Source organism: Chlamydotis macqueenii, chromosome 27 (genome assembly GCF_036417535.1).
Source record: "Chlamydotis macqueenii isolate bChlMac1 chromosome 27, bChlMac1.mat, whole genome shotgun sequence".
NCBI lineage: Eukaryota > Metazoa > Chordata > Aves > Otidiformes > Otididae > Chlamydotis > Chlamydotis macqueenii.
In genome coordinates, this window is record NC_141582.1 from 1501388 (window position 1) to 1789745 (window position 288358).

At 42.5% G+C, this 288358-nt stretch overlaps 6 protein-coding genes and 1 long non-coding RNA gene across 9 annotated transcripts; 4 read left to right on the plus strand and 3 right to left on the minus strand.

The window, feature by feature from the left end:
* Positions 1–23432: 23432 nt before the first annotated feature.
* Positions 23433–36519, minus strand: CDCA2 (cell division cycle associated 2). Its single transcript, XM_086767875.1, is given in 16 exon segments — positions 23433–23486; positions 23488–24300; positions 24716–24930; positions 25419–25593; positions 26336–26476; positions 27413–27471; positions 28090–28168; positions 28685–28905; positions 29418–29505; positions 29878–30113; positions 30979–31057; positions 32041–32243; positions 33030–33174; positions 34251–34381; positions 34887–35479; positions 36428–36519. Coding segments are annotated over 15 exon segments (3171 nt in total). The 5' UTR covers positions 35419–35479; positions 36428–36519.
* Positions 36520–36844: 325 nt separating this feature from the next.
* Positions 36845–45539, plus strand: KCTD9 (potassium channel tetramerization domain containing 9). 2 transcript variants are annotated; one of them, XR_015261214.1, is made up of 13 exons: positions 36845–36958; positions 37762–37883; positions 38511–38554; positions 38735–38831; positions 39334–39392; positions 39970–40098; positions 40742–40809; positions 40912–41007; positions 41464–41613; positions 41984–42089; positions 42357–42490; positions 43291–43479; positions 43855–45539. XR_015261214.1 is itself a non-coding variant. In XM_086767910.1 (12 exons), exons 1-12 carry the CDS (start codon positions 36845–36847, stop codon positions 43405–43407), a joined length of 1236 nt encoding a protein of 411 aa, XP_086624036.1. In that variant the 3' UTR covers positions 43408–45539. The 2 variants fall into 2 exon arrangements, 1 of the variants encoding a protein (XP_086624036.1); XM_086767910.1 differs by having other exon boundaries at positions 43291–45539.
* A 3356-nt stretch (positions 45540–48895) lies between these two features.
* On the plus strand, positions 48896–51806 carry GNRH1 (gonadotropin releasing hormone 1). Its single transcript, XM_010120877.2, has 3 exons — positions 48896–49036; positions 49553–49648; positions 51641–51806. The coding sequence occupies exons 1-3, from the start codon at positions 48896–48898 to the stop codon at positions 51677–51679; spliced, it is 276 nt and encodes a 91-aa protein (XP_010119179.1). The 3' UTR covers positions 51680–51806.
* A 4926-nt stretch (positions 51807–56732) lies between these two features.
* Positions 56733–136647, minus strand: DOCK5 (dedicator of cytokinesis 5). The gene is made up of 52 exons (XM_086767748.1): positions 136543–136647; positions 119444–119527; positions 111622–111662; positions 110565–110620; positions 109549–109645; positions 106203–106351; positions 105236–105371; positions 104930–105087; positions 104167–104248; positions 103587–103716; positions 102950–103022; positions 101236–101378; positions 100466–100591; positions 99810–99934; positions 99368–99466; positions 99147–99219; positions 98167–98270; positions 97309–97501; positions 96569–96666; positions 95562–95651; positions 94359–94459; positions 92113–92247; positions 91273–91384; positions 90057–90127; positions 88953–89059; positions 88373–88509; positions 87579–87674; positions 86562–86660; positions 83711–83805; positions 82575–82653; positions 81943–82043; positions 80806–80864; positions 80155–80309; positions 78448–78533; positions 77937–78093; positions 77356–77396; positions 77153–77243; positions 76128–76247; positions 75278–75367; positions 74667–74771; positions 73247–73388; positions 70982–71063; positions 70692–70776; positions 69837–69923; positions 69192–69368; positions 67065–67148; positions 66117–66254; positions 65846–66012; positions 64783–64960; positions 62322–62460; positions 60415–60530; positions 56733–58497 (listed from the first exon to the last, which is right to left on the minus strand). Exons 1-52 carry the CDS (start codon positions 136583–136585, stop codon positions 58396–58398), a joined length of 5634 nt encoding a protein of 1877 aa, XP_086623874.1. The 5' UTR covers positions 136586–136647; the 3' UTR covers positions 56733–58395.
* A 41610-nt stretch (positions 136648–178257) lies between these two features.
* Positions 178258–182958, plus strand: NEFL (neurofilament light chain). The gene is made up of 4 exons (XM_086767882.1): positions 178258–179354; positions 179868–179992; positions 180941–181260; positions 182381–182958. Exons 1-4 carry the CDS (start codon positions 178296–178298, stop codon positions 182557–182559), a joined length of 1683 nt encoding a protein of 560 aa, XP_086624008.1. The 5' UTR covers positions 178258–178295; the 3' UTR covers positions 182560–182958.
* A 5238-nt stretch (positions 182959–188196) lies between these two features.
* On the minus strand, positions 188197–192995 carry NEFM (neurofilament medium chain). The gene is made up of 3 exons (XM_010122175.2): positions 191816–192995; positions 191387–191511; positions 188197–190171 (listed from the first exon to the last, which is right to left on the minus strand). The coding sequence occupies exons 1-3, from the start codon at positions 192875–192877 to the stop codon at positions 188776–188778; spliced, it is 2583 nt and encodes an 860-aa protein (XP_010120477.2). The 5' UTR covers positions 192878–192995; the 3' UTR covers positions 188197–188775.
* An 18155-nt stretch (positions 192996–211150) lies between these two features.
* LOC147597379 (uncharacterized) lies at positions 211151–216186 on the plus strand. Of its 2 annotated transcripts, XR_015261224.1 has the most exons (3): positions 211151–211325; positions 214359–214590; positions 215913–216186. It is a non-coding gene; the product is annotated as an uncharacterized LOC147597379 (long non-coding RNA). The 2 variants fall into 2 exon arrangements; XR_015261223.1 differs by lacking the exon at positions 211151–211325 and having other exon boundaries at positions 214067–214590.
* Positions 216187–288358: the final 72172 nt, after the last annotated feature.

A 288358-nucleotide genomic window follows, 5' to 3' on the forward strand; every position in this document is an offset into this window, starting at 1 on the left:
GCTAACAGCTCAGGTGAACTTGCATCAGTAATGGGGATAAATAACCAAGATCTTCACTCATGCTCATTTGTCATTCAGCTGGTACTATTTGCGTGCCACCTAGGCTCTAACTTCTGAAATGGGCTCCTGACCTCAGATCTAGTTCTTGGTTTTACTGTAGAGAACTCCAAATATTCACCGAGCAGCCGTTGAAGCGATGTAGTTTTCAACTCACTGTATTAAGATAAACTGGCACCGATTTTGGTTTACCCTAAGACCTAAGATTACACAGTTTGAAAAGGGAATTGTCACAGCTATTTCAACTTAAATTAATCAGTGAGAAACCTTACTTTGCCAGAAGGGACTGGATTCCTGGCACGCTTATTTGCATGTGATTCAGGAACACTTTCACTTGGTAAAACAGCAAGGTTTTCACTATTCCCCCAGAGCTCAGGGAGTTCTGATACCCTCAGTCTAAGCTGATACAGGAGTAGGAACCCAGCTGCACAGCATCTCAAGGGAATGGACCAGTAAAGTAAAATGTCCCAAGGGAAATGTTTTTTGGTGACCCTAGCAAGTTCTTCATTGATGATGCATTCAATATATGAAAACACAAGGGTCAAACGCACAACTGGATCCATCAATATCAAATGAAATAGCCCTCTCTCATCAGGTAGCTCCATTTACACCACTGCAGGATATAAACCTCAAACCTTTCACCCAGGTTCTGCACACACCAAACAGCACTTCAGCGGTGGATGGTGGCAGTAAGTTCCACCAGTTGACTTCCCACATGCTGGGAAGTACAAGAAATCTAGCAAGTAAACTACCGTGGCAAGAGCTCCAATTCAATTTCTGCAGATGTCCTGATAAATGTCCAAACATTTAGGCAGGTCTCCAAATGTACGCTGAATTACAAACCTTCTCAAGATCTGCTCCATTGTTATTCTTCAAAATTCCATCCAATTTGGAGATGGTTAGGCATTTAAGACATTTTTTTTTAAGTGCAAAGTGAGCGAAAGGAAGGGTGAACAGAAAGTCAGCAACCCACCTTGCCGTATTTACTCTGTTTTGTATCATTTAAAAAACGAGCACTAAAAGGCTGAGTGGCGCTCACCCGACGTTTTTTAATGTACTGTAATTTCTCAGGAAAACACTTTGTGAAAAGTAAGCAATATATCCTAGCGTCTAAGTATGTAACCATAGTTTCCCCCACCATGCAAAACATCTGTGACCTTGCACAGAGGTCATCACTGCAGTAATGTTTCTCTTTACTTTTAAAGAAATGTCAGGCCATTTTTTATACAAGACTTATGACAGGGTGCTGTTTATTGTATCACAAAGCCACTATAACTCCAGCACAAGGAAACTGCTATTATTTGGAGAGTATATATCTTTCTGACTAGCAATAAAGATGAAAATAAGAAGGGTCTTTTTCAGAGAGTAAAAGTCAGACACCAGCATCTTCTCCACCACTGGAAACTGAACCATTACTGGACTGTTCAGACTCATTAAGGCTCAAATTTTATGGTGGGATTTTCTATTAGGTCACACAGGGTTTGTGCTCATCTTCCACTGAAAATGGTGCCAAATTCCCTGTATTTTTGAGGAATGTGACCGCCGTAGCCACTAGACTTAAAATTTCCTCTCCCTTCACCAGAGATGTGCTGCCCTCCCCACACCATTTTACGTTGAATCATTTTTTTTTGTTTCATGTGGAAAGCGTTGGAGAAAACGTCAAGGACAATTTGGGGTAAAATAGAAATCACTCCCAGTCACCTCTATTTCCTTTTTACCTTTATCATGGAAAATTGCTTGTGGCTTTTTCTGGTAGCTCTGCTCAGTCCTGAGCGAATACACGGTGGGGGCACCAGGTTGTGAGGGTTGCATCTTTTAAATCAGAAGTCTAACTGCGATCCTAACTAGTTGTGTTCATTGAAGGTCCCTCGGTACTTTTCGCAAGACTAACCTCTGTATCCTGGCCAAATTCCAGCTCAAGTAATTACAATCTACTTTCTCAAACACCCCTCTTCTTTCCCTGCAGCACTTTCAATTGCATATGAAATTATTCTATTATCTAATTACAATAGCGCCCACAGACTCCTGTCAGGCCTGGGGATTCTGTGAGGTGCTATAGGGAGCACAGATGCACGCTCGGTCCTCCGGTTCCCCAGCAGCATACTGTGCAAGCGTTGAGACCCGTGACTACCTGCCATGACTCCGAAAGGCCGGGCTGGAGACCAGGGTTCTGTTTGAAATACAATTCAGTAAATTAGGGTGAGAAAGAGAAGTGAAAGAAAGAAATATATAAGCTTAAGAAAGCAAGCAAAAGGACAGGTCCCTTCTGGTGGTGTTTTAGGCTGACTCAACCCCTACAGCAGTTGGAAAACAAAGCTGCTTGGTGTTCATCCATACTGTTCACCAAAGCCCTGGACAGGAATGTCCCAGCCAGCACCACGCATGTGGGAAGAGCCACCCAAAGCTTCATCACATAACAGGTCTGTCCTGTACGTGGAATATCTGTGCTGGCTATAAATCAGACACATTTCTTCCGATTCAGCCACAATTGCACGGTGTGATCGGTACTCCACACACGTCACACAGCTGAGATTGTGCCTTTCACAAGCAGGTAAGAGCTTGCTTTGCCTATGCTTCACACGGCCCATATGCCAAGCACTGCTAATACAGTCTGGAGTTCGAGCTGGGAAGGGCTGCCAAGAGGCAGGATATGTCCGACTGGGCTTAACACCACGCGAATGTAACCACGTGCCTAGGTGCTTCACTGCATCATGAAGCCTTTGACCTCTGGAGTGAAGAGGGAGGTGGACTGGAAGGAATCACCTTTCCTCACCACGCATTTGCACAAGCAGACAGCAGTGAAGCCACTAAAAGAGAAAGAGTAGATTTTTTAGGAACTCCATTCCCATTCAAGCAGCCAGATTTTAAAAACCAAGCAAACAAATGGAAGATTGTGTAAGAAGTTTGAAATATCTTTTCCAGCATATTCAATGAAGTTAATTGCTCAGAAATATTACAAGGCTTAAATTCAGAGAGATTAAATTTAGGAGTACAGAATTAGATGGGACAGTACGTCTTTTTCCTGACCATTTTAATAGAATCTTAGAACAGTTTGGGTCGGAAGGGAACTTTAAGTAGTCCAACCCCCCTGCAAGGAGCTTTCAACCAGAGCAGGTTGCTCAGAGCCCCGTCCAACCTGGCCTTGAACGTTTCCAGGGATGGGGCATCCACCGCCTCTCTGGGCAACCTGGGCCAGTGCTCCACCACCCTCAGTGTAAAAACTTTTTCTTTATATCCAGTCTGAATCTATCTCTCTCTATCGTAAAACCATCACCCCTTGTCCTGTCACACCAGGCCCTGCTGAAGGGTCTCTCCCCACCTTTCCTGCAGCCCCCTTTAGGCACTGGAGGGCCACTCTCAGGTCTCCCCAGAGCCTCCTCTTCTCCAGGCTGAACAGCCCCAGCTCTCTCAGCCTGGCCTCATAGGAGAGGTGCTCCAGCCCTCTGATCATCTACATGGCCTCCTCTGGACTCACTCCAACATGTCTATCTTTGAGATATTTAACACAGAACTGACCACAGAACACTCATTCACTACAAATTGCATCCCAGCACCCAGTAATATGAACAGTAGAGTAAAATAAAGTGATCAGAAAAATGTCATCAGCTCTTTCGAAATATTTGTTTATGGTTCATCATCATTAATTAAAAAAAATGGGGTTCTTTGCATAGAAGAACCATTTATTCACGTTTTTCTGCTATCCATCATACCTCTCGTATTTACATAATAGCTATGAAGACATTTCAGTTTAGATTGTTGTTGCCTTTGTACCTTTAATCATAGGTTTTGAAGTGTGTTTCCTTATAATGCTATAATTTAACTTCAACGTTTTTAACAGAAAATGGCAGCAGGATGCAGCCAGCATATGCTATGTAGTCCACAGAGGGCAATTATTAATTTCCCAGTGGATACCTTTTCTTACGGTGACTGGCAGTGGGGTTTTTTGTTTGCTTTTTAATATTATTATTATTAATATTACTCATGCTTTTTATTTAAAACATTACTAGATGTCTGTATCTCAATACACCTGCTGTGCCAGTGATTACGCTGTGTTTAACGGCTTGTCTATCCGGGGAGAGCATAGCCGAGTGTAAAAGGGGACTGGAAAGGACAATAAAACAGCTGTTGAATTTGTACATCCCTGCATTCCGTCTGAGGAGCTGTCACCAAGCTGCTAGGGCCTGGCGAGGGCCACGGTAATATCTGAGCTCCAGCTCTGGTTCGGACCCCAACAAACTCTCAGCTGTAGTGGTCTTGCTCAAATCTGCAACTATCGAGCAAGCTTGTGGCTCAACACTGAAACGGTGCAGAAAAGAAACAAATATGAAGTTTTCTAGAAATGTCTTGCACTGGTTTAACTTTTCTTCTGCTGAAGATAAGAATGGACACGAGGACAATTAAACTCCAGCAATAATAGCACCATCAGTGCTAATGGAAATGTTTCAACAATGAATTTCCAAAATACACCAGGCTCCTTTAAGATCTTCCCCAAAAATGTAAATCATCATTACAGGCCAAACTCAGTGGAGAAATTTCACACCTGGTCACAGACTCCGACAATCTGCCAGCCTGGACTAGGAAACAACATGCACAATGGTATATAACTGCAGGTCTTCAAAAATGGAACTAACTACGCTTTAGTTCCGGCTTGACATTCTGATTTTGGTAGTTACCTCGGAAAGCTCAAGTGTGGAGATGGACTTTTTGCTTGTTCCAAACATAAACTGCCTGTCCTCTGTAGCTAGATATTCAGCAGAGAGCTACAAATATTGTGCAGACAGTACCAAGATTCATGCTTTAAAAAAAAAAAAAAAAAAAAGAAAAATCAACCAAACTTGTTTTAAATGAAGTGTGAACAGGTCAATGACTCTACAATAGCAAACCACTGTTACCCAAAGTGCTCCCCTACTTTGCACATTTCTAATGGCTTCTCAGCTGCCAACAACAGAAAAGTACCAACAGAAATTCTTTGTTCTAGGATGAAGCCTCAACTCTGCAGCGAGATCCATATGGGTGGATCCTTGTATTTATTTAGAAGCCCATTAATTTTAACAAACAGTAAGTGAGACAAAAGAAACCACTTTCGCAGATTCACCCAGAACATTTTTCCTTATAAAGCTACTCCTGAGAAGAGTAACCCCAAAATGAGGTCCAAGTTCAAACACAGCATGCCAATTTAGGGATAAATAAAGAGCAGGGAAGTTTCACAGACTACTGAACATGTGTCATCAGAGCTGGGAGATAAGTTACCAAAGAATCAAAGAGTTGGTGGGAATAGAGATTTGATTGTCATAATCCTTGGACAACTCTTCATTTAAAAAAAAAAAATACCCCATTAACTGCATTGTTTCTAAGTGGACTCTTGTCATATGTGAGGCTGACGTAGTTACTGAAGAAAGATCAAGGGTTAAGCTGCATACTGCTTATAGCACAAGACTTTAAAAGAAATAATAAAAAAAAAGCTTCATCCAATTTTTTTTCTAAATTAAATCAAGAACACTCATAATTAGTTTTTACACCGGAGACATCTAGTGGGAAATAAAAGAACTGAAAGAGCCATAAGCTGCCTTCGCCCTTTCATTAATATTTGCTCCCAAATGCAGGTCAAATAAATCTAACTCACAGTTTGAAATGAGTAGCTTTAAAACTGATGTATTACTTTCTGCTCGGATTTATACCACCCATTTTGGATAATTACTCCCAACGCTTTTTCCCTACTGTATTCAAAGCTTCTTTGTAAGAATGAAACCGAGTTGGGTTCCTTGAGATCTCTTCTGCTTTTAATAACTTTTCATTCCCCTTCACCCTCCTCATCCTCAAAGATTACTTCCACCTTTACAATTTAAGGCAACGGGATTTGTGCTGGCAGACACCTTGCACTCGTTTATGCGTTTTGTTCCCTGCTGTGATAAATTGCAGCGTCCAGGCACACACTAAAAGAGCATCCTGCCCTGCATCCCAGGCCCTGATCTTCTGCAAACCTACCCATGTGCTTGAGTTCATACGCTGAATAAATTTACCGGAGCACATGTGCAAGCCCCATTCTCACAAGATTTATGCACATCAATAGGGTTACGCACAGTGCATAAAGGTAAGCGCGTGTTTAAGTCATTGTAAAACCAGGAACGAAACAAGCAAAGGGTGAAAGGGAAACGAGATGCACAGCAAGGGGAATTACCTTGCCCTGTGTCTTGGTAGTCACGTCCAATGCAAAAACTGTCCAGAGACACCTGAACCAGTTCTAAAAACCTTGCTCTTACAGGAAGCAGTTTAGTCGCACTAGCAAGGCACTCTGCTCATGCTAACACGCCTACCAGGCAGAAGGGTTAATTGGGCTGAGCACAGCATCACACCAACGCAGCTCTGCAGCTTTCAGAAGCTAAGCTAAAACACTTATCACTGAACAGTATCACATTACACTTTTTAAGAGTTCTATTTCCACTCAGTGTTTTATTTTTTGGTTATTTTGCTACATCATTACAATTTGGGGGAAGCCATTCTGCTGAAATCCACTGCAGGAGTGCACCTGTACCTCAGGGCAATGCAAGAAAATGAACCAAAGGGAAGCACCTACCAACTTTATTCAAAACATTTTGATGCAGAAACAAAGGTAAGAAGTGGGCAACTGTAAGAAAATGCAACACAACTTCACACCTTACTCAGGGTGCGGTGCTGCAAATAAGACAAGAAAATATGTCTTCATGGGTTCTCTTCATGTAGAAATACCCACAGAAGTCCTTCCCTACAGATCCGGAAGCAGCACTAAGGTCTTCAAAGTTGATCCATTAGAGACTTCTAAGTTTCTTTTTCATTACAAATCGACATGGGAAATCAAGCCTTCCCTGCTGTCTCTTCTTTGGTATCTGTAGGCTTTTAGAGGTTTCATTTAGAGGTACAGTGACACAGTTAAATCATCCTCTCTCCACAAAAGGCAGTTCCTGTTTATTATTATCCTGTTCATTACGCTCTTGCATATGCAGAGGATTAAGGACCTACTGTTAACAGGCTGTATTTGGAGTTTACAGTTCCATAATACTGCATCAGCTCAATGCTTAACCTTCTATTTCATTATTTTCCCTTCCCAGATACATATAATTAGTGAGTTATGGCAATTTTTTTAAAAAAACTTGTTCTTCATAAAATGTGTATCTGCTCACTTCTCTCCCCCTCAAAACACCAAGTGCCAGGTGTCTTAAATCTGAAGTGATAGACCCCTTTTGCAGCTGGGGATCTGCAGCACAAACGATGGAGGAAGGGACAGAAAGACAAGATGGGTTGCCTGAATTTACCTTACCTCAAACCCAGTAGTGTGCAGAGAAAATAATGTTGCCCAATTATCCTAGGTTTTATGCTATAACCCAAAGGAAAGCCAGCCCTCTCCGTTTGCTCTTTTACAGACAACATGCACCACAGACGCAAAAACGTATCCTCTAAAGCCTTCAAATCTCAAATTTGTGTTTGAAATTTGAAATTCATTCAAAGCCCAACATAACTTATATCTTTGCTGACCAAACACCCCAATATCCTGCTGTCCTAATTGCAAGCAGACTGAAATGAGATCTCAGATTGAAGTTTGGGGAGAATCTGAAAGCGGACTTGGTGGCTTGCTCTGGAAGGAGACAGCTTCCAGCAGAAGAGACTGTGAACCCAAGCGGAGTTAAACCAGGACTACAACTAGAACAACATCACTGGAGATGAATCAAATTATTACTGGGAGACACCCCATAGCTCGTCATGGCTGTGGATAATACCTAAAAGCATTTAGCACTGGAGTTTTTCCACTGGATGGCAAGTGAAACTTCACAGTTCCTCTACAACCTTCCAAGGAAATAAGCCTAGGCAGTCTGGTGAAACCAAAAGAAACTCCAAGCAGTGTAAGGGTAACCCTGCTATCAGAGCTGGGCTCCTTTTTTATTTCAAGGTGTTATTTAGCCAGGAAAATAACTTCAAGGAACAGATTTCATGAAAAGCCAAAGAACCACAGCATTCAGACAACTTCCAGCACCCACTGAGCAGAACCATCGTGGGGAAGAAGACAAGCATTACCAGTTATCTAAAACTCTGTCTTTCTTCACACAAAGCAACCCCATATCCCATTCACCAAGCACAAAGCAGGATTTGCCCTGAGCCGGCTCCAGGATCACAATTTGTCCCCCACACAGCACCACCACCAACAGGAAGCTTACAGCTTCTCCCTCCCTGCTTTCAGGGATCACAACTACATTCATTACGCCACAGAAATGGGGAAAAGATAAGTATAAAAAGTAATTTGAGTGGAAAATCCTTTCAGAGAACTTACCCTCTGCAAAGCCCAGTGTCACCAGACCCAGTGCTGGGGAGGAGACTGGAAGTAGGGGTAACGCACGGCACCTGAGCCCAGGCGGCTCCACAGGCTGCTCATCACCTCCCAGCACACCTGCCCCGTTTGAATGTCCTGGCCTAGCCACTGGCCTCCTTTGGGAAAAGGGGGGGTTTGGCTGGGAAAAGCATCCACAAGGCCACAGAGCCACAAAATTCAAACAGAAAAAAAGTAGAAAATGAGAATAGAGTATTTTGCTTTCTGAATTTTAGCATATCTGGAGTTACAGCTGCCTCTGTTGCAAAAGGGGAGTTAAAAAGTTGTGGATCTGTTTTGGGTTCATCACATTCACTTAATCATTACGTTATTGATTTCCATGCACATGCACACATTTCTCTGCAGGCATTGCTCTCTGACTTTGTTAAATCTGTCTGAAAGGGACAGGCCAGCACATCCCAATGTTTTTTCTCTATGCATAGTAACTGTTAAATCTTTAAGAAGCTTTTGTCTGCAGAGATTTACTGTTTTGAGGTGTGGCTTTCACGCAGCACATCACAGAGGAAGTGCACACCCTTGGCAATCGTGAAATTTTGATTTCTGTACTTGTTTATTTCTTTGCTTCCCATCAGCACATTCAGTAATTGTGAAGGGAAACCTGTCCTCTCCCAGAATTAAAAGCTCTAGGATATTTGAAACACTATAAAGACAAACCAAAACAAATCAAATCACATTTGCCTATTTCTCCGGAGGGATTAACTGAAGTCTTGCCAGCTACAAGAAAAAAAAAAACCTAAAGAGTAAGAAGGGGCTACACAGAGGGGAGGATAGGAACATACACTTTATTCAGGTAGGCAGACTCATTCCACCTGCTGAAGAGAGGAAATTAAATGCATTTCTCTTTGTTTTGTTTCCTCCTCCTTTATAGTAGAGCTAACAGCTTCTATTCCCTGTCCCCACCTGCTGGTAGCAAAGAATTACCTTTTTTTTCTGGGCTGAATCATAGGAGAAAATGCTTGAAATGAAAAAAACAAGATGTACGGTGATGGGAAGAAGGGGAAATTTGAGAAAGACAGAGCTATTAAGCACTTTGCTGAAGCAAAGCTTTGGTTAAAGCAGGTAAGATGCATGTGGCACTTGGGCTTAAACATGAGTCAAACTGGCTATTTTCCACAGGCCAGTGTGACTTGCAGCGACCCTGAATGAAAGCAGGAAATTGCGTTTTTGCTATTTATAAACTGTGAGAGTAAAATAACATGAATACTGTACGTCTCTCCCAATCCCCCTCTGTGAGGTTTTAAGTATCTAACAATCCCCCAACAGATTGTGCTTCTCAGATCTGAAAAGGGCATTCTCATCATACCAACCCCAAATGGCTCAGCATCATTGCACCATTGTCTTCCATTGTATTAAACTGAAGAAATTACCTTTTGGGTCACAGCTCAAGCTAAAGTGGCTCTCTCTATTTCAAGTAGTAGGAGCCAGTGCTTTCGGAACAAGGTAGCTGTTTTATCTGCATTGACTTTGTCACCACGCGGCTTGTTGAATGACAGTTGTAAAATCCTAAGAGGGTTACAAGCTTGTTTACAGGGCTTATTTCCTTCTGGACTTACACTTTGTGCCTTCGTGTATATCAAAACCACAACGTAAGAACAAAGCATACAGTCTCAGGCAGAGTCAGCCCAACATGGCAAGGATTATCTCTAAATCAATCCAGTTTATATGTAGCCTAATGCAAAAATGCCTTAGAGAGAAAATCTATGTGACGCTGCCATACAAATGTTGTAGCAATAAAAATGAATGGGTCTGCTTCCACTGTAAACGTGGGGCTACTCCACCAGCTAAGGATTAGTAACGCAGATCACTTCATGCTGCGAACAAACATTACACTTAGGCCAGCATTACAGCAAAATGTATACATACAGATCCCATACCTTGTAAAGGGGGTAGCTCAGGTTGCAAACAAGACCCTTTTTTTCTGTAGCATTTCTGTTCATTGCAGTTTCCCAGATGAGTCACCTATGAGAGTTTACAGCGAAGCGCTAACTTACCCAAGTGAGTTGTTCAAACAGATTACGGATTGTAAAATTTCCCCAAGTAGAGCACAGCCAACTAGAGACTCTGGTGCTGCACTACTTACCAGCTGGAAAAAAAATTCTGTTTCTACTAGATATTGTGAAGTTCAGCTTTTCAGGGCAGGGAAATTCCCACAGGGATGGAAAAAGCTACAGCTGATGAGCACATCCATAAAAATAATAAAAAAGGTACTTATGCTTGTACTAAGAAAATGACAGGAAATAAAAAGATTTCATGCACTTAACACTCCAGTATATTTAATCAAAATGCTTCTCCAAAGTGGCCTCTTAACTAAAAACTTGCTCTGGCATTTTGGAGCTTCTGAGATCCCTCCTATCACTGTCCTGTTTGCTAATCAACCCTATAACCAAGCCCTTCCATGTCACATACTCTTTCTCTGTCTACAGGAGGCTTATTAAGACTCCTATCCACAAAGCAATTGGAAAAGGGACAATGCAGTTTCACAGAAGTGCTAAATATCCCTTCTTTCCACAAGACTTGATCCTTAGATCCCACAAAACAAGCAAATGTGCTTTGCAAGGCAAGTGAAGAGACTACTATCACTTAAACAGATTGTAAGCTAAACTCAGTTTCCATAAACAGGGCAAAATGGGAGAAAGGGACGAAGGAAAGGAGTTGCAAAAAGATAATGTTTCATGGCACAAAAAGTGCAAGCAAAACTCCCTGTCAGCTGTGTAGCTGAAAATACAGTCCCAAGAGCATCAGCTCATCTAACCACAGCGATGGAGTCCTTTCCCAGAACTTGCTCAGGAGCAAGAACCCATCACCTGACTTCTGTCCTTTTCATTCTGAAGAAATTCTCCCAAGAGAAGCCTAAAAGGTGCCTACAGTCTCTTTATCTTAGAAAAGGTGTAAATTCCTCTGATGGCATCCAGTTTCAAATTGTATGACCATTTAGCAGAAAAGCCCCAGAAAACTGTCATTCCAGGACTCTCAAACACTGCCTAGCAGAACACATCAGCATGCTTGATGCACCTTTAAACGGGTTACATCAGAGTCCAAAACCAAACGATTACCTCCCTTCTCTTAAACATCTATTCTTTCTTCATAAAGTATCCTAGGCATTGAATTTCAGGCCCAGTGTTTGCAGGGATATACGGGTTATTTCCAAGCCGAGCTATTACCAGTGAATGCGGTGACATTAATATGAGTAAATGCAGGAAAAAGGATGAAATAAAACATATCCTATTGAAGGAAATGAGAGCTCCTTAAGAAAGAAAAACACACATAGGAAAGACGTGGGCATATCAGGATACAAATGGGACACTGGGGAGCGCTGGATTCCACAAGCATGATGTTATTGAAGTGTTTGATACCAGAGTAAGCACCTGCAGATATGAATTACATCCTTGTTCAGACCACTAACATCGGAGTACTGACATCTCAGGAAGTGCTTATGTTATATTTCAAATCCCACAGCCAACTGCATAAATATCAAATAAATCAATCATAGATATAAAAGACATTATCTTAAGGACTTTAAAAAGCTGAACAAGCCACCTCTCTTCTAAAAGTAGTACCGTCCTTAAATCAATTGGGCTTTTTCTGTCGGTTGCACCTGAACAGCAATAACATTAATGCTGTTGACCAGCAGACATTAAATGCTTCACCTCTGCACGCAGAGATAAAATTGGTACAGAAATAGTTAAAACAGTAATAGCTCAGTGATTGTGTTGTGAATACACTTTCCCCTGCCTTCAGGAGGTGGACATCTCGTTTACACATGTAGAAACTGAGGCACCAAAGTATGAAAGAACTTGTGCGATACCAAAAGAGCTCTAGACTGTAATGAGCAAAACAAGCTCAGGGCAAGGAGTCCTGGTAACATTTATTAGATGACGCAGTCTTTATTTTCAATTTATTTTGAGAAGGTATTCCCCACCAAGCCAAGGTAATACAATCTAGAAATGAAATGTTGTGACAGAAAGATCTTGTCACCTGCATTTATCAGGTAAAAAGACTATTAAAAACAGATTACAAAGATAGTTCATCTACTTTTAAAAAAAATCTCATCATTTAACTGAAAGTGTATATTCTGTGTTGAAAAAATCAGGTATTAAGCTACATTTTAAATAATTTTTTAAAAAGTGTGTAAGTATAAAAATATGAAAACAAATACAATAAAATTATTTTAATAATTCTGTGAGCTTTAATAAACTAAGATTTCACTAGTGTCATGGAATTTTGGATTTTAGGAATGCTTTTCAATTTAAGAGTTTCCCCATAAACTCTTATTAGATTAATTTGTTATTTTTCCTTGCTTGCCATGGGAGTCTTAATTACGATTGCTCCAAATACAGCTACCATCTATCTTAATCAAGGAGGGACTATTTGGCCATACTGCTAAATCATCTGGTGTAATCAGTTTTAAAAAGTTTGTTCTGCAGTGAAAAAAAAAACGGTTGAGAAAGGAAGCAAAAGTAAATATATCTTTTTACATTGGGATAACAGCAGCAGGAAGATGAAGTGGCCATTCTACTAAATATTTGTAAGAGTTCCGAATTTTTAAGCAGAAGCCGCATACTCTGAGAGATATGGAAGAAAAAAAAAAATCTACTGCAAAGGACAATTTTTTTATTTGGAAAGAATTTGTGAATTAAAATGAAAGTGTTGGTAGAACCTAAACTTCATTGCTGGTGGTAATTTCAGTCAAACTCCTAAGAGCACAAATTCTCCAAAACCAGATAATTTCCAAAGTGGGAACATTTGCAGGACTACTATCCTGCATGGAGTAGAGAGGGAACCAAGTTCTGGTCCAGCCTCATAGCCGACTATGCTATGCAGACAACCGAGCTTTATTTTCAGAGAAGCATCAGCAATGAAGAACACTAACAGGACTTGTCACTTGCTCTGGAGATGGCGTAAGCATCGCAGCCCAAACCGCCCATCTGCTGCGTTAGGGGCTTCAGAAGCACTGGGAATTGCCAATGTCAGCAGCCTGCACTGTTACGGACTGCGCTGTGCTTGTTCGATGGCAGAAAGGAAACATCTAAACAGCTGGTTTTATCAGGATTCCAGACAACAGGTCCAAGTGCTGTCTTACAATCATGCCTTCTCCCCGCACTGGAATAACAGCACCATGTACAGGCTCTCATCTAGAACCCACTGCAGCCAACATGAGTATTTCCATCAATTTCAGTTTGCTTCAGAACAGACTCTCTCTTCTCACAACCTTGCATTATCTACTATACACTTAGTTATTAAATGATTTCATAACCTGAATGTAGCAAATATGCAGTGTAATTAGTATGTATTTAACATGATTACATAATTTAAATATGTTTTGGCAGAAGTCTTTCACAATCCTGTGCCAATTTCCAAGCACCAATTTTAGTGCCAGTCCCTCAGCAGCTGGACCAGTTTAATGGTCCTTCTTGTTATGAACAGTTAAAGTCTGCTTGTGATTTTTTTCTTTAAAAACCCCCCACATTTTAGGAAGATTACATATCAAATAGGAACAGAGAAAGCATCTGTAGGGCTTGACCTTGTTTTTAGCCACTTATGACTGTGCAGTATCACGCCCTCTGTGTGAGACAAACATTCAATTAAGCTTTTGCTTGTTTGTGTTTTTCTAAAGCGTGATTGAAGGTGCCAAACAAAAGATTTGGGATACAAAAATCCTCTCCTTGCCCAAACAAGCAAACCTGGGGCAGTAGAACACGGTTTGCCCAAAATACTGATGGGAACACAACTCACAAGTATCACAGGAGGCTCCTTTCTAATTCAGCTCCACGATCCAATTCAAGCCACTCATGAATCATTAAGTGTCCTGCCCTGGGACATGTTTGTCCAGGAAGTTACTCTTCAGAGCTTTATTACGCTGGTATGTATTTTCATTTTATATCCTGTAAGGTAATTGTGAACTCAAGATGAACAATTCAAAACTTTCCAAATCCAACTTGCACCTGGAATATGTTTTTAGGTCCTTAACTGGACCTAAACAAAATGTGGACCTTGGTAAAACTGCAAGCTTATCAGCTTTCAAAGAATAGTTCTACATAGCAGAAGTACCACATTAAATAAATAAATAAATATATATATAAAATGTGTTGATCTGCACAACTAAACTTAAAGGAGTATATTTCTCTTTGTTCTGAGATTTTCATTTGATATAGGAAACCATATCAAGTGACTCCATCTTTGATGGGGAACCAGTCCATACACACAAGAGGAAACGCAATACTCTTACAGCTCAGACATTGTTCATATGGCTGCTGTCCCATTAATCCACCCAAATCCCTCCATCCTCTGGTCTTCTCAGAGGTTCCTCTCTCTTGAGGATTTTAATCCTCAAAAAACCCCTACATTCAGAGTTTCCAAGGAAGCTTTCATAATTAAGATTTCATTAACAGTTCGCATACAACACAAATGCATCTTTATGCAGCATTACTGTCAGAAATGAGACATTCCATTACCAGAGTTTGGTTCACAAGATACAATAAGAGCAGAGAAAAATGTAATGACAAAAACAAAGGAGGTTCAAGTTTCCTTAAAAAAGTTTAACCACCTCCCCCTTCCCTCTGTTCAGCTGCAGTAAGGTGAAAGGCTAAATGTGGACAGAATGGTAATATGTAAGCGGTTTCTAAGCTTTCTGGTGGGAATACTTAACAGCATAAGTATGTTTCCCCTGGAGACCTTCTCCACCATTTGGTCCAATTTCTTACTCCAGGAACTGAACCAATTCATGATGTAATGCTCCAGGGAAAACATTCCTCTCGAAAAAGAGTATCTTCCTAGGGAGAAGTTTGAAGAAAACATCTTAATATTGTTTAAACAGCTTTTGGCACAGTCATACTAGTTGTGCTGCATTCAATACTGAAAGCAGAAGAAAGGCAGGCTAAAAAGATGGAAACAAAGTTTTAGGATTTAGTTTAAGTCTTCTCAACTACCACCCCAAGTCCCTAGCCCTTGCTGATCTTTAGTGGAATGAGGAAAAAAAAGAAGTTTTCAGAAGCAGAGATTTTCTGTCCTAACAAAAGAGGAACAATTTAAGGCTTTGGCTCTTCTGTGTGTCAGTATGAAACCACATATTTAATTCTGCCCATAGCCTTATCTTCTTTAACTCTTACACAAAGGTGCAATTCCAAGACAATTAACACCACAGATCTGGCTGTGACTCAGGCTTTTTGTGGCTCTATTAAGAGGCACTATGCCAAGCATTAGAAAAAGTTCCTAGCAGAAATGCTTTAATTTGCTTAACTTGCAATATCTTGCATATGAATACATTCTCTGTGCTACCAACTTCTTTGCTTCCCTTTTTGGATCATCACTCTGTGAACCAACTTGTAATTTTTGTGACTGGCAAGAGCTGAACATCGGTGTATTAAGTGTGAGGAGGAAGTACTGGGAAGACAGAAGCAAGATAAGCGAGGCAGACCAGAAGGCAGCACCACTCCAAACCCGATGCAGTGGGACACAGCAGTGCAGGAAAACTCAGCAAGGTACAACAGACCTCTACCCACTGCAAGCAGCGAGGGAGATGCAAAAGAAAAGCGTAAAGTGAACATTTGAGGCTTATATCCCATAGCTTGTATTAAGTAATGCTTAGCATTAAGATAAGCTACATGTATCTTACCTATTTCTTTTATCACAGAATCATAGAATAGTTTGGGTGGGAAGGGCCCGTTAAAGCCCACCCAGTCCAACCCCCCTGCCAGGAGCAGGGACATCCCCAACCAGATCAGGTTGCTCAGAGCCCCGTCCAACCTGGCCTGGAATGTTTCCAGGGATGGGGCATCCACCACCTCTCTGGGCAACCTGGGCCAGTGCTCCACCACCCTCAGTGTAAAAAACTTTTTCTTTATATCCAGTCTGGATCTACCTCCCTCTATTTTAAAATAATATCAACCTTACAAAGCTTTCTTTGCAAAACACACCATGGATACAATTTTTTTTTCTGGAGGGGAGAGTAAAATGACCTTTTTATCCATCATTAATATTTGTACCCACACAGTTACTTTTTCCTCAATAGCACACACGAGGATACTCAACATATCCAAGTCACAGTTCAAACATGAATTCCCTTACAATCTTAACAGATTTGCATTAGTGAATATTATTTACTACCAAATCTCAGCATTACTGACCTTCTAACCATGGAACTAAGTGCATTTGTTTGTCCAAACATTTGTATGACATAGGCAGGTTATTTATGACAGTGAAGCGTGGCTTCAGACGTATCTTCAGTGTAACTCAGTTGATTTAATGGATGGCGATATTAGATCCATATTTTTCACCCTGATGTTACAACTGCTGTCAAATAAATGAAAGACAAAAAGCAAGGAAACTGAGTAACAACTTAATTCAAGAAAAGCACAAAACCAAACCCTGACCACAAAGGGAACAAAAAGCCCAGTTTTCAGATTCCTAGTTTACTAATTGGGACTTCTGAGGAATCATCACTATTTGTCCTTGCAACTTCTCTTCAGACTTTGAGATACCTTATTTATATTCTTAAATGATTTAATAATAATGATTTTAAAATTATCTACTTAAAAACATTTAAGACTTTTGCATATTATTTGTTCAAAGGGATTTTTGTTTGTAAGGCGGGGACTGTGAGGAATAAAAGATTTGTTTGCAGGGTGGGGATTGTCCAGGCACAGTGTCTGCTTTGATAATTTAGTTTTAGTCCTTCACTGTTACAATACTTGGAGGCCTCGGGGCATAGGTGACTAAAAAGTTGTTTTTATTAATAAATTTGGTTGTTCAGACTATAAAACATGTTGCACAACATGAATTATCTGGGTTACACAGTGCAAGGTCTTCACTGAACTGACAGGCGATGCTAAAAACCAGCAGTAAGCCTGCACCATAAAGAGGGTATTTAAACTCAGCTTTAGTGGAGTTGGAAGCCATTCCATAGCAGGCTTCTGTCAAGAGGTTTTACTGCTAGTTTGCTGGGTCTTGTGTTTGTAGAATTTTCAGTTCCTTGGTAGACCCTAAACTTTTAAAGCCTTGAATCACAACTATTTATCACCCATCAGGGAGCTACATAAAATGCATTTGCCTTCAGAATGACTATTCTCATTTAAAAAAAAAAACTAATTAAAAAAAAGACAATTAAGAATATTTTTTAAAAATCTACAATACAGCCCAGCTAACAGGGTTTCTTAAAACTAAACACTATGAGCCACAAAAATTAATGCCACCTGCAAGCTGTAAATACGTGTATTATTTAATTTTTTTCTTAAGTATTTTCTTTGGCTGTTACATTCAGCTGAACAAAGCCTAAAAATTGTCAAACTAAATTCTTGTTTAAGAGCAGAGTTCTAACTACTGCCAGTTTGAGTGAAACACACATCCAGGTTTAGGGAATATGTTTTGTTTATTTTGGCTGCAGAACAGGGTAGAACATTTTCCATCCCATCCGAATGCAGTCAAAAAGGTTTTGAAATATTGCACAATAAAAGCCATTCATTATATCTGTCTCCTCTCCCTTCCAAAAACAAAAATGGCTGACCAGTTCCAAATCTGCGCAGGGGGCAGGAAGATGGGAGTCAAGGGGTCACTGGAAATAACCCAAGACTAACACCAGGTTTTTCAGGTTTGAGTTAAGGAATATGTTCCATGCCCTCATTCCCAGTGCAAACAGGTTTTTCTTCTTTCCCCTCCAAAGCCTGGTTAAAGTAGTTAATTGCTCTGTTATGCACAATTTACAGAACTTAATTACAAAATTAATACATTAGCCTTCTTGTCTATAAGTCACAGGCACAACTTCATCTTCTCCATTGGGACACAGTGAAATTAGACCTTACCTTATTTCAAGTTAAAACATTTTGATTTGCACTGTTTACCTCCTAACTTAAAAAACGCACAATTTCAAGGAATACCCAAGTACACTTTACAGCTTGTTTTTAGATTTATTTCCATTGCTTACCTACCTGTTAGCAGCTTGAAAATGAAATTTCTTTCACTGCCCACTCCTGTTCCTGTGTGCTTAAACTTACTTGGCATACTTCAATGGCTTCGCCCCCCCCCCCCGCCCCGTCCATTTCCTTGTACATAGATCTAACAATGCTTTTCTGTTTGCTTCCTTGTGCATAGATCAGTTCATCACTAAAGCCTTTCCAGGTCTAATTGAACTGTAAGAGTGCCAAAGGATTCAGAGCGAGAAGAAGGAAGAGCAGAGCACAAACACTTTAGTGCATTTCTGAACAGCAACTAGACTAGATGAACATACACTAGTGAAATTTATATGCAGCACTTAGGTGTTTCAGAATCCTCTTGTATTGCCCAGTTAGAAGCATGTAGAGAAAAGTAAACTGCAGATTAGATGAAGCTTTATTTACTACTGATTATTTTCAAGTTAAAACAAGGCACATACTGTTCTTGTTATTTTCTTTCCCCTGCTTATCGTGAGTGTCAGGTTGAGAAAACTATTTTTTTTTCTGTTACCTCACATGTGAGAAAACTTGGTCATACTGTCTCCACTTTTGTAACTTACGTGCATCTTAATTATGGCAAAATATTGGCACAAAATAATTTCTGGAAAACACTAGCACTTTCTCTTTAAAACCTTCTGAAGATTTCACATATAAGTATTATTCTCTGTATATTCAGTTCACTAACATTAAGCAAATTGAAGCGAAGAACATTCCCACTGCGAAATAATCCTTACCACTAGTTGTCAGATATTCAGCTATCTGAAAATGGATCGAGACTGCACTTCACTGCATAGCGCAAGAAAGTGATATATAGTTACTCTAATTATTAACAACATCATAATTACAGAATGGCAAAATAATCAGTCTTTTTAGGACCAACCACTTGCCCTCTATGTCAGAGTATGATAATTACAGGGCAATCTGCTAAATGTAATTATTCGGCAATATTCACTTAGTGCCAGCTATTACCATACTTGAAGCCACTGAAAATCTATACAATACAGCACTTAGCGTTAGTGAAGTACTTTTAAACACAAAGTAGTCTTGATAACAAGCCTCTGAAGAGAGAAAACTCCTCCCTTCAGAAGAGCAAGGAGAGTAAATGAGGTGAAAGAGATGGGCCAACACCACCAATTTATTTAGATGCCACCGTAATACACAGACTGACACCGAGCTCAGTGCTGCACAAAAAGTCAAAAGTGACTTAAACTGAAGTCTGGAAACGCTAGCCTTCACATTGGGAGCTGGCATCTGCCGACTCCCCAGTCTAACACACTGCACAGAGATGCTTCACCGAGCAAACGAAAACACAACTCAGTTTTACACTGCCGACTTTGTGTGTTCTTCTCTCCTATGACCTTGCTGCAAATAAAACTGCAGTTTGCATTAGAGCGACCAAGCTAACCTACATGGACCGTTAAAATCTACTCTAGCTAGTGCTGCAATTAACAGCTGGAAACTAGAACTGCAGATTCCAAACATCTCGACACCTGTCTGCCCTTGCACACAATACACCTTCATTTTAATTCCTGCAGCCCAACGTGGCATTGAAGACAAGAGACCACTTCAGAAAGTGCTTCTGTTGATTGAATATAGTGAAGCTGCTGTCAGTCAAAGGTTATTGTTAACACAATTTTAGAAAAGCAAATCTGAGCATGGCACAGCGTGGTTCGCTCTGCTGTTCCCACTGCCTATGTAACAGCAGAGCCACCAAGGTGTAGGTTACACTATTCCAGGAGTCTATAGAGATACTCTTCTGAGGAAGAGCAGTGAGTGACATGAGACCTGAACGTTTAAAGTACTGACACCATTCTTCTAGCCTTGCATGAAGAGCTTTGTCCCAAATTCCCCAGTTCCTTCCCATGCTAAACAGCCCCCAGTGTTAGCAATTCTCCAGCTCCCTAATTCCATGACAGATTCTATCTGAAGTCTTAACTATTAGGCAAGTCCCAAATCACCTCTTGCAACCCTAATCTCTAGCAATCTGAAAACATAGCCAGAAGAGGCCTCAGGAGGCCATCCAGGCCCTATCCTTATCCCTAGGAAGGCTCATATGTCATTCCTGACAGGTATTTGTTTAATCTGTTCCTAAAAGCCTCCAGTGATGGAGATTCCACAACTTCCCAAGGCAATGTTTTCCTGTGCTCAATAATCTCTGCTCCTGGAGCTTTTTCTTAATGTTTAACAGAGACATTTTTATCTTAAACACGTCTTGTCCTATTCAGTGTGGATATGGAGAACAGATTATTACTCCCTCCACTTACAACAACCTTCTGCATAATTGAAGACTTATCTCCTCTCAAGTCCCCTCCAAATTAAGCCCTGTTAACTTCAACCTCTTTATTTCTCTGTAGGTTCCAACCTCACCCTCATGGAAGCCATGCAAACTGCTGTCAAGCATCTGTGTGTAATTCCTAACGACCCTTCTCAACCAAGCTGTGCCAGGAGGAAAATCCAAGCTTTGTTTTCCTGTCCTTACCCTTGCTCTTCTATTTCTGACTTTACTTACACTTCACTTGACATCTAAAGTGCACTTAGCCTATCCACTCAAGAAACCTCAAGGGACAATTCTCATCTAGTGCTGCTGTGACTGATGCGTAGGACAGCAATATCACAAAAAGCACGTTCTAGGCAGCATTTTAGATTAAGCCCTCTAGTATTCATACTAGCTTATTGCCTCTTCCTCCAGGATAACTCTTTTACTTGACCTGACTATTCGAGTCTGGTATTCAATATCTGACTTCCAGAGTCTCCAAAGGTTTCCCCCACTGCTAGACTTGCTATCTAAAACCTGTTACATAAACCCTAACTGTTTAACAGCTGCAACTGTTTAAGAATGCAATGTGATTTCCATATAAAAAGTCATCTCTGAATATAGCGCATAAGCGTTTCGCTTTCCCAGATTAATTTCAGTGCATAGTTCAGTTGCTGTTTTGATTTTTTTTTTAGATGTTAGAAGTACCAGCTATTATTAGCTTTAATCTCAATGAGCTTTAGATTTTAACCTTAGCTAGTATCTCTTCAAAGATTCTGTACATTATGATATTACTTTCAAATTCAGTTACAACCACAAAAACTCGTGTCAACCTGCCCTCTCCTGGTAAACCAATGCACTGCTATCACAACAAGACTCAACCCAAGCAACTACTGCCATTCTGTTTCCAACTCTAAAATTTTCATTGTGACACAACAGCAAACCCCAAAATAAAACATCAAGGAAACTGTTTTGATAACTGCAGTAATGTTTCTAAAGCAGCATAAGATGAACAGCATTTAAGTAGGGAAGTTTCTTTCCAGTTGCCTTAGAAGTTCTTGTCTTGGGAAAAACTGATTGATGTCTGTAGAGAAAAGTAAAACATGCATAAAAATGAAACTGTTCTGTTTGCTTTTAAGCAGCCAAGTACATAAAGTATTTTATTCCATCAATAATGTTAAAAATAAGGTCACAGAAGAGATAATTTTCAACAGAAAGCTATTTCCTTCAAGCTGGCACAGGTATTTCACTCAGCTGAAACTGAACAGTATGAAAAATGAAAGCAACAGCAAATATTTAAGTAGACCACCTACAGTCATCACTTTTTTATTACATTGTTCAAACTAGAAAAATGAAAACATTAAGATCACAGGTCAACTACTGAATAATACGCACTGTATTTAGTACACATACACCGAAGATTGAAAGTGTCCAGAAATGAAGTACAGCTTTACGGTATGATGAATGTTTCACTTTCCTTAGCCAATTTAATTTTTTAAATTAATGTTATAGACAATAAAGATTTAAAAGCTTTTTTTTTTTGTTAAATGACCAACCTTCACACCAGAGAAGCAGAATCCATTAACTGTTTCTAATACAAAATTCAGTCTTACTTGTAGGAACTCTACCCCTGCTCATGCTCAGAAGGTAAAGCAAAGTCTTTTCAGAAGATGGTAACAGCTTCCCCGCCTTCTACTCCTCCCCTTCAAGCCAGAGGTGATTTCTTTCTTATTTGCAGAGAATCTCAAGAGGTTTTTTTAGGATATTTTTGAAATCTGGAAGAAAATTCATGCAGATTTCAAAAGCAATTTATAAGGAATGATCAAGCACATGGGAAACATCAAAACTTCAAGCAATTCTAGCTGAAAGGGCATACTTCACAACAGCATGCTTTAACTACTAAAGATAAATTCACTTTTTATCTACTTCAATCAGGCTTCCAAAAAATAACAAGATCTTAAGCTTGAATCCTGTTCTTTCCAAAAAAGAAAAGAGCCCTGTAAGCAAAATATGGATTAATATCACCTCCCAATTGTCTAAGTAGCAGCTTGTCACCACAGACCATATTTTTGAACTACTAAATTCGTTCCTCTTCAGCTAAAACAGCTAAGTCACACGTGTTTGCTCTCATGTCTCCTTTTAGCAACTCCACACGTTGATTGTGCATTTGAGAACGCAGCAATGTAGCAAGATGGTCTACTAAACATACCCAGTCTAACAATCAAGGGCAAGAATCCCACACTACTGTGCAGGTACAATTGTAAGCATTTATTGGAAGACAAGAAAAACCCAGAATGTGGTAATACGTGTACAAAAGCATGCATAAATGTTATTTAAGTTTTGTATGTTGTCTAACTGCTGTCTCTTGCAACAAAATTCATCAGCCCCTAGAGCAATCATTCCAGCTGAAAAAAATTACTTTGCCTTCTTGAAATGACTGAACTTGGTGTTGCAGAGAAAGTCAGTCACTTGTCAAGTTTTTTATAATACTATGAGTGTTTAATTGCTAGTGGTCTAATAGACAGCACTAAAGTGTGAAAATACATCAGCAAGGATGTAGACTACAATAAAGACATGATGCCAAATTCAGTTAGTTCATCATGGGAGAAAAATTTTGTATCCTCTTGACTACCTGCCATGACTGTATACCAGACCAATGCTCTGAGCCAAGCTAGGTCTTCCACACAGTTCTGATCTTCAAGCACTCCAGGTATGAAGACAAGAAAAATCAGTTCTAAGTTACCCAGAAAATGAATAAGATAATAATAAGTAAGGAAATATAAGTGGGAGAGAGAAGAAAATAGCACTTAAGAGAGATAACATACGAATCCAATACTGACCTTCACTTTAGAAAATCAGAGGTAGCCGAAACCTCGCTAAATATTATTTTCAAGAGGTATTTCTGCTTCCTCATAGTGTTTTTGGTTACTTCTGTCCTTCCGACACACAGAATTTTTTATGCTCCTTTTCCGGGTTTCAGACCAAGTTCTTGTTTCTTGAGGTGTGGATACACACGTGCTTTTCCTCCTCCATCTTTTGCAAGGACCATCAACAAGATTAACTAAGTCATTGTTCTCCTTCCCTGGTGCTGGAAACAGGATGAGATTTTGTTCTCTGTGGTGAATATTCTCAGATTCTTTAAGGACAGATGTGCTCATTGTTTTCCTGATTTTGTGAGCAGAAGCTAGCAAGGGAGAGTTCTTTTCAATCTCACTGGGTACTTGAATCCATGCAAGTCCTTCAATTTCTGCATCTTTTTGTAATCTCATGCTGCGCCTCACTCTTTTTTCGCCACTGTTAACACTCTTTCTTCTAAAAGGCTCCAAGGAGTCACTTTTTAGCTGAGGAGCACATAAGACTTCTTCCACATTAGAGGCAGAAACTGGAAGATTGTTTCCAGTTATTTCCAGCATTTCAACAGGAGGAAAATAGATGGCATTACTTCTGCTTCTTGGTGGACTACCTCTTACAGAATCTTTTTGTGGACATTGAGTTCTTTGAGCACCCTCATGTGCATTAGCATCCTGTTGTTCCAGAAATTCTAGCCCAGTTAGCTGCTCTGCCTTATCTAGTAGATTTTCTTGTAATTTCTTGTTTTCTACCAAGGAATCACTTTCTTCTGCCTCTTTTATAAATTCAGTCTCTTTACCTTGTTGGAAATAGTCAGATGTATCGAAACCACACTTTGCATCTGGCACAGTGTTTGAAAACTGGGTGGGGGGAAGAAAAAGAAAAGTATTGTTTGTTTTGGTTTTTTTTCTTTTTAAATATAGACAACAGGTAATCCACAAAAAAGTGGTTTCAAACAGCTGACAACTAGATAACCGCAACTGTTTTGCACACCAAGTCATTCTCAAAAACCCTAGCCAACATATACAATCCTGTATGTTGGAACGTGCTCCAATGTGCGGCCAAACTTACGTTGCTTGAGGCCTTGTTCAGATGAGCTCTGAATACCACCTTCCAAGGATGGATATTACATGGTCTCTCCAGGCAGTCTGTCCCAATGTTTAATAACTTAGAGTTAGGTTTTTTCCTTCCCCCAAAACATTTCTCATTGGATCTAACAACATCAAGCACAATTCTGACTTATTTTTTAGCAATATCCTTAAGCTTCTTAATTACCTTATGATCAATGCCAGAAATGGTCTTCAGTTCACCATCTGACCCTTGAGACACAGTATCACTGGAGCTACTGGCTTCTAGGATGTCCAGGTCCTTAGAGCTTGAATCCATATCAACTGCACAGATGTTTTTCCCTGTCATTCTTTCAACCACTAGCTTCTGTTGAACATCCTCACAAACATTCTTGAATTTGGTATTATCTAAAAAGATGTCCTCTGAAACAGAATAAACATGTTAGTTGTCTCTACTTGTGAATGTACAAAATCTTTTTTTAAAAATATGATAACAAAAGCTTTTTAGTATGTTACTTACATAAAAGCAGCCTTCTAAAAAAACATTCCATATAACTAGTGTAAAAAAAAAAAGCTACTGCATATTACTTAACTATTCATGCCAAACTCACCAGTTTTAAAGACTATAAAAATATCAGTATCCAGTCAAAGTACAGAGAGGCTCTTTTTTCTGACAGCTTTACACTGGAGTCCATCGAGAGTCAAGTTTCTCCACTTGGAGATTATTAATCTATTAGATCCTCTGGACTCTACTCTAACAGAAACAATTAAAAGTAAAAAGTCTATACTGGACTCTTTACCTAAGCAAAGAACTCAAGATAACTATCAACAGGTTTTTAATGTAACTGTTGAAATAAAAAGTCAGAAGGAACAGAAAGAGCAAGGCAAAACAAAACTAAACACCACATTACCTGAAAAAAATGCATTTGTCCTTGGTGAGTTTGGAGATGGGGCAAAAGAGACAGCCTCTGGAATTTCAGGGATAGGGCTGAGAAGAGGTTTCTTAGAAGCCATTTCTCTTTCCCCATATAAAGATTTTATTACGTTTTTTTTTCTTCTTTTCCCATAGCTTTTACGTTTTATTTTCTGAAAAGATTGAGAGGACTGAATAGAGCACAATGTAATTACAGTGATCCTGTACAATATTTTCCAACAAATAAGTGACATCATCACTGGATTTTGACAGATAGCAATTGTTTCCTCTAAAACAAAGGTTCCACTGGTTCTACCATCTACAAATAATCTAAAAACTCAAAGCAAAGGAGAATTACTTCTCAAACATGAGACCTGATTTTTGTTTCACATAACCAAATCTATAACTCAAAGAAATTAGTCTTTCAGCTCAAAACTACAGAGTCTTCATTCAGGCTTAGTCTGAAAAGGAATATATGCTTTCCCTTCCAATACATGAAAGCAAAAATCCTTTGGAAGTCTCACATCTTTACAATAGTTAACTGGCATATAACTGGGCAAGTTCAAAGAACTCTTACCAAGCATACGCAGTCGTAGAAGAACCATAAACTCATTTCCTGTTCCTGAAGTCTGAAAAGTGACCTCCCTCCTTTACCTCCATAAAGTATTTTTGCCCTACAAGTATTTAAACCCTGCTAGTCAGCCTTAACAAGCGGTAAGAAAGAGAGGTGAGGCAGTAAGTGTGGGAAAACAAGACAGGCGTAATGAAGAGAATATTGTTAGCAACAGGAAATACAACACCCTTTCGGAAATCTTCACTTCAAAAATCAAAATAATCACATAAAAGACAAGAAAAGAGACGCTTGGATAGAGAAGTGAAGGCAGCATTCACCAACTGCAGTAGGCTGTCGCTTACTTGTGTCTTTTTGGAAGTGGATACTGTTATATTCTTTTGTCTTTGAAACTTGTCCTTTCTTGGATTTTTAGTCTCTTCAGCATTCTTCGTATTTGCAGCTCTTGAGATGCTAAAATCAATCTCTTCTGACATAGTGCTACACTGAGGAACATGAATTTTAAGTTGTTGGGGTGCATGTGTACGTGCACATACATACACTTTTTTAAAAAATACACCACACTCCAACAGTCATAAGAACCACATATTAATTAGTCTGTTATTTAATATATGACCTCATAAGAGCTAGACACTCATAGTTGGAAATTAAGATTTATAGAGCTAGTCTCTTCACACAGTAGAATATAGTCCTATTGTAGAAAAACGACATTCTAATGAGAAAACAGTAAATTTTCATCTCCAGCTAAAGTCTGAAAGCACTTCTTACAGAATTGTTTTACAATAATTCTATGCACCTTATAATTCCAGCAACCAGAAGCGATACAGGTATGATATTCTGTCTGCCTTATGGCTAGCAGACAGGAAGGTTAACAAGACTCAAGATCTTCAGCACTGAACTTGGGAACACAGTCACATTTTCAGTGATACCAGAAGTCATCACAGGTTGCGGAATAAACGTGACTTTATTAGCTTCTATCTCATGTTCCTATATCTCAAAGAAATTAAACCACACAGAAAAGCTGGACTGAAAACTTTGTTTCAATTCTCCTCAATTTTCTGTGATTATAACTTTTAATATTCCCATGAGTGCAGCCCCTGATCCTATGAATGAAAGTCTATGAAAAAATACCTTCTAAATTTTGTCAGACTGCTTGGGAAAGTTCCTGGAAAATTCAACAGAAATAGTAAACTTAAGTATCATGATACAACCGAATATGTTTTTAATAACTGGAAAACCACTTTTACTCAAAAATGACAATTCCTTAAGACTAGCATGAGATATTTCCATATAGCTGGATATATACAATGCTCATACCTGATGCTGCAAAAACTCTTGTAAGCATCAGGAGGTATAAAAGATAACAATTCTGCCTGAAGAAGTTAAAAAACCAAACCAAATATAATAACAAAAAAACTGACCTTCCTTGCAGTAGAAGAACGAGCTTTCATACCAGATTTGTCAGTTTCTGCCATTATATCTGAAGAAAAGAAGAATATGGATTCAGTTTCAAGACAAAAAGTTAATCACATTTTGAGGAAATTATCCACATAATTACTAACATTATCCACAGTATGTTTAGCAATCTTAGTCTTGAGTAACTAGTAACTTAGTCTTGAGGACTATCAAACATCGCAAGATAAAAATAACAGCTGGCTTTACAAAACAGAGGAAAACAAAACTTGTGAGGATTTGGTAACAAATAACTAGCACTTACACAGCTTTCAGAGATATATACATATACAACACCCTTTCAGGTTTTTTTTTTTTGTTGTCTTGCTTGCTATTTTAAAAATATCAAAATTACAATATCAGAAACAAGATACTAAGTGCAATTACTTAAAGCAGTAAGCCTAATCAGATCAGCCACTTTCACAGAAAAATACCACAAGGTCACATAACATCGTTAACCTAAACAACAGGTAAACACTGCAGCTACTGCAAAGACCTTTAGAAGAAAGCAAGAGGATTTAACTTTTAGCACAATTAAAATATATCCCCTGTATTAAAACAAACAAAAAAAATCCCTGTCTCATCTATCAATTTTCAGATATAGAAAGATGCATTATCTAAAGACAAAAATACAAGTTGGGGTTACCTTCCGCATTTTCAACAGGTAAGAGGTCTTCTGCAGTAACAGAACTCTTCACTGACTCTTGAAGAGGCTCAACACATTCCTTTAAAACAAAAGTCCAATTTTTTGGCAATATACTATACCAGATTCTGAAAAACACCTTGTCCACTAGTGTTTGGAATAGCCAGGCAATTTTTTTTTTTTTTCTTAAAGAACATGGCAGCTCATTTGTTATATATGGCGAGAAGAAATACAGTATCAAAAAGATATTAATCAGCCAAGGCAAAAACATTTAATATACCAGTACTCAACTTTAAACATAGTTCTACAGGTCATAATGACATTTAGAATTCATAAAGCAAAAGATAGAGTTCTCAATGCCATTCTAAAGCTTCAAGCAGACTGTATCTTAGTATTTTAGCAATTTATTTTCAAAACCAAGCAGACTAAGGAAAAAAAAAATCAAACAAAAATTGAACATTCACAGAGACTAAGAAGCTGGTTTTATAGTTTAAAAAGAAAAAAAAAAAAACAAAACAAAACCAAAAGCAAGAAAACCCACGACAAAAATCAAAACCACACCACCAAAGAAAAAAAAAAAACCAACCCAAAACCTTACATCATCACAATCAAAGTTCAGCTGGGGTAATGGTTCTTCAATAAGACTTGACCTTGCACAACGGCTATTGCTTTGTAATCCTGGATGATGGACTGGCTTTGCTCCTTTGCGCAGTGGAGTATTTGCAGGCAAAGCTTCATCAAATATTTCTGGGCTTAGAACTTCTCCAAAAGTAACTCTCTTCTTCTTTGGCTTTTCAGAGCTACACCTTTCAGTCTTCTCTGTTGTAATAAAATACATAGCCTGCTTAGCGAATTTAAAACAGAACTTCCATAAGCCAGAGGCTTTTCAAGGTATTTTTATAGTTCTTCACATTCTCTTAAAAATCACACTCCCCCCAACCAAACAGCAAAATACCACCTTTACCTGTCCTGTGGATTCAGCTAGAATTTTCACTATAGCTTTATTACAGTATCAAGAATTAAGGAAGAAAACAGAAGACAAGAAATAACTAGGTGTTCCACAAGTTACAGTTGACAAGTGTAAAATTTAGTGACAAATAGGTGATTCTATTTTGGTATTAGAGGCTTTCTGAAATTTTGGTGTGGGATTTACTTTTTTAATAGATGTTATTTTCCTCAGCAACCTTATTTTCCACTTCACACAGTAGAACGCATGCATGAGCTACTTCAGTGGTGGTCAATGCATATCATTCTTCAGATTTACCAAAGAGCAAAATCTTATGATCCCACATAATACTCTGCCTACTTAAAAAACAAAAGGGGAATCTGACCTGTTTGCAACGCTTCAAAGATTTTTGCGCAGTTGGAGTCTGTGACAGATTCACCTCCTCCTCTGTCAACGGCATCATTCGAGTATTCCTATCAAATTTAAGTGATACAATCATCTATTTAATACCACTTAACTAAAATATTGTCCTTGTTCAAATCAGAAGTGAAAATAACTTCTTCTGCAGCCAACATTTAATGATCCGTCCTATTGTTTAATAAGCCTACTTGTTTTCTAAATGAAAAAAAACCTCAACAACATACATACAGATCTTCTCATAACACAAAGGTGTCAAACAAAGCTTCCAAGATGACCTAACAGCAAATAGATGTCCATTGACAGCATTAAATTATTTCCAATGCATGTCACATAGTACCTTTAACCACAATTCAACTTCTGGTAGTAATAATGCTGCAGAAGTTCATCCTTAGTATTAATATCTCCCTGTAAGTCAGTGAACCAACCTTCATGCTATCCATTGGTTGCTTCATTGGCGTTTTCTTCAATACAGATCGCAGATGGAAGCCACTCTGTGTATGCTCATTTAATGAAATAGTTCCTGTTTGTGGTGGCGTAACAAGTGGCTTGCCTTCATCAGATGTTTCCAGGCTCATTTCTTCCACAAAACTAACTGTCTTTCTGCTTAGATCTGATACAACATTACTTCCAGTGTCTTTACTGATGCGGTCAGAACTGAAATCTTTGGAGCAAGTAGACAGATATGACAATTAAAGAGCGAAGTAAAATTGAGAAGACCTTAGTATTAGCAACACTAACTATAGATGTACACATCTGCATAGATTCTGTGCATTAACATCACACAAAAAATCAATTTGTTTCTAAGTTTCTGCTATTATTGTGCCACATTTGCATCTCATATTTTGAGAAATTTACATACAAAAGTAAAAAGAGAGCACTGCATGAAGGAAAAGACATTTTGCGCAAGGATTTCTCTCTCATCCATATAAACCGGTGGGAAAAAAAGAAAGTATTCTGTAACGCACAGAGAGGGACTATGTACATTAACATCCCTCTCTCCTTCACAGGAAGGATCTATTCAACTATACTTTTCCCTAAAAATGGCCTGACGAGCAAAATTAAGGAAAATTCTAAGCAATAATTCCCAGCCTGTGTCTCAGTTTGAGCTTGCTTGTTCTATCAGAATCAAAATGCTAACATACCGCCCAAGAGGCCCTACCCCACCTTCCAAATATTTCAGCTCCTCTCATAAAAGCTATTTCCTTCCTATGAATTGCACTTAAGTAAAAACACGTTTAATGCTATGCTGCACTGAACACACTCTGAATTCAGTTTTTAAACTGGGCCTTGAGCCTTTTTTGCAGCAGTACTTGAACAGATCATTGTTTGCAGTACTTTTTTTTATTATTGTTCCCCCATCAGCCTTTATGTCAAAGTTGTATCAGGTTTCTACAGCCTTATGAATTGCAGACAAGATGAGAGACCGGGGATGACTGCTTGTGAAACATTTCCTTACAAACATTCTAAATATTTTTACTTCCTAATAAGAATATAACAAAGATTATAACAGTGATGAAACCTCTTACCATGGCCTGTTTCTAAGATATCTCTAATCAGAACAGCCTCCAACGACTCAATGGGATTGTGCTGCTCATAAACCCCTTCCTAGAGAAAAAGTTACAAGATTATACACACATTCCCATCTATTTGTATACACACCCACCAATATGATAAAGAAATAAAAAACGACTTGCAAATGCCGCCTTTTAAAATAGCATGAACTATAGAATTTTTTAATCTCATAGACAAGGATTTCAGAGTTTTCTCAATCGTCCACTACTTAGTTGAATTTATTTTCCCAAAACACCACGGCTAAATGCTTAAAAGGATCACATATCAGAAATGATTACGAGACAGAATGAAATACCTGTATATTCTAATCACTAATTTAGGCAGTTTCTTCCTAGCCTCCATAGAACTGTTACACTATCATCACTATTTTACAACTCAGAAGCTGCTAGGTCCAGCATCAGAGGACACACCTAGGAAAACGGACCCCATCTTCACTGGTTTTACCTAAGGCACTAATAAAAGGGTCACTGGAGATACTTATATAGAAGACAAATTCTCTCCTCCATCCGTATACAAGTACATCCTTTTTTCTGCATGGAATGTCAAATAACTGCCAAACAGATAAAAGGTGAAGATCAAAAATTGGATTCGAAGTCATCCTAATGATCAATAAAGTTGGTTTTGACATCTGGAAAAAGCTGTATATGCCAGATCTGTGAACTTGACATCTCACATAGTTACAGCTGCAGATTCAAAAGAATTATGACATTTGAATATTATTAATAAAATAAGCTTGTCCATGTGATTTTCAGAAAAGAGTATAATCTTCTTGACTAGAACAGCTCATAGCATCCACACTGAACATCTGCATGTAGAAGAAAACTGAGCGCAGCCTCAGAAGAGCAAGCAGCAGCTATCTGATGTTAGGCTGCATTCACTGGCAGTCCAAACGGATCAGTGCCCACGCCAGATTTTGCTTCCCTTGACTTGTCATAACAAGGTGTAAAATTCTTACAAGGGAGATTTGCTGTGCTATTTGTTTTCTCCACGTTCTTCACCCACACTTATAAAAGTACCTTTGAAACAGCAGCAGCAGCTTCAGTGACAGTCACATCTTGGTGTGAAGACAAGATGGTGCACATCTTGGGATCAGACTTACTGAGACTGGTCAAATTTTGTTTTAAATTTTCTTTCAAATCAACTCCTGTGTTGTCTGACGTGAACTTCTCACTCCACTGATCCAGATTCTGCTCTTCTGTAAATGGTACTTTGTTCTGAGCTGTATCAATTAAAAACCAAACAACAAACCACAAAGACAAACTTCAGATTTTTCAATGAATGCTCTTTCTGTGTTTTTTTTTACCAAAAGGATGGTGAGATTCAAAAAGCCAGGTCATCTTCTAGTCAGGAAGAACACCACACATACATGTTTTAGTTCTACTTTGAGAATAACATTACGAAATCTTCAAAACAAAGCAAGTTATTCTTTTTACTAAGACCATCAATACTAGAAAAGCATTGGAGTTTGTTTTACACTATCATCTTTCCAGTTACCACAGTACTGCCCTGACTTGCTTTTGCAACACTTACTATTTTCGTTAAGAAATAAAGATGTTAATACCACAGTAATGTAACGTAACTTCTAAAATTGCCGCACTTAAAAGTTACTAAAGTCGGCACATCACAATCAGAGGATGTAACAGTTACAACACCTAAAACCAGTTGTCTTAAAAACCATTCTCAGTTTCACGGAAAAAGTGTGAAAACACTAATGCTTTGTGAAAAGTAAATTAAGAGTATAAACCTAGAAAGTAAAACTAAGAAAATAGTCACAAAAAATACTAGTCTTCATTTTTATCTGGGGTTTTTTCTGAGAAACCACTATTCAGGATGCATTAAGTAGTAAGATAGGTTTAAACAAACAAAAAACCTCAAACCAAACACACAAAAAACCCTGTGTCAACCCTTACAAAGAAATTTTTTTTCTTTATGTTTTGTACTTTTTGGTCTAATGGAAGACCTAACGTTTAAGATAAATCATCGACCAGAAATATCATCAACTTACAATAGCCTGCTTCCTGGGAAGCATCATCCACTTGTGACAGTCCAGAGAAGCCAGTTTCCCCTTCAGTATCCTTAAAAGATGATTGAAAGGCATCTATCTTGTCTTTCAATGACCTTACATTTGCACGGTTAAAGGGACTAACCTGCTAAAACAAAGTTAACCTCATGAGACTTTTTCCCCCCAGGATGACATGGGCTTTATTACTTTGTATTTATACTTTGAATTAAAACAAACTCAGAGAAGAAGCAGATCCTGTACCTAAACTGGCTGCAATATTAGTGGTACGGTAAAAACATGGAAAAAAGAAGCTGCACTGTGGCGTACTGACACGTGGACTCGACTTGTGGGGTGAGACCCTGTTTATTGATACAAGTGGGTTTTTATACGTTTCTCTTCTTCAGCATTACCTTTCTTTCTTTATTCTTGTGCAATCAACAGTTATGCCACATACAAGCTCACCCAATAAAATTACTGATCACGTTATACATATTCATGATTGCTAAGCAAAACTAAGTTGCACTACTTTCAGTCATTTTCCACTACAGCATTCTTCTGCTATTACAGACATAACTCCAGCAACCTTCTTATCTACAAGGCCAGTGACTAGTTTTTTGCGAACCTCTGTTGAAACAAGTCATAAATTCTGCTAACAATGTCTTGTATCTTAAAGCTTCTCCTCTCACTCCCATGGCTTTCTTCCAAGGAGCACGACTCTATCCCTCTCCCAAGATTGGTTTCTGTTCACTGACGCCATACTGGCTCGAGAAATACCCACACTGTACAAAGAAATCTGTTAAGTTTTACTGGCTTTCATAGTCTGTCCCTCTAGACCATATCCAGAACTTGTTTTCTGACAGTCTATGCTACTTTGAGTTAAGAACAAGTCTGATTAAAAACTAAGTCACTTATGCCAGTATTTACTTCACTTTAAATTATCAACACTTTACTTAGCCAAAAATCAAGCATGTCAAATGCAGGAAAGCAGAGGTTATAATAAACAAAAGTTAAAGTATATGAGCAAGCTAGACATGGAGAAAAGACTCCAGACTCTACAGAAACAAACCTCTAACATCTCCTTACTCTAAAGTAAGGTGCCCAAGGAAGTCAACAAAATTAAGATCATGCTTATTCCTTCTACTGGCTTCTTCCTGAGACTTGCCTTCTGTGTCTGCCAGCACATATTGATTCCGGGGGGAGAACTAAACTGAGACAGACTCTCACCTGGTTGAAAGCTTCTTTTTGCCTATTGCTTCTCTGTTGGGCAAGGTATTGAATAAGACTGTTATTTTCTGGTGACCCCTGTACTCCAATTGTTGATCTTCGTCTAAATTTTAATGAAGATGGAGACATCCCTGAAATGAGGACAGGAGGAGAGAAAAAAAAAAAAAAAAGCCATTTTTTGTAAGAATATCTAAAGCTTTTAGTATTTTTTCCTTTTTGTTTTAAGAGTGATTTATGCTATTTATGAAACTATCCAAACTTAGCTGCTCAGCTCAAGAAACCTTCCTGAGCAAAAGCAAATTAACCTTCTTAAAAGCAAGATAATATTCCACTAAGCTATACACCAAGTGAGGAGCTGTCTTTCTTTTGCTTTTTCAGTTGGTAGTTAAGGAACCGTCTACTAATACTTGAAGAATTTGTCTTACTACTCACTGACACCTAATCAATTGGACAGAAAAAAGTTAAATAGGGGATCAAATCTACATCACATCACAGTCCTATCCTTGGGTGTATTCAAACTTAGCCAGACAACTTGAACCTGATCTAAACTGTAGCTTTTAATATGGGGTCGAACTAGATGACCTCCAGATATCCCTCTGAGAAGGACAACAGTCCAATTTGTCACTCCAGCCTTACCTATAGACCCTTTGGCAAAACTTTCTTGCGAAATCCCGAATTCAGCAATTGCTACAGTTGCAAAATCAACTGGTTTTTTCCTCTGTTTCTCTGATACGCCACAATCAGATTTTTCTTCTGCTCTGTCCCTACTGGGCGTCAAGTAGCACTCATCTCTCAGAGAAACAGGTCGTCTTCTTGACAAATTTTCCTTATTGTTCAAAGGCAAGGTATGTTCACCAACCGCATTCCCTTCTAGCGTACCAAAAAAGCATTCAGTAAACTGACGGCTAACAACATCCTCCTTGTTGTGGTATGATTGCTTCTTAAGGTCTTTTGTGTATTTCAGGGTGCAGTTTTGCAACTGCAGCTGGTTCCCATCACTTAAATTCTCCTTCTGGGATGCCTTTCTGACTTTTGATTTAGCCACTTTGCAAATCTTTTGGTGTTTTGACAGAGCAGGGAAAAAGGCCTCTTCCTTCTCTTCAGTGTGTCTACTCTCCTTTTCTTTAACTTCCAGGGGAGCGTTTACATTCTTAGATCGTCTATGCATTGTTAGTCATCTATTTCAAGAAATATTCAGTCAGTTTTTACTGTCTTGCAATCACAAATACCTATAAAAAAAAAAAAAGATTTTAATAGGTATTTGGCAAGAGCGAGAGTTTGCTACCATTCCCAAACTTCTACCAAAGCTAGTTTTTTTTTCCTGGAACAAGGTGTTCAACAGCATGGTAGAAAGGGAAAGCCACATCTCCAGAAAGTTACAAAGAAAGGACACAAAAAGCTAGCGCTATAAAGAAAAATACACATCAGTGTAAACCTGCAACCAAAGCGTTTCATGAATAAGGAAATATGAGGTTATACTTCCACTTTTTATCAACCTTAAACTTCCCATTAGTATAAAATATGTTAAGCACAATCACACTGTGATCACTTTGCTCTGTTACAATTTAATACTAATTGGAAAAGTGAAGATGCTAACATTTTTTGCAATTAGATTCTTGGATTTTAAGTTAACCATGTAGAATTCAATAATCACAGAACAGTTTGGGTTGGAAAGAACCTTAAAGATCATCTCGTTCCATCCCCCTTGCCTTGGGCAGGGACACCTTCCACCAGGCCAGGCCACTCCAAGCCCCAGTCTGAAACTTTGGTCCCACAAATATATGCTTTTTTTCCGAATTTTGTGTAACACGAATTAAGCTGTTAAATAGTGCGTGTGTAACTTTTTTTTTTTTTTTAAGTCCACACTAAAAGCCGATGCCTACATCTACCTGGTTACACAAACAAGACCCGATGGTGTGCGGGACCCGTGTCCAACAGGGCCGTTCCGGGGCGCACCCCGCCCAAGGGCTCCCTGCACCTTCCCCTCCCCGCGTTCCCCCTCCTCAGGCACCCCAATTCACTCAGTGCTCACCCCCACCCTCCCCACTCCTTTACACCCCCTCACCCAAGCACCCCGCACCTCACCACGGCCCCCTCACGCCCGCCCCAGCGCTTCCCCACAGCCCCCAGCCCCGCTCCCGCCTCCAACATCCAAACGGCGCCTCCCCCCCGCCCACCGACCACGGCGGCCGAGGGTACGCGGCAGGAAGGCGGCTCAGGAGAGCCAGTGCCGCGCCGCTCCCGCTCCCCGGGCGCCCGAGGGCCTCACGGGGACGGGGGACGCTCTTTGGCCGCCGGCGCGCAGACGAACCACGAACCGTTGCTCTCGCGCTGAGCGACCACTTTGAAAAAAAAAGCCCGCGCTACCCAACCAGCTGCGGTCACGTGACAGGACGCACCAATCAACGGTGACTGTGCTTCAAGTCGTTTTATGCAAATACCGGGCTTTATTCCTCTCTGGATTGGCTGCCGGAAGCGCCCCGCCCCTCTCGGCATCTCTCCGCCCGGCCCTCCCGTTCGCCCTTAGTCCCGTGGAGTGCTTTTCTTATTGGTCAGCGGGCTTGGCGAGGAGCGGCGGTGATTGGTCGCGGTTCATGTCGGTTAGCGGTCGCTGCCTTCCGGGTGCGGCGGGAGGAGCCGGCTGCCGCCGCTGCCGCAGCATGAGGCGCGTGACGCTGTTCGTTAACGGCAGCCCCCGGAACGGGAAGGTGAGGGGCGGGGGCGTCGGGTCCTCGGCGGGGGGCAATCTCTCCTCCCTTCCCCTCCCCTCAGCCGCCGGGACAGAGCGGCAGTGCCCGTGTTTGGGTTTCCGCCGCTCCGGGACGGGGCCGCCGCGAGTGGGGTTTCGCTGCTGTGTTTCGGCGGGAGGGAGGGGCCCTCAGCCGCCCCTCGGGGCCGCCGTGCCCGTGGCCGCGGCACCCGGGCCTCGCTGCTCCCGCCGCCCCGCTCCCCGGCTCGCTGGTGGTTGCCGGGGCCTAGGCCCTGCGCCGCCGGGGTGCCCGAAAGCCCGGGCCGGCCCGCGGGGAGCCGGGTGTCGCACAGCAGCAGGTACGGTGCTGTGACTGCTGACGGGAGTCGCCCCAGGCCGGGAACTTCTTGCTGGATTTTTCCCATCCACGTCTCTGGAGTTTAGGCAGTTAATGTGACACTATTTAATCTTCGGTGTTAGAGGGGGGGAAATGGATTCGGGAGGGACTTGGAACATGCAAACAGCAGTATTTCTTTAGAGAAATAAATCCTTAAATCATCATATTCCTGCGGTGTCAACATTCGTTCTTTCACTGCTGCTGCCACCTCAGTACGTTGAATCTTGGGCGACAGACGTGTAAGTCACCCTATTTTAAGGCGGCTTTGTTTCTAACATGAAAGTTAGTCTGTTTCTTCCCTTTTTTTTAGTGAAGATCCATATATATCTTCCCTCTGTAAGAAGCTAGTGACAGCGCTGGCAGTAAGTCTGAAATGACAGGAGCTACATGAACCCAGTGCCTGTAGCCACCTCTCTCTTCTGCAGGTTGTGGCTGTGTATGGGACATTATCAGATTTGCTGTCTGTGGCGAGTAATAAGCTTGGAATAAAAGCAACCAGTGTTTACAATGGAAAAGGTGGACTCATTGATGATATCGCTTTGATTAGGTAAGGCTTATCCAATAAAAGTCAAATCATGGAGGTGGATTAAGAGACTTACTAGCCTATTCATCCTCTGACTTCAGTCAATAACCAGTGCTTTCCTTAAAATCAGATCTTATAATTGCAGCCAGTATGCCCAAAAGGTGCTTTTATGCCTCAAGGAGAAATAATACTGTGTTTTGAACTTCAAAGCACTTCTCTCTCGATGAGTCAGAGCTTGATACAAGCTGCATTTTAAACCCTTTAACATCCTCCCCTGTTGATTCAGTTATCTACCAGGAAAATCCCACTATTCTAGTCAGCACTTGGATGAGGTTTTTTTGAAAAGGAGACAAAGTCTAGTATTCCTTTGGCTTCACAGGATACTCACAGAGCGGGGAGAAAAGCAGCTTTTTGGTAAAACTAAACTGGGTGATACCGATAACATCTCTAGTGAAGTCAGTCATATTACAATCCACTGGAACCTGTGAAATTAAGATAAAAGTCAGATACTGACGTTCTAACTAATGGCAACTGATTGTCATTTACCTGAAACTAATCAGGAGGGGTTCTCACTGTCACGTAGGTGAACAAAAAATCATTATTAATTTTAAAAAATTTTTTCTTTCTTCTCCCTGCCCCTTCCCCTTTCAGGGATGATGATGTGTTGTTTGTCTGTGAAGGGGAACCATTCATTGGTAAGTCTCTGTAATTCTTATGTTTAACCTCTTGCTTAATAAAAAGAGGTTTTGGGTTGCTTTAATGTAAATCTAAAATTTTATTTTCTGGGGTTTTCAGAAGATACCTCCTACCGAATCGAGGATTCAGAAATATTCACCAAATTTCTAATAATTACTGTGTCTTTCTCATGTGTGTAGATCCTCAGACTGATGGGAGACCTCAGGAAGAACTAACAGGGTCGCACACGGATTGGTTAACGCTCAATGTTGGAGGCCGATACTTCACCACTACACGGTAAAAAATGCAACTGGTTGTTTTTGTTCTTAAAGGACTTGATTTCAGTAAAGGAGTTATAGCAGCTGGTAGCGTACATACGGTGAGGCCTCAGATGCTCTTGCAAAAGAGCTAGAAAAATAACTTACTATGGAGTAGGAGGTCTTTGACTTCTGCAACTTTCTCTGTATTTCATATTTGCTATCACCATTCTGCAACGGATTAATTCTTAAAGAGTTTACATATGAAGCAAAACTGGTGAAAAGCCTGAACAGGCCTGGACTTGTTCTTGGAATATTCCAGTTAACAAATCACTTTGTATTTATAATACCCTTACAATACTTTAAGTCAGAAATGTATTTTGCAATTACACTGTTATGAAATTACATCAGTACAGTGTTGTAGCTGTTGGAATGTTACGTTCAAGTTGTCATGGGCAGAAAATACAGTCCAGCCAGCAAGTTTGTCGCGTGAGCAAAAAATTTAATTATAAAAATAAAATTGTGCTACCTTTGTTTTCTAGGAGCACTTTGGTTAACAAAGAACCCGACAGTATGTTGGCCCACATGTTTAAAGATAAAGGTTAGTGTATTGAAATAAACTTTATTTTTTAAGCTGACAAATTAGCAAAATAGGCAAAAGGCACTATCAGTTTGAGACTTGTTCATATGTTAAAATGTTAAAGTATCAAAGCAGAATGTATAGTTGTTTTTTTGTAATAATTTATTTCTCCGTTGCCCGTGTTATGCTTACCTCACAAGCTGAAAATATAACTGCCATCCATAGTTAATATATTGGGGTCTTTGTTTGATTTTAGATTTTCCTCTTATTGTTGCATCTTGCTTGGTTTTGTCAACAGAATCAGTGGGCAAATGCTGTACAAGACAGCCTTTAGGAAACAAGGGCAGACTAAAATCTTAATGCTGCTTTTATTCTAGCAATAATTCTTATGTATGGCAGGAAGATATTATAGCAGGAGTGACTTCATTTTAAGGTGAATCCTCCCTCCTCTCTTATTTTCCTTCCTTCTATCTAAGAAATGCCCTTTCAAGTGAAATGTTTTATATTCCAGTACCCTTTGGTATTAAAAATCTGAAACTGAAGCAAATGCTTTTCTATTAATATCTCCACTTTAATTGTATATATGTTGTGGAAACAGATGCTTGGGGAAATAAGCAAGATCACAGAGGAGCATTCTTAATTGACCGCAGTCCGGAGTATTTTGAGCCAATTTTGAACTATTTGCGTCACGGACAGCTCATTGTAAACGATGGCATTAATTTGCTAGGTAGGTATTACCTGTATGACATCTCCTAAATTATTACTCTTTAGAAGTTCAGCTTTGCCTTCAGGTAAGCATGATAAAGTCAGTGGTACTTTTGTATGCTCATCTAAATGTTTGGGATTTTTCTTCGGTGAATTTGTTCTCAAGCATTGCAATGCCACATGCTTGGTTTAATGAAGATACACTTTTAAACTTTTTATCTTGAGAGCATTAAAAAGTCTCCGTACTGGATTAATATGTAGCTGTAAATCTGGATTTGATACCTTTAACCTAATACTGGTATTGGAAACATCCTTTCTGAGTTAGTTTTTCTGTTTAGCTGCAAGCAAGCTCGCTTTTCCTCTGTCCAGTTACATCTAATCTAACGTATGTGGTTGCCAGTTTTATTAGTTTCTGCATTCCTTCGAGACTCCTTAACCTTCAACAAGTGCTCTGTTCAGCTTTGTTAGTGTAGCTAAAATGTATAAAAGGTATAACAAGTAGGGCAAGTTGATTGAATTGTTGCTCCTCCAATAGTAAGGATGGATTAACCCAGACTTTTTGGCATGTCCTTGCTGTGGCTATACGCCACCTTCTCTAGTAAGGAAAGAGTGCTCTCTTGCTTAACGACTCCCTGTAAATAACATATCCTGCTTTGTTTTGTTAGGTGTTTTGGAAGAAGCCAGGTTTTTTGGTATAGATTCACTAATTGAACATCTAGAAACAGCTATTAAGGTAACTTGTTTTCTTTAATCCATGAATGCACCTATCCTGTTCTTCCAGGCTATATGTAATTTAGTCCTGTCCATATTAGCTTTTAAACAACTCTCTCAACAGAACTCACAGCCGGCTGAGGATCATTCTCCTTTATCTCGAAAGGAGTTTGTCCGATTCCTACTGGCAACCCCAACCAAGTCTGAGCTGCGATGTCAGGTGCGAAAATTCAGACTTTGTCTTGATCTGTAGTGCCTGTGTCTGATGGTGAAATATCCTGCAGCGTCGTGTGACAACATGAAATTCAAATTTGTGGTTCTCCTGCCTGCTTTTTAATTGACTTTTGATTCCAGGCTGTGGTAGAGTGACCTTAACATGAAATTTAAACATGCTGTTTGGGCTGCTTTCCTTCTTTAAGTTGAAGGCTTCCTGGAGGAGCAATTTGTAAAGCTGTTCTATTTAAATGCAAAATGCGCTAGCATAACCAAGGACAATGCTTGCTAGCTCTGCATTTCCATTTCCTTAGTCTTATGTAGTAGAATATAGATGGTCGTGTATCTGTATCTCTGTGTATATTTATATACACATGCACATATACATGATTCTCTTAACTGTTTTGTGTTCTAAGGCATGCTATCTTCTCTAACTTTGGGGGGCTTATTGTTTTGTTTTTAGGGTCTTAATTTTAGTGGAGCAGATCTTTCACGTCTCGATCTTCGCTACATAAACTTCAAGATGGCTAACCTAAGCCGTTGCAACCTAGCACATGCCAACCTGTGCTGTGCGAATCTTGAACGAGCCGACCTCTCCGGATCAGTGCTTGATGTAAGAATCGTTGCATCTTGGAAAGTCTGGGCTGTCCTTTAGATATTTTAAGGAAAGAGGAATTGGAACAAGCAGATAAGGGAAAGCCATGTAATCCCTCAATATTTTCTGCAATTGTTCCAGTTAGATCACTTCAAAAGCTTCTTGAAACTATCTTAAGTAACAAAAAAATGAAAAGAATGGCAGTAGGTAAGAATTATCTGCCTTCCTGATGATAGAGAAGTAGTAGTATAACAAGTTCTTTCACTTCCTCCCAGTAACAAGGCTGTTGTGCTTTAATAGGGTTCACTTCCTAAACAGAAGTGAAAGCTGAACACAGATTGGTTTTGGTATTGTTCACTTTGAGTCTCACTGACTATCTCTTTATCAGTGTGCAAACCTTCAAGGGGTAAAGATGCTGTGTTCCAATGCAGAAGGAGCATCTCTCAAAGGGTGCAATTTTGAAGATCCATCAGGCCTTAAGGCTAATTTGGAAGGTAAGGAGTTTTTGCGTGTTAGGTACTCTGTGGAAAATGGACCTTGTGTTTGTAAATCCGTATGGCATGTGAAAGGTTCAGCTGTGGCTTGTACAATCCATGCTTTAATGAGAGGAGGATACAAATATAGTGTGTGACTATATAATCATTAAATTCCAAGGTCTACCTTGACCTCTGTCAATTTATGTGGCTCTGAGGAAGCATCATTCTGGACCTACTGTGTTTCTGACTGTTTTTCCTCATAAAACTACTCTTTTTGTGTTTTAGGTGCTAACCTGAAAGGTGTTGACATGGAAGGCAGTCAAATGACAGGAATTAACCTAAGAGTTGCAACGCTGAAAAATGCAAAACTAAAAAACTGTAATCTTAGAGGAGCAACTTTGGCAGGAACTGATTTGGAAGTGAGTTATGATTCATTTCAGATCAGTTGACTAGTCAACCGATAAAATTTTGGGATTGCTGGCTTTTGGCTGAGTTCTCTAGCTTCAAATTAGTGCAGTAGTCTTTTTTCACTCTTAGTGAGCTATGGATGGTCTAGGGAATCAGATTTCATTCCAGCCTCTGTTTGGAAGAGGAGTTTAAACTTGAATTTGCCAGGAACGGCTTGTATCATCTCAAAAGTGATGTATGGAAATACTGCTGAACTTAACTCTTACTGTGAGATCATGCTGTCACTGAAGAGAAATGCAGTTGCTTGGGTTTTGCGTTGTGTGGTTTTTTTTGTTTGTTTTCTTTTTATCCTGGGACATAATCTGTAGCGTAATGATGGAATCTTACCTAAGTGGTGGCACACGGTACACTGCTGTCTCTTATTACTTAGACAGACAAACTGGCTTATTTTGCAAGCTGGGTACAGGGCTGTTCTTCCTCACGTACGAGAGTAGTAGTTGGAGTAATGTTTGGTGAGATGGCAAGAGGCAGCTTCTTTCTAGCCGTGTTCAGCAAGCTTTAGTAGCTTGTGGAAGATAATTTGATAGAAGGAGTGTAAGTTTAACAACTCAACAATAAAACCAGCTGTTATTGTGATAAGGAACTACTCTACAAGAAGTAACTAAAACTCTGAACTAGAGTGGTGGACCAGAAGTTTCCACTGAAGTTTATGGATGTGTACGTGGCTGCTGTGTAAATGTAGTTAAGGTAAAGCTCTGAACTAAGTTCTGAGTATATTCAGTTAACACTTCATTTTTCTTTTACCTTTTAGAATTGTGATCTATCAGGTTGTGATCTACAAGAAGCTAATCTGAGGGGATCTAATGTGAAAGGAGCTATCTTTGAAGAGATGCTGACACCTTTGCACATGTCTCAGAGTGTCAGATAGGGAAGAGAAGCCGCCGAAGAGGAAGGAATCAGAACATTTATTGTGACTTTCTTCACCTCCTCCCCTTATTAAGTAATGGTTATTAGACAACTTATATTTGCAGTAGTGCCTAAGTAAACTCTTTTTTGATCACTTTTGGGGGAGGGAGCTTTTGTTTAAGAGGTAGAAACAGACACTGTTTGTACCTTTGTGAACAGAGTGAGGAAGTGGGCTGTTCTAAAACCAGAAGCTGTGGCTGTTTTTGGGAGGGGGTTAAATAGATTCATTGTTTAGCATTGCCTCACTTTGAAATGCATTTTAATTTATAAAGCACAATATATGCAATTCTATTTATTAAATCTGTACCTGCAATATGAATAGAAAATCTTATTCATGTATAGTAGCAACAAAGTTCAAGTTTACAGTTCAACTAGTGTATTTACAGTTAGTTCCTTCATTCATGCACAGCGTACTCCATGGCAGATGTGGTTCAGACAGCGTCCAGGGGATGTTTTCAGGTACGCTCTTCTTCTGGTGGGAAAATGGTAGTTAAGTGTCATCATAGGAAATATATTGCCTTGTTGTTTGAATGCAGGTATAGAACAGCTTTATCATCTCCTACAGTGTGCAGTGGAAGCTGCTTCTGCATGCACAACAGATTTAGTTACAACTAAAACATCCCTTTTCAGAAACCGGATGGCTTATTTAATGCTTTCCAAATTAGTGTGAAAAATGCACTGTCAATCACAGCTGGAAGGCAACATTATCTTGCTCTAAACTGGAGTACCTGTAGATTTTTTCATGCTTTGTGGGAAATTAAATGTACATAGGAAAATATAATACTGTCACCAAAGTAGAGCTAAGCACCGGGGCCACCGCACGTGCTCCATCCTCCCATCATTTCTCCAGTATATGACTGAACAGCACCTGCTTCCCCTCATGGTACTATGCAAATACTCTTAGATGCTGAATCCTTGAAAGCATGGGCGTAATCCCTTTCTTAGCCAGATCCTAGTATTCCACTTTGGGCCTGCTTCCAGTGGCTGTAAAAGCATCTTGCATAGGGCAAAGTCCCCTTTCCACAACTGCTTTACCTGCAAGAAATAGGGAACTGCATGACTTCTGCAGGGCAGAAAGCCTCACAGCATCTCTTTACGTGCTGGTGCACTTCATTTAATAAGCTGTTTCCACTGTAGTGTCAATCTAGTTCTCATCTAACAACATTTATTTTATACACAATCAAAAAGCACATGAAGAAACGATACCAAAAAAAAAAAAAAAAAAAGGTGCATCAAGAACTTTTACCTCAGATGCTTACTTAAATACCCCAAAGTTAAACTAACCTTGAATCTAAGGAAATAACAGCTGTTGCTGGAAGTTAAGAACCAATATTTCCCCAAACTTACAGAATGGGACAGTTAGCAGCGGGCTGGGTCCCACAGTCCTTTCAGTGGGTTATTGTTTACTTGCAGCACAGATTTCCAGTCCTCTGAACAGAAGTCGTCTTGTCTCAGTAGTTGTTATGCAAATACTGCTTTGCCATCAATCTAGAAAGATTAGTTCAGGGCCAGTATAGGATTTGTTCAGGGGGAATTGCAGGATTCACCCTTATTTTCAAGTTGGGTTGACTCAGGCATATGACGTGAACTTCTGGGACTCAAAATCCCACAGCCGTGTGGTTCAGAATTGGGGATTTTATTTCCTCCAGATTCCCAGGCCTCTTGATCTGGCTCTAGGACACCACCATGGTGAAACCTATAGTTTCAAGGGAAATATTTCAGCATGATTTTGGAGTCCTTTCCTCCCACCTCATCGCTTTCATTGAGAGTGATGTATATGTTGCAGTAGAAGAAGATTCCTAGGGCTAGAGAAATAAATGAAATATTTTTCTTTATCATATTTTGTAGCTGGCAGAAGTAAAATATTGTATGGAAAAAATCTATTTTCATAATCACTGTGTATAAAATATATTTGAACTTTCACTGAAGCACTATGTTTTGAATACTCACAGCATGTGGCATCGTTCATTCACAGATGAATTTAAGGTACCTCTTTTGCTTTCACGACAAAGCTGTATGAATAGCCCAAAGTGGCCTGTGCAGAGGCAGCAGGTTCCAGCCTAATTTAAATTGCATTAATAAAAGTGTGAAATATCAAAATGCCTTGGTTGTCTTAATTTAAAAAAACAAAACAAACAAAACACAATCTCAATCTTACGTGACGTCTTCTAGAAGGACAGCATGCTAGTGGAGAACACAACTTCTTTTAACATCAACGGGTCCTTGTACACCAGCTTAAAAATATTGTAGCTGAAGTTGTTTTTCCCTTAATGAGTCTGTCACCCTCAGCCTGGTTTTAATAGGATCACAGAATCGAAAACCAGTGCTTTCTCACAAGGACTACCTGTTGTAAACTAGGAAGTATCCATGCTTAAGTACTTTATGAGAAGACTGAGTTTCAGTTGGCTTTACTTCCGTGCAGGCAATTTGCACTATGGCAGAAAGCAAAAGAATTTTCAGCTTACCTGCTGGAAAAACAAGCGTACCTTGCGTTGTGGGGATTGCTGCAATATTTCGGATACATTCACTTTGAGAACTTCTCATGGGGTTTTTTGACTTTCCATTCATCTGCAACACTTTTAAAGCTTTTCTTTGTCCCCACTCTTCATATTTGCTCAACGGAAGATGGAGTCAGAGATCATTGACCACACTTCACAGGTATGTGCACTATTTAAAAGACTCTTTCTGCATTAGAGATTATCATCACACAGCACAAGCAGCGAAACTGTATCTTACTTAATAAGCAAGTGCTAAAGCACTCCTAGGGGGGAAAAAAAAAAAAAAAAACCAACAAAATCAAACCTATCCTTGGTTTTTGTCTATAAACTGCTCATTATTTCAGTCCAATAAACTCTGTGGAACAACAGTGATAATACAACTACAGGACACCTGCATAAGTGCTGTAGAGCACCTTGAGAACAAAACTGGGGAAAAAAAATCTAGTTCTTCCTTCAGTTTCTGAGCTCCAGTGTGCATATTTGGGTTAGGAATGCTGTTAAAAAACCTGGGAGATTCAACAGGTTAGGACACGCCTTTCCAATAGCTCTGACAAAAGAGGTCTTGATTCTTGGAATGGGAATCCAGAAACCCAGGTTTTCCTAATAAGTCCTTGACTTACATGTAGGTACGTAATAGCACTGGCAGGCATTAAAATTTCTCTCCCTAGAACAGAAAAACAAGTGCACTGGAAGGTCTGGGAGCTCTTCTGAAAAATGTGTATTTATCAATCACAGTCCAGTGTCTGAAAACTGAAGAGACATCACCTGATAAAAAGCCAGCCTCACACTTGGATTTTTTTTTTTTTGAGAGCACAAAGCTGGCACCTGCCTGACAGGCCCTGGCTGAAGCGCTTCCAGATCTTGGATCAGGCTTCCATTCAGACTCTGCCTCTTCCAAAATCAGAGCAGTTAGGTGGGGCTGTAAAAGTATTTGTGGGCAAACAAACCCAGCTCTAATCTTTTTTTAACCTTTATGTAACTTATGACTGTGGCCCAGCGTTCAAGAGAAGATGGGAAATGGCTCTCTACCCAGTGCAGTTATGTGCTCTTCCCAACGTGCTCTGCCAGGCCAGCTTTGTAGCCGTACCAGAAACCTGTGGAGAGACAGTTGTTAGAAGATGTTAAGGGTCAGCTGCCATCAGACCTAGCTTTAAATGGTGGATTAACAGGAGGTACAATTAGTGGGCTAAGCAGGCCCCCTTCCCTCTCTAAGTGCTGTCCCTCAGGATGAACAAACTCTTCTGTTTATCTTTAAATAACCTTAATTTTTGCTAGGCTCATCAGGGAAGGAAGGAGCTTAAAACTGGCACAAGAAAATCTTGCTTCTAAAGTGATGTGCCTACGTTGAATTAACGTTTCTCCCACTGAAAGAAACTATTTTCACAGCTTGATCAGTTTATTAGTGGAAGGTAAGTGCTGGCTACTCTTGCCATGAGTAGGAGGAGCATTAGAGCAGGAAGAATTACTCTTTGCTAGCCACTAAATCCTCCTTAAATTATTTGCTTATTAAATTACTTCTAATCCATTAATCTCAAAGAGGTCAGGGGAGCAGGAAGAGAGGATGTTTGAAGAACACTAAACATGGTACATTCAATTGCACATAAAACAGTGCATAGCAAGTCAAAATAGCTGCCAGGTGGATTAAAAAAAGTTACATTTCTGCGGTCAAAATTATTGAATTTAACTCCTGCACGCAAATAGCTATCAACCCCTTTATAAAACTGCAGTGCATAAACTCTGCAGAATGAAGAACTCTCCAGGTACTTCAATGCACACATTTACACACACACAGATTATTTTGTGGTTTATATATATAAGTGTCTGGGAATCCTATCCATGAGAGAGACCCCCTGGTGACCACAAAGAGGGTCCCTTCCCCAGCACATTTACGGTCTAACACACTTGGCCATTCAGTTTCATACTATTTAGCATTTTATAGAGCAACGCACACCAAGGCACTGTCATTGAAACATCGAGGAGGAGGACTTCCAACGCAGCACGCAAAACGCTCTCTGCTCCTGTTCGTGCACCAAAGCACTGTTTCCTTCATGCCCGATACACACAGACAGAGACCGAGCTGAATTCCTCATCCGTTTCAACTCCTGCAAGCCCCTTTCAACAAATTCAAACTCACCCAAGAAGTTTTACTTAAAAATTAGAAGCCACTGAAAGAAAAGATGGTGTATTTTCTATGGGGCAAGAGCAGCCAGCTAGATGTGAATGTCTGATTTACAGCCTCTTAAAAGAAAGGCTGTTACTTTTATGACTTAAAGAAAATAGCTGAATTTAATAGCGACACCAGGGGTGCTCCAATTATGTGCTTTACTTCTGCTGCATTCAATTTTAAGATCAAAATTGCAGGCTGTGAGGTAGAATCGGATAAAGTTACCTGCTGTGAAAAGTTTGCTGTTGGGTGGCTGTATATAAATGTGAGATGGCAAGCACACCTGCAGGACACTTCCAGACAGAGAAGAGCTGGAGTTATTCTGCGACCTCTCGCAGCAAGCAGGTAATGTCCTTTAACTACATAGCAGATTCTGTTTTTACTTACTCAGTGCTTGTAGATGCTTGTATGAGAAGAAACTTGCATTAGAAGAGACTGCAAAGGTGCAGGGACATCAGAACAGAAACCAGCTAAACTGAACACATCTGTCAAAGATCAGCAGGTACTTTGATGGAACCTTTGAGGTCCAGGCATTCCTAAAACCCTGAAACAGTGTTCAGAAATCTTGAGATCTTCATCCAAATTTTTCAGATGTTAAATCTCTCTACAGTGAGCTAATCCACACTTTGAGAGGCTCAAAGCTGGCTGCGGCTCATGCATAGGCACAGTGCCACTGGAGTGCAGCTCAGAACTGGAGATCCAGAAATGTAACATTTCCATAATTCTGTAAGATAAAAATGGAGCTGTAATGTCATTGTGATCAGAAAGATGTTTTGTTCTCTCACAGGATGGAGAAGTCCAGGAAGATCTTTGTCGGCATCCTCCTGTTTGTCGTGTCCGTGGAAATCTGCTTGGCTCAACACTGGTCTTACGGCCTGCAACCAGGAGGAAAAAGGAACGCCGAAAACCTGGTCGAATCGTTTCAAGAGGTGGGTTCTGGACTGTAAAACAACCCTGTGGCTTTAGCATTAGGGTACCATGACATTTGAGAGCCTTGCACAAAGAACAGAGAGAGCTTGGGCAGCCTGCTCTAGAGGAGAGATGGACGTTAAGGGTCCCAGGTTAAACCTGATCTCATCCTCTCCCTAAATTTCCACCGATGCTCTGAGGGGCTGGTTTATGACAACATCCATCCGCTTCATCGAGAATGTGGCAATGGGCAGCTGTCATGTGGTGACTGATGAGATGGTAAGCAATTAAATGACAAAGCAGGCTTGGAAGGTTCTGACCACCAGTGGTTTTCCCCTAAAACTTCATGTGTAGTCCCTTGTGACAGCAATTCCAGCATCCTGATTTTCCGTTTGCTGTAGCACAAGCATCGCACCTGAGAAAGAGGTGAATTTAAACGGTGCAGTGGAACAGTTTCATCTCCATCTGTAAGTAGAATAGAGTTGCTTTAGCAGAAAAACCTCCTTTCATGAAGGCTGTATCACTTCCCAATTCAGATTGCAAATGAGATGGGAAAATTAGGGGAAGTGCAGAAGAGCGAATGCCCAGGCTCGTATCGGCAGTCCAGGTTCAGCGACCTGAAGGAAGCCATGGTAAGTAACACAATTTTTTTTATCCCTACGGGAAAATTAGGGGAGCAGTTCAGGCTGGGAAAGTACATGGAGGGAAGAGAAAAAAGGTGGTGGTGGAGGAGGAAGAGGCATGTAAATTTAGTTCACACCTGGCAATACTGGCTCTGCCCTTACTATTTGCATCATGCTCAGGTACCTCAGAGTTGCAGTCCTAGGACAGCACTCCATTATTTTTGATGCTCCCGTTGTAGCTATGTCATTACTCACTAAATTAAAACCAAAATAAAGTCAAACACATTCTGCCTTAATACAACTCCATGCAGCATTCATAGATGCTTAACCTCAAAGGCGCACTTTGCCAGCTGAAGGATGGAGCCATATGGAAGCTGCTGCTCCCAAGGTCCCCAGACTGGGAAATGTATTTTCCATTAGATGCTCTAACGCAATGACAGCAGAGACTTCACATACAAACGAGCTGCCACAGAAAGAACACTCTCAAGGAAAAATGTGCTCTTTAATTAATACAGCAACACCTTGATCAGGCCAGATGGTCACCACTTCCTGGGAAGTGTCTCTGAGCTGTCCTAAAAGTTGCAACACTCAATCTCTGCTTCATTTTTGAAGCCAAGAGCAAAAGTTTCAAGTACACGCTCCAGCCTTTCACTGAGGAACCGGCCTGAATAAAGGCTCATCAACTCAGAAACGGTAGTGCAGACAGGCCAGAGTCTGACTTCCATTGGATTTTCATGCAGAAACGACCTAAACTCCATATTTTTTTTTTTAAAGTCATCCTTAATCCTATTTATACTGAACATAAAGCAGAATCCTTGGCCATGACTCTGGCTTCCAATAGCATTACTTGCAGAATGAAGAGCCGGCAACAGTAGCTTAATATGTTATGTTCAGATGTATAGATATTTTTTTTACTGCAAGAAACTATGTTAGGCAGGAAAGGACAGTGGAACAATTATCAGGATAGCTGAAATGAGTCCTTGGTACTTCTGCCTTTCTTTGCAGTGTAGAAGGCACCCCACAACCAGGTTCTTAGGTTTGCTCAGAAACTGCTGGTAATCTTGCACATAAATGTAAAAACTTCTAAACATCTGCATCAAACACATAGTTTGCACATCTTATTCCTGTAGCATAGTCTGACCTATGTCACCTTCTTATTTCTAGCTGCTTAATGACATTGAAAACAATTAACACTTTTTCCAGATGCAGCTCCTCCAATGTAACACATTCCCAGAGCTGCTGCAGGAATATTATGCAGTGAAAGGCGAAATGGTCCACCCCATGGAAAAACTTTTCAGATTATTTTCATAATTTCCTAGAGAAGCTGGTAGTGAGCACAAACAAAAATACATCCAGTTATGATACAAAAGGGGGAAAAAAAATAATGTATTCACACAGCAGATATATCCGAAACACCTCAGGCTTTCGGTTCAGAGGCAACAACATCAATAAATATCTAAGCAGACCAGACCCAGCAGGATGTGACACAGGAACACGGTTTCCATTCCAGCAGTACCAAGGTACACCGAGAACGGTAAGGGGGCAACTGTGACACTCCAAAATGACCCCATAATAGTTCTGCAAGCACAGCTTTCTTGTCTCTGGTACCCTGGCCAACTGGTTAAGCTCACAGAGACATTCTACACACTGGCGCTTTGTGCAAGTTCATGCTTCTTGTCCCAAACTGCTGTCGAGGCGCAGTGTTCAACAGCTGCTGGGTCGCGCTCCAAGAACTGCTGCGGCGGTGGACCCACCGACAGATGTAAAGCTGGTCACGCAGGCTGGGATGAAAAGGGTCATTATGAGTGTCAGCTACATTACACCGTACGGACAGATCCATGGGCAGGTGGCAGAGGGATTGTGTCGGGTCAGATTTATGTCATTCCAATTCTTTTTCCAATGGAGACTGCAATATGAATATTTTAGCATCTGACCAAGCTTTAATATTTCACCAAAGTTATTTCTTCTCTTTAAAAACAAGTATGTGATGTGTGTTTACAGGAAAGTCTGATGGAAGGAGAAGCTAGACGGAAGATTTAAACCCACAAAGCGAAGTGGAACAGTGGACCCAGAATAAAATTTCAAAGCTATGTTATAAACAATTCCTCTTCAAACGCCCTCTGCTTAGATTGCATTATGTGAATAAATACTCTGAAGTTGCATTTAAGTAGAAGATAATTGTTGTGTGGATTACTAGCTTACGCGTCAGAGAACACATTCTGGTCCAGCGGTGGGGACTCAGCAGTGCAGGGTCAGCTGTGTGTCCTGCAATGAAAGCTCGAACGTGACGGCTTTTGTTCCACACGTACAGACAACGCCTGGACAAAGGCACTGTCTGACCTCACTGGCCTCTGGATAAAAGAGTAATACAATTTTGTTAAACTCAAGAATAAACTTACTGTTGGGATGTAATTCCACTCGCACTTCAGCAGTCCACGTATGAAAGACTTTTATGCTCTTCTTTTACTGGTTCACTCATAAAAACTACATTTATTTTAAAAAGGTATTTACAAACTTTACAACAGTTAATACATTTTTAAAAAACGTGAAAATTTATACACCTTGCTTTACAGACTTAGTGAATCATGTCATTTACCCAGAGATGCAGACTCCCTTTCCAAAGCTTAGCTCCTACTCTTCCTTCAGAGTCAGTTTAAAAGCCGTTATGTTTTGCTGATTCAATTGCAGAGGACTAAAGGAAAGGGGGGGGGGGGGGGCGGGGGGGGAAGCAGGTATTTGCAGTCTGCAGAGGTGAGCATTACAACTAAACCATCACATCCAGGATCTCAAAACACTCACAAAACCATGTTGCAGAACACCCACATTCTCCCGATGGCAAGACAAACGTCTTCCAGAGTTTATCATGTCATTAAACCTTTACAGTACCAACAGTGTAAACCTACATCCATTGACACCATGCAATTGTGGGCTGAATTTCAGAGCTGCTGAGGACTTACACCTCTTTAGAAAAAACACAAAAACTGCAGACCATGCACATGAAAACACATGTTCAAAGTATGCAGTGACGCACGTCCAGGGATTTCAGTGACAGCCTTCAATCAGAGCAGTCAGACCAATGCTTTCCACCTTCCTCCTCTGTCCTCCTCGGTGTACCCTCTACGGTCCTCATGCACACTGTCCCGAAGGCGCTTCACCATCAACAGGAGCAGAATGAGGTGACCCTCATGTGCTTTTGGAAAGCCCTTCTCCTGCCATGCAATCAACCACATCACATTATTTGTATTTTTTCTTTTTTCTGATTTAGTCCTAGGAAAAGCTCACCCTGGTCCACTAGATAATTTGGTCTGCAGCAGTAAATGTAAGATAGAGAAGTCTTTAATTAAAAGAAAAAATAGAAAGAAGGTAGTAGCAATGGATCAGGAATGTTTTCACTATTAAAAAAGACTACAGTTAAATTACAGACATCTTAAACTTATTATTTCCATTTACAACTATAAAAATAAATAAGGAGAGAAAATCCGAGCCGTTATCACTGCAAGTGTAACTCACTGTTAATCTGTGGGACGTACCCCGGGCTGCACAGTACGAAGGTTGTGAGACAGAGGCAGCTTCTCAAAATCAGCTGCATATACGTTATGGTATTTTCTGCCACTGCAGCTCACAGAGCTGTTCTCACTGGAATCAGTGTCCTTTCCTAATCCAATAATCCACTGAAATGGAAAGCTGTCTGTTTCTCTCTTCCCCTGATGTGGATTAGAGCCTGTAACATTTTTAAAGGAATTTATCACAGCATGACAAATTTTAATTAAAAGCTCCAGAAAACAAGTGTTGAGCATATTTCTCCAAAGAAAAAAAAAAATCCTCTAAAAGACATGAAATTTAACACTAGCTTTGAACAGCACAGCTATGAAATGGGATTAGGTTTTTTCTTCTCTGCAGAGTGGATATTTAACTTTGAGATTTGTTTTATTCCAAACTACGAATTGGGCAGAAACGCTGCTGTTTGCTTTCATTTCTGGTATGCAGAGATGACATCATTATGGACTCTTCTTCTTCCAGTTTAAAAGACATTAGATGACATTTCCAAAAGCACCTCATTAACACGGGAAGATGATTCTCATTTTGCAGACTAAGCGGTGAGACCTTAAATTGTCTCTGAAAATTAAATCTCAGAACTTAAGTCAGGTAGGCACCATTGCAAAGAACAGCACACTTGAAAAAAAAAAAAACAAAACTAAATGAAGGGTCTGGTGGGATGTCTCAGAAGAGTGTGGGCATTTAATTCCACTTAATTAAAATCAGTCAGGCCCCATGCTTATCCACACACTTAAATGCCCAACTGCCTTTAAAAATCCGACACTTAGAAGACAGTGCTTGTTTCTAAAACTGGCACAAAGCCGTAGATCATCGAGGCACAGTACAGAAATCCCATCTCTTACCTCTAAGCAAGCTACGCTGACTTCTATCAGCTAAGAACAGAACTCCTCACCCACCACGGTCGGGAATACAGTTAAGGAACCGCACTCCTGCTTGGAACAGTGTGAGGAGAAATGGAAAGTTCACAGCACTTCAGACTCTAGAAGAAAAAGAACACTAAGGAAAAAAATCCTCCAACCTTAAACCCCTTTTGGCATAGAAAATTTGCCAATGGAAATGCCCAAAATACCTCGGGAAGGGAAATCTCTCCATGCACCAGCTGTTCCTTTCCTCCCAGTCTCCAACTGGCCGGTCAACAAAGGCAGCGAGCAGAAAAGCCTGGATGGTGTGGACAGCCTCCAAGGGAAAGTTTAAGGAACCTGCCAGGTGAGACCGTGCAACTGCAGGCAGAGCATCCAGGAAGGCAGCATCTTCGCTGCTTTTTAAGGAGTTGGCTCTGTACTAAAAGCCAAAGGAACGGCCTGGTGCAGCCACAAAGCACTGAAGGTTCCTAGGCTCCTGCCAGCGCTGGGATGGGATACAGCCACCATCCCGCTCGCTCCCCTCACTCTCCAGGGGACCTCAGCCTCTTGCTAGCTCAGATGTTACCACCTCGGATCAGGATACAGGGAAGACACCAACTTCTCATGTTCCTAATGACTGGGAGCTGCGTGATCCAAGGAAGGAAAGGATAATTAAACACTTAAATGGTACTCTGTTAATAAACCTTATTCTATAAAACTAAAAAAAAAAAAAAAAAAAAAAAAAAAAAGCAGTCAGAACCAAGTCTCCTCAAGTTAAAGAGCATTACATAAAAAGTCATTAAAGATCAGCTGAAAAATTCCTCCCAAGGTCAGACTTCTTCCAGTGACCTCTTTTTGCATGGGCTAGTTTCCTCCTCCAGGAAAAAAAACCCTGATCAATGTACAAGGTACATCTCTGAGTTAAAGTTATTAAAGCAGATCAAACCGGTAAGGAAATAAGACTCAAAAAAAGTCACTTGGAACCAAAAGTACCCAAACCTGACAGCCAGTTTGTTTACCCAGGACAGACAAACCATTAGGGATTCCTGCAAAGTCTCCCTCCTTTCTGCTGACTCAGCAGAGGAGTTAAAAGCAAACCTGCTCTGGAAAGGAACTGCACCTAAGAATAAGGGAACAGGCAGATGAACATGGAGAAAGGCACTGAATTAACCCAGGTGGGGTCAATATGGACTCTTCTACAACTCAGACCACATCCTGCTGTTCTGCCTATAGCAAAATTCTCACCAAAGACAAAAAGTTCTTGTTCAAGTGAAGAGTTTCAGGGGTTCCTTCAGTTCATGTGCGCAGCAGAAGGAAGGCAGTGGTTACAAGGAGAGGAAGAAGTGGACAAGAAGTGAGAGACAGGAAAACCCTACGGTTTTCAAGTCAAGCAGCGTCTACGTCCAAGAACACAGTGTGGAGCTGACAAGTCCTACAACGCACCAGAGAGGGGGTGAACCACGGTTACATCGTCCAGAAAGGTTTCAAAGATTTCTCCGGAGACGGCCACAGCCCAGCAGACAGCTGTACATGTGCTACAGCAAGCGCAACTGAGGATGTATGTGATGTGACTGCAGCGCAGCTTCCAAAACGTCCCCAATCTGTTTCGTGACGTGAATCCAGTATGACCGTTGATGAAAGCAATCTGCTTTAGAGCCACGCAGGCAGCAATGCAAACGCAGCTTCTGCGGGTTTAACGGGAGTCACACTGAAGCCAAAGGAATGTAGAAGGACAAAAGAAAGGACTACTTCAGCCTGAAAAAAAGCACCCCATGGGTTTCATTGGTTTTGTTTTTCCCTGAAAAGGGCTTTGCTGAGAAAAGCTTTCATTAGGCTTAATGAACTTCCATTTCTCAGTAAGGTAATGAAACCCATATAAGCAATGTGAGCAGAACAATGGTGCAGTGGCCTGCAAAAAACCCCAGCCCAACAGTATTTCTATTTACTACCACGAGCAACATCCTCAGCAGAGTTTTTAGTGTCTCCCCAACTTCTGCCAGGCAATCGGAAGCTAAATGACACTGACGGTTAACAAGCAAAACTATTTCCTGCAAGACAGAGCCTGTGACAGAGTCTGCATCAATACCGACAATAAATAAACAGGCCACAAGCTGTAACCAGAAATAACCCTGGATCCAAACTCCTCAGCTAGTCCCTCTTTATGATGAGTTTTAAGGAACTTCAAACTTTTCAAAAAGTTTAAATCTGAACTTTGCAGGCAAGCTCCCGTTTCCCGAGTTCCATAATGAAAGAGAACAAGAAGTGATTTTTTTTTTTTCCCCTTCCCTGGAAAATATCAGAAAAAACTAACAGTCACTCCAAAAGCTATGTTTATAAACAGGCCAGTCACACAGGCTGGGGATGCAAAATCCTCTGAATGTGACAAGAGAGTTGTTCTTACAAATCAAGAAAAACCCAAACTTCACCGGTGTTTCAGCTGCTTGGAATGCGGCACCTCAGGCAGCTGGATAAAGAAAGTTCCAACTACCTAGCTTGAAAAGTAAAGTCCTGCTCCACACAGCAAAACCCAGCTGCTGTAACCGTCTCTGGAGTCATCCAGATCTTCTAAGAGGAGAATGGAGTAGAAATACACTGCAGGAGAATTTTAGACGTGATTGTTTTCTGGCCTAAGCACAGCAGGGCAAGCCCCCCGCCCTGGCGTGCGGCCTTCGACTGAGCTCCAGGACAAGGAGCCCCGAAAGGCGCAAGATGGATCCACCATGGCGATGTCCTGATTTTTACCAGCGAGCTTCCAGCGGGAGCTGCTCAGGCACAAGGGAATGCTGTATCTAAGGCCCATCTAACAATGATATTTGTGTTGAATTTTCAGTCACTACGCAACTGTGAGGACAGGCTATTCTGAGAGAGTGCAACAGCCTTTTTCTGCATGGATCACGTGAATTTAAAAACATTAAAACCTACGATCATGTCATATTTTCTCTATACAAACAGAGAGACTGATGCTGACATCCAGACAGAGCAGTGAATAAATAACTACAAGAAAAACTAAACAGATTATCCTATTCTCCAAGGAAAGAAAAACTGCAAAGAGCTGGAGTAATCCCAGAAACAGGAACATGGGTGGTTAACTGTTAAATCTTTCAGATGCATCCCAGATCTAAATAGCTCCGTGAAGTTCAGTTAACAACCTCGATCAAGGGAGAATATGAAAAAGTGCAATACTGCCACAAACGGGTGCAGGAAAAAAAAGAGAATGAGAATTATTATATTTGTGTGAAGTTGCTCAGCCAAAGTGAAGGTTACAGTAACTGTGAGACTTTGTTTCTGAGGTCAGGATGTATATACAACTCCTTTTGCACACTCCATCCCCTCAAAGTTGCTGATACCAGTACAGCTTCTACTCTTCTAACACATTCACAGGAGAGAACCAACTTTGTACACCCTATTAAAAAGCACAAAAATTAAATATTACATCAAGTCCAAGGGGCAAGCACAAACCAAGCGGGTAACATAATTCAGGGAGGAATATCAAGTGCTCTGAGGCGTTAAAACCAGAATCAGCAGTGGAATTATGACAAAGTACTGGTGAACCTGAACTCTCCATTGGGAGTGAGCAACTGCCACTGCTGGAGCAGAGATGGTGTAAGGCTGAACGTCTGCGCTTCATCTTAAATACATATGAAAAAAACCACTACTTATCCTGCTAACAATGCTCTGCCTGCAATCAAGAATCTTAGGAGACTGAACATCACACATTGGCACCTGACATCTCAGGAGCCGACACTTCACAGCTCAGGAATGGCTGCGATCTGTTTCGCTTCATGCAAATCCGGGCTCAGCTACGCTACAGGGGTTGAAGGAGGGATCTGTGCGTTAAGTACAGCGGTACAGCTGAAATGAACCCATGTGAAAATACTGTAGGACACACAGAGTCACAGAACTGTTTGGGTTGGAAGGGACCTTTAAAGCCCATCCAGTCCAACCCCTCTGCAAGGAGCAGGGACATCTCCAACCAGATCAGGCCACACATCTCATACTGGTATGGCTTATCTTGTTTCAAACACTGGTGCAAATCACTACTGTGACAGATTTACACTAGGAATGAGCTGAAATTGCATCAGTGAAAAAACTCAGGGCAGACAAGACTAAGACGGACAAGAATTCCAGTGGGGTGACTTCTCCTGCTATGTGATTAGTGTCTCGGTACTGGAAAGGTAAACCAGAGGCTGGAAATACAGTCACAACAGTTCCTTTTGGTACTTCCCAAAGAAAACTCCAAGGGGAGCAAATGGAACGGCAGGTGAGCCCACTAGTCCTTAGGGTCGGAGCGCCCCAACACGTCATTTAAGGAAAGGAACAATTTCACTCCAGGCGCTTGCTGTTACGTGATGATCCTCACTGCAATCCTTGCTCTGAAGAGACAACGCTGGATTTTCTGGTTTTTGGGGGTGGAGGGGGAGGTCTGGCTTCACGTCTGCTGGGTAGTGGTGGAGCAACCTGAGAAGATAAAACAAAAACACACAGAAAAATAAAACACTGCTGGCAAGTGAAGACATTTGCTTTACCAAACAAGAAATCCAAAGGGTCCTGTACTACTTGATGTTTCCTTCAGGACCAAATCTTTGAATTTAGCCTCTCAGTAAGTACTACATGCAATTGATCACAGAGGCAAACAGGGACACATACCCAGGAGATAACAGAAGCAGCTATGTTTTCGTTGCTAGAATAGGCTTTAGTTGTGGGTATACTTCAGTTACTTCTGAGTTCTGCAGCCTGACTTGAAGTCACAGCCATTTGCCCCTCTGTCCCAATGTTTGTTTATCAGTAAAATGGCAACAAACGCATTTCCCTCGAGGTTACAAAATTCAGCTATTTTTCATCTTGCTGGCTTGCTGAGTAGAGGCCAAAAGGGTGTAAAATGCTTCCCAGTCACAATGGTACAACAACCTACACAAAATGGTAGCAAGTGCAGTTCTACTAAAGCAAGCCACAGCCTTTCTGCCCAGCACAGGGACTTGAAGGATGTTTCTTGTTCTCGCAGAAAACTGTGCTAGTGGCTTCTCTCAAGTTGCCTCTCTGCTTGTTTTTAAGGGGCATCCCATAAAAAATGAGACGTGAAAGGCCAGGTAAACAAGACACTCGTGTGACTCACCCCTTACTTAGCCAAGACCACTAAAATTTCAGGCCTATTTTAACTGAAGGAGGACAGAGTCAACTTTACAACAACAATAAAGTAACACAAGCCTTCAGAAAACACTTTCACAATCTCTCTTTACAGCCCTTCAAATCATTCTCCTTTGGCTGGAGGCCAAGGCCAATGCTGCAAGCCAGAACATGTTAGTAATTAGTTTTCTTACAAGACTCAAGAGAAGGAGACTCTTTTACTAATCCTCTTCAAGCAGCGACTCCCACAGAATCCCCAGAGCCAGCACATTTCTGCCGTTCACACCACCTACAGCAGCTATGCTGCCCCTTCTCAGAAGCACAGTCAATTCTGACCAAACAAAGGGCAAAGTAGAAAATCTCCCACTTCTCCCAGGCTTCAAGGCTTTATGCCAGTGTCTTATCTCTAACAAAACTACAGGATCAGCTGTTATGTGGTGCTCTTGTGCTGTCAGAGGTAACATTTTGTTAAGTGCGATCATTCTTTAAACTCTCTTTGGTCAAATTCCAGTTTGGCTCGCTGAGGTACGTGTAAATCCTCTTTGCAAACTGGACTAGGGAAGACATCCACCCCTCTCACAGTGACAAAAGGATGCTGTCTGTTGCTGTGCACCGGTTAATAACTACAGTCTCATATCAGAAGCACCTGCGTTTCAAGGGCAGATGAAATGATTCTGACACAGTGACCAGAGTATTTGCACGTTAAGTATCTGCAAGCCATTTGGAATCCCGTAGTATAAGAGAAACATTAGCAATACTGTATTAAAAAAAAAAAAAAAAAAAAAGACAAAGGAAATCAACTTCATGAAATTGAGAAAACGGCTGTGCCTAAGATGTTAATACAACAGATTTTTGAGCTGAGGACTCAAAGGATACATTTATAATTTCTGAAAGCATGTGATATTTTTTCCCTTCTTTTTCAGGGCCAGATTACTGTGCTATTTCACGTTGATCATGTTTTTGAAACTTTTCAATCATTGTGCTTGTTTGTTTTCAATGTATCTTCCCACCCCCACACACAATTTGCCTAACCAAAAACAACACAGTTCCCACTTGAAGAAAGGCACTGCACTTGATCGCCTTCTCTCAAAGCAAAAAACTTTTTACCCTTTTGTGGTTTCAAGGAGTGTACCAGTAAAATGATTAGACAAGTTTCAAGTAGCACCACCCTAGAAGCAGCTTGGAAAATTCCGCTGGTGTCTCTTTCTCAAAAGCTGTTTTCCAAAAAGCTGTCAGCTCTCATTTCCTCACCTCCGCAGAATTCCTCGGGTTGCTGTTCTCATAGGGCTTGCTCTTGGGCGGAGGTGGGGGCGGGGTACTCTGGAAGCTAGCAGTTGCCAATCCATCAGCTTGCAATGAGGGAAAACCTAGAAGCCACAACAATAATAAGAAAAGACATTAAAGTAGGCGGAAAAGGAACGGGAAATGAGACTGAGCATGTAGGATTTTAAGGGAGATTCATTTAATATCTTGTGCTTTTGATCTGCTAGCAGTTCTGTTTTAGCAGCTAAACCTGAATGCATATGTCAGAGTAGAGTCACAGTTGTATCTCCCCTAAGTTCAAAATGCCCAGAAGAGTTCTATCTTCATCAAGTGAACCTAAGCTTTGTGAAAAATGCATGCCTGAGAGAATGGAAAATGGAATCCATTATCACATCTGCAGTGTTCAGTGGGGTTTCCTTTCAGCCTGGGCCTCAACCTGAGAATTCACTTTGATTTTAACTCCGGATGATGGAGTAGATAAGTACACGAACTTCAGAAGAATTCCTGGGAAGCTGTCCTGCTGCTAATGGCAATTAAAAGCACTTGCTAAGTAGAAGAGTGAGGTTTCACAGATCTCTCTTCACACAGTATTCCTGCAATTGTTTCTGTTTCTAGTTGTCTCCCTACCGTGGTGTTTTTTTTTTTAATTTTAATCCTACCACAACAGTTTTATGCTAGTTTAGTTCATTTTCTACGCTGGATTCTAAATTTCTATCCACGTAAGAGGAAGGACAGTCAGGTCTTACACATGAACTTCTGCTCCTTTAAAAAAAGGGCAGTAGGGTGAGAAATGCAATGTCAAGCAACAAAGTTGTCCGTGGTGACACTACAGCTGTCATTTTTCCCTTAGCCATATTTACATGTTGCTTCAGAATTAACTACAGGGCTTACTGGATATGCAAGGAAGGCAACTGTGCAAATTATTCATTTCACAAATTCTTCAAAATAAATTCCTTCTCTTTCAGGTGTAACATTTATTAGCCAAGTCTCCAAGCTGCAGAGCAACTTCTTCCGAAACTTTTTGCCACGTGATGGGAGTTATTGTTCATTAATCAACAAAGCCTTCAGGGCTTGCTCAGAAAATTTAGCCATAGACCTGATCAGAAACACCATGCTGGATCAATGCAGTTCCACCCAGTGATCTCACTGGTGATATTTCTCTCGTATGTGCTGTAACCACCTGACTTGATGCGTTTACAAGCATCCACACTGATGGCACGTGATGTTCACCATGAGGTTTAATACACCTTCCCATAAGTCAATGCAGGAGAAAACAAGAAAAACTGAAAAAGCTAAAACCTGTTCTCTGGAATTAATCTGATATTCTAATTTTAACAAGTGATACATAAGTCAAGTATGACCGCAGTACCTTTGCTAATTCTGTTATCTGACAAAAATATCTACAAACATTAACAGCCCAGAGTCACTTTCTATAGAATCACAGAATGGTTTGGGTTGGAAGGGACCTTCAAAGGTCATCTAGTCCAACCCCCCTGCCAGGAGCAGGGACATCTCCAACCAGATCAGGTTGCTCAGAGCCCCGTCCAGCCTGGCCTTGAACGTTTCCAGGGATGGGGCATCCACCACCTCTCTGGGCAACCTGGCTGCTCCACCACCCTCAGTGGAAAAAATTTTTCCTAATATCTAATCTAAATCTACCTCCCTCTATTTTGAAACCATTACCTCTAGTCCTGTCACACCTGGCCCTGCTGAACAGTCTCTCCCCATCTTTCCTGCAGCCCCCTTTAGGCACTGGAAGACTATGAACTACTTCAGAGCAGTTGCTCCCTCCCTCTCCCCCTCCCCCGTTGGTTATCCCAGCAAATATGCAATAATTCCTACTACTGCAGATACTGCCCTGAAGGATTTGGCAATTTCTGTGTGACAGAACTTACTTTGGGTTCTTGGGGTTTTGGGAGTGATGGGTGGCGGGCTGAGAGGTGTTGACTGCTGGAGTGAAGAACCCTGAAGCAAAGTCAGTCTGTTGTCTCCTAATTGAAGACTCTTTGGCCTTTGTGCTTTTCCTGATATGCCCTGGTTGAAACAAAGAGTAAAGAAAACTTTCAGAAGTCAGCAAGGTTGCTGCACACGTATCAGGTAGTCAGAGCTGTCACAAAGGCATCAATATGCTCCAGAAAAGCTGCGTGCAAGACAGAAAGGTGCGTTCAGGTGAAACGTAAAAGTGAAACCACAGCACTGGCTAAGCCACGTCAAAAGGCATATGCTGTGCTCCTGTGACACGGCCAGTTTTCCGTGGGACCTTACGGACCAGGTAGCAATAGTAAACTGTTTTTCATGACCTCAGTGTATTAACTAAGAAGGGAAGACATCAAGCTGAAAAATTGCTGCATTTGACTAGCAGTTCTGTGAACAAGTTTGGGGGAAAACAAGTCTTTCCAAGAAGGAAAAAAAGGAAATTCTGAGTGCAAGTCAGGACTGCGAGTATCATCCAGCTCCTCGGGGCTGTGAAACAAGTCTTCAGGCTTTGAGGAGCAAATCCCTTGCATCTGGGACTCGGGAGATGATGTTCCAGTTTCTTCCAGCGTCCCGTGTGTCCTCTGTGCTCTTCACTCCAATCATGAGGCCATCTGAACATGGTCCCAAGGGGCCAGTGCATTAATATTATGGTCCTTTTAAATATGAGTTTATTGCTTTACAGAGAAGGCTGTCACTTACACATCTAATTAAACTCACTGGGGTCTTTTAGAGATCACTTCTCCATCACTGAGTAGTTCAGTAATTCTCACTGCACAGAAGGGACCACACATTGGTGTACAGTGAATATAAAACTTCTAAAGACGAAGGCTGCTGGACATACCGCGAGCCTTTGCTTCCCTCTGGCTTTCTAGCTCTCTAGCAGCTCAGTCAAGAGCTGCATAAAACCAGTTTGTCCAATTCTTGAGCTGTACTATGCAGCTTTGGAACGGCCCAGCTAGAAAAAACAGCTTTCTTTGTACTTTACAGTGTTCTTAAGCACGAATATAACCCTGAACTGCTCACCCGCTTCAGTAAGCTGATCATACATGTCATTTGCCCTCAGAGATATGGGGTCAGAAGGGAGGGCAAGCATTCTGTTTTGCACCTCTCAGCTCTCTGCAACGCCAAGTCTTGGACAGACATGCCTTGCTGTCCTAGTGAACGGGTCAATACAAATGGGCTTTCTCCCAGACCTCTTCCCTCCAGTTTCACTTAAAGTGATCGGTAGCCAACACCACAATGTGCAGGTTAAACCCATTTAATTTAATGGCAGCTCTTCCAGAGGCCAGACCTCCTGTACCTCTAATATTTACAAACCTAGACCTTCCTCTTGAGTGGACAGCCTGTCAATACCAAATGACACGATTCTAGAATCACAGCTCCTCTTTTCATAAATATTCTGCAGGCTCCAAGCACTGGCAGCATCATTCAGATTTGATGAGAATTCCTGAGTATATAGCAGCATAACCTGTTCCTGCCAGATTCAGCCAAGACCTTGGGAGAGAAAGGGAAATAGAGCTCCTCGTGTTCTCTCATTATTTACACAGCCTGTGTTAAGTCACATCAGTATCACTGGGCCACCAACTTAAATACTCACACGCCTAATTCTTGCATACTCTCTGACAGTGTAACATAATCTTTGCATAAATCAGGAGAATACTCCAAGGTCATACAGCTCCACTTTTGGACTGAAACTCATCCATTTGTGTTAAGAGAACATTCTGAATCCCACTGTCAACCTTAATGCCTAACAGTCTCCAATACATTTCTCATTGCAACACTCCTGTGGGGGTACAGTTTCTCTTTTATTCCTCTTTTGCAAATAATTTGCTCAAGGATTAAACACTCCTGCCCTCACGCAGGAGGTCTGGAGCAGAGCACAGACTAGAAGCAGCAGTTTTCCATAGTCCCAAGCTGGTGACCTAACTACCAGACCATCTTTTTTCAACTCCCCATTCTAACTGATCTTCACATTGCAGTACGTTTGATGCTGACTGACAGCTGCTGAACATCTGGCTTGCCAGCTGGATTTTTGAGTGGGTTATCAGTATCTGCTCGCTCCAACAAAAACAGAACAACTCTGCATGGTGCTGAGTGCATCACGCAGTCCTCCGCTCCTACAACAAATGAGGGCACTGACCACCTAGATGAAACATCAGTGCCTCACGCTTCCTGTTTGTACCTTAAGCCAAACTGCAGTTTGGTCTGTGACACAAGTTTTCCAAATAAAAAGGCAAGAATTACTCAGATGACCAAGGCTTTCGGTATTTGAACCCCTCCCACTATTTAATGAAGTTTCCAATGACAAGCATGGCTGAAAGCAACGGGAACACTAAAATCTCCTGCTGTGGATTTTATTATTGCGATTATTATTTTTACCATTTTGGAAGTCAGTTCCGTTTCTGGCTCCTTCTCTACAATAACCTGAGACTTGCTAATACTCCAGTCCTTCCGCTTGAGTTTGCTAATCCGGTTATCACCATCATCTTTCATGGGCAGTTCCTCAGCTCTGGAAGCTGTTGATATTCTTCTCTCCAAGAGGGGCTCCAGAATAGATCTATAGCCCAAACCAAAAGAGTGAAAAAACACAAAGCATTAGTCCATCAGACATTTAAAGCACTACCTTTTAAAATAACTTAGTTTGCATGAGATTATTGTGAAAAATTGAGTTATGACCATGGAATTTTCAGTGAGATTTGTGCTCCTAAGTTACCCTAGCAATTTGAGTATTATGCCTTACATACAAAGTATGATGTACTTGCAGAGGGAGCCAGACCTGCATTTTATGCTGAACCCTGCCACCAAGTCTGCTGTGTGACTTTGTGTGGTGGTCAGACAGTGTCTTTGGTCTCATTAACAACAACTCGTATCATCAGAGTGTTTTTATCAACATTCTTCACACACGAAATCCAAAACACACTGGCTACTGAGAGGAAAATTAACTCCATCCCTGCTGAAACCAGGACACTTTGAGAAAGCCACCTAGACTGCCTGGTTATCACAGTTGTGAACTAGATGTACAGAGAAGTGGCATCAGAAAATGTTTTCATATGTGACAACTCCTTTTAACGCCATGCATGCAACTGCAAACAGGTAGGTGGAACGAGGACCATCTAAAACTAAATCATCTTGTAGTATCTTACACCTCTGTTTTCCAGAATTCCTGGGAAACAAAAATAGCATGCATGTGAAATGCACTGCCTCTTCAGTATCGTTGGAACTCCAAAGACAGACAGTCGCGGGTTCAATTCCCAGAACTATCCCTAGCTGTGCTTCAAATTCCCTATCTGTAGAATAGAAAACCAACATTGGCCTCCATTTAAAGTTTTAAATGTGTAGGTATCGCTATTGTGTATGGAATAGATCTTCATTTTAAGACTAACTCATTCTGGCAAAGGCATATCCAACTCTTGTAAATCACAAGTAAAGGCTGATTACTAACCCATCTGAACTGGGCCTGGAGGAAGTGCTATCAGATGATGTGGAAGATGTAGAGACCACAGAAGATGCCACAGATGTGACAGAGAGGCGTCTCAGCGTGGAAGACATGATATAGGGCAACACGACAGAGCCCGACCTGCTCGGTTTCCTTTCCGTGAGGGAGGGAGGCTGCAGACAAACATGTTTGGGATAATTCACGTAACACTCACAAGTGGAAAAGGGGAAAGTTGTGTTTCTTTAAGGCAAAACACTAAACAACCAGGTACGCTTACCAAAGTTATCACGCCATACTGCTTCTCCACCTTCTTCTTCAGCTCTTTGAAGCAGGCTGTCAGTCTGTCATGCAGAGGCTTCAGCTGTTCCGTCAGCTTCTCACCATGGATCCTAATCCCTTCTGCCAACAATGGCATCTGAAAGGAGGAACAAAATTAAACTACAAAAGGACAAACCAGCTCTTCTCTTCCAAGAAGGAATTTTCCATGCATGTTACACATCTTAGATACAATCAAAGGACTTAAAGCAATGTGTTTTAAGCTTGCAGAGGCAATAAAAGCCATCGTACGGTAAGGAAGCTCAGCTACTGACTCAACTTGTGACACTATAGTAACTTGACTGTTCATTTGAGCTTCGTGTGTTCAAGAAACATGAACAGTTTCCCCATCTACACCTATGGTCCTCTCTTCGCCACTCAGATTCCATATTCTGCTTTGGCAAACACAGCGTGTTAAGTGTTGGAGTGTCACTTCTTAGCCCCCACAGCTGTGTGATTGTGAGGGAGCTTTAATTGGGCTCTGTTCTGTGGAAATATGTAAAACCTGGTCTGCAGGGATGCCATTTGAACTACAAGAAAACAGGGCAAATTTTCATTGCTATGCAGGTCAAAATAGACAACTTTCAATGGTCAGACTGACAAAACATCAGCTCTGATGACTTCATGATAAGGTAAGAGATATTTTGTTGCACTCACAAAGGAAAACAATCTATGCCACACTGGCAAATATTCCAGAATAACATTTCAGAGCAACACGAGGTATGTGGAACATTCTAAGCCACAATTCTAGAACACAGCAGTTTCCTTAAAATAAAAAAAAAATTGTAGGCATATTCAGATTGTTCTTATAGCATTTATCTGCATCAAATCTCAAAAAAAAAAAAAAACAATGCCGGCAAAACCACCTGCACTCACACATAGTGCTTCCCAGTTTTTCCCAATACGATACCTGTAAAGCAATTAGTTGCTTAAGCAGTTCAATTTTATCTTGATCTTCAGGATGTTCTTGAACATACTTCTCTGTGAAAAAGGCCTGAAAGCAAAGAGCAAAGATGATACAGGCACTACATGGCTTTCACAGCTAACTCTGTACTTTAAAAGCCATTAACTGGCATTATTCCTTACAGCAAAGTTTGCTTTAAATATCTCCCTGACACAAAGCTGAGGGATAAAGATTCATTTGTTGAGAACTGTGAAGAAAAGAGACTTTTTGTAAAAAAAAAAAAAACAAACCCAAATTTTACTGTTTTTTTTCAGTGAACATTGATATGGTAAAAAAAAAATTACTTTGTCAGAAGGGTTTTCTTCAATTCCAATTCCCTTCTCATAACACCGTACTGATTCAAACAACCAAGGCTGCATTACTTGTAGCTCAAACCCAAGTAGCAGACCCAGCCTCTGAGTTCCCACTTCAGAAAGTCCCTTTCATGTTTGGCATTCAGTGACCTGCAGCACACAATAACATGTGAACAACCCCAGTTGCAAAACCGTGAACACGGCATCTCCCGCCTGCAATTTCCTTCGGCTCTCTGATTTAAGACCCCAAGTACAACATTTTCACATGGGGCTCGTTAGGAAGATTCAGTAGAAATGAAGACTGTGTTGAGTTGGACTCAAACACCTTTAGCCTACACTCCTTACGTGTTTACCTTCAACCAACAGAATCTGGTATCGGTTTAGAGTCAAACAAACACAAGTACACTTTCCTGGACCGAAGCCTTAAAATCATGCCAATTCCCGTTATGTGCTGCAGTGTATTGCATGGAAATGTATCACAATTCCTGGTCAGCAGAATTTAATTTTTCTTTTTTTTCCTAGATAAAAATCCCTAATAATTTTTCATTTGCTTTTAAAATGCATCTCTGATCTGTTTCAGCCTCGGCATGTATTTCTTAGTCCTGCTTTCCATTAACTGGACTGTATGCACAAGTGTTTATGGGCCTAGCGGTACGATTCCGAAAAAGGCTGATGTCAACAGAAGGTTAGCCTGTGAAAGGACTGCCAGGTAGGTCCCAGTGGATTTTTCTTGAAAGTGTTTAATTATTGCAAGAAGAAAAGCGCATGTTAAAAATGCAGACTTTGGCTTTTGGCTATAACGAAACAATTAAAACTCAAGATTTTAGCCGCCCACAAAAGCCAAATGTTCTGTACTGATCTTCAGTTGAAATAGGAAAATATGAACCAGAAATGAGTATTTCCAGATGTGGTCACAGATACTTTGTGTTTCCTAGTTTTAACTGCTTTCCCACTTTCGTAATTCTAAACTTTATGTCAACCTTAATTCATAAAATGTGAAGACTTAGGGCCAAATTTGGTCCTGGCAAAGCATGCAAACTCCTCTGGAATCAGCAGAGTTAGACCCCAGATAGATCAGACCCTCTCCCGTTCTACTTTTGCACTTCATTTTATGTGACTGGAACACATCTGAGAAGAATTAAATCTGTTTTAACACCATCCTTTCAGCTTATGGAAATAAGCAATGTATTTTGTGCTGGGAATACCATCATTAGATACTGGGAATGGACAGCTCAAGTTAAACATCCCGAAAAAGAAGAACATCCACTGTTCAACTGAAGTCAACTGAATAAGCCTGGATAGGATATACTGCTTTTTTTTCCTGAAATACCTGCTCTTTGCTGCAAGACTCCAGATTATCTGCGGGAAAGAGGAACCCTCCTTTGCCTTACCATTTTATATTAATACAACGGAGAAACGCTGGCTCTTTTGCTTTTGTTTGTTACTTGCACCGTTCATTGGGCTGACCAAGCACCCCAATGCCCCCACGAGGAAAGATCACATTACCACCACCACTGTAATCGAGGCCCAAAAGAGCTGAGTCATTCATCTCTGTGGCGATACATAGCACTAAAACTTATCAGTAACAGCAGGAGGATCTTCCACCTTGCAATCCAGTGGAAATCTCTTATATTTGTTCTTTTCTTCACTTCTTGACACAGATACAGAATGCACTATGTCTGAGTAACAGCTGAAATCTGAGCTCGAGTTTCTCATGTTTCAATCCAGCTCTTCAACACTGCAGAAATCGGACTGAGCTACAGGTAAATGTGAAAAAGACCTTTTCATAGTTGGTGTATCCACCCATGACAGCTGGGTCCACAATCCCATTCAGGAGCATAGAGAGAGGGTGTATGGGAAGACTCCGGTCCCAGACGTGCTGCTGGACAATGTTGCTGATTTTCTCATTGGTTAGCTCCATCGTTTCTATGGCGTTCTCCAAGGGGCTGATCTCTTCCTGATGGAAAGAAGAGACAGAATAAACCTTCATTTGCCTCCGCTGAATGTAAAGTTAAATAATTCCTTGTATATGAGTGGGAACCCAATACTTTCAGCAGAGGATATTGGACCCCCTATGCTAACTATCTTGCCATTCAGAGATGAATGCAAGAACGATCCTATACCTTCACCTGAAGGAACAACAGCTTAGGACCTGGCTGCTGACTGTGGAGTATGGTACAGGAGTAACCACTCTCCCAAGCCTTATACAGTCAACGTAGAACTTTGCTGCCTTGGGTAGAGCTGTCTGCAAAATGGCATAAAAAACCAGGCACGTCAAAGAAGATACACTTTTGCTTTTATCTAAAGGAGAAGTTATGGTGTGCCACATCCAACAGTGGAAGGACTAGCAGCCCAAACTGTTGCAAGATTCTTTACCTCACAAAAGATTCGAGGGGTCGAGACCCAGTCCATAAGCAGAACTCACCGTTGTAATCTGTTTGACTTCAAACCACTTGAGGATGCCGGGAAATGAATAAGCTGTCGTGTAGGTTGTCCTTTCTATCCACATATTCTAGTTAGAGAAGGAAAAAATTCTAAGATGTAAAGAAAATACTGGTCTTGCAATTCAGTTCTCTTCTGCAGTAGAGTACGAAACCAGGCTTCCAGCACTAGCTGGTGGGATTTACACAGTGACTTTCACCTTCACTAACTGGGATGGAATCCAGCATTGTGGGCAACAAATACCACCTCTGCTATTTAAATGGTATCAACAACAGCAGCAGTAGGCTGTTGTCTTCCATGTGGACCACCACTAGCAGGACCACGATTATGGCATACTTAGCCAGAATTATATACAACATGCCCAACAGCATCCCTCACAGGCAGCAAGGAAACATGCTATTACACGACATCCAAGGCTAACTCTCCACTGCAAATCTTCAAAGCTGGCCTGAAGTTGAATGGATCCTTTATGGTTAGAGGCTGGCCTCCTTAAGGACAGCTACATCATGCACGACCTACCAGACACACAGCTGCACTCTGTAGGAAGCTGCAGTTAGGCAGCACAATATTTATGGATCCTAGATCAAGGATTTTGAGCATTACAACTTAAGGTATGGAGCCTTTGACATTATCACATGGGCTTTACGTAAAGATTGCAATGTGAAGTTCAGCCCTTTGCCTCTCCTACACTTTAATAGAAAAACTCCATTGCAACAGGTGAAGGAAAAAAATTGACAGTGCTGTTCAAAATGTCACCAACAAAATAAATACATGAACAGAAGTGTTTTCTCATAGCACAGTCACCCAAGCCAGCTGGCATCAAAAGCAAAGGACTCACAGCAAACTCGTTGTCCGGATCTTTTTCCCCTTTCCTGACTGGTCGGGAGTGCGTGAACTGCTGTACCTCATTTGCTCTGTAGTAGCTAGAGAAAGAAGCAGAGTAAACGGTGAGTTTTCTCACCTCCCATCCTCCTCACATAAATGTTCTTCTCTTTCCTCTCAAAACCAAGCAAGTTTAAACTGGACTGTGAAACAAATTTACAGAAGACACCAAGGCACTCCACCTTGTGCCTAGCCTAGCTGAGAAAAATACAGAGGAAGTGTTGAGGTAAAAGGAAGAGAAATTACTTTAAGATCTGTTCAGGAACAGGTTTATCTTTATAGTTAGGTGGCAGGTTCATCACAGGCTTCACAATAAAGCACTGCACATCTGAGCAGCTACAGTTAAGGATGAAAAACTATGAATCCTTTTGGGAAAACAGGAGAGGGAGAGAAATACCCTTCCTTTTTTCACCAAATGTCAAACTTCTCAACAATCCCCTGTGCTCTTGTAATGTTTGAAGAAAAATACTTAGCAGTTCATAGACAATCACAGGCATTATATTGCTTCTTGTAGTTTGTATGCTACTCACGAACTAAAATCCCACAAAGATAACGGCTGTACGAATACTTCCAACTACTGGAATTCCCCGGTGAAATGCTTGGGAAGCCTGGGTGCTACTGAATTCTACTTTGGGGACAAGAGAACAAGAATCTGCACTAGCTTCTGTAATGCATGCATCTGTGTCTTCTCTCTCCCACATCACCCCACAGTTATTTCTCAGATTCTTCCAGTACAGTGAAGCAAATATATTTAAAAGTTAGTGATAGTATCCCCAAGCACAACAGCTTACAATATTGTTCCTCCCCAGTTCTGTTTCAAGGACTGTACTGAAGGCTTCACAGAAGTAAAAACCTCCATGAAAAAGTACAGCATAAGCAATTTGATCCACATTAATAGATTATTTTCTCTGAATCACCTGCCAACTGCACTCTGAAGTGGCGATGTTTTACTGGCAGGCAGGGTAGCCCGTACATCCTCCGTTTCACTGAGGGTAGCTCTAGGCAGTGTTTTGAAAGCAAAAGCAAGGTCACTCTGCCCTCACTGAAGAGCCAGCTGGACAGGAGCCAAATCTGAACCCAAAACCGCACAGCCACGTTAGATCAAGCACTGAGCTCGAGCTAATACATTCTGTCTCTCAGGAGAGCTTATTAACTTGGGTTTCACGCCACGCTAAGCATGCTGTACAGCTTCTACCTCAGACCTGGGGAAGGCTTGCCCGTCTTAACTGCGCAGGCATTCCCCGAGACCCTGTACAGCTCACTTCATATCTCCAGTACACTGTTATGAAATAACCAAAGGAAGAACAAGGCGTTTTATCATAAAAAAGCGCCAGGAAGCAGGTTCTAAGCAACAGCAAAAAAGAACCTAAGAAAAAGGAGGTTAAAAAAGCATGAAATTAAAACAAACTACAGAACCATCAACCCCTGCCTAATACAACAGTGATTTGGGCAAACTCCTAATCTTTTCCGAAGGTGTTTATAAGAGTCCGAGAAGGACCTGTACCAAATCCAAGCTATGCAGCTGCTCCCCTTTAGAATGGGGCTATGCCAAAGACCCGGAACCAAACACCCCCAAACTTTTGGAAGAGTTCAGATCTGGATCCAAATTTTGCAGTTCAGGTTCATCTTGAGCCAAAACCATTAGAACAAACACAAACAGATGCAAAGGAAGTAGCTAGAACAAAGCAGCAACAGAAGAGGCATTTTTTGATTTTTAATTTCCTATGTGGATTCAGTGCTTGGCAGGCTTATTGCAAGGGAAGCATCTGGTATCGCTGCTTGAGTTGTGCCTTTGTACACAGACTTTTAAGGCCAAAATGGACCATCAGATTCTCTAGTCTGGCCTGTGTAACGCTGGCCTGTATAACACAGGCCAGGAGCCCAGTAACTAGGGCTTTACTGATGTACACCTTCCAGGAGCACATCTGCTATTGACTGGAAGTCACAAATAGGAATCTGAAGCATCTTCACTAGGTTGCGCCTGGTCATGCTCACAATTAAGGGAAAGAGGATCTTAAACCTAGTGCTGTGCCACACAGTTTGGGGTGACTTCTATGGAAGGAAAAACCCCAGCCGCTTCATAAATGCTAGTTAAGTGCAAGCAAGAAGAGAGAACATTTCCACTTTCTTCATATCCCACTTTCACTGCCTGAATTTTACCTCTTTCACCTAGAAAGACCAAAGTGGATCACACACACACACACACGCTACAGCAGTCAGCACCACCTGGCTTGAGAAGGCAGCACAAGAAATCCTGACCTGCAATCTGTTAAGGTTCCATCCAAACAGCAAGTCGTTTAACTCTGACAACATCAAGCTGTCTCTCTTTTTCAATACATTTAAGTTCACTATTGCAATTCTGGATAATCTCATTTTCATGCCCAGTGCCAGCCTTCAAAGTCCCCCTGGAGCAGTAACTTTTGCACTTATTATCGTTGTTTACCAATTCTCTTATTCTAGGAATTGAGACAGATCTTAAATGTGCCAAGACATATTAGAACCAAAAGATACACTGTTTAGCAGAAGACTTGATCTCTTCTCCTGGAGGGGCAGTGCTGGTCATCTTCTCAGCACTAGGAAACTGGGTCAATAGCTTCAGGTTGAAGTCCTCCCTTCGTTCATACTCTTTGCCACGATAGATAAAAATTTTATTCTATGGGTAGCAGAAGAAAAAGAGAATTAACAATAAATAAAGCAATGAGAAGGAGCTTTTCAGGCACACACAGAGCAGTCTCAGAGATCTAGTTTATATGAAGGGTTGTCTAACAACAGGACACGTGAAAGAAGAAACACAGGCTGGAGTGACAACACAGCAACTCTCAGGCATCCTCCTATTTGTGGTGGCATCCTCCTATTTGTCTAGAAAATCAACTGTTCCACATACAAGTCCTACTGAACATGTTCATGCTTTCTAGCACTCCAACAACTCACACTTTCAACACATGAAATCTCAGGCGACTGATTTTAAGTATGAGAACATGTGTCCTAAAAAGCTCTATACTGCAGGGAACTGCATGCTCCTTGTCAGACCACTTATGAGTTAACGGGGGGATTTCTCTACGCACAAAGATCTGAGTTTTACCTCTGTTCCATTCCTGACTCCCTTCAGTTCCCACTAACAAAATGCCAAACTATGGCAGTTTAGCACCACAGACTTACCAGTAGACCATGGCCAATTATTTTTCCAAACTGGCCACCAAGCAGTGGTGGTTTCTGGAAGGAATGGATTAAAAAACATGACCTGGAGGTGAAAGCCTTCTCTGCCACCCAGTTCCACAGTCCTAAGTTAACATTTTTCTTTTTTATTAAGCTTGGCTTCCATTTAAGGCCAGCAACATCAAACAACTCCAGTCTGAAAATGTAAATGTTCCTTAATTTTAAATAATAGTTGGAAATATTTTCTAGTATGCTGTACCCTGCCCATCTGACTCACTTCGGCTAGATTCTTGTATTACAGCTAGCATTGATCCAGCAATGCTTAGCAGCAATCTCAAACAGGAAGCATCTTTGTACTTTAATCCTTCTGCGTGGGACAGGCTCTCACTAACGTGCTTGGGCACTGAAATGATCCGTGTCCTGAAAATTAGGTTGATTCAGGCTGGAAAGCAATGGGATAAATTCTTTACAAGCTGAACATTTTCTAATGGCAACAATCATAATTCTGAGGAAGTGTACAGGGCACAAACACAAAAGGTAGATTCTGTTTAAGTCCATACAAGAACATAACAAGCTGGTAACACCAAAAGCCTGGTCTCTTGCTTGTCTCTTTTTACATGCTGAAATGCTTTGATATACTTAAGGGATACAGATCTCTCTGTGTCATTCAAAGGAAAAAAGGAGTCTGGCATCTGAATTTTCTTGGAAGCCTTGCAGAAGTTGTGACTTTGGCAGTACCTGCCACTCCAGAACTTGAGTGCTGAAGAATTCTTACCCGGAGGAAAGAGGGGAAACCCTGACCGTAGTATCCAACAGCAAAGTATTCTGGTTGAGATCTCATTGCCTTCATAATATTCTCATAAAAAGTAGCTCGTTTTTTCTGAAAAAGAAAAGCAGCACCAGCATTTTTACTTTGGAGATTTTTTATACAGTATCTCATACTTATCCATTTACTTGGTTAAATATTTGGTTTGTCTGGGCCAGAATCAACTTCATTTCCTGGTTTGCAGACATGAGAACAATGCCATGTTTTTTAGGATTTCAGGAGGATACTGGAAATCCTTAATTATTGCAAAACAAATTAAAAAGAAATATGTTCCGAAACTCAGCAGACACAAATAGTGACAAATGTCAGAGAACTGGCAGAAATAAAACTGGGCAGATGATTCTCATATGAAAGAACATAAAGACCATCTGGCTACATCTTTAACTACTAAAAACCATAATTCAGAACCAAGATGATTCTATAGTTCTGTGTTTATACACAGTAGTGTTGGTTAGTTTGTCTTTAGCATAAATGTATTTTGGGCTTATCCTGCTCAACAATATTAATTTAAGCAGTCAGCAGCATGTTCAAAACGGAGGGAAAAAAAAAAAAAATCTTACCAGGAGATGACCAAGTCCCTCATAATCAAAGACCTTGTTTTCATACATGTCAGCCAACTCTTTGCTTAGTTGAATGGCTTTTTCCCACATCTCCGTGGTGGGTGAAGCGAGGCAGGTGGGAGAAGAACACAAATAAAAGACTCAGTTAAAAGCATCCATTATCACAGACAGGTAAACAAAAATTCAGCTGATTTTAATTCAGGCAGCACTTTAATGCACTGCCAACTTTCCCTCAGACTCCACGCTGTATATTTTTTGCAATAATTGTTATAGTCACACATCTCTTTTGATTTGTATATCTGGAAGTGATTTACCAAGCAAGAGTTCTATTGTTACTCCTGACAGGGAAAACTGAGGCACAAGGACACGGAAGGACATGTCTGAACAGCAAATGAGAGAAGCCCAGGTGGCCTCCTCTGTCACTAACACTTCACCCCTTGCATCAGGCTTCCCTGGGTTTGTCTCACTTAGCCCTGGTAAACCATCTACCCAAGATGCAACTAACAAGTTCAGCGTCAGCCAGACGAGCAATGCAATGCAAAAACCTGACAAAAGCCAGAAAAAGAAAGGAAAACACATAGTTTTCTCATCTACCCACTATCTTCAACAGGGTTAATTTTTCAGATGCTCTTTGCCTAACAATGTAATGGAAGAAGTCAGCTACCACCAGGACAAATACATGCCCCACTAATGCCAGTACTGCAGTCTCTATTAAAGAAAGCCAGGCCTAAGCATCAAAGGCCTGCTATGGAATCATGTCTGCTTTTCCCCTTAAAACCAACTTCTACCAGCTACATCCAACAAGCGAAGTATTTACCAGTGAACTGTAAGACACTGGAGAGACACTCACTTTGCCCTTGTCAAAGAAGGAGATAATCTCTTGGTAGAGCTTTTCCTTGAGCTCCTGCTGTGAGTAGACATAGTAGCTGTCCCTCTGCAGGAGATGAGGGACACATGGCTTCTCAGACCACTAGGACAGAGGAAAAAAGGCAAAGGTGAAAGAACTGGAACATTTTCAGATTCCCAAATCCTTGCAGTGGACAGACTCCCCTTCTGCAGGGATGCGTTCAGGCCAAATCCATCATCAATGTAAAGGGAGAGTAAGGAAGTTTTGCAGTGATATAAGCTGAGTTGGCTCACCAACATAAACAAGGAATGCACGCAGAAGCACTGCATCTCAGCAGCATGGTAAGAATAACAAGTAGCCAGTAAGCAGTCATTTCTTAAACCACTCCAGGCAGCTGCTCGGAAAAACATCCGATTATGCTCTCCCACTCTGCACATAAGCAGCCAGAAAGCTTCAGTTATGTGCAAATTTTTTTCAACATTAAAAGTTCCTTTGAAATCAGTTTAAGAATTCATCTAAATGTGTATAATTTTTTTAGTCATATTTAAAAATAACTTTAAAATGTTTATATGACTTTAATTATATCTGCAAAACTGGTGTGATTTTGGCTTAAGGTCTTATACCGAGACACTAACAATGTGTATGCTTTATTAATCTGTGGAAGACAAAGACCTTGACTTGCATCCAAATTAAGATGGCTTAGGCTAAAGCATTTTACACTGTTCACATAGAAGCCGAAAAAAAACCAAAACTGTACCATGACCTTGAACACGGATTTTTCTCCCAGCTCACTTTAGCACTGTTTCACCAACAGTATATAACAAATTGATGCTAATAACATTTTTGCTTTTGTTCATTTAGCTGCTGTGCAAATTTGTGAAGCTCCTTATGACCACTAGAACCTAGGTAATGCAAAGTCACATTAAAAAGAAGTAAAAAGAAAAAAGGAATTGTTTATTCTGAGCTGTTTGCACTTCATTTAAAACCCATGTCCCGACATGGAAACTAAATTTGCTTCAGTGTAATACCTGGAGCAACTCTGCGTGGAGGAGGAGAGTGTACGCTGCCTCTGTGAAGTTCTCACAGTCTGTGTGCAGGTCCCGGAGTTTATACAGATATCTAAATAAGCAAAAAGCAATTTTTACTTGATGTGAAGGACTCCTCTATCAGTGTACAGAACACTAAGAGAAATAAAGGCTTCTATACAGGTTGACGGAGGGAAACAGCCTACCTGATATAAATGTCCTCCCGTTTCTTCTCCTTATAGAAATTCTGCCAAGAGTAGCAAAAAGTCAAACTTGTACAATGGATTGCACTATGGATTTGCATAACGACCTCTAGACAAGTAACTCAAGCTTTAGTTTTAGATATTGCAAAGGTTTTTTGCTGTTATTTTGCCTACTTAGGTGCACTTATCCCTTCAACCACCCCTTTAACATACGGCAGGGCTACTATCATCTCTAGAAAAGGAGTAAGTCAAAGAGAGAGAAAGCGACTTGTCCAAAGTTATATAAGCTCTTTGCAGTGGAAAAGGGACTTACGCCCACATCTCCCAAACTATCAGCTAGCCATCCTTCCTGCTTGTATTTCAGGACTTCAGATGAAAGACAAGTACATGTAGACAAGGACCAGCCATGTGACTTGATTTTGGACTGTACATCTTTCTACGTTTTATAGCTGTCAATAGTTGGTAGCCAGATTTGGGCCCATCATTAACAGAAAGAATTACTTAAAATTCTACAAATAAATTTCTTCAGAATCCACAAAAGCCAGTAAAGAAGCACCCGTATCCAAATCCAGTCTTCCCCATACCAGTACATTGACGGTGCAGCTCATGCGGTTTTCCTTGCTTTCATCATGCATGATTGTCCTGTAGTCCAGCAGGTTCTCTAGCAGGCTGCTGACCAGCAAAGCAAACTTTTCTCCAGAAGCAGACAGATACTTATGCTTCCGACAGTGCTCCAGGAGGCTGCAGGTGTACAGAGAGAAGGAAGGGAACACTCAGAGTCCTGAGCGACGGCAAGTAGAACTTCAGTGTAAATTACCCAAACAGCCACTAAGCTTTTCCACTTACAACCCCTTGCCAGTCTGGCGTCTGCCTCTAGGCTTTCATCTCCAAGTTTAGGATAGATGTGCAAGTTGTTGCTCCAGGATAAAAGCATTATTGCAAGGCAGGCAGTCTCAGAATATCTGTATAGTATTAAGATCACTGTCAACTGCACTGCCTCTTTATTCACTGGAGTAATGAATTAGGGTTTCCTTGCATTAGAAAAAAAGACAATTAAGGGGTGAAGCGGAGCGTCCATGTTCTTTATAAACTTACAGTTTCTCCAGCAAAATCTTGTACTGCTCGTCCCCTCGGCCACCCTCCACTTCCTGGTCCAGCTTGGTTATCAACTCATTTTCAAACTGCAAAGGCAAAAAAAAAAAAACAAACCACAACAGAGATAGCAACTCTCAAGAGTGTGGTCTGAACATTACTAACGCTTGTGGCTGGTGCTTCTGAACTGCTCTGCCAACAGATACTGTTTTTACAAGCCAAGCTAGAGGATGCTTTCATTGTTGGAGCAGAATAAAAATGGTAAGAAGCCAAGATGATAAGATGGGAGCAAGAAAACAAATCCTCCCTCTATCATCCAACAGTCACTAGAAAGTCATGCTCTGGGGTAATTCTTCCCTTCTCCCCCATCAGTTATTCAGTTTTACTAGGATGCAGAAGCATTCTAGCAGCCAGCTGACAGATGACAGGGGTCATTCACTCAGTCTAAAGAAACTGAACTACTACCATTAGTTAAGGGCAAGTCACAATTCTCTGGCCACTGGAAACACTTGTGACTACTAAAGCAACTTCCCACGATGCAAGAACCAAATCCTGTGTGATTATCTGTCTAGCCATGAAGATATGCCCTCTTATGCGTAAGCAGGTCAAGTACATAGTCTCAGTTATAACTGTAGCTAGAATATAAATACCAGTGGAATGGAAAATCCATGCCACACACATCCCGCTTCCTTCTGCCGATTCCAAAAACCCCTGAGACCCTGGGGCCAACCTCACCAAAGACTGATGGCCCCAAGGGAAGAAGGATCCCATATGCACACTGAAGCCGGGGTCTAAGCTGGTGTGAGGATGGTGCTCAGGGAGATGCACGTCACTTTTGACAACAGTCTGAAATGCCAAGGTGGCTGCCTTTTGGATGGATGGCTCCCACCCATCTCCAGGGAGAAGGCTGTCTACAGCACAACTACAGCATCCCCTGCCTGCCAGTTGAGATGGTAATGTCCGATATTCCCGGAGGAAAGCTGGAAGAATAAGTCCTTAGCAACAGTAGTGGAAGCTTCAGGGCAAAAGCGAAGCTCCTCTTTTTTCTTCTTTACTTTTTAGTGCTTTCTCAGCAGCGATAAAAGGTAACTTCTGGAGAAGTTACCACAGAGTTGGAACTCAGAGACCCGAGTCCTGTTCCCTGCTCTGTCCTTTCACCTGTGTAGCCTCAAGCAAATAACGTCTGTCCTTCGTATCACTGTTCTCCTTTCCCTAACGGTGGCACCAGTATTCACAAATGTGCTGTCAAATTTGACGTTAACGAGGAATCAGTCAGTATGTAAGCAAGCACAGTCTTAACACTTGACTGTGCAGCAGTTTTCTTTATAGTAAGTTACATTTACAGCCAAAGATCTGTCTTTGGAGAATTTATAGTTACTATAAAAGTACATGGACAGTGCTTTTTTAGAGTACTCTCTTAGGGTCTCCAAATTGAGTCACAATTTCGATGTGGGTATTCACACACCTGTGAATGCAGAAAAGGTATGAAAACAGAGGAATTAATTAATTATCAAAGTACAGTCAGGGATAGAACTGAAGAGTCCTGACTCCTACAAAACACTTAACAATAACTTCCCAAAGTGTTTGGCACAATGCTTGTTTTCTGTGGGTTTTTTTTTTGGATTGTTTTGTTTTTGTTTAAATGTTCTTGTCTCCTTCTTGTCCAATGCATACTGCAGACCATCTGTACCAGACAGCAGGCTCCCTTACCATATGGAAGTTTCTGTTCCCACTGAAGTTAAACTCGCACTGCATCATATCAAAGAAGATGGGAATGGTAGCTTTCCGTAGCTCCGGCTCTGGGACTAGGGTTACCTCCAGCATTGGGCCTACCATTGCTGGAATGAATTTTATTTTGTGGGGACCTGCAAGAAAGCCAAAGTCAGACACATCCTAATGGCAGGATTTGGATATTCAAAAGTTTAAGCACATTATTCATACAAAATAAAGGCCATAAAACATATTCTGCTTAGAACGTGTATTTTACGTGGATAATGGCTACTTAAGGTAGAATTAACATTTACAGCTCCAAATTTCAGGAACAGACCAAGAAAATAATTGAACTGAATTGCACGCAATGTTGCAAATCACAAAAGGCTCTCTGAAAAATTCTACTCGTCCTTCATATGGGAGAACATCCTTTACAAGGGAATCTAAGAAATTCTCTCAGCAGCTGATGTGAGAAAAGACGAGCTTTTGCAAGCTGTTCACAGAAAAAGGAAAAGAGATTTTGTGCTCTGAAACAGCTGAATCTTAAGTGTATTTCCCCACATTAAACATGGGCAGCTTTCATAAAGAAATAAAAGGTTTGAAACCTAGCTTGAGAGCTTGAACAAAGATAATTCTTTGGCTGGAACTCACCCAGGTTATACCACATATCCCTTATTTTGAAGCCAATTTCTTTCCTCATGTCCCCATACCTAGGAAAAAAAAATATTAGAAAGAAAAAGATGAAAGAGTCCTATGCACTGAAATTACCTTTGCAAAGTTGCTGAGAAATTTAATGGCAAAACCAGATATCTATTACCCTCTCCTTCAGAAAAACCACCACACACAAACCTGAACATGCTGGGCATTTATACCAAGGGGTCCCACAGACTATCTTCTATACCAAGAGTCTACCAAGGAGTTCCTCAATATTACATACCTTTTGTTAGATGTTCACCTCATCTTTTTTCTTCCTTACCCTACCCAGCGCTAATGCTCAACGCACAGAGGAAGAGAATGGCCATGTGCCATTACGGCAAAAGACTGCAGACTCCTTGAGAGCAGAATAAAGCTACAGACCTGCTGCTTCATGCAATTCCACCCAGAATTGTATTGTATTTGGTGTTTTTCCCTAAAGCTTTAAGTGCTGACATTGAGAGAATGAATGCAAGGATATTTAGTTACCAGGCTTCTTAAAGCCCTCATTCTTGTAGAAAAAAAAATGGCAAACATTAACTATTTATGCCCTAATAAAATTCCGTGTCAAGATCTAGAGATATATTTAGGCACTTGATTCCAGCTAAATGCAGAAGTAAAAGCTATTTTTGGCCAAGTTACTAAAAATTGCTACTTCTGGGTTGATGAATGCCTCTGAACTGCTCTCACTTTCAAAACAGAAAAAGCAAACAGAGGGGACTAAAAAGTTCCAGGGCTTTTAGGATTCTCGCTTATCTACCTTATATAATGGCTGAGGAACAGCACAAGGTATTGCTCTAGGAACTACGGCGAGCCTTCTGTTACAGGCCTTACAGTGGAAAGAATCTTTTGGCAAGGTGCTTTAATTGAGCGCAAACAGCTCAGGATCTGTCTGACCAGACTCAGGCATCCAACAGCGTAAAGACCTGACATCTGTCCTAGTCACCTCTCCTTTCTTTTATCATCACTCATTAATCAAGCACTTCCATGGCATCCTTCACCTCATTCTGAGATTGTATGTGAGATGTCTGGAACAGGACAAATGAAGCTTCTTAAAAGCAAAAAGGCCTGGCAATCTTTGAAATGTAAACTCACTTCTTGATAATTTTGTTGCGCTTGGCTTGTGAGAAGGTCTCCAGCTGGAGGGATTCATGAGTGAGAAAGGCCACTGCCAAATGGAAATAGTTATTCCAGAGCTGTGGAAGAGAAAGAAGTCTAAAATAGGAGAAGACAAAGGAAAAGCAACACCCAGCACATCAGAGCTACACAGCCCCAAATGCTGCAGTCTCCCAGTAAGTGTTAGGTGTAAGCGTACCAATAGTGAGCTGGAGAAGTCTGTGTTCTCAGCTACAGCAGGCAAGCCAGAAGCATACAACAACCCCAAATTTCTCACTCTTTTTAGCTTGTACTTTCCAACTGAAGGAAGTGACAGTGGGTACACCCACACAGTATTCTGTTCTGAACTAGTCAAGCACCAATTTGCTGTAGTCAGCACGCTGCTCAACCTGACCTTGTGAAGCCTGCAGCAGTTTTATTTGATTGCAACTTATTGCTGCTCTGTAATTCAGAGCTGCTCTGCATTCTACTGCTTTTTATAGAGAAGACTAGGGACATTTTCCACAGGCATGCTCCATATTAACAAATCTGTTAACAGTGGGGTTTGTTTGCTCTTCCTGCCTTTCAGGACTGGGGTCCATAAGAAAATCCAGAAACAACAGAACTACTACCTGCAGTTCAAAATTTGTTTGATCCAGAAAGAAACGATTGAGTACAGAGGTAAATTGGTTCACTGCCCGGAGGAAAACCCTGGAAGAGATAAAAACATAAAATAAAAGGTGGCTCTTGAAAAAATAACATTGCAGTTCTGGGTTTACAACTCCTACATGTAGGCTCAGGAGATAAGAATAGATGCTCTGAAACAAGACAGGTATTCCTCTATCATGCTGTTTCACCTCTTTACCAGCATGGGACATTTAGGGAAAGTTATTCCTCTGTTTCTGAAGAAAAGAAACCTTGACTGAAGGTGGATGAAAAACAAAACACTTTTTGAGTCATCCAATCTCTTTGACAGTGCAGTGGTACCTTCTCTTAAGTTGGGCCTATCCTCACTGAAGCATCCAAGTAACTTCCCACTTTCACGTCCTTCTCCACACTGCACCCCAACGACACAGTGGAGCTACGCTGCCTCCATTTTGAAGATGATTTGCATGACTGTGCCATGCAAACAGGAGTTACATGCTTGTTTCTTCCTCTGGTACCCAGTTCTGTTGGTACCGCCTGTGGGAACATTAAACTCACAGGCATACAAGGCCCTGCTGTGTCATGGATTGCAGATTTTGGCCATGCTTTGCTACCTAGCACAGAGCAGACAGTGAGCCAAAGCTGTTCAAGTTGTACAGACTCAGCAGGAGACACTGGCTCACACAAGGCCAAACAAAGTCCGCAGCAGAGGACAGAAGTGAACCTGGGTAGTTCTAGTTTACAGGCCAGCACCCTAAACCCTAGACAACACTCATGTCCAACTCTAGCTTTACGTTTGCCATGTGATTCTCCCAGAACCGAAACCAAAAAGGCATCTCTGATCTATGCTGCACTCTGCAGCAATCAAGTGACTGGATGAAAGATGCGACGGTTTTGATGGTGTGGCTTTGGGCGAGAGAAGAAAGAGTTCCAGTTTGGTCAACAGAAATGTGCAGGCACTACAATTTACTGAAATCTAATTTAAATCACCCTGAAACTGTAAAATAAAACAAGCCTATGTAACTCCAGTGATTTGCAAGCCTGCTTGTGTGAGTCACTCTCCTTTCAGAACCAGAAAGGCTCCAAAGCGTTAGCAAGATCTAAAATAGCCATGACCCAGTACCTGCTCTGCATCATGTTCATGACCATCCAGTCAGCTGCATAGACGTTTTTTCCAATCAGATCCTTAAACATAATGAATGTTTCCATCAGGAAGTCCTGTTGGAAAAACAAAAAACACAACCCATCAGGTTGAATATGGTAGTCTTTTATCCACATGAAAATAAAGAGAAATGCAAATGTTTGCAATCGCATTGATTAACTACTGCATTGATTAGCAATCGATACCCTGTACCTCCTAAGAAAGATCTCTTATTGTGTGGGTATATTCCCATAATTAAATTATTTCTGACATCTCATTCCTTCTATTACAGCAGCAGAAATAATTCCACATAAGATGTTGATCTGTTTAATTAAATCTGTCTTTACTGTTTTGAATTAAGCTGTGTTGTAGGGAGCTCTGGTGCACAAGCTGGATTAAAAAGCAAAACCAATATTCAAGGACTTGTTTCCAAACGTCTGAATCATGACAGCCTAACAGCCCTATGCAGTATCTTCTATAAAGATGCAAATTATAACGTATTTTCATTTCCCCAGTCAGTCAAGTCTCTTCCAGTTCAGTTTACAGATAGTTAAACAGAGCTAACAAAAATGCCGTCAGACACGTGGTTTAGAACACTACTGTAGAAAAGACGCTTTTTTTTTTTGCACAAATACTAAACTGCTCAAAACCAAGCCATATCACACCTTAAGACTTGGGCAAGGCAAGGTTGAATTGTAGAATAAGAAAAAAGGAAAAGGGAAAAGGAGAGAGATGAGCAAAAGAAGGTAATGTCAAGAATATTGATCTCTATATTGTGGTCTCTACCGATACAAATGCTACCTGTGAGCATTTAAATGGATTCTATTATCTACAAAGAGAGCACATTAGCACTCAAAAATGAGAGGGACACAAAGAAGGTCACATGAGAAATCACCACTGTGCAAGGATCACCAAAAAAAATATTCTGTTGAGCTGAGCAGCTTGCTCTAAACAATTGGCAAGTGACATCAATGTAGAGAGAGGAATGGGCATTTGGTGCTGCCTCAGGAAAAATCCTCTAAGCATTATTAAATCAGTGCTTGATGGAAAGGTCTGGGCTTGACATGGGGCACCCTGAAGTATTAATTGACTAATAACAGGGTTCAACCAACCGAGTAATGATGCAATGCCAGGGCTGAAAACACCAAAGCAAATAAAACCCAACAATAAACAACAAAAATAAAAAAATTATTGCAGTAAAACCAAAGGCAATGGTCTATTGGTATTAACAACTACTATACCACCACAAACATGGGCTTGCTTCTGCAGATTTAAGGATTTGTAAACATTAGATTACAATTTTTTTTTTCGGTCAGAATCTGGTCAAATCAAATGCAGGTAGTTTGTATGATTACATGATTCACCCTCTTGATATGTCTTTGTGTAGAAGCTTTACCTATACACACAGAAATGCAAAAGAAATGTTCTCCTTTTTGAGTCAGAAGATGCAAAACCAGATGGTAAAACAAGACATCTCCAACTTACAAGCTGAGCTTCAATCTGAAGGTTACACTTCAGGAAAGCTTTTAAGTACCTGCTTAATCTTACCTTGAACTTCAGTTACAATGGTCTCCTACTAGCTCAACTGCTCTTCAGGAAAGAGAAAAAAATAATAGAATCATAGAATGCTTAGGGTTGGAATTCTGAATTGAGGCCCATTCAACATAAAATTTGTTACAATTCAGCCTTGAATCCACCTTTTCCCCAAAATTATCAGGATTTGTCTTCCTAGCACCCTTCTCCTCAGACACAGTATTTCCACATAACCCCACTGAAAACCTTCTCCCTCATTTACTTGATGAGCACTAGCAGAATTCCTGAATCCACCTGATTTTGGTTTTTCTTCCTTCACAAAAAGTTATTTGAGGAATATAAAAAGTAATTCCAAAACTAGATGATGAGTGCTCTCTACAGACAATGCAGCTGAGTGGCCTTTCAGATGCAGAGTGACAGAAATGTGTGTGTCCTGTAGGTGGCTATGTTGCTCAACAGATTGCCAGAAATTCCAACTGCAAAGGGAAAGAGAGATCACCTTGCCATCCAGAATGAATTACAAACGTCTTCCTGTGGTTTTTGATCTGACTTTTACAGGAAGAATATAACTGCAGGCTCTTCCTCAGCAAGTATTAAATAAGCAAGCACTTCTAAGTTGCTAAACAAGGAGTAAGGGGAGAGAAAAAAAAAAAAAAAAAAAAAAAGCCAGAACAGTTGCTATGTCATGCTTTGGAGACTTGCATAAATACTGGATTTGGTTCTGACTTGCTCTGGACAGTTCGGGGAAAAATCTGGACAGAGCTGTTAAATCTAAGGGCCTCGAAAAAATAAAAACCTAATGTTTCATCTAATTTCATATTGAAAGTCATATTGAGTTGTACAAAGTTTTTATCATGCAGGGAACTATTTGCATTGCTGCCCACTAAAGCATTTAATTAAACTCTAGAGGAGGAGAAAGAATTAGAAAGAAGTAGATAAAAAGAGAACAAGATCACAAAGAGATACAGTGAGAGCCAGAGAGGGGAAAACGCTTTTCCTTTTCATCTCAATTCACTCTGACTTTTTACTTGCGCAGACTTGAATTGTCATTAAATGTGTTTTTACTCAATGCTACAAACCCTGCTCTCAGGCTCTACTGAGTCAGCAGCATCCAGTGTGTACACCCAGCAAGGGAGATGTGACCACATCCCCGGTGGCTGTGGCGTTCAGTGCCCGTAAGCCGTTGCTGATGAATGCAGTGTCATCAGTCCAAACTGAGCACAGTAACTTGAAGTGACCTTTCAGAAGCAGAGCGTCATTCTTTATGAACTGAGCTAATCCCCCAGCCAGGCTGACTTACAATAATGTCCTGCCTGGTTTTGAAAGTATTGATGTAATGGTTGTAATGGAAATCATCCATCTGCCTCAGGATGGCTGTCATGCAGGCCACAAAAATACCCTAGAATAAGAAAAATAAAACATTTGATTATTTTTCTGTATTAAAGCATTGTAAGTTTGAAGTGTAGCATACACTTTCAGAGTTCTGCCTAACCAAGTCCCCCTGATCACGATCCTGCTCATTTATGTCCTGACATCAGTCTGTGGGACTGTTTAGTCCTCTATCTCAAACCAAGACTTCCTAAGTTCCCAATATGAAGTCTGGTTATAGCTTTCTTTCTCCCTAGGGATCATAGTTTGCAAGAAAAACACAACCTCAAACCAGTGTAATATATATATATGTATATGAACCACTTCATTGTATCTTAAGGGTCTTTTCCAACATAAATGATCCTGTGGTTCTATGATTTTCAAATGTACTATGGAAAACTGTAATTCTCATAGCGGACATATTGGTAATAGCATTAACTTGACCTCAGAGTTATCAAAAATAAGATATTGCTATATACGCCCAGCTTCTCATTTTTCTGTATATAAAGTACAAGGTAAATTAAAACATACCAACTTGCTTACACCTTCTAAGATGCCACACAGTAGTCAGAAATGCCCCTAAGAGATGCCTCTCCTTCAGCATTTAATCCTATTCAGCCAAGGTGATAAAAGAGCATTTCTTCAGCAAAGACTCCTTGTGTATTAGAAAATCCACAGAAACCAAATTTTCTGTGCACAAGGGCCCAAAGGGCCTTGAAAGCACAGCCGACTGTGACTCAGTTCCAACTGCTGCTGGAGTAGGACAATTTGTATCCTAATACCTGGTCTCAGAAAACCACCAAAAGCCATGTTATAGTGGCACAGAAGCCCTGCAGGAAACGGAAAGATGATTTCATAAACCACTACTACACACTGAAATCTCCCAGGAGAATTAATTCCACTGTAACAAATGGCAAAATAATAAGTGAAGCAAGTAAAAGGCTCTCACAATGTGTGGAGACTGTCTGCTCATTCCAATCACTGTGCGGTTTATTCTCCTCAGCAAACGTTCCATGATCAGTTGGATGTGGACAGCAGTTGGCCCCTGGGGATATTCAGTAAGGAAAATTTGAGACAATTCTTGATATATGCTGTTCTAGGGAGTGCTCCCTGTGTGGGACAACCGCCTTGGCAGTGGTTAATTGTCATTAGAGGATGCAAAAAAGGATATTTACAACACATAAGCAGTCAGTTCCAGTACTGCAGGTATACACTTGGTGGAAAGCTCGCATAATTGATTCATACCAGCTTCACCAGTTAACCCCGGCATAGCTAAACTGAACTGCTCTTCAGTTCAAACTGCTCTTCCCACAGCAACTTCGGATCAGTTTTCATGATCAATGTGGCGAGCAGCTGTATTCTCCTGACTGAATAACGATCATTGTCCCTATTTTGTATCAGAGAAAACGAGAAACCAAATACTTCCGTGACTCGCTCCAAATAATTCAACAAGCCACCAAAGTAGCTGGGAACAACATTGTGGTCCCCAGAAAGGAAAGTAAATGCTTTTTGTACTGTAGTGATAACCACTAATTCAACCTTTGAAGCCTCCTTTTTAGACACAGCTACTTCATGTGCAAAGAGAGTCGAAGAACTATTTAGCAATGCAACACAATTTCTGTGTTCATCTGTGTTCATCAGAACTTTGTAATTCTTTAAAGCATATGTTGAGAAGATTTCTTCACTGCGAGACCTCAAAAGAAGAATTAACTTTAATTTGCACCCTTGACAGTTTGTGCTCACCACATCTTTCCGATCCAGGACTTCAAGAACATTGCTAAGTAGCTGTGAGCTGGCCTCATGGTCAGGCTTGTTTGAATTGTCATCCAGCTGGCCACTTAGCTGATCTATGAGTAGTGGCAGAAGAGCATCTCTGCATTCTGAAAAATAAAACAGAGCACCACATCCTGTCAGTCTCAGGAAACTCTTCAGCATTCAGTATACATGGATACCACACAGTATCTTTTGGCTCATGATTTTATCTTTGACACCAAAACATGCCTAAATCCACTTGAGTTTAATAGAGTAAAGAGAGTCATAAATAAAGAGTAATTATATGTGTAGCATCAAGCAGTGCACTCTCACCTTCTGCCTCATTCTAAATCAACCCACCGGATCAGGACCCTCCAGTATTAGGCATTGTATAAAGACAAAACAGCAAAAAATGTTTCAGTTTTTCCAGGGCAAGGAATATTTCTGAAGATGGATTTAATGGCAGACTACACTGTTGACTGACTTAAAGAATATGTGAACTTGAAAGACATTTTGTTTTTAGGAGTATGTGGCCCCATGCAGAACCCAGAGACTTCAATTTGCTACTTACCAGCCTGTTTAAACAGATCACTCTCCACTATCTTGGTCATGCAGTTCAGCTTCTGTCGGACTAGCTGGTTGTCGGGAATGCTCTGGATAAACTTGCAGAAGAGGACGCTAGCGTGCAAAACACAAAGTATGGTCAGCATTTTCATCTGATGTGACTCCATGCTACACTTACAGAGTCCTGCATCTGGGCAGGTCAAGCAGTTTTGGCACTGTGTGACATATTACCTGCAAGCAGCCTCTAGGCAAATTACTAAAGAGCCTTACCTTCTTTTCAAGAAACTTAGTATAAGACTTTTACTAAAACTGAACCATAGTCAAAACTGCAGGCTTAATCTCTTTTACACCTCTTAAAATGAAGCTTGCATCCCAAGACACACTAGATGTATTACAAAAGCTTATAAATAGGCAATGCTATCTGCCCTCCACTGCCAGCATAAGGTAATCCCACTTACTTTCATACAAAACAAAAGCAGAATTTTGCAAATCTTTAGCAGACCACTGCTGAAACTCAGAACACTGCTCTATACATTCGCAAGAGCGTATCCTTCCAGATGCCCCTTTCATCAAGAGTGATGACTCATTTCAATCCGAGATTCCATTAAATTAAATCCCAAGTATATTTGCTGTCTGTCTACTCTTTACAAGCAAATTATTTGTGTCAGAACACGGAGGCATGGTTGGGAGGTTCTGGGCAAAGCTATGAAGAACAAAGAACAGAAATCCACAGTGTTGTGAATTTCCTGAACAAATATAACTTTTGCTTTCCTGAGCAGGGCTATGCCTTTGCCACACGTTTCAGTTTACCTCAGAACTAATCATTAAGAATTGGTGGAAACTTGCACAACATTTCAGCATATCACTCCCTAGTCCTCAAATTTTGGTTTTCAGCAAAATCTCAAAGTGCTTAAGAAAGAACAGTTGCAATGCATAGATTCCTTTGAACTAAACTGACTTCCTCTAAAGCCCTGCAGGCGCTTCCTCAAATTCATGTACAGTACGTGCATCATCATGTCACAGAGTGGTTGTTTTTAGGAAAGTTTCCAAAATTCTTCCCAACAGATGAGCTGCCTTTAGAAGACAAAAAAAAAAAACTTAATACAGTTACCTGAGCTCAACAGGGTCAAATACTAGTTTGACATCATTTATGATGCTTGGCAAGTATTTTAAAGCTGCACCCTGCAAGAAAAAAAAACCAAAAACCAAGAACATGAAACACACATGGAAACAAGAGTTAGATCAGCTAGTTTGTTCTAAAAGGGTGTAAAGTCTCAACAACAATGCCCATAGCTGACACGGCAAATATAGGTTATTTTCAAGAGCAAATATGCAGACACCTGTAGAGAACTGGCATAAGATCAAATCTACGCATCCAAAGAGCCTCCAGCAACCACACATCTGCAGCGCAGAGCAGAAAACGTGAAGGAGGAAGGATTGCTAGCCAAGTTCTTCAGTTTTTGCAAACATCCTGCAGTTCCAGGGATTCAGCTCCTTACAGCCTGACATGAAAAGCACTAACCAGTTCAAGTGACTCGGTGTTCTGCATTCTTTAGCACGTTCAGGTACACAGTAATAAGTTATCCAGGCATGAGTATGGCTTTCTTAAATGTAACATCCAGACAACGAGGTGCAGCAGCAAGTAAAGGTGTCTCCGATGTTCTATGGCTGCTGCCAGCCGTATGAGAGTCAAAGCTGGGCTTTAAATCACCCAAGTGCTAATTAAAAGTTTAGACTCAATCTTTCCTTCAAACAGAGAAAAGCATGTTGGCTCGAAGAACTGAAATAAAGCAAGCAATCTAAAGGCCTCATTGCTTTTAGCAATTTAGCAGCCTATGGCTGCTCTGCTCCTCTTCAGAGCACAAACAGAAGGTTCATAATCCAGCTGACACCAGAAAAACAACCAAGTATAAAATCTCAGATAGATTTAGAAGCCATTTATTTTTTCATTATTCTGAATCCCAGCATTACATTGATTTTTGCAGTGGTTTAACATTTCTATCTCCAACACCCTCAAGCTTATGTGGAAGCGTCTTCCACACTGCAGCAGATTACATCTTCATTGGCTGTTAGCTTTCATCCTAGCAGGTACTGAAGGATCTTCAGCAAAACCACAGCTCTCATCTTATTTAACAAACTTTGGGGTTTAAATCTTCCTTTCCTGCCACATAGAGTTCATTAAAACAGACATTCAGAGGTGGTGTGACTCATCTGAATGGGTTTTACGTGTCTCAAAGCTTGTCCCATTTTCTGCCTCCTTTCTCCCCTCAAACTGTATCAGTTGATCTAATAAAAAAATATTACCTCTCCCTGGAAATTACACATACCTTAATCTTGACAGCCTCCTCTAAAGGCCGGTCCATGAGGACATTGAAGGAGAGGAACAGCTTGCGTATTGCGTCATTAAATTCATCCCCATCTTCACTTTTCCCATAAAACCTGCAAAGAACAGAAAGAGCTAAGTTACACACATAAATCTGGGCTAACAGTGTCACAGTGGCTGAAATATGATTTTATCCTGTGGAACAACATCTTAATGCAATCTCCTGCTACAAAGACTGAGTGTAAAAACGGCAGTGGGGACTCTGCAGTAATTTCCTGCTAAAATTGGTTATAAGGGAAAAGCTGCATTTTAAAAAATTCCATTGCATCGAATTCTGCTTGGGTTCTAAGAATCAAGTAGCATTAAACAAAAAAAAGTCAGAATGAACATGAGGAAAAGATTCCAAACATTCACTGTAAATCTTTGAAAAAATGTTTTGAGGCTACAGTAAAACTGCTGGCATTGACCATACCCTAACTGGACAACGTGTCACTCTACCTCACCTAACAAGTAACCACGCGTGCATTTGTTTCTTAAGTTTTCTTAAAATGAGGAAGTGATTATGTGTTTTATTTTTAAAAATAACAAGATTCCTTTTCAGCACTACCATTTGCTGCTTATTGCATGCTACAGGTGACTAAATGATTCTTGCCTTCAAGTTGGCTATTTAAATTTTTACTCAACTTATTTTCTCCAGCTGTAGACAAAGGGCAGAAAGATACTCCTCTTAATAATTCAAGGATAGAGGATATGCTGAAGAATACCCCCTCCAGTGGTGTTGACTGGAAGGAACTCCATCAGCTTCCAAGAGGAGACATAAGGGTGGCAATGACCTTGGTCTCACCTCAAGTACAATATTCGTGACTGAACGATGAATCGGAACAGGTACTTCAAGGCTTTCAGAGCAGCAAACAGCAATTCTGTCTTGCTGGAGTCATCAGCATTTCCCACATAACAGTTCAGTACTTTGGTGAGTTTCCTTTGGAAATAAAATAAAAAGAAAAATAAATACACAGTTAAGTTTCTGTGTAAGTCCAGCTTCCTTATTCCAGAGAGGAACTACAGCCTAATAAATAGATAATGGTTAGGGGTTCCTCTTCACAGCTTATTTCCTTCTGAAAGCTTTGGCTTCACGGGGTGCCCAGATTTTCATAACCAGTTCATGAATTCTCAGAAGATTCTACAAATTGGTCTATAAACCCCAGCTTCTTGATCTGCTTTTCTTTTTCCTAAAGCAAAGTGCTCAGGAATCTGGAAAACCCATTACTACTGAAAGCGGACTGACACCTTCTCCGTGTGTTAGCATTCTCAAGTGTGTAACAAAAAAATTCTTCAGAAGCAATACTTACTGAGTGCTTTCAGAACTACAGACAGAAGTTACACACAATATTATGAGTATTTGCTATCTAGTCTCTGCCAAATCTGAAGATCAGAATCTTCTGTGAATGCTATGGCAGCTAATATTCAGACAAAATCCTCTTCTCTTCGTTAAAGAACCCACAGCACCCAAAGCAGTGTGTGAGTGACAGCCACGTACACAACAGCTTCTGCACTTGCTTGTTCGGTTTGCCACACTGCCAGCATCCAATTCCCTGCTTCATCAAATCCTGGCATGTGGGGTGCACGAAGGACACTATCTAATATTATAGTCCACTTGCCATTATGTAGGTATCTCATTGTCAAGCTAAGCTGGAAAGAAAGGCAAGGGAACAACAAAGCTAAGATACAGTGCTCCTAATCAGACAAAGGAGTTTATTTATAGTAAAGAGAAATAAGAATGATGAATCTTCCAGAGGTTATAGGGAGAAGGAAAGAAAAACACGTGCAAGCAGTGATTGTGTGGCCATGGCAGGGAAGAAGAAAGCAATCCAGAAGGTGGGGACTTCAGAGCTTTGCAGAATCACGTTTCCCCACAAAATTTTCTTCAGGTTGACAGTCATCAAAAGAGGTTGAATACTCAGAACTAGGAATTCATGTGTATCAGTAAAAATAAGAGATTTTTTAGAGGGAAAAAGGAGTTTGGTTTCTGGTTTTGCCCTCCATTTTAAATTTTTCAGTTGCCTGTTACCACAAGGGTAATGGCCTTTGGGTTGAGGGTTGCTAGATCAAGGAGCTGGAAAATCAAAAGATCTGGGTGTTATCCGTGGCTTCTCCAGCAGCTTCCTGGGTATCCCTGGGCATGTAAGCCATGACTAGCTACAGCACTTAAACAAATCCTCATTTTGAAGCACATGAAGCCAACAGGTTGATGAAAAAGACTAAATTTTCACACGTACCTAAATAAATTCTGCGCACCAGCTTTTTCCTTCCCTGGTAAAACAGGACTAATGCATTTTTTTTAAACCGCTTTGAGTTCTACAGATAAAAAAGCTACAGGGAAACAGAATTACCCCACTGTTCATACCCAAACATCCAAATTTTTTCTAAACCAATGACGGTCTATGTGAGAGAATTTCAATATGCAAGTGTAATCTCAGGTAATCTGCATGTTTAAACCCCACCATGACATTTAGCCCTTTTCTGAAGTCTGTGGCCTCCTCAACCTGCCTGGTTGCAGGCAGACAGCGGAGATGAATACCGCTCTTATCTCTGCTACCATCAACCACAACATTGCTCGTATTATTTCAGCCATGGCCGGTTCCACTTCTGCTGCCTGTGACCCCATTCAGACATACCCCCAAAATTGTAATAGAGTACACAGCACACAGACTATTTCAAACTTTCTTCTGCTCAAAGTACTCTTGGAGAGAGGTGGATTGAAAACGTTGAGGCAGATACCGGCAAGACAAAACAGTTCCACAAGCAGCAATACCTATCAGGCCAGATTTCTTATGAATTTGTCTTCCTTCATCAGTTTCCACACCCCCCACCCTGCCACATACCAACTTCAGATATTTTCCATCGCCTTCTGCATATACCCGTAACTTCCACCCCTGCCCCTCCAATTTTTTAATGGCAATACTAGACCAAAGCACTGAAAAGTTAAAAGGGAGAGATGTATACTGACCGACTGCATGAGTAGTTTACCAAATTTATCAGTGGGACACTGTTCGAATGACAGCCTGTGGGTTTGCGGTTACCAGTACTTACACATATGCCAGGGTTGCACTGAAGTGCTTGTAAATATAAGTTTCAAGTACAGGGTTGAAATGCTGGAACTTGATGTCTCCGATCAAAGAAATAATAAATACCTGCCAAAAATTCAAAAGGAAATATATGTACAGAGCCGCACAACCTCTAACTCACTCAAACGTAACTCAGTCTGTAATTGCATGCCGTTTATTTTGCTGGGTCACAGTTTTTGTTTGGTTGGCTTTCTAAATAGCATTAATGCTACAGATCGTGTTATTCAGATTCTAATAGTGACTAAATACTGCAGCGTGTGTGTGACTACAGCATTTGGGTAGAAAATCGGAAGAGAGAAAGGGAGCCACTTCTCAAAGTTGCACTGATGACACAGGAAGCAGCACTACTCACAGTCTTTATGTGACACTGTCACAGCACAGGTTAAACAGGCACAGAGCTGCTGAAGGTTGGTTTTCAAAGTTAAGAAATAATGCTTTTCAAGCTAGAACTTGAGACTCTGATGATTTATACCCATAGCAAACCCTCAGTACCACAACGGCATGCATTAGAGTCAGGACATTCTGTCCCCCTGTATTCACTCCTCTGCCCAATGGCGGCTGGATCTATCTGACTTCACTTTTCCTCCCGAGCTGGCAGGTACGTATTTGCTGATCAGCATAAAGCACACAGCTTCATTACCGCACTGCACGCCAAAGCCAGCGCCTCACACACATACCAAGCAGCCTCTCCAAAGACGCAGAAAGCTCCTTGTGAAGTCTTTTACTCAGTCATTACAATCCTTCTATGAGGGTTCAGAGGAGCCATCACCCTACTGCCTAAGTACTGGGCTAGGATTTAGGATGCATTGGTTCTATTCCCAACACAGCACAAATCCTCCACCATCATGACCCTGCACAAATCATTTCACTTTGTCCTTCAGATAGTTAATACAGCTTCTCTTTTGTAAGTTGTCTTAATGCAAGAAGTTATCTGAAGAAATTACTATAAATTATGTAAATGTTTATTACTGTTCTCAGTGCAGTCACTAAAAAGCTCAATGCGTACCTCAGTCCTAGCTCCTGAAAATGTGTTAAGAAGTGTTTAAATATATTTTTCAGAGCAAAATACCAATGGCTCATCTAAAGCAAGCACCAGGAACAGACTGAAAATGTGGCTGAAAAACAAATACTCTAAATCCACAAAAAAGAAAAGAAAAGCCTCACTCACCAGTGCATCAAACACAAGGAAGTCATAGGTTTCATTTTCTGACATTTCCATCATTATGTTGAAAAGTGCATCAAGGGTGTCTTGCAAAAACTAGAGGAGGAAAAAAAAATAGTAAAAGGGTTGGAAAAGGCTACTACTTCTGGAATCCTGCACAAGAGCCTACTCTTTTGGATAATTTTCCCCCTCCCAGCCTAGCCCACTGTAAAAGCTGTACATGAAGAAGATTTTAAAAGGGATTATAGCCCTGAACTCACTCACATGCCGCTATTCTCCCTCGCTACAGCAAGGAGGAACTCTTCTTAGCAGCTTTGCATGTCCCCACTTTCTATTCTGTTCCATTGCCTTTTTCTTTAGCAAGGGACCTACTGAATACCCTTAATTCTGCCCATATAGTTAAAACTTGCAGTGGGCCGAATCAGCCACACACGCTGTACTGAGGGATGACTTTTTACATAAAGGCTGGTTTGCAATGATGCAGCACTTCCTTCAGTAGTTCAGCAGTTAAGTAAAAACATGACCTTGAACAATGCCTAAGAGATCCATGCTTGGAACCATGGAAAGTCTTACCTCCTAAATCCTTCAGCAGACTATTTTCTGTGGCATTTCCCCACATTTCAGGTCTAGTCCTACTCTGACTATAAGCTCTTTGCAATTTCTCTGCACTCTGTTCCTAAATCCACAGCAAGTCCCTATTCGCAAAGGAGGCCCAGAGCTACTACTTAAAATTAACAGTTAGGCTTTGAATGTGTCTTCTGTTTCACCAGGATACAGGGGAAAATAAAGTCACCACTATCTCCCTGATCCTGGTAACATTTAAGTTCTGTAATTCTGGTGAATTCCACTAATGAGAGTTCCTGGGGAAAAGCGTACCTTTTGTTCCGAAGCTCAGCAGCTAGAACAGCTCTCCAAGCCTTTTTGGCCACAACACAATTACAACCCTTCAAGGTCAACATCAAGCACATACGTAAGTGCTTACATACCAAGTAGACTCAAATCTCTACGCGTACCTTGACAATTTCTCCTCCTTCCACCTCCATTAGCTTCCTCAGGTTGTGAGCTATGTTCTGAGAGTTAGAACGCCAGTTCAACAAACCCAGCAGGTCAACTAGCAAGGACAGAACATCAGCAATTAGAAACAGATTACAACAACACCACAGCTGACTTCACGGCTGCAGAACAATACAGAACAAGTACTAGAGGATACTTTTAGAATCAGCTTACAAGGAAAAGGCACACTGATGTATAGAATATTACCCTGAGATCGTGGTTCTGTCTTGGCAAGAAAGTTATGTTTTGCTATAAATGGAAACCCCGGTGTAATGTGATAATGCAAGGCATTTGGTAGACAATTTTGTAGGCTACTCATTGATGCAAAAGAAGCTATCTCAAGCTAGGATAGGCATTTTATTGCACTGCATGACTTTTCTTACCAATACTTCTGTTTACTTTAGAGCAACTTTACACTATCACTGACAGGTGCCATTTCTATACATGTTGACAAATTTGTTCAATTTAACATTGGTAGTTTGGATAAAAGATCCAAGTGACATGGTCTCTGAGTGGCTGCATAAACATCTTTGTAGCTTGTACTGGCAGCACGATGCCAACAGTGCTGGGACCGGGCTGCCACTGACACACGAAACAGCAAGATTAAAGCTAAAACACTATGCCCACGCCAAAAAACTTGCATAAAGCAAGCACCCTCTTTACTTCAAATAAACAGCTAGGCTGCTGATGCAGGACCTACCATTCTGGGTAAGTTTGGTGGAGCAGATCAAAGTGGCAATCTGGAAGCTGTCTTTTGTACTATCTTTAGTGGGTGTGAAGTTGGCTAGGTGGTGAAGGTTTTTCCCCGAGGGGGTCTCCTTCTCCTCTGTTTCCAATTTGGTACAAGGAAGAGTTAAGTAGCATTTAGCATCTTCCATTTTCTTGTTATCACCCTGTTGGTTGAACACAGCAAAGACAAGGGTTATCTCACGCTAAGCACATCTCATCTGACCTCCTGCAGTTCTCCTCTGCAGACACACTTCCACACAGTGACAGACAGAGAGGGTTTTAAGCACCTTTTCTTTTCTACAGTTTTTACTCACATTGCCCGTTTGGGTCTCTAACTTTAGCGAACAGAAGTTGCTCATACTGCCAATGAACTAAGCTCTTCTCAGAGTGATTCAAGCCACAGAGCTTAGGAGGGCTTTTCCGCCTCACACCTCTCACTTCATAGCTTTCTACCGCACTGCATTAACTTTTTCCTCTTCCTGTGATTAAAGGCATCGGGTCTCTCTTCCCATCACACACTGATGCTCCAAAGCAGGTGTTCACCACACCTGTTTGTTGCACGCTGTCTAGGTGAACGATGTTAGAGGAAAAATGCTCTATACAAAGACACAGAAGGATGTACCACATTTGTATAGCTGCAGGCAGAAAACCCATCAGTGAAAGCAGAGCTGAGGGCAACTCACAAAGGAAAGAAAAATACTGTCCTACTATCCTAGAAAAATTACTAAAAATCTCTTCAATTATAATGTTTACACTGCTAGGAAAAGAATCAGCCAAAAGTTGTTTCCATTAGTTAAACAGAAGTGAAGACTGCAAATGCCCAAGCTACCTTATAAACAATCAAATTGTGTTTGCCATCTTGCAGTGTTGTTCCATCTGCATTCATCAACTTCACAAAGCCCATGCCAAAAGCTCTCTCAGACTTATCCCTAGCTGCAAATAGAAAGAAAAATCTTTATTAGGAATCATCTTATTTATGCCCATATTATCTATAATGCAGCTTTCTAAATACGTGCAGCAGCTTCTTTTTTTTTTTTAATAGCATCATACGGTAACACCATGGAGTTAGCAAACTTTGTGACCCACAGCAGAAAGAGGTCTCCTTCCTTCCCTCTAATCTCAAGTCACTTGGTAGGTATCTGCAGCTACACAGAGAAACGACTTCGCTGAAGCATCTCTCACTACACAATTTTAGTGGTTAATCATGCTGCTAGATGGAAATATACAAATGTATAGATATTTCGGTTGGGATTTTGCAAATCTGCTTGTGAGGTATGGATGTGGAGGTGTGTCACTGCATCTTCCAGGTACCTTAACAGATTTTTTTTTAACAGCCTTTCAAGGGCTTAGTCTCACATTATTGATCTTGTTTCAGGGCTCTGAAGTTGTTTGATGAAACTTCTGGCTCTATCTTTCTCATTAGCCTTTCATTAACCTAATTAGAAATTCCCCTATAGGAAGACCATTAGAAGCCCACCAGGCCTTGCACTGAATTTTGTGAAGGCACTGATATAAATAAAAAACAACACCACACACCAAGAAGCCAAAGCAGCAACAAGCATTGACAATTTTATTTCAAGGGGGCTAACATGTTGCTCCCTATCTAATTTCAGTTTTAGAACAAAACCGGCACCAAACCTTTTTTACGGCTATAAAAAGTTTGAATTATTTTTTTTTGCTTGCAAGAAAATCCACAACACTGGAAATAAGGAGAAGTACAAGCGCTCTACCTTTGGTAGATACTCAGAAAATCTCAATGAGAGTCGGAAGAGTACAGTACTCCTACAGATCTTATTTTCTGATACTTACATTCCTGTGACGACCGATGACGGAAAGTGAATCTTAAATGGCAACGACTGACTTCTTCTATTGCAATGGACACCTGCACACGATAACACAATTAAAAATGCAGCACAGCATTCTCTATCTCCAGTCAATTTACACGACATTGTTACTGATGCACCTACTGATTTCAAATTAGTTCTGTTTTCTACACAAAGGAAGCAAGACTGTAAATGACACACTCCTACCTTTACAGTTTCATACCAGCAAGGTTGCTTGACTTGGTAATAAACAACAGACTTGTATTCGGAGACACCTTCATAACCAGCACCAGGATGGATAGCTTTCTTTGGACAAAAAGACAAAGGGAGGGGATGGGAAAAGAAAAAGTAAGGTCTAGAATGAAAGCAAGAAGTATCTTGAGTCAGAGATTTTCAGAGCATATAACTGTTGAGTTACGCAAAGTCTATGCTTCGCAGTCAAGGGAACTCAATGCATGTCATCTCACATCTCTTATTAATTAAAAAAGAAAAAAATCAGTGAGTGTTCAAATTTGGTCACTGAGATCACCTATAACATGTCTTGTTCATTACCACACAGTTCTTGCACAGAGTTGATAAGATCCTATGGACCAGAGCTCTCATCCAGCAAACACAGCAACCTTGTGACCTCCTGCAAAGGCCACCATACCTCTTGGAGATTTCCATCTTCATCATGTACAGACATGGTGACTTCTACATTCTTGGGAGTCTTCTTCTTCCCTTTGTCAAATTCCCCTTGGATCAGGGTGACATAGATATCATTTCGAACATCACCTGGAATTCATAGTGCTTAGTGAGTTGTGTTTCTCATACAGACAGTTTTTCAGGTTAACATTTAACATCCTGGGATAGCATGTTATCCTTTTCTTCTGAGACTTTACTGTCACCAGCTAATTAACAACAGCCAACACCACACTATTTCATCTTCATCTCAAATCATACAAAATCCTTTAAAGTGTACCATTCTCCTCTTTATGTAACTTTTTTAATGTAATGAGCTCTACAGGGCTAAATCTACTTGGAATGTATTAAACAGAGCAGGGTCAAACCTATATGCAACAAAACTGTCCCTTTGACTAAACAGAAATTTTCTTCCAAGAAGTACACGCACTATCATTTTTCAACACAAGAAAGGAAGTTTATGTTTTCACTTCTTTGACAGAAAATGAAAGATCAGTTGGCAATTTCAAGAAAAATGGAAACAAGTTTTCAGATAGCTTTAAAATAAATCTGTTGATAGCAGAAATTCTAGAATTTCAATTGACTCTGTCACTCCATGGAAATGTAGAGCCATATGGGACCTACCAGGAAGGATTATTTCAGGGAATCCCATTTTGCGAGCCACAGCAGTTGATCTGTCTACAAGGTGGGAAAAGTCCTTTTGAACCTGCACTAGATCGCCAGGAAGCAGTTTCAGGGAGACCCAAAGTCCTAAGAGAAGAAAGGTAACACTTGTTTACTGAAAAAAAAAAAAACAAGTACAAAGCCACAAAATGTAAGCCCATGCTTAACAGAAAACTGTTTCTTCATGTGATTTCCTCACAACATGTCTTAAATATCCTAAGCTGGTTCTCACTTGCCCAGTTCTCTACCTCCCTAACACTGAATATGACCTTACGGGGCAAGCAGGTTCTCTGCAGTAAAACACAAACTTCCTGAGATGAAGGCGCTAGTATATCTGAGTGAAGGTCAGACACATAAGCAAGAGCAGATGAATCCCGAATAATGCAGTTTAAACCCAAAGCCATTTAGAGTACGCAGTCATGTTCACTTCAAAATATTTTATGTCCATATAGTTTTATCTTAAAAATATTACATCACTAGCAAATGAGGCATCAGCTAGAGAAGCGCTTTTCATGCAAGTAAGAACAGCTCCTGTTTTCATCCTTTTCTTTAGCATCCAATATGCTGGGGTGACAACCATTACAAAGACCATATGTCTGGCTCAGGGAAGGTAGCAAACTCCAGTAAGCCTTGATCCCTGGACTTTCACAATCCACTTCTTTTCCTTTGTAAGCAAGGGGAACCTTCCCTGCACCAGGTTTTTATATTAGCTTCTCGCCCCACTGCTGTACCTTGCCCTTTATGATTCACTTCCTTTGCAGCGATGACTTTGTTGAAGACAGAAGTGAGGGGCTCATTTTCTCCGATCACATGGGAAGTTATCAGTGGGGACATGATTAGCTGCCGCTGTCTGATGTATGTTTCCATGGCAATCCTGAGAAGGAAAACAATAGAGATCGGGAAGCAGACAGACTAACATCAAACATGTGCTCTGCAAGAGGAGGGCTGGCCAACAGCTGACTGTTTTCCAAATAAATATTTTTTTAAGGATTCCATTGGATTTTTTTTTTTTTCCTTCTTCACCTACCCAAACCCAATGGAAATACATTTAAACTCTCAAACTAGGAAAGACATCACAGTACTAACTCAGGCTTAGGATAAGTAACACTGACATAAAGACTCTGTGACTACATTTGTACCACACTGAACTAGCAGCCTTGAGGACAGCCATAAACACAGCCAGCTCTGCTTTGTTGGTGGTTTCCATCCATAGATTGCCTGCCTTGAAGACCTGTGAGAACAAGCCCAGCTATGGGCTACCATGCAGGAAGAGCTCAGCACACAAAGCCTTGCATCTGACGATGGGCTGAGACCTGTCTTCAGGTGTGCCTCAGAGCAGCCCCTAAGAGACCACGCAGATTAACCAGCGATAAGGTAACACAGCTAAGGACTGCTGTGATATCACACGAGCAATGAACCCGTCCCTAGTCACAAACATGTCTATTGAGCTTTGGATCTTGAACCGGACTTCATTCTTGTACCCACACCATCAACAGTGAACCAGAGCATATACAAAATTATGTCTCCACAGGCTCCCCGTCCTTGTAGAGGTGTCCAGATTCGGATCTAAACTCAGCTTCATTAGAACAGAAGAAAAAAGAAAAGAAAAAAAGGAGAAAAAAAAAAAAAAAAAGACAGCAGACTAACATGATTCTGCAAAGGAAGAGACATCCTTCTTTGCAGCCTTTCAGGCCCTGAAAGCGGAGTGGGGTGCACCAAAAACCAACCACAAAACCCCACAAAATCTCCCCTGAGAACACCTTGAAATAACATATGGCTACACCAAACAGATTGCCATATTTAGGACTGGAACAAGGCTGAGTCTACCCAAACAATTAGTTACTGTAATGTGCCGAAAAAGTGCGCAATCAGGGAGCAGGCAGAAAACACGAGTCTGACTAGCAATACAGAAATGCAAAACATATTGGGGCTTGAATTTCTTCCCAAGAAAGAGGGAGAAATCCCCTTCTGTTGTCCTCTCACTGACCCTTAAAGGTAATCTGGAAAGTTTAGAGGCAGACCATACAGAAGGTACCACCCAATAGTGCCAAGGAGGAGTTGTGTTCTCTACGCTCGAGCATTTCTGAGAATCTTGCCTCTCAACCCCCTATTAGTTCTGAAGGTCACATCCTGCAGACCTCACATTATTTTGCACTGTGCCCTTCTTTATTACCTCAGATGACACGGGTACCTAGCAGTTCCAGCTGCATTGCCAAACCCCCTAAGCAATTTAGCTTATCATACAGACATGTCAACCAAGGGGAACAAAGGCTTCAGAGGACTGACAAAAATCTTTTCCTTCAAAGAGCTGACTGCTGCCATAAGCTAATCTATTTGTAGAGACCTTGGTACGCTGCCAGGCTCCCATACAAATCTGTCCTTCTCCAAAGGACAATGGCTTTAAATCAGTCAGATACGTGATGAACTCTGACGGCCAGTACTTACTGCTGAAATGGAATAAAATGTTGCTTCTCCTCATCATCCACCTTTCCATGTATGATATCAGTTATGTCCATCACTGCAAAGACACAAGTTCATCACGTAGTTTTGCCAAGTTGCTAAAGAATACAGAGGGAGCTTTCCCCTACCAGAATGGAAACAACAGTGGCTTATTTTGGGCTAATGTCACCCACAACAGCAATAGAGAGCACCACTCATCTCAACTTTTTAAAAAGCACTCTCTCGTTGATGTGTAGGTCAGCCTACGGGAGTGAATATGAAAATACTCTCTGATAAAAACAAAGTGGGACTGGGGCATTTCAAGGCAAAGAAATCATACTTAGATTTCAAACGCTGATTATTTTGTAATTGTCTACCGCACTGATGGCGGTGTGTTATCATTTTTGGGGGGTGACAAATCAAAAAGTGAACAGTAACAGTACTTCATTCTCCTATACAACTTTCACTACAAGGTCTGAAAGGGGTAATATCTACAGCTCAGGGTCAGCGTTTTCAACCCAGAGATGCTGACACTAAGAGGTTAGGAGGCTTTGCTGAAATACAGTACATATTTCCCAGTTCCTAGCCCACTGTCCCAGTCACTGGGCTGTGCTGTTTTCTCCATTGCTTGAATTAGTCCTACCTGCCACACCAAAGGGCCTCCGGAGTCCACACGTATGTTTTTTCCCATCCTTCAGCTCCATATGCCCCACCCTCACGATCTGACACACCAAACTGATTTTCGGTCTGATTAAGTCAGAACTGCTTAAATCCTAGAAATTATTTAAAATAAAGTTATATCAATCTCTTTACAAATGGAAGAGAGGAAGACAGAGAGCAAGACTTGACTTTTTGTTAGATTTTTGTTAGATACATAAAAAAGGAAATATATTATTTTTTTTAAAAGTAAAACTTGCTCCCTTTGAGCCCTAGGGAAGAAAAAAAAAACAAATCAAAAAACCCCAAGCTAGAAAAACACTAGTGATTTCCACACAGCAATTTCTAAACATTCCATTACTCTTTGATAACACAGCCCAGCAATAGTATTGGAAGGAGATTAAATGATGTTAATTGCCAAAGTACTAGACCCTGATGACCAGGCAGTTAGTTTGTGCCACCTTTGCTACTAGTCAGAAGTTACTCCATTCCTGTGCAATTCTTCCACTAATTCCCAGAATGTAAATAAAACAATACATTCCCAGAATGTAAATACAACAACTTACAGTAAAGACTGCTTGAAGGTTGTTTAATTTCTCAATTTCTTTAGGCATCCCATTACTGCCCCAACGAATTAGGTAATTTTCACTGCAAATAAAGGAAGAAAAAAATATACTGAATAAATCAACACTTGCCATTCCCATTACCTGGTGAAAAGCTCAGAAGTATTTTGACCTTTGAGGAATATTTGAAAAATTCTGTCAAAATCTTCTACCCCAAAGTGATTCTGAAGCGACTCATTTTAGCAAAGGCAGAAGGCAGGCACGGTGTGAACGGGTCCTCTCGGTTACTTCCCTACACAACTCTGACTGCATGTCCACAGCTGGTAAGTTCATTGATGGAGACACATACACGCTCCCTTGACAAAGTTCTCCGTATCTTCTCCTCTCAGTACAAGATGCCTAACTTTAGGTGTTAACTTGTACTGAACTGTCAGCAAACCTCATGCATACACATGATTTAACAGGAAGCGATTAATCGAATGCATCAAGCGTAGTGACAACAGCAGGGAATTTTAAGACCATAAAGAGACAATTTGGGATTTTGACTCATGTATCACAGAAATGTCCAGCTTTATGGAGGGAACTGCATGGGCTCAGAACCTTGACCTCCCATCTCACCTGAAATTAAATAACCCCTTCCAAACCACTACTGCGGCAGCAATGAACAGAACTGAAAAACTCAGCTGCTGGATCTATTGGCTTCTTTAGAATGACCGTTGTAACTGCTTATGCTTCTAAAAAAAAAAACAAAAAACCAAAACTCTACCTGATGAATTTGGAAAGATCAGGATCATAGAGGCTCATTAACAGCTCTGCATCTTCTCCAATATTGCAGACAAAATTCTTGAAGTTCACGTACAGGCTATACGTATGTGTTGTGTTGAATACTGGCTGCCCTCGGAGGTCCAAATTCTGCTGCAGGGACTGCAAAGGAGGAGAGTACTCCCATTAAAAACAAACACAGAAGAATTTAGTTCTGCTGCCAAAGTGGCACAATATTCTTAAGAGGAATTTAAAAATACAGCAAGTACTAGTTACTTGAAAAGGACAAAGCCAGCGACAAGAAATGTACCTTCTCTTCCTGAATTCTTTCATCAATCCTTTTGGATGCCGTTTCATGGGACTTGAAGAGAGAGATTGTGCTAGTTTCATCTGGGTCCAAGATGTTCCCATTGTCATCTCGTACAACTAGGTCCAAACCTAGGATCCTGAGTAGCACGCAAGGCACGAGGACAAAAGGAGCAATATAATGTTTAAGAAGGAAAGGTGACAGAGAGCATAACCCACAGACTAAACTGTGGACTGCACTAGGCAACGAACACACACAAGCTCCATTCATTCTAATAATCACATTGTTGGTTTTCCTGTCCCAAAACACTTATCCCTCAACCCTCATTTTCCCATTAAAGCGAAAAATAATTAGTAAGGTAACTTAGTTCTAAGATGACATCATCTTTGTTCTCACTTAAAGGTTTTTTTTTCCAAAAAGAGATATGTATATCTATCAAGCTTATAGATTATGGCTAATTATTATTCTTTGCCATAAGCTTTCTTCTTAATTAACTTATTTGACCTGAATCAAGTCTGACAGGCAGATAAATGAGTTCTGGAGACAATCCCTGTTCTGTACAAACCAATGAAAGGTGGAGTTTTGGTGGCCTATAGAACTGTATTACTCAGTTGCTGATAAAGCAATTTAGTTCATAACCAGCATCCAAATCCTGGCTCCAGCTAGCCAGGCACAAATTGTGCTCCCTGGGAAATACCGCTGTGTGCCAGCATTTCTGCAGCATTAAGACAGGTAAAGTTTCCTGCCAAGTCAAAGAGATTGCTGGCATATGAAGAACCAACTAGTACATGCCCACCTGCCAGGCCAGGCACATTCTGATGGGATCTGAGAGGTGTAATTAACCCCTTTCCAAGGAAAAATGTAAAGCCTCATTCAGTGTTCCCCTCGCATGGTCATTCCCACCATTTTGTATTAACAGCCATCTAAAGCCTTTACTCCCCGTGCCCTCAAGACGTAGTATGGAGCTCACCTGTTGCCGTAGTCAATCTTAGCAGTGACCTTCTTCTTGAGCTCAGCCAGCTCATCTTTGGGAAGGGTCCCAGACAGTATTTGTGACCGCCATTCTATCAGGCTGTAAGTCATTTGTTGGACATGCCGAAACTGCGTTGTCTTGTTATCCTACAGGAAAAAGGGACAATTTTAAGCTAGCGATAGCCTGAAAACGATGCGCTCAGTAAGCATTCTGAAATGTACTCAATTGAATCCATCATACAAGTTGCATTTAATTAAAAATATTTGAGAAACTAGCACCACATGACACTATGAGATTAGACCCACGAAACAAATTCTCCAGTACTTCGCACTGCCAAAGTTTAAGTGTCTCGAGATTCGAGGTCTTCACCATTTCCTCAGGATGTTAATTCAGAAAAACCTCACAGACAAAAAATAGACTTCTGTTGTTTTCCAGCACTTCAAAATTGCTATGATGGATGCTTTTAATATACAGGGCAGAGAGATTATGTTAAATGACCACAATTGCATTCTAGTACATTGCTTCCACTACACTGCTTCTTCTACACTGCTTCCCCGTTAGTATGCATGTTATATTTCAAGGTTCATATTCTACCCACTGGTAACTCATGCATGGACTGCTGACCTCCAGACAAGATTTTCATGGAAATCAGAGCAGCTCTGTGGAAACACAGTAATCTCTCTGGCTGGCGTCTATCAAAAAACAAGGCTGAAGATTATCTGCTCTTCAGAGCACTCATTTTTATTTACATCTAAACAGAACTTAATGCAATGCAGTCTTGACTCATCCCATGCTTTGAAGCAACTACTAGTTGCTCAGAATCTACCATGCCAGAGGTTGTCCAAAAACACTATAAAAATATCGCATCTGGATTCCCAGTCACAACCTCTCCAGTCTACGCAGGGACTCGCTCAAGTTTGCTGCAGTCATTGCATTTTCATGTTTCGCTATGAATGCAGCATCTGTAATTACAAAGCATCAACTGAACAGGACATCAAAACCTGCTTTGTGAAGTGTCCTCCTGCCATTTCTACTGTTATCATCTTTAATTAATGAAAATGCTTCTTGTGCTATTTACTGGTTCCACCCTAATAAAACTAGGCACCTCTCTCCCTCAGTTTCAGACCCCAAGGCTGATGCTCTAATGAAGAAGTGGATAGCTACGTTACTACCTTATTTGTAGCAGTACATGCTTAAGTAAGTAATTAAGCCATTAAAAGCGTCAGCTACGTCATTTACACCATGCAGTAGGGAACACAGGCTTCACCCTCTCTTCACCACTGCACCGTGATCCAGTTACCAGCACGATTCTGACTTGCAGCGAGCACCAAGTGCAACTCCTTTTCAGAGGAAGTGCCACAAATCAAAGGACATTAAACTTTAATCTACTGGGACAAAATTTATGATTATGCAGCTCTAAAACGACTGTCAAGGGGTTTTTGACTGCGTCTCATCCAGCATCCACTGGGAACTGGCCAATGGCACATTGCTGGTAGGTTCCGGCAGCAGCTGACCAGCGTCAGCTCTCTGCACCGAAGCTGTTAATGTTTAACTACGAACCCCAACTGCTCCCACACAGCAGAAAGGGAGACTTATGCAAATTATTTTCCCATTCCGGTCTCTCCAAAGAGCATGAATGATATAAGCTACTGAGAACACAAATCTAGAGGGAGTTATAAATAGCCAGCTTCCTTTTACTTTGAGCGAGGCTAGATGAGTCTTTTAGTTCCTATAGGGAAGATATTAGAGGTATATTTAAGAAAACATTTTTTTTTCTTTGTTTACTAAGTTATGTAAAAATAATTGCAAAGAGAAGGCAACTTGCGTTAGCTTGCAGGGAAATACAGAGCAGATCTCAATTTGACAGCTGCAGCTGAGTTCTCTCTACAGCTATTTACATTAGCTAACTCCTATTAATTAAATGAAGTTAAACACTTGCCCATTTTTATATTTATTCTGCAGTGGAGATACACCTACTGGTGCAATGCTTGCTGAAAAATACAGAAATTAAAGAAGTGAAATGAAATGTGGCCGAAGGAAAAAAAATCCCTTGTATTTTCCTTTTTTTTTTCCTTTTTTTCCTCAAATAACTCCTTCCTCCTGCAGCTTTTTTTTTTTTCTTTTTATATATACTGCAGGGGAAACTAAAATAAACTCGAATTTATTTCAAACCACAACATTTTCCAAGACTACTAAGACTTATGTTGGTCAAGAATGGGCACGTGAAAGATTTCTGCTCTTAAGAAAAATAGATTCTGAGGCTAGGATCTTAAAATTATTCAGGGAAAAAAAAAAAGCCAGGAGCAAAACTCTCTTCTAATACAGTAATAGCGTCACATACAGCTTCTCATTAAATTCAGAGGGCGGAACAAATTCTTGTGGTTTCGTGGTGCACAAACAAAACGTACTTGTGGCCTGGTGGAGTTTTCTGTACGAGAGCTTGCTCTCCATAAACTGAGTGGCTACAGCTAATTTAAAACCGTTCTCTGATCTCAATTAAAGTCTCAGAGCATACACTATGCAGGCTGAACTCAATACTAACTGAAGAAAAATCCAGTTTGACTCTCCTTAATGTGCCTTAATAACCACCTCCGAAAGAAGGCAATTGATTGTGAACTCCAGCTGTGTTTCTTTGAGCACGAACCTACCTACCTCACCAAAACTACCAAATCCACGCATTACCTTGGCTTCCGACTTTTCTGAGGCGGCTATCCTACGGCCAGGCCACTAAACAGGTTTAGCAGATGAGAGGTCTCTCCCCAGCCCTACTGAGAACTAAACATATCCTGTGACTTCTGACAAATCTTCCCACATGACACTTGGCCCTAATTCTCTTCCCATCCTCTGTCTGCCTTGCCTGAGCTGTGGCCACTCTGCGGTGAGGATCAACCACTCTACTAAGCACCTACAATACTTCTAGAAAAACAGAGTTCACACTTGTTAAAGGTCCAGTTAAACCGACGTCATGGTTTCTCACACAACTGAGGTACCCTGCCCTCAGGAACGCTTATTTCACCAGTGAGGTGTGACTCTCATGCAGCTCCAACCAGCTAACAGGACATGAGGATGACATGTGCCAGTCAATGCTTCATCAGTGCTGCGTCATCACACAGTTACTCGAGCACAGAGAACACTAGCGCGGACGAAACTGCAGTTCTGTGATCAAACATCCCATTCAGTGGGGAGCAGAACAGTTTTAGCCTCTCAAGATAATTTTGCAATAATGATTGTTCTACAGTTCTCCTTAATGTTCTATTCAAAGTCTTAAAATGCCCCGCAAAAAGCCCAGTCTCATCTCATCTGAGGTCATTTAATAAAATACGAGCCACTGAAGAGAACTTACCACATACAACTTGTGCCAGATAACTGCCCACTCCCTCAGGGTAGAAGTGAGCTCTTGCCCAAGAGGCAATTCACTTGGAATCACTGTTTCATGTTGTCTAGGAAAAAAAAAAAAATATAAAGGAAAAAATACAAAACAGGCATTATATTCAAGATTAAAACTCAGTAGTAAAACACAATTTTTTTATAAATGTGTAAACAGAAATTTCAGAGGGCTGGATATTCACACAATTCACTCATGATGCCAAGATTCTTAAATTGTTCAATTAGTTCTCCAACACACACATGCACGTTCATTATCTATTTTTAATGCAAATACGTTTGCAGTTTCTTTCAGTCTTGTTATTGTCAGCTGATCTATTCCAGAAAGGCAATTCCTACCAGACAGAAATTAAGTTTGGAAGAATCACCTCTTGCAATGGTAACTTGGCCACAGTTATTTAAAAAAAAACAAAACAAAACAAAACAAAACAAAAAAAAACCCAAACCACCAAACCAAAAACGCCCAAACCCAGAAGGAAAAATAGTACTTTTAAAAGTCTCTTCCTTTGCAACTGCTGTTTTTCTCTCGCTATAATCATCACAAAATCAGCTCTAAGAATCAAATGAGGAGTCATTTCCTTAAATGTTTTCCAAGACAGGAAGGAATTCACGCTCCTGCTGGCTGCTTGGCTGCGAGCAGAAGTGTGTTATGACTTGCAGGATTCCCTAGAGGAGCTGAATGTAACTTGATTGACCTGCCTCGTTACTAACTCATCTAGCAGAGCTTTCTTACTTTTGCAAGCAGTATTCTCCTGCACCTACGCCTACAATTGTTTTGTTATCTATAATACTCTGAAAAAAGAAAGTTCTGCAGCTCCAGAAGTCTGGCACAGGCGGTATGCCCTGCTGCACACAAACCAGTAGCATTCATTACAACCACCACTACTTAAGTTTTGATTTTTTTTTTTTTTTTTAATGAAACAGCATTCCGTTGTTCTTGCTACCAAAAGTACATCTCAAGAAGCTCCAACCTACCCTCGGTCCTTCACGATTGCGTCTTTTAAATGGATATATGTTTCTGGGAAAATGCCCTAAAAACAAATAGAGAAATAAAATAAATAAATCACACCATAGGATATGACATGACAAAAAATGCATGTGACAGAAAGCAGGGGAAGAGCGTAAGAGCACGAACAGCAGAGCAGTAACTGTGACTGATGTTTACTGTTGATCTATAACAGAAATGTGTTAGGTCCACCAGTCCTGGTATCACAGGAAAGAGAAGGAGCACCAGGTTGCATGCCTGAGCACTGCATCTCATATCAGCACCTCTGAGAAGTTAATTCCTTGTTTCACTGTAATGACACTCATCATCCTGCATGAAACGTGGTAAACTCTTGCAAACTATCAGTCATACTCATTTGCCCTTGCTACAAAGTATTTTTTGAGTCACTTGCCAGGTTTCCCTGGACCTGTGGTTCTCTAGAAAAGCTCACAAGACGTGACAGCATTTGTAGGAAATCACCAGTCCCAACCTTTTAGGAGTGCTGCAAACCTTCTCTATTTTCTTTTCATTCCCCTTTACCCCTCAAAAACAGAGACTGTGAAGGATGTTACCACATGAGAAGTGCCAGGATTCCTATGGGAAACCAGATTTCCATGCAGTTTTCAGACTGGTTTCACAAACCTGAAGAAGCTTGGCTGAGATCCATGCATGCATAATTTTCAGAATATTTTCCAAGTCAAATCAAAACGCTAATCTTACCATTACATATAACAAATGCTGGATGTGTAAAGGTCCAAGACCATAATAATAAAGCAGTAAGTTAGTGTATCCAGATATGCAACAGTGAATTTTGCTAGTGCAAACTACACTCTGCATGCTTACAACGGAGGAGTACCCACTTAATGGTTCTGAAACATTTAGCTCAAGGGCGTTTATTTCTATCGTTAAGGAAAAGGACAGAGTGAGCAGGAGACCTGCACAATATTAAGATAAGAAACACAGCAGAAGCACAGCATGTTACAGCACCGGATGGGGTCTGGCAAGGTGCGAAATAAAAAACAGAGTTACTGAAAAGTGAGGTCATACCTTCTTAGATTTATTTCTCAGAGTGTATCCTCGGTACCAGCCTGTCAAAGGGAAAGAAAAAAAAAAAATTCTCCTGTCTTCAGCAATTAAATACACATTGTCATTCCCACCATGACTCTGCATCATGAACATACCGATCTTGCTCATTTGATATCTACCATTGTGAGGACACCTCTGCAGTTTGTAGGAGGCTTCGTTCCTAAGAGCAGGGTAGAAGGGTGTCTGCTCCTACCATGAACTGACACTTCCACCCCGCATATCCACGTGGGCTGTACTGGTAGGGCTCCGTGGAAAAGCCACTCCGTGCTACACATTTCAAAAGTGACAATCCTTGCTCCATAAAGCTGACAAGTTATACACGCAGCACAGAACTACTGCTATGATCGTCTGACAGATGAGGCAGACACACACAGACAGAACTGCCAACCCAAGGTCATGCAGCATGTATCTGGCAAAGAGAAATATATTCAAGTGTCCCGAGTCCAACCCCACATCATTCCTTTAACATTTTCTTCTCTATGAAGTGGATTTTCATCCAAATCATCATACAGATTGTGCTTGATCTTCGCATTGTTAGGTTCATCATTTTCTTCTATGATTCAGTCTAAAGTCTTCCCTCAAAGGAAGGCTGAAAGAGAATGTTCTACTAGGTAAGGCAAAAAACCGCCCAAACTGCTTGCCCTGGGAAAGATACTGTTTCTCAACATTGTCTTGATAAGATCTAGGAAAGTAAAAGATACAAAGGAACAACTGCGATCCTCAAGACTCAGAAGCACGTGTCGCTTCCTGATGTACGTTTCTTCTCCCTTCAGCACCTGGGGTTTGACTGGTATTTTGACTTCACGATCCCTGAAATGCAAGTGTATGAATAAAACGCTGTGTTTCCTATGTCCTTGAGCAAGCCTTGCTGCACAAGCAGACAGGATAGAAGCACAGCTGTGGGCTACTCACTGCCACTCTTCCTCCAGCTCCACACCATGTGAGACAGAACGGTGTTTTTTCTCCATCCTCACCTTCACCATTGGTCTCAGCAAGGCAGGTAGGAGCTGTGCGTGATCAAGTGCACTCTTTCCACTGGATACCTGCCCTCTGCCAAACACTTTCTATCACCTTCAGCCCTGCAGAAGTTACCGCACTGGAAATAAACTGAACATCTCAGAAGAAGAATCTGCTCCATTTGATGCTGATGTGCAGACATCATGTCTCTTGTAATGTTCTGGGACAGGATGCAAACGTGCACTTTCTCACTGACTCTAACCCACCAAAAGCATCCAAACGTCAAGAGACTCTACGACCTCAACTCTCAGTCACCCATGCTCCTAGAGCACTGGTTTATGACTCTTCTCCTAAGGTTCTACTTGCATTGAAACCGAAAACATTGACCCTATGTCCTAGCAAACATGGAAGGTACAGATTATGGTCTGTAATACATGAATGATGTTCAGAGCTATCAAGACAGACAACATCACTGATTCACTGATTATGTCCAGCTGACTGACAGCGGGAGCAGCATCAAGAAGGCAAAGGGATTTAAGGGAATAATCAGCCAAAGAAGAGAGGAGGGGAGGGTAGCACTTTTTTTTTTCCTTTCTCTTTTTTTCCACCGTACATTTATACATTTAACAAAGCAGGTTCCATGAAGAACAATGGATCTGAGATCCCTCAATCATGAATTAGAGCTTAGGATGTTTTTTCCTAAGTTTTGCTGGAATTGTGTGTGCGCTGGGGGGTTGTGTTTGGTCTTTTTTTTTTTTAAAGCAACGTTTTGGCCCTTTTCTCCAGCAATGAGAAGGTGAATCAGCTTGACTACCTCATCTCCAATATTCCAGTAGTAAGTTAGCAAGAAAGAAGAAATTCCATTCCTTCCACAGGATGAAGATTACACATTGATCATGGACCAACGGATAAGGTACTGGATTAGGGATGAGAAGATTTAGGTTCTATTTTTACCCAAATTGTATTTAATTGAACGGTCAAGTACAAGTTATTCAGGATGTGATACAAAGCTCGTGGAATTTAAAAGAGCATTTTCACAGTTATTTCAATTCTATTTGACACAGTTTCTCAGCTCTCCTATACCACAGCTCCCTCATATTTAAAATGGTCTCCTGGCATTAACCATACTCCTGTAAAAGATTTTGCAATCATTCCATAAAAGTATGTTGTATATTATTATGCAAAACTATTTCAGCAAGCATCTCATACAGTTTTTTCAAAATTCTGCTCCACTTTTCAATAATCTTATTCATCATTTTAAAAGGAACAAAAGCTTTTGGCAATGGTCAATTAATTACTTGATTTCTTCTTTAAAGGAAAAAAAAAATCTCCTACAGCTTCAGAGGACTGTTAGACTAAGTGTTTCTCTTGAGCATTTTCTCCAAGCAGAGATGTGCTAAATGTAGAAAGGCTTTCCAGTTGAAGATGACATGGCAAATTTCAGCTACTGCACCACTCTTTCGAACTGAAATCTGATTAAGAACACAAGGACAACAGAGTCTTGCAAATAAATGTCATAAAATTTGGGGTTTGTTTTCTTTTTAAATGGAACACAGGTCCTCAATTTTACCTTTCATTAAACGGATTTTACGCAGTATGTAAAAGATCAGAAAATCTAAGAAAAATTATTCAAATTACAATAGTTTAGACAATTAGAAAATATACAGTGATGCAATCCCAGGTCACGTGCTTAACCACAAGGTCTCTGTTCCTCTTCCACTGTAGTGTACTGTCTCTCAGTACCACAACACACACCGTTGCACTGCTCTGAAATAAAACGAGGAGATGGCTTCATTTACCTCCAGTGGTCAGAGGAGAGAGAAAAGACTGAAACTAGGAACAAATTCAATGCAAACTTATTTTCATTGGGAGAAGAAACTGGTTGGAATCACAGTCTGTGGGCATGCATTCCTTCTATCCACAATTCGGCTGTTTCCCACAGCTTGCATGAAATAATAATATATCCTGCAGATTAGAAAAGATTCCCCTGAATAGAACTGTATCTTCCCCAGCTCCCTACTCAAGGACAGATTCCCAGAGGGTATGTAAATCCTGCACTGAAGCAGCTTTCAAAAGTATTGGATGCAGCAAGTTTCCTTCTTTCCTTGGATTTTGCAGCATATGCCCAGTTGTGACAATATTTGGCAATCAGGATCAGCACTGCTTATCTTATCATCAAATGGAAAAAGTTATTTTGTACAAAGACCTCGTGCCCTTCTGCAACTAGACAGCCAGAGAAAGGAGGAACAAAAATTACCTTGCTTTGCAGTCTGCAAGAGCATATCATGACCAAAACACCTACAGTAACAAACCCATGCTTTGCAGAGGGCATCCGTGTATTTGTTTTAAAGTCTAAGAAAACTGGTATCCTCCAGATATTAACGTGTAACAAATACACCTTGGTGTTTCACAGCCTGCTTGAAGCCCAACTGAGACATTTCAAAGGTTATTTAAAATAAATCCCAATGTAGGCAACAAATTAAAACACTGAATATGCAAATTTAGGCCATATACAAGCTGCACTGTGGCAGACTGACAAAAATGCAGCGCGCCACAGCTTTTGCTTTCCAGGACTGAAGGAAACACTGTGCAGCCTCAAGGATGGTGTTATTCAACCCAACAGCAAACAGCAGTCAGGTTCTCCCCACCTAAGTTCAACCCGCATTGCAGTCAGCATGCTAGAGCTGCTTCTGGAAACGTCTGAAACCTTTAGTTCAAACTACTCAGTCTGCCTTTCAACTCTGAAAACCTTCACTTCAACTGAACACCTTGTCCAAGCTGAAGTTACTGTTTACAGGGAAGAGTGGCGTCCCTCAGGGGTCCGTGCTGGGCCCGGCCCTGTTCAACATCTTTGTCGGCAACATGGACAGTGGGATAGAGTGCACCCTCAGCAAGTTCGCCGATGACACCAAGCTGTGTGGTGCCATCGACACGCTGGAAGGGAGGGATGCCATCCAGAGAGACCTTGACAGGCTGGAGAGGTGGGCCCGTGCCAACCTCATGAAGTTCAACCAGGCCAAGTGCAAGGTCCTGCACCTGGGTCATGGCAATCCCAGGCACAAATCCAGGCTGGGCGGGGAATGGATTGAGCCCTGAGGAGAAGGACTTGGGAGTGCTGGTGGATGAGAAGCTCAACATGAGCAGGCAATGCGCCCTTGCAGCCCAGAAGGCCAACCACATCCTGGGCTGCATCAAGAGGAGCGTGGCCAGCAGGTCGAGGGAGGTGATTCTCCCCCTCTACTCTGCCCTGGTGAGACCCCACCTGGAGTACTGTGTCCAGTTCTGGAGCCCCCAACACAAGAAGGACATGGACCCGTTGGAGAAGGTCCAGAGGAGGGCCACAAAGATGATCAGCGGGCTGGAGCACCTCTCTTATGAGGACAGGCTGAGAGAGTTGGGGCTGTTCAGCCTGGAGAAGAGGAGGCTCCGGGGTGACCTGACAGCGGTCTTCCAGTGCCTAAAGGGGGCCTACAAGAAAGATGGGGAGAGGCTGTTCAGTAGGGCCTGTAGCAATAGGACGAGAGGTAATGGTTTTAAAATAGAGGGAGGTAGATTTAGATTGGATATTAGGAAAAAAATTTTTACGATGCAAGTTATAGAACACTGGAACAGGTTGCCCAGAAAGGTGGTGGAAGCCCCATCCCTGGAAACGTTCAAGGCCAGGCTGGATGAGGCTCTGAGCAACCTGATCTGGTTGGAGATGTCCCTGCTCCTTGCAGGGGGGTTGGACTGGATGACCTTTGAAGGTCCCTTCCAACCCTAACCATTCTATGATTCTATTCTATGATTCTATGATCACCCATCCTTTGACGAATCCTTGACATAGGCAAGCTGCAGCCCAGCAATATGAACAGACAGCCTACCATGTTATCACTCCCTTACCTTGTTTGTGCACTCACAACCCAGGCCTAACCGTGCAGCTGTAACTGGGGCTGACAAAACACTAGGCAAAGCATCTATTTCGAGTATGGGAAAAGAAAGGTTTACTAAACAGAAGTGCAATGCCAGAGCCTCATCCCAAATTTTTTACCACTTTCACAAGGCCTGTAATAGGCCTCAAACTCCTGATAGTGTACGCTAGCACAAACGAGCAGGCATTTCTCAATTTACAGATGCATTCTCTCATTGTGAGGCCATCCAGCAGTACAACAGCAGCACAAAACTGCAGGCCCTAGACCTTAAGATTCTGCGAGACACCGTGGTCTGTGGCAAAGCCACATCACATCAGAGTTTTGTGTAGCACAGAGGCCTGCAAACTGCATCCACGCCTGCCGGCTTGTGCTTTAATTCACTTTATTGCTCTTTGCTCCTCACACGCCTCCCCTAGTGTCTTAGCTGTATCAGTGTTGTGTCTCAAAGCTGTTCAGCCAGTTTAGAGTCAGATAACATTTATTGATAACACCAAAAGGCAGCGCAAGCTTCAGCCTTGCTGCCGCACTGTCACGGAACAAACTGTGCACTTCAGCTCTTACAGACAGAGCGGAGCCAAAGCCCCAGAAGCAGAATACAAAGCGCTTTCAAGTGAAGGCTGTTTGATACAGAGCCTTTGCTGAACAGGGCTGGGGAATGAATATCTGCTGATTCCAACTAGGAGGGAAAAGGAGGCATGTTCTAGACAACCAACAGAGCAGGAACGGAACCATGGTGCAACAGCCCTGAGAACCTTCTGGTAACTCACAAAAGGTGCTCCTGTGCATCCTTAGGTAGGGAACAACAGCAAGGAGCAAGATTTTCCAAGCGGCTATTATCATGACATGAAAGCCTCTGGACAATCCTGGAAAATTCCCCCTTAATTCCCTGAAGAATGTTACTGATAGCCTAAGGAACACCCTCGGCCAGGAGCTGCAGGGATAACTCACACTGACTAAAAAAAGGACTTCACATCTATGAGCCAATGCCCTGGTTAAATGGAACCTTTTTCTAAATTGAGACTTGTGTGTCCAGAAAAGAATGGCGATTAGCGGAAAAAAACCCCCACTTTTATCAGACTGGAGTTGTATTTGTAAGTATACATCGTTAACGTAAGGAGAAACAGAAAAGGCTTCTTGTGAGAACACTAATTCTCAAAAACACAACCCACAGATGACTGGAAACAGAGCTGAAAGCTGATGTCCCCAAAGAAAAATAGATACAATAAGACGTAAGAATTTCCTCCCAAGCAGATAGAATATCAGAATCCAGAGTTTTAAAGATTAATTTATGGGAAGTAAGACTAGACTTGCAGCAGAGTTACCATCTCAGAGACAATTTGCATCTCTTCCTTTAGATTCACAAATGTCTAGCCGGAATTTTTAGTTAGTCTCTTCAGGAAAACTATTTAGTTGTACTGCAGTAACTCCTAGGTGCCTCAGTCACAAACTAGGATGCCACACGGATGGCTCAGCATATGAAAATAATCCAAACACATTCACTTTCCCAACCAATTTACAATCAATCCTCTCAGGCTGAAGTTCCAAACTGGAACATTTCAGGTAAAAAAGGGATGCCATTTGGGTATTCATTTCCTATTCTTCACTGTCTCTCTGTTAAACAGCTGATTACAGACCAAGTAGGAGGACTAAACAATGATGCTGCTTTAAAAAAAAGAGAAAGAAATATTCCAACATTTTGGGAAGTACAAGATGTATCCTCTTCATAAGGGCAGTTTTCATCCCTGATGCTCCCTTTTCCTCGTGTCTTTTTGCAAAACCAGTTCTGAAATTAGCACTATTATATACAGATTTATTTTTTTTCCCATTTCTCCCTCCCTCTCCCCCTGGCCAAACACACTCACCACTAGCACACACATCAGTGTAAAAACACACATCAGCAACATAATCTGCTTTGACATGTAGGAACTGGCAGGCTGTTTCCACTGTCAAGGTCAAAGAGAAGTGGAAAAAGAACAATCGGCTAGGAACAAATTGCTAAACAAGCAGCTTGCCGTTCCCAGCAGAGATACTGAACTTTTTTGAGCTAATGCTGCCTGCGAAAACGATTGAATTTGTATTTTGGAAAGAGTATTTAGACTTTGGAGAGCCTTCCAAATGAAGTAGTGGCTAGTACATTCTTTAAAATAATTAAATGGCTGTGCTCCGTTCCTAATACTGAAATCTTCATTAAACAGCCAAGCTTAACAAGTAGATATGAAACACACACCTGTAATTTTCATCTTGTTTAAAACAGGAATTTTGTTTTCCTTTCTACAAGATGTTTTACATTAAGGCATGTATTATGAAAAGCTTCCCAGTAAAGTACTCTGAGAAACAGCAAACAAAAAAGAGCACAGAAGCTCCATAACTGGAGGCTTTTTAAAACACATATAGCAGTTTGTGATATTACGTCTTAAACCAACACTACTTTTGAAACAATTAGACCTGCCCCCTCCTTTTCTTTCCTCCACTCCCTCTGCAGTTTCAGATCAAAGAACTAATTCAGGTTAAAAGTTGCTTTTTAAAAAGTTGTTCTTATTTTCCATCACATGACTAAACAAGCGCTTGGCCTGACAGGAGGAGCCAAGGTAAACAGGTGTGGTGTGAAAACAGAAACAAAGAGCCTCTTCCTCTTGCAGCCTTTCCTTGAGACGCTAGCAAAATCTTACCTGGACTAACCTCTGCCAGGAACAGCACAGATGCGATTGCTGCTTCTGTATTTTTTGTATTTTTAACACCATTTTAAAAGTCAAGTGCATACAGCAAACGCTACGTAGCAAACCCTTCACTTTTAGGCATATCAGAAGTTGAAAATCTAGATCTGAAATTTGCACTATTTAAAAAAAAAATCTTAATCTTGTCATATTTACTTTTAAAAGCCACTGCAAAGTCCTTGGAAATGATCTGCAACCTACCTTCGTACATCTCCAAAATGTGAACGGTATCGCCAACTTGCAAGGAGAGCTCCACATCCTGGACAGCATCATAATTGTATATTGCTAAAAAGGGGAAGAGGGGAGAGAGGTGAAAAACACAATCATGAAAGCTGTGAGGTAATCAGATTTTGAAGTCTGGTATCATGGCACCTGCCAAAGGCAGATGATGATTTTGAAAAAGCACTATAAAGCATCACTACGCTATCTTGTGTATGCAATACACCAGAAAATCACATCGTTTATCTGTTTCCAGATTGCATCATCACTTCCTGCAAGGATAAGAAACGTTAACAGCCAGAGTTTGCCTTTTACCTTTAAGAACACAGATCTGTGACACTGTATTAAGAAGCTGCATCTTCCCACTTCACTGACAACCCAGTAAAGGTCACCATTACCCCAGGCGGAGGTTATGGATCAGTTAGGTAATTGTCATTTTTTATTAGCGTTTCACTGGACTAACTGCAATGTAGCACTCGCAAGCGCTGGCAAAACAACATAAATTTGATGTCATAAGAAAAATGTCACTATTTTATATTAAAGGCCTCAGACTACTAAAGGCTCTTTCCAAGCAAGAACCAATCTTAGCACGAAAACTTGAGATTCTCTGCAAATTTAATCCCTACCAACAACAGGGCTAATCTGAAATCTTATCGGATTGCCAGTGGGAATAGGATTAAGTCCAGAAGCCCATGCTTCTAAAGAGACTTTTCTCTGGAAGTTCCCTGAAGCACAGAGTTTTACTGGTCAAAGCAGGGGAGCCCTCCTTAGAGCTGCTGGAGGCTTGTCAGCACGAGAAAGTTTAAGTTTTCGCTTTCAAACCAGTGCAAATAAAAAAAAAAAAACAACAAAACAAAAACCAAAACACAAAGCGGTCAGGAAAATGTTTTGCTATGGTTCAATGAACTGATTGGCTAAGTCAGAACAAACCACTTCTCTACCAAAATGAGATTATCATATTTATTTATTTAAAACACCGGTTTAAGAACAGATCACATCTTAAATGCAGCAACGCAATCCCCTCACACACAGCAGCATCATATTTAGGTCTCCAAATCTGTTCCCCAAGCAAATGTATTTGTGAAGTAAGCACAATGTTTATTTTTTTTTAAAAAAAGGCAAATAAATCATGTAAATGTTTTCAGGGGGCTTTGGGAAAATTCTTCAGACTTCAGAGGGTTTGTATTTGAAGAACTCTCTCTGAAAATTAAACAAATAAAGAAAAGATTGAGCTCCTATGTCAGGAAATTCGCCAACACCTATAATTTCTGTCAAGATGAGGTATATGGCATAATCCCCCAAATAGGCCCAAAATAAAAATCTCATCAACATTTTAGCAGAAAAATTTGCATTGCATTACGGGCAAAGACAAAGACAAACGTATACAGGAGTAGATCAGAGTAATCCGTGAGGAACTACCTTGTATTGACAGATGCCGAGATCATAAACTGACGGGAGAACTGGTTAATATTATAGTTGATTCAGTTAAAAAGAAAACATTCTGCCAGATATAGAAAATAATTCTGCAGGAGTCTGCAGAGGTCAGCATACGAGCGCAGCTACCAACCCACAGGAAAGCGAGCTCCCTGCGGCCGTGCCTCCTGCCGCAGTAACCTGCCAAGTCGCTGATGTTAAGCGGGGGTATTGCAATCCCTTTCTTGGATGGGACACCTCCCAGTCTCCCCAAGGTGCAGCATGAAGCGGTGTGGATGGATAAAACAATCCAGGCTTGCTTTTGAGTCACTGCTGGCCCACAACATGCTGCGAGGACGCTGTGCTACACAGCGGGTGTCGTTCCTCAGGTGATGGCCAGGCATCAGGCAGCCCATGGACATTAATAATCCTACAGCACTGTCAACAGACTTCCAAGATTTAAAGCACAGCATCTTAGCCAATTTCTAACTTGGCTGATTATATTCTGTCTACCGAAGTTTCCTCCTGTGGTTACAGCTGGACTATCTTACAGTGCTGTCTGGGATTCCTGTTTGATGGCTGTGCTCTCTACGAGAAGTCACTGCTGTTTGGAAACGCACGTCTGCTAGTACGTATAGGAATTCCTACATACAATTTCTAGATGCCTTGGATTTCTTTGGGACAAACTGACATTACATAAATACCAGTCTGTATTTTTCCATAAAATGCTGCTTCAGCTTCAGACAAAAGCAGTCTGAGCAGCACCAAGTGTCTAACAGAAAGGTGGGCGGGCATCAGACAAGCCTTTCTTTTGAGAATACAGACAGTTAATTCAAAACCAAGGAGCACAACAGCCACAAGAAGAGGGAGAACTAAATACTGCAGTTCCCCTCAACCAAAGATCACAACAGCCACAAGACAGAACTAAACATTGCAGTTCCCTTCCCTTCTCTTTCCCTACTTTACCAGAGAGGTTTCAGATCCCAACACGTAGAATTTGCGAGCTGAAGGAACGCGCTTCTGCCACTGCACATAAAAAAAAAAAAAAAAAAAGGCAAGATTTGTACTATCTTGCTTTGCTAGATTGAATTAAGCAAGAATAGAGGGTGACTGTATATAAAATCTCCTACCCAGTGGTTGTGCACAAGGTTATAAAAGACAAATTGCTGGCATATTTTCCCTGGGAGCTTTAGGCTTTGCACTGATGCTCCTGCTGCTTGAAGTCAGTCCTGTCCAAAATAGTTCATCTGCAGCGACTTGAACTGCTTAGCCTCTTCTTCATGGTGTGTATTTAATCTGACCTCTCCCAGACTTAAAAGAAGAAGGAAGCGGCACATAACAAACATGGTCATGGCATGAAAAAATAAAATCCTTCATGTAACACCCTGACAGTACAACTAGAAAGGAAGAAAAAAAAAAAACAAATAACCAACAAATAAACAAAAAAAAACACAGAGACTTTTGTCCCCAAAGTTAAGCCTTTTCCCTTCAAGTTAAACTTCAGCTGAGATTTTGTCCTTGAAATTCACTTTGGAACGGTGATTCTGTTCATTGTATCATAGAATCATAGACTAGTTTGGGTTGGAAGGGACTTTTAAGGGTCATCTAGTCCAACCCCCCTGCAAAAGCAGCACTGAAGTCTCATAAACTTAACCTAAACAAAGAGGATGAGATGGAAAACATGATCCACAGGAAAGAGATACTGGGTTTATCTTAATGAGAATATTCTTTGAGTATAACTACAGGCAACGTGTTGTATTATTTAATTTACATGAAGGCAGCCCTCCCCCAGCTTGATTAGTGGAAAGTAAGTTTTAAAAAATGTGTTTTTTTCAACAATGCATCCAGCCTACAGAATTCATCGAGACAGAAGGTCAGAGGAGTAAACACTGGGGCTGGTTCGAAGACGGCAACAGATAACTCTGTGACCCATGACAGCAGCCAGAGTAATGTAGGTGAAGATAAGGAGAAGCAATTTTCATGCTTCAGGGCAGAAGATGATTCCTCAAAATAGATTGGGAAGGAACTCTAAAGGCATTGCACAACCGGTGTATGCTGGATGTCGGGGGGATGCACTGCTCTACACTGAGGCATCACGCAACAGTCATCACTAGAAGCAAAGACTCCACAAATGGCAAAGGAAACCTGAGACAGCCTGGGCTTTCCAGGGCTCTGAGTAACAGCCAGCAGCAAGCTGGAAGCTTCTGGGAAGGCACAGAGTTTGATCATGGGCTGGGACACAGCAGTATTATGATGGGAAGAGCAGGTTTAGTTCTGTCACACCCTCCAGCTGAATGAAAGCGCAGGATGAATCACAGCATGCACTCCTGATCTGTGAAACGCTAGACAGTGGCATGTAAAACAGGAAGAAGCCTCCATGTCATGCATGAGCAGAAAACAAGAAGCAGCACAACTGTATCATTAAGAAAACCCCAAAAGACACCTTGAGAACCCACAAAGTTTCACTTTGTCCAAGAGTCCTGGGAGGAGCCTTAATTTACAAGAGGTTTGTCAGCAACTCATGGAGCCCGATCTAGCTTTCAGTGAAGTGAGTGGGAGGTTTGGCATAGGTTTCCAGTGTCAGGCTTATTTCTTTGGTGCCTACCACCAACGTTCATTGGGAAGCAAGGCGATGGTGCAGTCAACTCTGATGTACCTGGCCACACGTTACAGAGCTGGAACACCTCTGGACAAAGGATCTCCTGCACTAACGCAGTCTCTTCTCACAGTACCACCGATGCATGTTGGAAAGGCAGCAGTTGTTCTCTTTTGCATGCAGAGAAACTGAGGACAGAAAGGCTGAATGTCATACTGTTCATCTACAGCATATTCAAAGACGAAAACCAAATATTAAGTCCTAGACTCATTTTAACCACAAGACTGTCATTAGTTTTCAAGACTGTTCTAAAAGCGAAGCTCAGCTAAAATGTCTGAAACTAAAATGAACAAGGCAGAAACTGTCACATGCTATTTTGTGTGGAATTCAAAGCAGAATGAAACGGAATCCTTTCCTCAATAACTTGTTTAAATGCATGTGAAATGCGGATTATTGGCCTGAAAAACACAGCCACTGCAAGATCTGTTATCTCTGACTTGGCTCGAAATAACCACCACTCCGTGCATTACAAAGAGACGATAACCGCTTCCAAACACCGTGTCCCACTTCTCTGAGGTCTGCCCTCACCACTATCTGATAGGAGAGGGCTGTGCCTTGCTTCTCCGGAACAAAGAATCACATTCAGCGCTGTTGCAACAACCAGACTTCATCTCATTACATCTTTCAACCCAAGAGTCAAAAACCACTGGACGGAAACAGAAGCATGCGCTTTTATGCTGCAACAACCCCGTGTTAAGAAACGGCATTTATGCCAGACAGCCCCATTTGGAGAAGCCTGGTATGCTATCTGGTGCCAAGATATAACCAAAAAAACAGTCGCTTTATTTAAAAACCAAGGAACTGCCCAAGGAATTAATTCTTGATAGGAACAAAGGCTTTTTGATGTTTGAGCAAAAATGTTCTTGTAACTTCCCAGGAATTTGCGTCTGAAAAATTGAGAATAGCATAATTAAGACTGATATGTCAGACTACTTAAAAAAAAAAAAGTCATGGCTCCACACTGAAACACACATATTCACTGATTTTTATGGAAAAAAAAAAAAAAAAAAGCAGCTATACTCCTGAATTGGCTGATGCTGACATTCAATCTCAGTTCTACACAGTTCCAAGTGACTGTTTAGCATTTTGAATGCAAATATTCTAGAATAACAGGACTATGCAGACAGAAATATTTTAATTAACAGCCATCATTAGGTTTCATCTGATGAGCTAGAGGCAAACCTTTAACATCTTTAGACTTACCGTTTCAGGCTGACCTCACACACAGGAACACACTTGGAAGTACTTTTACTCATCCTTAAAATTTTGAAGCTGAGTTATCTTAAAAACAGGCATTAAATCAACTGAGAAGTTATACAGTCTGCCTATGCAGGAGGATATGGCATGGCCATTCTGATTTGGATTCTGTAACTGTCAGTTTCTATATTCATTCCTTTCTTTTGAGAACCATGAGAACAGCAGGAAGAGCCACGCTGTCCTCAACATCCTTCCAACACCTGCAATTCCAGCCTAAGGCTGTTCCAACCACCAAACCCAATACGGGTTTTTCACCTGCTCACCTGCAGAGAACATGGAAGTGTGTCTGCCAGATGCACAGCTGATCAAAAGTCTAAGATTTTTCTGATTTCCTCTATGTAACAGAGTATTATCCCAGAGATGGGACAGGCAAACAGTCTAAGGTTTTGCAGAGTCTGTCCTGCATGGACAGTCTAAATCAAACTAATTTCCACATCAGAGACTGGGGAAGATTTTATCTTTCAGTCATGCCGTCATTAACTTTTGGATATTCCTCTCTCTCTCCATCATAGATTGGATCAGATTCGAGGATCAATGGTTTAATCTCTTAAAGCCTGGATTGTTTTAGAAAAAAACAACTTAACAACCTCAGCCCATGGGAATATGGATGGCTTCACAAGCATTACACAAGGTCTCTTATGGCTTTAAACTCTACAGGCTAAAACCGCAGTCAGCTCCATAACAATGCTCCAGAGCAAGTGGCAGACCCAACGACAAATTAGCCCACATATTTTAATTAGAGCTTCTTAGCAGATTCAGATCAGGCAAACTGAGATGACTCAGAACTGCTGAAGTAAGAGACATAGCGATTGTAAAGGAAAAAGAAATAATCTTCATCATTTCATGTCTACAGAATTCCCATTAGTCAGCTTCCCCTCAATTATTTATTGCAAAGTGTTTGTAACGCAGTAGCTGTATGAAAATAAAGGCGATCCTGTTCTCAGTGCATCTATACTGCAATACAGGACAGAGATACAGATCCTGAACATACACTGATTTGGGTACCAGCAATAAAGTCATCACAGCATAAACTGTTTTGTCTCTGTAAGCGTGCTTAGGGTAGAGGCAGCCAAACTGCAGCTGCTTCTGTCATCTGAACCGCAGAGAAACCCTCTGCTATACTGATGAGACTCTACAGTCATTTTTTTTGATGACCAGTGACTTTTCTGGACCTACTTTTATGCCAGTGGCTAGCACAATGAGACTACAGTGCATTGGTTATAGCACTATGGTGCACTAACCCAGTCTTTGCTGTATACAAGCAGATATATACTTGGAAAAATCTTGAAATCTCTCTCTTTCTGCCACTAAGTGCACATTTTGAAGTAGCTCCACATTTTGTCTAGATGAAAGAACTGTGAAGCCTTGGCCCCTCTGCCTCCTCCTCACAACTAGGCCATGGAAACCAACAGCAAAGAAAACCTACAGCAGGAAAACCACCAGAAAACACGTCTCTCCAAATGCACTCAGACAGGTGTTCATACACATACACCCTGGGCAAACATTGCCATGGTAGAACCAACTCTGACCTCACTGCTGACTAAAGAGCCCACTCAATTCCACGCCTCCAGGATCTGCAACAACCTACTGTGATCTCAAGTTACACAAATACCCTCCATCTCCAAAGTCCAAATTTCTCTTCTACTCATCTCAATGTGGAGTTTAAAGCTCCACTGTTTTTACACATGCAGTAATTTTCTAAAGCATTTTCCTAAAAACATGCACCAGAATAATGCACAGCAGAGTCACAGTAAATAACAGTAAGGATGCATTTCATTTTACATATGGGTAACACATATACAAATTGTTATCTGTGTAATTTTCTTCACCAGGCTCTCTACTTCCTTTCATTATTTTCACTCTAAAAGGCCCTAAGGGATTTGAAGCTCAGATAAAGAATTCATCTACATTAGCTGTCTCGGCTTATGTCTGGAGTAAGAGGGTGTGCGGTGAACCGATGGAGGAATAAATCGGTACTAGCAGTGTAGGAGCCAACCTGCTCCTGAATATACTACACCCAGCTTAATCCAGTGCTTGATTAAAAGGGAAAAAAAAAAAAAAAAAAGCAGCATTTCCTTCAACTAGACCTGCAATTCCAGTCTCCTTGGAACATCGTGAAATGTCCCCTTTCACAGATACATAGATGGAAAAATAGCCTAGCCTCTCTTCTTGAAGATTCACACTTTGGTAAACTTTTATCAGGTTGCCTTGATACTTGTTTCTATAACAACCATTTAAGTCGTCTGCACTATTACCTAGGCTGGGGTTTAGAGGAATTCCCTTGGCTTTTGTTCCCACTGCATTACCAGCCTCCATCTACTTCCTGCCGTCCATGAGAAGGGTGCCTGCCTAACAGGATTCAAACATAAAAAGGGAAGATAAATTAAAAAAGGGAAGATAAAATAACGAGGTGTTAGCCACAGTGTAAGACACTTTTTAAAGCCGCAGTCTGTTTCAGGTTTGGCTGAGTCAAACCAAACAACACGCAACAGCACGTCAACGTTCATGCGGAATGAACAGATGCAGGAGCACCCGTCTCAGAACTCACCTGCCAAAAGCAGATGGTTCCGAGTCCAGCTGCTGGAAGACCCTGCAATTTCATCAAGCCCACCCTCCTTCAGTCGACACAGAAGAAAGGAAGCCAGTGGCACCAAATCACCAGTGCTGTTTTTGTGGTACTCACTTCTAAGCAGCATGAAGTTGGTTCAGGGAGGAAAGGTGCAGAACAGCTGCCAATGTTGTTCAGTATCCAATCTGCTGCTGCGCTACAGAGAAATCTCAGATCCTGGTGCTATCAAAGCTGCATCTTTTACCAGCTCTAATTTCACAAAACACACCTACCTAGTGTGTTTAAATACTTTATTCACTTACCAAGATACACATTCAACTGCTTTCACTGTGACACAATGACCTTCTCAACGTGCAGGATGCCAGACAAGGCTGCTCCTTTTCATCTACCGGCAAGGCTAGGAGAAGTAGATACCATAATGACAGGTGGCTTACAGATCTTATTAGGTTAAAGAGGGCTTGATATCACTATAAGGTGCGTATCTTCCAAGCCCTGCAGCGTTATTTTGCCTCTTTGAAATCTGAGCAGTAACGTCTAGCCTGAACAACTAGCATTCTCCCAAAAATATATAAAATCATAGTCTTGTCCTTTACAGCAATCGTTCTAACCCTACAACACTGTTTCAACTATCATATGACCACAGAAATCAAGGGGTTTGCCACTGGCATTAGCTGAAACAGAGTCTGCTTTGTATTCAGGTCAGCTTAATGATATAATGGGAATTCAATAAACTTACAATATTATTCATCTTCTCTGTATTGTGCATTTGGAGAAAGACTTGGAAGAAAGTGGGCACATCATCACTCTTTGGGTTGTCCTCTACAAAAAAAAAAGGGGGGTTCTTACCTACAGCCTTCTGAGCATTGTGGTACTTACATTCTAGTTTTAACAACTGCATGTACCTACCAGAGATCTGAAATCCAGTTCTCACAATAGTAACCTCTGATTTTGAACATTTCCATTTTGATGTGAAGAAACAGATGCTCATTTACAATACACATACAATTGCAACTGAATTTTACCAAGTCTGTCTATAATCACCTCTTTTTTTCCTCCAAGCCTGCAAATGTGCAACTTGTGTTTGGACACATGAAGTACAAGAGTAACTTCTGCAAAGAAATTTTCCAGCAGATTTGTAAAAGCAAAAAACTAAACCCATCACTTGATAAATTGGACTACTCTGCTAATTCCCAACTTGAAAGTGACTGGCACTTTCAAAAGAATTAAGTGAATTTGCCACTGGCTTTAAATTACTGTCCTAGTTCTTACTGGGCAAAACATCAAAGGAAGTAGAAAGAAAACTTGGAAACACTACCGTAGTACAGAACCAAGTGTTACTATCTAATGAGTTTTGCTTCCAGAGGGAGTGAGGGTGGAGAGATGAGAGGAGGTGTGATGAGTAAAACACTTGAGCACGGAGTCCAACTGTGCCTACAGGCTAGTCTTCACCATGAAGTTCACTTAAGTTAAAAATTAGCATTGTCTCTTGCTAGCATCACACCTACACGTATCTGCACTGAACTCAAGCTGACAGAAAACATAAAGCTAAGGGATCCCATTTCATCAGCTGCAAATGTAACCCACCAGAACTACAGCCACACATTTTTTATACAAGCGTTCTCAGGCATCCAACAGCTTCCCCCTTCCATCCATGTGCTCAAAAGAGAGAGACAAGCTCTCTCACAATTCCCACGAAAAGAATTCATAGTGTGGCTTGGCCTACTGCATTTTAAGAAACTTGAGATGTGCGGACAAAAAGCTCTCTACCTTCACTGGAGAGCACCTCTGTGGAAACTGGCACTTGAGGTAACTCACGCTGGCAGGGAGAACACACTTAGAATTTCTAATAAGCGTAATCATAGGGATTTCAGTTGGCCTTCGTACCTTCAGTCCTCATTCAACGCGGGCTCCGTAACAGATAACTCTCCCACAATGGCTGCTTGTGGTTTCATTGATTCATATTTGCAAAATGGCACGAGCCCCAGTCAGAGAACTGGCACTGCATAGCGAGATACACAGTTTCACATTTCCAGAGACCTTGAATTCCAATGCATTTTTATCTTGCAACCTATCTCAGGTAACAAGCAAATGGCAAACAGCGGAACAGTGTTGAAATGAGGAACAGGGGGGTAGATTTAGATTGGACATTAGGAAAAAATTTTTTACAATGTGAGTTATAGAACACTGGAACAGGTTGCCCAGAGAGGTGGTGGAAGCCCCATCCCTGGAAACGTTCAAGGCCAGGCTGGATGAGGCTCTGAGCAACCTGATCTGGTTGGAGATGTCCCTGCTCCTGGCAGGGGGGTTGGGCTGGGTGGGCTTTAAAGGTCCCTTCCAACTCTAACCATTCTATGATTCTATGAACAGGAAATCCTGGCTGGGAACTAAGGGTCTTACTCTGGAAGGAAAAAAGGAAAAGTTGTCAGAGCAATGAGAACGGAAGTGCTGCAAGAATCATCTCTCTAATATTTAAGCTACTGACTCTTGCATCTGAAAAAAAAACAACCAGGAAAAAAATGCTCTTTCAGAACTAGTTGGTCACTATTTGCCTGTGACGTTCTGAAACAGTATTAGAATTTTAGAGCTGAAGTTAGAAACTGCTTTATTATTACAGAGGATCAAAGTACCAAGCTTCCCAAGAGCAAAAAACTTATTATCTCCATTGTATCTCAATGAACTTTTTGCCCAGATTCAGCACTTTCCACTTTTATTGCAGCAACACCTCCAGAAACCTGAGAGTATAAGAAGTGGCCAAAGAATAATCTCCAGAGAACAATCACTACTTTTTTTAGATACGTTCTGACAATGTGCCAGACACCTATCTGAAGGCTTCGAGAGGCTGCCAGAGCAACTCATCCTTTAAACAACGCTCCCCCCGCTATTCCTGGGAGATCTTCCTAGGAGGTACAGGCTGTACTGGACCAAAAAGACTTTTTTATCATTTAAGCAACTGGCCCAACTAGCACTCTGTAACATCTCCAGTTTTTGAAGGCAACCGTGAACTGGCCACTTAGAAAGCTGTTTAGTAATTTGTATTTATGTTCCAGATTTATTAGCACGTTTCCTGGCAAATGCACCAAAATTCATTACAGTATTTTAGGCATTCAATCATAAGTTAAATGCACTGGACCTGAAAACATTCTGGTAGCACGGGGATAAATGCATGTATGACTTTGGACTGAGGTGGTTTTAAGCTTGGCCATGGCTGTGTCTTTAACAAGCTACATAAATAGAAACTCCCCCCCGCCCCCCCCAAAAGCACTAATTTAAAGAAAAGTCATACCAGTCCAGTTAATTGGAAGTTAAATAGCAAAACAAAAAAAAAAGTTGACTTTCAATTAAAGGAGCTTTGGCAAGCTTGCATGTAGAAGGGGTGTACATTTCTCAACTTCTGAATGACAGGGAAAGACTATTACACATTTACTGCTTCTTGATCAATATGCTATTGGTTTAAGTCTTTCAGTTCATTAACTTATTATTTCACTTTTAATTTCCATAGTTCCTATCTGCATTTGTGCTAGCAAATGCAGCCCGATGCCAAAAGAAAAAATCACAAGAATATGCAAAGAGACTGGTGTGAAATTCAGAACTGGTCGGCACACTCGGCTCTAGCTGAAACCGCTACTTACCAAGCCTCTTGACGCCTCTGAACAATTAAGCCCACATCTAACCAGCAGGAGACAGCTCAGCCAAAACTCTAGAAGGCAGCAGCAGTTCCGGATGCCTCAAGAGAGGATCTGGAGCATCCACAAAAGGCCCTGATTGTCAGTAAGATGAACTGTATGACAGTTCCTAAACATCAGGACTGTTGGTAACATTTCAAGGTGGATGTCCAAGAGGTGAAGCACCCAGAAGTCACCAGACACTTCTAGAACTATTGCTTTTCAAAGCAAGAATAAGAAAAGGAATGGTTACAAGTCTTGTTCATGTCAGCAATGCCTTTGAAGTCCACAGGATTAGTTTCACAGGGAATCACCAGAAGTAAGAGAAGACAGGCTCGGGCTAATAGGGATTAAGAAAAAATAGAAAGGACTATGGAGGCAAGAAGTAGCACAGCCAACTTTCACATCAAATAAACTGTAGATACAGCAGTAAAAATCGGGGAACTAAAGTGTCATATACCACTCTGAAGATTCAAAACTTTTTGCTGTCAACAACGTCAAGGTTTTACTTTTCCTTGTTGAAAGTTTTGCTGGTATTGCCATCAACACGACAATTTTTAGACACAAATCATAATAAAGCAAATGGAGGGGAAAAAAAAAAGAAAAAAAAAGTAGTTATAGAGTATTTCTATCAATAGAGAGGAAGAGAGTCACTTCTGCAGTGACTTTTCCATCTTTCTTTCCATCTGCACTTTTCCATCTTTCCAGAGCCCTTGTGAGGAACCTGCTGCACAACGGTGGACTTCAGTTAGAAGCATCCTGCTGGAATGACAGATATAAGGCAAGCAGCAAGTTGAAACAGAGAAGAATTTTGCTCTAATTTGACATGATGTACTAGTAGCAGTACTATGAAACTGCTTTGATCACAGACTGTATTTTGAGATAACTCTGCAGAAGTCTGAACACGAAGCTGAGACCTGATGGCCCAGCATATAAGAAGTTATCACAAATCAAACCATTAGTAAGAAAATCTTACTCTGTAGCGCGCTCTCTTCCTCTCCAATCCTTTGCATTTCTGCTCACATAAATCACAAATGTAGCTGGCAGGCACTGGTTTACATTTGAAAAATTACTGCCATTCCTAAGCCATGACGCAGCTGATTGAGTTACAATCACCACACGGTACTTCAACAAAGTAAATACTTCTTCACGACAAGAATAGTCCTCTGCTCCGATCCCATCGGCAGGGAAAAATGTAATGGGTTTAAAAGGCCACCAGTAACTATTAGGGGTAATTACCTGTCAGTTTACAAAAAAAAAAAAAAAAAACAAAAACAAACAACCTATAAAAAGCCCAACAAAATAAAAGATGACAGATTGAAACTCAAAATCTGCTGTTTGGCACTGTTTCTACTGGTAATATGGCTGAGGTACTTTAGCCATAGCAAGTGGCCACGCTTCCTTTGGAACCAGATCAAATCAAGCCGCCCCCTTTCAAAGAGCCCCCCTGTACCTGCATACTTGCAGTGCAAAATGGAAATCCCTGGAATGGGATGTGAAGAGGAGTTAAAGCTGTCCAAAAGTTTCTTAATCTTTCCCTCCCAGCCTCCTGCCTTTAAAAATGCACCAGATCAAAACACTTTCCACAGAGTGACTGAGCCACTTTGTTTCATTAGCTTCCCTTCAACCCAACATTTTAAGACATTTTCTAAACAAAACATGACTCTGGTTTTACTCAGAGCCTAGAAAGATTACTAAACACAAACAATGCACTGATATCCCTCACTGACCAGTGAAGCTCTCGTGGGCTCATAATAATATTGTAAGTTATACATTTAACAATTTGGAGAGATCACAGGCAACAAACATTGCCTAAGCTTTTACTTGCTCCTTCTAAGCAGGACATCACGATTTGTGGCTTTCAGTGTTTTGCTGCAAGCTCCCAGTTTGTTGTTGGGTTGAAGCATTTTGTGGTACGTGGAGTGAATGGTCCGTTACGGTCCGTAACTGCAGAGGACCAGCCAGGATAACCTGCCTGCTCCTTCCCCAGGCCTACCACACAAGCTCTATGAAACAGCCACTATCCCGAAATTACGGATAAATGTCCATTTCAAGAGGCAGCCATACCAGTGCATCCAGGTGCAAGCCACCATCTTCACCAAAACGCAAGCTGTTCTGGTCCTCGTGTCTCAGAGCTCTTTCAACGCAACTTCACTTGATAATTTCTTGTTCTGGAAGTCCAGATTTATGGATTGGCTGAACAACACACACACAGACCCAACTACATCATTATAAACAAACACATCACATCCTGTAGGTTTGCAGTCACAGGTGACATATAAAGGGTGTGTACCTGATGCATCATTACAGTCACCTGGAAAGCATTCTGGCTAAAACTCAGCACTTTTCATTTCTAAATTGGTTTTGAGCTGGCTCAGTTCCCTGACCTGGCTTACCACAATGTCTGCAGGAAGGAATCAGAAAAAGGTCTGATTGCTTGTTCTGAGAGCAGCCTGGATTTACACCAGAACAGAACAGTTTATGAGTCCACTGACTCCAGACTGTCTCATACTTGGTACTGAAACTATTAATAGTCTCCTCCAGTCCACGAAGGACACTTACATGTTAAGAACAGATGATGACTAATGAAAGAATTGCTTTTACAACGGAAGTGTTAATGTAAGCCCATGTTACTGCCAGCAGAAAAAGAAAATAATTACATTGTTAATTCCTTATACCTTCAGTTAATAATAAAAATTTAAAATTGTAGGGAGTCATTCGGGTATTCTTTCCTCCAGAGCACACCAAAGAGTCCAGAAAAGCATTCTGCAAATGACACCTTGAGAGAAGCACTTGGTCAGGAATAGGTTACTTCCTTGAAAGCTGGGCAGGTTTTGGGCCAAACTAAATGAAGATGCACCAGATAGTATCTTTCCTTCCCAAATTAGAGGTGAAGCATGTTGCAAGGAAGCTTTGTCAGACCCAGAAAATCCTGTTACTTAAACAGGCAAGATGTTGCCCATCAGATGATCAGCAGTGCTTTTGTCCCTTCACAAGGCTGAAGCTTCCAAAATCCCATCTGTTACTGGGTTGAAAATTCATTGCAAGTGAGAAACTGCAAGCCATTTGTCTCTCACGTACGCTTCCCTAAAAATGCTACAATTTCCAACCTTGCACTCTCTGCTGTCTGCCATTTCAAACTCAGCCCATACGCCATCTGTATTATCCATGCTAAACCAACTGAAGACAAAACTAGAATGCAGCAAATCAGTTTGAACCCACAACCAATAAATCTGCAGAATAATCCAGGACATAAACCGTTCTGAATGGAAATGCAAAAATCAGACAAGTGACATTGAATCACATTGCTTACTTCTTGGAATTTCTTACTGCGCTGGCATGATTTACAGGGTTGCGCTTAAAATAAATGCACATAGTTCTAGAATAGTTTCCAAAGCACAGATTACTAACAGCCACGATGCGTGTGTTCTTTCTGAAAAGAATAAACTTGTATCTTTACGCTTCACAGCTATCACCTTACCCATGATAGCAGTGACTGAAAGTTGTTACCGTCTAACAGCCTGTATCATACAAATCAGCAGTATTACCCTCGTTTTAACCACCTTTGTAATTGGTACTAATGGGCACCTTGGTTAGCAGGCAGATTAATGGTCCAAGAAGCTCACGCTTCCCTCTCAATCCTAATGGACTTCTTCAAATTAAGCACAAACCCACTGAGGACTGCTACCTGAGCGCGAAGCTTAAACAGAGTACAGGATGCAAGCGTAGATAGGAAACAGACAAGTCTGCAAACATCAAATTGACAAAATTACAATTCCATTAATGCCATGTATCAACCACTGCCTGATAAAGCCAGTCACTGCATAAATAATTCTGTTTACTGCCTGTGGATTAACCCTGTCAGTTCTGGCTGCAAATTAAACGCAAGAGCTGAAGCATTACAGACTCTATGTCACTTTGGTCCCTGTGTCTGCATACAAGGGAAAGAAGTATCTTTTTCACACAGCTGTCTGAACGCACAGAAGGAAGGGGACTCTTCCCACAGGCACACTTTTTGATTGGCAACATAAGGGAAGAGGCAGTTTTCCCCTCCACCCTGCTTACTCACAAGCCAGTGCCCTTTCTGGGAGAGGAGCTGTCATAATCAGCAAATGGCTCAAGCCAGCACAAAAAAATTCACCCCGGAAGCTAAGAAAAAGGAAGCTAAAGGAGTGCCTCTGATTCATCCTACTGCCCAAGGCCATTCTTGAGATAGAAGAGCCTTGCTCAAAGGTGTGCTTAAAAAAAAAAATCCCATCATAATCTAGCACAGACAATCACACTAACATTACATAGTTTACTTGATTATAATACCAAAATTTTACAATTTCTCATGCTCAGAGTAATCTCATACATACGGGCTTCCCATATAAAAATCGCCTAGGCTGTTACCTACACAGCGAGAAACAAAGTTCAGGTGTGCAGTACTCCACACCCTCCCAGTTACCAGAGCAGAAACCAGATAAGGTTGTGCTGCGTATAATATCTCTGCAGCTTAAGCCACAGTCCTGCAATAAGTGGCTGCAAAGCCACTCTGTAACCAAGTGAGTAACTGATTTCAAATTCATGCTGTGCAAAGTCGTGCAGGATGAGGTTCTTCACTTTCAAGCTCACGGACTGAAACTTGAAAGGACAACCTCATGCAACTCAAGGCAATTAACACTTTGCAAGCATGAAATTAAAAATTTTTCTCACATCAAGAAAATTGGAACACAAGGGGCACAGAAGACCACTCTTCATTAAAATAAACCACCAGAAGTTGTTGTTTGTGTCATTAGTGGTTTCCTGCTTATGTCTGACTGCCCAGTTCTCACAAGCAACCTCAAAACCCTGCGGTTGTCAATTTGTCAAACTCTCAAGAAAAGGAGAGCTTATCAGCGACACCATTGGTTATGTTCCTCCTAGAGAAAAAAAAAAAAAGCCAGCATTCAATAATCTCCTTTAAAACATAAAGAAGAGGACAGGGGAGTAGGTACAAGGTGTCAGTAAAGCTTTCACCATTCCTCGCCGTATGCAGGGGACATCCCCTGCAAGGATGTCCCCCACAGTCCTGGATCGCTCATTACAGCCCTCTTACCCTGTCATCACTTTTTCTATCCACATCTTCATTTTTGCTGCTAAGTTAGAGCACTCCTCACTGTAAAACATGCTAGCGAGACAGAATTACAAAGGTCAGTCCCTAGCTTGCAGGATTCCACAAACTCAGCGCTCCCAGGATGGGAACCGGACACACACCACCGCCTCCATCCCCAAGGGTTCAAAGAGTGAAACCCGAAAGTGCAAGAGAGCAGAAACCGGGGGAGAAAAAAAAAAAAAAATAGAATTAAGAAAGTGTGTGGAGGAGACACGACTGGAGGGCGCGCAAGAGAAAAGGAACGGCTCTCGACGTGGGAAGCAGATGAACGTGCGGGGCAGGGGACCCGGGGGCTCGGCAGCGGCGGGGCCGGAGCCGGAGAGGGAGAGGAGGTGGCAGGGCGAGGGTGGCGCGAAGGCAGGAGCGGAGGGGGCCCGGGCTGGCACTCACCGACCCCGTACTTCTCCCGCTTGGTGGGGATCCAGCGGGCCATGCCGGCGGGCGGGAGCTTCCCCGCGGCGCGGCCCGGCTCAGCGCGGCCGCTCGCCCGCCACCGCCGACGCCCCGCCGCGCTGCCGGGGACCGGGCTCCCCGGGCCGCTCCGCCATGCTACGAAACTTCCCGGCAGCCGCCCAACTTTCCTACCTCCCCCGCCGCGCCGAGCGAGAGGGAGGAAGGGAGAGAGGGAGGGAGGAAGGGAGAGAGGGAGGGAGGAAGGCGGCTCTCCCCGCCCCGCCGGGATCACCTGCTCCCGGCCCGCCCCGCCCCGGGGAACGCGGCCCGGCGCCGGCCGCTGCCGGGTGGTAATGGGGCACGGGGGAGAAACGAGGGCAAACACCGGGGAAACGCTAATGGGGAGGGAGGGCAGCTGCGGTTCGTGGTTCCCGTTAGTGCTGCTTAACAGACTGATGTACAAGTGTGCAGACATTTCCCCACTGTTTCCTAAAATACAGCTTTTTAAAAAGTAATTCATTAATAACTAAGAAAACAAAAGGGTTATTTTAAAAGTACTCCGAGCATCTGTAAAAACGGTCACAGGACTGCACTTTGCAAAAAATGCAATGTTCTTGTTTTGTAAGATTACCTTGGCACTCGATGACGTAAACCTCCACTTGACTCCAGTGTTTTGAACGGGAACTGGATATTTCGAGTGTTTCAAACTGGTGATCCGGAGACATAAGCTGTGTACTTACCTGGATCCTGTGCGGTGGGTCTGACGTTCTGACCTGAACCAGACAGGCTGGCTGCTGCATTTATGTTGGCTATGCTATGGCAAATTGTCTGAGAGATATTCAGTAACACCTACTCCTTATACCCTTAATTAAGCAGCACCATTGCAAATCACAGTGGCAGTGATTTGGTCCAAACTGAGGAGATCCAGGTTCTCATCATCCCTCTGGGGCTGTAAGTAAACAGATCATTTTTTTTGTTAGTGCCTGATCTTTGCTGTATGCCCATCTCCCATGGAAGGCAATCAGAACTGTGATCATCCAGAATATTTTAAAACCTAACCACCTGTTTAATTGCACTGAAGCATGAAAATCTGGGGAGAGAATATTTTTTATTATTTTACATCACAAGTGAGAAGCACTGGGGGCAGCTGTATTGCTCAGCTGTCGTGGTGCCCTGGGCTCCACGTGGTGCTCCATCTCTCAGATTCCCAGCATACAGCCCTCTTGTATGTTCAAAACAGCTTTCTGTACTACAGGCTCTCCCACCTGTGTTTCCTGTAAGTTTAATTTGCCTTGATCTTCACTGGCGCCTCTAAGTGGCAGAGTAATACAAATAAGAATTAATTACTGGTAGTTTGCTCTAACACATAAACTTGTTCTTTGCCAGCCAGAATTTTAAGGATGCTTGATACCACCATTAGCCACAGTATCATTGTACAATGTACTGGTTTTTTAACAATATGTCGTGATCTGTCATCTGTCAAGAATGTGTGGCCCATGAATTTGTCACACACACAGTGCGTTACTCATCTAGCTGTGATGCACAGTAACGTTACACCCAGTTTTCACCAGACAACCAAAACCTTCTCTAAAATGATGTTTTGATCTTCTTCCAAAGGCTGCTCAAGACAGGACTGAGATGCTCCCAGCTATATTCAGACGTGTACATGTGAACCTCTGAACATGAGAACACTGCGGCTTAGAGGTGAAATATGGACATGGGCTCTTTCAACACTTAAACAGCACCTGAAGCTTCAACACAGAGTTTGTCACTGTGTAGAACAAGTTACAAGACAAAAATAAAAGATTTGCAAGCTGGAACTGGTTAACTAATTTGTTATTTATAAAACGCTAATTCAACGCAGACAGATGCAGGCAACCATGATCAGATGTTGCACTGGCACATCTCTGAAGTCATTGTTCTTACGCACAAAGCCCTGCAGTTCCTCTCGCTAAAGATTTAGTAATGCCACTAAAGGTAATCCTTGCAGTGTTTTTGTAGCGAGCTGAGGGCTCACAGAGAGTACAGGGCACTGCCTATCCCAGTCCCCTCACCACAGGATGGGGGCTTCCAAGCTTGTATGAAGAGCAAACATTGAGATATTTTGCAAATCCTTTTACTCTGGAAGATTCACCCAGACCTTTTTTGTAGAAGCTTCATATTGTGAAGTGCTTCGAGACCTTAACACAAAGAGCAATGCAACTAGGCTATCAAGACAAATAAACAGGGGACGGTTGTTCTAGGCCTCTCTGCTCTGATCTTGGACCACCTGGATTCCAAAATACTCCCTGCTCCAAATGGGACATGGCTTTTCTGTGGCCCTCTACAGCATACGACAGAACAAGCGATGCAGAGGAGACTGCATTTTTTTTGCATCACCCTGCATTCCCTCCCATCCAGGAACACTCCAGCTGCCCCTGGAGGGCTGCTTTAGCAATGCCTGAAGTGTTAGTCTTGTACAAGTTTCAGTGCTTCGAGGTAAACATTCCTGGCTGCAATTGAAGGTGCTATGCGTGTGCTAACATCCAAAGCGACTTAAAATGCCCCTCCTTAGAAAGGGAAAAACATCTGTTTCTGTTCTGGTTAAGACAGTTTTCTTTCTTTCCATTTTACTTATGTTTAGCCATGGCTTTCTGTAGCATCATCCCCAATAAAGAAGAGAAACATCCTGACGAGTAGTACCTTGCAGATGACAAGAGAGGGGCTGTGGAACGCGCCTAGATCTGAGCCAGATTATTAAAGAAGAAAAGTGTTACTGCAGACATTGACATGAGTATGTGAGACCACTTGTATTCCGCCTGCCAGGGCCTTTGGCTAGAGGTTCTCTAATCAAATCGAATTGAGAGCCTAGAACCTCGATTTTACTTTAAGATTCTTCGTTTTGTAGTTAAGCTGGCCGAGGTGTGCCGGTATTTTCCAACCCAGGTAAAGCAAATTCTTGGCAGCAAATGAAAAACAGAGCAAAGCGTGAAAGATAGACAAGTAGTAACTAGAGTAGCTGGTTCTATTACTGAAGAAGGGAAAGTTGGTGAATGATTCATTAAATATAATGATTTGCAAATGTCAGGGGCACATGAAGGAGGCAATCTCAGCTATCACTGAAAGTAGGTTTTATTTCAGAATGCCTTTTATTTCATTTAATAATATTTTTTCCTTCTCTCTTTCTTTCTTTTAAAGCCCAAGTGCTGTTTAACCAGGGCCATTAATGGTGCAGAGTCTGGACCCTGCTCTCTGCCCCAAACAGAGTTTCATAGTTGAAAGAACAGCCCATTTGCAAATTATCAGACGGCTGAAGTAAAACCTTTATCTAAACCTAGCATTTCAAAATGTGAAGTTAACAGAGTTATCTGAAAGAACCTCAGAGAAGTTTCTGAAGTGCTAACTGCATTTTTTTTTTTTTTTTTTGTGGCATAACTGGAGTTTAAGAGACGTAATTCTAGTGCCCTCCTGTGTTCCAAATAAGAAGTACAACAGCTAAAGAATATACCGACCTTCGTGGAATGAGTGGAAAAGGGAAGAAAACAAGATTTTACCTGTGATAACACTTATGAACTCTTCCAGTCACCAGCCTGGATTTCATCTAGCTAGGTTCTGTGCACATACAGACAAAAAATGGCACTTGAATCAAGTAGTTTACAACAAAGCAAGAGAAAGGACGTGGGAATAGTGTGGAGAAAAACTTAAAATAATAAAACCATGCTCTTCAGCAAAATAGTAAGTAGTTTTACCACACCAACTAAAAAACTGCTACTACAACTAAAGCCATTTGTTCATTAATTTAATGAGTCAGTTCCTCTAGCTGACGAATGATCAGGTGTGGTTCAGAATTGGACCCTTATTTTATGATCACCAGCAGAAACCATAAATAAAAAGCAGCAGAGTAAGTTAAATAAGCAATTAAATACACAAATACATACATATACCACAAATAGGAGAAAACAGTGGTTTTATCCATTTGCCTGTACATGTTTTATCATGGAACAATATTTAACATATTATCTGAAAATCTCACAGCCCAGATACATCTATAGCTGATTATTTCACTGATTTTGTTACCCAAATAAGGCAGACATTTGCATGATAATGCTAGTTTTGTTACTTAGTTTGCAATTCTCTATTGTAAGTTCATTTTGTTGTTCTGTTAACGTAACAGAGATATTTCTAAACAATTTTTCAACAAAGTCATTATTTATCTGCCACCAATTTCACTGGCACTCTTTTTTTTTCTGGATTATTCTGCACCAGCACGCCTGTCAGAAAGGGCAAATATTCATCAACTAAACTGAGGTTTACAGCAACTACAACCCATCTTGATTGGATGGATCGAGAGCAGCCCTGAGGAGAAGGACTTGGGAGTGCTGGTGGATGAGAAGCTCAACATGAGCAGGCAATGTGCCCTCGCGGCCCAGAAGGCCAACCGCATCCTGGGCTGCATCAAGAGGAGCGTGGCCAGCAGGTCGAGGGAGGTGATTCTCCCCCTCTACTCTGCCCTGGTGAGACCCCACCTGGAGTACTGTGTCCAGTTCTGGAGCCCCCAACACAAGAAGGACATGGACCCGTTGGAGAAGGTCCAGAGGAGGGCCACAAAGATGATCAGAGGGCTGGAGCACCTCTCTTATGAGGACAGGCTGAGAGAGTTGGGGCTGTTCAGCCTGGAGAAGAGGAGGCTCCGGGGAGACCTGATAGCAGTCTTCCAGTACCTCAAGGGGGCCTACAGGAAAGATGGGGAGAGGCTGTTCAGTAGGGCCTGTTGTGATAGAACAAGGGGTAATGGTTTTAAAATAGAGGGGGGTAGATTTAGATTGGATATTAGGAAAAAATTTTTTACAATGAGGGTTGTAGAACACAGGAACAGGTTGCCCAGAGAGGTGGTGGAGGCCCCATCCCTGGAAACGTTCAAGGCCAGGCTGGATGAGGCTCTGAGCAACCTGATCTAGTCGGGGATGTCCCTGCTCCTTGCAGGGGGGTTGGACTAGATGACCTTTGAAGGTCCCTTCCAACCCTAACCATTCTATCATTCTATGATTCTATGATCTTTTGTCATACCTTAGCTCCATGTAATAATCAAACTTGTGCAGAAGTACTTTCTCCTATTTACAACTAGAGAGTAAGCAAAGGACTGTGTAACCCTCACCAGCTCATGCAGTATTGCAAGATCCCTCTCTTCTGCAAATACATTTCAGTATGTTCCATCTTCCTGCAGTGATGGAAGGAAACAATTCCGTCACTGGAAGAAATACATAGCAGCTCTGTGCACACACTTCATTGACCCAAGGTCTAACATGAACGGGTGTTCACTGTTCCCTTATCTTATTTATATACAGCATAAATTGCTTTGTAAGCAGGACATATAGTATTTCTCTGAATAGAACAGAGCAGAAAATTCCCTGGGAGGCTAACTGCGTATGATAACACACCGTTATCCTGCACAGTTTTCTAGGCTGACAAAGAAGCAGAGCTACGGGTAAACAATATTTGTGAAGACGAGTAATGGAGAGGATGCTAGGCAAAAGTTGTTGCTTTTGTGTAAAAGTACCAAAGGCAATTATTTGATTTGGACAGATTTCGCACCCAAAACTGATGTATGCCTTGGCGATACATTTGTAAAGGTATTTAGATGATTAATGATGCTGAAAGGTGCCTAGTAGGGCTTTTGAAGCACCTTAAAGGCTAATGCCTGTTGAAATTAATGTAGGAACAGTAAGTTTCTCAGAAGGCCACTCAGGCTTAGACTTGCTAGTGTATGTCCAAATGAATAAAGACCTCACAGTGCATGTTCACAGCACTGTGCCACACAAGCTTGGCAGCTCAAATCCAGAAGCTGCATAGATACTGTCTTCACATGGCTTATTCTGTTGGGTTCAGTAATGTTCAAAATCTCCCAGCTGTAATGACTTCAGGATCTGCATTCAAATAAGAGGCAGGCACAGATTTCTTGGAAAGGTCAAGAGCACTTCACTTCCCCTTATCAGCAGCAACTGGCATGACTGGTATCCCTAGCATGGGACATGTCTGCAGCTGCAGTGCTATGCAGTTCCCCTGGTCTGCCTCCAAGTCAGCCCTGCCTTTCTTCAGTCCGAAAGGGGTAGAGCTGTTGATTCCAATACAATTTTGCTGCTGCTGAGCTGGAATAATACGGTGCTGAGTTGGATAATAGTTTGTTAGACAGGTTTATCACTTTTTCTCAAGGGAAATGTAATCATCTCTGTTTCACGATTTTGTGCAAATAGTTCCAAAGCCATATGACTACTGAAACCCGACTCCTTTTCAATTAAACAGGAATGGGGACTATAACAACCCTTAGGCAGCTTTGAAAAGTTCTGCCTTGATGTATCCTCAAGTCAGATGAACAGGTTCTGAGTAATCAGTTAGTTAGCGTTTCCATTTTAATAGCTTTGTATTTTTATGTCTGAGTTTATTACAATTTCAAAGCGTAGCTTCCCTACCCCTCCCTCCACCTGTTTCTTTTTAAGGAAAGATAGAAGAATCTTACCATCTAGTCTGCATTTTATCCACATGGTGATCTCTCCCTTTGTTCAGGCATGAATTCTAGCCATGCAAATCAAAGCATCAGCCATGTAATCAACTTTTGCATTAGTTGCAAAGCTCAGTAGGATATTTTGCTTCATCAGAAAGTGCAAGGTGTAACACCACATCTGCAATAATGAAGAGTGTGTTCAACGCTGCCAATGCCAGCATGGTGCATGCATTCATCTACTTATCGACACCAGCTCGGTGTGAGAAGGCCAATATACCTCACTCCTCTAGGTACTGTTAAGTCCTAAATCCAATATTCCTGAAATGAAACACAATGGGAAATGATACTTCAAGTGGTAAAGCATTCAGAGATCTCACTTGTTAAATTGCTTTTAACTATCTTCATCATCCATAATTCACTGGAGTACATTTATTGCTGCCACATGCACTGAGAAAGATCCTCACGGGCCAGCAGCAAATTCAGCTTCAGCTCATGAATGAATTACTGCTGGAAGCCAGACTTTATTATTCATATTAGTAACTCATTCAATGGTCATGATCCTCAATGAATGTAAATCAGCACAGCCTCATTCAAATAAATTGTTTTGCTTGCTTTTCACACGTCACGCACCAAATGTTGGCCTCAGTAATGTCAAAGAGGGCTGTGACATTAATTTCAGTTGATCATCTGACTGATACATTTCAAGGAATTATACCAAGACCTTTCCCACCAGCTGAACATTAAATTGTTTTCTTTTGCTTTCGAGCTCCTTTCAAAAAGGCCAGCAGAAGGCACAGGAAGAGGTTACCTTGCAATTCCCTTTGCCTGAAAGACTGCTGTATGTTTCACAAAAGGTTTTGCAAGTCAGCAGCCTTGGGTTAAATCTCATGATCAAAATTGCTGGACTGGAATTTGTGACTATTTCTAGGGAATAATAGAATGAGAAAGTTTGACAGAAATAGACCTTTGGTACTTCAAGCTTGTATTACAAAATCTGTGAAGTAAGATAAAGATCTCTGTTACCTTGTCCTGTCAACAACTGATCTGATGAGGTATGAGCTACTCACACGAAGCCTGCCATAAAATTCCGTGAGCAAAGTCAGCAGGTTTAAGGAACCAGCAGAATACAGAGCCAGCTGCTGTAAATGAGCAATTGTCCACCAAACTCCCTGTTTCTAAGACGATTTACACTAACTGAGGTTCTGCTCTGTGGCCAGAGGGACAGAGACATGATCTGCATGTTACTGAAACAGACCAGCAACTTCCAAAGAAATGACCAGTATCAACTCCTCATTAGGTGGTCAGAGAAGGAAATCTGTGTATGCGTCTGAGCCTGGTGTCTAGTTAAAGTCTGGGTTATTTAAAACTCCCTCAGCTGCTGACATGAACTTTACAAATTAAGAATGATGAAGAGCATGCAGCAAGTAGCTCTTCCTTCAAAAATGTTGAAGTTATTTCCTTTCCGTACTTCACAGAAAATCAGCCTAAAGAACAGGTGCAGGAAAGTACAGAAAATGGGCTAAAAGGACTGGGTACTGGTTTTGAAAAGGACACTCGAACTCATAGAGGAAGAACAGTTGAGGTGGCACTGCTCTTTAAAACTATATTCCATGGCTCATTGCTGGGAAGGGAAAAGCAAAATATCTTCTTTTTCTTTTTTTTTTTTTTTTTCCTCCAATCTTTGTGTTAAAGAAATTTTCAGAGCCTGGGAGATAACCTAGGGATTCCAAATTCCCACACTCATTGTATTTTATTCTTTTGCTATTTTATTAAAGAGCATTTGATGCTGGAGATAGAACTCTATTTACAAATTCAAAAAAGATCACTTTCACAACTGGTGGGTTGATTTAAACTCTCTCAAATTGGTATTTGTCTACGAAACACGTCTAATACTGATGACTTTTCTTTCATCTAGTTGTTGATCTCTACAGAACTAAATGGTCATAGGGTTATGTTTTCATCCCCTTGTCCTAACTATATTAAAAAACATATTTACACGCTGTCTAATATTGTTTTCTATGTAAGCAATTGCATATAGCAGCTCCGCGAATGCTTTGGAACTGTGAGAAGGAAGCACAGAATTCTGCTAGATTTGGAAGAGTAAAAAAGCATCCCCAGGGCAGTATCTGTTTTATGACACCATTCACACCGTGAATACGCCTGGCCCCCCTTGTGCTATCTGACTGAATAATTATTGCCGAGATAAATGTTTTGTAGAAATGTATTGCTGATAAAATACTTAACTTCAATGCCAATGTACTATGGGGATTATTATGTTATATTCTTCCCATTTACTATGGAAAATTAAACTGGTTTTATAATCAGTGAGATACAACAGATTGCAGTTAATTTCCTGATAGAAGAATAAACTTTGTTATTGCTGCTATTGTGGCATTCTTCACCGACCTGTAAGAGACGTTTCATCGCAAAAGACTAAAGGATAAAGGAAAAGATTACTGAATACATAATTACTCTATATTTACAAAGCGTGGAACAGCAAGGAAAGCTGTGATGGAAGTCTGTCTTAGTACTAGAGTTTTGCCAGCACTTGAGGAGCAGAGACAAAATCACTAGAAACTCAGACTGACGAGAGTAAGATGCAGATTTCAGCAGAATCCTTGGTGTAACAGTATGAACTGCAAGTAGCGTTAATCCATGAAGGATACATTTTGCTCTAGCCAGTAGTTTAGTATCTTCAACAGAAACTCTGCTTATTTACCCCAGTATGAATCCAGGCTCAGTTTTTCTGCTTCTGCTGTCACGTAGGCCAGCACCTTCAGCTGGCGCCACAACTGCAATAAACCAACAAGGACCAAGAGACTTACAAACTCTGAATTTATGTGTTACTTTTGTGCCAGTAGTCCTGCTCCTCCCTCCTTTTTTGAGATCATGTGAAAGATTAAAAGGAGGAAGTGCTGGCAGGCATTTTCATTAAGAATCACTGGCTAATTCCAAAGTGCCTATTAGTAGAAGCCCTCTTGTGATGCCTGTGGTATCTATCCATCACAGCAGAATCAGGGATATTGACTATTTTATATTTAATGTATCTCTTACATCTTTAATGTCTGAAGAGCTTGTTCCCGAAAGCGTCCTCAGCAGGGGGTACTGTGGTCAGATTTAATAAAAATTTCCAAGGCTGGAAATGAGTTTCCAATAATCCTTAGGAGTTGTTTTCAGCAGATTGCAATTAATAATTCCTTTTTTTTTTTTTTAAAGCAGTACTCTTTTTCTTCCTCTGCTCCTGCGAAGTCTATCTGAAAAGTACTACAAAATCAAGCCTCTGATTTTGGCAGTCAGGATCCTAGAAATCTAAACCCGCCTATTTAAGTTGGAAGCCTGCTACATGCAGGAGTAAAGCGTTTTTTTCCTCAGGAGTTCAGATGGATTCTAGAAAAAAACAGTAATTTTTTTTTGCCTTGGTTCAGAGGTTGCTTCCTTACCCAAAAAAAAAAAAAAGTCGCAGGCATTTGGTTGATGATCTGGGGATGGACAGAGAACAGAGACAGTGGAAGGATCTGAGTCTGATCTCACAGGACTTTGATGCCTGTTTGTCTCTACTATCATATGTAATGATTTCTCAAATAATAAATCAATGCTGATACAAAGAAAAATCAAATAAAGATCTTAGGACTGATGAGCTCAAGCTAACACTAAATGTTGCAGCTCCTAGACCTAATCACAAACAACAAAGGCACCAAAGAAGTCACCCAGTCTGATACCCAGATACATCTTTTGTGGCTCTGACTAATCTGCACTTAGTATGGACCTAGGGTGTAAAGATGTAGATGTGCTTTATTTTGTTGCAAACAATTAATGTTTATATGCAACCCTTCAGAAGTACTAATCTACAACTTCAGGGTTCTAGATACAGCATATTCTTTGCATCCTCAATAAGGACAAACCCCCTCTATTTCCTTGCAGGGCTTGATTTATTTGCATAAGCAGCTTAGAGATCTTTATAGGAAATGCTCTGAACAAGCACAAAATTTTATTACATGATGCACATTTTAGAATAAAAAAAATAAAGACTGTGTGTTTATGACTCAGTTCCACTTGCACAGCAGTAAATGAGCACATGAATGATACATTCATAGCCCTAAGAACTCTCCATTCATCTAATACTGACTCTTTTTAATGAGTTTTCTAATTTTTTTCTTCAACTTTCTTATTTCCCTTTTCTCCCATTGAAAAAGAGGAAAGAGACATTCACAATATGGAGAACCAAAAACTGAGAAACAATACCAACACAACAATAGCTTTTTCTAGGGCACTGCCTGATGCATGCAGTACTGCCGATAAGAGACCGTCTTCAGAGCTTTACGTGTCCTCTCTGTAAGTCAATTCTCTTCGGCTTGAAATAGGCTTTCATTTTTAAAGGAAATAGATTGTAACAGCTCATTCAGTTTTGATTCTCCAGAGGCAGAATACTACTTCTCCTGGGGACCCCTCCAATCTAGAAATAAAAATTTAGATAACATTCAAAGCTCTGCACCTCTCTTGATATGGAGACCTTCAAGACAGTACGCTGGCTCTGTGCAGTGCATCAGTTACATGACACAATATACTGAATGTAGGTGTTTTTTCTTTTATAAAGGGGACTAAAAAAGAGAAAAAAAGGAACCAAAGTACGCTTGGTTCTCACTGCTTGCAGGAATGGGATGGAACAGGCAAAATAAGTACACCCATGAGCAGTAGAGTCTACGGGTTTGAAAACCTTTGGCATTAACCCTTGAGATATCTCAGCTCACACGCTGCTGGTCACGGCTGTTCCACGCACTGCCTTCTTCCCCTCCCATTCCCACACAAAGCTCACAAAAGGGACACAGAGCTCAAACACAGACTTTTTGCCAGTAATGTTCACAGACACGCTCTTTGTTGTCTTGATGCTCCTATGGCATGAGGGTTTCTAACAAAGAATCCATGAGATTGTTTCATCCCTCCAGTGAAGCAAAACTTTTACAACTGTACTGGGAGGGAAAAATCTCTGCTATGGGGAAGTGGAGATTAGCCCTGAGGGCTGTGGAGACCCTAAATCCCTAAGAGTGAGAATTAACGACAAATATATCAAAATTTAAGAAAAGACTCACTAAATACCAAAACCAAAGGCAAGCACTGGGACGCAGGGAGAAGCGGGGTTTTAGAAATGGCTTCTTTTAAAAGGTCTAAGCCTACAGTCCTCATGTGGGAGGGGATATTCTCCATAAAAAGAGATCTACAAATGCTCTGTCTCAGGGGAAACCCTGAAGGTTACCGCAGCCCGAAACGCGTGCGAGCGGACGCTATTACACGTATTAAACACTAGATGCCAGCAAGAGATCAGCAAAGAAAACAACAGTGCTAGCCCAGACCCAGCAGGCAGTAGGAGCCTCTGGTAGGAGAGGATGCTCTTCACTGCACTGCAGCCCTGGACCATTTCATGGCAAGGGTACAGCACAGCTTGTGATATTTGGGACCAATTTGGTCCCTTGGCAGCAGCAAAAGAAAAGCAAATGAAAACAGTTCCACATAAATCCATGAAGGAGGAGTAATTTTGCAGAGCTGAAGAGTGAGTGTGCGGTGTTTCAGTTTCTGCAAAGTCTACTACTACTGAAGTCCTTGCCTGCCTGAAACACTTCTGCAGCAAACATCAACAGCAAACGAAACTTAATTGTCTTCTACATGAAAAACTACCTTTTCCAGCACAGAGACACAAGATGAGATGAAACTGTCATTCAGTTTTACTCTGAATTTGCTGTGTGAGAATGAAAAGTGCATTTGCAGAGTCATGCTCTATAAGGGTTCTCGATAGATGTGCACGTGAACTACAGCTCCAAACATCTGCATTTTTCAAAGCCATTAAGTGGCAGTACAAAATTTTAAAAGGGATTAAGCAGCCACTGGATTTTTAAAACCCACGCTGAAGAAAAACTTCATAGCAATGTAACAAATACCCTCTACGTGCTTTCCTCTGTACACTATGCCAATCCCATTTTATTTTTAAGACAGTCCTTTTTTTTTTTTTTTTTTTTTTTAGTGAAACTTCATATTCTGAGTAACTTTGGGAGCCCAGAAGAACCAGGAGTCACTGAGACAAGACACTGCCAACTGCCTGAGTGGTAACTCACTACCATAGATTGCTCCACAAGTCCTACAGGAACTGGAACCACCACCGTGCATGGAATAGTGTTTTGCTCTATGGAAGACAGTGGCTCTGCCACTTTGCTATGCACAGAAGTTGTCATCAGCCGACAAGCAGTCACTTGTTCCTGTAGGGAAACATCTATTGCTGTGCTCAGATCCACGCCCTCAGCACAGAGCAGGTACCGTGCACCCACCGCCAGCACTGTTTATAACCCTCCTCTCTAGGCAAGCCAAGCATCGTGCTTTCACTTCTCTCCGCAGTCAGGAAATCCAAGACACAGCCTATCCCTACAATAGCATAACGTAGCTCCCTCCCAAGGAGAACACATTGACAAGGCACTCTGTTTCTGTGGCTCAGAAGTGTGTGTGGACTGACGTCGGAACACTGTTGCTGGGCTTTTAGAAATATATGCACCTCTTGTAGCAAACCGGGTCAACCAACCAAGCAAGAGAAAATAAAATTACTTGCTGGCAACTGGTAACCCTCTGTAGTAGGTAAGAAAAAGCTGCCCTCTGTCTTCCTGTTTGCCTGGATTTTAATGACTGAGTTTAGTATAGGCATCCAAGAGGAACAGATTGTCAATACCCTGCCCAAGTAATTCAGCCCAAATAAATCTCTAACACAGCACTCCAAAAACATTAACTAATTTGTTCATCAAAATTGCACCACGAGAAAGGCAGGAAGAGTTGATTATATTATTGCTTTACTGACATCAAAGACTAATCAGAGTAAGATAAAAGTCCTTCATCCAACACCAGCTTTCAGGGTGGAGGATTAAGCACGGTGGGATTCTCGAATCAGACACACATTCTCTTATCAGCCTATGCAGTAACAGAAACAGAGATATGACAGCCTTTAGCCTGGAACACTAGCTCAGTCTTGAGACAGACATTAGAGACACACTTACCCTATTTAAGAAATGGGAAAAAACCCACAGAACTGCACAAAAAGGATGGAACCTTTTGTCCTGAGAGAAAATATGTACATTTCTTATGTGTGCTGGTGTGCAATCTGTAATTACTAGTCCAAGTCTGTACTAGAAAGCCAATGAGAATGCTGGATCTCAGCTGCTGTAAATCAGCACCACTCTGCTGCCTTCAATGACATGCTGACAGCACTCAGGCCTTTGGATGTTTCGCACATCGGAAGGTATAAATCCATCAATTAAGGGATCAGCTCCGACTTTCCATTTTGGTGATTCAGCTCTGGTTTCAGTGCGTACCAGATGGGATGACTGATTCATAGGTAGCAGCTCAATGTATTGTTTTATGGGAGGGAAGGCAGAAGCAGACTTGATCTGCAATTTGATGAAGCCAAATCCTATGAACACAGAAATGTTTGTTGCAGCACTGCAGAGAACAGGCTGATCTCCTGGTGAAGTGCAGGATCCTCTCGCTTGGGCCAGGGGACTCTGCATTATTTCTTCTAAGATAGAAACTTGTAAAGCCTTATCTATCACTTGGCTACTTCCAGTTTTTGCCCACTGAGGAAATGTCAGTTAGCTTCATATGCAAATAGTGACTAGAAAATACACTGTAGGTTCTCCGCTGAACTAGAGCCCCCACTCTGAGAGGGATCTCATGCAAAAGACTCAAGGCTGTCTACTGATACAGGTTTAACATCTAATAAAAGTATTCTAGTCTTATTAACAGGACTGCTGTAGTAGTGCAGTATAATTAGCCAGTATAAAATTTTCCAAATTTTGTTCAAAAGAAATCAAGGACTAAAAAAAGACCCAACTCTTGACAATACACTGCCAGAGATAGTGCAATTCAGTAAAGCTCTACCCATGGGAAGAGAACAGCAAGAGTTTATATGACCTGAGCTCTAAAATCCAGGCATTATTCCCTTCTCTTAAAACAGCAAAGGAATGCAGGACAAACTTGAATCACCTTGAGTAGTATAGAAAAAAAACATACCAGCACAGTGAGTCCTGGCAGATACAGCCCACTTGAGAATCAAGAAGAGAATATACCTAAAAATGTTCCAGCTCTCTATTTACGTCAGTTCTGGTAAGCTTGCTTCTCTAAGATTACATAAGATTAATGCATTCACATGATGTATTGTCTCACCCATCACTGCTTTAAGGCTGCTACATTAGTATCCTTTCTCCTTTCCTTTTTCTGTCACCTGCAGAACCGGCATTTCAGAGGCCAACAGAATAAGGCTCTTTCCAGCTCTTTCCCTGTAGGCAAAATCCAGCCCAGCAACCTGACACTGGCTTTCAAGCCACCCGTTCACAATTCTGCTGAGAAATCTGCTGAATTTCTGGCTTGTGAGGAAAAGGACATCACCAAAGCAGCATCCAGTACTTTTTTTTTTTGTCTAAACTGTGCTGTAGGAGCTACGTCTGGCATATTAACCACTGAATCATTGCTTCTATCATTTGAATCAACAAATTTAAGCTGAAAATGTGTCTAAACCAGTTATTAATAGCTAAGCTGCAATGAGTTTTAAGGCTTTGGAAGAATTCATCCTGTAAACCCCAACTTCAAGCCTTCGTATTTCTATATTTCAGAGATTATTTTAGCTCTGATCCCACCTGCTGCAGATCACTGCGTTCCCTGGAAAAGATCAGCTGGAAGTTATCCGTGCCAAGCAGGCAGGGCTGCTTTCTTGCGGTGGACTGGCACTTGGTGGCACTAGAGTTCACATAAGCGAAAGTAAAGCTACAGATGATTCAGCAGCATTTTACTGTTCACACAGTTGATGCACAGTGTCGCTTAAAACTTCTTGTTCTGTAGCATCGCTCAGTGAGCTCTGCACTTTCTTTGAAAATACATGTGCTGTATAATTCCAAGTGAAACACCATCTGCTTACAGTTTTCTGCAATCCTGTCTGAAGTCTCCACAGGATTTAGAATTGTGAATTCTCACATCAGAGGAAACAGAACAATTTACCTCATTTCCAGTGCCAAAAGTACAGTGCACACTTCACAGACAAGCAGAAATTATGTCTGCCATGTTATAATTACGGAGGCTGACCTTGCGATCAGTCCTTAATATTCACAGGAAGCCTGACGGGTTTTATCAGGATTGCACATATTCTTCAGGAGCCCATGCATACAAATGAGCTAGCAGCATGAATCTGTAAGAATCTGCAAGTTGCTATTAAAATAAGATTCTAAATTATTGTTTTGCTTTGGTTAAATATTACCTTTGGATTTAGGTTAACAAAACACCTGGCACTGCTTCAGTTTCTTAGAAGAAAGATCAAGTCTTGGATGCATATTATGATCAATTAAAAAAGGATGAGATTTGAGCATGAAACAGCAAGTACATTGGGTGACACTGGAACTCTTCTTGTAGCAGCACGTTGTGTCAGAGTAATAGTAAATTGCAAGATAGGCTAAGAAAGTGCCATCTTCTTACATAAAAATAACTGCAAATACTGTCTACTAAGTTCGTAATACACAAATTCACAAGATTTAAAGATGCTATTTCTGTTATGGGTGGATGTATTTATACAAAGAGAACAAGCACTCAGGAGACTATGGAAAGCTCTGCATAACTAAACCTATCTGCCATCGATGACTGCCCAGCACAGTACAGCTGGCACTGCAGTTGTGAAGGCAGAGTATACAATTTCAAAGTCACTTCTGTCTTTTAATCCTCTAAAAGCTGCTTCTCGGTACTTTTAAAAGCCAGTGTGTTTTATGACTACACATAAAATAAGTGTAAGAGACTGTTAAAAATCTCAAGGAAATTCCACAGCCCAATAATCTTTTTCTTGTCAGTGCTAAATTGATTCCGCAATATCCAGCAACCACTGCAGAAAATGTTTGATGACTATGTGAAGTTCCTAACATGGTAACGCGCTACGGAGTGCTGAAATCTCTGGCTAGCTCCTTTTTATATACAACAGAACCTTTTAACTCACTAAAGCACAGAATCAGTGAAAAACTTTTTTTGGACAAAGTCAAGTCACGGGTGACTAAAGTGGGGATACGCACTGTACGAAGTTTCCCATCCTTCACAGGCTCATTGTCAGCTTGAGACCAACAGCCATGCTAACGCTATGTCTGCCTATGATCACTGTCTCCAGGTCTCATTAAATAAGGAGGGTTAACAAGGCAGCCAGCCAGAGCCCCATTTCAACCTCACTGCAGCAGAGACTGCAGCAAGTGGGTTGGACACACCCTGTTAAAGATGCAGTACATCATTTCTGCCCTTCAGGCTTACTTCATCCCCTTTGCTGCAATGCTGTCGACAAACGCAAAGCTTAACTCTTTTCAGAGTGAACTGTCTCAAAAAAGGAGGCATCCAATTGTGCAGTACTTAAGCTAGAAACTTAGGATATAAGTGATCTGTGTTCACTATAGATACCCCCTTTCATCAGAACAAGGTTTCAATACATATATACGTGTATATGTGTAAAGAATATGTTGGTTTGTTGTTTTTCACATTTGGTTTGTTGTTTTTCACATAGGAAGCGCTTGCTGCAGAGAACAGGGTTTGCAAATGCCTGCCTGAGAATCTTACCTCCTGGATATTCATTGCAAAGATCTGATACAGGGCAGGCATGACAGTGCAATTTTCCCAAATCCATCTCAGTTATATGGTAAACTGAGGCACAGTTTCCAGAGGTTCTCTTATAGGCTTTGACTAAACTGTTGATGAAAAATCAGCTATGTGTAAATCCAGGTCAACCTCAGTAAATGGTTTCAGTTGGAAGAATGAAGGAAAAGTGGAACTTTGCTGAAGGTAAAGCAGAGAAACATTTTCTAAAGGAACACCTTTAATTTCACAACTGACCTCAATTTCTTCACAAGATTAAAATTTTGTCTGTGTTAGATTACTAAACAAATCAATCTATTACACACAAATATTTATCTTTGACTGCTGTTCTTCCTTACCATTGAATAAAGCTACTTGCAAGGATCTGAGGAAACCCAGACAAATTATTTTGTAGTTCACCTATTCTAAGTTGTCTGTCACTGGCTTGCAAGAGAGCTGCTGTAGAGAGTAAATTAGAGCAGTCCCAGAGGTCAGACCTATTTGAATTTGGGAAGAGCTGAACCAGCATTATCCTTACTCCCCCGTGAATGGCAGCCCAGATTCTGAGCCGGAGAGCACGCGGTGAGAAACCTACGGGACTTTATTAATGACTCTGCAGCATGGACAAGAGGGGTGCACTGCAGAAGCGCACAGCTTGCTGTTCTGTTTCAGAGCCTAGATTTCTGCCTTCCTCCCATCTCCCATCACAAGTAACTCTGTTAACAGTATAATTGCCTGCGGCTGCAGGAAAGAAAAGAAAATAAAGACAAAATGGAGACAAGTGTGGAGGAAAGCAGTGAAACATTCCTTTCAGTAAGTGTCCAGTTATAAAGAAGAAATCAGGTGCCCTGTGAAAATGCAAACAAGAATGACATTGAGCTCTTGCGCATAAGCCAGGCACACGTACCCAATGGAGAAAACTATGTTCTTTTGTATTCACAACAATGCCTAAACTTCCCATTAACAGAAATAAAAATCTGTCAGTAGCTTTTCAGTGCTCTTGCTTGTGTGTAGCAGCTCCAGGGGTGATACCTACTGTCTCGTTGCTGACAGCTGAAGCATTGAAGCCTCACTTGTGTCAGAATGAAAATAAAGTACAGTGCTTTCTGTTAGGCAGGTGGGTCTGATTGTCCTTTTACCCTCAGGTAATTTAGCAATGATTCAATCAAGCCAGTGGAATCACTGGTGGGCATAAAGACATATATATTTATATATATATATATATATGTATGGCAGAGAGAGAGATTCAAAGCATGGAAGACTGCTGTACATTTTTTATACCTATATTTAGAGACACCTTTCCCACTAACTGTGCCAATGAAAGCAAACCCCTTGTATAGTAATAAAGACTACTGGATACAGGACTTGATGCTGTATGCTGGAATAGTAAGGAAACAAAATAAGAGGGTTCCTTCAGCACTCAAGCACTTATATACACATTTACTTTTGCATGTATAGATCCTTTACAGTTTACAGATAGAAAAATCAAGGTCCAAACTAACTGAGAGTTCAAGGATGTTTGCAGGGAGTTATTTGGTCCTCACCAATATAAACTTACAGCACACAAGCCATGTTTTGTCCCAGATGTTCAAGCTGGTAAAAAGAGGATTTCTGTGGAGCTTTCCTAATTCACTGCAGCTGATGATACACGTTATTACAGTTAGTGATCTATGAGAAGAAAGCAAAGATAAAGTTCTGTTTCTTTCATCTTGTTTTAATCCTTCCTCAAAGGCTCTCTGTTACTGTCTACTCTCTAGACCGAACTGGACAAAGCTAACCGGACTAGAAATTGTTTTCTTCCTACTGTCAACACTATTAACATAGCGTCCTTAACCTCTACTGGCTAAAGATGCTCTGCTTGAGACCCTTATTTTGTTCCATTTCAGTTGTTGACTGGATACTTGAAAAGCTGGCTTCCATTACTAGATAATTCACCTCTGGGCATTCAGTATGAGAATGCTGTAGGGCTGACCACTGGAAATTCTGGTCACTTCACTAGCAAGCTGAATGGGGAAGGGGTCTATCTGAACACAGATCTAAAATTTGGAGTAAAGAGACCTAGAGATCAATATTCCTGGTATCCTTAATAAGCTTGGGAGTGCAAACAAGTGATTCGGGCAGGAACTATTGATCATCCAAGTTAAAAACAACTTCTGCACACTTCAGCCTTGTGATTTCCAGATTTCTGCCCAAACACATAGAATGTATTTTGGAAGCTACAACATCTACTTGGCTCCCAACTCAGTTTTTCACCTCCAATCCTTATCTGAAGTTTAAACGCTAGAATTTATGGCTACATGCCTGTTAATTCTCCTGGATGTGATTAGCGGCCCGGTCAAAGTAAGATGATGCATAGGTGTTCTTTCAAGACCAGTGAAGCTCAGGTACTAATTCATTCAAGGCACTGTAAATCATGCTAGCGAGAAGTACAAAGATACTGGCATTAAAGAAAGAGTCCAGATACCCCTGATCCTACTCATTAGGTATATTTTCTGTCTAGTATTTTCTGAATAATGTGTTGTAGCTGCCTTTCAATGCTCAACTCCTGAAGTCTCAGATATGCAGGCTCTTAGGCATGTTAGCCTTTTCCTTACTTATCCTTGTTCTAAAAAAGAAAACAGAAAATCCCAAATAAACTCCCTGACATTATGTAATTCAATTTAAAATGGGAATCATTCAGGAAGAGGTCAGCTAGTATACTGAGGTGACCGGTACAGAAAGGATTACCTCATGAAATGAAGAATGTGGTAAAGAAAGAGCGCATCTGCATTGTAGAAAATAAATCATCCCCTGCATTGTAGAAAATAAATCATCCCCTTTTCTGAAAGTCTTTTGTAGAGGAATAAAGGATATCTAAAGGCAAAGGATTCTGCTCCAGGATACCCCCAACCTTAGGTGATATACTCAACTACTACTGGACTATTGGTCTCAGAGCCTAGAATAACATGCAGCAGCCCTTGGCTTCTCATCTTCAGAGTAAGCACTCAAAACTGGCAGACTTGTAGCTTTTTATGTGAAGACTATCTAAACCAAAAGGGAAGTGTCTACATTACAAACCTTCAATTCTACCTACTGGGGGTGGGGGGGGGAGGGGAAAGCGAGGGTGAGGGCAGGGAGAAGAGAGAACTCAGGAAAGAGAGAAAGAGAGAGTAGTTTTCAAAAGAACAGAGTTGCTTGGTTTATTGACATATGTGATACATAAGGTCAATTTGTTTGCTGTTATCTGCCAACGCGCAACAGTGTCATGTTCTGCTGTCACTGTTGATCGCTGGACAACTCACAGGCACTGGCACTTCTGCAGACGTGCCACAGCTAGGCTAGTCAAAAATGATCTTCTGAAAGACACAAGGCCGAATCCCTCTTGAACCGTTCCTTACAAAACGTTCTGGTTAAAATAGAAGTAAAGTAAGCAGGATTTGGCACATGGTGATTTGCTAATAAAAATTTAAATCCTATAGGATGATTCTTGATTTTTCAGGTAACATTTTATAACCTTACACTGGTCTGGTGGTCCAATATCCCCTTCCTTTAAAAATCACGAGATCTATAAAAAGTTTGGGCGGAAATGTAGTGCATACTGGAACATAATGGTTCAAAGCAGTTGTGGTTGAGAATATTAGCAGCCTGGTAAGAAGCAGACAAGACTCTCTTCCTCAGAAGCTTTTCCTTTCATGTTTGTTAACCCACCTGTTATTAAAATAAAGATTCATCACAGCTACAGACTCTGCTCAGAATTCTCTCCACACAACAGTTTCTGACACTGCTTTGCACTTCAAAAGAACACATTTGTTATAGATGTGAAAGAGCAAACTAGAGGAAGTATTGGCTGTGGAAAAGAGAGTAAATAAGGACACACAGGTAGGCAGAAATAAGCATCACTGAGCACTGAAACACAGTATTTAATGAACAGATATTTAGAACACAAGGTTAGTTTATGGCTGCCTGTGGAACTCAGCCACTGCTGTTATTGACTTAAAAGCACCAGTATGACAACTCAGAATTTTCTAAGCATTTATGACCTTTCCATAGAAGTATGGGGGTGCACAGATGTCCCTCATTTCACAGCAAGTCTCCTGCTGACTTAAGAAATCAGGGGCATAAATATTCTTCTGAGCTGGGCAGAATTGTTGACAAAGTCCCCAGTAATTCTAACAGATTCAAGCAGGTTTGTGTGAGGACATTTAATTTAATTAAAAGTCCATAGAAATCAACAACATTCTCACTTTCTTTAGCTACTTTAGGATATAGTAATATATTATGACAGACTGCTGATAAAGATGGAGTTAACCACTTACGGGTGAGATCGCAGCCAGCACTGGAGTCTGCTTTCTTATATGGATACTACATTATTGCGTGGGATTGTAAGGAGGGACAGTAGCACCAGCTAATGGATAACTGAAAATGACAGCCAGCTTCAGATTTCTTTACTGCACTGTGCCATTTTGGGCAAAACTTCTTCCATTATTTACTTACTTTACCATCTTAAAACGTTACCTCTGTGGGAATCTATGCTTGTACAGTTCCTCCCACAAAACCTTCACAAATCAGTTTATTTCATTCTCAGCTTTTTAGTATCATCTTAATGTTGGAAGGACCCTTAAGAATATTATTAGAATGTCAAAATGTCACATGTAAGAATGTCAGTAAATGTCAAGAGACACACATATGGACAAAAAATAAAAGGTACACTTCTGCACATCATGATTACAGTGTGTTCAAAGATCCACTGAATTGCTCATCTCCATTACCTCCGCACTGACTCAACACTGCTTCCACCTGGTGCCCTCAGGATGGGAATCAGGCAAAATAATGAGAGTTAATTGCTTTGCCAGTGTAAATTAGGGCACTGTGTCCAATGATATTGATCAATGAAGATGGGATAAAGTAGGCTTTTCTGATGTTAAATCCTTTTTGCCTTGTGCAAAGACCAGAATAGTAAGAAAAGCTGAAACAAATTTCTGATTGTGCCAGCCTTGATGCATAAAATGGTGCTTAAACAAATGCATTCCAGCAAAAGACTGAGTGAACAGGTCATTTCTGAAACCAGAGAGCTGAGATGCAGGGAGACACTGTTTTATTTTAAAATCACATTTGCATGCAAAAATCACAGCTTGCAGCCACATCTGCTGAACCCGCAATAGCAGTTGCCCTTGTACTGTGATCTGCAGGCTTTTAAACCCAGCCCATTGATTAGCTGCAGGACTTGATCATATTTATTTATTTATTTGTGCCTGGAGCAGCATGCTTAATCAATGAACACTGACAAAAAAATTGATAGGGGAAAAAGCAGCAATAATCTAATATCAAAGATGACTTCAGTGCACAAACAGTACTAATCGGATTGGCTGTCATGACTACCTGGAATGAAATTTAACCTTAAATATTACTCCAAATTACTAGAAAGACTGCAAGTAATTATGTTCTAGACAGTTTCCTTCTTGACATTATATATTGTTTCTAATATGAAGGTACACTAGAGTCTGGTCCTAAGCCAGGAAACCATAATGTGCGATCCTGAATACCTCTCAAAATAAAAGCAAGATCAGGTGGTCTGAAGAGAAGTAGTCTAAACTGGATTGAAACACTGCAATAAAAAGCTTTTCAAGGAAATAGCATAATCAAATAGCTAGAACAGAGGTCTGCTGGTAAAAAATTCTGGATTTTATTCCCAGCTTTTAGAAGGTAAGGACTAATTAGAGCAGCCTCAGAACCCTTTGATTACGTTTTACTCTCCAGGCAGGAAGGTAGACTAGTAATTAGGCCACTACGTGGGAGAAGCGAACTGAAAGTCATGACATCTGAGGGGTACTCCTCAAGGTGGAACTGTACAGCAGTCATTTTAGAGCAGAAGACAAAATGTTGTAAAGCTGGCTCACCTTTCTGTGAAGTAGTAACGAGTGCACGTGGAAGTGTTGTTACTGGTGCCTTTGTGTCTCTTAAAAAGAATGGCAGCAAAACTCTGCACTAATGATGTCACCCGATGTCTGACATTGGGCCTTATTTTGCTGCCTTTCCCATCAATGGCAAAATTCCTGCTGGACACAAAGGTGGCAGATTGGGCCCATTAAATTTTGAGTAAAGTCACAGCAGCGAGCTCAGCATGATCTTCTCTCCTCAGCCATTGTTCATGCTGTAATCAGGCATATCCATCACATGGCTTTGCATCTGTCTGTGTCCTCTTTCCCTCGCCCAGCCCTCATCCCTTGGTCTGCGCGAACAATGGATGTGATGACCCCGTAAAGTCTCTTTCATATGAGGTAACTACAAGTGGGAATATGCCTTTGTTCATAACTTACATTACAGTGCTGACAAGGCTGAGGTTAGCATATGGCATTTGCTAATGGTCCCTCGTATCCCACATTTCTCATAGGCAGATAATTTAATAGAGCTGATGTCTATATCCCTTAACAAATTCAATTTAAAATGTTGCAGCAGCTGCATGTGAAATAGAATCTACATGCTCCTCAGCAACCTACTTTATTATGGGCTATTGTTTTAGGCAGTAAGAGAAGGTGCATAAGCAAAGACGTGCAGAATTTGGGGCAATGGATGACACCTGTCTTTCCCTATATTACCTATAATGTCCCTATAATACCCTATAAAAATTAAATGCACTTAACTTGTTTCTGTGATGAATGTAGCTGTGCACCCATTTGTTTTCTCTCATTTATTAGAGGCATTAGTTAATATCACAAGAATAGGTTATTTCTCGGGTAACAATGTAACTAAATTCAGTTTCCTGCTCTCCCATGGACAAGAAAATTACTTACAGCCATTACTACAAAGATCTTTAGAAGTACAAAGTTGCTAAAAGATGCATTGTGGGACTCGCAGGAATGCATAAAAGCATGTTACGTGACTAGCTCTCTTTGAAAGTCCATAAATATATCTGCCATATTTGATTTTGCTACAATTTCAGCTAATACATGACATCCACATATGTGGTCAGTCTACCCTTACAATAGCTTGCAACTAACTCTACCACCTGCTGATGCATCTGTTTTGTAAACTATTTTACTCTGGTCTATAAGTGAAGCTGCATACTCATGCATTTTTCTTCCTTCATCAAAGCCTTGAGGACAACAAAGAGTTGGCATAAATAATTCACAGCATGTTACCAAGAAAAGCAGCAGCACTCACCTATCTTCTTAGATGCAGTATTAGTCCAGCAATGTGACTTTTAAGTGCTAGATCTTGAAATGATCTCATCATGGAAGGCAGCGTTTGAAGAATCGGAAGACAGCCTGTCTGAAACAAAACCAATCATCTGAGTCTCTGTCTTTGTATTTATTTATTTATTGCTATGACAATAGTAAATTGAAAGATTTAGCCAGAGCCCCAAATGAACGCCCAACTTCTGTGAGAACTAATGTACAAGTGTCTGCCAGACTCCTGTCATGTTTGAGTCATGAGGTCTAGCAACTATGCTTATGTCCCTATGAGGAGGGTGCTACTGTCTGGAAAGCTTCCTTATATAATACTACTGCTACTCCTAAAAAAAACTACTCATGCTTGGATTTTCAGAGGACAAGTGAAGATCTGGTCTCACTACTCAAACTTGTAAAACTGCCTGTTCAGTGAGTGCTTCATCAATATAAATAAATCTTTGGTAACACCAACCTTGGGACCAAGTTCGTTACCTTCAACTACTTACGTTGACATATTTGGCTCCGAAGCTCACAGATTCAAATTTTAGCCCTGAGCAAGGCAGCAGGTAATAACAGACAACGTCATATCCATAATGTATAGATATCCTGAGATGCTAATAAATGAATGTTGTTTAACACACTGATAGACAGACCCCTAACTTTGTATTGTTAGTTCATGCTTCCATCCTCTCCAGTGAAGTAATTACATCCAATCACCATGTGCCTCCTGATGCCCATTTATAAACTCCCCGATTGATAGCCTGCACCATTCTTTCACACACAAAACATCTGGGATCCAATCTGAATCCTAGGACCTCTCTGACTCTCCTCAATTGCTCTTCTGTATTATCTCATTCAGATGGAACACTGTAATTAAACCTGGCAGATTCAAACACACGCGGCGAATCATTTTTAAACACAGTTCCTAGAGAGTGGGTCTCTGGTGTGGGGGTGGCAGTGGTGGAAGATAGGGAGATAAATGTTTCACAGGGTAAAGTAACCCAGAAGAAATGCAGAAATGGTTTAAATGTTACTTAGGTCCGTGTGCTAAACATTTTATGATATTAAGCTAGGCAATACTACCGTGATAGCTAGGGTGGGACTGAGCCATACCTCAGGTAAATTCTCTTTGCTTCCTTACCATAATAATGGATTTATTATGATATACGGAAAACAAGACTACTTTTTATTATTGAAATCCAAAGAGTCATGTAATGAAAAGTTATAATTTCTACATTCTTGCCCCTCTTCCAGACCTCAGATCCCATAAAGAGTGAAGGTCAGGATGTTAAAGAGTACACATATTCCCCATCCCCACACAGCTGATCACATATATACTGTTCCACTACAGAGGGCGTTAGGCACACAGAATCCTCAGGCCACAACAGAACAGAAAGCTTTTTCTATGTTGGGCTGATAGAGGCCCAACACGGCCTGTTCCACCTCCTGCTCACCCCTGATCGCATCTGTCTGATTTGCCATACAAGTGCACTGGGCATGTTCTGGGATCTCGAGGAGGCCCATCTGTAATTCCCAGCCCACAAGGCAGTTTAGTCTGTACATGTGAGCCCTTTCAACACATGGTGCGGCCAAACCTCGCAAACTCAATCGGTATTAGCGGCTGCAGCAAGGGCTCAGATGGCAGATATTTATTCCAATTATTCATGGGACGGCAAGCCAATTTTGTGCCTTGTTAAGTAAATTACTCCTTTAATAGGATGGGTTTACATCTCTGATGTACTAGCCTGGGGAAGTAAGAGTCTTCATTTTGCGCATAATCATTCCAAATGTTGACAGACTGCAGGAAAGACACAGCTAGTATTTTCCATTTGGAAAGACACCATTCTTAACCAGAATCAGTAATCAAGTGCATTAACATAAGATGCTTACAAAAATGTCCTGCCATCTTCAGAAAACATTGCCAGTACCACTTAAATGTGCTGTAACTAATATTTAGGTAGGACAATCTAAACCTCCTTTGAAGCTAACTGATTAGTATTTGTGATGCATCTTCAGATCTGTAGATTAAAAGCTTCAGAATAAGACAATGTTTTACTCTATTATTAGTCAATCAAACTTATAGAAACATATTGAAATAAATTTCTGGAAAAACCTTGATGCTTCCTCTCCTCTTTATTCTCCTCCATCCTTTAATTCTATTTCTTTGATAAACTATTACATTTCAAGAGCCCTGTCTTTAATACTCCTTTTGTAGCTACCCAAAGTGCATTAGGAACGATCTGCCCACTAGCTCCCAGTGAAGAGTCATAGGCATCAGTTCCAAATGCTCTAAAGCAGTTTACTCGGCTCAGAGACCTTGATGATAAGTCTGGGAGGAAGACAGAGACACACAGAGAAGGGAGACCGGTAGACTTCCTACACACAACTCCTTATTAAATTGAGCAATCCCCTTAAAGCTATTCAAATCAAATCTCGAAGCCTGATGCAACTGATGTTACAGGCAGACAGATAGGTACTTCTGTCTATATAAATAACTTTATGAAAATCAGAGGACTTGACAAAAAAGATTTCCCAATTCCAAGCCTCCACTCTAACCCTCTTGTCTTCTACAAGAAAAATAACTTATTCATTATATAACATCTGCATACCCATAAAGACGTGCAGCTAGGAATGGCTGAGCTAAAAACAGATTTGAAAAAGGAAACAATAAGTATGTGAGCAGATCCTGGAACACAAGCTGAGAAAAAGGAAAAGGTTTTTCCTGCATCTGACCAGCAGCTCACTAAAAGCCAGAGTTTCAGAGCTCAGAAACAAGTTTTCAAGCTGTTATCCTTCTATGACTTTCTATCCCTGAAAGTCATGTTCCCAAACAAGGTAGGATTAGGACTTGATGAGATTTAGAGCAGGGCTGTGCCAAGGACAGCTCACTACATTTAGATTTGTGGCTAGCAGTGACCATTGAACTAAAATAAAAGCTAGACTTAGAAGCAGGAGGGACTAATGATGAAGATATTTGTGTGTGTGTGTGTGTAGCTAATGTGCCTGCTGGTCTCACGGCTATTTTTAAGCCTATAGTTAGATTTCAGGACAGGAAGAGCTAATAAGCCAGATTTATTGTAGGACTGGCCACAACTGGCCTTACTTCGTCGTAAAACTTGGAGGAGGAGGAACTGACTTTCAATGGTTTGTTAAGTGGTAAAATGTTTCTTCTTGCCAATATTTCACCATTTAATGCATTTTAGAATTAATTACAGTGTGATCACCATGGGGAAAAAAACCCATATAAAATATAAAGGTATTCCCTGCAGAATTTGGATTGCAGGCTGTAGACACTACATGGGGTTAAACACTAAAGGAATAGGAAAAAAAAAGTAGATGAATATATAAATTTCAGTTTCCTGTATAAATCTACAAGTGTTCTGGAAAAAACTGCGTTATCACTTCATTAAAAGGCTTCATCGTAACGCATCATAACGAAACAAGGTCCGACTGTGCAATAATGCCCACCATTACTAAATTTCAAACCCCTGCTTTAAAATATGGGAAGGCAAAACAGCTTCTAAAGCAAAAATTAGGTTTTGATTTTTCTTTTTAATATTCAATAGAGAAGTTCTGAACAAATGAAAACAGGATTTTAAAATAGGAAGAAATGCAGTGCTCACATCTCTCTGTAATAACACGAAAAAGTAAGATTACAGGATAGTTCAATATAGAGCTGTAAGACATGAAGCAACGAATCATCATCTACTGACAAGACAGCTGGCTCAAACAAGTACTCGGATTTTCAGGAGACCAGGACCCTTCATTTAATAAATTCCTATCTGGTATTGCAGATGTTAACTGCTACTGATGTTTGGAAAGGACAAAGAGTGAAATGTTGATGGAAGTTTTTTGATGCCAGCCATCAGTGTTCAGTCAGTACCCGTTTCTCCCCAAGCCCCTGCCTCTGTGAAACACGCGCAGTCCTGCACTGAGGTTCAGCTTTCACCTTCCTATTTTCATGCAGAGCATCCTCCCCAAAGGTGTGCACTGGGCGATTTTTCAGACTTTTCCTGAGACGTTCTGCAGCAATCCATGAGGAAAAAGAGGTTAAAGGAATAGCTTGTACAGCAGGCAGTGAAAAGTAGAGGTACAGAGTGCTTTTTTGCTGCCTATTCCAGCAAAACACACAAAAAAATTATGTTCCCCCCGCCCCTGCCCTTCTTCCAAGAACTGTCTGCCCGATGGATAACCATTGCTGATTCAATGCCCAGGAGGCCTCCTTTAAAGAAGAAAATTGCTGCAGCATGCACTGTATTCATCAAATATTATTGCTGCTCTCTGGAGGAACAGGAAGATCCATTAGCAAAGGAGAAATAGATTCAGCATCACCTTATGGCAGCTAGAGCAATAAATTTTCATTTTAAAGCAATGTCTTCTTTGGTTGGCACCCAGAAAGGGAAAAAAGTGAGAGAGAAAAAAAGAAGTCAGGCTGGAGGAGAAGAGGAGTCTGAGCTGCCTCCATCAGTTTCACTGTGGGAGACTAGGAAAGACTGGGGAGTTCAAAAGGAGGAGCAGGCGCTGCAGAAGTGACTCAGCATCCTTCTGCAGCAAAAAGGGAGCATGCCAGCAGCCACCGCCCTTCCCCGGCTGTGAGCGCAAGGCCTGCCATTCCATAACCAATACTTGCAGGGGAGAGACTGCAGCTATGCCAGGCCCCCTCTCATGGAGGGCTGGTCTCTCTGCCCAAAAATCTCCCTGCAAATAACTGCAAGAGCCATAGCTCCCTCCATAGCCACTGCCGTCCCAGAACACCCATGGAGCCCATTCCCTAGGGCCTGGCTCCAGGGAGAGCATCAGCAAAGCTGCCATACTCCCCTCTCCCCACTGCAACCCAGAGAGACCACCACACTCCCTCGGAGCTGCAGGAATGCTGTTAACTCCCACTCTGCCGTATTCACCTCCTACTCAGGGGGAGCAGCAGAGCAGCTGATTCCTGTTTTTCTCCTACATCCTATTAATCCCATAGCCACATACCACTGACTTTAATAACTGTCATAGAACAGAAAAGGGAAAAAAAAAAAAAAGAACTAAATAGCACTGCATGTCCAGACCCACACAATTAAAGCTGCTCTCCTACAGGACATGCACACAAAGGCGCATGTGGGACAGGAATCTTGTGTTTTGTTTTGACAGTCACCCAAGAGTTGCTCAGTGTGCAAGGGCAGGTGAGAACTTGATCCCCTCATGCTGACCAGTGGGAAACTGGCCTCTCGCCACTGCAGATGCGGGCCCAGCTCCTGCGGGGAGAAGCGCTTGCTGTCCGCAAACACTGCCCTGCAAGCTTGGCAAAGGCTGTAGAGAAGCCATTTGCTCATGTTCTGCTAGGTTTGTCCCGATTTCCTGTCTGTTTCCATCCTACCTTCCTGTTCCTTATTTAACACTTTCCTCTTGAGTGTTGTTGATTTTTCGGGGAGTAGTAAATGGACTTTTTTCTCCTCTCCCCCATCACCAAAATTTACCTGGCCCTTTCTCTCAGAACACTTGGCGGGGGGGGTGGAAACAAACAAAAAACTTTCCCTGGGAGAAAACTGTTGTGATCTCATGGATACCGCAGTCACCCAATTTAGTTGTGTAATTTTTGGCTGCTTTGGGGAGAGTTTTATGTAGTACAAGCCACAAACAGTATCTCTCGGCGTTACGTCTGGAGGCAATAAGGCCCCTGAAAATATGTTAACTTTATGAAAACCAGGGGAAAGCAAGCATTGCTGCTGAATGGGAAAGGGAAGACCTGCTCTTTCAGATTCTTTTCTTGCTTGCAGCAGTCAGGCTCCTGGCCAAAGGGAGCCTGGGACATGGTAGCTCCTCCTCTATGCGGGCCTCTCCTCCTCTCTCCCTCCCTTCTCCTCTCTCTTTGAAAGTTGGTGCAGTGTTGAACTTTTGCCAGAAACCGGACCTGCTGCAGAAGCAGCAGCTTCCCAGCGGGAGGAGGGAAGAGGCAGATTGAGAAATGCTTTCTCTAAGCTCCACTTGACAGCAGCTAGTCAAACAATCCCGTCTCCTTTTTCCATCCCGTCTCTGCTTACAGTAAGCCTCTATCAACCCTTAAATTCCCACTACGGGGCAGGCAGCACAGGGTCCCACCATCACAACCCTGCAGTGACAGGCAGAGGACATTGAGAAGGGCTGATGCAAGAGAGCTTGCTCCCTCCTTTTCCATTTGCAAAAGGTCAAATCCCCCTTTACCATGTCCCATCCCTCCCTAAGGATGCACAGAGAAACTTCGCTTAAGTTTTTCCCTTGGACTGCACCTGCCTCTGTTGCTATCCTTGACACAACAGTCCTAGGCCCTTAGCAGACCTCAGGCAGGCAGATTGCGTCTCCTTCCCTGAAAAGTCCAGGAAAAAAAGTGTCTGCTCCCTTTCTGCCCTCCCTTCCCCCCCTGAACTGCAGCTCCCTGGGGCAAATTCCCAGCAGGAGGCGCTGGAGGAGTACAGGGAGCACCAACCTCCTGCGGTCCCCTCCCAGGGCCCTGCAAATCCAGAATTAACCCTTCCTGCAGCCTTTGCCTTTCCCACTGTGCTCAGGATTCCTCAGTGCGCTGCAGGCTGCTCTGAGGCATGACAAGCTTCCTGAAGGAATGATTTAGGTCAGATTATATGGATAGTAACTCTACCCCTCAAGGCAAGCCCTAGATGCAGTTGTACAGTCTTGGCCAGCCTAAATGAAATCTGCAATGCGGTTGTTTTTTTTTTTTGTCTCTGAACACAACAGCATCAAACCTTGGGGGACACTGAACTCCGTAGGTTGTCTCCTGTCTTACTCATCAGGCTGCATTACTATAAGAAATAACTTCTCCCTTTCTCTTTTCTCCCCCCTCAGCTACCTCACACATATGCACCTTGAGGAGACAGCCCCAAACCACACTTTCACCTCTCTCCGGCTGTGCTGTACCTACAAATAAAGGCTGTGCAGTGCTGCAGAAGCAGCTGTTTCCAGGGCTGCAAGCTGACAGAACAGCTTCTCCTTCTTTAGCACAATCTGCAGACTCACAGCATGTAATCAGTTGTCTCAACATCTGATCTCCAGACTTACTGGTCTTAATTCAAACTTCAGGTGTTACCAGATTGAAAGATCATATTAGGTACAGGAACAACCCAGGTTGTGCCACTTCTTTGCTCAGAGTAGCGGAAACAAGAGCACTGCCATGCTCACAGATCACCTGAATCAATACAACACAAGGAGCAGCCCAGCCTTACAGAAAGTGTCCCTAGATGTTGTGGATAATGTGACAGTTTCCTTTTTGCTATCTTCATGTACACACTCAAAAGAAAAAGAAAGATTAAAAACAAGTTGCATGTAGCCACTCCTGAAGGAAAAAAAAAACACAAAAGGAATTAATGAAACTGCTTTCCATGTTGAGCGTGCAGTGGGTATAACAAACAAACTAGGTATCTTTTCCTGAAATCATAAAAAGTTATCTTGAAATCTTTCTCCCAGTACTTCAAAAGCACAAGTACATCCTAGAGCTTGTACAAGTATCTTCACTGAAATCTTTTAAAGCATATTGCTCCTTACGATGACAAACCACTTTAACTGATCAAGAAGTGCTACTTCTATGCTATATTTTTATTGATAGTGCCATACATTGCAGAGCCCCATCAGTCTGCTAGATGTACCTAAATTCAGAGAGACAGCCTGCTTTTAAGAACTTGCAATGTAATTAGGCCAGCAAAAGCTGGACAGGAAAATGCTAGCTAGGAATCTGAGGTGTTGAAGAGTCAGCCTCTATGCTGTGGCTTGCCGGAGCAAAGGAGCTGCAAATGCATCTCAGGAGTAAATGCCTTGCCCAAGATTACACAAAGCACAAGGACTTTCTTAAACCTGATTACAACCATTCTTGGTCTGTTTCTATGGACTGTGCTTAGATCTGTTTTTCTCATGATACAAGACAGCTTTTTAGCCCATGAACATAAAGGAAACATTTCCCAACAATACAACAAAAATGTATGCACACAGAATTATTCCTCTAACACAGTGACAGTGCATATAAACTACTCATACAATTTCTGAAGTGCCCCTGAAAGGTGCATTATCCTGTGGTTTTATCCTTTACCAATTGAAAATTTCATAGAATCATAGAATCATAGAATGGTTAGAGTTGGAAGGGACCTTCAAAGGTCATCTAGTCCAACCCCCCTGCAAGAAGCAGGGACATCCCTGACTAGATCAGGTTGCTCAGAGCCTCATCCAGCCTGGCCTTGAACGTTTCCAGGGATGGGGCTTCCACCACCTCTCTGGGCAACCTGTTCCAGTGCTCTACAACTCTCATTGTAAAAAATTTTTTTCTAATATCTAATCTAAACCTACCTCCTTCTAATTTAAACCCATTACCCCTTGTTCTATCACAACAGGCCCTACTGAACAGCTTCTCCCCATCTTTCCTGTAGGCCCCCTTGAGGTATTGGAAGACCGCTATCAGGTCTCCCCGGAGCCTCCTCTTCTCCAGGCTGAACAGCCCCAACTCTCTCAGCCTGGCCTCATAGGAGAGGTGCTCCAGGAATTTCCAGGAATTCCAATTCAAAGCATTGAACTGGAAGAGATAATCTCAGTTGGATTTATAATGCATGAACTAATCTAGGTGTAGCAACTCAAACTGGCACAGAACACTCCTATTTTGATGGTTTAGTGAATTATATACTTGAGAACCCTTTGCTACAATCTCATCTTCTGGCCATTTCTTGTTCCCACCCATTTTACCATTTGAATACCCAGATACCAGAAAAAGAGCATTGTTCAAGGACATATAACCACTACACTGATGTGCTGTAAGTCACAGAGCTCTAACTCTCAGCTTTCCCAAAGGTCACCCCACCTGCAACTTGGCACAAACCAGGAGGCAGTGAGAATCGACCCATAAAACTCTTCAGTGCAAACAAAGAGCTTTTACACTGCAGCCCAGCTGTACTATTCTGTAGTGCAGGCTGCTGTATCGAAAGGTGAAACATGACCTTTCATGTTTGGCTTCAGTATTTGAAATATGCTTATTATAGCTTCACAAACATCCTCTTATGGATTCCATCAACAGAAGTAGAAAAATGAGAGATAAAAGGATATATCTGGCTACCTCATCTCTCCTAATCCCCTGTCTACTCAGAGCTATTTTCCACAGCACCATCTCCAGTGCTTTATCCTACCTCATAATAAATGGCCGAGTTATTCTCCTTGAAAAGCAAAGTTAATACCATTTCTAGTCAGTTCTGATGGCCATGTTTGTGAATCAGCAGACCCTTGAAGATTTATCTCTTTTTTTTTTACTGTGGAGACCTAGGAACTGCACTTCTCTCAGCTGCTGCAGGAATTTAATCCCAATTGCAATGGAGCAACTAGAAAAATGAAATAATCTCTGACATCCCTGTTTGTTAATTACTGGGGCCAGTGTAAGTGCACATTTCACCATTTCTGCTGTCAGATGGGAAGCAGACAGTCACTTAGAAGGTAACGCTTATAACCATCTGCTCAACAGCCACAACACCCCTTTGAGATTTTGTAGTAACTAAAACAAATGACTGAGCAGCTTTTGGCAACGCCAAATAAACAGACCGAGACCGGTTAGTTATAGATGCTAAGTGCTTCTGAAGTTGTTATTTCAATAATATATTTCTCTTATACAAAAGCCAAATTCATGCTGCAAGTTTCTGCTAACCTGAGGGCTTTTAAAAGGTCGAAGATAGTGACAATGCTAGTGCTGAAAATACTAAAACTGGAAGTCCTTAAGGTCCAGATCTCCAGAAGAACACAGGCGCCAAACTCCTACTGGCATCAAGTATAGAGGAAACATACCCTGGGAATAGGATTAGACAGAGGGTAAGATTGTGAAAAGAGTTAATGAATGTTCATTTAACAAACAAGAAAAATATGGTTATGATGATTAAGCCAACTGAAAAGAATCAGTAAAGATTTATCCATGTAAGCATTTTGGAAATGCTTAGAAGAGACAAACAAAATGTCTGGAACAGCTACATTAGGCTCACCATTTAAGTTTTTACCACTAGTCACAGAAAGGGCTAAGAGCTTATCACTAGGATAGGAGAAATTTGAAAAGATTGAGTACGATAAATCCTGATCAAACCATATTTTAGGCTTTATAATCATAGAAGGCAATGGTTGTCACGTAACTCTATAGCTATTCAGATGTAGTAAGGTAAGACGAAAGCCTGGGAGCTTGTCAAAACTCCAAACCCTGAAAAATTAAATATTTTTATTATTCAGCCATGAAAGATCACAAGATCTGCCCGTGACTCAAATTTCAGGGTTCCAGTTTTGAGCAATTCCCTTTTCACTCCCCCACCCTCAATAAAGAGAAAAAAAAAGAAAAAACCCAGCAGCAGTTTTAATGGAAGTGAAATATCTCTATTTCCCTCAAAAAAACTGCACAAATAAAAAAAAACCAGCAACGACGCATCTCTCCTGATTAGTAGTATCAAGAAAACAACGGAATTCTCACAGCTAACAGATGCCACGAGAGCCTCTCAATCAGGCTGTACAATTTAATCTAAGTGTTAGAGTGGTGCAAAGCCATTTTCTCTCTACAAGGAGAAGTGCCAGAGATTAAACCCCTACAGACCTCTGCAAGGGTTTCAATTAAGTTATAATAGTGTAAAACCATAGCAATAGGCTGCATTTCATATTCTGTCCCACACATGCATAAATCTTTAACTATCATCCTTAATAACCAAATAGAATATCAAGAATGATGCATGCAAGAAGGTCTGCCGTAGGAAATTAGGTGCACTGGCTGCGGAAATTCAGTAATTTTTATTCATACACTGCAGAGCTGAGCAACTTCAGCTTGCTGCTGTGAAACTTAACCAGTCAACACACTGCGGTACAACAGTCAGTTTTATTGCTCACTTTCCTTCTGTTTTATGGCCAGCAGTGCGTGCCAGACTATTAAATAACGGATGCTTATATCTTGCTAAGAAATGCTTGCACATGTGTGTGGGGGGAGATTATACACGTACTAAAAGGTAGAGGTGGCTTTGTGTACATTCCACATAAATTTTATTGCTGCATATGCAGCAAGGAGAAAAATCTCTCAAAGGTTTAAAGAACAATTGAGTTATAGATAAAGTGTTAGAATCATAGAATCATTAGGGTGGGAAGGGACCTTCAGAGGTCATCCAGCCCACCCCCCCTGCAAGGAGCAGAGACATCTCCAACCAGATCAGGTTGCTCAGAGCCTCATCCACCCATGTTTCCAAAGATGGGGCATCCACCACCTCTCTGGGCAGCTCGTGCCAGTGTTCTACCACCCTCGTTGTAAAAGCACATGTTCCTACAGCATACATCCCCCAAACAAAACTACATACAGTAATTATTTCCCCTGAACATTTTAAACTTTGCAGTACTCATAGAGCTGGTTTTCCAGAGCAGCTCTTTGGGGCATACCAACATTCAGAGTTCACTTTGTCTTTGTTCCTTAACGTTCAGATAGTCCACTGTACTGATGAGAATGTCTCAGGTCTGTAACTGAGTCCACTGTTTAACATGCACGAGTGCAGACTGCATATAGAAAACACCACCGTATAAATGGCATGGGGAAATGAATATTTCTAGGCATACGTATTCAGCTGCCCCCATAGATAAAGACACATGCATGACACAAGGCATGTAACTCATGTTTTTCTGCAAAAACAATTGTAACAAGCTGTGATTTTTCAAAGGAGTTTGAAGGAGTTTTGTGTCCAAATTCATTTGGGATTCAGTGGGAATTGGGCATTCAGAGACATGTGAAAATTCCATTTGAATCATATTGCTTGGTATAAATTAGATATGTAGGCAGAGCACTTTGCTTTTAGTCAGCGGAAACAACTGCATTCACTTTCAATTTAATATTATTTTGAGAAGGAATCAGGTGAGAACAGTAATTCAGAAACACTGAAGACTGAAAACCAGTTCAACTACATTGTGAAGAATATTTTAATGTGGTGAAAAATGTTTCCAAGACAAAAATAAAAAATATAAGGAGTGACTTACATAAGCCACTGAAAGGGAAAAAAAACCCCATGCTAGAGGTTAACAAATGCCAGCAAGGTAAAGACACAGACATTGATTCTATTGCTTTTTTCCAATCCCAGCACGTTACTGCGATGGGATACTTACATGATATGCCTATCAGTTGCTCTATGATGCACCATAAGATCCGATTGACTGATTCTAATCTTCACAATCCAGTGTAAATGGATGCTAAAACCACTAAGATTGATGAGTTAATACTAATGAATACAGAATAAGAATTGTCTTCTATAACTCACGGAATCATGGAGGAGGGGGAGGAATCTCTGTTGCAATTCATCATAAATTGATTCAGCTGAGAACTGTCACAATTATTCTTTTGTATTTTATGGCATCATAAAATAACACTTTTCAGGTGACAGCTTTAAGACAGGTACGCACACTGACAAGGAGACAAAAGGAAAAGATGAAGCTCAGATTGTCAGATAGCCTTAAGTGGCAGGACTTCAGTGAAGCCAACAGCCCAGTGCCAACTTAGAAGCAGCTTCTGATGTGGCCCTCAGTCTCTTGAGTCTAACCCCTTACTTCTCACCTTGGCAGAAGACCCACTCAAAGCAATGAGACTTTGCAAGCAAACGAGTAAATGATCTCTTTCAAAACGGGCTGAGTGGGCTTTTTCAGGCCATGTACGTTGCTCCGCCGCTGGCAAGGTAGAGGAGTTTCATTTGTCCAAGAACTTTTTTGCTTATGTCTAATTGCTGGAATCAAACAAAAGCAGGACATCTATTTAACTGATTCTGGGAGTTAAAAACTAATCCTTGAAACTGCAAGGAGGAATCTGCCATCAGATTTTGTGGCCTAGTTTGGAGTCCTGATCCAAAGAGTAAACAAAGCTAATGAATCTTCTAATTAAGCATTCATCGATAGAGCTCAGATGAAAGAAGTGGCTGGCTGTTTTCTCTAGCTCTTGTAATCAACAGACAGAACAAACTCAAAGTGAGCCAATTAACAGTACTGTGTGCAGCAAAACAGAATCGGTGTGAGCGATAATAAAATAATGAAAGCTGCTCAGGCACTTACTATATATGGCACAAACAAAGCAAACAACTGTTCAAAAGAAATAACTTTTTAGCATTTCTTCTGTAACTGCCAGATACTGTATTTCAGTCCTTGCAGACAAAATTCCGCATGGCCTTTGACAATTCATGTTGGTATTGTCTCATATTAAAAGGGCTGAAGCAGACTTCCTAAAATGCAAGGTTTGTTCTAATTCATAAAATAAAAATGCAGCAGAATTAAGAGAACCTAAGTAGAACAGAGTATTTTCATTTGCATATTTCAATTCAACTCATTCAGAGATTTTGATTTAATTTTAGATGTATACATAAGAACTGGGTTCCTAACTTCAAGACAAGGCAAAGAAAACAGGACCCATTACTCCTGTTTGTGACTGTCAAAATATTCCCTGATAGGTGGACTATTAGTGACATACAACAACAGTTTTCAAGTGTGTTCAGAATAGGGTTAAAATTTAGAAACAGCCCAAACAGATGCAGAAATTCTAGTACACATGAGAAAAAAGCCCAAAGAAAGTTCTTCAGGGTTTCCCCTTGTTCCTAGAAGATTTAAAGAAAAAAAGTAGCTATAAATACAGAAAGTGTTGTAGGGCAACTCCAAAATCCTTAACCAGACTTCTCAGGGGTAGTTCCCAGGGGCTTCAATAAGAATTCTCTCTTTCAGTTTTTGCAACAAGATCAATAAAAGGGCCTATGGGGACAGCTTGGCCGTAGGCATGCTTTGCTGCATTCCCCCAGCACTGAACACTGGCACAAAGCGTTGACTGCTACAGTGGCCCCGTGCCAGCTCTCCCTTTTCTCCTCCAGAACTGCTCTGATCAATCTTATCAATTCAAATCAATCAATCCATAAAACATGGCGCCACTGAATGCAAATATGTTGATTTTTGAATTTGCAGCAGATTTATTAATAATTACAGAACAGTGGGAAAAGGAAACTGCTTAATCATACTTTACTATGTATAGTAACTCTCAGCTGCCTGTTTTGCGAATATAGGCACCATGCATAGATCAGCTCTCACATCTCATTTTATATATTGTATAAAAAATATGATGCTGTACAACACTTGAGAACTATGTAACATTTTCAACAGTGGGAATGCCTGATTACCCCCTCTTTCAGAGCTGTGTCTTTATGGAGTAGAAAAAAAAAATTTAAAAAGAACAAACAATGCTTTTGCTTTTCCGACTTGGCACTTCTCAATTTCTGTGCAAGTTCAAACTAAGCAGGTACAGCTCTTTTTATGCTTCTGAAATGAGACAAGGAGCAGACAATGAAGGCTGTGTTCCGCCATCCACCTAAACCCCAAACATACTTGTTACATTTTCTACTGGGGAAAACATGCTGTGATGAAAGGGAAGGAAAAAAAAAAAAGACAAACCCCACTATGCTTCAATGCCCAAGTGCTTCAATGCCCAAGTGTTTTGCAGCACAGGGGAATTTTCACTGACTCTGGTTGCATTCAAATAACTTCTTGGTGCTCAGTGAGGACCTAGCACAGTGCTTAGACCTAAACTCTTCCTTGAGAAAATGCCGTTCCTAGACTGAGTACATATTAATTACACAGTATGGAGCAGAGGAAAATGTACGGACAGGAATGTATTGTCATGAAGTTGCTTGCTTTTGCTTAAGCAGCAGTAGTATGTGGCTTGCATAGATGCCATTTGATCATGTCGTTACTGTTATTTCGGTATCATTCATCATGATAATTTGCATTATTTAGGTCAGCCAGCCTAGGAGAAGTTTTCAAGGGGTGAACCTGGCCTTGGGATTCTTCTACCTAAAGTCTGTTAGATGAAATAATGACACTCACACCTAACAAACAGCAAGAGAGCAGCTTTAGCTTCAGCAGATGGAAAGGGACATAATGCTAAGCTGCTGGGTGACTCAGCTCATCTTTAGCGACTGCCTGCCTGCTTTTTTCAACACGGTCTTAAACAAAGATGAGACAAATGGCACTGACCATTTCATTCTAGCTGGAAGCCAGTCTTTATCCTGTTCCTCTGTTCACTACTACTTCAATGATTTTTCTAACATTAATGTACCAAGGGGCCAGATTACACTCTGCATTATGGCAAAAAGCAACAAAAGGCAGACAAAGAGAATGGGGAAATCAGAGGCAGCATGACCCTGTACCTGCAAATACAAGTTTCCAAAGTAGGATACCTTCAGTAGTAGCTTTCTTTTCCTTACAGTAACAAAGCTTCATCCTTACCTCTGAGTCCCACTGAAACTCACTGCAGAGACACTTTCCCACCTTCCTGGCACACACTGCTGGCAGAGCAGAAGGGGTTTTCCACGCATTTTTCCTCTCTAAAAAAATATGAGAAAGAATATTAACAGCCTGCAATTACAAAGTTTATTTTCCGGGGATATGAAGGGGAATTATTTTAGAAGCTGAGATAGGCATGGTGGTGTTAGGTTGATGGCTGGACTTTATGATCTTGGAGGTCTCTTCCAACCTTAAGATTCTAGAATTCTATGATTCCTTTATTAATACATGGCATGATACTTGATATCATTGATAATTAAATCTTATGCTTAAATTGAATGTAGGGGAGATGAGCATAAATCCATTGGCATGAAACAAGGTATGCCAGTTTGCACTGGTTGAGCATCCCAGAACAATCTGCGTTTAGAAGCTCACTGAACCTCTGATCAAGCCCGCTGTGAACCTTTCCATCTGCTATAATGTCTGTATTGCTGCTTTCTTCCCTGGGCGCTCTGCAAGCTACGCAACCGACCTCTTTGGGCAAACATCAAAACCAATCCCTGTTAAAGTTAAAATGTATTAGCACATAAAACTATACCTGTGCTGCTGCACTTTGTGTATTCCATGTCTGAATAATGGATAGCTGTTCTAACATGCATGAACACAACTGCTACTGAAATGTAAATCACAAATTTGGAATAAAATTTTGACTAGACACCTCACTTGCAGTGTTGTAAATCACGAGCACTTCCATTGATCTTCATGGGGACACTTTAGACTTGCAAAATAAAATCTCTCGTCAGCTCTACTGTGATGTGGCAATGCATAAGCCTCTACTAGTTCTTAGTGCAGTTCATTCCATCTAGTGTGAGCTCAAATGAAGAGACTGCAGCTTTGTACCTCTGATAGGCCATCAATCTTCACAGCTTATTATCTCTCATATTCAAGTACCCTGAAAACTATGGAAATGAAATCACACAGTAGGTAATGTTCTGTTTGAGATCACTAGAAGGCAGTAGGAAACATGATTAAATAAACCCTGCTCTACCTTTAGGAGATGACTGGTACTAAGCAAACATATCTTTGTGCCAGAAATACTTAAGTATCATTGCAATTAGCAAGAGATATACAGATTGATTTATGTATAATACTAAGTCTTTCCCCCTTTTTTAGAAAGCAACTAAGCATTTTTGTGGTATGTCTCTCTCTTAATTAAGTGTTCCCCAACCTGTGCCTACATTTATTCTGTCCCCATCCTCAAGAAAAGTTTGAAGACTTTGTTTTGTAATATACTGACTCAGAGAGACAAATTATCATTGCCTTTTTGAGCATCCGATGAAGTCTGTGCTCAACATAGTGCTAGCTTAGTTCTGATAAATCTCTACTACATAAATATGGTTTTGTTTTAATCAACCAGAGGCTAATAATCTGGGTCAGAGGTAGCTGCAGTGCAGCTGTCCAGTTTTAGTCTCTGTATTAGCCAGATTAGGCAAGGATAAACATTCAGTACTTGGGAGTCCAAGTCTCAGGCAGTCTTGCCAATAGAGGAAGCAAAACTAGATAACTAGATGGTAACGTATAGGACTGTGAACTCACCCCGTATTTGTTTCTTCATTCATGTTATTAGGAGCCTGGTTATTAGGAACCACTTGTAACAAAGGACACGGTGAGGACAGCAGGAGCTTGAAGGGCACACCATCCTGGGAAAATTGCAAATTGAAAGGAAAAAAGCCCGCTATTGATGCATGTGGCCTGGGGGTTTTAAGGTGCAGTGCAGGCTGCGTACACCCCAGCCTCACCGAGGCGCTGGGCCTCCCCAGGACCCCGGCCACAATATGGGGTTTGCAGCAACCTCCAGAGGGGTTCTGCCAGGGCGGCTTGAGTGGAAGTGGAAGAGGGGAGAAGAGGGGCGTTAGCACAAGCCTGAAAGGCGGAGGTAGGGGGGGCAGCTAGGCCTGAGGCGAGGTGGGCCCGAGGTAGGCCCCAGGTGAGAGCGATGTGAGGTGGGCCCAACGGGGCCGTGCCAGACCAAGCTCATAGGGAGCTGCACCCTGCCCAGCCGTATCCCCCAGCGCAGCGCGGCGCGGCGCGGAGCCAGGGCAGGCGCGGAGCGGGCTGTACCTCCGCGCGGCAGCGCTCCTCCCCAGCCCAGCCCAGCCCAGCCCGGCGGCTGCGCCTCCCCGCCCTCCCCGCCGATAAATAGGGGCGGTCGGGCAGCGCCGTTCTGCAGAGCGCCTGCTAGCCTCCTTTCCAGCGCAGTTATGAGCTCGTACGGCTACGACCCGTTCTTCCCCTCCTACAAGCGACGGTATGCCGAGACCCCGCGGCTCCATGTCTCAGCGATGCGCAGCAGTAGCGGCGGCGGCTACAGCTCGGGGCGCTCGGCGTACTCCAGCCTCTCGGCGCCCGTCTCCTCCGTGTCGGTGCGGCGCAGCTACGCCACCTCCACCGCCTCGGGCTCCCTCCTGCACTCGGTGGACAGCCTGGACCTGAGCCAGGTGGCGGCCATCAGCAACGACCTCAAGTCCATCCGCAGCCAGGAGCGAGCGCAGCTGCAGGACCTCAACGACCGCTTCGCCTGCTTCATCGAGCGGGTCCACGAGCTAGAGCAGCAGAACAAGGTGCTGGAAGCCGAGCTGCTGGTGCTGCGGCAGAAACATGCCGAGCCCTCCCGCTTCCGCGCCCTCTACGAGCAGGAGATCCGCGAGCTGCGGCTGGCGGCCGAGGAGGCGACGAGCGAGAAGCAGGCGCTGCAGGGCGAGCGGGAGAGCCTGGAGGAGACGCTGCGCGGGCTGCAGGCTCGCTACGAGGAGGAGGTGCTGAGCCGGGAGGACGCGGAGGCGCGGCTGCTGGAGGTGCGGAAGGGCGCGGACGAGGCGGCGCTGGCCCGGGCGGAGCTGGAGAAGCGGGTGGACAGCCTGCTGGACGAGCTGGCCTTCCTCAAGAAGGTGCACGAGGAGGAGCTGGCGGAGCTGCAGGCGCAGATCCAGTACGCCCACCTCTCCGTGGAGATGGACGTGTCGGCCAAACCCGACCTCTCGGCAGCCCTGCGCGACATCCGCGCTCAGTACGAGAAGCTGGCGGCTCGCAACATGCAGAACGCCGAGGAGTGGTTCCGCAGCCGCTTCACCGTCCTCAGCGAGAGCGCCGCCAAGAACACCGACGCCGTCCGCGCCGCCAAGGACGAGGTCTCCGAGAGCCGCCGCCTGCTGAAGGCCAAGACGCTGGAGATCGAGGCCACCCGCGGCATGAACGAGGCGCTGGAGAAGCAGCTGCAGGAGCTGGAAGAGAAGCAGAGTGCCGACATCTCCGCCCTGCAGGTGAGGGGAGGGGTCGGGGTGTGCGGGGAAGGGGGGCTTTCCTCACGCCCAAATTCTGCGGCTGTGCCGCGTGGCTGAGCGGTAAGGCGTCATAAAGCTGTAACGCAAAGTGCCGCAGAGCCGCAGTGCGTGATGCATCACTTATCTGGGCACCAACAAACCCTTCACCGTGTCACTGTGAAAAATATATCTTTCAGCTAAAACTAGAAAACGCACAGAGAGGTTAAACGCAGACAGAATCTCATGCGTGCTTTAGTCCTTGGATAGCAGACGATCGGGCCCTTAACACTGGAATAACAAGTTGTAGATACCGGGGTGGGAAAACCTTGCCGGGGAAGGTGGGATTTGCCAAGCAGGACCTTGTCAGCTGAGGGTGGAGTTGGAGCTTTTAATTTTCTCTGTCTGCCAGAGCAAGATAAAGTTAATAGCGTTGGAGAAATTCCTTCCAAGGTATTATTGCTAGATGTGGGAGAACTAAGAATTTTACACTGTCAATGTTGTTACTTCCAACAGGATACCATCAACAAATTGGAGAACGAGCTGAGAACCACAAAGAGTGAAATGGCTCGGTACTTGAAGGAATACCAAGATCTGCTTAATGTGAAAATGGCCCTGGACATTGAAATTGCAGCGTATAGGTATGATAGGGAGGGGAATGTTTTCAGTAGGTCAGAACTCGGATCAGGTTCCCCTTCTTCTCTCTGTGAGAGAATTTATTTTCTTTATCATTACTCCAGCAGAAATTTTCAGAGATACCAGAGTTTAATCAGGTCTTCTCCATTGTCTTGCTGCTGGAAGAAGCAGTGCTTTTGTGGTAAAATACTTGCTTTAAGCAAAATCTTCAGTGCATAGCAAACTTCTGTGAATACAATAGTATATATATGCATACATAAGTCTTTGCTCAGCAATATGATCTCAGTTCTCCATCTTTACAGGTAAAAATACCTGTTCTGTACTAACAGTGAAGAGATTTTTGTATCGGGGAGCTTCTTAATACAGATGGCTGTGTGCTCAAAATTGGAAATCCCTTACGTGCTTTTAAGAACAGACTTTGTTTCGAACTTAGAGGAGTGATCTGGAAAGCAAATATTTAACAGCAGAATTGCTGCTAAATAGCTGTATAATGCTTTGTTGCAGATGCTAGAAATTGCAAATTCTGAAATGGAATTTCTATGAATGCCACAAGGGGGAATATTGAGAAGATGGCTAAATACCTTCTCTAATAGCGAAACATAACCTCAAACTGTTAGATCTGCATTCTTCTCTGCAACCCAGTTACACCTCTATCTTCACCTGCTGTAGGAACCTAATCCCGGAGGTTTTTTCCCCATTATTTCTCCTAACAGGGAAAAATATTAATTCCCCAGTAACGCACGCCTCTGAAACTTTTATATTATTCTGAGAAGATAGGGTAGCATTGCCACATAGTTACTCATCATGGGCTAGTTTTTTTTTCACTCCTAGGTGTGCAGTCTGTAGGTATTGTGCTGCTGAAAGCATCACAGTATCAAAGCAGCCATAGCTGAATCTGCTGAATACTGTTGTGGCATAACTAAGTCATTTCTGCTTGCTGTTTTCCTTGGTAGGAAGCTGCTGGAAGGTGAAGAGACCCGGCTCAGTTTCACTAGTGTTGGAAGCATCACCAGTGGCTACACCCAGACTGCCCCAACTTTTGGCAGGTCTGCCTACAGTGGTCTCCAGTCCAGCTCCTACTTGATGACGACCCGTTCCTTCCCCACGTACTACTCCAGTCATGTCCAGGAAGAGCAGATTGAAATAGAGGAAACAATTGAGGCTGCTAAAGTGGCAGAAGCCAAGACAGCCCCTGCAGAAGAAGGTGAGGAGGAAGAGAAAGAGGAAGGTGAGGAAGAAGCAGGAGGTGAAGAGGCTGAAGAAGAGGAGGAAGGTACTTAGAGTTACTCTCAAATCCGTCTCTTTCATGCTTCATCCTGCTCATACAGGGTAAAACCCAGATATCCTGGTGACTTAAGTGTAATGATTAGGCCTCTCTCATTGTCTGCTCACATGAGCAAAGGATTGTAGGATTAAACATGCAGCATTTAAGCAGGAAAGCCTGAGTATTGAAGGGAAGATAAGGTAAATGTTCAGTATCAGGCAGAGTATAGGGCTGATTATACTTCCTTGGAAATCACTGGTTGTTTTTTCCATTCAAGTTTCCACAACCAAGAACGGTAATTCTTTAAGAGCGTGTAATGTTACATTCATATGGCAGCAGACAGTACTTGGCTATTACAGACATCCTCAGAAAGAAGGAACAGGGATATCCTGAGCTAAACACTAATTCCCAGAGTAGCTCGTGATAACAGGAACGTCAGCTGATGTCTGTGGATGTAACTGCTGAGTTCAGTGGATAGCTATATCTATTGCCTGAGGTCTAGGTAGTTGTTTTGTTGTGGGTTTTTTGGTTTTTTTTTTTGTTGTTGTTGTTCAACCAAAGTATATGCCACCCATAATTTATTTACCAAACTCACATTCTAATTAAAAATGTAAAAGGGATGTTATCCAGAGTTGCTTTTTCAAACTTCAGTATGCAACTGAAGGATGCAACTCTGAAGGATTTAACCTAAACATGCCTGAAATGTGTTGGTTACCATTGAACTGTTCTAAGAGTTTGTTAGTGTAAAGATTAATTACAATGAAATGATAGCTGAGGAGCCAATTGGATACCAATGGCAAGATTCCTTTTTGAACTCAAATATTTGGATAAAGCTTAAAGAAATGAGTCCACAGACAATATTTTTCAAGGCCATGATTTTGAAAAGACTTGTAAAGTGTTTCACTCCCTCTGAAATGGAGGATAAGTTGATTGTGTAGTTTTATTGCTCTCCCTTGCAAGTCGTAGATAAATATCCTGCTTTTATGCAAAATCATTTGCCATCCCCATTGTATTTAGCTGGCTGCCATCCAGATGTGTGGGGTTGAAGGGTGCAGGTATGCTGGCTCCTGTTAAATTGGGATGAGGAACAGTACATAGATGTGAAATACTTTTTTTTTGTCTTTCAAAGGTGCTAAGGAAGAATCTGAAGAAGCCAAAGAGGGTGAGGAAGAGGAAGGAGAAGGGGAAGAAACAGCAGCTGAAGAAGGGGAGGAGTCTCAGGAAACTGCTGAGGAAACTGGTGAGGAAGAGAAGGAAGAGAAAGAAGCAACAGGAAAGGAAGAGAGTGAAGTGAAGAAGAAAGCATGATTTTTCAGGCAGTCTAGCTTTCTCATCAGGTCAACAGAATAAATGATGATTGACTGAGCTAAAATGGCAGTCTCACATATTTAATTCAGTGACCACTGAGGTTTAAAGTTAATGATCTATGATGTTTCTCTCTGTGCAGAGTATCAGTATGCTTGCAGAGCACCCGCTGGCTTGCTCCTTGAGCGCCGCATGGTCTACACGTATGAATTTGGGGGTTATGTCTTTCTTGGGTGATTCAGAACCTTAAAATTTAAAATTGGGGGGGAAAAAAGTCATGGGAATGAAAGTTATCTTTAACCTGCATTTAAAATAATTATGGAAACCTTGAGTGGGTAAAATAATGGAGGCTTCAATAAGTATGTGCAATAAAGCTAGTCAATAAAGTTACAGAAATGCTTACACAGACTCCTTGTGTGTGTCGTGTCACTAATGCACTTAAAAGGTTGATGAAGTGGTGTATCATGCTCGTCCATTACGCCCGTGTAACGGGATATGGGACGCTAGTTTCTGTCTCTGTGCTTGGGGGACTAATGGGTGGACAAAATTTCTCGATGGGGCTGTAAAATTTTGCATGGAAGTCTTAAAATGGTAGAAATACACTAGTGTCTAAATGTGCTGTTAGGTTTGTGATGTGTCTCACTGGGCTGTTGTGCGCACACAAGCACGAGCTCCCTTTTGCCTTTTGAAAAAATGAGAAATTTGAACAAACTGGTGCAGAAGCAAAATGCAGCCATGGCTGTTAAGCATTGGTAGGAAGCTGGTCAATGTCTGACAGATGAGTGGTGAAAGGGAAGAATGACTGCAGATGTAGCTGAGACTTCAAGTAATGTCAGTATACTTAAAAAATAAATAAATAAAAAATAAAGCTGTGGTGAGGCGTTAGAGGGAAGGACAGCGTAGGGAGAAGGGAGGTGCCTGCTACCTGAATAAGCTGCCTTTATAGGGTGCTATCTCAAGGCAACCCGCCACGGACCGAAGAGGCTCATTTTCTTCTGAGAATTTGTCAGGGACTTTTAAAGTTTTGAGTGTGAGCTAAAGAAAGGTTTAATCTGTAATCAGGCACAAAATAGGAACAGCTCAAGCAGGAGCAAAGCCTGGCAATTCTGAAAGCAAGGTCAATGCCTGAGCCTATTTATTTTCAATTAGGTAAAGTTGATAAAATTAAACCTTGATACAAGGGCAAGTACTAGACTAATGCTGCGAATTAAACCATTTTGAATGAACTAAACCCATGGAAACCCATATTAAAACAGGCATTACATGGCTGCATTAAAACTTTTCACAGTCACAATTAGATGGATTTTTGTATAGGATTTTGGGGTAACTTTTAGTTTTGTACACTAACTTTGTGGTATCGTGATTTGCATTGGTTCTCCTCAATGGCTACATTCAGAGAGAAAAGATGTGTCTTTTAATACAAATTTAGGAGTGTTCCAAAAGCATCTCCCTCTTCAGTGTTGAAAGAGATCGTTCTATATGTGCTTATGCAGACTTACACTCACGAAGCAGATTTTATTTTCTGTCTCCAGGAAAGTGGTGGGGGGTACTTGGAGTACTATGAGCCAGAGACTTGACCACGCTGTTTGCTTGGTGCTTTTGAAAGCTCTTGGTGGGATTGCAAGAGAGCTGCTCCTTCTGGTGTGTGGTCCCCTTAGTTCAGACAGCAGAATATGGAGTTGAAGAGATGCTATTGGGGAATTCACCTAAGTGCCTGAAAATGCTTAGCACAGCACTTCAGTTGGGAGAGGTTCTGCTCCTACAGAGCAAAAAACATCTTGTGTACCAGACTAGAACTCATCACAGCCACTAAAGTCAAACCCCTGTTAGATTGGTGAATATTAAAACCACTGCCCCATCCTGCCTTTCTCCAAGCACTCTGAGCTCCTTTTAACTTTTTAATACCTGATTTTGTTTCCTCTTACATGTTCTTTTTTTGCAGCTAAACTCTTCCTTCATTCAGTTCACTTCTGTGAAGCCACAGAGCTTGCAACCAGGCTGCCAGGGATGCTCTCAAACCAGCAGCTTTAGAGAGAGACCAGCAAACATTTCTCCTTGCAGTCTATCTCCATCCGATCCCCGCTCCTGATGTTATTTTTAATGTATTGCAGCTAGAGGAGAGATTTCACGACTCTGTGGGAAACGTGTGAGTCACAGACACGGCAACGAGCTGCAGAGAGTGACGAGCTGCAGTGACCATCCAGCCTGGTTTGTTACCCCCAGTCCTGCCTTGCTGCCAAGGTAAACTGGAGGGAGGGTGGATGGAAGTGGGCGTTTGCGTGCTGAGATGCTCTTGTGGTTGTGGGAATCCTGCCGGTAACGCTTGTTTTACCTTTGGAAATCCATGAGCTCGCTTTGACGCAATGCAGCAAAAGCAGGCAGAGGGAGACACGACAGAAACTTTAACCCAAGTTGCAGCTGCAAGGAGAACTGCAAGTCCATCCCTGAATTTTCTCTTGCTGTTTGGGCAGACAGGGGCAAGATCTCATCACGGGGAAGACAACTACAAGGAGGTCCTGAGTGCTTTTCTGGAGACACACATACACGCACACTCCCCTCCCACTCAGCAAGGGGAAAAGTTGTACAGATGTAATATCCAGATTCTAGGAATTTACCTTCCAGTAACAAAATAATTGACAGTTGGTCATTTGCTGCCTTCTGACATTAGTTAAGGGTAGTTTAATCCCAAACATAGAAGGAAGAAAGCAAGCCCACGTGAATGGGAAAAGCAGAGACCCTGATGCCTGGAGAACATTCTAGTGTGTGACTCAGCTCCCTGGCAAATGCAACCTATTTGTGTTTTGTAACACTTCCCAGTTTGTTTCCACCTGGAATTTAGTCCTAGGATGCTCAAAATCTCTTAATTGTAGCATCTCCACCACCCAGTATGGTAAAAAGATCCTGGTTTAGAGCCCTCCAGCTCCTGAAGTCATCAGGGTCTTGCTAGCCCACTTTAAATAAGACACAAAAATCTTCACAGTAACTTCCTTTAATTATTTTTTTTCCCCTCACAAAATCTGTCTTATTGATTAATGAACTTCTGTGTCTGAAAGCAATTAATCCCTTCACTGGTTACGCACAGTCTGAAGAAGTAATTGGTGCAGAACAGGTAAATAACATACTATTTATGCATCTCTGCCCTGGAATTAGGCTCGCTTTTGAAACTGTTTGATTGCAGATGTCAGCAGACAAAACCTCTTGGCAACGTTAAATATTAATCGGTTCTTAAGGTTTTATAAATATTTAGAAATGTGTTAACCAGTTGCTTGTTTCTCTTAGGATTTGACGGAAACATTTGCAGTGGGAAATAGGCTAAACTCACAAATTTATTTTGTGTGTTAGGGCAGAGAAAAAAATGCAATTCTGGGTAATAACTAAAGGCTGCAATATGTTTTGGGGTGGAAAAGGAGGGGGGAAACGAGGATATTTTGAAATACACCGTGCCAGTGGGTAGTCTGGGGTAGCGGTTTGCCTCCCACGCAGGCTCTGCAGTGAATTCCCAAAACCATTTGGGAAAGCCGCTGCGCCCTGGGCAGAAGTGGCGATACAGCCCCCTTCTGCGGGACACTGCAGTCCTGGCTGGACCGCCCGTGTGCAGAGTCAAACCAACACAGTAATGGTCTCCAGGTCCTGGACCCGTATCCTAGCAGAACTGAAAAGCAAGGGTAATGTGTAAAACAACAAGCCCAGCATCCCACCTGCGCCGGCAGAAGCCCACGTTAACTCAAGTGCTCTTGAGTCTCCTGCTGACATCAACATTTGATGCACAGGTCAAGGTGACCCTTCTTCATCTCGGTGCTGAAGACGCCCGAATTCACGGTTTGTGACATTTTAGCAGATTCTGGAACTTATTTGGAAGCAGATAAAGAGAAAGTTTGATGTTAAATATTGGTCTGTTTTAGTTTTTGGTTTTAGTGTCATTATTCTCTTTACATTTTTTATTAGATCCAAGAGAAAAACAGCTTCAGTGCTCACAAACCATTGGGCATGGCTGTATTTTAACGTACCTTGGTGCAACCGTGTACCGACAATAGGTGAGTGCGACTGGGCTACTTAACATCTCGTTCGATAAGGTTTTGGTACTTTCGTCACATGCACATATAACTTTCACAAATAAGCTCACTACACAGAAGCTGCCATTTAATTTGCTAACTCTGCTTTAATTAAACATCACTCACCCAGCAAGCTGGTGAGAACAGATTTCCATTATTGATATCAGCAGGAGAAACATTCGTTACAAAGACACTCAGATTTATTTGAAAGCCTTATCTGCCATGGCCTTTTTACAATTTCTCCAGTGAAGAATATGCAGAACCCTTTCAATTAAAAACTACTTGATCTTCAGTTATTGATGGGGTAAAGAATGGGAAGGAGTGTGCAAATCATTGAGATTTTGATCAGACCCTCAATTAGGCAACAGATTTCAGGACAGCCCATGTGCTGAACCCAGGCTTAAGAATTATTTGCATTTCTTTGCTAATTACGGGAGGTAAGGCAGGAGTTCTTGGTTTGCCTTTTGAAAGAAACACAATATTCATCCCATAATAAGACATATTAGTTCCGCAAATTGGAGCTGGGGCCCTCCTCTTTTTCCCTTGGTTTCATTTGTCTCCGTTTGTTTTTCATGTAGTGGGATTTTAGAGGGCTCTTTAATTGGCTTTCTTCTTAATAAAGCCAGCCTGGAAGTAGCAGTAGACACAGGGCAACACTTACGAGGCATTTTTATTGGAAATGGAAAAAAATGCTTTAGTTTGTTTTTATCTCTCAGTCCTACCAGGTGTAAGCTGAGCCCTACCCAGCTGCAGTTCAGAGTCTGGAAGGGTCTCATCTCTACAGCTATCTTTGAATTGAGAAATATGTTAAAAAAAATTAGTTAGGAATATTTTTGATACATGATACCACTATTATTTCTGGGACAGTTTTCTTTTTCCAGGAATTTATTTGCTCTCAATTTGGGAGTTTTGGGTTCAGAGGCAAATTGCACCCATTGATCATTTGAGATGGAGAATTGATAAAGATGTTCCCATATAATTAAGGCATGAGGAGAAAAAGAAATTATCAGAAGCTACCCCATTTTGATGAACCCATGGTGTCTTGGTTGGGATTACTTCAGGGGTCATTGCACACTTAAGTGACAAAGCAGCATCACAGAAGACACCACAACCAGTTGTGACTCACAGACGGGCTAGCCTCACAGGAAAACCCAGGAAAGATCTGGAAATTGGCACATCTTTAAGGCTCTCCTTAGATGTGGGGGCTAGTGTGCAGGGAAGAAAATCATACCTGCAGCAGAGCTTAAAACTCTCACACTTCGTATGAGCAGGATTGCTCAGAGACCCTCCCCTTGCTCACAAGAGCCATCGCAACCCCTCTGAGCACCCAGAAGCCAGGTAGTGGCATTCAATGGATTCCTCTTTACTCTAGAAAGCACAGGATACAGCTCTTAAGCATTCGCTTAAGCCTGCTCAAGTATTTATGTTACAGGAAATTTACCATACCCCATTCAAACTTGTTTTCTAAATGAAGAAATCAAGGGAAAAACACAAGCATCTACTCAACCCACACAAGTCTGTTCCTGTTGAGGACAGAGTACCAAACTTTATGGAAGGATCTGAATTTAAAAAAAAAAAGTCAGACCACTCATGTTTTCAGTATTGACCTTTATTGAGCAAGAACTGCTGTGACTTTTACATCAAACAACAAAAGGTTGCGTACTGTGCATGTCAACTAGGTTCTCCCATGAGCAAAAGTCCACCCTAATTGCACCAGTGAGGTAAACATAATTATTTATAAGTAGCTTTTTTTTTTTTAAGGCTAGGAGAGTTCTGGTTCTCATGAATATTCTACTACTGTTTTCTGTTTGATTTTGGCTCAGTTGGTTCTTTGCATAATACATCTTAAGTCGTTCCTCAGATATGTCCCTCCAACAGCTCAGGAAATTCAAAAGCTTCCTTTGCACAATTCGTCTCATGCACTATTATTAGTATTATTTTTTTAGATCCCCAAGCTCTGTGGAGGGAGTACATCTTGAGCCTGCATGCATTCCCCCCCCCTCCCCTATATTGCACAAAAAAGTAAAATACTGTGTGTCTGGAGCCTCCATGAGAGAACCTGTTCTGCTTTGAAGGCGTCACTCACATGCATTTTGCAGCTGTCATATGGCTTAACCTTTTGCACCGACCCAAGCTCTTTAATTTTTTAATTTAGCTATTATTTATTTTATTCGGTCTCTTTAATCTCTTTTACTACAGCATGTGAAGTAACTTTCTCCACTTTCTTGGTGGACACTAATTTCTCCTCAAAGCTTTCTTCGTGCTCCTCTACCTTCTGAGTGACCGTCACTGATTTTGTGATATATGTGGTTGTACTGTCCCCACCTTCACTAGTGATTTTCTCGGCTTTTTTGGTTACTACAATTTTCTCACCCTTGTCATCAATTGGGCTCACATCTAAGCCATTGGTGACAACTCCCTTGTCTTCCTCCTCAACCTCCTTCTCCTTGGATTCCTGCTCTTGCTTTTTCTCCTCCACCTCCCCATTCACTGCAATGTCTTCTTTCCTAGACTCCTTCTCTACTTCTGCACTAATTTTTGTTACCTTTGTAACAGTGATGGTCTCCTCCACCACAGCCTTTTCATCTTTGACCGGGGAGGCCGGCTTCTCTGGAGAACGGGGCTTCTCCGGGGTCACTGGCTTTTCAGGAGAGCGGGGTTTTTCTGGGGTTGCTGGCTTTTCAGGAGAGCGGGGCTTTTCCGGGGTTGCTGGCTTTTCTGGGGTTGCTGGCTTTTCAGGAGAGCGGGGCTTTTCTGGGGTTGCTGGCTTCTCCGGGGTCACTGCTTTCTCTGGGGTTGCAGGCTTCTCTGGTGTCACAGGCTTCTCCAGGGTTGCTGCCTTGTCAGGAGATGTCACCTTTGGTGTTACTGGCTTCTCTGGAGATGCTGCTTTCTCTTCCTCCTTGGCTGGCTTCTCAGCACCTTTCTCCACCTTCTGTTCTTTTTCTGCTTCTGCAGCTGCTTCCTTCTGGATGACCTTGGCCGGCTCCATCACAGGGGATTTAGGGGGGGATTTAGGGGGTGACTTGGAGAGAGGTGTTTTGACCTTCTCTGCCTTTGCTGCTACCTCTTCAGCTTTGCCCTTGGCTTCAGCTTCTTCCGCCTCTTCTTCAGCCTCCTCTCCTTCCTTTTCCTCGATTTCCTCTTTTTCAGAGCCTCCTTCTTCCGCTGCATCAGATTTTGCAGCTTCTTCTTCCTCCTCTGCTTCCTCTTCCTCAGGTGCAGCTGCTTGTTCTGCAGCAGCTTTCTCAGAAACAATTTCTTCTACAGCTGCTTCTTCTGCTTTTTCCTCCTCCTGTTCTTCTTTCTGGGCCTTGGCTGCCATTTCTTCTGCAATAGCTGCCAGGGCGTCTTCCATTTCAGACTTCTCATCCTCTACCTTTGTCTCTTCAATGATTTCTTCTACAAACTTGTGCTGGACCTTCAGCTTTGGTGGCTCGATTTTCGTTTTTTGAATTTTAGTGGAGGCTATTGTGACAGATGGTTGCCTGTGTGTGAATATGGGTCCAGTAATGCTTCCAGAGAAGGCACTGAATCTTGTCTCTTCGCCCTCCAGTAGCTTCCTAAGGGAATGAGAAGGGGAAAAAAAATTAGCACAGAAGCCCAATGTAAGAGACAGCTATTAGAATATTTCCCTTTATCAGCAGGATGAAACCTGTTTGTACAGGGAATATGCTAGAGCCGATCGGCATAATCCATCGCTCACAGCCCCAGTTCAGCTTTCCTGGAATCAGCTCTTCTGCAAAATTCATACTCAGCAAACAGCTTTTAGCTTGGTTTGTATGTGCCAAGTGTAACACCTTGGGCTGATCAGCTGAAATTCATCTTTAGCATCAGAAACCTTAGCATGGTGTAAGTCAGCACTGAGTATGGCAAAATAATTCCCTTCACAGGGCACATGATGACTTAGGAAAACTGGGAATTTGGCACAGCCAACAGACCCAGATCAAATATTGGTGGGCATCTACCTTTCTTGTGTGGCTAGGAAAACTGGAGAGACTTTTATTCAGCTACTTTGGCAGCAAACAGCTATAGACCCTAGGGTATCTGTGTGCGTCTCTGAACAACCTCAGGAATTTCAGCAGATCTGGAGATGGGTTTTTGTTTTTACTTTTCTATATTCACATGCACGCTTTTCATCTAAGCCTGTGACCCAGAAAAATCAGCCCTTCTCCAATGAGAGTTCTGAAGTAATGCAAAGGAGACTAAAAAAAACCTGCCAGGTGATGGCAATGTCAAGCAATGTTCCTGCTCTAGATTAGAGTGGATGCCTTTAAAGGAAAGTTGAGCAAGAACAGCAAAAGTGTCTGTGACAAGCAGATTAGCACTCCCTGCTTGAAACCATGATCAAGCAAGTGCACTGTCTCTCTCACACGATAAAAGGGAATTCAAGTGACAAGCAGCAATTGCTTGACATATGCAAAGCAAACAGGACTTAAAAATAAACTTGTCTTTCACCGCATATTCTGCTTTGGTAAACAAGGGCAGAATACGGCACCAGTGCCACTGCACTGAGTCACGCTGCCCCGTGCCCACGGAGCGCACTGGGAGCCTTGCCACCCATTACAGAGCTGGTTCCTAATGGACTCTGGGTTCCTACTGCAAATGCTCCTTGGGTCTGCGTAGGTTTTGAAACACTTGTGATAATTCAGTCAAGCTCTAATTTTACTTGTGTTCACTGCATGCAGATATTTCTTGTCTGTGGCAAAGCCTCCCAAGCCAGCAGCATCCGCAGTGCTATTAATATTCCAGACACGTCCGCAATCACCCTACTGTACCTGTATGCAGCAATTTCAATATCCAGGGCCATCTTGACATTGAGGAGGTCCTGGTATTCCCTCAAGTGACGTGCCATTTCCCACTTTGTTCCTCTAAGCTCATTCTCCAGCTGATGAATCGTGTCCTGCAATGGAGACAGAAAACCTCTGTGACACAGACACAGGCTTCACACAGACCCGGAGCAGAAAAAGTTCTCAGAGGGGCTGTTGGAAACTTATTCCCTGGGAGGCAGTGCCAGGATCAGACCAGGACCCACCCAGCTCCCACCGCCCTCCCCGACACCTCCCTCCCGCTGTGGCCATCGCCTCCAGCTCCCTCTCTGCGCACCCCAGCATCCCTCACTGGGGAGCTGGTACCCAGGCACTGCCACCACCCCCCATTCACCACCCAAACTGGACTGGGTGCAGCCCCAGAGGCCTCCCCGCTACCTGGTAGGTGGTGAGGTCATTATTGTGGCGTTCCTCAATGTCGCTGAGCTGCCGCTCCAGAGACTCCTTGGTGCCACGCACTGACTCCAGCTCGATGCTCTTGGACTGCAGCTGCCGGCGGTACTCGGCAATCTCCTCCTTGGCAGAGCGGATGGCCTCCTTGTTCTGCTCAGCCGCCTCCGTCAGCTTGGCATAGCGGCACTTGAACCACTCCTCGGCCTGGTGCATGTTGTGGTCGGACTGACACTCCAGCTGGGCTCGGATCTCCTTCAGAGCCGTGGTGAGGTCGGTCTTCAGGTAGTCCTTCCTCTCCACCGTGGCGTGGGACGCCTGCAGCTGGGCCAGTAGCTCGGCCACCTCCTCCTCGTGGTTGCCCCGCAGGAAGGCCACCTCGTCCTGCAGCGACTGCACCTTCTTGTCCAGCTCCGCCCGCATCAGCGAGGCCTCCTCCATCTCCTTGCGCAGGGCGCGGATGGTGGCCTCCGTCTCGTCCCGCAGCCGCGCCTCATCCTCGAAGCGCTCCCGCAGGCGCTGGATGTCCTCCTCGATGTGCTCCGAATCCAGCTGGATCTGCGCCTTCTCGTGGCTCACCTGCTCCAGGACCCCGCGCAGCTCCCGCAGCTCCTGCTCGTAGGCGTCGCTCAGCTGCGCCCGCCCCGCGTGTTTCTGCCGCAGGGCCGCCAGCTCCGCCTCGATCTCCTTGTTCTGCTGCTCCAGGTAGTGCACCTTCTCGATGTAGCCGGCGAAGCGGTCGTTCAGCCCCTGCAGCTGCTCCTTCTCGTTGGAGCGGCTCAGCTTCAGCTCGGCCGCCCCGTTCAGCAGCGAGGCCTGGCTCAGGTCCAGGCTCTCGGCCGAACTCAGCACCGCCGAGCCGTAACCCCCCCGCGGCACCCCCAGGTTGGGCCGCTTGTAAGAGGAGGAGACGGTGCTGCCCGAGCCCCGCGACCAGGACTGGGAGCGGAAGCCGCTGGACGGGGAGGCGCTGGCGCGGCTGTAGGTGGCCCGGGTCTCGGTCACCCGCCGGTATGAGGGGTTGCCCAGGGCCTCCATGGTGTAGCTCATGGCGGCGGGGGAAAGGGGAGAGGGGGACACGCTCGGGGGCTGGGGGGCAGCGCAGCGAGGCTCCGGCCGCCGCTGCCCCCTTATAAAGCCCCGGCCGGGCGGCAGCGGGGCGGCCCCGCACACGTGGCCCCGCCCCCCGCCTGGCGCCGGCCCCGCCTCCCGCCCCGCCTTCCCCGCCCCTGCCCCGGCTCCCACCGCCCGGCCCCCAGCCCCTCATGGTCCCCCGGTACCCTTTCCCCATTCCCTTCCCCCTCGTTCCTCCGCTCCCTTCCCCCTGCTCCCCCTTTCCCCATCCCCTTGCCCCGCTCCCCCCTTCCCTTCTCCCTCCCCCCACTGCCCCTCTCACCAGCTCCTTCCCTCTTGCCCCTGCTCCCCTCTCCCCCCTTTCCTAGGCCGTCACCCTCGTCCTTTTCTCTCTTTTCTCTCTTTTCTTTCTCTTCTCCCGTTTCTTTATCTTCTTTCGTTTATTTCTCTATTTCCTTTCTCTCCCTTATTTCCTTCCTTCCTTCTATTTCTCTTATTTTGTTTCGTTCTCTTTTCTTTCTTTTCTTTCTTTTCTTTATCTTATTTCCTTTCTCTCTTACTTATCTCTTTTTTTCTCTTTCTTTTATACCTTTCTTGTCTTTCTTTTCTTTCTTTTAAAATTTTCTTTCTTTCTCTTATTTCCTTTCTTTCTTTCTTTTATCTTATTTATCTTTTATTTCTCTCGTTTCTTCCTTTCCTCTCTCCCCCGCCTCCCCCGCTCCCCCCGGCCCCCGCGGAGGCCATGGCGGAGCGGAGCGCGGTGCCGGTACCGGGCCGCTGCCGGGGGCGGTGGATGCGCGGCCGGCGGAGCCCGCAGGGTAGGGCCGGGCCGGGGCCGGGGGGCCGGGGGGCCGGGGGGCCGGGGCTGCAGCACCATGGGCAGCTCCCGGGGCGGGGTGGGGGGGGCAGGCGCAGGACGGGGGCGCTGCGGGGAGCTGGATGCCGCCGCTGCGGTGCTGGGGCAACCGGGCGGCGGCCGGGGATGGAGAAACCCACGGCATCCCAAATCCTTCACCTTCATTCTTCTCCCCCTCCCCTTTCTTCCTCTTTCCCCCCCCCCCCCTCATTCGGATCTAACGCATGGTGCATTGCTTAGAAATAAATTCTTTTTTTTTTGTTAATAATTGTGTTTGCACGGTGCAGTATGCTCAGTATGGGTTGCGTTGCAGTGAGTAGCTAACACCCAGACTCTGAACTCCCCTTGGATGGATTACAGCTACACAGGCATTTGATCAGCAAGCTGCAAAGAAAAAAAAAAAAAACCAAGAACCCCACCATCTACTGGTGCTGGAAAAAGCCCTGCTACAGCTCCCATTGCAGAGTGGTGGAATACTGGGGGGAGCAGCGGGGGGGGGTGGTGGGGAGATTTTAACTCCTCATTCAGAAAGGTGCTGAAAATGTGGGTCTGCCTGTGTGGAGCAGTCTGCGAATTCTTACGTAGGAGATCTTAGCAGGCAAAAGCTTTCTCGCTGCTAAGCTGGGACATCCGCAGTTCTGGGTTTGCTGGCGCAGGGTCTCCGCTGTGGAGAGCTGGGGAAGTCTGAGGGACAGGGTTAAACTTTGCGACCCCCCCGGAGCGCGCTGTCTGCTGGCTCATTAATATGATGCTGTCATAGGACTGCAGCACTGCAGTCAGCGGAGAAGTAACTACCCGAGGTATCTGCTGAGTTGTATTTGCAAACACAGGCAGCCCGAGCCTCTGGTTACCCTCTCTGGGGTTTTGGATGACAAACACAGATGAAAGGTTTTCTTATAATTGAAACCATCATGGATTCTAAATGTGTTCCATTAATTTTGTAAAAGTTTTCTCCATCGGCAAGAAGCATGCCTTTGGATTTAATGGGAAGTCAAACCAAAATTGCTGCCTATTATGGCATTGCATTTTGTTTTCTTTTAGGGAAAAAGATACACGATGATCTGGTTCATTACTGCTTTTTTTTCCCTGTTAAGTAAAACTGGGGTGGGGGAAGGAGCAGATTGTGTGTTTATACATATGGAAAACTTACTGGAAAAGGAAGCATATGGTTAACAGAGGTGCTTGGGAGTCTTTATTATCCTTTTAATCTTCTGAAAACAAGGGAATGGTGTTGAGCAGCCCGTAAGGAGGGGCAGAGTGAACTTTGTGATAGAACTCCCTTTCATTAAATACCCTGATGCGTGGATTGGTTTAAACCCCTTTACTCAGTATGCAAAATAAATGGTTGCTTTATAATCAGGCAGTGATAGCGTTTGACTTATTTATTTAATACTGAAATTCAAGCAATGCAAACTTTTATAGAATACAATAGTTTTCATAATACATCTTGATTACCTTAAAAATCAGGATATTTAGATGAGAAAAAGTTTGCATTCACAAAGACATTTACGAGCATGTACAGAAATCCTTCTGGAATAAAATACATTGTTTTAATTTCAGCCACATTCTCACAATGTTCGTCTCCGATCTCCAACCGGATGCAGGCGGGCAGTGCTCCAGCTCCCTTGTCCTGAAGGTGATCTGAAGGTTGGGATGAGTCAGGGAAATCCGCCTGAGATGTTCCCTGGGTTCTGGCGAGCAGCTAATCCCTTTTTCCTTTCTCTCAGTCTCTGCTTTGGAGATTTTAAAATGCAGAATAATATTTCTGCTTGTAGAGAACTCCTGGCCTCAAAGTTTAACAAACAGGCATTGCTGCTTCGGAGCAAACAGCAGCCTGGTGTCTCGGAATTTGGAGCAGAAGAAGGGAGGGAACAGGCACTCCCAAGGAGTCGGAAAGCAGCAGCATGGATTTTCATCTTGCTTGCACAATTTTGACAAACCTGAATTAAAGAAATACTATAGGAGGATGAGACTGAGTTCTGCAGCTTCCCTAAAAAAAAAAAAAAGCAAAGGAAAATACAGAAGGTGGAGTTGCACAACAGCCTGGCTGCTTCCAGACAGAGGAGTATGAAATATATCCAATGATAATGAATTAACTTGAGCGTCTTAAAAAAATTATAGAATCGGATGAGTAGGAGAAAAGGGGGCTGGGGTGGGTTTTTTATGTTACAGAGAGACAGTCTTCAGACAACCGGACAGATAACACAATGCAGTTTGCTGGAACTATTAAAAAAAATATTTATCAGCCTAAAGGAGGTTTCTCTTGGTAAGTGGCTGCCTGTTTCTAACACAAGCCAGATTTACACTTAAGCAACTTAAGCCTGAGTAGGTCTTAGCGATATCCATGCGAGGAGAGCAAACAGTAATATCAGAAGGAATTTTGTCAGAGTGAAAAAAGAGGAAGGAAATCAGGATTTCGTCCACTTTTTCTGTTCCACACCACAGAGTAATGTAAATGGGTGGGGCTCTGCAAGCCAAGGAGGTTGCACCCGTCTGTGTCAGCTGAAGAGCTTGACATCCTCAAAACTTATTTGGTCACCATAAACTTGTAATAAATAATGGCCCAGATGATCAGCTGGCGTGAACTGGTCTCATTCCAGCCAAGTCAAGAGAGCAAGGATGGCCATTTCAGTCCAGCTGAGGATACGTCCTGATAATATCTCTATAGCGACAGCTATGGAGGAAAACACTTGGATTGATGCGCAAAGGGCCCAGTCCTGTATGGTGTCGGATGCTTCTTGGAAAAGGCTTTAGGACCTTGGCTCTGAAGGAAGCACCCTCAGGAGTGCACAGCACGTTGCAGGATTGGGCCATCGCGTGACAGAGCAGGGCGGGCATCCCGCTTCGTGAGAAGCGGAACTTTCAAAAGGATTTACTTTTTTTTGGTTTCTTTTTGTAATTTGTTCAAGATTTAAAATACCAGATTCTGCAGGGGTTTGAGGATGGTTTATCATGACCATTCACAAATTACCCGCAGCATCATTTGGGGATGTTTGGTACAATGAAGGAAAGGGAACGTGCGGAGGGCAGGGGACTGAACCCTGGCATTTTGCCTCCGTCTGTCCCGGAGCAGCCGGGAGCGGTGGCGAGGCTGGGCAGCCTGACTGAAGCAGCCACGCCAGGCTGTTTGAGAGTGTGCCACAGCATAAAATACAAAGGTTTTACTGGGGAATGCTTGTGCTTTGAAAAATTTATACGTTCCTTTTCTCTCTGTTCTAAACCGGACTTTCTCAAGACAAAACTGTTTCACAATAACATTTTCCTACCACGTCCTGCTTTTCACCACTCCCATTCAGCCAGTGGACATATTTCAAGACCTTAAATCAAACATTTCCAGGCACTTGCATTATTTTCTCCATGTAGAAAGGCTTTGTGTTGCAGTCCTAAAGCAGCATCTGCCTGCAGTTTACCAGTGAGTGAAAATTCCTCCAGATCATCACCGAGCTCATTGCTGCTTTCGCTTTCTTGGATTTATTTGCTAAAATATAGATGTACAGACCTAAGTTTCCCTCAATGTCAATACCAAGAATGATTTCACAGCTACAAAAGTACTTCAGCCATTTACTAACTTCAAAAAGCTAAATGTTTACTGTACTGCCTACATTTTTCAGTGGTGTTTTCTTTGCATTTTTAAAAGGCTGCATTGCACACTGATTTTCTAATGTCTGAAATGCGATGTTCTCTCTCATGGCCTCCTCTTGCCTTGTTTCAAAAGGACAATTTTTTTGGCTTGTGTGAATTCACCAAGGAGCAGCGATGCCAAATTACTCCAGTGAGGAAGTTAGCCTAGAGTCTTACGATTAATAATAGAAAGATATTCAATAAAAACTTCAGATCCCACTATAAATTACTGCAGCTGTGTTCTGGTTTTGTTAGTAAGGGGGGGCCTAAGGTGGTAGCTTCTGTAGGAAACTGCTCAAGTTGCTCACCTTTGTTCAGTGGACTCGGCTGGGCCTAGGGCGGACCCGCTGCTGGCCAAGGCCAAGCCAATTGGTAGCAGAATGTCCCGTGATAACGCCTCTGTGATAATGTATTTAAGATGGGGAAAACAGGAAAAGTGAAGGAAAGATGTGAAGCAGCTGAGCGGGGGCAGAGAAGGGGAGGCGCGAGCCTTGTGGGCCTTGCAAGCCTCACCCTCTGGCCTCCCGCCGGGCAGCCGACTGGGCCCAACTCAGCCCGTCCCGGCTGCAAGAAGTGGAGAGGAGATGAGAAATGAATAAGATGTAAAAAGGATCCCGAGAGGCATCTGCCAGCCTGTTGTGAGGAACGGCTGCAGACGCCAAGGTCAGTTCAGAAGGAGGGGGAAGAGTAATGCGGCTCCTGGCCAAGATTCCCCTGCAGCCCATGGTGAAGACCATGGTGGAGCAGGTTGTCCCCCTGCAGCCCATGGAGGTCCATGGAGGAGCAGAGATCCACTTGGAGCCCGTGAAGGACCCCGTACCGGGGGAGGTGGATGCCTGAAGGAGGCTGTGGCCCGTGGAGGGCCCGCTGGGACAGCCGTTCTAGAGGGACTGCACCCCGTGGAAGAGATGACCCACGCCAGAGCAGTTTCATGAAGGGCTGTGGCTACGACAAGCTGTCTCTGGTGTTATATGGGATAACGGCATGCACTTGGGTGAGAGGGGAAGGGAGGTTTTGTGCCTCTGTCTCCATGACATCTATTCAAGTCTCTAATTTTCCACAAATCTGTTCAAGCAACATACAGAGTCCTTGGCTAGCAAAACCCCTGTCCATGCTACTGGAAATGGATGGTGAACTCTGCTCCACTGCTCCTTTAAACTGCTCTTTGACCAATTAGCAACAGACGTGTGATGAACTTGCTGTGTGAAAAGCAGCCTCAGCACACAAATGAACTGTGACCCTCCTTAATGACAACATTTCCGAATCTATGGCTGTGTACGTTAGACAGATACTGGAAGGCTTGGTTCCTACCAGAGATTTGCTTTGTAGATTCCCATATCAGAGAAGCCCAAAACCTGACAAAACAGAAATAAGACTGCCCTTCTTTTTAAGCAGAAAGAGTCTGGAGGTGAAGGTTTATGAAACAGAGTCAGAAGCAAACTTGCACCCACTTAAGAAAAGGAATGAGCTTCAGTGAAGATGCTGAGCCTCAGTTTCCTTTCTAGTCCTGTTCTGTATCATCAGCTGGAGGCACCGTGGATGCTATGGCCCTGCTATAAGGCCAGAGTTTGGATTTGGGTGCAGTACTGGATTTAAATCCTCTGCCTCCATATCAGAAAATATTGAAAAAAATGTAGCAGCCATAAGACCGCTCTGAGGACTTCAATCATAATGATGCTCAGTGCCTTTCTGTTAATAGCACTGTCTTTTAACCCTTTCCTCACAGCCAGCTTTATCCCAGTACCTCAGCAGAATCAACTTGCATGCCAACGGGGAGGACTGGATCCAGGTGCAGCAGATATGAGTGTGGAGAGTGTCCCGATGCTTTGGATGGGTGCTCAGCCCCAGGGAATATCCAACACAGCCTTTGGTGAGACTGAAAGCACTGATTTATCCCTGGATTGAAAAAAGAGTTCATAACAGAGATACATCTGGACGGTTTACATGGTTTAAAAGCAGTTTCGGTGGGTTGTTGCAAATGAATCTGTCAGAGAGAACTGGAGGTAATGAGGTCCATTAGCTTAAATTGCCTTGCCTGTTTGGTTAAAATCCAAACCAGAGTTTCTTGATCCCATGCCAAACTACGTACTGAATTTCACATGTGCCATCTTCTAGAGGCCGTGCCTCTCCCAGGAATTGTGTGCTGCTGAGGAAACGCAGTCTCCAGTTACCCGTTTTCTGCAATCATAACTTGTAGCATTAGTTGTAGCATTAGCAGGATGGCAGAGGAGTGAGGTGGGATCATACACTGATGTTCTCTAATTAGGACATGGTTGATAGCAGGTTTTTTAGTCTCTCTCAGAAAATTGGTCTGTATTCAAGGTATTAAATCACCCAATTCTGCCTTTTGTAGGACCAGTGGATTCAGGCACACAATAGACCAGGCACCGCAAAGGATCAACTCTGAGCCATGGCCCAGGCAAAGAAAAACTCAGAGTTAATTGGCTGAGATGAAAAGCAAAGGAAGTAACATGGCTTTGTTCCCCTCATGCTGCTCCACTCTGCTTGCTTTTATGGCTCACCGGTCATTTTTCTGGTGTGTATTGTCTGATGGTTCAAACTGAACTATCCTGAAAGTCGCCATCCAGAAAATAGCACAGGGCGGAGTAGAAATCTTTCCGTGATAAAGTGATCAAAAATAGCTCTTCCTATCTCATTTTGAGAGGTTTTTTTTCCTAGCCCTCTCTTTCTAAAAATATAACTTTGAAAAGTGTCCACAACGCTTGCTTCAGGAGCGCTTTTCCTGGAGTGGTACAGAGCACGTGGCAACACTGCCACAGGGCAAAACTATTTCTAGAGTGCTGCTTCCAAGGAAAAATGGAGGAAAAAGTACTGCAGGCTGGAAATCCGAGGAAGTTAGCCCCAGCAACAGCTAACTTTGACATTGGTTATCCCAACAGATCCATCACGCTAGCAGTTAGAGGCATGATTGGGACGGAAGTGTCATTTTTCAATACAGCAGCAGCACGCAGACGGCAAGGTCTTGCCGAGAAACCCTGGCTGCTGTCTCTAGGGCTGATGTGCAAACCACATCGATGCTGAGGATCTTTTTTTTTTTTTTTTTTTCAAAATATCTTCTCTCTGAACTAGCTTGCTCAGAATATCCCGGGCCTGTCATGGAACCTGAAACTCGGTGGATTTTATCACAGCAAAACCGCCGATGGGGTAAATGGGCTGGGAGCTCTGCGTGGCATATGGGTGCGGAGGCGGGGAGTTCTGGGGCAGACCGAGAGCAAACATGAATCAGTGTTGCTCCACTCATTTCAGAGAGATGCCTACATTTGCTCTAATTGGGGATGAACCCCGTAATTGGCAAGGTTTTATTTTGTTAATCTGTGAGCAATAATGTGTGACGCTCGCAGTGCGTGGCCCTCATCTGCAGGAGTTATACTCCATGGTCTGTGGCAGCTGTTACTCATTTGTTTGTGGGTTTGGCTCCTCCAGATGCATTTGTGTTTATCTCCTCCATTTGCTGTCACTCTGCTTTTCCACCCAGCTTTTCTTCAGCACTTATCACTCACAGAGCAACAGCTGCATCCCACTTCTTCCCTGGGACATCTGACTTTCCTTTCTTTTATTGACTTGTTTTTAATTGAGGCAAATAAACACACTTAAATATGGATGATATTAATTTCTAAAATAAAAGGCCTGATACAAGGAAAGATGTTCTCTCTGCTAGTCTAATTAGTATCTAGGTTAATTGCTCTCATGCTGGATGTTTAATTGATTTGCATAGAGAAAGGCAATGCAAGGCTGTAGCTCAGTGACGGCTCTGTGTAACTGCAATGACTCCTTATTTTTCTACTTAAGGAGTGCTAGAGGCAGAGCCTACCTTGCAGAAGGCTGCTGGGGTCTCTGAGGGGTCAGTTATTATTTAGATGCTGTGTATAAAGACAGTTGATTTGTCTGATGTGGACCTCTGCAGTAAATGTTGAAGAGAGCTGAAGAGGTTTCTCAGGTAAGAATATTTTACAGCAAATTTAAGAAAGAAGGAACCGTTAAAGTAGTCCTGCTTGGAGGACTTGTCTCATGTGAAGGCTTTATGGGTAAAAAATCTGAGAATTTCGTTATGTGAATTATCTCAAAGGACCCCGGGCAACCTGGTCTCTCTGCTTTTCTCTGCATTGTGATGGCACGGTGGCATTTCGGCTCTTAGGACTCCTTGCTGTGACCTGCCTCAGCTTTTTGGACTAACCAAATGTGAGAGGCAAATGTTCCTCCAACAGCATATGGGTATTGCTGGATGAGAGCTGCACATCAAACTGCAAATGTAAAACTGCTCTTTGTAGCAACTGGACTGACATTCTCATATGCAGTCACAAAAAAACACAGCCTGTGTGTCACTGCATCTTCTCTTGAAACTGCCCATGGTCTGAGATGACGGCTTGTTGGTTTTTGTGATAGAAATGCGAACTCTGTGTGCCAAGCTCATGATCTAAGCTTGAATTGGATAAGGAATGATGGAGATGGTCTTGCTTTGTAGATTTTCCTTGTATTTTTAAAGCTACATGCAGAAACCCGAGCTGCTTTTGGTCTGGAACATCAGTTCAATTTCTTCAGTCTTATAATATCTAAAGAATATTCTTAGCAGAAATAACTATGAGCTGATTAGGAAGGAAGCAATAAATAAAAAATAAAATTGAATCATGCAGATACTCACAGCAGAAAAATCAATAACTTTAGTAATCCGTTTTGCAAACTAATTTTATTGTAAAAATATATATAGCGCTCCTTTGAAGTCTTGATTAAGGAGGAGCGATAAGTCTTCCTTTTGTCTCAAGGCCCTCAGCTGGAGTAAAATTCAGAAGCTCTTAAACAAGTTTAAGAGCAATGGTGTGGGATTGTATCAAGCACAAAGTGGAGCGTACGGGACAGGCTTGCAGGACAGGAGAGGAAGGCTACCCTTCCTGAAGGGATGAAGTGGGAGAGAGATGTTTACAGGCAGCTGCCTGTGGCAGTTCTGAAATAATTCCATAATGTGATTTAAAAATGGAAAGAACAAAGGTAATTTTTAGTACATTAAAAAAAAAAAATCAATGACTGATCTGGAGAGTTGTACTTTTGATTACATCAGTGACTCTAAGTTTGTGATAAGACAGGAGCTTGTTTTCCATTTGGAATGGAAGGAAAGGTCATCAAAGATGAGTTTTTTTCTAAATTTGCCAGAAAAAAAAATGCAATTCTATAGTCCCTGAAAGCGTTGTATTCATTGGAGTCCTGTAGGCTTTTCATCCTGCTTTGTAAGGATTTGTTGAGCTGAGCCTCTATCAGTGTGTTCACCACTCAGACTTCTTTCTTCCTTACCCTTACAAAGGGGAGGGTGAGGAGGACCTGCAGGGATAGACAAGGTATAGATAAACAGAAATTCCAGTGACCTTCAGAAATGCTGGGGTCGCAGCCATGCCACAAGACCATGATGTGCAAACTTGGTGGAATTTGCTGCAGTGCTTTCTTTTTAATTTCCAAGCTTCAAATTACCATCATCTCTCCCGAACTGTCTCCGTGTCAATTAAATGTGTTTGGAAAACTCTTTGAGAAAAGGATTTAAAAGTTATCACCTGTAAATTTCAAGGTCAGAATATTCTGCACTGTCATTTGAAATGCTCCGTGCCTTGGCAGTGTAGGTTATGTCTGAAATTTTGTCTGATGTAAAGTCTAGGTTTTGGAATTAAAAAAATAACGAAAAAAACCCTATCCCAGCTGATCTCTTAACCCGATTTTCTTGAATAGCAAATGGGAATTATTTAATGTTTGTGGAGAATGAGAGAAAGCTTTATCTAATAATCTCATTTCTTCTGAGATGTCATAGTCTGCTCCCTCTGCATCAGTGCATCCCATTCCCCTGTGTCCTGAGACCTCTCGTTAGCGTGCCAGCAGTCAAGATTGCACAAACTTGTTCCCGTGACTCACATTGTTTGTTTTTTTTTTTCTACTGGTCTTTTTTTTTTTTTTTTTCCTATTCCAACATAATGTTCTCTCTTATCAATGGCAGAAACAACACCCATTGTGTAGATGCTGCTGTTCCCCCTTAGTCCTCCATAAAGTTTAATCACATCCTACTATTTTAGCCATGTCCAATTGTTATAACTTCATAACATGAATCAGAGATCACAGAATTGTAGAATAGATCATGCTGTGGTGCCAGCTTATAGAAAACTCCATCCAGCCTGACCATGATGACATTTCTCACCTTTTCTCATCTGTGGCTCTCCCGGGATCGCAGTCTCCCTGGTTTGTCCCCAGCGTGGTGTCGATGGCCCCAGACAGCGGGCACAGGCCGGGCAGCCTTACACAGCTTGTCCTTCGACTGGAATTCGATGGGAGTTTCCCTAAGGTCAGACCTGGGCAGCTGGCGAGATCCTGCTGGATTTTAATGATCCCTTCCACCACTCATTTCTCATATGACAGATCTTGCACTGCCATAAAACAATCTCCTTAACTAGCTTTCCCCCAGATCAAAAGCTTTTTCTAAATGAAATTATCTGTTACGCTTTCATTGTCATTTGGGGAATACCATCTTTACACGCTATCTGGTTAGAGGCATTAATATAACATCCCAGGGCCGGCGATAACACGCCTGTCAGGAAAGGGGGTGATGCGCCGCACACAAGAGCGGTCGCCAACCAGATTTGGCACTGGGGATCAGAGCAGACTTTGCTCATCCCAGGGAACATCAGGAGTAAATTTATGCCCTTGCCAGGAGTGACACGCCACAGAAATACAGTGGAAAGAGAGCAAAATCCCAGGGGCTGGCTGCTAACGTCAGTGGCACCAGTGCAAATGAGAGCAGCTTCCCGCCGAGGAGCATGGGAGCCTGGCGAGCCGATGGTGTGGGCAGAGAAGGCACGTCCTCATTAGCCCCCTGATGAGAAGGAAGGGAATATAACTTTCCTTTTTAAGCCAGGCTTGGATGAAGACCTCACCTTGGATGGATCACATAGTTCCTCAGATTGCTTCCCTATTTTTTTCTGCTACAGCCCCTTTCTCCCCAGCAGATCACGCACTGCAAGCAGAGGGGGCCTGTCTCACTGACTCTGAGCACGACCGTGCCCTGGGGTGGGTGTGGGATGCGGGGAACCTCCCCGGGCCCCCAGACAAATGGTGGTGGCAGTGCTGGAGGCACCAGCGCAGGGCAAGGTCTGCCCCATCAGCTATAGCAAATCATGGCCAGTTTTAGGGCTTGCGGCACAGCACTGGCACCCAGAGCCACCCTTCTCCATCAGCTGCTGCCAGAGCTGAAAGAAAACACTGTCTGATTGTGTGCGCATGGATTAGCCACATCTTCCATGGATTTTGCCTACCAGGGAGAAGAGGTACCTGCACACTGTAGCTGCTTAATTGCAGCACCCACCGTGGGCAGTAATTTGGCCTAATTGTGCTCTTCCTTCCATTTGCGTTATGAGCATTATTTGTATAACATCAATGCAATCTGTGGCGTATTTGTTATGTGTGTGGTGCAGAGCCACTGAGCCGGCTTTTTCTTCTGCGGGACTTCGAACTTTTTCCATGAGCAGCTCTTATTTCAATAACTGTAGGTGGTGTTAATAAAATCCTCAGTCCAGTAATGAGGTAGCGTGGTTTCCGAATTCGGCCCCACTTTCCACCTCTGCCGTTGTTCACTGGGGAACCGTGGCTGCACATTTCATCTTGCTGTGCCTCTCCTCCTAATGAATATGGAGATAACGAAAGGAATGAAACCGTCCTTGTCGCGATGCATTTGAGATCCACTGATGAGATTTACCAGGTAAGAGGGAGGTGTTTTTATCATCTCTTGGTAATGAGAAGAACTCATGTATGAAATGCTCTGCTTTAAGCTGCAGCTCAGTCTCACCTTGATCCCCTACAGCAAAGCCAACTTTACTGCCTCTGAGAGGAGTTTGCAGTACTGGCTGCCGTGCTGGTGGTGTCCACTCTGGTGATTAAATGCCTTTCAATAAACCAAGGATAACTTAGCATGCTGTTATTAAAACAGAACTTTATGGGCCAACCCTGCCACCATTTTGTACGCAGAGTTCACCAGGACATCCCTGCCCAGCGTGATGGCGCAGGGGGAACGGCCTTCTGGTTCTCCTCTCCGTGCTCCTCTGACCTTTCTTTGGGAAATGAGTTGTCTTGGAGAAAAACAACCACATGATCTGACTGCTGCACGGGCTGGAAAGGCGTCTATAACCACGCTGTTCAGCTGAGGCTGCTATATGCAATATATAAAAAAGAAAATATTTAAAATATAATTGGATTTTAGATGCATTCACAACCCTGGTAACTTGCCTTTGGAAGAAATGCCTCTACTCTATCATCTCCCCAGTATTGCTCTCTTACACGGACTGGATCACGCATCAGAGGTGCTGCCTTTTGCATAACTTGCTTGTAGAACCATGTGAACGCCGTTACGCACACGGGCTGGTGCTCCCAGTGGTCCTCAGCTTAGAACAAAATGTTCACTAGGAATCCGTTGGCTGTGGAAAATAAAGTCCACATTAAAAAACAAAACAAAACCACTTTATTGTTATATTTTGGTAACGTTATTACATCATCCCTACTGCTCCCATCAGAAGTAGGGATGAACAGACATCTCGTTATATACTATAGAAAATCCATATGTAAAGTACGGGCTCAGTGTAGCTTCAGGCTGGCCCCAAGAGGTTGCTGCTCTGTTCCGCATTCCCGGCGGAGCACCGCTGCCCTGAGGCTGCCGTGTTAATCACTCCGCCGTGCAGCATCCTGCAAAGCAATCTGTTTTCTCGTGGTGCATTTATTAGATCTCAATGTTCTCCACCTCTTGGCTAACCCTAATTATAGCAATATTAAAAGAAAGTTTAGTGATTTTGGAAACTTTTGATTGGGAGATGAACAAATTTGTTGGACTGAGTTTTTAGTGCATTCCCATCATAAGTCAAACCCACTCCTCCTAGCCCTGGATTTTAATTGTTTCAGCTAATTGTTTGAACAGGTCATTAAATCAAAACATGCAATAAGAAATTTTCTGTCAAGATGAAAGACTATAGTGAAGAGCTAATAATTCTCATCAGCTGTATGCCTTCTTTGACGCTTTGTCCTGATGCGGGCTGGTCACAAGGAGAAATAACTCCAGGATTAATGCCAAAGCGTTTTGCCTTTTCCAAAAGAAACCTTACGAGCATTTGGTGCTGGTCAGGTTGATTGGTTTCACACCCAAAGTGTGTGTCTGCTGCCTTCAGGTCCCAGTTTGCAACCAACATGCCTGTGCAACTTCATTTTTACACTGAATCCTGTCTGTACAAATAGATTAATGGTATTTATTTGTTGTCTGGAGAAATGCCCATCCTCTTTCCTGACAGTTCTTGGCTCTTGCCTTAATCCCACACCTCTTGCCATTAATAACAGAGAAAAAGGTGACAGCTGGCACCGTTTCAAACGCTGCCTCTGTCCCTGACGCAGCTGTGCCCGTCCCCAGCGGAGTCCCTGGGCCGCAGGTGTCGGGACCGCCTGCCCTCAGCGAGAACCGCTGCTGCCTTCGATGGGAGTCACGCTGAGAGACCCCACGTTAATTGGCACAGACGTTGTAGAGCAAGCCCAGAATAGCCACTCTTAGCACTAAAATATGAATGCCAAGAACTGCTTGCTTTTTTTTTACTTTTCTTCCTTCTGCAGCAAGGGTTGGACGCGTTTCAGATTGTTGTTTTTCACCCACAGGAACTGTGTTACCTCCTTTAAACACAGAAAGAAACGTTCTGCCTGCCAGATCTCATCTTCATTTTCAGTTTTTAACATCCTCGCGTACTAGAGAAAATGTCTTTTAATTAGGATGAAGCTGTTTGGGAAGCAACACGAGGAGGAACGGAGGCAGGTTCATTTGGAGCAGTTATGTGTGATAACTGCGGAGGGGCTCAATCTACCCTTCAAATGCTGCTCTGCTGCAGCAGAGGGATGTTCCATAAGTATAAATGGAGCCTGATTTGTTTTACAGAGCAGTAATCAATAGGTCTCAGAGGTCAAGGAAAAAAAAAATTACATACTTTAAAAAATTTTCTTTCTGAATAAGCAATGTGCGTGAGATCAGCAGTGACAGATGAGGTGGGGCTGGTCAGAGCCCCCCGCACTGGCTGGAACCTCGCATCCTGCGTTGGCCCCTCTGTTTTACATGGCAAACCACTGCGGTGCAGGAGAGATCACCAGTGCCTTGAGCAAACTGGAGGCCTGACAGTATTGGGAAGTTCTTAAAATCATTCTCCTTCCTCTTGTTACACAGCAGAGCTGTGCATTTCTCTCTCTGAACACTGCATTACTTTTTTTTTTTCTGTACTTCAGGATATTTAAGGGGCACAGTTGCCGGGAAAGCCCCCTTACCAGCTGTGTGATGAGAGATGCATTTCACAGATGAGACATTTCCCTTACCCGCGCATCCAAAAACCAGTGCACCTGATGGACATCTCAGGGGATAAGTGACTTGACCAAATCCAACCAGTAAGCCAGTATCCACGGCCTGAACAGGGCTGGATAGAGATCCTGCTGTCACCCTGCTTGTCCTCGTTCCCCACTGTTCTTCAGAAGCTGGGGGCTCATTTCTACTTTTTCCACCTCTATTAGACTCTCTCAACATAGTTCCCTTTCCAGAGCAATTTTCTCTGGCAGAGTCATTTCCATTCATGACAGGTAATTGCGCGACCTTGCCGCGGTGGTCTGGAAGGGTTTATTGCCTTTTGTTTGGGCTAGGTGATTTTTGGAGCAAATTGGGTGCTTCACATGGCTGGTTGAAAATCAGGATGAAAATGTGAAGAACCAGAGAAGTTCATGAGGGAGAAGTGCATGCTGGTGGGAGGGTGGCATCCTGCAGCAGTTGGCGGGACGACGGACGGGCTTCAGGCTGGACCCGAGGCTTTGCCCATCAGGGTCAACCGAGAGATGTGATTCTTCTGTCCCCACGTGTGATGTGTCGGAGGAGCTTGCTTCTGGGAGGGGTTGATTTCCCCGCTCCCCTGATCTGAAGATGCCTCTTTGTATCAAGCCATTTGAAGGCAATTTGTATTTAACATCAAAAAATGACTAGATTTTAACTGAAGAAGGGAAAAAAGGAGGACTTTTTACCAAGGTTCAGGTCAAGGGACACCCCCAACAGCAAGAGGCCCACTTGACTCCTTCCTGGTGTTGCCATCAGCCTGAACGGTCGTATGGGTCGCTCCTCTCCCTCTCGCCTTTGCATCTCTGCGGGTGTGAGCCCAAAACGCTCTGAAGCCAGGCTCGTGTGAGTCAGCAAGGCAGTCTGCGCTGGAGCTTCTCCTTCCAGCGATTTCAGCCACTCCCTGATGAATTAAACATGCCCAAGTACTTGTTTCATCGATGTGTTCTCCACTAGATTGCTTTCGAGGCTTTTTTAACGTTCTGCCTTCAGAAAACTGGGGAGAACCTGGGAAATCTGGAATGTGCAGTTTGTGACCACGGAAGTCATGAGGAAATGCTGGTTCCAGAAGAAAGGCAGTTATGTGCAGGGGTGTGCTGAGGGGGTATATTCTTAAATGTCTGATTACAGGAGGGGATTTTATACATTTTATCCTTAAAAAGCTGTAGAAAAACTCCTGAAGGGAACAGCTGAGTGGTGCTGCTGCACATCTTAAAGGCATTTGTGCTGCTGCACATCTTAAAGACGGCGAGGAGAGAGGTGTGGAGGATGTTCTGGATGATGATGGATGCCTAAGTGATAATGGGCTTGAAGCGTAATTAATGTTAATGGATAGCATTTATATGTAATGTAGAGAACATGTTCTGAAAGACAGATACAAAAATAGAATTTTTTTTTTTCAAGTAGTGAAGTTTTAAACTCTGAGGACTAAACATCGGAGCTACTATGCAGTTATTTAATGCGTTTTATCTACAGAAAAACCTCGTTCTTTAGAAGCTTGTGGGGACTGGGAAATGTGTGGCCTAATTTTCTTCACATCCTGACAAATGAGGGATGCTCCATCTCCCTGGCAGTGCCATCAGGCTGATATGGCTAAAATTTTTACCTTTTTTTTATATATTGAAATCCAGCAACAAAGATGGTCAGAGCCGGAATAATAAAAATAAAAATGAAGAGGTGTTCTCTGGGGGGTAGGAAGTGTCAGGGAGGAGGGAAGCAGTAAAATGAACCTGTGTGATGGCAAGCGCTCATTGGTTTGTGCCCCTGGCAGCGCTGGCGGTGCCGCTTTCCCTGAGCCGTCCCCGAGGTATCTGCCTACGGAAGGATGAAGGGAGAGGAGCCTTCCCCCTGGCTCGGCTGGCAGATGGGGATGCTCTCGGGGCTGGAAATCTCTGATGAGGCACTGGCCATGATTCATTACAGCACTCGTTAGATGGGAAACACAATTCTCCCATGCGCAGTGATGTTGCAGCTCTTTGGAGCAGCTGGATTGTGGTACCTCTGCAGTGCTGCCGCCCGCGCTGGCCTGGAATCACCGCAGATTTATAGATATGGAATAATTCTTCTCTGGTCACAAGGCATGGAGAGAAAGATCTGTGTGTCTGGATCATGAATGCTTCCAGCTAGGTTGCAAAAATACTTATTACTTGCCTTGATGGATTCCTTGGGCATTAATTTATTAATGCTCACTGTGTGTTTTCCACCAAATATTTCATGGCTAGCAACTTCCCATGAATATTTACCATCTGTATTCCAGACTATTTCCCTTCTAAGGCAAACGTTTCCTTACACTACATTTTGCTGTCTGATGTGGAGGGCTAATGGTGTTTTCAAAAGAAAAATGGGCATAGAGCTCTATGAGAATATTATGAGGAATGGGCTTTTTTTTTTTTTGTTCTATTGAATTCTTCAGAACTTTAATTTCAGATAATTTTAGAAAAAAGAAACCTCAGGTGCTAGTCATTTGTAGCCTTGTTCAAGGGGCTGTATGCTAGCAAGTGAGATTTCCTATTCATTTATGGAAGGACTACAGAAATACAGCTGAAGGGATTTATTTTTTTTTCTTTTAATTGAGAAAGAAATACTGAGAGCTGATCCCTCACACACACAACGGGTCCGAAAGAGCTTTTATTACTATGCTATTGCACTGCAGACCACAAGATTGCAGTTCTTCCTCCCTTCCTCAGACAACCCCACCGGGGAAAAGGCGCTGACTACAAGGTGCGGTCCTCCAAACACGGAGGATGAGCAGCCTGGATGGGTGAGCTGTTATTAATATGTATGGCAATTAATGTGTGAGACAAATAATTAAAGGCTAAAGTAGTCCAGCTAAGTAGGTGATATGAAAAACAATATTTTTTTTTTTCTCCTGGTGGCTGAATCAGACTTCTCAGACCTTTCACCTTTCTGTGGACGGTTCCCATCAGGTTTCTGACCATTAGCATTTTCCAGTCCCCTTCTGCAATGACCTTGAAGACCAAAGCTGGAGATGCCATTAATAATAGTTCAGATCTATTAGATTATTTCAGTTTTGCAGAGCAAATGCTAATTAAGTCCTTGGCCCTGGCAACCCTCATGGCATGCATTCTTTGATGTAAGCAGGAACAGAATTACCTTAAACATCACAGCGGGTGATGGATCCCTAAGGGTTGGAGCACGGAAAGCAGTTGGGGAGCTGTCAAGAAAAATGCCAAAAGCCCCAAGGTTTGCAGCAGCCTTACATCTTGGGGGTCCCCAAGGAGCAAAAATCTTTCACTTCCTCTAAGAGCAGCTTGCTTCAACAGCACTCCTCAAACTGGGATGTGATATAAAAGTATGAGCTAACCCGCCCTTCCAGGGGGTGTTTTAGCCCAAATGTTTTCCCTCTTTCCCTCTTTTTCTCTTCTCCCAGATATGCTCTGTCCTTTCTCCTGCCACCTCTCTTCAGTTCTGCGATACGGAGATTCGATGCTTTGTGGGCCACTCTCCATCATACCCCACGCGAGCGCTGCGGCCGTGTACCAACCCCAGGTGACAAACGGGACACGGACATCTCCGCACTGCAGAAGCAGGAGAGAGCACAGGGCAGTGCGGTGAGTGGGAGGGATGCGACGGGGACTGCGTGGCACCTGGAGCCTGGTGGCCCCCACGTGTTAGCGAGGCTTTGCTCTGCTCTTTCCCCTCCACCTACGAGATGTTACTGAGAGGGAAGCTCGTGTCCTAGTTTCTGCCTCTTGGTTTCTTTTCAGAGCATGTTTTCTTGCAGGAACGGGGCAAACCTCTCTGAAACTTCAGTGATGCTTCTGGCAGGGGATGTTACTTGCTCGTGCAGCAACCTTTTTCTTTTTCTTCTGCTTCTATATTACATTGTTTGGGCACATTACTGCTAAAATTTCTTCCCTTCCTTCCTGCAAGAACCTCTCCTCTGTTTATCACCACTATTTTTGCTGACCCTGTACACTGTCTTTCTCTCCTACCTTTAGACCGGTGCTCAAAGCTCAAGGGACCTTCATGCTATTGCTGAGTGTGAAAATCATCACGCTTAGAGGGGAGAAAGCACACACATTTATCTATCACTGTGCCAATTAAAAAAGCACCATGGGCAGGGACTGCTAGCCCCCAACTCCCAGTCACACTCACCCACTGCGTCATCTCACTTGCACATGGGCCACGGCCTCGAGACCCGAGTGAGGTCGCCAGAGGATGCTGCCCCTTGGCAGTGGGCTCCATCTCAGCTGAAATACCAAGCTGCTCCTAATTTCTGGATCTGTTTCTTAGGGTTGCTGGTTCCCACTGACACTAAGATACACACCTCCTTCCAGTGCATTTTTCATTACTCAGTCTCAAAGAGATTTAAAAGGGGGGGGTCACTAAGTGCCTTCTACAGAGATGGAGCTAAGAGAAGAATGAGAATTAGGAAGGAAACGAGCCTTAGGAGTCTTGTGCCCTGCCCATGAGGAAACGTTTCCATCTGTTTTATGGGGAATCAGCCGTAGATACTCAACCAGAGAAGCTGTTCCTGTTTCTTTTATCAGTGCTGGCGTATTTGCAGTACTCTGCTGGCACAGCCCTTGGGAATTACAGGCGGATCCTTTCCAGCACAGTGGGAACAGGCGCATCACAGGCTGCATGCTCCTGTCTAGAGGCTGTTGGCAAACCACAACTCGTAGTCAATCAAGGCAGGATTTTATAACCACTTCTACCCCCACCCCTTTCTCACGTCTCTCATTTTCATCCCTGCTTTTCAAAGCGGGATGATTCACATGGTACAGTAACCTACATTTGGCTTGGCACCGTTTTGGGGCTAAATATAAATGACAGAGTCACCCTGTTCTTCCTCCTTGATTCATTTTGCTGTTTTTTGTTGGGTTTGTTTTTTTTTTTTTTTTTTCCAGACATAGAGTGTCTGGGTGCCTCATGAGCTCAGAGAAAAGCAGGGAGGTTAAAAGACATGTGCTGATATCCTGCACCATGTTTTTAATCTGGGTCTGGTCCAGGGCTGAGCTGGCTGCTAAGATCAGCTGGGTGCTGGTGTGGCTGTTGGAGGTCTGCTTTTTAGAAAACCCGAAGTGCTTTCTTTCCAGCAGTTATCTCTCTCTGAGTTGTTTCAAATTGAGAGCCTAAAAATAAAGACAAATGAAATCACAGTCATTCTGCGGTAGATAGTCTGTTCCCATGGGATGTCAGTGGCTGCCACGTTTCTGTGTGTGTGGAATGGTTCTGCTGTTATCTTTTGCACCTCTAGCATCAGATTCTACACAGAAGTGTATCTTTTTTCTTCCCCCCCCCCCTTTTTTTTTTTTTTTTTTTTTTTTAAACAAACAGGGACCGTTTCTTCTTTCATCTGAAACTGCAGGAGCCTCCTTTGTTTCAGCAGCTGCCCATGGGGAAACACTGCCCTGTGTGCCCTGAGTCTCATGCCTCAACAGAAAATGACCCAGCAACAGCAGCGCGGAGCAGAAGAGTCCAGCTGATCTCCCCCCTTCCCCCTGAGAAACAGCCTCAGCGGTCACCGTCTTGGGGGGACGGCAGCTGTGCTGCTAAAACAGCTTTATTGACTCCGGGCGTGATCGACCAAGGGCCGCCCGCCTCCAGGACATCACCTCTCGACAGCCTCTCCCGTACATCCTCATAAAGGCTGCGCGGCCATGGGGAGCAAGGCGAGGAGCACAGGTGCTCCCCAGCCCCTCCGCCTGCTCAGCGATTGATACGGCATTGCAGGGGGGGTCTTGATGAGAAATCTGTTGGTAAAAGTGATGTTTCACTAATGGCAAGCACGGTACCCACCAGCATCTTCAAAGGGAATTCAACCTCTGGCTTGTAGCTGGTAATATTCATCTCGGATAAGGGGAAAAGACGGGGTGAGGTGTGTGTACAAACAGCATCTATCAGATTTTTCTTATTTCTGGCAAAGTCTTTAAAGCAGTCAGACACAACCGCAGGTGTAAAATGATATTACTGGAGATGAGGATCAGACCCTGTGGACTCTGAGTCACTAAGTGCCTGTGTTTTGCCTGAAGGCAGCTCTGTAGTCATGAAATGGAGAGCGGGGAACGCTGCACGCCATCCTGCAGACCCCCAGTCTTGGCGCCTGTCCCCGCTCACCCTGCGGGCTTTGCCAGCCCTGCTCACCCGGATGTGTCGGACCTTGTGTCTGGGAAGATGTCTTTCCACCAGCCCCGTGATGTGCAGCTCATGTTTGGGATGTGTAGGGTCAAAGGAGATGCAGGAAAGGACGTCAACTTTGCTCGCAGTTTGCTTGCCTTCTGCTTTCTCTGCAGGTGCCTGTTGAGAGATGGATGGCTCCATTTTTAGGACACTGAGCTCTGGTTAAGGAGGCTGAGGTTTCATTCTCTATTCTGTTTGACATGTTCTTTGGGATAAAGTAAATTCTCTGCCTGTAAAATGCAGGTAACAGTAATTTTCTCCTTAGAGAGTTACCATGAGGAGAAATGCATGAGACAGTGTTGGACCCCAGATGCCCTGGAAGGTGCTGAGTCCTGCTTGCTTTTACGAGTTCCCTGCACAGCCCATCACAGCTTTACGGTAGATCTCATTTCTGTAGATTCTCACCACTTGAAATATTACAGCATGGGTCAGGCTAAAACTTTTTTTTTTTTTTTGAGCTTTCCCAGCTGAAGTGGTTTATTGCTTTCTGGAGCAGACCCTGCCCCATCCCATTCATCAGCAATGTCTCAGCCATCCGCAGTGTGCTGGCCGCAGCGACAAACCCGTCTGCAGGAAGGCTCCAGGGCTGGCACCCATTCAGAGAGACTTCGCCTGTGAGCGCACAGGGGCACAAATAAACGACCGGTAAGCCAGGACAGAGGAAGAAACAGGCACAAGATTGAATTCAAGGTAGTGTTTCTGTCTCTCTTTTGCAGCCTGGCTTGCGTTGTACCATCTGCCTCTCCTTTTCCACCAGGTCCTGAGCATCACATGGAGTTTTCCTTTCTTGAAACTTCACAGCTTTTTTTTTTTTTTTTTTCCCATCAGACAAGATTTGCCCTGGCTGTACTGCTGGCCCTCATCTTTTACTAAATAACTGATATCGAGAGGGCCTGAGCAAGCCGTTCTCCCCACCTCTGACCCCGGAGTCCCCCCTGCCCAACTCTGCCAAGGCGGTGCCTCGATGCGCTGTGGCTCTCTGGCCCGTTGGGAGGGGAGTAAGACTGTCCTCATCGCAACAACAGCTGTGCAGAAGCGAGAGGTCAGTGCTTTCAGCTAGCGCTAACAGCCTTCGAAAGCTGAGGGGTGGGAGAACAAACAATTCTACAAACTTTTTGATTGACTTCATGGTCTTGTGGGCAGATCTCAATGCTATTCACTGACAATATTGATCTTGATGTCCGGAGCAGATGGGCACAGCAGGTAAGGTTTTCAGATGAATGCAGGAGACAGACCAGTGCCCTGATACCAGGGGATGACTGTCACCTCAGAACCCCACTACGAATTTAGGATCAGATTCCCTGAAAGCATAAATTTGCTCAGTTCCTCTGAGGGCAGATTTGCTGAGGGAGCAGATGCTTTGCTGGTGTGAATCAGCTTGGTTTGCAAATCTATTACGGTTCCAAGGACTTCGCAGTTTTATGTGAGGGGAAGATCAAGCCCACATGGACCCATTTCTGTAAGCTGCCAGTCTCTCTGAGTCTTAAGTTTTGGATCAGGCTCTGCACCCATAAACTCCTTAAGGAGAGCAGCAGCCGAGCCGCTACTGCGGAGCCGCAGCTCAGACGTCACCGCCCAGCCTGGTGGCAGGTCCCCAGAAGAGCCGCCGGCTGCAGCCAGCATCATCCATCATCCGTCAGACCTCACCCAGGAACAAACTTCCCTCAGCTCCCTGCCGCCTTCCTGGCGTGGGCTGTCAGGAAAGCAAAAGCCTCCTGCGCAGGGAGAAATCTCTGTTATTAAAGGTCTTGCCTGCTCTTTAGGCATGCTGCCCTTTCTGAGCACTGCTGCTGAGCTGATGTATTATTCTCATTCCCCTTCCTGACCTAACATGCCGTTGGCAGGGAGTTTTCTTTATTGCGCGTCACTCGGTGAGAAAGTTGGTCTTGGATGTGCATCAGCTCTCATTAATCACAACAGCTCAGTCCCCTCTGTGCTGTAGCCTGGGAGCTGATTGCCATTTGCTTTTTTTCTTTTTTTTTTTTTTTTTTTTTTTTTGGTATGCTATCCAGAGACTGGAGCCCTGGGACCTCCCAAGCTCAGGACAGAGCCTGGTGAGACGATGTCTGCTCGGGGCTGCGTCAGCGTGCCCTGCGACGGGAGACACACCCGTGACAGCACCAAGGACACTGGGGAAAGAGGAGAGGCATCTGCCAGGGAGAACAGGAGCTGGGGAGCAAGGGGGTGTCTCCGTTTTAATCTTCCCTCACTTGGTTGTGGAGCAGATTTTTCCTTTTATAGGGGCAAACTCAAGCAAATAAATAAATAAATGCACCTTTCCCTTTCTGTAAGATTAAATGCTTTCGTGTAATTGTGCATTAACCTTTGGTCCTGCATTAGGCTGCTCTTGCTTTGCGCCCTTCATGCTTTTAAGCCAGGATTGCAATTAGCCAAAGTGGCTCTTGATGGCCTTCCAGGCAACCCTGTCCCGGGGGACGCATTCCCGAGGGGAGGTGGATCACGGCTCTCACCGCTTGCCGGAGGCGCCGGGCCCGGAGGAGGCTGGAGAAGGAGGCACCTTCTCCGCAGGCTGGGGCTAAATGGACAGGAGGGGGTTCGAGGTGGCTTTCAGGCTGAAAAGCTTCCTGCTCAGATGCACTTCTTTGCTGAACTCCCACTCCCACAAATTAGATTACGAGAGTGCAGGGACCCTCCCTTGGGTCTTGATGTGCAGCAGGGATATTTATAGGAAAAGCTTTTTAATAGCCTGAGCTGGAAAATCTGGTTTAAAACTAGTCCATCCCCAGATAATTAAATAACCCAGCTACGACTCAGAATATTGATCAGGCACTCGAGCATCCTCCCACCCTCTGTTCTGCAGGAGGCAGAAACCAGGCGCCGGAGCCACTGAATCTGGGAATTGCCAGGGCAGGATGTGGTCCAGGGGCTGCCAGGGGAATTGGTGGCAGGTCCCTCCTTTTCTGGGTGTAAGCGGTGGCCGGCCAGGTGTCACACAGCAAGGTGGACCATAGCTGCTGGGTGATGGCATGACCTGCGTGTCCCGAAAGGAATTCTCATGGGAGAGGTTTTCCTGCCACTCCCAAGCACTTCAGTGCATGCAGCACCGCGCTCACAGCAACTGATTGTGGCTGGTTTCATCCACTGACTTTTAAAATAGTCTAGCTTGACTTAAACCTCACATTGCCTGCTTAAAACATGGTTTAAAAAAAAAATCACACAGGGATTTTTATGGGATGTTTTCTTCTCAGACATCATCTCTGTATTTGCTAGTTATTCTGGAGAGCTGCTTACTCCCAGAAACATCAGCTTCTCTGAAAGCCCATGTAGACAAAAATAAGTGAATAAAACATTCAACATTTCAAATTTTCTGTTTGAAATGTGTTTTCTTTTTTATTATTATGAAGCCTGTTTAAAATAAAGCTGCTCCTAAATGACTTTTCTGTTTTAAAATTTAGCTTCATTGATTCATGCCAAGGAGGTAAAAAAATAAAAGTCAAGGTAAAAGATTGTTTGCAAATACCACTTCCAGTTCTCACACAGCTATTTACCAAGTTAAATTAACTGCCAGCCTCACACATTAGACTCTGTATCCTTTGGTAATCTGAATTTTTATTTGGTATTAAATGTTAATCACCAGAATTGATGTTCACATTTTAATATTTCTTTTCATTATACAGGCTCATGTACGTTCACTTGCACACAGGAATGCTATATTTCTATCGGTGTACAATGTGGCATAAACACCATAATGCACTTTGTATTCTTTAGGGCACATATTTGCAAAGGATAACACAAAAATGCAAATCTCTTTTTGTCAAGAAACGCTGTGCTTGGTCCAGGTGCTTCTGATATCAGAGATTTTTCATAAATATTAATGCAAGTTGGGTTCAGTCATCAGCATGGGGAGCATATAGAGCATGAAAAAATAAATTTGTTTGCAAAATATGCAACCTAATTTTGGCTCTGGTTGTTGAAAACGCAGGGATTACTGTCAGGGACAGAAAGTGAGTGGCAGTGCAGTGAGTTCATACCTATCACGAAAAATGGGATCTGTACTTTGGAGCCTGCACCTAATTTTTTTTCCATATCACACATGAAAAAAAGAGAAAATGTATGAGACCTGTTCATCTGCCACTTTGCGTTTTAGGCTTCTGACAGAAAGGAGCCTCTTACCGGTCTGTTTTCTACAGGCAGTGGATTCCAACTGGTATAGAAATACAGATATCAGAAAGTGTTTGTGTCAGGCTTTGTGCTCCTTGGCTTTCTTTTGTGTGCAAAAATATCTCTGATTTTCTAAGGAAGCAGGCTGGGTCAGAGGCACCTTGACCTCTACAGAAAAGAATTGCTTAGTCCACACTTACCTTGCCTGGAAAATCTAATGGGAAAGACCAACGTTCAATCACAGTAACTGCTTACCTCGCTCCCAACCACAGTAAGATCTCGAAGGTCAAACTGCAGCTTGCTATGCTGCTTTTTTTTTTTTTGTAAAGCCAGAAAACAAGCAGATCATGATGGAGCCCCACTTCCCCACGGCTGGGGGAGCCGATGACACTGAGGGGGACGTTTCCGAAGGCAACTCAGGTTTCCCACTTGTCTGCCGTTGCTACATCAGTCGACAAGGGGGTTTGCTGTGTTCTGTGTTCTTCTGATCACAAAGCTCTGCAAACCATCTGCATTTAGTGCTGCTGGAATACGGGCTCTTTGGAAGCAAAGTGCCAAAAAATGCTGTGCAGAAAATCTGGAGCGTGAGAAACATCAGCATGTGGCAGAATGGGGAATGCTCCTACACGGAGTAAACAGCATCTCAGGGGTTTTCTTCCCAAACCTCTCAAATCCCAGACTACTGGTGTACAAATTTGGGAGCATCCGTGCATCCCTACCAGGCTCACGGCTGATGGAGAACCACTCAGTTGCATAATAACTAAAGTGAGGGGCATCCAGGCAATCTGAGCTCAAAGACGGCATTTTCAACAACAACAACAAAAAAAACCAACTAAAAACTCCACACAGAATTAGTAACTAAAAGTCCTTGGCACCTGGTGCTGCTGCTTGGACATCGTCTGCTTATTGCCTGACCTTGGGGAAGGCAGGTCCCCCTCCTGTGCATCAGCTGTTCTGCTTGCAAGCACTCCATCACGATTGTAAAACATTTTGGGATCAGGAGCCGAGAAAACTCCCGTCAGCAACATTAAATTGCCAGAAGCCGTAGCCAGGCTGCGGGAGGCTGTGATTTCCAAACCGGGCTCCTCACCCAGTCAGTCTCTTACTGAATTTCTTAATTTGTTAGTTGAAATTCTTTGCTGTTCAAAATCAGCTCTGTTAACAACGTCACTTTCAGATGGAATTAGAGTTTTAATTGACAGCCAGCCACTGAGTGGTTTCTCCTGTTTGGGAAAAACCTCCCAATTAGCCATTTGTCCCCTGATGTTTCAATGATTATAACAGAGAGAGAAATGTTAGCTCTCCTGATGACTAGCCATCACGTCAGTGATTAATGGAGCATCAGCCTTGCTTTTTCAACAAAGGCTTGATGGGAATAGGAAAGTATTTATTGTCTTCATGAAATGAAGGTGAAGGTAAAAATGCTACGGCTTTCAAGCTGCAAGGATGTTCCAGCAATTTATTTCGCAGCTCCTGACTTATCTGATGTGTTGAATTCAGGAGACAAATAAAAAGCAGTCGGAAGTATTTTGGTACACACGAGGCATTTTGAAAATTGAGTTGTAAGTGAAAGAGCCAAGGGTTAGACACCAGAGTCTCGCTCTTGTTCAGGAGACAAAAATTCAAGCTGTTATTTCTTGCTAAAGCAGCTGCAGAATAACCTCCGAGCTGCGTTACAGTGACCTGTACGCTGACCCGTGCTGCCACTCAGATGCCATCTCAGATGTGTGCCAGCATCTCAGATCACGCTCAGAGACTACAGCTGCCTGTGGCACGCCTCTTCCTGACGGTAATTTGGGGGATTATACCAGAAAAGAGAAGGAAATTGCTTCTCCTTTAGCACAAGGCACTGAGGAGTAAGAAAACCCACGGGAACTGGCACTGGCACACGGTAAGATGTCACCAAGAGGAGCTTGGTCGTGGGTCTGTGTCCGCGGGTGACGAGTTTGCCCAGAGGTTGGTCTGTGCTTGCAGAGCATCAATGACAGCGTGCGCCCAGAAGAAGGGCTCTCGAACAGGGGGTGATTAGGAGCCTGGCTGTAATTTAAGGACCACAGGTTACAAAACCTCACTCAAGCTCTCTGTTGAGAAACGCTGGTCTGGAGGAATTCATTTCATCCTCCATGAGCAAACCTAAAAGGGTTCATTTTTACAGTCGCTTTCCCAGCTGTAACTGCACTCTGAATGCTATGAGAATTTACCTTTAAGGCTTAGATTTACGGCACTTTGTGAAGCTTGTAAAATCATTTGCTTCTGTTAATACCATTCATCGCTCCACTGCTGTTTTTAAAACGAACAAATCTGCAAGTCACAGATGGAGAAAGACCAGAAATTATAATAATCTGAAGAACCTGATTTCAACCCACACAAATTCAACTGGAAAGCTACAATGAGAGCCCAGGGACTTTCTAAGAAACGCATTTATCCCTGATGACTCTGGGCTGTAGCAAAACCGTCACTGACGAGGGCAGATGTTATAAATGAGTTGAGTCCCAAAACAGGATTCCAATTATAGTTTCCAATTTATTGATTAGAAACAAGCAAACGGCGCTGGGTGTGCCCGGAGTCTTCGCTCCACCAAGACGCGCACCCCTTAGTTTACAGTTACGGTATTGATAACCTCTCCCGGTCCCCCATCGTGCCTGTCTCCTTTTTGGGAGCTCACAATCTACGCTCCCTTGGTTACTCACACCGTTCGCGGCAGGTACTGATTGGCCAAACCGTATCACTGGCCGCTGTACAGGTGTTAATTGGCTAAAAGTACAGAAGCCGCGGGTCCCATCTTTGGGGTTGTTCGCGTGCCCGTGGCCATCAGCCCCAGCCCGCCTTTCCCGCCTTCTGTTCGCTCCATTGTCAAGTGTCCTTCTTGTGCAAACAGCGCTGTTAAGCAGGTAAAATCCTTAATTATGTCAAACTACTAAGGCAGGAGTGAATCCTGCTGAACACATTTTTAATAACTTAAATAAACCTCCCGAATACGTTTATAACTTTAAACAAAACTTTTACATTACCTATACAGTTACAAAAACACGGCTTTGGAACTATGTACATATCTTCCTGTTTGCCCTAAGCCTGTGGCTGTATAAGAACAAACAGGATAATTAAAGATTCCACATACAACGAGGGTCACATTTCACCATGCAACCCTAGTATTGCTTCACATTAACACGAATCAGGTGAACATATCTCACAGCAGATGAGGCTTATAACCTTGTTCTGGAGATGTAAAGGAGGAATGAACAGGACTTGGAAAGCAGAAGAGAGGCAGAGAGTTGAGGGCTACGCACACAGATGCACTTTCTTAGCCATTTGAGACAAAAAAAAAAGCCCAGATCTAGTCCTTGCTGGGCTTTTCATGTGCTATTGGGTCAGCAGAAGGGCAGATCAGCCACTCCGTGAACAGTAAGATGAAGTCTGCCAGAAAGCCTCAAGTGCTCCTGGCACTTAATTTATCATTCCAGGTGACTTTCAGTTGCATTTCAGTGTCTTCAGATTCTTCCTAATTCTATGGAGAAGCCTTGGATATCTATGCCATGATGAATTTTTAAATTTAAACTCTGTACAACTATATTCACCATCTGGAAAATGATGATTTGAACTTTGAAAACATTTTGTGTCAGGACTGTGGAAATGCAAATCAGGCTAAAGACACACTCACTCCTACTCTGTCCACACCGCTCTTTGTACAGCAAGCCAAAATCCTTCATTTTAATATTAAACTGATCTTTCCTGCTTGCCAAGATTCAGCTTTCTGGAGTGGATTTGTTTATTGTGTCCAAGTTTTAAGTCCAGGAGGAAGCAATATAATAAAGGAAAACGTGACACATCACCTCAGCATCGGAATGAAAGGAGATTTGCAAAGCCTCTATTGCTTTGTACACACTGCATTCATTTTGTTTTCTAAACAAATCAAAAAGAAATAAAACAGAAAGTCAGCTGCAGCCTCCTCTGTTTATTTATTTGTATGAATGGCACTTCCTAAATGTAGCTTTTTCCATCCCCTCTCTCCTTTGGGCTGGCTTAAAATACAATTTGTTTTGACTGAGCCCCAACAGCTTAAGAAAAAGTGATTGGAGATGGAGAAGGAGAGCAAAGCTCCCTTCTGAGGAGCTTCAGATCATAACCGAACTTCTGACCTTGATAAAAAACCTGCTCCAGGATCAGCATTTAATTTTTTTTCTCTAAGACCTATAAAGGACATTTGTATTTTAAAGCAATTTAAAAGTGCTCATATAAAGTGCCTGATATTCCTTACGGTTTACTTTTTATAATCTTTTCAGTGTAAAAACTGCAGTCCTATTTTCAACTGAACTATACCAATTTTTAGCAGCTGGGAGTTTATCCCCAACCAATTACCAGCACAGATATTTCTGACCCATCCTGCATTACCACCAGCAGTTATTCTCACCCAGCCCAGCCCAGCCCCACCTTGCTCTCAGGGTATTTAATCATAGAATCATAGAATGGTTAGGGTTGGAAGGGACCTTCAAAGGTCATCTAGTCCAACCCCCCTGCAAGGAGCAGGGACATCCCCGACTAGGTCAGGTTGCTCAGAGCCTCATCCAGCCTGGCCTTGAATGTTTCCAGGGATGGGGCCTCCACCACCTCTCTGGGCAACCTGTTCCAGTGTTCTACAACCCTCATTGTAAAAAATTTTTTCCTAATATCGAATCTAAATCTACCTCCCACTATTTTAAAACCATTACCCCTTGTCCTATCGCAACAGGCCCTACTGAACAGCCTCTCCCCATCTTTCTTGTAGGCCCCCTTGAGGTACTGGAAGACTGCTATCAGGTCTCCCCAGAGCCTCCTCTTCTCCAGGCTGAACAGCCCCAACTCTCTCAGCCTGTCCTCATAAGAGAGGTGCTCCAGCCTGCTGATCATCTTTGTGGCCCTCCTCTGGACCTTCTCCAACTGGTCCATGTCCTTCTTGTGTTGGGGGCTCCAGAACTGGACACAGTACTCCAGGTGGGGTCTCACCAGGGCAGAGTAGAGGGGGAGAATCACCTCCCTCGATCTGCTGGCCACACTCCTCTTGATGCATCCCAGGATGCGGTTGGCCTTCTGGGCCACGAGGGCGCATTACCTGCTCATGTTGAGCTTCTCATCCACCAGCACTCCCAAGTCCTTCTCCTCAGGGCTGCTCTCGATCCATTCCCTGCCCAGCCTGGATTTGTGCCTGGGATTGCCATGACCCAGGTGCAGGACCTTGCACTTGGCCTGGTTGAACTTCATGAGGTTGGCACGGGCCCACCTCTCCAGCCTGTCAAGGTCCCTCTGGATGGCATCCCTCCCTTCCAGCGTGTCGATGGCACCACACAGCTTGGTGTCATCGGCGAACTTGCTGAGGATGCACTCTATCCCACTGTCCATATTGCCAACAAAGATGTTGAAGAGGGCCGGGCCCAGCACAGACCCCTGAGGGATGCCACTCGTGACCGGTCTCCACTTGGACATTGAGCCGTTGACCACCACTCTCTGAGTGCGGCCATCCAGCCAACTCTTTATCCACCGAGTGGTCCGTCCATCAAACCCATGCCTCTCTAGTTTAGAGAGAAGGATGTCGTGTGGGACAGTGTCAAAAAGCTTTGCACAAGCCCAGGTAGATGATATCCGTTGCTCATCCCTTGTCCACCGATGCCGTCACCCCGTCATACAAGGCCACCAAATTGGTCAAGCACGATCTGCCCTTGGTGAAGCCATGTTGGCTGTCACCAACCACCTCCTTGCTCTCCATGTGCCTTAGCATGGTTTCCAGGAGAATCTGCTCCAAGACCTTGCCAGGCACAGAGCTGAGGCTGACCGGCCTGTAGTTACCCGGGTCTTCCTTATTCCCCTTTTTAAAAATTGGGGTTATGTTCCCTCTCTTCCAGTCATTGGGGACCTCACCAGACCGCCACGACTTCTCAAATACGATAGCCAGTGGCTTGGCAACTTCATCCGCCAGTTCCCTCAGGACCCGCGGATGGATCTCATCAGGTCCCATGGACTTGTGCACCTTTAAGTTCCTCAGATGATCCTGAACCTGCTCTTTGAGCAGTGGGCGGTTCTTCATCCTCGCAGTCCCTGCTTGGGACATGGGCAGGAGCTCCTTCATTTCTGTGGTCTCAGGAGCTCTGGGGTTCTTTGAGGGATGCTACACACTTGGTAACCACGGTCAAGTTTTTCTAAGGTGATTCTCTGTGTTTGTAGCCTGAGGGTATCTACAATACCTTAAAGCAGCCTGGATTTTTAGGCAGTGCTGTGGAATTTAGGAGGAAGCAAATTGTGAAGCATCCCTGAGGGCTTTGCTGGAGAGGAAGGAGCTGCCTTTGTCCCTTGAGATGTTTGGGTAAGCTAGTGTCCCTGGGTAGTCTGTGGCTAATTTTCACAGTGTAAATTTTGAAGTCTAGTTTTGAAATGTTTAGCCTGATCTCTAGCTTGGTGAGACTTATAAGGGAGATGTCCTCATCTCCCATCACCCCCCACCACATTCATCAAGTGAGATGTCATCAGTGGCTGATGGTCATCTCTGATTTTTGTAGCAGGAGGATGGGGGATAACAGAGCTATGGGCTTATGATCTTGACAGATAGCTCATCCTGCCAACTCCTGGGGGTACTGGCTTCTTAAAGGCCAAAAAGCAGATCAATACCACTTCTGCTTTCACAGCAAACCCGGAGACTTCCATCTTTATTTGGCTTTCCTGGCCTCAGACTTCCCCCCGCTCTAACTGTGTTAGCCCTCGTAAATGTGCTGATGTGCCAGCTTGGTTGCGAAGGAGACTGGGGTGCTGTTATTAACAGATAAATTAATACCTACTTCAGCTGGAACAATCAACTCAGAACCCAGTAGCCTCTCCACAAATGCTGGCTGATTTTGAGATATGTGAGGGATTTCCAAGCATTAATTAAGTTTTCTTTCCCAGGTCACTGGGGAATGCTTGCTGTCTGTTTTAACTTGGATTTTTCTGTCTTTACCCAGGCAGAAATCAAACACTAAGAAATTAAAAGATGGTGGAACACAGATAGAATAATCTATTAAACACCTTCCCAGGCAGGAGCGACTGACTCTAAAGGAAACTGAGAAAACAGAAGTGACTTCCTTCCTACATTAAAGGTGAAGTAAGAGACCTTGTTAGCATATTTTAATGAGCTTCTGCCCTTTTGGCTGAGAGACAGTGACTTCCATGGGTGCACAGCACAGCATATCAAGACGGCGGTTGGCATTGACCCGTTTGTACTGCTGTGGGCTATCACAGGAGCTGCAAGCCCCTGAAAACGTGCTAACGGACTCACAGTGGGGTCTGGCCAGGCTTCAGTAAACGAGGGGTGACAAAGCAAGGTCTGAGTAAGCATAAAGTCACTGTATTTGAGACTGAATCCAGACTTTCCTAGAGGTTTGGCTTGCTGTCACCCTGACAGAGCAGCTGTCAGGTTTAAGGTTGCCGACACCTCTGTGAAGACGCCTTATGTTCTCAGCCCCTGGTGCTCACCTCAGGTGAGACATCTTGAAGGCAGAACAAAAGTGCTCCCACTTCTCTGATAACACTTTTTACCTGCTCTGAATCTTCTTACAGTACCTTATTGCAGAAGCGAGTGGCGTGGCTTCCTGCGCAATATCCTGGAGAGATATTAAAAAGTAGCCATGGGAGATAAGGGGTGGTAATTCAGTGTGATCTAAAATGGGTCTTGCCTGTGACTAAAAATAAATGATCCCTAAACAGATGCTTGGCATATACAAGCAGTCTATCCAGAGATTTATTCCATTTCTTCAGTTTAAGATAATCCTCAGGAGTCTGTTTCATAAATCTGTTTCAAGTTATTTTTGGGAGGGGGAAAGGTAGGGATTTTTTCTGGAAGTCAAGAGCTCAAGGATTGCCTTGCTGCAATGACAATTTTCTTCTGCACTTCAGCTTGGCAGGGTGGTTTGAGATGGTATCAGATCAGTAGGTATCAGTTGAGGATCTAGTGTAAATCGTTTTGTTTACAGGATCCAAATTCTTCTCCCACCTGCTCTCTTTATGCACACTGTTGTTCTAGGGGAGTTGCTTAAAATTAATTTGCTTTATCTTGTGCTAGCAGGGTAACTGGCATTGATTTCAGTCTTTAAACATGCTTAACACTCTAGTTCAACGCAAAAAGCCAAGCCACAACCGGGACCACAACTGATGGACATGGGTCTTCAGCAAGGCAAGCCAGGGGGATTTCACAAGCCAGCCCTTCCTTTAGCACCATCTCAGCAAGGACACCGTACAGGAGTGTTTGGATGCGTTGGCCCACCAGAACAGACAGCTTTTCTGCTGGCACTGCAAATCAGGGCTTTCTGTTGTCTAAGCAATTGATCAAAAGCTTCGTGTCAGGAAAGATTAGTAGCTATGGAAAAAAAAACCAAAAAATCTCAGGCTTGAGTCAAGCTGATTAGTGATGTTTTTTTATTGATGGATCACCCATCAGTTTCTTTTCCTGATCATACCAACACAAAGGATGGATGAGGCGTTTCTCTCAGTTTACATATGGTGAGTCGGGCAAAATGTTCACGTGTAGGTGCTGGTCTTGGTTCTCAAATCAGACCTCATTTTAAGAAAAAGGTAATAAATTAAGAGTAGCAACCTATCTCTGTGTTTGGGCACCTACCATCACAGATCTGCAAAGGAACTCAGCTGAAGCCAGGTGCAGATGTTTTGTTTGAACCCTGAGAGCTTGAGAGCCGGTTGTAGAATTAGGTACTTGGTTAGAGGCACGTACTGTTCAAAACATAAGCATCAATAGTATTTTCCTCACTTGAGATGTGCAGGACCAACCCATTATTAGCCAATAAAATATATATTATACATATAATAATCTGCTGCAGCATTACTCAAAACAGTGAATGGAACTGCAGTCTTGATTTTTTTTTTTTTCTCATGTAATTGTATGTTTGTTATGTTTGGCACCTGCAGTAACAGTTGAACCCTTGGATAAATATACCAATTCATAAAGCAGTCTATTTTTAGTTCACAGCTTACTTCAGCTGACTTAGAGTTGATGTCTTTATTTGACATGGCCTTCAGGAAGGATTTCTTTAATTCATTACTAAATCTTGAAGCATAAAATTAATCTTTTCTGCCTGTTTCTGCTACTTCTCAGCAAACAAACACTTTTTCCCCCAGGAAAGGGCTTTATATACTTAGGTTAATGATATGTGGAGTAACAGAAACTCTTCAGTCAGCACTGTAAGGATAAGTCTTGAGATAGGACTGTTTCCTAGCTTATTAGGTGAGGAATGAATTCATATTATTGAGGCAAACAGGAAGCATTCTGTTGTGATGTTTATCAGAAATAGAGCTGTGTATCTGGATGCCGGTAAGTGATTTAGTTATCTTTTTCTGTCTTCTACCTGCAAACTGAGGCAAAATGCAGTATATAGGAGACAATGCAGGCTAAGTCATCATTGGACCATTTTTCACAGGTTATTTGTGTAACCGCAACTTTTCTCCTTGCCAAAATAGGAAGCACTATGCTGTTTTGTGTTCTGGAGGTTCAGCGCATGTAACTTCTTCAGGAATAACTTCAGGAGATGCATAATCCTTGATCTCAGCAAGAAATTCTGCAATTTTTCTGGAAAAAAAAAACCTGTTAACATTGAAGACAGGACCGGTAATGTAATACAGTCATTATAGTAATAGTATTTGTTTGATCTGCAGTGTGTTTCTAATTACAAAGTGTAGTTAAAACACAGAGCTCTTAATCTATGCCGAGGTAGAAATTAAGTCTTCAAAGTCTGACTCTAATCCAAACAGCGACTACTTCATGCTTCCCTAGACATCATGAGCACTCAAATCTCTAGTAAAAAGCTTAATCTTGTCCATGAGAAACTTCAAATACAGCCAAGATGCCTTGGCCAACTCAGACTGAAGCAGGGTCTCATGTGGGCTTGAGTGTTGACACAGAAATAAGTATTTGATGGAATAAATCCATGCTGCCAGAGTGCAATATGGATTTGTTTGGTTTCTGGATGGATTTGATCTTCCCTTCTGCAAGAACTGTGAGCAGCATGTAGAAGCAGCAGGAAAACACTAGACAGCAAGATAATTCTAGAAAAGAGAAAGAAGGGCAAGTCAACTCATGTATTTTAATTGCAGTTCTGAAAGATGCTTCACCATGGCAAGCAGATAACCTGTCAATAATGAAACAACAGAAATAAACCCTGCATGGCAAATAGCCTTGCCCCTTGCTAATTAGCAAATCTGCTAGAAAATGTCAGGCATGAGCTGTTCAAGGGAGTTTCTGTTGCTGTCATCCAGAGGTGTCAGGCAATGTAAAATTTAACAACTGCTGTGCAGTTAAAGAAGAACCGGAACAGATTACTCATGCAGACACTATTACAGCTTCTGGAGATGGCAAGAAGAATGAGAGGATTCTAAGCTGCAATATTTGGGTGGGTGTCGTAGTTCAGCCCCGACTGGGACCAGACTACGCAGTCTCTCTCTCGCTCCCCCCCACCCTCCGAGAGAACAGGGAGAGATAATATAAGGAAAACGGCTCGAGGTTTGAGATAAGGACAGGGAGAAATCCTTAAAGTTACCGTTACGGGCAAAACAGACTCGACTTGGGGAAAACTATTCATTTATTACTACAAACAGCAGGAGAATGAGACAGAGAACAAGATAACCTCCCTCCACCCCTCCCTCTTCCCAAGCTTAACACTATCTCTACTACCTTCCCCCCCCGAGCGGCACAGGGGGGAAGAGGGAATGGGGGTTGAGGTCAGTTCATCACGCGTTGTTTTTCACCGCTTCTTCATGGTCGGGGGAAAAACTCCTCACATTCCTCCCCTGCTCTGTTGTGGGGTCCCACGCCTACGCCACAGTCCTTCGTGAAACTGCTCCGGCGTGGGTCATCTCTTCCACGGGGTGCAGTCCCTCCAGAACAGCTGTCCCAGCGGGCCCTCCATGGGCCACAGCCTCCTTCAGGCATCCACCTGCCCCGGCGTGGGGTCCTTCACGGGCTCCAAGTGGATCTCTGCTCCTCCGTGGACCTCCATGGGCTGCAGGGGGACAACCTGCTCCACCATGGTCGTCACCACAGGCTGCAGGGGAATCTTGGCCAGGAGCCGCATTACTCCTCCCCCTCCTTCTGAACTGACCTTGGCGTCTGCAGCTGTTTCTCTCATAAGAAAAGTTCTTCACAACAGGCTGGCAGACGCCTCTCAGGATCTCTTCACATCATCCATCTCATCTCCTCTCCACCTCTTGCAGCCGGGCCGAGCCGAGTCGAGCCCAGTCGGCTGCCTGGTGAGAGGCCAGAGGGTGACGCCTGCAAGGCCCACGAGGCTCGCACCTCTCCCTCTGCACCTCTGCCCCCACTCAGCTTCTTCACATCTTCTCTTCTCTCTTCTCTTTTTTTTTTTCTGTTTTCCCCTTCTTAAATACGTTATCGCAGAGGCGTTATCACGGGACATTCTGCTACCATTCGGCTCGGCCGTGGCCAGCAGCAGGTCCGCCCTAGGCTCGGCTGAGTCCACTCGGGGAGCAACTTCTAGCAGTTTCCTACACAAGCTACCACCTTAGGCCCCCCTCACTAAACAAAAGCACAACAGTGGGGTTAGACCCTGTTTTGATTTCTTCCTTCACTTCCTCCTACCTGTCAGTTTAATCAGAGGCCATGTGAATTCAGTTGTGATTTAATCAAACGGGCATGGTTTAAAATTTCTGTATGAGCATCTAGGGCTTGGCGTGGTCCATATCTGTAACAGCTTATTTTCCTTGTTCTCTGGCTGCTGTAATAGCCTCAGAACACGACAGCAATAGTACCAAAGCCTGCTTACAAGCATACAGCTCCAAATACTTCCATAAAAACATACGCAGAAACAATGAGCCTCTGAAAGCCCTCAGTTAGGAGATAAACTGGAACATGATTGACCTTGGATATTGTATTTTTAATACTTGTGCAGATTGTTCTTGAAGAAATCTTATGATATTCAGAATTCAGCAGGTACTGGAGTCTTCAGCAAAGCTCTCGCTATTGGAAAACCCCTTATTGAAGTCTGGGAACTGTTTGCAGCCTGTTATGTGAAGCCAAGCTCTTAAAGCTGATCAGGCAACTGGCAGGCAGAACTCTTCTATAAAATATTTGAATTCCAAGAACTGTAGTGAGTTTTTTTACAGATCCTGATGTGTTAAGTCTTACTCAAAAGCTCTGGAGTTTTCAATAACAATCTTCTGTTTCAGATTCTCTATGAAAACACGCAGTGCCACCACCCAGCTACTGCAAAAACTCAAGGAGAGAAGATGTATTGGGGAAACTTCCGGTGAAAATTCTTCTGTATCCTGCATCTCATCTTCTACGGGATTTCAGCTATCAAATAAAAGTACACAGCTGGCTGCACATCTGCAAAGAGCACAGCAAGGGGGATCTTTCTGCTTTCTGCTCTTAAAGAACCAGTTCAACCAGAGCAAAATCCTCATGTCCTGCCTCATTACCTATTCACTTGCACGCTATAATCAAATGTAACCTGATGTCTGAGCTATCTCAAGTGTATAACACACAGATTCTTGGAGCTGGAAACACTTTTACAGGGTCTGGCAAGGTGGCCTTTGACAAACCAGCAGCGCGTACAGCGAATGATGCGAGTCGCTGGAGGAGTCATTGAGGAATGCTGAAGCAGCCGCAGGATTGTGCGCATGCTTTAAGATAACCTTGGCTTGCACGTTAAACTCCTGGAGTGCTTCTGATTCGAAGTGACTGGGCTGGTAGTACTCAAGAAGATTACAGCAAAATAAATGAGAACGCAAACGAAGGCAGGAAGTACAATTGATTTTTACTTTTAAAGTAGCTTAACAAAGATTTTCCTTCAGAGACTTTCCCCCTACATTTATTGCCAGCAGAGACCTGGGTGTGACCATGTAAAATTCTCTCAGTGGCATAGATATTTCCATTTCCAAAAAACCTGAATATCTGGGGGGCCCAGGAGTTTCCTGATTTGTCTAGATGAGATTTATTTAGGAGTTAGCAGAAATGAGGATGTGTCCAATGTGCTTCCTGATTAAAAACTTGCAAGGCTTTTAGGAGCGGTGCTTGTTGTTTTCTAGAAATCTAGCTTTGAGGGGATGCTAGAATTGGTCATCCAAACCCTCTTATTCCTGTGAATTTGGGGTATTGACAGGTGAGGCAAATCCTCTAGGACCTAAGGACCATGGTAGTATACTCCATGCCTCTGTGAAAGACCTGGTAGATTATTCAAATAAGTTGTGTGGGATTTGCTGTTTGGAGTCTGATCTCGACTACTGCTCCAGCTGCAGCAGAGACCTGACTGCAAAACCCACTTATAGCTCATGTAAACTGGGAGTGTTCAGGAGGCAAAAGGATGGATGTAGCAGAATTGTATGCCCTTGCAGTGCGAAAGGAAAAGGATTATTAAAACCAGTTTTTCTGTCTTGAGTAGCTACAATAGAAACATTCAGGCTGCCGAACCATAAAAAGAAATTCATTTCATGGACTATGCAAGGAATTATAAGATTTCTAGCTAATCGCCTTTGACAGATGGAAGGGGCAATAGAAATGCAACTGTATTTTCAATCAAAGGAGCAATTAAATGAGGTTTTTTAAATGATAAACCTTGTCACACAAGCGATCTACTTGTTTTGCAAAGGAAGCAGTCTCTGACTGAGCAGGACGGGGAGCTGGGGAGGTCAGTGGAGCAAACTTCAGAGAGGAAGGCAATTAGGGGCAAACATCCTCAATTTAGCATAGTAAAATTATTGCTCTTCCCCCAAAGCAATCAATATCTATGTGAAGATGCGACGTACTAGGATGTAGTGCTGTCCCAGTTTAACTAAACTGCTGGGTAGTGCTGCATGGACAAAACCCACGTGCTTCACCACTTCAGCTATAGCGGAACAAACCCAGCCGCTACCTTGCTGCTACACAAATAGAGAACAAAACGAAACAAGCTTTTTGCAGTAGGAGAAAACCAGAGGGGAGTTACTGTCTGGAGTGGGAGGTTGAGTGCTGGTGGGCAAGAAACAGAGGAGAAAGTAGAGGGTGTTTTTTTACACATCACTTCAAGGCTTTCAAGATGAGGTTTTCCTCTAACCAGACATTAGCTGCCACTAGATTGACCTGTGTCTGATGCTGGGGAAATAAAAGCTCTTGAAAGGGATGGTGAGGAGCAGAAAAAAATTATATATAGTGACAGAGGCAAACGGTGCCTCTGGGAGGTAGCTCTCAAATGCCAAAAATGATAGTTCTAAATACCCGAGTGTTCCCTGCCTCAGCAACAAGGGATTAACAAAGGCCATTACATAAACAGGTGAAAGACAAAAAAAAAATAAAATGTTCAAGTAACATCAGTGTAGGATTTATTTTTGTACCTATGTGAAGACAAAAGTAATTTTGCAATGGTTTTCCAGCGGATGCCGACTCAAACACTAATATTCTGCTTTTTGAAGAGTTATCACCAAAGCTATGTGCAGGCTGGACCGTTGTTACCCCAAGCATCTTTGCAGAGAGCACAGTGATGTGATAAGTGTGTTACGGGTGACTCAGGCCTGATAAATCTTCAGACCCAGGACAGGATTTACAGGAAGGAAAAAGAAACCTTTTGAACCACGAGATGAAGAAAAACCCTGGGTCTGTTCCTAAATACAGCTCTCGTTGTGAAAGCAAAATTTGATTTGTAGAGATTTACTGAGGTAGGAAGTTGCAAGACTGAATATAAAGTAATATAACAAGGTAAAAGTCAGCAGCATGCATGCAGAAAAGGAGGAAGAAAACAGAAACCAGACTGCAAATTTTAAAAGAGCAGGATGGGTCCATGTTTTTAGCTAAAGCTGAAAGCCTGAGGTGGTGTGTTTGCTTCAGCAAGATGGGAACAGCCATGGGAGGCACTTGAGTTTCACAGATTTTCATCTGTAGAAAACATCTATTGCTTCTTCCTTACCCTGGGGTATAACAATTTTTACTGCCCGAGCGTCTGAAGCAATCCCGTGTGTCTCACTGGAGCTGTGCTTAATTCACACTGGTTGAAGCGGGATGCTTGTGAGTCTGACCCAAGGGCCACATCCAGAGCTCGTGGATGTTGGTGCAGGGTCAGTAGTCGTGATGGTGCATCAGCTGAGCAAGCTTCGTGTTTCCTTTGCAAAACCACTGCAGCGTTTGCCCATGCTGGACCTAAACACCCCAAATACCCTATTTACTACAAGTTTTGAGGCTGTTATGGTGTACTAATAATACTAATATTTTTTACAGGTGCCATGGAGTGTTGTAGAGAAAATTGGTGGCACAGATAGGAATAAATCTTGCTTTCCCTTTTTTTTTCTTTTTTTTTAGCATACTATGTAACTTTTAAATGTACACAGAAGACCAAATATTTGTCAGGAAAATAAAAGTATCAACATGAGTTGAAAATAACCCTAACAAAAACAATTCTTAAAGACAGTAGTTTAATGCTGTCTAACATGATTAACTGTGTTGAGCCTGAAATTTTAAAAGGAATAAATCTTGAAACTGTATTGCTTTAACAGAATTATTTTTATTTTCTTTTGCTTAGTAGTGGAGTCCATCCTGAAGACTTTGAATTCTGTGAAGAATCTGGAAGATTTAGTGCTAGAAATCGCATTATTTTTATTTTTTACTGAGATTTGGTGTATGGACATTAAATGTATAGTTGTGCTAATACGCAAGATATCTGCCAAATAATTTTTAATGAATCTGGAAACAATTGCTGCTGAAATATAAATGATTGAAAACCCCTAGAAGTTTTCAAAATCCTGCCAAGGCAGAGATGCGTATTCTGGCCTTTATTCTTACAGCGACTGCATATCCATTGAAGTCAGATAAAACAACCAGCATTACTCAACACTCGAAAGACTGAGGGGTATTTGTGCTGCAGTTGAATTGTTCTTAAGAAGCCACTAGAATTTCAAGTCCTCGGCTGTTTTCCTGCAAACCGATCCTGTCCCAGCTTGTGCAGGCTTAATAAAAACTGGCGTCCTTTTAACCAGAGAAGAAAGTGAGATGAATCAGGTGTCCTCATTTTGTAAAGAAGACATAAAGCTGATATTCTAGAGACTTTACAAGCACTGTATTTTTTTTTGCAGGTATAGTTCCCCAGATAAAGGAGCGTACCTGTATGTCCTGTTCAAACAGCCTTAAAGAAAAGGCGTAAGTAGAGGTTACTTGTGACCTAGATTTTTCTTTGATACCTCTCCACTTAGCTGCTAGCAGACAAGCAGAAAGCCATCAACCCTGTTAGCATTATTAATGCCTGCAAAAGAAATATGAGAAATGACTGATGACTGACTTTTCTCCTCGCCCTGACAGGCAGTTTCCCCAGTGCACGCTCAGACATGCTCGCTAACTCCTGTATCCTAACATCTGTATCGAACAGTGTTATACTCCAAGGAAATAAATTGGGCTTTGAGGGACTGATGCTCAGCAGCTGCAGATTGGGGAAGCTCTACTGAGGGACACTGATTTGTTCTACCTGCAGCTGTTGGAAAGCCAGCAGCACTGAAATCAGTGTCACAGCAATTTATGCCAGTTTAGGATCTGCTATTTTTTTTTTACCTTCTGTTCAGAACTAGACTTTCTGAAGTCGGTGTGTTCTGCACATTTCTATGAATGGCTTCCTTAAGAAATCCCTGTACACTAACCCAAATCACTGTAGTACGACCATCTTCATCTAATCTCCATAGTACCTGGAACTTGCTGTTGTCCTCTTTTCTGCATTTTTTTTCTAATCACATGGAGTTGGATGCTTAATATATTGAAGTATCTGGACAATTGACTCTGTTTTAGTGGGGTCCTGATCTGATTAGGGGTCTCGTGGCTTTGTGAAGAATTATTTATGAGGATAAAAGGTAGGGAAATACAGGAAAGAGATCTTGAAAAATATGACATTATGTTTTCTTAGAAGGCATATAGGTTCTTTAGTTACACCTAACCTGAAAGAATAACCCAAATGTAAACAAATTATATCACAATCCCATAAACAGGCCATTTGGAAGCACATATATGGAAAGGTGCTTTTTTCCTGTGTGGAGTTTGGTGCAAAGATTTTTACAATTTTTACGTTCTTTATAAAAAGCTAATGTAAGTCTCCAGTGCTTATCAGTGCCAGAGAACTAGCTTTTCTTATTAGAGCCATAAAACTTCACCCACGTAAACTCAATTGCTTATTGAGGCAGTTGAAATACATCAACCTGAAGGCAAATTATTTCCCAGGGTTATGCTTTTATTGTAACATTTTGTTATAAAAGACTAGGTGGTATCTAACCCCAGCCATGCCCTAATGCCCTTATTTGTTCGTCCCTTCTTTTATTCTGGGTAGAATTCAAGGACTTGAAGGGCACTGTTAAGTCCAACCTTTTTTTTTCTTTTTTTTTTTTAACATATTCTTTTGTTTTTTTCTCTCTCAGCTTATCTGTGTAAGAGCATCTATAAATATCAGAGCAAGTCAGGCATGAAGCAGCCAAAGACTAAATATAAAACCTAACAAAAATATACAGGCAAAAAAGAATCCCATCAAGAGGAGAACACCTTGACTTCATGTGACGGACGTTCCACATATCCACAGCAGGGATCTGTTAACTTCTCCACTGTGGGCCAGGTCTTGGTCTCACTAAGGTGTCGAATGCTTCAGTAAGAATGAGATCGCTCAAAAAGAGCCACATTTTGTTTCCAAACTTTCTTCACTAGGGCTAGATTTTCAAAAGATTTGGGCCCTATCAGACACCAAAATGGGATGTAACATTTCAAAGAACAATTTGCAAGCACTAAGGTTCAAAGTAAATATTTCAAGAAGTGATGGGAGGGATCAGCTTCACCAGGAACAGATGCTTCAAAGGGTTATGTCACTGGTGTATAGCTGTGCATTTCAAAAGCAATACATTTGCCCTCAGAAATTATTCTCAGAAATTGAGGAGCACATGACCAGACTGTTGTTTGTCACATAGATTCAGAGAAGGGATGTGCTGCACCAGAGAAAAAGAAATTATTATCTAGACTACTGTAGCGAGGTTTGAGAAGTGCTTTGGAAGGAATAGTGAATCTCATGTTTCAGGGTTTATTCCAATCTTTAATTGAAGGTCTTGACAGGATTTTCAGTGCCTGAGACCTGGGAGTAGTGGTGCTGAGATGGGATGAGCCAACCCAGCCACAGGATCCAAAAATCCAGTGTAGCTGATGATGTGATTGCTTTTGTAATTGTTTTTAAGACCATTAGATAAAAATCTTACTAGAAATAAACATCTCAAAGCATCCTTCATTTGTATGCCCACTGTTGATTCTAAAAATATGAGGAAATAAAGAGATAATTTATCCAATTCCTGTGATCCTAAAATGCCTATGTTTTTTTTTTTTTAATAACAGAAGTAAAACAGATTGATGTGTATTCCACCACCTACTAAATTGGATGGGTTTGTTTATATCGGGGATAAATTAGCAAATGCCTCGTATAAACAAGGTATTGGAGCTTGCAGCTTGCAAAAAATCTGTGATACAAGAGGCTTAATGTGCTTTTAAATTTGTTTTAGTAATGGCATGAACGTCAAACTGATTAACTCGGCAGCAATGCTCTTGTCCAAAGGGTTTTGCAAACCAGTAGTCACAGGAAAGATTTTCCTAGAGATCCTAACTAGTGCCAGATAGCAAACGGTGAACAAAGAGGAAGGTGTGAGATGAAGGGTCAGTGCAGTCCTACGCTCACCGCCGAGGGCTGCGTACCAGCAATAAGATGAAGGGAGAAAATGAGAAAACTCCTAGATTGAGGTCAAGGCAGGAATATCACTGATCAATCACCGCCATGGGCAAACCAGACTCTACTCAGGGACAATTAATGTACTTTTTTTTTGCTAATTAAAATAGATGTGGATGGTGAGAAGCAAAGACAAACACTAAAATACCTTCCTTTCTACCCCTTAGGTTCGACTTAATTTCTCACTCCTCCCTGTCCCCCTGAGCCGTGCAGGGGGACTGGAAAGGGGGTTATAGCTCCTCTCTGCCTCATGCTTTTCCCTGGTCCTCTCCAGGGGCTGCGATATTACACGTGGCACCCCCTCGTCTCTCCCTTTTGCCATTCACAGAGCTGTTTCTCACATTTTTTCCCTTCGCCCCTGCACGCCCTGTCCGAACTGCGCTCTCACAGCGCCAGCCTCCTGGTTGGCCTCAGCTGCGTCCGGCACGGGGCAGCCCCGGCCTCTCCTCAGAGCGGTCCCGGCGGACCCCACCACCAGCCTGGGTGTAGGTGTGGGGAGCAGGAGCGCGTTCAGCAGCGTTATGGCAGGCCTTTCGCTGGTGAGGGGCTGAGCAGCTCAGGGTCTGCTGGAGCCAGGCCTAGCAGAGCTTCTGCGGAGCTGCCTCTCTGTCACTCTGTCCCCCTACTCCATCTCTTGGACTCCAGCACTTTTGTTTTCCTAAATAAAACAGTGGGTTCTCTAACAAAATCTTGGATTTGATCCAGGCAAGATGGTAGTTAAGAAAAACTTCAGTAGGCTGCGGGCGCTGCGTTGCCCATCCTGGTGAGGCTGCTTTATTTATAACTGATAAGGCATGCCTCCATTTGGAAGGCGTCTGTTACCAGGACTGTCAAAATTGCTTTTGCAAGGACAGCTCACGAAATATACGATGCCTTTCATTACACACATAGAAAGGCAAACATTTAAGATCCAGGTTGGTAATTTATTCAAAGACGGCCAGATAAGCTATGTAAGAAAGTGTTATTGGTTTGACAGGAAATGTTCTGCTGATCGATCTCCCTGGATTAATTTCATTTTACAGGGGAAACAAGTTTGTAATTTTGAAGACAAGCTGCAATACAGCCAGCTTCTCTGTTTTGAGTGTGTTAGGAAGTGCAGTAACTAAGGGCCAGAACCTCAGCTGCCACAAATTAACTTCTCTGCATTGGGGCCCAATGATTTCATTAGCCCCTCCCATCCCCCTGTAATTAGTAAAGAGCTATTTAAGGCTTTAATTGTCCCAATAAGGTAGTTGGGAGGGTGTTGTTCTAGTTTGTTTGGGCTGGCTTTTTCCCCAGTCATGCATTGGGTCAGCTTTGAAGAACCAGCCTTGCCCTGAATCCGGAGGGCTTTAAACTGGTGTTGCTGGGGGAGGGGGAGCACAGTTCAGCCCACTGCTGTCAGCATGGTGCCAGTGCCAGCACTGAGGGTCTGGAAGCTGAGGAGGGATTGCAGGTAAGTGCAAATAAACCTAAATTGTGATCCAATAGCACCCCTGTAGCTCCAGCCAGCAGGTTGGCTTTGTCGGGGGCCCAGCTGAAGTGTCTCTATACCAGTGCACGCAGCATGGGGAATAAACAGGAAGCGCTGGAGGTGCGTGCACACGAGCAGGGCTATGACCTCGTTGGCATCATGGAGATGTGGTGGGATGACGCATATGACTGGAGCATCAACATGGAGGGGTATAGGCTTTTTAGAAAGGACAGGAAGGGGAGGTGAGGACGTGATGTCACTCTCTATATCAGCAACTGGCTGGAGTGCCTGGAGCTCTGCCTGGGGATGGAGGAGGAGCTGACAGAGCTTATGGGTCAAGATTAGAGGATGGGGATGGACAGGGGATGTTATGGTGGGGGTCTGTTACAGGCTGCCTGGCCAGGAGGACAGAGCAGATGAGGTGCTCTACAGCCAGATAGGAGCAGCCTCACAGTCACAGGCCCTGGTCCTCATGGGGGACTTCAACCACCCTGACATCTGCTGGAGAGACAACATGGCAGGGCACAGGCAGTCCAGGAGGTTTCTGGAATGTGTGGATGACAACTTCCACCTGCAGGTGATAGAGGAGCCGACAAGGAGGGGTGCCATGCTCGACCTTGTGCTCACCAACAGGGAGGGTCTGGTGGGGGATGTGAAACTGAAGGACAGCCTTGGCTGCAGCGACCATGACACAGTGGAGTTCAAGATCCACGGGGCAGCGAGGAAACTACATGGCAAGCTCTCTGCCCTAGACTTCAAGAGGGCAGACTTCAGCCTCTTCAGGGACCTGATGGGCCAAGTGCCATGGGAGGTGGCTCTGGAAGGAAGAGGGGCCCAGGAAAGTTGGTCTGTATTCAAGGAGCACCTCCTCCAAGCTCAGCAGAGGTGCATCCCGACGAAGAACAAGTCAGGCAAAAAGGCCAGGAGGCCTGCGTGGATGAGCAAGGAGCTCCTGGACCAACTGAAAGTAAAAAAGGAGGCCTATAGAGGGTGGAAACGGAGACAGGTAGCCTAGGAGGTCTACAAAAAGGCTGTGCAAGTGGCCAGGGATAAGGTAAGGAAGGCCAAAGCCCTGGCAGAACTGAATCTGGCCAGGGATATAAAATACAACAAGAAGAGCTTTTAGAGGTACGTAGGGGACAAAAGAAAGTCCAGGGAAAATGTAGGCCCCCTCCGGAAGGGAACTGGTGTCCTGGTTACCCAGGACATGGAGAAGGCTGAGGTACTCAATGACTTTTTTGCCTCAGTCTTCACCGATAAGAGTTCTTGTCCCACCACCCAAGCTGTAGAAGGTGCAAGCAGGGACTGTGAGGATGAAGAACTGCCCATTGTTTGGGATCATCTGAGGAACTTGAAGGTGCACAAGTCCATGGGACCTGATGAGATCCATTCGCGGGTCCTGAGGGAACTGGCGGATGAAGTTGCCAAGCCACTGGCTATCGTATTTGAGAAGTCGTGGCGGTCTGGTGAGGTCCCCGATGACTGGAAGAGAGGGAACATAATCCCAATTTTTAAAAAGGGGAATAAGGAAGACCCGGGCAACTATAGGCCGGTCAGCCTCAGCTCTGTGCCTGGTAAGGTCTTGGAGCAGATTCTCCTGGAAACCATGCTAAGGCGCATGGAGAGCAAGGAGGTGGTTGGTGACAGCCAACATGGCTTCACCAAGGGCAGATTGTGCTTGACCAATTTGGTGGCCTTGTATGACGGGGTGATGGCATCGGTGGATAAGGGATGAGCAACGGATATCATCTACCTGGACTTGTGCAAAGCTTTTGACACTGTCCTGCACGACATCCTTCTCTCTAAACTAGAGAGACATGGGTTTGATGGACGGACCACTCGGTGGATAAGGAGTTGGCTGGATGGCCGCACTCAGAGAGTGGTGGTTAATGGCTCAATGTCCATGTGGAGACCGGTCACGAGTGGTGTCCCTCAGGGGTCCATGCTGGGCCCAGCCCTGTTCAACATCTTTGTCGGCGACATGGACAGTAGGATAGAGTGCACCCTCAGCAAGTTCACCGATGACACCAAGCTGTGTGGTGCCGTCGACACGCTGGAAGGGAGGGATGCCATCCAGAGGGACCTTGACTGGCTGGAGAGGTGGGCCTGTGCCAACCTCATGAAGTTCAACCAGGCCAAGTGCAAGGTCCTGCACCTGGGTCATGGCAATCCCAGGCACAAATCCAGGCTGGGTGGAGAATGGATCGAGAGCAGCCCTGAGGAGAAGGACTTGGGAGTGCTGGTGGATGAGAAGCTCAACATGAGCAGGCAATGTGCCCTCGCGGCCCAGAAGGCCAACCGCATCCTGGGCTGCATCAAGAGGAGTGTGGCCAGCAGGTCGAGGGAGGTGATTCTCCCCCTCTACTCTGCCCTGGTGAGACCCCACCTGGAGTACTGTGTCCAGTTCTGGAGCCCCCAACACAAGAAGGACATAGACCAGTTGGAGAAGGTCCAGAGGAGGGCCGCAAAGATGATAAAAGGGCTGGAGCACCTCTCTTATGAGGACAGGCTGAGAGAGTTGGGGCTGTTCAGCCTGGAGAAGAGGAGGCTCTGGGGAGACCTGACAGCGGTCTTCCAGTACCTCAAGGGGCCTACAAGAAAGATGGGGAGAGGCTGTTTGGTAGGGCTTGTTGCAATAAGACAAGGAGTAATGGTTTTAAAATAGAGGGGGGTAGATTTAGATTCGATATTAGGGGAAAAATTTTTACGATGCGAGTTATAGAACACTGGAACAGGTTGCCCAGAGAGGCGATGGATGCCCCATCCCTGGAAACGTTCAAGGCCAGGTTGGATGAGGCTCTGAGCAACCTGATCTAGTCGGGGATGTCCCTGCTCCTTGCAGGGGGGTTGGACTAGATGACCTTTGAAGGTCCCTTCCAACTCTAACCATTCTATGATTCTATGAATGTTCCTCTGTGTGTGGACAGAAAAGGCTTAAAGAAGAACAACAGTCCCTATCCTCACTGCTTTGAGGTAATTACTTGATTACATTGCTGGTTGCCTAGAGGCAGAAGAATAAATGATAGTCTCTTCAAAGGCCCAGTGTAAGTCCACCCTCACTGGGTTTTCGTTTGCTCCCCAGTATCTTCAGAGCTGGCCTTACCCCTGTGGATGCTGCTGATGGGTGCTGACCTGTGAACAGACCAGATACAGAGAGGTGAAACGAGGAAAAAACCCTCTCCCAGCCTTCCTACTGCCTGTCTGCAGCTGGAATGTAAGTGTTTGTTCTTTTTTTTTGGCTGTTGTGACCTGCAACTCAATGATGTTCTCAGGTGTAAGGCACCATCTCCATCCCTGTCTGTGGAGTTTATTTACTCTCACTGCTACAGTGACCCCCTGGAGGGATTTTTGAGACATTCACTTGTTAGGAGTGTTCTGGTCCTGGAAGGATATGTATCAGTTGTCTAAAAAAAGTAATGAAATAATTCTGCAGGTGGTATCTTGTGCTGAACAGCAGTAAGCAGGTGTCTGGCCTGAGGGGTACTGGGAGAAGGGCAGGGATACAAGCACAGTGGGTTTTGCTTTGGTGCTGTAATTAGATACAGGAAGGAAGATGAGTGAAAGCCCATTGTTATTCTCTTCAGACCTCGGGTTTTGCTAACGTAGCACAGCCTACGCTTCTGACTCACTGGTCTCTGCTGAGCAGAGGACTTCCTTTCAAACAGAGCAGCTCAACTCAAAGTCTGAGAGCAACCAGGAGAGTTTCTGGGGCTACCCAACAGGCAGCTGCTATCTATTCTTCCTCACCTCTTGCTTTGCCTCTGGGCAGCTTGTAATTCAATTTTACAAAGCAGGCAGTGAGGGAGGGAGGTCACCAGCTAGTGCTGACTTGTTTCTGTTAATCTATTGAGTTTTCAAAGGTCTCTGAAGTAGAGGCATCAAAATCAGAAGGTCTTAGATCATGTAGTGTGTGTAAGTCAGCCAAACTGGCAACACTTCTGCACCATGCACTCTTTGGTTCAGCAAGAGGTTGGTGTGTGTGGTTTTTTTTTTGTTTGTTTTTTTTTTGTTTTTTTGTTTTTTTCAATATTGTAAAGTTATCTACATAGCTGCTATCCTGAGCTGGCTGACTGTCTGTCAGGAGAGCAAGAGCAGGTTAATTATGCACAGGAGGGTGAAGCTGTGAAAGGGAACAGCTGTGCCCTGTAAGCATCCAATATCTGTGACTTCAAATCCCTTTTGTGTGGAGGAAAATTTCCATGTGAGCATGTCTAGCAGGTTAGCATATCATCTCCTTTGTTAGAAAGAAGATTCGCTACCTGACACTTCTTAAAGTGTCATCTGGGGGCTTCCTGTGCTTTTGAAATAGTTGTGTTGATGCCCGGAGCTAATCTGCAGTTGGTGTAATTGGTCCAGTGATGTACAGACAACACCAATTTGTATCAGCTGAATATCTGTCTGGTAGCTCCTGTGTGGTTTGTTTTGGTGTGGGTTTTGTTTTGGTTTTTTTTTTCCCAAATGTTACCTGTACTTCTAATTAACAAGAAGTGGAAATACCTCTCAAGTGTCATCACAGGCTTGAAGACTGGAGTAATACTAAGATGGGGATGGTGTGATCTATTTTCCCAGAGGAGTTTTTCCTCCTGGTTCCTGTGGCAAGAATTCTTATCTATGCATTATGAACAGCGAAACAGAGAGGCTTGCTCAGATTTTAATGTGAAATTCACTTATTTAGTCTTATAATTAGCTGTATCTGCAGGATTGATTCTTCTCACACCTACTGTAGAAACTGGGAGTCATACACTGAGCTGCAGTGATTTACTTGCAATCTGAATCCATCGTGTTTCAGCACAGTGGTACTGCGAAACAGAACTGAACGTCAAGTGTCTGCTTTCAAGCTGTTAAAACAGAGAGGCCGTACTGAAGGAAATGTGTCATTCCCTAATAAAACTGAACAGGGCTTTATAAGGCTGATTATTGGTATGATTTGAGATTCCATCTTTGCTCTAGGGAATTGCAGAACTGATTATGATATAGCAATAATGCCTCTTCACCAGGGGTCTGAGAGTGCTCTATGAATATTCATTATGCCTATTGTGTGATAGGTGAGAATAATTGTGCTTCAAAAAGGGAAAACTAGTGGACAGGGTACTTACATGACAGACAAAGATGTTTATTTTGTGAAAAGGGGTTGGTCTAAATCAGGATTGAGAAGGGAATTTGGGTGGTTATTTCTTGTGGTTATCATAGAGTGGTTTGGATTGGAAGGGACCTTTAAAGGTCATCCAGTTCATACGGTTATTATCCTCAGTGCAGAATTGAATGCTCTATATTTTTAGTGGAGTAATTGCTATGCTGTAATTTGGTCTCCATTTTCCTTTTGGTCATGTATTTTGGGTGGCTAAGCAACACCCTTAAGAATGATGATTTTTTTTTTTTTTTTTTTTTCCGCTGTAGCACACAGAATATTTTTCTCTACTGAGAAAGATTACCTAGGACTTGGTAGCAGATATTTCTTTGGGCACAGAGTTTTAGCTGTGTGTAGGTGCAATATTGAACAGGAACCTTTTGACTTGTCTGCATAACCATGCAGGTGTTTTGAAGCTTTTCACATGCGGTTTATCAAAGCCCTTTGGAAATGAAAAAAAAAAATGCCATTATGTGCTTAGAGAACTAATTCTCCCAATATATTCAATATATATTGGGAGAATTAGTTGCCTGAAGGTATTAAGTAGAAAATACGTAGTGAGTTTGAGCAATTTCATTGACTGCTGGCAATGGTCAATATGTTATTATGTTTGTATGTGTTGTGTGTAACTTTGTTCAACTTTTTGCTTTTGTTTGATTGTGTGGAGGCTTCTTTTGATAAGAAAGACACAAAGCAGAAAAATGAGGAAGAGGAGAGTCTTTGCCCTACAAAATAGTGGTAGAATATCCTGCAATAAGACTTTTACAGGCTCCACTTTCCCTGAAGGAGCTAGAAGGACATGAGGTAGCAGAATACTCTTTAAATTGAATTGGTCTCCTAATATCTTTGAGAGGATCTGGGCCAGAATGTGTTAGTGCTGGTAAAAGCAGCTGATGAAATAAGCTGACATATAAATCAAAATCAGATTCTCAGCTGCACACGTATTCTTCTGAAGTGATCTAAATGACCAGAAGTTGTTTGTAAGAAAGTTTAAAATAAGATTACAGAAATTGTGTAACTTGGGAAGTGACTAAAATACCTTTTTTTTTTTTTTTTTTTCCTGAAGTGGAGTGGGGGAGAATCTTGTGAGGAAACCTGGTCTTTCTGACAGAGCTGAAGGTAGTGAATTTACTAACACAGAAGTCTGGGGTTTATTCTGTATTATGTATTCAATAACTGATAAGGAAGAGTCTGAGTCGAACCCAAACCAATGTTGTTGACAAGGCATATTTTAAAGACTTATTTCCAGAAGTGTTAATAGGGAGAGGTTTACACCAGCTGCTCCCAACCAGTGTGTCTCTTTGGGGAGATCCTCAGCTGGTGCAGAGAATGAACCATCTCCTCCAAGGAACCAGTGGGGGATTTCAACAGTTTATAGCCAATGATCCTGTTCTTCGGCCATCCTCAAAAAGGAGGTCTGTCTGCCTCCTGTAATCAATGTCCTCTCAGCTTTCTCCCTCTCCTGTGGGGGAGTAGAAATTTAATACAGATTAATACCAGCACTGGACTGCAGCTGTCTTCTATACATTGAGTTTCTACATTGGCCAGCAAATATTGGATGAGATAGAAAGGTGTCTATCCTTTGCCCCCTTTTCACCTACTCCTTGTCACAAATGAGCCCTTGGCACAGTTCATTGAGGAGCTGCACTGCTCTTCACTCTGCTCATTCATCTCTGGGGGCAGGAGGTTAATTTGGGTAGCCAAGAGAATAAATACATGTTTGAGGAACTACGCTGGCATTGCAAATGTGCTAGCTGCTGCCAGCACTGCTTCTTGCCATTTTTTTTCACTGTGTTCCCAGTCTGCAGAGCACAAAATTCAGCAGGTACGAAAAACTTACTGCAGTGTGGGGAGTGTTCATGGTGCAGGCAGAAGCTGAGCACCTACAACCCTTGTGACACACAGCATCTCCCCTCAATTGAAATGGCTGGTTGGTCATATGCTTGTACTTGGCTATGAGACAAATTGGCTGAGAGGCAGTTGAAGAGAAGAGAATACGAGGCTGTAGAGATAGAGAGGAGCATAGGGACACGTGAAAACTGATAAAGCCTTCTGAAAAATTGGTTTAACTCCTGCCATACTGCCTTGGTTCCTCTACGCCCTCATAAAATACCAATTTTCTACCCGTATTCATGTTGTTGTTCCCCAGGGATAAATGCCAAATTTCCCTACTGTGCCCTGTACATCAGCTGGCTTGAGTCTTTGTGCAGAACTGAAGTCCAGTAGTGAAGGCTAGACTTTTATTTCTTTTTTTTGCAGATGTTTTCAGGAATCAGGATTTTAGACTACAAAGCAAATGTTTGGAGTACATCAGATCCCTAAATCAGGCAGCACTGGAATTAAGCATCAGGTATCAGCTCTGCTAGAAACTTCTTTGTGATCCTGAGCAACTTAAATCCAGATGGATAAAACTATCCTAGAGAGGTTTCTGTCTTCCATGGCTTCAGTGAGATGGTGGTGCCTATAGAGTTCTGTATTTTGGGGCACGAACTCTTTGGTTATCAAACTCAAGAGAGCAGTGGCAGTTCCCAGCCAAAGTGGTTTTATGGCTGTGGGCTTTAGTCTCCCTATACTTTCCTTATCTGTAAGATGGACCTCCTAATCCTCCACTGCTCCCACCCATCACATCTGTAATTCTCTGACCTGTTCAGCTTGGCCTTTCTTTGGGAGAGCAGTTGTTTCTGTTGATGCAAGGGTCCTTTCTCAGCAGTTCAGCGGTGAAAAAAAGCCTTATTGTGGTGAGAATTCAGTCTTCAGTGCTATAGAGTGTCCAGCACCATGCTGTGCAGATGCTAGCTGGTCTTCTGGTAGAGCAGAAGCATCTGAAGTCTTGGCAACTAAAACATCATCACATGGAAAATCTTGTCGGATGAGTGCAATTAGGCACATACTTCATGCCATGGATAGAAACAATCTTTGGGTAAAAGGGAGTTTTTAGAGAGAAGTTGTGTGAGACTGGGCTATGACTGTTATATAACTTAATGTATTGCAGCAGCATGACTCTACAGTTCTGTTACATCTCTCTGCTGGTTACAACATTTTATTCAGAGATGGGGTTCTATTGATTGCTATTACAGCAAGCTGATGTTCAGCCAGCTGAAAGTGATTTCAAAGAAAGCTCATTTTGCTGATGCGTTGGGTTTTTTTTTTTGCCTTAAATCTGGTCTCGGTCTGGTATGCTCAAGCTAGGCTTGAACACTGCAAGAAGCCTTCCTATCGAGTTGGCTGGTGTCAAGGAATGCACATAAGTAACGCTTGAAATTTTCTTTATGACAGTAGGTAAGGCAATTTGGCAGAGGGTATTGCATAGACTACTGGAAAAGGCAGCCAGAAGGGTTGACATTGCAGGTTTTTTTTTATTTTCAAAGTGAATTTGAGTTAGAACATCACACAAATAGAATCAAATCCATGAAGCAAAGCAGCCATGGCAGGATGGGGAGGAGCAGGAGCTGAATCCTGAAGGAATTAATGAGTTGAGGCTACCGCTGAGCTCATAGGATGGGTCAATTGCTATAAATCCACTGCATGCAAAATAGAGTGCCGAATTTGAACAAATGAGAAAAAGCTAAGTGTTAGTGAACACTTCTTCTGCTGTCATTAACTTGTGCTGCAGAATGTGAGATTTAAACACTAGACAAAAAACCTCCTCACCATCACACACTGCCAACTTCAGAGCTTGCCAGGCTTTCCAGTTAGTCATAGTGATCTTTGAAATCTGAGTGCTTTTAGTTATGAGCTTGCAGATAATATGAAACAATAGCTCTGTCACAAAATGGAAGATTTTCTAATTTTTTTTTTAAATTGTCGATCTGTTTTTCTCAAGTTCTCAGTCTCTCATTTGCTTTCATAAGGCAGGAAAGCAAGTGTAAAGTAAGGAAAGAATATATAGGGTTTTTTTTCCCCAAGAAAACATTTCTGACTGACAATTAAAAGGATATCTATTTTTAGATCGTCAGTTGTGTTTCAGCACATTGTGATGATATGTATGAAATACAGAGCTGACCTCTAGATGTGGGTCTAGATTTAGAATGTCACTGAATTAACTGGAGAGCAGTAGGGAACATCAATGTTTTTGTAGGGAAAAACTAGCTTTCTTAAACTTGATATCTCGCAAGACTAGTGAGGTTGCATGTGTTTTTCTGATGAAGAAAAGTAGGAAAAAAAATCACATAGGAAAAAAAAGGAAGAAAAAGCTAAGGATAAAATACTGATATTTCAGCAGCCCTAAAATCTCTGCACTGCACTCAGGTTTGAATCCAGAGTCTTAATGAACACCACTCTCCTTTGAAAATAACAGGATTTTGAATATTTGGATCCTTTGGGGCTTGAAAAATTGGGGTGGAAAGGATGCAGAGAAGCCCTTGGAATTAAATTTTCAGGCTCTACTCAAGCCGACGTGTTAGGAAAGCAAAGTGCATTTTGAAAGAAATTACCCGGAGCCAAAGAGGTGTGAATAAGCCTGCTTCAGTCTGATTTATAAAAGCCTAAGTGGAATCTGACTTCATGCTTAGCTGGGTGCTGGTGCCAGGTGCTGTGGAGTTGCAGCAGTGTTCCCTAGGGCCAACAGGGCTCGAAGAGATGCTGGAAGTTGTGTTCATCTCAAGTCGAGCAACACTAGAGAAGCTAATTCTGTATCAGCTTTCTTACAAAGTGGCTTCACTCTAGGGAGACAATAAGATCCAGAGACCATATGGAAAAGCTGGTGTGAGTCGTGTTACCTGTTCTCTTACCCATTTCCTGTGACCTTCTGCCTATGGATGTCAGTAAATTTTGCCTCTAATTCAGTGGCGACAGATTTGGGCTATGTTTGACCTGAGACCCTGGAGGGGACTGTAGTGTCACTTCTATTCTTTTGTCTTTTTTTTCCTGTGTGTGCAATAGGGCTAAAAATGCTATTGTGCCATCTCCTGAAGTATACAATTGTATAAATCGTAAAGTGGACAATTTAATATAATGATATAGGAGTGTTGGCTAATTAAATGATTATATTTCTTCTAAAGACAGAGTATTTATATTAATACGAAGGGAAAGCTGGATTAATATCCAAAAAGTTCAAGCTCTGTAAAACAGCTGTAGGGTACTTGCACACATATACCTTTTTAAAACCAGTCTTTGATATTTTAAAAAAAAAGTTGGCTATGTGGGACAAGGAAGGCAGGAGAAGCAGGAACATGTGTGTTTCCACCCCAGAGACAGAGCTCCTGCTCTCCACTCCAACAGGCTTGCTGCCAGAACAGCGTGGCTGCTCTGCATTTTATCTGCAATGCATCAGTAGTTTGTGCAGCCCTCTTTTGGCACTTCTCTGCCTGTGCATAGATGCAACCTTGCCAGCCCACCCCAACAAACTGCTGCACTCACCGATAACTCTTGGGTTGCTGTGTGTCAGCTATCTGATGCTTTTCTGCATTGAAATTGCTGTGGTGTAGAAAAACTAAAGGGCAGGCATCTTTACATGAAGGAGAGCTTTTCATGTTGAGGTTATCTGAGAATTACAATAGCTATGAGGAGCCACTGTTTATTTGTAGAAGTATTTAAGATACAACACAGAAAAGGGAAAATGAAAGGCTACCCAATGCATTAAGAAGTCCTTGAATTGCTCTGTCAGAGCATGTTTTACATGGTTGGCAGGGATTAAGGTAAAGCTTGGGTTGCTGCTTCCATGCACCCAAATCTGCTGCCATTTGAAGGCTTTGTTCTCATCTGTTTTGCATAAGGTGTGTCTGTGTTGCTGTTGAGAGATGGGACTGTAACAGTGTGTGAAACTACCCAAATAAGCTTCATTTTTGGAGTGGGTCGGCAATGGGGATTGATGAAAATGTAGCATGAGGACTTAGTGTAAAAGTTGGAGGTAGAAAATCCTAAGGCAGGTTTGTCTGATATCCTGTATCTTGTGTTATAGTTTATGCTGCTGCAGAGATAGATCTGACTCTGTTTGACATGCCATTGCACTAATATTAAAATGATGTGATAAAGAGGCAATAAAGAACAAGTTTTCTGTGTATTTGTGGTGGGGACCAGGCAGAGCTCAGTACAAATGCCATGGGCTTCATCAGGACTGTTTTCAAATGTCCATGAGATTGAAGAAGCCTAGACCTTGTTTCAACTGCATAGTGATTCAGAAAAAGAGTTTAGAGAAGATATTGGAGCTGTAGTAAAATTGGGAAGACTTTTGCCCACTAGCTTATCAGGGTTAAATTTTACTAATAGATGTTGATGCCTAATTACAATGTTTTGCATAAACCAGAAAGTAAATGTGTGTTCAGCTGTCCCACTGAGGAGGGATGGGATATAAAACAAGAAGGATTTGAACCCTGGTAGACTTTCAATGATTGTAACACCAAACTGCTTGGTCCGGGTGCCTTTAGCCGCTTAGCATTGTGACGAGCCTGGAAGGTGTTGAACTGTGTTTAGATAGCTGACCTGCTTCTTCCTGCTGCACTAAGGTGTTTAATGAGGGTACAGAAAACTGAGACTTTCACACTTGGGGTGTGTTGGGAGAAAGTTGGATGGCAGTAGTGCTAGAGCTGTTCCAAAGGCAGTGTCACGTCATCCCAGGAATTTGTCTGGGATGCTTAGGCAGGTATTAAGATGTTAGGTTCTTTGTAAATAGCTTGGAGATGGTGTTGACTTTGGCTATGCTGTTAAGAGGTGTTGGAGCCCCAAACGCGGAGCAGAATGGGTTGCATCTTGGTCTGTCATTGACCTAGTATGGAAATTTAGGTGAAACAGAGGAATATTAACCTAGTGTGGAAATCTGGGATTAAAATTACATTACTTTTAAAATGATAGAGCTTATGAATCTTGTGTTGTTAACCAAGAAATGTTTAAGGGGTTTAGTTAGGTAAACTAGGAGCTGTTTGGATAAAGAATTGAACTGGAACAAGATGGTCCAGACTGGAACTTTGTATCAACTTATGGATTGAGCTTTAAATTTCAGGGCTAGCTTGTTTAAGATTGCATTGTAACGTATAGACAGGTATAGGCACCATCGCCAGGGTCATGGAATGCATGCAGGTTATAGCCCACTGCAAAATTCCCCAGATTTTGTAAGATGCCTCTTTTATAGATGGTCACAGTTTATAATTTACCTCGACATTTTATGAATCTGGTTATTCTATAGCAGATTTTAAAAAAAAGAGATAAAACCAAAGGAACACTGTAATAAAAAGTCTCCTGGGTGTATAAAATGAGAAATCCTTTGCCTACACTAATATTTGAGGTTCATGGACACGTGGCTGGTGTTTTTCCTGACCTCCTAGGTAGCATTTATCGTAAGGAATGTGGCTGTGATCAGAAATCTGTCAAATTGGGGGAAGAACAGGCAGGTTTTTGGCAGGCATCTTGCATGCTAATTCTGTGCCCTTCTTTGGATCCATTTCTCAGAATAAATGAACAATTTCACGGCCATTCATGAGATCACCCATAAAGCACTTCAGCAACTCCAGATGAGGCAATCAAGGCATCTCCTGGTTTTTTTTTAAAAAGTACCAGATGATAAAGGTAGTAAGAGTTACCAGAAAAGGCTACAGAAATTAGTTGCCTATGTGGTTTTGTAAATTTAGCGAAATAATTGATTATATACCTGGATGTATACATGAGCTCTTGAGCCAAGATTTGTTGAAGGCTTTTGCTATTCAACATAAACCTTGAACTAGAGTAGAAAGGTCTTCAGGAAACAGTCTCAATCCAACCAGTACACCTCTTCTGCCTCTTGGAAAACTCAGTATCCTTTCAGAAAATTCACTGCATTTACTGTAAAGACAATTGTACTTAAAAAGAAGGAACTGAAAAAATACTGGAGGCTGCAGAGGTAGGACAGACTAATATAAAAGAAAGGCCCTAACCAGTATTGCTTTCCTTTCCCGAAGGCTGAGTAATTTGCAGTTAGATGAATCTGTAATGAATTAGGCTCATTTAGTAGAACCTGCAGAAAGCACAGAATCTAAGTGCCGTATTCAATGTCTAGGGTGACTTGGAAGCAATTACACGTAATCCATACCTAAAATACTAGGGGGCATATCCCAAGGTGATGTAAATCAGTCCTGATGTAGATACTTCTCTACTTTATACTGTGAAGCTTTTGAAACTTCCTTTTTGGATTTTAAGTCTGAATATTTTTCTTGTGTGTTGCTGGTCAGCCACAACAGTGGTATTTCCAAAATGCTGCTTTAGGAACAAGCTATCCGTTCACTTACAACCTTCCCATGAAAACTTCCCATGGTTTCCTTACAGGTGCAGCTTCTTGATCTTCAGAACTCTTGAGCATTTCAAAACCAAGCTGAAGTTAATGGCAAAGGACCTTAAAGATCAAAAACATTAAGACTATTATGATTTATAACATTGATATATATTTAAAAAAAAAACCCTGTGCTTTTTGCACAGTTCACATTTTTCCTGATTGGAAAACTTAATGACTGACTTGAAGATTGTTCATTAGGTACCTCTGGAGATGGAAGAAACAATAAGAGTGATTTAACAAGATTTAAAAAAAGCAATAGCAATAAATTGGAACATTGTCTGGATTTCAACTATCGTATATTGTGGAGATAATGGCATATTGATGCAGAAATCAATATACAGAATTAAAGCCAAGTTCCCAGTTAGACTTCTCAAAGCCCTGAGAACCTTAACCCTGTTTTTTTTTTTTCCTCTTTTCTTAGAGTAAGGTGGAAGGAGGACGTTGAATGTCTTGCTGGTATGGATTTTCTCATACTTAGCAAATAATTCTGTTTTCCTCAGAATTATGTCAGGAAATAAGGGTTTTGTCAACACACATATGTCAATGAAAAGTGTGACCTCCTCTATTCAGAACTTTAGCTGTGTATCTTGCTGTGCAAATAATTTTCAGATTGATGCCAGCAGCAGAGTATCATTTAGCTCTCATTTGATTAAATGGAGCACATCTGAGCAAGACATAAAGCATCTTTAATAAGAATTGGTGGAGAACAGCATCTTCACGCATGGCTTCTAATCCCATCTTGTGCTGAAAGCAGTTCATGTTGGGCCAAGATGTCCATTTTTGGTGATACAGCTCATCATAGCTTTGAGTGCTTAACTGTTTATGACTAAACTGCTCCTCTGTTTCGTCCCTAAGTGGGAGCAAAGGAGGTAAAGTGAGAGACCAGACAGTGGATGGAAATTATGCAAGCTTGGTCTAGCCTCAAAGCACCAAAATGGCATAAGCAGCTGTTGTACAAGTGTTCTGTCTTGGGCTGTTTGCCAAATACCTGGTTATGGGCTCTGCTGCTGTTTTTGATATGGTGTGTCTCTAGAAATCAAGGGTGCTGTTTAAGCCGTTGGAAATTTGCCTCTGTATATATGAAAACCTTATTAAACATCTGTCCCCACCTGCATCACGTTTAGGCTTTTGGAGATGCATGAGTGCCTTGATACATATGTTAGAGAATGGATCTTTCTGGTTCAAGCATGTCTATCTTTCCATCTCAGTGAGAGGTGCGGTTAACTGATGGATGGAGTTGTGTAGTTAATGAAGGACTGGGAGGTAGATTCAGATTAGATATTAGGAAGAAATTTTTTATGCTGAGGCTGGTGGAACACTGAAACAGGTTGCCCGGAGAGGTGGTGGAGGCCCCATCCCTGGAAATGTTCAAGGCCAGGTTGGATGAGGCTCTGAGCAACCTGATCTGGTTGGGGATGTCCCTGCTCCTTGCAGGGGGGTTGGACTGGATGACCTTTGAAGGTCCCTTCCAACCCGAACCATTCTATGATTGGTGGTTTGGACAGCCCTGAGACCTATTCCCGGTTTGGCTTCTCCTTTCTGAGTCTGAGAAGCGTGGTTTTGACTTTGAGCCATTTGTACCACTCCCACTTGCTACAAGCTTTTGTCCTTTACCTGGGCAAGGAAAGTATTAATCAGATAGGACAATCTAGGTGGTGAGGCCTGGGAAACTTCATGCTGAAGGAAACCCTAAATAGGCTGGGTTTGGGAAATGGATTCCTTGCTCAGAGCTTCCCTTCTTACCACAAACCAGCACCCTGCCTATTCATATCTATTTTTTTTATTCATATATCCCTGCCACAAAAAAATAGTCTTACTCCACTGTTACCTCATTTGTCTTAGAGCTCATTAGAGAATGCTGTGTGCTGAGCTGCCTGTGGCACGTGTTTCTGAAGATCCCCCAGGTTAGCTTATTCTTGCTTTGGGGCTCTTCCTGATTTTAATTTTATTTCTCAGTTTCTCCCTTTAACTGTAGGAAAAAATTAAATTGTAACGGTAGATGGCACTCTGTCAATCCTTCTCACGGCATGTTGTTCTGGGTGTAGAAAGAGCTGGAAGCAGAAATGTGATTTTTAGATGCTGGAAAAGGGGTGCAAGGAGTCTGTGAGGAGCTACCCAAGGCTCTTCTGTTGCTTGCCTGGATGACAAGCTGGGTCTGCTTTGGGAGAGCACCAGTGACAGACTGATATCCTCATGCTCAAAATAGTCCTTTGCTGTCTGTGTAGTGCCTCTTTGTGCTCTGCCTGCTCATCTGGGCAGGGCAGTCAGGTGAAAAGTCCTCAGCAGCACAGTCTGCTCGATTATCCGTGTGTGCAGGCGCTGTGGCTTTCTACGGTTCTCCCACACAAGCTCCTTCCTCCAGGACAGCTGCCTTGATGCCGCATATTGTCCCCGAGATTTATTGTGTTATTTCAAGAAAATTCTAGCTCTGGCTCTTTGTTTTGATTTTGTTATTATTATTTCTTCCCCTAGAATAAATAAAGCCTTTCAAAGATAAATGGTGGGTTTTTTTCCTTTGTGCCCATAAAGTATAATCCATCTTCATCCTATATGAAGTACACACTGCCCTTTCAGCTTGTTGTTAATGATTACCTGTTTGTTTTTGTAGCAATCCCCAAAATGGACTCGTACTTAATCGTACAAGCCTCTGTACAACACCCTCAGCATGCACTTTTACATCCAAGCCTCTTTCTCTGCTGATTCTGCGTTTATTCTCAGCTATGTATCACAGGTATATAGCTGAAAAAATCTGCAGTGGAATTAGAAGGTGTGATGAATTAAGCAGCCCTGTTGTTTTCTTAAATTTAGCAACACCGTTCTCTGAAAAAACCTCAAGTCAGCATCACTGCATTGGCCTTAATGGTAAAAGAAAAGCTGGTTGAACTGTAACTCTCATCCTTTAAAACTCTGTCAGGGATTTTCAGTCATGTCTTTACACCGAGTTTTCTTTTGCTGTCTAGAAAAGGAGCTCTTCAGGGAATCCTTAAATAACTATTTATGGCAACAGTTTTCTCCCAGTTGGTCTCCACTTCCTTGTGAAAACGCAACAAATGAGAGAAGTCTCTTACCTAGCTGAATTTCAGATTTCAAATAATCAGATAAAATAATAAACATTAGTATTCTATTTTCTTGTCAAAAATGTACTTTTAATGACTATGTGGTGAAATACCCAGGATCAGAGGTTTCCTGGGAATTTAAAGAGTACATTGCAAAGGTTTCTCAGCTGAGGCAAACTGGTGTCAGTGAAACACTTCTCATTGGAAGGTGAGAGTGTTATGGGGCTACTGCCACATATTTTGGAGCTTATTTGTACCCTCCGAAGGAGTAGCCAGGGAAAGTTCCTCCAGGAGGTTAAAAAGCTGAAGAAGTAGAAATCAAGCCAAAGTCTGCTTTGCAAGGTGATAATCTAAAGTCATCTGGCCTGAGGAACAGAATTTAGTTAATAGGAACAGAAGCTATGCTGATGAGTGATAGTCAGTGACCTTCAAGGACAGCATGAAGGTAATGTTATGCCCAAAGCACTTTATTAGCACTGTTCTAAGCTGCTTCCCCCCCCAACACCTCCAGGAGGTCCTTGTAACACTTTGGACCATAGACTTTCTCTGTCTCTCGCATGACTTCCATAATGTATGTAGACTTAATCCCAATACAAAAAATAATGTAGCCCCTAATGCAGTAATAAGATTACACGGATAACTCCCAGAGATGGGAAGCCGGTATTGATTTAGCTTGGCTAAGTCCTTATTCCCACTTCATGTCCCATTATCTCCCTAAAGTGTACAAATATACTTTTTATGTTTTATGTGTGCTGACGCAGGTGCTGCAACTCCAGTATAGCATGTGAGTATGCATACAGGCACACATTTATATATTTACATATAAAATATGATTACTCGGTACTGCATTTCAATACTAACTGCATGGTATCCTTTCATATATTCTTAATATTCCCTAAGCCTGGATGAACAACTTCAATACCAAATTCCTGGATTCAGTACAATTTTTAATAAAGATACATGTACTAAATTATCCCTCTTCCTGCCCTGCACCCATGTGTAAACCTTGCAGAAACCTATTCATTCAACTCAATAATTAGGAGTCAGTGGCAAGAAAAGTGTGAATTCCTTTTCAGCATCATCCTTCACTGCTCTAAAGAAATGACAAAATTATGGGAAAGTGTCTGAGCTATCTCAGTGCAGGAGGCTGCCTTGACAGTCCATTTGAACTCCACTGAAGCCGTATGAAATATTTCTGTTTGACTTTAATCAGTCCCTTACACTCTGAGCCAAATCCTGCAACTCCTTCATTGTACGAGGGAACTCTGTGTCAATTAGTTATTTGTGTTCGTTGGGTTATTCAGGATCAAGTCCTCTATCAGCTGTGTGTAAATGTCACATACTCATTGTCCAAATACACTGCTTTGCATTGGTGATGTAAGTTCACTGCACATACTTAGGGCAATTGGTACTACGCATATGCATTTTTAAAATAGTGATACTACATATTTAGGTCATCATGTACGGAGAGATAAAAATTAAGGGAGACTTTTTGAGTATTTAATTTTATTCCTGTTTTACACTTAGATCTTTTTGGTTTTTTTTTTTTTTTGACAGACAGCAGGTGACTATTTATTCTCAAAAGCGTTTGTATCACTGGCGCTCCTGATAAAATTACTGAATTGATGAACCACAGTATCTGTCACTTCAAGATATCAAAAAATGCTGTGTGGACCCATTAGCACTCACCTTGGGTAACGTGAGCAGCCAGATAGGAATTACCATATTGATCAAAGCAGTGCTCCAGTCCAATACCCTTGCTCTGACTGTGGTCACTATCTGCTGCTTCAGCAAAAAAAAAAAATGGAGTGAATCCTTTGAGAAATATCTGTAGAGGGACTTGCTTTTAGGAAAAACTGCTTCCTGACGCTTATCTATTCTATTTCTAAGGCAGGTAGGGGTTGTGTCTGCTCTAAAACATGTGTAACTAATATAAATCTGAATGGCTTTGCTATCCATATATACAGCTACATCTTCAGCATCCTCCTGAGTCATCACAGCTTTTCTTCTTATCAGTTTCACCTTTGCCATTGCCTTCTTCTAGAATGACTGTTCCAAGTCTCCAGGGCAGGCATCCAGGATCTGTGGTGACTGAACATCATGCCATGGCTACAGGGAATAATGATTTGCACATAATCAATGAGAGGCTGCCGAGCCCTGGACTGAGGAGTTCAGTCAGTGCCCAGCGCTAAGCAGAGAAAAGCAATGGTCAAGCCAAGGGCATTGTAATCGGATAATTGATTGTTAGGGTGGAGGATGCTGAAATCTACTGCCTTGGCATCATTGCCCCAGTGTACAAATTTCTTCACGCAAGAATTTTTAAAATTAATACAGTTAATTGCAGTTTTTTTAACCTTCTTCCCTGACAGAGTTGTTATTCATTATTTAAGCAGTGGCCTTAGAGGCAACATGACTTTGCTCTGGAAAGTAAATAGCACACCCCTTTCTTAATGAAGGCTAAGCTGCATTCTGATGAGAAATGTGGGCCTTTTGAAGTTTTATCAAAGCATTGTTAGGGGAGAATCTGAGTTAAGAGAGGGCAGGGACTACTGCATATGCATAGCTCTCATTGAAAACTGCTTTATATGTGCACCATCCGGCACTGTCAGTCTTGTGCATCCCCATGGATCTTGAATCCTTTTCATAAGGGGGTGGGGGGTGGGATTTTCCTTGTGTTATAGGAAAATAATGATTTACCATATTTGAATGTAAAGCATGTGTGGTTTTGCTAAACAAATGTTCCAAGAGCTTGTTATAAACAAGTTATCCTGGAGTGAGATGGGATGTGAATCTAACAAGAGTTATTTCAGAATGGATCTGAGCGAATAACCTCATTTGAAAATTTAAACCAGAATAATTTAATCAAAAACAATTTTGAAGGAGACACTGCTAATATGCAGCTTTTTTTTTATTTTTATTTTTATTTTTTTTTTTACTTTCCAGAATGAATTTTGAAAAGGGACCTAATCTACAAGAGCTGTTGAGTTCTGGCACTTTCCTTTTTCCTGCAAATACCAGCTTTCCTCCTGGGCAGCCCAAAAGGAAATGGGTGTTTTGATCTTCTATACGTGCTGGAAAGATGTGGTCTTAGTAAATAGGTGCTCATAATAATACCTCTTAGTGGTGATATCTATGAATGGAAGCTCTTGCACTTACAACAGCATGGTTGTTGAATGCTAGTAAGGATGTATGGGGAATGATCTTGATTGCAAACTGCTTCTCCAAGCTGTTTCCACCATTTTAAGAAATGAATTTGGAAACAATCTTGAGTGAAACTCTACTCCTCTCCATTTTCGCTTTTCGGCTTATTAATTACTCTCAATCTAGAAATCACTTTGTCCAGCTTCAGTACATCTTCTTACTGAACTATACTTGGGAACAATTTTTAAATATATTTTGCCCTATTACTATGAAATGGTTGTACAAGGTGATGTGTGAGTATCAGAGGTGTAGTAAATCTGCTGATTTACTCAATCAGCTTTTGGCCGTTCTTGGCCAACTTCTGCTTTCCTCTCATCTTTTGCATTATTGATAATAAAAGCTCAGCACTGTGTATTAAAATAAAGGAGGAAAGCTTAACTGCAGAAAGGTCAGAGTCAGCTGAAAATAAATGCGACTTCACAGCTCCAAATGGCAATTCCACCATTCTGCTACTCCAATCTGTCACACCAGTGTTATACACAGAGTTCAGTTTTCTGTCATGAATCTGGAGGAAGAACACAGAGATAGATTTGAGAGATTAAAAAAAAAAAACTCAAACAAATTAAAATTAAAAAAAGTTCAGGAGCATCAGTAAATTCTTCATCACTGTGCTAAATAAACGGCTTTGCCTGAAAGCACCAGTACTTGGCATTTTGCCTAGCTAAATCTCACACACATTTGAAAGCTGACAAAACAATACCTATAACTATCATAAATGGGCTTATTTTCTGGAAAACAAAATGGATTCTTCAGAAATTATGTAAAAAAAAAAAAAAAACCAAAAAAAACCCCAAATCCTGTCGTGTAGGTTGGGGGTTGATTAGTGCAGGATAACTCCCATGTTTTTCCATATTCAGAAATAAAAAGAAAACATCTTCTTGCTGATTTAATACTACACTGCTGAACAAAACCTGATGCAACGAAATGCCTTAGAATAATATAATAGCTGCTTTGACTTTTTGTCATCTTACGTGGCATTCCGGTATCTCTGGCTGCGTATGAGCTCTCTGTATTGAAATGGGTGTCCCCGGAGCTGAGTTAAGCAGTCATATGTGAAAAGCAGGGTTACATGCAAGGCTGCCTCCTGCTTTCCTTGTAGGTATTCTGTTCTCTTCAATAAGACCAGGCCTTTGCATCAGATAAGAGAGAAAGTTTTCCTGAGTTATTTTGCTTTAAAGTTACCCATGTCATGTAGGTACAAAAGGGATTTTTCAAAAGCGTATTTGCCTCGGGTAGCGTTTTGGTGCTCTGCTCTCCCTTGGTAGGTATTTGTACCTGTAAGAACATAGTTGTGTGTTTTGTTTTGGTTTGGTTTTTTTTTCCTCTTCTATCTCTCCCTGACTTCGTTGACTTTCAGTGGAGAATGTTTAAACTCTCTGCATCTTTGAAAATTTACTCTTTAAAGTTTTAATGACATCTGGTGAAACTTCAGCCCATAAGGTCGCTGTGCATTAGGCTACGTTGTTTTACTTTGCCTGCTCTACAGTAAATACAGCACACTTCTAACTCAATAACTGTCCGTGTGCATGTTTTTACCTTGGTAAATGCAAAATTATTTACCTAAACTTTGTACAGGACCAACCTGCATCTTGTTTTAGACCATGTAAGAGCATTACAGGGTAGCTACAAAATAGTTTTAAGAGCACGGTTCTCGCAGTGTCAGGAGACCAAAGAGCTTTTAAAATTTGTATTCACTGATGCTTCAACATGTTTTCATTGGTCTCATGACTTCCACTTATTGCATATGTGCATTATTAGCAGGAGAGAAATAGAAATTTGCTCACTGTATTAAATTATTTTTGTCGGTAGACAATTTCTGCTCCAAGCTCAGCTATCAAAGCAAGCGGTTCATTGCTTGGAAATCAACAATCCTAAAGCAAAGAATGTGATTATATTTTAAGGAAGATTTTTTTTTTTTCTTTTCCACTGATATGGTTTGTCACAGTAATTTCTTTGCTAGGTTTTCACCAAAAGTTCTGGGTTTTGGTTTTTGGTTTTCTGTCAAACAATGTCACATCTCCATGTGATAAAGAATAAATTCTGAAGTACAGTCCCATGCTGGACATACTGAGCATTGTGTTTTGCCTACTGATTTGTAAAAGTGGCTAGATGAAATTTTGTCTGGTCTGTAGCAGCACCCTGAAGGATAAGCTGGAACCGAAGCACGAGCATCTGAGCTCATTGTTTAGCTCTAGACATGGATTTTTCTAAACCTGCAGGTGTTCAGTTCTGGCTTTGGGAAGATTGCTCAGACTTTTGCTTCTAACCTTACGGCTTCCCAGGCGGGGAGCAGTGTGTCTGGTTTCCTGTTCAGCAACGAGCATTACTTGAAAACTAAGCTCTGTGGACTTGTATGATACCTTGCCAAAGTAAGAGCTGCTCTTAGTATCTGTGTCCTGCCTTCTGAAACAGAAAAGCATTTGTTTTCCGATAAGAGGGTTGTGCCTTTTCACTTGATAGTGGAGTATATTAAACATGGAGCAAAGCATCCATGAATATTCAGCTGAAATAAGTGCTTTGATAATGTGGAATGATGCAAATTAGTGTCACAAGCTAGGTAACGGGATGAATTTTTTGATACTAGCCTAAAGGGACCTATCATAGAGCCACTCCATATGTTGAATCAGGTCACGATCTAGGAACTGATATCTTTGCCGCAGACAAAAAAAAGCTCACCTGTAACTGGTTACTTATCACGCGAAAGTGGATTCATTCTCGTTTTACCAGAACTCTGCTGGGGTCAATGTGTCAACTGAAGGAAAAAAATAAATAAATCAGGTCTTCTAGGTTTATATGAGACACTGCTGCAGCTAATTGAACCTATTGTCATGGCAGAAGCTCAGCACAGCGGGGAGTCTGCATGTGTGCGTGAGGTGGGAAGGGCTCATTAGAAGAGTGGAGGAAATGTTGATAATTTCCTGCAGTATCCGTCTGCAATGTCCTTATAATCCTTGTACAGCTACTGTAAATGATAGCAGCAAGAGAGATCCCTACATGCAAATTGCATGATAACTTCAAATAGCAGAGGCAGCTCAATTTCTTCTGAATGCTTGTGCTTCAGCATTGTTTTGGTCTTAGTCAGCTTTAAACCGATTGCAGTTAGCAATTTAGTCTGTAGATAACGCCCCAGAGCTGCATTTCCCCCCTGTTTGGGGTGCCCGAGGAGCAGACGTGGCTGAACAAAGGAAAACTGGGGAAGGCAGATGAAGGGGTTTGGGCTGGCAGTATCTCTGTTCTTGGGCTGGGTGCAGGCAGGGAGCAAGATCCCTCATGCTGCTCCCCAGCAGCTCTTTTCCTGGATGACCTTTAGGAGTTAAAAAGGAGGAGACTGGCTTGGTCTATGTGCTCTTCACTAACAAAAAGGTGCCAGTTATTGCCGTGGCTTTTGTGGATTAAAGCAATCACCATTTCAAGACTGGAGTGAGGCCAAGAAGTTCATTTCATACATCAGATGCCTTTCAGCAGGAGCTGATGTTCAGGGTACAGCCTGGTGCTAGACCTGAAGAGAGCAGACAGGTTTCTGGGCAGCTTCTCCAAGCTTATAAAGCTCAAAATGTGCAATATGGAGATGGCAGTGAAGGAAGAGGTGCTATAGCTGTGATCTGTTATCACGCCGCCAGCAGACTGTTCATCAGTAACTGCTGATGATCCATATCTGTCCCTTATCACCCACGGCTTACATAGTATAGAGCTTCGCTGCTAGTCCAGTGGCTACCTGACCAGGGAGCCAAGCTGCTGCAGCGAGACTGCTCCTATGGCACCTTTTTTCTTGCATAAAAATGCTCACTCATAAAATACAAAGCTAAACTGAACTCTTTAACATTTAGTAAATGCTGACGTCACTGTCTCAGGAATTCTCATGAGAATGCCTGTGTTCGACACTTTGCATTGTAGAATGGCTGAGGAAGGCCATAAATATTTTTTAAATGGACTCAGAAAAATTAGTCCTCTTTACTTTCTGGAATGGCAGTGATGGTGAAAGCCACCAGGATCAGCTATTTCTGTAGCAAACATACAGCTGCCTCTTTTTTTTTTTTTTACCAACTTACATATAACACAGGTATCAAACCTAGGCTTTCACGTGCACACAGAAAATCAGGAGCTAGAACCTGAGTTCAGCTCCCAGCCTCACCCTGACATGCTGTGCAGTCCCTTATTTTCTCTTATGTTCATTTAACTCCTTCAGTCTACAAACATTTGAGGTCTTGTGTTGTCTCTAGTCGTGGCTGTGAATGGTATCCAGTGGCTGGCAGATGATCTGGCTGCGACAGTGGTGAAATGCTGCCTTGCCCAAGCAAGCTATCGCTATGTACATCTCTGAGCGTCACTATTATGATTGTGATCTTGCATAAAACCCTGCTGAAATATAGACTTATCCCATGGGCTTAAGCAGCTCTCTGATCGGTGTGCAAGACCGGTGTCAAAGATTATATTTATTTTTCATGAGGACAATTTGGGATTGATAGTGACGGTTTTTATCAGCTCAGTGATGCAGAAGCTCATTGTTTTGTTTGGCATTTTAACCACATTACATACAATAATGAATGATAGTAATGAAACCTAGACCATTGTATTAGGCATCATTGATTTAAGTGAATCCATTTTGTTGCAACTACTCATTTGCTTAGATAAGCATGTGCTTAATGACTTTATTTTAGGGCATGTAGCTATCTCTTATGCTCTTTTCAGCTATGATTAATGGCAAAGAACAAATGTGTAATGCACTGGTGCAGGTGTATTGCAAGCCCCTTCTCTTTCCAAATAACTGAGGATATGACTTGTTTTTGCCTCTAGCAATAGATGCTGTAGCAGAGCTTGTCTTTATTTTTGCCAGAGCAAGCCATGGGTATCGGCTAACAATCAACAGTTGTGCAAGCACGGCAGCCCGTACGTTACAGGAGGGGTGGCATTTAATTTGCTCCAGTAAAGGCTTGTGCAGCACAGAAGTGGAGGAGAACACAGCTGGCTCACAGCTTCCTCGGAGCTGCACTGAACCTCCTGTAAATTAATAAACCAGTTACATGCTGCTGACCCTCCCACATGGTTAATAATCAAGGAAAAAGGCGAGCCTTTAATGTCTCTGTTTTCAGAAAGATGCCTATCCATTAATAGGGTGAGGCAGCTTGTTGGGTAGGTGCAGCTGAACTTGGATCTGCAGGGAGATGGCTCTATGGAGATTGATCTGGCCCCAGCTATGGGTTTTGAGCACCAGTAACCTCTGATGCCTGAGCAGCAGGGAAAGGCATTCTTGATACCAATGTTAGGGGTTGGGAAAACTCATTTTTACATGCCCTGTACTCTTGAATAAGCTGTCATTTTTTTTCTCTCCCCCCCCCCCCCCTTCCTGTGTAATTCAAACTTCTGTAAAGCAAAATTCATTAATATTTGTCCAGTTCTTTGTAAAGCCCTTTGGAAAGGTTAAGCATGGCTGTAGATTGATTACGTGTTTTTAAGCCTCGAGTGTGTAAGTAACTTAATCCTGCATATTCTCCTGTTTCTTCTGGCAAAGAAAAGAAAAACCTCAAAGATGAGTACATCAGAGCTGTGATCTTGCAAGGAGCTGTAAACTGCTCTTTTTTTTTTTCTTAATTAAAAAGAAAAACCTTTCATATCAAAGTAGAAGTAGTGAAGACATGGGAAAGAGTTCTCTTCTTGCATATCTCATTCTCCCAACAGTAGCTGCACAGCAAAATTATACAGCTTTGTGAGCTGGCTGAATTTAAAAAAGCCACGCTTAACGTTATGTCCCACTGAAACCCAAAGAGCTAAAGTAGATGCCCAAGTGAAGCTGGCCAGATTTTCCTTTGAAATACATTAAATTACTCTAACAGTGGAAAACTAGCTGAAGTTATGTGAGCAGACGGGAGCTGTTTCCAAACAGCTGATTTTTTGTGTGTCTGCAGATACTAACTGTTGCACTTCAGGACGTGTGCTCTCTGTATCCCCAGAGGAGGCTGCCATGGATGTGGCAGGAAAATTGAGCCTGTTTCAAGTCAGCGTAGTAGCTGTTACAGTATTTGAACATCTTTCTTGCGTGTTTCTGCTTTTGCAGCCAGTATGATGAATTAGAACAATAAATTACCAAGATCTTTAGGACTGTGAATGATCTCACAGCAAGATTAAAAAAAAAAAAGTCTTAAGCATGAACTGATGTTGTCTTGCAATAAAGAGGCTGGAGTTTCTTGTTTTCGTTCTTTACTCTGCAGTAGTCTATGTAATACAACTTGTCTTGTGCTTTGAAGTAGTATCTGTGATTCTTCTGTGTTTGACACTTTGCACTGTAGAATGAAATATAAAATGCAAAGCTGCCTTTATGTCCTTTCTTCTCTTTGTGGGTTTTTTTTTTAAGAGCAGGATTTACCACAGGGCAGGCAGAAGATTAGATCCTGCTCTTGTTAGTATGACAGAGGAGAGTACAGAGGAGGATATGCATCCTGTCTCTGGGTCAAAAGGGGAAAAACTTCGTGAAATTCTTTTCTCGTGTGCCAAGCTTCCATCCTGCATTAAGCATTCAAGTGCAGGGGAGCCGCTGGTACACAACAGATGAAGCTGGGACTCTATGCGTGTGAAAGCCTCCTGTTTTTCTTTAATACACTTCAGAGGTCAGACTTCAACTGGCAGAAGCGAGTACAGATCTGCTACGATGCTGAACAGCACTAGTTTGCACCTGCTGAAAACAAATCTCTGGCTCATGTTTAATAAGCTCTGGGGATGTGAAAGCAATGCAAAGAGACTAGAGGTGACTGGTTAGGGGCCACGAGCAATCCTCTGGTTTTATATGCCTCAGCAAATGTTAAAAAAAAAAATCTGAAGTCATAATAGTGATTTGATTTAATGCTCTTGTTAGTTGCATTTGGAAAGTAATTTTGGAGACATGTGGAGCACAGAAGGAGAAAGATGGAAGCTTCAAAAAATACATGAGAAGCTAAAGCTGCAGAAGCAGAATTGTGCACTAAGAAGAAAAGCATAGTCACCCCATGGTATTTCATGAAGTAATGCATGTTACTGTGTCCTTAAGAGGTGATTTGTTATATGATCTATAAACTGTTTTTCTATGAGCAGCACAGCTGAGAGGCAGGATAAATTCACATTAATAATGCATTAGCCTTTGTTAAACTCCTTTAACTAAATATTGTTCTGGGATGCTAATGGCTTCATAGGACATCCTGTGGTAAATCTGCTTTGCATTTTCTCTTAAATTAATTGTGACTTCTCCATTCATTGCAATTAGAGGTTAAAACACAATTTCCTTCTTCTGGACATCAAATGGCTGCCTAGCTCCAGAACTGAGACAGAGATGGTTAAATTTGAGTTGAGTAAACTTTCAAAAATCACAGCTTGTTCTTGCATTGCCTGCTAGATTCTGCATCTTTTCTCCAAATAGATGTCCTGTTCGCCGCTGCTGCCACCTACTCTCTTGGGATTGGTGCTGCACTTGTTCAATACCACAGGCACTACCTCCTCCCTCTGCCAGTGCAGGCTGGTGTTATGAAGTTCAGGTCTTGGATAAGGGAAGGGCAGATCGTGCTGCCTCCCATACTCTGGTTTTGAAGCATGGGGCACCAAGCATCTCAGCTGTAGCAGAGTCCTGTGGTGAAGACATGCCTTCCTATGCTTGTGATCGTAGTGGAAGCCTGGAGAAGAGAAGGAGATGGATTAGACAAGTGACTCATCCTTTGTGTTTTGGGGATTTCTGAAAACACCAGAGTGATTTAGGAAGATGAGATCCATGGATGCTTCCAGTTAGGATGAGTCACTTAAGAGAATTAAAGTAAGATTTGCAAAAGCAGCTGAATTAGACTATTTTTCACTACAGAGACATGCGACACTGATTTATTTCATTGCATCATCTGAAAAATGAAAATATCGCTATCCTCAAATAATAATTAGAATCTACAGTGTCTTAATGTATGAGGAAGTATCAGTTAGATTTGCTGACCTTTGGATAATAGAGCTCACAAAGATTAATGTCACAGGCAATGCCTCTAGAGAGAGATTTGGTGACATGGGTTGAGAGGGAATGGGGGTCTTGAAGTTCAGAATATATGGGGTGGAACATAGTGGGTGTATCGCCATTTAGGTTTATGCTCCAATTTCACCTTGATGTGCGTGAATGAAAAGCGATGACATGGCATTTTGCTCTTCTCACTGCCTTAATGTATAGTTGGTGGAATAAATTGTCTTTCCAGAAGAAATCTCTCATAATTAATAAGTAATAAAGAGGCATTAGTATTTACAAGGACTAGTTTTTCAGATTTCATGCAGAGATGTTTCACTTAGTATTTGCAGCTGCATGATATCGTGCTAATTGTGCTGTAATTTTATTTCCCTTTAAATAAGAGGGAGCTCCACCAGAACACCTCCAAAAGTCCCAATTTAGGAAAAAACTGGGACACACTTAATGGTAAGGCTGTGCTTACGTATCTACAAACCAAAGATGTGGTGATAATAGAAGCAAAAGATTGTTACTTGTTGAGCAGCTTTCCCAGGATGCACTGGTTTGTGGGGTTTTTTGTTTTATTTCCCACTGGGTTGTTTTCTGCCAGCCTGACTGATGAGGGCTCCGTCGTTTTGTCAGAGTTTACACGCACTCTGATCTGCCTCTGTCTTCCAGCTCAAATTAAGCCAGACAGTGTTAGTAGACCTGCTTGGTACCTCAGTAGCACCTTCACCCTTGTCTCTTCAAAAGCACACTTGGACTGGGAAGCAAGTCCAAGGCAGGTCCCTGTGGCATTCCAAACAGCATCTGAAATGCGGGCAAGGAGAAGAAAACAGAATGAGAACAAAACCTTCCTCACTTCCTTTTCCTTGAACTAGTTTCCTTTGTCTTCATTTGAAGTGCTGTTATGGTCAGAGTTGAAATGAAATAAAATGTTTTTTATAGAATGATTGTTTTCAGAATTTATTTAATTTCCCCTTGCGCACAGATGATGAGTCCTGGGCAATTCCATCCAATTATGTTAAGAAAACAACCAAGCAACCAAACCCAACACAACGCCTCATTCTATTTAAAAAATAAAACGAAATTCAGAAAGATTAGCTTCATATTCTGAGTCAGGGTGCTGCAAAAGATTAATGCTGTAAAAGATGTTTCTGTAGTTACTTTTCGTGCTAAATAATATGTCCTTTGGTTTTGATTATACATTGTATTTATAATGTGCTCATTCAAACAATTATTAATTTTGAACTACAGCCAATTACTTTCTAATTTCATTTTACTTTGCATGGCTGCAAAAATGCTGTTATTGCTTGTTTCAGTGAATGTTGCAGGTTGCATTTTCCTAGACAAAGACATGTCCATTAATCTTATTTAATCCTGTAAAATGTTTATAGGAAAGTACTCTAAGTACCACCTCCTGAAGTCCTGGCACAAGACCTTTACTTGAGAGTGAAGTAGACCATGGGAACTGCTATGCTTCCCATGCTGTTATTTTGGGGCTTGTTGCTTTGGTAACTTCAGAATGTGAAAGCTTCAGCTGAAGTTGAATAGAAATCTCATTTCCAAGTTTGTTTTTTTTTTTTTTATAAAAAGTTGCTTCCATTACTAATTTTTCAAAATGAGTAATTTTGTTTAAATTTAACTGTTAAAATACCTAAGTGTGATGCTGTGTTAAGAAACAGGATATTTTAGAATGGGAATGTCTTGAAGAAAATATTTCCTCTTTGCGATTTGAAATAAAAACAAAACAAGAAAATAGTTTTTGCTTCTAACTACAGGCACTGCTGCCGCAGCCAAGGGCAGGAGATCCTAAATTGCTTACCAAGGCAGGATAATTGTTTCCACTTCATGGATCTAGTGCTTGCTGAAGATCGTAGAGGAGCATGTATGGTAAAGCTGGGAGCTTGCTGGGTCTCTCTTGTACCTTGATACAGCAGCTGGGTGTTAGGATTGAGTTGGAGCATTAACAGCTCAGTCAAACTCCTTGCTTTGTCCATCTCTAAAGGATCCAGCTGCCCTTTGAATAAGGATGAAGGATGCAATCCTCTGTCCTGATTAACACTCATTTCTAATTGAAAACTGTTCTGATGGTTTAGTTCCAGAGGAAATGTTGCCTTTAGTCTCAACCTTCGGGAAGGATCATCAGAGAAACTCAATGTTATCTGCAATGATCCAGTCAATGAGGAGTGCTTCCTGCATCCGCATCAGCCTAGCCTGGGGACACTCATTTCTGGATCACTAAAAGGCTCGCTTTTGTGTCTCTGCACATGATAAAATTACACCCTTGTTAACTCTACAGGGATGTCTTATTTAGGTCAAGATGTCAGCGATGATGTATAGCTGAATTAGCTCCTAGCTTTTTCCTTAGGACTCTTACTGCTTTTTTTTTTTGATCAAAAGGTTTGTAGTTTTCCTATGGAAAAGTAATCATTTGGGAAGTCTGATTAAAGCATACGACTCTGTATAGCTGACAGGGATGTGGCTGGTGCCACACTTGGCTGCCTTTGATTTCTTACCCTGAGGGATCAGATACCCATTTGCAGCAGGCAGACATGAGCAAACCTTGTCCTGATGCTGCTGTTGCTGTTGTGGCGTGCCTTCCCCCCTTCCTTTGTCCTCTTCTCTGTCTCCTTTTAAACTGACAAGGCGCTGAAGGGGCCATGGCAAGGGTACCTGCCAAGGGCACAAGCTGGGGCAAACTCACAATTCTGACTTTACCACCTTCCCCTGCTCAGACAAGGAGCTCACTGTAGGTGTGAGTATAAAATAGGTCTGATTCTCCATGTTCTGAGTTGGAAACAGTAAGATGTCTTTGCTATGATTATTCCTTATCTTATAAACCCACAGTACTTTTTTTTTTGAGGAGTGCTGGATGCAGGGGGGTGAGAAATAACAGCATCATATGCTTGTGTTTTCTAATGGCTTCATTGCTTGCTGCTTTTGAGTTTGATACGTGCCTCCATCCACAATGCTGTCCTCTGACCTGTGGGTGTTACTGCACCAGATCATCCTAAAGGGCAGTGACACTCGAAAACTACTGCCTTTGTGACGATCAGCAGAGGTGAGAGATGAATGTGAGAAAGGAACCATAGGTAGAGACAGCTTTTGAGCAGCTTTTACTCAGCAATGCATTGAATGAGGCTGGTTGAGCTTTCTGCAACATAATGTTGTCTGGGGAGGTCTCAGTAGAAGCTTGTGATGTGTTACTGTGGTATCCAGACCTTGTCAGAAGACCCATCTGGGATGGGTTTGCAACTCCTACTGTAACATCACAGCGGCCATTTTCTAAATGTGTATGGGATCAGCCCAAAACTCAAGTTCTTTGTTAGACAGGGATAGTACCTTGAGGAAGAGTGCTGGAAGATGAGCACTTGCTCAGAGTGCAGTAGTTGATCTTGTCTTAAGCCCTGGACATCTGGCTGTTACAGTTATGGCATTGCTATAGGACAGTCCATGTTGCTATGAATAAAAACAAAAAAGCAAAACCAAATATTGCCCACTTGCTTACTTAACTTGGTAGATGAGAGGAGATTTCCAAGGCTTTACAAGCGGAAACAAAATCAAGAGATTACACAATGCACTGTCCTTTCCCATTGCTTCTGTGATAATCCAGTTTGTGCTTGTCCTGGAAGAAATGTCAGCAAAGGTTATTTTGACCACAGGGATCTAATCAGCAGCATCTTCCTTGAGCTGCAGCTTTACAGATGGAGTACACAGCTCTTTTAATTAAACACCCATCCTTGTAATCAAATGCTTGGCTTTTGGAGATGTCACCTTGTGTAACTTGATTAGATTTTACTCTGCTAGAGGATGGAATCAATTTTTCTTCTAGTTGTTTGCTAAGAGGTTTTTTTATTAATAACGCAAATGGAAATTTGACTTGGAAGGTCTCCTTGTATAGATCTGGTTCTTCTTGCCAAGTCTACGTTCTTGGCTCTGAAGCTGAATCAGTGATGACTTCGGCTTGTTCTAGGCCTTGGTTTTCCCTACATCATCTCCTTGTGCCAGCTTCTCACCTGTAGAATGCAAGTAGCTCTACCGTAAACTCCTAATCCCTTTGTTACTGTCAGGTATCCCAGCTCATTGGCGATGAGGGCTGCGTGTGTAAACGGACACGTCCTGGTGGGGTTTGTCCTTTCAGGTTTGCTTGACTTAAGAGCTCAAGTTACACCAGTCAAACTTGAGAAAATAGGCAAATATATTGAAAAAACAAACTTTGACACTTAAAAAGCAAGTGGGGTTTCCTAGGGTAAAGGCAGGCCTGCCTGGATTAAGTGGCTCTGACACATTGCGTGACTGCCTCTTTCTAGAGCTCTGACTCATTTATGCAGTAAAACATTTATGTTTTACAGCAGCAGGGCATGTTTGCATAGATGAAGTAAAATTGCTCAGGTAGAAAATGCTACTCTGGGCTTCTGTCCCCGGTAGGCAGCGAATCTGTGTGCAGATGCTCAGTGCAGTCACTTGAGAAACCTCTGCGTTTGGTGCCTGTTCAGCGCTGGGGATGTATAATTGATAGCGGTGTGTGTCCTGCTGCAGGCTCTGAGCAGGCGTCCATACATTAATGCACTATCTGTCCAGACCTCAGGGGCTTTGGATTTATGTGCATGTGCAGGTTACGCGGGGTAAATCCGTTGTGTCAGCTCGTCTGTGGGCATGCTTATCCTGCGGTAGATGTGAGGTAGCGTGTTTTCTTTCACTGGGGGTGAAGCTACCTTTTGCTTACAGATAGGAGAGACATACAGTGTGAGCATGGCATGGCTGGTGGCCTAAAGATTAACTTCTCATTTTCACCTTTGCAGTTGTGTTTGCAGGTGTCCATACTTCATAAAATGGTTAGGGTTGGAAGGGACCTTCAAAGGTCATCTAGTTCAGCCCCCCTGCCAGGAGCAGGGACATCTCCAACCAGATCAGGTTGCTCAGAGCCTCATCCAACCTGGCCTTGAACGTTTCCAGGGATGAGGCATCCACCACCTCTCTGGGCAACCTGGGCCAGTGCTCCACCACCCTCAGTGTAAAAAATTTCTTCCTAATATCTAATCTGAATCTACCTACCTCTATTTTGCAACCATTACCCCTTGTCCTATCACAACAGGCCCTGCTGAAGAGTCTCTCCCCACCTTTCCTGCAGCCCCCTTTGGGCACTGGGAGCCGCTCTCAGCTCTCCCCGGAGCCTCCTCTTCTCCAGGCTGAACAGCCCCAGCTCTCCCAGCCTGTCCTCACAGGAGAGGTGCTCCAGCCCTCTCATCATTTTCATGGCCTTCTCTGGACCCTCTCCAACTGGTCCATGTCCTTCTGATGTTGGGTGCTCATTTGTACTAGAAAAGGAGAAATGGGGCACAGTCATATGTAATTTGGCTGTAACTTTGAGACTAAGTGGGTGCGGGAACTTGAGGGTTTGGTAAAATGCCCTGGGGCTGTTGCAGGAAAGCAGGTTAGCTGGTGCTCGCCTGACTAACCCTGATGTCTTCATGAAGCCGGGCTATTTTGGGTAAGTCTCATCATTGCTATTGATAGCAGTTGGAAATGGTTAATGGAATTTACTAATTTTATCAGTAATGGAGATCACTCCTCTGTGGAGAAAGAAAGTGGACTCCCCCAGATTAGAGTGCAGCAAGACCTAATTAGCTCATCCTACCAGTTGCCCTCTATGCCCATAGGTATTCAATCATTCTTGTTTAGTTCTGGCACCATAAGGATCTGTCGTTTAGTTTTTAGTTTTTTTTTTTTTTACTTGTAGCCATTTCCTTTTGATAAAGTAAATGTCAGGTGGCTCTTCCTGGGCATTTTGATGATCTGATCATTGAAAAAATTGTTCAAATGTTTCTGTATTGATTAAATTAGCATAAAGGAGGGAAAGTTGCATATGCTGCCATAAATTAACAGATTTGTTTGTGGGGGTTTTTTTGTATGCATGCTTACTACTGCTGTAGAGATCGGTCCTAAAGCCCATTGTTTAATCCCTCACTGATATTTTCACTTAGGAGTAATATATCTATTTGCCCACTTCAGGTCTGTATTTATGTTGATAAAAGCTCTAACTATGGTCAAATATGGGCATGGATTTAAAACTGGAGGATGCTGCAGGTGGAAACCCTCTCATGCTCACCTGAGTATACCAAGAAAGCCATACCTGACAGCCATCGCCATGTATTTAAGAACTGCATCCTGATCCCCCAGTCTGTTTCAAGAGGAAGTAACAGCAGCTTTTTTCTTCTCATGCTCAGATGCGAGTGTGTGCATATGTTGTGAATCCAAATTCTCTACATGGATTTCTCTACGTGTATTTATAAACCTACACAGCTCTGTGGTACTGGGTGTGTGTGTACGCTAGGAATGAATTATAGATGGTTGGTTGGGCTTTTGAGATCTCTTTATCATGCCTGAGAGCTCGTTAAAACAAAGCAAACGTAATCTATCAAATTTACTGGTAAAATGTGACAGATAGTTACATTAGGGGATTAAAATCCTAGGTTCCTGGAGGTGCTGTGAAAGGGAATGAGCAAAGGGCTGGGTTCAGACGTGCTGTTTCAAGAGCTCTTACTGGATGGCTCATGCAATACCATATGTGGTTGGAATTCACGGTAAACTGGTGGCCTTTAGGTCAAATAATATTTTGAAGGAAAAAAAAAAATCAAGGCTTAATCTGGTTTTGTTTTGCATTTCAAACACAATCTGTTCTCTTTAGGTTTTTTGAATACCATGTAAGATAAACTCTGGTGTACATATCCCACAGAAAAGAGAAAAAATGGATGTGAAGCTATTGGGTGAGGATATATAACAAACAGCTTTATTTAAAAGGCAAATGGCTAAGAAAAGTCACTAATATTAGCAATCAGCCACGTTTCATTTGACTTGTGTATAGTCCAGGGTCATCCCTCTATTGTACTGTACAAGACAGAGGGAAATACTGGATTGTGGTGCCAATGTAAGTTTGTATTTTCTTCAGCCCTGAGCTTGCCTAGACTATAAATCATTAGCTTGGAATTTTTCAACGTAATCTAAAGGAAATTCAATGAGCTTTTAGTATTTAAATACTCTAAAATACTTTGTTTCATATGTTGCATTTCCCTCTCAGTATTCTGAGCGTAACAATGCTTTCTCCTTCATCTGGTTGTTTTAAATGTAAGCACCTGACCCCAGCACTTGTGTCTCTCCCTGCGTATGTCCAGCGTTCTGCAAAATAGGATTTTACTCTATGGCTGACTTTCACGTTTCAAATATGTCCTTAGCAGCTTCTTAGTAGCCTCTCTGAGACAATCTGATATTCATCTCAAAAAAACATTTATCAGTATCCCCGCATAGGCAGACAGCGTATGGGCTGAGTGGTCAGAGGTGATTCCTGCTGGCTACCCCGTCCTGAAAGTGTGTATTTTTAGACAGATAAAAACCCAAAATGGCCAGTATTTCCTAATGGAAGCCATGATGTTGCATCTTTTCCAGCAGCACTGCTGAAGATCCATAATTTGTGTCCTGTTTTGCAGGCTTTTGCGAAGGCTGCCAATACGTAGGGCTCCTTCTAGGTCCGAAGTCTGGTGACAACCCAACGAATGTCCCTGCAGTGTGTGTTGATATGGTGTTTACTCACAGAAATTGCAAACCTGTAGGCTTTAATAATGCACCAGATTTGTTGCTCTGTAAGCCCTGATGTAATTGTTATAATAAATAGATATTGTAGATAAGCATATGCAGTAAATAAATATGGCTTTTAGGTTTAATTTCATTTGGCTGGGGAAAAGAAACACAACAAAATGCCATGGATGTCTTTATTCCTTGATTTACTTTAGTCTCAAATATAAACAAGGCAATTTTTCAAATGTGTTAGTCTAAATTGGAGACACAAATCTTCCCTTTTAATGGCTTTAATGTCACTTTGTCCCACAAACCTCTGTTTCACGTGTCCAAAGTCTTAATCCAAAAGGCATATTTTCAAATGCAGATCAGAAAACCCTAATTCTTATGTCTTTCATCTGCTTGGATCCCAGCATGTGGGTGCCAGAACATCAACTAGAGTTAATTGGCGTTGTGCAATTAAAGTCAATGTAGCTGTGCCAATTAACACTAACATGGCATTTGGATAAAATAATGCAAGCATGGTCCTAAGCTCTACGTCCCAACCGTTAACTTCTGGCTAGCGCTTAATTTTTATTTAAAGGCAGCGTTGCTATTTGAACTCCACACCAGCGGGGAGTTACTTGTTTTACGCATCATCCTTTAGTAAAGCTGCTCTTAAAATGTGCAGGGTGCCTTCAAATGCCTTTTAAGTCAGTGGGATTTGAGAGGTATCCCTAGATTTCAAAATCTGGCCCCATAATCCCCATGATTTAAGGGGTTCCTTTTCACAGCCCAGTGTGTCTGCTTCACTTTTCAGGGGATTAGTTCATCATTAGATCTCTTGTCTCCCATGCACACAAGATTAATGCTCCATCAGAGGTTTCAGAGTTGCACAAGCTATAATGACATATTTTTCAGTAAGTGGGCTAACTCGTGCTATTTGTCAGGGTTGGGAGGAAGAAAAAAATTCCAGGAAACTAATTGAAGGTTTGTAATGGGAATTTGAAATAAAGACTGGGGGCTGTTGTTCCCTTGAGTTTGGGGCTGTACTTCACTTCATCATTAGGAAATGTTAATCTATGTGGTGCAACTTTCATAGAAAGCATTTGTGCTTTTGCAGGATGCAAATGAAAAAACACTGTAAAGCCCAGAAGAATTTAGCAAGCTCAGGGGAAGGGTACTAAAGGGGACTCTGAGCCTTGGATCGATGCTATAAAACTTGTATGATGCTTTGCAGATGGCTGGGTATAAATCTCCTAGCTGCCTTACCTGCTGCTTTCGCATCTCATAGTGGCTAAATATAGACAAGTGTTTCTTTGGCTGGCGTCGATAGTATAGGTCCAGTGAACACAAGGGGCTGCCATCAGTTTATACCAGCAGAGGACTGTTTGGTGATGGAAAGTAGTAAACTAGAAGTGACCAAGGTATATTAGAGTTTTTCACTGAAAACACAGTCTTGAAGCACCTCCATCCTCTGCTCCCTGTCTCTGTCTCCTCTGGGTTTGCTTCCCGTAGTTCTGGGTACTCTGCTCGCCGAATTCTTGGTGCTATCTGGGCTCTGCTGATGGGGAAGCTGCCAGAGGCAACAGCTTTAGGGGTTAGAAAATGTCGTAGCTGAATCTGCGTTTCTGAAAGATGGCAAATCTGAGAGACGTATGCAAATAAAACAATTTTCTGAACAAAATACTTCCTTACATCATGATAATTTTGGACTTTCTAATCTACAAATTAACAAGCAAAGATACCTGTAGAGCAAAATAACAGAGAGAAAGAGGAATGGCAGGCAGTTATCTTCTATGGTTGTGATGTACATGCCGATATTGAACTATTCTCTGTATTAAACTTATTACTGTAATGAAAGCATAACAATAATTCTCCAGCAGCCTGTGAGATTGCTTGATGACATACTGGGCATCTTAGTTTGCTGCTACTTTAATCCATATTTAGTTGATGACTAATGAAATACAACCCAGAGCTCTTTGTTATGAACCCTTATATTGGAACAACAGCACTCAGATAGCTATTTATTATCCCATTCCTATTTTAGTTCCCTATTACTCTCTGCTATATGGGTGTGGTGAGCAGTTAGAGTGAAAGTGTGGGCTTTGAATTCTGGTATGGGTCCATGCAGGGATAGAAACAACCGTTCTGCCACAGAGGAATGATCGAGCCGGGGTCAAACTCTGCTCATGCACCCAGCTTGCTGCTTCTGTTTTGAAGGCAAACAGACCTTCAGGCGCTGAACGTAATTTCGTGTGTAACAAAATTAAGGTGGGCATTTCCTTCCTGAGAACTCTGCCTTGAAGCAAGAGAACTGATAGCCTGTGTAGCTAATTCACTACTAAAAATTGCACTTCAGTGCTGTGCACAATAAATGGAGTGAAAAGCACTTGGTGCTGAGTCAGTACAAACTGAAATGGTGTGAGGTTGTCTCTTCTCCTCCGACCTGCTGCATGCAGGCTTTCAGCCACATCTGTGACTTAAATAAGGATGTGCATCTTCCCAGGGAACACAATGAGCCAAAAGATTTGAAAAAGTCATAAACTGCTCAAGGGAAGCGGATTGAGTCCGGAGGTACCGCTGCTGCTGTCCTTCCCCTCTGCGAAGTTGTTCAGCCCATGTAGGGAGGGAGTAAACTGGGACTAAATTAGTAGAATGGTACATGGTTTGGGTGTAAATGACAACACAAGCTGCGGAGCAGTGAAGCATCAGTTCCACAGAGTGGAGGGAGTTTGCAATAAACCTATGCAAACCTTTGCATTTCTATTTCTATGAAATGTCAGTCAGAGCAGAGTGTGAGAGGCAACGTTATCTGTGAGTCTGCCCTGTTCCAGTTTGTACTTATTGTTCAGTTCCTGGTGACTGTATTTTTATTACAGGCTGCTTGACCTTGACTAGCAGCATTAAGCAAGCGTGTGTTTCAGGGAGATGGGTTTTTATACTAGCGAGGGAGTGGGGACTGCAGGATTCACAGCAGAGTTCCAGAAAATTGCACAAACCTTCATTAGCACAAGAGATTGCAGTGTGGCTCCTTCCCATAATTAGCCGAGTTGTTAAGTGCCTGAAATAGCTGTTAGAGTGAAGAAAGTAGCAGAAAACAGGAACTAATAGGAAAAAGGCTGTGAAAGAAACAAATCCTGAGCCCATTTCCAAGGCAAAGGAGGTGGGAACGTGCCTGTTCTTCCTTGTGGACCCAGCCCTGAAGAGCTTTGCCAAGGCTGCGGTGTGGTGGGAACATCCGTAGCATCCAGCCTTGGGGCTCTGAGCCCATCACACATGGCTCTGTGGCCCAGACAGCACGCGAAGGGTTAAAATCACTGCTGGGACTCAGTGCAGTGTAAAATCTAGCACAATTGTGATACTCTGTGGTGGAGGATTTTTACTTTCCCTCCTTGCTTCTGAGAAGCCTGTGGAGGGGAGCTGCGTGTGCCCTTTTGTCCCAGGGCTGCTCTCAGCTGAAGCAGGTTCTTATTAACAAGGTTCCTGCCAGTGGAAGACTGCACCTGAGCAGCTTTGTTATGCATGGGTGTGTCTGCAGGGGATGCAGGCGGCTTGGCCACGCTAGTGCTGCGTTTCCTATTCCAAACAGGGCTGCAAAGGTGAGGAGCGGCTTTTCCCCAAAGCACAGAGCAAATCAGCGGCTGCTGCAGCAGCCGCTGTGGTTTCCCAGCACCAACCTGCCTCACAGGGAGGTAGTGACTCTTCCTCTGCAAGGACAAAACTCTTGTCATACTGCAGAAATGACAACCTAGGAGTATCTCTTTTTAGAAGACACCTTGGAGTTTTCTTATTGATACCGCAATTGTTGCACAAAGGGCTCTGTCTTTGGTATTGCCTGGCACAGCAGCCTTGCCTAACAGGATGCTGAGGACTGCTACCCCAAAATAAAAGCAGTGCTTGTGGCTGGTTCCACTTGCAGGGTTGGAGCCCTGCTGTGCTGTCTTACAGGCAAGAAGGACACCAAAGCAGCGGAAATTGTTCTATGTATATTCAAGTGAAATTTTAACTGCCTGGAGCAATTTTCTTGCTGATCCGTTCGTCTAGCCTACTGCTGTTTCTTGTGTTATTTTTAAGTCTTCACGGTGTAGTGGTAGTGATGGAGAAGGCTGCCTTAATTACTGCAGATAAAATAAATCAGGGAAATCTCATTGCAAATGCAGGGAGACGAGACAAGCCTAACTACAGCTTCCTGAGTCATCCTGCCAATAAAGCTATTAATTTTAGTCTGAGGGAACAGACTGCGTATTCAGAGGCACTGTTAAGAGGTATTGCAGGCTTTCAGATCTATGGGATGCTTGCTCCCATGCTGATGGTTAAAGGATCCAGCCAGATGATGTAATGCTCACTTCTGTGAGAGCTGCCAAAGTGAAGAGACAACACGTGGAAAGACTCCTCAGCAGATCTTAAACTTCGTTTTCCTTTGTGGTCAGATTGATGGAGGGAGTCTGTCATATGCATATCTTTAGAATATCTGTTTATAGGATGCGCTTATTGTTAAGAAATATGTCAGTCCTCAGATCTAATGGTGTTTGGCTAATTTGAGTGTATGGGTAAATGAATTGGAGGCAGTAGAACTCAATGACTAGAGCAGTGACTTCAGGTACAAGGGAATCTTGTGTTTATTCCCAGCTGTAGCATTTGGGTAAGTCACCTTCTTTCTCACTATGTCAGTTTTTCACTTTTCACTCTTTTCCCTCTGCCTGAGAGCATTGTAAAACTTGGAGAGTCAGCAGTGGTTCTAAACTATGTCCTTGAGATCCTGTCCAGAACGTGGAGGGGCTTGCCTGGGTTCTTGCACTTCATTTCTTCTGTGACCGGTTTTGGACTAACGCATCTGCAGTCTCAGGCTTTGTAGTTTTTACAGCATTACCCAAGACAAGGGATGATGCATCTGCCAAGATGAACCTTAAATTTTTATGAAACTGAAGTTTAGGACTAGAAAAAGCAATCTAAGGTGGAAAACACAAAGGTGGGAGGCAGCTGTTCAAGTTAGTGTAAGAATTAAGTCTGCTGACTTAGTACAAGCTGATGCTGCAGGGGTGGGAGCTCTCTGCTCCTGGTGAAGACAGTGAAATCCAGAAGGCTTCTCCATTTTGTCAGATCGAATTCCAGTCTGCCTGTGACTGGATTTCGCCGCACTGTTCACTGGATATGGCCACCCTCTAGTGATCTATACAGCTGTAACTTCTACTTGCACCACATCCATATATGGGTGTCTTTTTACCTACTTTTTCTTTTTTTTTCTGTCTTTTTGAGCTGGTTCGTAAGTGTAAATTGTTAATAAGTGTTTTCATTATTTTTTTATCTTTAGGTTTTTTTTCCCCCTTTCTCCTGTGGCTTACAGGAAGTTCCCTCACATCTGTTCCTACCATATGTTTTTGATGGCAATTCGCACACTGGATTAGAACGCGGGCATTATTGGGACATTGCACTGCAATTCTAAAAAATAATTTCCCTTGGCAAAGTGGGATTTAGCTGCACCTGGGAAAAAAAAAAAAAGCAAGCATACTGTTTTTCATCTGTCTGCCTAGTTTTTTCTCACACATGAAATTAATGATCAGCTACATTAAATTAAGCATGAGGTCGGTTTTAATTACCATGACTTAATTATAAGGACTGAAACAACACTCCGTAATACTCTGGATATCCAGCCATCATAAATAACCCAGTTCAGTCCTAGAGGCAGTGAGTGATCACTTCAGCTGGATTAATTGCAATAATCATTAAGCTCTGCTTTTTTTTAAAATGCCTCTGCTGAGGGCGGAAGCGAAGCAGCCTGGTTTATTCTCACCATGGACCCGCTGCATCACTCCAGTGGGATCTCCTTTCTGCAGTGGAACAAGAAAAAACCTCTGTCACAATAAACTACACCAAAAAGCAGCGTTCCCAAATTGCTGGACTCTCTAAGGTTATTCTGCTGCTTTAAAGCAGCACTTTCTGTTGGTGATATTGAGGATTTGCTGATGGTATTTCCTTTGTAATTTTTTCCTCATCACATCTTAGTGCGGACCTGTTTCTTTGCTTGCATTTTGTTTTCAAAAATGAAAATACAGTCTGCATTTATGTGCTAAAAACCAAAAGTGGTGGTAGAATTCAACGAGAACACAAAGACAGTGTGGTGTCAGCCCATTAATTATTATAATGAGCACTGCACAGTTATTAACACTGCACGGTGCTGCCAAGAGATTTTTGTGGGTTTGGATCAGTCCCGAGCGCCGGCGAGCAGCTTTCTGTTTGTCTGGTAAGATGAAACCCAAGCTCGGTGCTGGATGCTGCTGTTCTGAAGGCAGCGTTGTATTTCTGCTTTGCGTTGGCACAAATCAGCGCTGGTTCTGTGGGGTGTGGTGCCAGTGGAAATGTAAAAGGGGGTACACAGTCCTGACTGGGACACCAGCCCAGGGAGTGAGAAATGGGAACCTGCTGTTGGCCAAGGAAGAAGGTGCAAACTCTTACTGCTTATATCTTTACTGGCAACGTCTTTGTGTCTGTCGCTCACATTTCTAGAAGGTTGTAAGAGCCTTTTGAAACTGATGGGACTTCGTGCTGACAAATTCTGGGTAGCGCCCTGCTGTCACTGATACTCATCGTGTACTGCTTTCACTTCACTCCATAGACCGAGGGGAGAAGGTTCAGAAAAGGGCTCTGAGCTAAATCAGGGGAACGGAGGTCCTGTTCTATGGAAAGCTTAAATTGTAAACTGGGATTGTCAAGTCTCTGCTTACTTTACTGAGGAGATCTAAGGATAAGAAGGCATACAAATGCACTCTCTGTATAAAATGAAGATCAGTTTGGAGGTGGAAGAACTTTTATGGGGCTAGCGAATAACATTGGCAAAACAGGAAAAACAGAGAAGTTGCCCACAAATCAATTTTTTCTTTGAGAAGAAGTTTGAATTTCGTGACATTAAATTTGATACTCATCTGTGATCAATCCCAGGAGCGTTTACACTAGGTAGACATGTAACATCTAGTTTTATGTTCCAGTAATTGCTCTAGATAACACTCACTGTGGCTCAGCATCTGAGGACAGAGCCCCAGCCAGGGTTTCTGGTGAGCAGTTTAAGCAAGACTGAGCTTATTTGAGGGTTTTGATTTGTTATTTTGAAGGACCTGAAGAGGTGTACCAGTCTGCTGAAGGGATCTAGAAGCTGTACACAGCTTTCGTAGGATGCTTTGGGAAATGCAGTCATCACTGCATGAAAAACTGCAGGTTTTTTTTGTCAGCCAAGGAAGCCCGTCTCCCTCCCTGTTGTCTTCGGGCTGTGCCTTTATGCAGGTTCTGCAAGATCTCGTAAGGGTTGTGCTTGTGCCTGTTGCCAGTCTCTCAGTGTAGGCGTTATAACATGACCTTTCAACTCTGCCCAACAACATGCTGAAAAATTGTAGGAATAAGCATCTCTTGCCAAATCTGCCAACTGGTCAGTAGATCAAAAGGACTCCATTAGGTTTGAGCTAGAGTCGGGGTTTTGAGGTGTGGTAGTCGTGCTGTTCATCTGGGACCACTGAGGATCCAGGTGAGGTGGCAGGAGAGCAACCTTCAAACTGGGGGGAGAAACAGGAGTGCTTTGCACCCAAGGCGCTGAGTGCTCTCTGTGGTACAGAAAGCTTTTAAGCCACTAACATCAGAAAAATTGCAGGTTAATGATTTTGATAAGCTGCTAGTTCTGGGCTAGGATATTTCAGAGCGAGCATATACTTTGGTATCTGACAGGCTGTGCTCACACACAGTGGTTGCATGATCCTCATTTGTTTTAAAACAAACAAACCAAAACCACCTCCTAAAAATGGATTAGGACTGAAAAGCACTCTAACAAGGTTGGGTTCTGTTTCTTCTGCTTCTAGCAGAAGGTGTGTGTATGGGGTTGCATGCTCTGTTGCATCTCTCGCTTGCAAAATGCTGTGAATTTGTTTTGAATCGTATGAAACAGAAGTAATAAAGCAGTCTCTAGAATGATTTTTAAAATTAATCTGCATAATACAAGTCTAACTTAAATAAATTACTTCAACGGCACAGCAAATCCACGGGTTCTCTGACGGGGCAGTGATGTGGTTATATCTTTAAATCTCTTTATTCTACAGTAGATGTGGTTTTTTTTTTTTTTTTTTTCCCATCTAGAAAACCCCACCCATATCTCTGCAGTATCTGCAGCATGAATTAGAAAGTCCATCGGGACATCTAGGTCAGCATGAGCAGATCTGACATCAGCCTGCAGATTATGCCCACGATCAACAGTGCTGCAGTTGTTTTTCTTTCCTCCCCCTCTTTGTACAAGGAAAAAAATTATTCTCAAATGGCAATTCTAAGAAATGTCAAAATGCCTCTGCAGACAGTCTTGTCAAAATGCCACTCTCTGCATCAGAAAGACCTCCTGTGCCTCATGTGTGGAGTATATATATCACCCAGTAACGTATATCCGCTAATGCAGTATTGACTGGAATTCAGAAACCCAGCAGAGAGATGTAACAGGAAGGAAGCTGAAAGCTGATGATGATGCAGAGGGGAAAAATGAAACGGTGTTGTCTGATGGTAAGAGCTTTCAGCGGCAGAGCTGGTGGCCGGATTCAGGGCTCGGTTGCGTTGCTGTCTGATGGGAGCTACTCTACCAGCTTCACAGAATTGCTCCGTCTACTTCTAGAAATGAATTTGCTCGGAATTGGCAAATCTATACCAAAATACCACTTCTTGCTTCTGTCTTGTCTGCCAAGCAGGCTCTGCCTACACTTTCATTTTTTTCCCCCTAGATCTATATATTAAGGTATAGTTCTGAATTTTCCAATTTTCTGTGCTTTTCACAGTCTCAGGGGCTGTCTCTTACATCCTTGCGCTATTTTTACAGCACTCTAATTATGCTGGCCTCGGCGGAATTCTGCCTGATGTATCTTAGGGTAAAACTAAACTCGAACTCCCCAATTCGAAGCCCCATTGGTGTAATTTACTGGAATTAACCTTAATTTACCACGTTGTACCTTGGGACAAAACTTATCCCTCAGGATGGTGTTAAAGCAGCTGGGAATAGTCATGTTCCCTAGCAACGTGCTTTGAAGTGAGGTGGGAACCTTAAAGATTTCCGTGTTCCTTATGGAATGGGAGCTTGTGTTCATACTTTCACCGTGGACCACCCAAAAATGAAGTCAGGTAGCGGCATTATGCCTGAGAGCTTGTGGCTTAAGTAGGGCTGACAGGCAGAGACTGGGAAGGGAAGGTAACTGGTGCAGGCAGAAGACAGAAGATTTGCTCAGGGTTGTTCTGCAGATCAGTGGCAGTTCTGGAAATACAATTCACTTCTGGTGGCCAAGTCACACTCCCTATTAGAAGAAAAATTTTTTTTTTTTTTTTTTTTTTTCCCCACAGAGAGCTTTTCCACGGTATGGGTACCACTTCCTTTCTAATCACAAGCCATTATTTTCCAGTACAGGAAGTCTGGATTGTATCCTACCAGCCATGTATCTCACTGGTGAATATCCTTGTCTTTTCAACAAACTGCAAGAGATACCTGCATTTCTAGTGACCTCAAATCCTGGTGATGGGCCGGTGAATCTGCAGCTGGGTGCCTGAATCCGTGCACCATAAATTTAAGCATGCTCCTGCACAGACCGTATGGGAAAAACCTGGGTGTTTTCGTGTCAGTCTGTGAAACAAGCTCGGCTTACTCTGCTGTATTTCAGCAGTACTGGTTACCTAGTGAGGTACCTGGTGCTGCTGGATGCGGAGCAGCAGAGCCAGGTTTAAGCTGCAGAGAGGGATGCTGCTATGCTGGCAGTGGGATAAATAATAAATCAAAGCCAGATGGGATGGCTGTTTCTTAATCAAAGGCCAGTCCTGGATGGTGCCTTTCTGTCACTCGAATGGTGACATGCTTGGATTACTGTCTGGAGGAATCTTTGTTCCCCTGCAGAGTCCCATTAGCTTCCTGTAGGCAAAACGATCTGTCTTTGAGGACTCGATTGCAGACTGTGTCTTCTGCTAGAGATGACTATAAGTACTTTCTTTTATTATTTTCCTGAATTTGAACACCTTCCAGTGCTTGAATGCAGTAAAAATGACGTTTAGAGAGCAAATTGGGACATAATTCTAAGTTCTGAAGTATATTGGAATAGAAAGCTCTGTGGAAGGACTGAGTAAAAAAAATATATTATTAAATTTCCTTCTGAAAACCATAACCTTTCTGTCCTATAAGATGACAAATATTTTTAAGTTTCTCTCCTTTTATAAATGCAATACACTAACTTTATTCTTGCTTTTTTTTTTTTCTTTTCTGGAAATTCCAGTATGACACCAAAAAGATGGCAGCTAAAGATCAGCTAGCAAATTATCCTAGTACTTCTAACCTCCTTTTTTTTCTGATTATGGAGCCAGAGTCGGGGGAATAAAAGCCTTGAATGTGATTGTCTGTAAAAGACTCTTTAGCATATTTTTCTTGCAGTGCATTGCACATTCCATGCCAGTAATGGAAACACAGAAGGGCAAAAGTTGAAACCTTGATGTACCTCTGTATGCCTAGATCAAGAAGGAAACTTGTCTTTGATGACTTTGAGTTGTTCAGCAAAAAAAAATTAGATTCCTATACTTAAATGTAAGGATTAATTACATAATTTGATAGCAATAATTGGTCCGGAAAAGCTTGCGCAAGAGCTAGGACATCAGTGTAAGGATTACTTCTGAGTGGAAAAGCAGCTGTTTCAGATCAGGGTACCAGGAAAGAGAGAGTTTGGGGATGAGGATGAGAGAGGAATGGGAGTTAGTGGTCTGACAGGGCTGTGTGGGCTGCCCTGCAACTGTGGAACAACGTCATGGTTCCGTGCCCGCTGACTGATCACGCGCGTGCCAAGCACAAATAGCTGCGGGGTGCCAAGCGCACGAGGCTTGGAAATGAAGCCGCCAATTCTGTGTGCAGGTGAACAAGCCTTTTCGCTGGGGAGCGGTGAAAAGGTGGTAAAACTGGAAATTCTCGCAACAGTGCTTAGTTTTCCCCTTTAAGGCTTCACACTGTGACTTAAATGGGGCTCCCGGGCTTTGGGTGGATTTGACCTACAATGAATGCGGATTATCTAATTTTGCAGCACCTGGTTAATAGAGGCAATTAGCGTAAAGTGTGTGGACTCACCTGGAGCTTTGAGCCATGCTGGGAAGTGTTTGTATCTGCTTTTATTGCTGTCTGACTATTAATCCTTTTTCCATCTCATATTCTGAAACTTCATTAATTCAAGCATGTTTCTGTTATGAATGGAAAGCAGTTTGCAGCATTAAAGGCCATAGGGCTGTTTATGCCCAAGAAGATACCATACTGACAGATACAACATTAAGGACCTGATGAGTTTATTGACTGGTAATGAGTAATTTTCTCCCAGCTAGTGTGCTGCAGCTACAATTATACCCTCTGCTAAGGGGCTTCTGTGTTCCAAGGCAAAGGACTTGTTCGTGTCAGCCCTTTCCAAGCTCTGGCCGATCAGTCGATGCTTCCCTGACAATAATGGGACATTCATTTAGTCTCTTTCGTCCCTGTGAGTTGTCTTTGGCAAAGCCAAGGTGCAGCAGGAACCGAGGATTGACATTTCAAAATCATTTGAAAGCAGTGCTCGTAGTTTGCAGACGTGTTCTGAGCATACATGGTACACAGGTGGGAATTAACAACCGTCTCATCCCAGGATCTTGAGGTTTTTTATGTACTCAGCCTCCAAGTTCGTATTTGGAATTATAACTAAATCTAGAGCTGAGCGAGCTAGCAGAGAGAAGGAAAAAAAACAGCTTATACCCAGAGCTGCAGTGGGGCCGTTTTCCAGTCCTGCTCACTACAAGCGAAGCGAAGACAACCACAGAGCCTAGAGCTGGAAATTGTGCCAGAGGAATCCCAGATTCTGCGTGAGCTTTTAGCGCTGCCCCTCAGTGCTGTACTCCAGCTCCGGAGTTTAACCATTTTATTTCCAGAACTGTTTGACAGGGACATTTTTACAATTAAAAAGGAACCTGAAATACGTAAGACTGTTTGTTCTTTTGCCCAGAGATTGCCAGTACTGCCAGAATGCAATTAAAAAACTGAACAATCGAACCCAAACCCCCAGAACGCTACAGGGGCAGCTGAGATGCGCTCAGATACAATCTGAAGGACAATTGAGGTGCTCCAGACTCTGAGGGCTGGCATGTGAATCTGGGAGGTGTGCAGCGTAGCAGTCCATGAGGTAACGTGGCCATCCCTGCCGTGTTCCTAATGGGCTGCACTGATGTTCTGCAGTGGGAAGAGGGAAATTACGCTGGATGACAGCGTCCAGCTGGGGCTGCTGTTGCTTCAGTCACTCAATGGAAGAGGTTGGTGGTTTTTATTTTTTATTGCAACCAAGAAGTCTTTGATCATGTGATTTATTTGCACTTTTAGAGCTGAAAATAGTCAATTTGGAAGGAAGTTTTTTTTCTCTCTGGTCTCAGTCCTTTAGCAGATAGCTCTGGTAACTCTAGTAGAGCTAGTGCTCTTACGACTATGCCAGAATAAACACCAGGCAGCAAGACCCCAGCTACACCAGTCACTGTGCAAGCACAGTGCCTGCCCGAGACAGCGGCTGGACTGAGCAGAGAGAGGGTTGGAAGGAGAAGGTTTAAGTCCTGAGCCATCACAGTGTGCAGGGAGAGGGGCCAGGGCTCGTTCCTGCAGTTCTAAAGCTTCAGCCACACAGCATCAGTGTCTGAGGTGGGTGGGTTGTTTTGGAAAGGACTTTAATTTGTTGTTACACTGCACTCTCATTTCATCACTGCAGTGTTTGGAAGAAGCGTGTTCCACTGAAATAGCTGATGCAAAGCTTGGCCTCTGTGTTTTAAATTCAAGGGCAAGATCAAATCCTCCTAGAACAGCACTGCCACTTAAATGGCTTTGGTTGTGATGTTGCAGGCAAACTGATGCGAGCCTTATTCAACATGAAACTTGAACTTTTAAACTTTCTGTTTAAAAGTCGGAGCCAAAGCGTATGAAATGAATGGGGATAGATCTGGGGTTATCTGCTCTAGTACTTTTGGTTTAATGGTTGTCAGCCCTTCACATCGCAAAGTTAGTGTAACGAGATTACATGGTTCTGATCCTTCATCTGTACACACAATTATCTTTGTCCTAATGGTGTCTTTTAGATTGCAGTGCATTGAATATAGTCAAAATCAAAGATCAAAAGGAAACCCAGTGTGTCAAAAAATAGTTTGGAAAAAGGAGATATGAAGGGATATAGTTCAGCAAGGTTAAATGCCTGCTGGAATCCACACATGACACGTGTAGTGTGTGATGTAATGATACATCTGTGATGAAGTGCCGGGAATGATTTCCTTTGAATGTGGATTGGCAAGAACCACCGTGCTGTAGCTAAGCTTCCTTAGCTGTTAACTGAATATCTGAGTTTATGATTTTATTTTTTTTTCTTTTCCCCTTTCTGGCTGATTTTTCCTATTTTTATGAGTCAGGATGAATCTAGCTGCTGTCATACTGGTTGGGCTAGGCAGGAACGGCTCAGAATTATACCGGTGTAATGTAGTGGAGAGCCAAGCCCATGGAACCAAATCTTCAGGGATGTTAATCTGCGCACTGGAGGAGATGGGGCCAATTTCTGCAGCCACAGGCCTGGCCCATGGTGTACCTGCAAGGAGGCTTCGCTGAACGTTGACATTTGGTTTTGTTACAGTGACTGATTTGAAAGCCGCTTGCAGAGAAATTCAGGCTGCCTGGAACTTTGTGTTCTTTCCAGACAAATATTATCTCATTAAGGAAGTAAATGATGATAACATCTTAAAACTTCAGCTGGAGTTTGTCTTTGAATGAGTTTTAGTCTTGACTTTTTTTTTAATAAGCTTGGAAAACCTCCAGAAATAATTAATTGTCTTCCTCAGAATCTGTTGAATTCCTTTGTGTCCTGAGCACGCTTATCTCTGGAGCACTGTAATAACGTACTGAATGAACATTTTCTTTCTCTGGTGACTGAGCATGTGTGACCTGCTGCTCTATCCAGTTAGTTTTGCATTTTCAAGATGGACTTGTACAGGACACGAGGGGGGTCTAGGTAACTTGTGATGCAAGCCAGTGAAGGTCCCTTCCAACCCTAACCGTTCTATGATTCTATGATTATTTTGTAAAACCATGGAGCTGTTGTAGTTAACCAAATCAGTTTAGTTTATAACTGTGAGGAGGAGGCGTTGCTCCACATCTGCATGAGATTTTTCATGTTGGTTTTTTTTTTTTTAAGGGAACACTTGTGGCAGCTGAGACAGCCTATAAAACCTTCATGTGCAGAGCAGCTGAAGTGCTGAGGAGTCTTAAAAGAGTGGCACATCCACTCAGATATAGAATCATAGAATGGTTAGGGTTGCAAGGGACCCACGAGGGTCATCCAGTCCAACCCCCCTGCCAGGAGCAGGGACATCTCCAACCAGATCAGGTTGCTCAGAGCCCCGGCCAACCTGGCCTGGAATGTTTCCAGGGATGGGGCATCCACCGCCTCTCTGGGCAACCTGTTCCAGTGTTCTGCCACCCTCATTGTAAAAAATTTCTTCCTAATATCTAATCTGATATCTAATACGATCTTGCAAGATCTTGTATCCTCAACTCCTATTGAATTACCTGATTTATTTGAGCATAAGCTTTGTGGAAGGCCCTAAAATCATACTTCATGACTGCAGCTGGCTTAGTTATATGTGCTAAGGTGCTCTGCTGTAAATTTTCAGTGCTTTCATGCTCCCTAAACACCTCGCTCCTTGGTTTGTCTGAATTGGCAAAGCTTTGACTTCAACGGAATTGGGCTGGGGAAGAACTGGTACTAAGAAAAGCTCTTGAAAGGCACTGGGCACCCCAGTGAATGCAGATGAAAAAGTGAGAATAAGGGGCCCGTAGGCATTGCACAAACCCTCTGCATGAGGAAGAATTTTCCCCTAAAGTCTTGGAAGATAAAAGGAGCGAGCACAAGGGAGATCTGCATTTAGTTTAGGGAGATATTGTAAGTGCTGTGCTATCTTATGATGTACTTGGTATAATTATTAGTCGCATGATTAAGTGTTTGATGTTCTTCATAGCCAAGTTATCAACATGT

Coding starts and splice junctions, on each gene's coding strand:
- NEFL (XM_086767882.1), top strand. CDS start 178,296: ATGAGCTCGTACGGCTACGACCCGTTCTTCCCCTCCTACAAGCGACGG. Junction 179,355..179,867: donor CCGACATCTCCGCCCTGCAG/GTGAGGGGAGGG, acceptor TACTTCCAACAG/GATACCATCAACAAATTGGA. Junction 181,261..182,380: donor GGCTGAAGAAGAGGAGGAAG/GTACTTAGAGTT, acceptor TGTCTTTCAAAG/GTGCTAAGGAAGAATCTGAA.
- GNRH1 (XM_010120877.2), top strand. CDS start 48,896: ATGGAGAAGTCCAGGAAGATCTTTGTCGGCATCCTCCTGTTTGTCGTG. Junction 49,037..49,552: donor TGGTCGAATCGTTTCAAGAG/GTGGGTTCTGGA, acceptor TTCCCAATTCAG/ATTGCAAATGAGATGGGAAA. Junction 49,649..51,640: donor GCGACCTGAAGGAAGCCATG/GTAAGTAACACA, acceptor GTGTGTTTACAG/GAAAGTCTGATGGAAGGAGA.
- NEFM (XM_010122175.2), bottom strand. CDS start 192,877: ATGAGCTACACCATGGAGGCCCTGGGCAACCCCTCATACCGGCGGGTG. Junction 191,512..191,815: donor ATGACCTCACCACCTACCAG/GTAGCGGGGAGG, acceptor TCTCCATTGCAG/GACACGATTCATCAGCTGGA. Junction 190,172..191,386: donor ATTGAAATTGCTGCATACAG/GTACAGTAGGGT, acceptor TCATTCCCTTAG/GAAGCTACTGGAGGGCGAAG.
- KCTD9 (XM_086767910.1), top strand. CDS start 36,845: ATGTCGGTTAGCGGTCGCTGCCTTCCGGGTGCGGCGGGAGGAGCCGGC. Junction 41,008..41,463: donor AGTCTGAGCTGCGATGTCAG/GTGCGAAAATTC, acceptor TTTTGTTTTTAG/GGTCTTAATTTTAGTGGAGC. Junction 42,090..42,356: donor CCTTAAGGCTAATTTGGAAG/GTAAGGAGTTTT, acceptor TTTGTGTTTTAG/GTGCTAACCTGAAAGGTGTT.
- DOCK5 (XM_086767748.1), bottom strand. CDS start 136,585: ATGGCCCGCTGGATCCCCACCAAGCGGGAGAAGTACGGGGTCG. Junction 98,271..99,146: donor TCATCGGTCGTCACAGGAAT/GTAAGTATCAGA, acceptor TTCTATTTGCAG/CTAGGGATAAGTCTGAGAGA. Junction 90,128..91,272: donor AGGAGGCTGTCAAGATTAAG/GTATGTGTAATT, acceptor TTTTTCTTGCAG/GGTGCAGCTTTAAAATACTT.